The sequence below is a fragment of the Denticeps clupeoides genome, chromosome 13, assembly GCF_900700375.1.
Source record: "Denticeps clupeoides chromosome 13, fDenClu1.1, whole genome shotgun sequence".
In the NCBI taxonomy this organism is placed as follows: Eukaryota; Metazoa; Chordata; class Actinopteri; order Clupeiformes; family Denticipitidae; genus Denticeps; species Denticeps clupeoides.
In genome coordinates, this window is record NC_041719.1 from 14,475,979 (window position 1) to 14,707,862 (window position 231,884).

Sequence of the window (231,884 nt, forward strand, 5' to 3'; positions counted from 1 at the left end):
ATCAATTATATTTTGTGAATAAGAGATGAGGTGAAATAACAGAAGTATGAATTAATAACAAAGAGATGACTTGACATTGGCTCGGGAAAGAAAAACGTCTGGACATCTAAGAACCTTTTTTTGAACAGCTTAGAACAGTTCTTTTGAAAAAGCTAACTTTTATTATATGGATCCACATGCAAATTCCACCATAAAGTGTATGGTGTACATGTATGGTTACATTTTAATTTGAAAGAACCTGCTAAATGACTTTTCTCCATGTGGTGCATGTGTGCCTCCATCACCATAGATAGATAATATAGGACTGTAAAGAGCAATGAGGAAACTAAAACAAAGGTCTGCCAAACGGGAGGAAATGAAACTTCATTGCAGCTTCACAGTGGGGATTCATAGTGGTTGAAAAAGTTCAGTGCGCAACTTTTAGTGGATGCACTTTTCTACCCCCATGTGATTTGGGAGCAGTTTTGTTCAGTATGTACAGTGCTTCTTAATAAGGTATTTAAACATGTTCAGCTCTGGACTCACATCCACCTTCCCTGTAAAACGTTTATTTTAATTTATTACCTATAGATATTTATGTCTACAGTTCAATTCCCGCATAGCCTGTAAGTCTGATTATGTTATATTAGAATCCAGATGTACAGATTTAATATTTTATCTTTGGTGCAAAGCCAGAAAAAAAGCAACAACCAGGTTAGGAATGTGATGTAAACCAGTCCTACAGTAAAGGAAAAGCAAGCATGTGGCTAAGTGTGTGACAAGAAGCCGACAGCAGTGATGGCCTAATTTCTTCATGTCAGACAACACCATATGGCCGCTGTACTCGGTGGCTCCTATTTAGAATTCAAGCTATATTGGTATGCAAGAATAATTGTCATCAACATTAATTAAAAAGATCTGGGGAAACATGGAGGGAGGGGAATTGAAGATAACATGGTGTACTCAACAAAACTATAATTCCCCAGACGTTCACATTTTATATAAGGCAAGTCCTTGAAGCTAGAGAGTCATCAAGAACAGCCAACTTTCTGACATCCTCACTGCAGTTATGAGATGGCCTCCAGAAAAGGCGTGTCCCTCATTTTTATTGGGTTTGATTTTGATCATTGCATTTGGCTGGTGTATTTTACTCATATATACTCTATACTGTATCATTAATGGTCATTTGAAAAAGATCCTTTTTTCAATGACATCATATTTATCAAAATACTGTTCAGACCCTGTTTATAAATGGAATATAAATGTTGAGAAGCCCTTTATCAGCAGCAATTAGCCTTGAGTTCCAATTGAATGCTGCGTTCACTGAGGCAAGTTCATTGATTATTAAAAACCTTTTCCCACACGGCTGTGAAAAAAAAGATGAAACTGTTGCAACAATAATCTTCAGACTATTTGGTGCATCAACAAATGTTGGATCAACTACATCATTAATTTTTACTTTGTCAATTTTGTTCATCTCTGTTTCTACAGTTGCTTGGAGCCATTATGCACGTACAGCATGATAAGGTTTGATGTGGTTTATAATACATGACCAATCTGAGGTGTTCGCAAACAAAGTCAAAAGACGAAGAGATGAATAGTTCTTTCTTTGTTTGTCGAAAAGAAGCAATTCGACAGCGAAAAAATTCGATACAGTACACAACAAAATAAATATGCATTCATCTACCAGATTCAAAGACCGAGAAAAAGATTCAAAGAAAATGTCAGATTCAAGTGTTACAGAGCACACACACACACCCCTGAGTTATACAGAAAGCCTACGGTGCCATATGGTTACAGAGAGACATGACATTTACAGTGATGATTTATCTCTGTTCAGTTTGTGTATACAAAATGGCTGACCAGCATCCCTAGTGAAAAAGACCTTAACTGAATAGCAATTGCATACCGATGAGACTTCTTGTTCTGACAACAATGCAGAACTTTGCTCAGGGAGGAATGGAATGAATGTGACAACTGAATTTTAACACCAACCATCGTGCGCTTTTAAACAATAGTATTGTTCACAATTTTCATCTTACACCATCATAAGCGATACAAAAGAGTGGCAAGCATTCAGAAGGTATTCTTGTAGCTCCCCATGGGTTCCCAGGAATGTCACGCGGCGTGGAGGAATAAGCAGATAATGGGCTTGTGTGACACACAATAGCAGGCAAACGGCAAATAAAGTCTTTCAATGCACTACAGCGATAAGAATGGCAAAGGACCTACTTTGGTGGACTGTCGAGACTCAATGCAGGAGGTCAAGGGTTCACTGCAAAATGACAAAAAATAAGATTTGGGGGAGAAAAATCCATGCTTAAGTCCAAATACACAGCTTGTCAGGCATAACAAGCCAGGTCTTTTCAATGTTCTGAAGAAGACTCTAGTTATTCTGGGTGAAATACACCAGGCTGATTTAGGGGTAGGCTTGCAGGAAACCAGGAACTGTCATGCAGCTTCTGCGCTCAAGAGGTGGATAAAAGTGTTCAGAATATTAAAATGTCAACATTAAACTTTAGTACACTGTCATGGAGTGTCAACATGTCTGTAAAATTCTCAATGCCTTAGGCCTTGAACAGCAAAAATAAAGTTGAACACATATTTGTCAATCATATTTGAAGAGTAAATGGGGTCGTGTACAATCACATCCAGATACTACTACAGAGTAGCACTGTCAATCGATGTAAAAAAATATTGACTTAACTGCACATCATGATTCATTTTTGATGAAAAATGGATAAAATGCATAAAACTAATACAGAGAAAAGTGTAGGAAAGAGAATCGGTGAACTGGTTATTTTTTAATAAAACACCCTGCAGACTTTCACAGGAAATAAAAGTTCCCTTTGATGCATCCAAAAATGCTGTAAACTGCGTATCACATAGAACTGTGTGTGTTTATCTGGTTTCCAAAAAATATTCATCATGTAGGTGTTGTCTATGTATAGGATGATGAAGTTTACATCAAATAACAGACCGCACACAGGAACTAAACAAGACTGCATGAATTGTGTAAAAAAAAAAATTCAGAAGTTAATATGTTAATTTGACAGTTTGGACTCTCATTTAAACAAATAATAAGAATAATCTAAAAAGAAATCTCTTGCAAATCATGAAAAAAAATACTTGAAAAACTGATGATTTTTTTTGGGGGGGACAAAATTTTTTTCTCCAACAACAATTCTATTACACAAATATTTTAATATAAGTTTTTATTATATACGCTCATTATGCAGCATATTTGTTGTGTTTTTTCCTTGGACCCTGGACTATTACTTAAATACACTATTGATTTGAGAGGTTTTTTTGTTATTTCAGGGAAAGAGTCAACGTGTGTTAGGCCTGCATCTAGTAAGACTATTAGCTATGGGACACTGTGAAAAGTAAACAATGAGAAAGTCTTCATCGTGCTGGCATGAATGCTTCATTAAAAAAATAACCTTTCCACTCTGTTCAAAACACAGGGGGATTTGCTTGCTTCGTACAATGCTCAGTTCACGTCACATGCTAGCAAGGGCACGGCACAAGAGGGAATGCTGTACAATGAGCACACTCCTATTTAAAGTCTTCATAATTCCTTGTATTCACCAGTTATTTAGTTGCCGATATTTCAAAGGCTTTTGATAAGGATTTCATTAATTAAATTGTTCCATTTTTCTGATGACTTTTGGCAACACAGTTATGTTCTCATATTTCAATGACACAGAGAATAGGGAATTAAAGATGTCTGTTCAGAATATAGATGATTGCTGCTCAGTAATGCTCATTCATTCCTTCAGGGATGCAGTGTGCATTTAAGTATTTTAATGCATTATGTGGTTGAAGAAGCTGAGAATTCAAAACAGACGGATATACTATTTGTCTCTGAGAGCATTCACGTTGACATTCAGCTGAACTCAATAGAGTTCAGCGCAAAGGTGCTAGTGGGCCATGGTGGAATAATCACAAGATAACAATATTCTGTTAACGTAAATTCTGCCCAAACTACTGTAAATTCAGCATGACCTTGCAACCCTCGCAACCTTTAAGCACATTTGGCAAGAAATAGTGGTGCGGCCACATCGGCCCCAAATCATGGTGCTAACTTTCATTTCTTTCTTTGACTGAAAATGCAGTGCTGTTGCTACTCAGCTACTTAGTTTGAACAGGTTTCTAGCATTGTATTTGATATTTAATCACTGGTTCTGAAAAACATAAGGTTCTCACATCTGCTCATATCTATCAAGATAAAGTTTAGCTGCTTTGTGTAATACCCATAAGAGTCACCTCATTTTACAGATCAAACATATTTGCACATGCATTATTTGTAAAAACAATATTTTCAGCTCTGGGCCATAACAAGCCAGGTCTTTTCAATGTTCTGAAGAAGACTCTAGTTATTCTGGGTGAAATACACCAGGCTGATTTAGGGGTAGGCTTGCAGGAAACCAGGAACTGTCATGCAGCTTCTGCGCTCAAGAGGTGGATAAAAGTGTTCAGAATATTAAAATGTCAACATTAAACTTTAGTACGCTGTCATGGAGTGTCAACATGCCTGTAAAATTCTCAATGCCTTAGGCCTTAAACAGCAAAAATAAAGCTGAACTCATATTTGTCAGTAAATGGGGTCATCACATCCAGATCTACTACTACAGAGTAGGGCTGTCAATCGATGTAAAAAAAAGATTGAATTAATTGCACATCATGATTCATTTTTGATGAAAAATGCATAAAATGCATAAAACTAATACAGTGATAAGTGTAGGAAAGAGGATCAGAAAGGGGGCGATGGGAGGTGAACTGGTTATTTTTTAAAAAAACACCTGCAGATTTTCACAGTAAATAAAAGTTCCCTTTAAAAAGATGATGCATCCAAAAATGCTGTGAACTGCGTGTCACATAGAACTGTGTGTGTTTATCTGGTCACACCTTATTTCCAAAAAAATTCATCATGTAGGTGTTGTCTATGTATAGGATGATGAAGTTGGAAATTCAAAACAGGTGGCTATACTATTTGTCTCTGAGAGCATTCACATTGACATTCAGCTGAACTCAATAGAAGTTCAGCGCAAAGGTGGTTGTGGGCCATGGTGGAATAATCACAAGATAACATATTCTGAAATAACAGTGCTGTTGCTGTTGTTAAACTACCCAGTTTGAACAGTTTTTTTTTAGCATTTGTATATGATATTTAATCACTGGTTCTGAAAAACACAAGGTTTCTCATATCTGCTCATATCTGTCAAGATAAAGTTTAGCTGCTTTGTGTAATACCCATTAGAGGCACTTCATTTTACAGATTAAACATATTTGCACATGCAGTATTTGTAATAACAATATTTGTAGCTGTGGGCCATTTTGTTTAAATTACCGTGAACACTTTGAACAGCACTGTTTTACTCTCACTGGACCAATTTGCTCATTTTCTTGCAATTTCACTGCAAAAAAAAATAAAAATACCTGTACAGCAGGTACAGACACAACATTTCAATGTACTAGAGCAGTCAAATCAGACATTTTAAGACGCAACAGTCCCCCCCCAAAAAAACTCCATAATCCTGGATGGATGTATCGATATGAAATTAAGTTAAACTAACAAGTTTAAAAATTATGCTGCAGAATCGGAAAGAAAAAGAATCAAAAACTGTGAACACATAAAAGGAATTCAATTCCGGTCTATGGTGTCTTTCAAGCCCCACAGAAAAAACATACAAGACAGTCAATATTTTATATGCAGAAGAATACAAAGTTTACAGATAACAGAAAATAATACAAGAAAAATAAACAATAGGAAGAAGAAAGGGTCCCTGTGTCTCCTGGTCCAGGGCCTGAAGCTTCTGCCAGAGGGCAGCAGGTTAAATATTCTGTGTCCAGGGTGTGAGGCGACCTTTGGTGAATTTCCCCCTGCTCTTTTCCTGGTTCTTGACTTTTACTTTCAACAACCACAATTAGCTCAGTAATTTGCAATGGTTGTGCGGCAGTTGCTGTCCCACACCTGCAAAGTCATGAGTTCGAATCCCGGCTCTGGCTTTGTGTGACCACAGTCGGCACAGGATTCCTCCGGGATCTTCTGGCATCAAAAAGCATGTACACTTGGTGGATTAAGTGCTCAAATTGTCTGTGAGTGTGAGTGTGAGTGTGCGTGTGCGTGTGTGCATGCATGTGTGTGAGTGATTAGTGCATGTGTGTGTGGACCCAGTGACAGAGGGTGATATAGACATTGATGATAATTGTCCATATCGCATGTGCAATCCACTTCTTGCAAACTAGTCCACAATTATTGGCACCTCTTGTCAAGATGAGTTTATAATTAAATGGGGGCAGTGGTGGCCTAGCGGTTAAGGAAGCGGCCCCGTAATCAGAAGGTTGCAGGTTCGAATCCCGAGCCGCCGAGGTGCCACTGAGCAAAGCACCGTCCCCACACACTGCTCCCCGGGCGCCTGTCATGGATGCCCACTGCTCACCAAGTGTGACGGTTAAGACATTTCGTTGTGTGCAATGTGTGCTGTGCTGTGTATCACAATCCTTTCACTTCAAACAACCATTTTAAATTGGTTGGATTTTTTATTTAGATCACTGTAAAGGATTTAAACATAAATATCCCAGCAATCCAGCATATTAATTTTAAAATACATTTCAGTATTTTTTCACATTTTACGAAGTAAGTGAAGATACCTACAAAAACATTTCTTTGTGATTTTTGGCCTTTTTTTTGCTCTGAAAGGCAAAACTGTAGGTGCACAAACCAAAATAAAGCTGGATTGCTGCTGGTGGAGGCAGGGAAGAACGGAACCCTTTTCTGGACTAAACCCAACCACTAAGGTACTTAGATGATTGAGCAGTCTTGACGGCTGAATGCCACCGACAGTCACAGGGCCTTTTAAATTTTTAACTAAACCTTTTGTACTCAAACAAGTTAAAAAATTAATCAGTACTCCCACATGAGAAAGTTCCTTTTTTGCCATGGCCATTAATAGAAGATCCACTGTTGCCCAAACAGCGTGTAATTCTTTTTGACTTCTTTTTTCATTTGCCTCGAGGTTACACCAGTTTAAAAAACATCTCAGCAACCGAGCACCATGACTAACAGGTAATCTATCTAATTACAGCCTAGGAGGGGTCTCCCAGTAAAATATTTAAGAGCCTCCATAACCTCTATTTTCACCCTCCCTGTGTACAAGAGCTCTAAAACAGACACACTCTCTCCATTTGCTCATGCCCCTTTTGCAGTTTCGAGACTGAACCCAAGCAGTGTGTCTGGGTTTCCAAGGGCTTTCCTATGCTGAGTCAAAAGAGTGATGTGGGTGGAGCCTTTAAATATCCTATGTAAAAGCATTTTCAAAACATAATTCTGATAATTATCTGAGGTCTGTCCCTTACCAATTTATTTTTATTTCCTGGTTATAATGACCTTGCTTGTTCTGTGTTTTCTGTCTTTGGTGCTAGTAGCCTTGTTTCACTAGAGTAGTGGTTGTACAGAAGTGTGTAGGACGAGGCAATTCGGGGAATTTTTACCAATAATTTTGGTTACTGAGACACCTGTGATGGCTAATAGAGTATCTATCTGAATTATATTTTATAAACTCATTTAATACCCATTTAGAATGCAAGGCCAAATAAAAATAAAGAATGTAACAAATATTCAGCACTCATTATTTATTATCTTTTTCTGTTTCCGTAATTGGTCACAGAACCATCCCAAGTAGACAGTGTCAGTGAATATGTCAGTGTTATCTCCGAAGTATTTTTAAATGAGAGCTGACCTCTCTAGCACAGAGAAATCCATCATTCTTACAGACACAGTGTTCTAATAACACACTTGTCAAACCATTCATTTTTTTTTCTTTAAACCTTGCTTTTAAAGCATTTATATTAAAAATCCATTTATTAACATTTATGTTACTGCAAAAAAGTTATGGTGAGCAGAATTACACCAATTCTTTAACACACTTCAATATCAAATAAAAACCGCTTAACAGACAGAGAAAAAAACTGAAAGCATATTTTCTATATATTCTATGTATTAACTCTTCAGTTCTATGCTCTTTTTGTAAAGGGATATATTGACTTAAGTAAAAAAAAATATATAGAAAGAAACAACACCAGCATTTATCTCGACACACAAATCTCCAAACCACAGACACTGCGAGATCAAAAAATAAAACTGGAGCATAACTGGCAATCTGACATCTATTACTTAGAATGACCAGTATAAAAACATAACTGCATTTTTAAAGGTTTGGAGCTTGATGTGAAGATGTGAAATACAAGAGATGAAAGTTTATGCACCTTCTAGTTGCAGAAGAACCCCCAACCCCCCCTGCATTGCAGTGGCATCAAACACTTTGCAAATAACTCTGTTAATAGATTACTCGTCTTCTCGTTTGTGACCCTGTGCTCATTTGCGCTGCTTGTGGTAGATTGCATCGGCCATTACTGAAATGAACTCACTGCATCCATTCATTTGTGAAGGAGATTTTTTATTTTTTTTTATCGTAGCTTCATGCTAATTTGCCCTGCTTATTACATCTGGGCATTATCGCTATCACTTGCCAATAAATAGGATAGTTTCCAATCAAACCTATTAACAATTTGTACATACGACCAATAGCGTAAAGCACAGACAGCAGACGGTCAGATGGAAACTGATTGAAAGGTTTTATTAATCATTGATAATGACACTTCTCAGGCAGAATATTTGCTGAGCTGCAACAATACTAGACCAATTTGCTGCGCTTGCACAGTTTTGGCCTTATGGGTTGTCTTAGGGGATGCCATGCTGTCCCAAAACCCGAAATTAAGAGAAGGGAGACACATTATTTCAGCAGTTATGGTGCAGACAGATAGTTAAAGTGTTGTGCTGTTGTATTTCTCTCTATTTCATAACCTGATGGTGAAATAAAACTGGTACGATTACGAAAATATATTATTGTTTAAAAAAAAAGGACCATTCTGAAGAAGAACTTTAAACTCAAGCTTAATTTGCTCTGCTATGCCCAGAGCCCCTGACCTCCAAGCACCAAGAGGAAAGAGACACGGGAGAACGGAGAGAGGATTTGATCCGGCTGGAACAGAATGAGCCCATGCACAAATTCAGTGAGAAGAGTGGAGATGGCAAGGCTGAGACGGGAGAGGGAACTGCTGGTGCCGGTAAACAGGAATGACGAGTGAAATAGCCACCAAACAGCCATCAGCGCTGCCAATTCACAGCACCGGCATTTAAGGAATCCACAGCGTAGATGGGTTTTATATTGATGTGTCTTTCTTTGACCCATCAGCACATTACAATCCTGTCACATTTAAACAAGAGGAGCAAAAACTTCATGACCAATGGCAGGTGCCGTGAATAACCATTGTCTTGCTGCTGTGTTGCTCTGGCAGTGGGTCGGATATTTTAGGCATTAATTGAACATTTATTTCTTTTAACATTAACATTTCTGTTGCAGACAAAGGACCTGAATAACTTTGACATGGCCAAACTGTGGTGGCTAGATGGCTGGTCAGAGCATCTCCAAAGAGCTGGATTGAGCCAGGTTTGTTTTGGTGCCAATAGGGGGAGCTATTCAGTATGTATCTGTGTAGACATTGCTTTTCAAACCAAACCAAGCCAGAGGACACCACACACTGTTGCTGGGCAGAGGTAGGACTGCAGAACTGTCCCTTAATTCAACCGGGTGGCAGTGGTTGTTAGGAATAGTGACAAGCCCTCATCTCCATCGGCCTCTGTTGTCTGGGCTTGTATCCTCGTAACAGGATGGGCTACGTGCGGTATTGAATCGGAAGGGAAATTAGTGGTCGGCACTAATTAGACAGTCAGCATGGGACAAATGCAAATTGACACAGACTAAATTCATCAGTTCCCCTAACCTGTTGGACTGTGGGAGGAAACTGCAGGTGGAAACCCAAGCAAACATTCAAATTCAGTGCAATTACATTACATTTTACATGTAATTACATTACATTTTAGGTTGTGTCTGTAAAGAGATCGGAAAGAGATTGGGAAAAAATTGGTCTTACTCTGGTCATACTATGTAAAGTACTAAGTGAAGTTGCTTAAGAAAATGGACGTTGACTGTGATCTTGACCCTATTTTTGATCTGGAATGTGCACAGCACTGTGTGCTAAACTTGTTCGCTGGTGTAAGGTCCTCTGTCCTCAAGATTTACATAAATAGATAAAACAAGAAAGAACGACTTGGTAGTTGTCTGCATCATAAAGAAAAAAACGTTGTTGACGTGTAATTATTTACATCATCCAGAACACAATCTTTAATAAGTTTAAAATGGGAGGAGTCACACACATACTACTTCCTTCCTGGATGATTCTGGATACGCAAACATCATAAAATACTTTGTTTCTAATTCTTACTGTATGTATTTATCTATGTAAATCTACAATTAAGACGATATGCATTGGGTTGACATTTCCTGCTTCCAGTCTACCCCCTGTTCTGTTTACAATGAGCAAAACGCCTGAATGTGTCACCGTTTCTCACTGCTGATTGGGCTAATTATGCCAGTGTCAGTGCGTTCCACCTCAGGACCAGACCAGGGCACTTTTCAGTACAGCCCGTGACACCACTCTTGTTGGAACTAGAAAGAACTTTATCCAGCACACTCTGATATGCATGTTCGGAGAGAGAATGACAGCACAAGATGACAAAACAGACAGGAGCTCCAGCACCCTTATATTTGGTGAATTATCATATCATCCTGAATCTGTGTTTTAGTCTGGGTTGCTGTTTATCGGCACATATGGTATTAATAAACAAGACATGTGACTGCATCGCAGATAAGATTACAATAATCTCAGTGATGCAATCATGCTCTCTGCTATTGCAATAAATGTAATCCCAGGGCAATGGAACCTTGTCAAGTTTATTATAGAGCTCAGAATGGAATGACACGCAATCTAAAAATTCAATAAAATTATGAATGCCCTGAACTCGTTACTTGGTTCGAGTAAGTTAGGTCGAACCCACCTCGATTCGTGAATAAGAAACGTGAAGCAGCACATGTCATAATGACACAGGATTGGATTGTAAGGAACCCTGTGTGCTCTGACCAGAAAGATTCTTTCTGAATTTTTTAATCACATGATATTCCGTAGTTCCCCTGACAGAACATTTTCAGTCCAACTTAGTGCTCTTTCAACCTGCCACATGCATAATAAGGTTGTTCACAATCCTAATTAAAGAATGGTTGCAGTAGCACCTCCATGTCAGGAAGGCCTCCAGGAAAGGACTGAGAACACTTGACATAATTAATGTGAATTAATGTGAAACTGCCTTCTTTTTTATACAATTTTCAATTTACTTAGTTTCCCTCTTGTCATCAGACATGGCATTTATGAAATATTTAGCTCATACCTCCTCAATTATTGCCATTAGTCATTTTTTATATATAAAATAAAAAGTAAAGAGACCAATGTTTAGAGTCTTTCAGAGGCTATAAGCTTATTATTCTGCAATATCACCATGTTTTGTAATTGGATTTACATTTTTGTCAGTATTGTCATTGAGAAAAAAGCAAAGTAATTAATTCATCTGAAGAAGTGAAGATTACAAGATTATAAATGCAATAATCAAGAACAAACCATCAAGAAAGTCAACAAATTAAAACATCAAATGAATGTGACGATTAAAAAATTATATGCATATAGAGGCTCTAAATTGTTTTAATTCGTTCGAAAAAGGAAATATGATGATTTAGTGCCATCTACTGTTACTTGTACCATTTTAAAACCTACGCTCAAGTTATGCATTCTGACATACATTTGGACTCATGTGCCTATAGAGTGAATACTGAATGGCTTCTGCCATCTGTCTTAAAAATGTAGATTCTTCCTGGATTCAGGCCTCATGCTGAGGATTCAGCGAGGATTCTGTATTCCAGCATCATTCAGCCTTGTTGCCCTCAACCAGAATGCTTCATTAAAATCAATTAATTAATGTAGTCCAATATCAGATACGATCAAAGAATTAAGAATGACTGTGTGTATGTGTGTGTGTGTGTGTGTGTGTGTGTGTGTACATTGCTGGGCATGGACAAAGTAATGCATTTGTGCTCTCTAGCTTCAGAGGACTCTAAGCATTAATCCATTTATGTATCGTCCATGCTATAATTACGGATCAGTATTTTTCTCAGGCAGACATGTAGGGGTCGCATCTTGATTATTTCAACTGAATTAGGAGGCCGACAGACGTGACTTGCTCAAGCATGGTGCTGTTTACGTGGTGCTACCTTTAAAAAGATACCAAAAAAATACCGTAAACTATTCTTCCAGTGAAATTCAACCTCTAAAACTAATTTATTACTGCAAATTATAAACTGAAAATGTTTCAGTGAAAATGAAGATCTGTTTGGGCTGATCAGGAAAGTTACCCAATTTAAATGTCACTGTTCTTGTTTTTTTTTTTTTTTTTGCAGATGGCTGTGTTAATACAGCTAACAAATGTAGCAGAAAAATGCTTTTTTTTTGTTTGTATGTTTGCAGGTCAATGGACATCTTTCTCTAAAAAAGTCCTTGGTGGCTGGCAGAAGAAACCAAAGGACATAGCTTCAAATAAATTGGACATGGGCAGAGTCGAACCCCATAGTCACAGCTACACTCATGGGACATGATTGTCCTTGATGCAGTGATGGCTGCTGAGCTGCAGCCCACCCTCTGAGAGTCATTTGATAAACATCCAGCAGTCAAGAACGCCGACTACAGGTTTATTGTACAGCATCTACCACACTGGGTCCTCTGTCTTGAAGTGACCAGAGTGACAAATTCCAAAGAGAACAACAGACTAACCAAAAGAGAAGTAGCCGCAGACCTTACTCACCTGAAACGTTATACCATCATATGGCTGCAACAGGGACACCTCAAAAAGGAGCAAAAGGCTCCAAAATAAGGGAAAAGGGCCAGTGACAAAACTGGTCACAAAAGTTCTGCTGTGCATTGCAAGGAAAACATTATTTTGTAAAAGTCAAAGCCCTTGACATTGCATCAAACAGGCATTAGACTCTATTGAAATTTCTAATGGAAATAAAATGATGAAATGATTAAAAATGATTTTAACCCAAATATGGTCTTAAATGCTGCTGATCACTATATTATGAATGTATATATTTGGATATATTAATAAATTAGATATATTTAAGCACAATGTTATGTCCTTAATGACCAGAACAGAAAAAAAGTTGTTTCTTTAGAAGGTTCAGGTCTTTGAACCACAGTAACTTTTTTACAGCTTTTTTTTTCACACAGTTATAAAACTAGAATTAAAAAAAACTGATTATATATATATATTGTATTACTTATTCATAATAAAATTTAAATACATTTCCTAATGTCAAAATGATCACAAATTTGCAATTATTAATTAGGGATTTATTTTTTCTGTGCATTTTGCTTTTATGAAAGTGTAATGTAGTGTTATTAACACCCAGGATAACACCCTGTCCAAAACGCATTTTAATTAATCATGAAGAAGCATTTTTTCCTTTAAGTGGGGAAATAAACACCAAGGAAATGTGGGTGAAATGAAATAGTTGAATGGGTGTGAAAAAAATTCCGTCTGCACCACAGTGTCACCTTTCGTCTTTGTTGGATTGGCGTGGATGCATTGTCGACGGTGCAATCATTTAAATCTTGCAGGTCTAGGGATAAAGTTTTTTGCAGGAAGTCTGAAAGGTTATTTGAGGCACACGACGGCGTACATAAAATAGCGTCATGTTCGCAATTTCCACCAATGACCCTGGAACTGGTTTAAGGACCAGCACGGGCGCTTATTTGGATGTACGCCGGTGACCTGAGAGAAAAGACGTCTTCTGCATCCAGCATGTTCATTCAAGCACAGCCTCCTAGTTGTTCAGATGTGTCAAACAAGAGAATGTTCTCACCTCGCCGGAGCAGATGAGAGAGCAGAGCAGACAATATATCAATCTCCTATTGCCTCCCTCTGTCGTTCAGGGAATACCGCTGCACAAACTTGGAAAAGGATGACTGAAAAGGCTGCCCAAGAGGCTTTGCGAGTGTCCAACCAACCGATTAGAACATGTGAGAATTCTGACAAAAGCATCTAATTTCCACCTGATTTATGATGTACATATTTTTGTACTGACATGATTTTTTTGCTCAGCAGAGCCATGCAAATTGCATTTGGGACAAACTGGGACAAATCACAAAAATATTGCATTTTTTTTTTTTTCATTTCTTACTTTCATTCTTATTCAGCGGCTACATCTATGTTGAATAAATGTGCAGGATGGGTGTCTGGACTCAGCAATGAGCCCCGACGGGTTTTTTACAATGTCGTGTTTATTTTTACAATACAAATGTTCAAATGGCGTAATGCCGTGCAACATGCGGAAACAGTGGCCAGAAATCCCGGTGAAATTCCGCCACCGTGCTTCTCCAACGCAGGCCCTGGCTGTATCCCCTCCAGGCCAAATGACAGTTTTATCAAGTAGGCTTGAGGTTTCATTGATTCAAGACTTATTATCATCGTCGGATCTCGTGTAGCGGTTAGGGGCCGGGGATAACAGCTTCATGTTTATAGCCAGACATGCTTGACAGTTTTAGATAACCCTGCGCCAAGACAGACTTACATGTTATTTGGGACTAAACTGCACTAGATAGAAAATAATACAATTTCAAATAAAATAGAATTATTATTATTGTTATTAAAAATAATAAAACAGACAAAAGAGCAGCGGTTTTGGTTACTGCTATAATGGTGTTGTTCATGGTGTAGTTCATGCTTAGAATCATAAGAGGAATGAGACCACAGCTAAATATAATTATAACCATAAGTGTTGAATCAACAGTAAGCAGAATGTCAAACTGGTGTTTTTTTTTCACGAATGTTTTCTTCATCGTTTTCACACTGACAGCACCATTGTATTCAGCGGAGACCCTCATTTCATTGCCCTCGGGCTGCAATTATATAAAATACAAAACATTCATTATGACCACTATCGCGGCCCTACCACAAATTATCTCCAAACAAGGAGTCTCAAATGGCCTGCTGTCAAATGCAGCTTTCAGACCATTAGGCAATTTGTGGAGAGACAGTGCAGACAGATTATTCACCTTTGCCGAGCTAAAACTTCCCCCGACCTGCTGAAAGCAATGACTTTTGCGCGAACACAATTACATGTCGAGCGAGCAGTCGGAGTGCTGTGTGAGCAAAATAATATGCGGATTCATAAACCATGATAATGCAAATTGGTCAGTTGCTAAAGCGTTTTAATAATTGGCTATATATGACATATTTATTATAGTGAATTGCATTATGATGTAACAAAATGTATGTAACAACAACAATGACAACAAATATTAACCACAACAGCCGCAAAAACACCATGAATCATTACTACTTTGTGTTATTACTATTGTAATAGTATTTATTATAAATATTGTTCTCCTTTGTTGTCCCTGGCTGGTGGACCAACTTGCCCTGCTCCATTCGACTAGCCGAGACTACTACACCTTTAAGAAGCAGTTGAAAACCCACTTTTCAGACGAGTCTAACACTTACACACGCACATGCACACACACTGCACAAAACTTAATTTCTAATGTCTAAGCACTTAACAATTCCCTAGCATGTTCTTTTTCTGATGAGTTAGGCCTTATCAGGGCTCTTAGTTTTTGCAAACTCAAAATCTATAACAAGAATTGCTGGTGTCTTCCTCCTTGAAGTCGCTTTGGATAAAAACGTCTGCAAAATAAAGTAAAGTAAATTATTATTGTTTGTGGTATTATTAATATGAGTTTTCATCTGATTTGTGGACCGTAACCTGTAAATCGATTTGAGAATACAGGAATACGGGGCCAGGGGGGAAACAGGAGAATTGGTACTCACCTCCAGTGTCTCGGATCTGTCTCGAGCTCTAGTCGCCACCCAGGAACTGGTCTGGAGGAGCTATAGCTAAAGGAATTTGTCCACCCTGCGTGAGGCTGAACCTGTTCAATCGCGCTGCCTCCAGAAGTAAAGTGGATTAGCTAAGACAGAGTTTAGAAGTTTCACAGCTAATTTGGTTTAATAAGCATTAACTCACTGGCTGCCACAATAAGAAAGGTTAAGGCCGCAATATAAAAGAATAAAGTATCACTTGGGAGGATAATGAATAAATTAGATACACAGCAGGCTGGCCCATTGCTGGAAATGGACCACTTCTGCTTTGAGAACAGCAGGGGGACGAGTCTCCGCAGCGCTCGCCACACGCTGATCAGAAACGATGCGCACAGCAGCGGGGCCCCTGCCAGATCTGCCGTCATCCCGCCGAACATTTTCATAATGTGCGAAGGCACCGCGGATTACACCGCGGCCTCCCAAAATTCCCTCTTGCCACTCGACGCATTGCTGCGTGATGAAAGCGTGCGGTTTACTGCTGTTTCTGCCAGAAGTATGTGGACTCATCTTTTAATTAATGGATTTAAGCTTTTCGCCGGTGCTTTAGCACTCAGACACCGTGTTTTATTTCTTCAAACAATTTAACAAAGAGAAAAAGGGACTGATTTATACTTCGGAAAAGGCAAAGTACAAAATGGTACAGTACACTGCAATAAAACTACCTGCCTTACATTACCTAGTACCTATTACCAGTCATTTAGGGCCGCAGTGAAAATCACATCAGTGCTCTGTGGCATGATGTCACGGCGAGTGAGGGGTCTGTAATTCTGTCTGACCAGCGGTCTACGATAGTGAAACACGCATACAAAACTTTCTTGCCCACAACAATTTACCAGCCAGGGCTTATTATTGGACCTCAAGGTATCTGTGTGCACCATCATTACATAAGATGGCTCATTGGAAGCTGGTGAAAAGACAATAAGCTATGCTAATGTGTGAGAAAGTGGGGTTATTACACACCATTACATGGAAAAAGTCCTACCTGTTTTGGCTAAAATGGCGTCTGAGTTAGAGAAACCTGACAAAGTGGTCGTTCACATTCGTCTTGGCCTATGGGCCTTTTTTGCTCTGCGGCTGGAAACCTCATGTCTAAGGGACCATTGTGAGTACAAGTGAGCACAATAGACACTCTCACACAACAAAGACTGATAATCCTGTCTCCCTCTACAGCTCCCTTGGTGCCGGCAGAAATTTTAAGGGCAGTTAAGTCGCTGCAAGGGGAAGCTGAATGAACTGCCGCAGAGAGAGATACCCAAGGACCCATTATCTATGGTAACTGGTGTCAATTCCCAGCAATTAGGGCCAGTCAGATGTGTCAGCTGTCAGGCTTCAAATTAATAAATAAATAAAGAGCGAACCACAAGTGCTGTCTATATAGCCTTTTAGTCATTTGAGTCTCCCTCAGGTCTATTAAAAAAAAAAAAAAAGAAAACACTTAGTCTCCAAAAAAAAAAAAAAAAAAAAATACAGAGGACTAGAAGAACACCCTCCGAAGGAAGGCAGCAGAATAACCTTACAGTCCGGTTTCCTGATTCAGCGGAAGACAGATAGAGTTTCAGTTTTTAAAGTTTATGGCAAGATGAGTTTTGGCACCGCTGCCTTATGAATTAATTGTGGAAGGTTTCATTACACTGCAGCATATCTGGAATAAACTGCTGTAGAACTGAAGGACAAGCTAATGTACCAGTGGTTTGCTTTATTGGTTGGAGGTGTATTTCAGGCATGAGAGTTTTTGCAAGCTCTCTACATTAGAGAATGAATGGAATGCACAATCTTTCACGCAAAAAAAAAAAAAATGTTTATTCACCAAGATAAAGTGTACTAAGTTTTGTACTGTGTTGTTTTTGCTATGTGTTAAATGTCAAAACCATTATTATGACTGAATTAATTGTGACATTTTCAATGTATGAATACGCAGATTTTGATTTGCATGAGTAAAGGTGAGCAGCAACTTGCAGTAAATTAATGGGATCATTTTGTGTTAGAAATCATGTTTTGTGTCCATTGCAAATGTAATTATGATATTTTAAAGGGATACAAAGTGCAAAATGCTTCTACTTTTCTTTATAACTTGGTGTATGATAAGTTATAGTCCTATTCAAGTCCAAGCGGCATGGTCTTTAATAGCGCGACTGCCAAACATGTGCCCTCCTGCTCTCCACCTGACAGTATTCTGCATGAGGTCCATGTTTCAATGCAATGAAGTGTGATGCTACTGCAGTCTGCACAATGGAGAACTTACAGGGAAGCAGCAGAATGATTAGTACAGAAGTCAGACTGAACGAGCGTCACAGAGGAACTCATTAGGACCGGTTTCTGCCGTCCTCATCCAGCAGTAATTTTACAAAGGCAGACTATTCATACAGCTGAGATGTACTTTTCCCTCCTAAAATATTGTAATGATCCACTGCCCTGCTCAAATTCTGCTTTGTTTCATTCTTTTCGCGGCTGCCACATCCTGACATTTTTTCACACCATCACTAGTGTAGGTGACTTTCATTGTCTCTGGGGTTTTTAATTAAAGGAATTGGCCAGGAAGCCATTAAGGGTATTCCGATTTAGTGCTGTGTCTGAATGTTTTACTTCAGTGTGGATTGTAGTCCACCAGTGCACAATTCAGTCAAGGAGCCATCAGATGGTCTAATTGATAAATCTGTGACAAAATAAAAAGTAAAACGATTAGCCTGGGAGTATTTCTCACTTTTGGAAAAAAAAAAAGCCACTTAAAAGCCATTTTACGTTAGTGTACTTATAACATAAAATGGCATCAGATTGTTTTTAATATCCAAATAAACAAAAAGTTCTGATAATTCATAAATCCACTTGGACAATAATCATTTTGTGTTAGAAATCATGTTTTGTGTACATTGCAAATGTAATTATGATATTTTAAAGGGATACAAAGTGCAAAATGCTACTACTTTTTTTTGCAAGCATGTTTCTATGGAGCAGTAATTTGTAAGTTACATGTAAAGTCCTCATGTAATTTCCAAAATATAACTGATGTTTTTAAGTAGGGTGGTAGTAGCCTAGTGGGATATACTATATGAACCAGAAGACCACAAAGTCACAGGTTTAAACCCCGATTAAACTCCACTTCCATTGTGTCCTTGAGTAAGACACTTAACCCTGAGTGTCTCCAGGGGGGACTGTCCCTGTCACAACTGATTGTGAAACACTGCATCACAGCACATGGCGCACAGAAAAAATAGTGTCCTCTGCTTTTACCTTATCACCTTAGTAAGCAGTGGGGAGCAGTGTGTGGGGATGGTGCTTTGCTCAGTGGCACCTCAGTGGATCAGGATTCAAACCCAAACCTTACGATTATGGGTCCTCTTGTTTACCTGCTAGGACACCACTGTCCCTAAGCACACGACCAATGAGATGCATCTGCTAAATTTCCAAAATGTAAATCAAATAAAACAGATCGTAGTTTAGCTCTAATATGTGCAGATTAAAAGTTAAAATACATTAAAAAGTTTTAAATGCTGTACTATAGGCCCATGAAGCCATTTATGTGAAAATCCCCAGTGATGTCTTCAGAGAAGTAAGGAAACATTCAGCAGTCCTGTGAAAAAGACTCCAGCGCTCCCTGCTGGTGAAGAACAAACAATCAATATTCACAAAGCAAAAAAATGTACATAAAAGAATTTTTATCGATGTTATCGTAATTTTTAATGGTTACACACTGGTTATTTTACTTATACTGTAATCTGACCATATGTATGGATATTAGTCATTCACAGGACCACTGTACAATTATCATAAAATGTTATGTTTTCTAAAGAACTTTCCATAGTTAGTTTCTTAACAAAAGTCATTGGATGAAAACGAATACCCTGAAAATGTAAATCAAAATTTAAAAAATGGAAACTGAAACTCAAACATATACTAAAAATTCTACAAATAAAGGGATGGATTGATGGATGGATGAAAAAAATGGAAGGGTCTTCATACACATACCATGACAAAAATACATACAAAAATGCTAATTATGCACATGTTTTATTTTAAGATTCTGAAAAGAATACTTTTAATTAAAAAAGTATTTTTTTATAATATTTTTTCTCATATACAAATGAACTATTTTATAGGCCATGCCACATTGTTAATGATTTCATGTCCACACAACTGCACACAACTGTTTTTCTATTACTTGCCTTAATTTAATCTACCTTGCTCCTGTCTCAGAGCCACTGACCCGACCTACAAAAGGTGAGTCGAAATGGGATTAGTTAATCACTACAAATTTGGAATTAAGCATGGAGCTGTCTCTCATGCAGGTATTAATTGTAACATCACAATTGTAATTGTGATGTATAAATCAATTGCTCTAAAGGGCATCTTATAATTTAGATGATTTGAATCCACCTCAGCCTGTGACACTGTCATCTGTACATGTTGCCATGGCTCCTTTCAGAATATAGTCGGGCTCCTAGTGCCATTAAAATTAAACACTAGGCTCGGGAACTTGAGAAATGAATGATAATGAATGTTCGTGTTCTGACAGACGATCGCCACTAAAGCCTGAATCCTGCCAGACCACAAATAAGCCACTGCGTTTTGTACTTATAAAAACCATACATTTTACTGTGGATTTCAATAAGTTTGAACTGTCAAACCGGCAGCACAGACACTGACGAATTATGCTGATTTAACCCATTTAATGAAAAGCAATTAAGTATAAATTTATCAAAAATGTGTATTAAAACATGCAGCCTCCTTCCATCATCCAGATGAGATGTTAATGACCAGGTTTGTCTCCAGAGGATTTTATTTTTCCTCTCAAACTTTTGAACAAGACAGAAATAAAAGTGGACCATCTTTAATAAAGAAACTTTAATGTAGTCTGTTGAGGGGTTCATACATAATCTAGACTTGACTGCAGGACATAGAATTGTTACATTCCCCCGACTCTGAGATGAATCTGCAGCAGAGTAAATGGTGCGCTCAGCTGTGGCTGCTGCACCTGAAAAGCTTGAAAACGTACATGCGGAGCGTTCCGCCCCGTGCCAACGCGGAATATGGATAGGATTAGTCAACTGTGCTCAATCTGAGTCGAGACAAATACATTTCAGAAGCACCAGAACATGTGCGGAAATTTACAAATTTCCCACTGCTCTTCGAACATCTTGTGGTCCCTAATGGAACAGTCACTGTAAAAAGTGACTTATCCATAAACATAAGGGTAATAGGGCCACCTCCCCTCACAACACAGACTGGTATTTACAATTTGGGGCAGCAGGCTGTGTCTGCGATGTGTCTTTAATTCTATCCATAATGTAACGGTCAAATTCACCGTCAATTAGTAATAGTACTTGGTGTCATATTAAAGGTAACACAAAAAAACATGTTAAAAACCTAGGCAGAGTTTAGGCATTATGTCATGGCTGCTGGACCACCGGGGGGCCTGGACCACGTAGAAGACAGAGATCGGCATAAAATGACAAGAACGTAAACAGCGACAAGCGACCTCTTATAAGCCGTTCCTTTACTTTACTTTACTTTACTATTTTGCAGACGCTTTTATCCAAAGCGACTTGCAGGAGGAAGACACCAGCAATTCTCATTCGATTTCTTTAGATTTTGAGTTTGGGTGGTAGTAGCCTAGTGGGTAACACACTCGTCTACGAACCAGAAGACCCAGGTTCAAATCCCACTTACTACCATTGTGTCCCTGAGCAAGACACTTAACCCTAAGTTGCTCCAGGGGGGGACTGTCCCTGTAACTACTGATTGTAAGTCGCTCTGGATAAGGCTGTCTGATAAATTCTGTAAATGTAATGTAAATGTACAAAAACTAAGAGCCCTGATAAGGCCTAACTTGTCAGCAAAGAGCATGCTCGGAAATTGTTAAGTGCTAGATGAAGAATAAAAATACTTCTAGTTTTTTTTGTGCAGTGTGTGTGCATGTGTGTGTGTTAGTGTTAGATTTGTCTGAAATACTTTTTGAAGTTTTCAACTGCTTCTTAAAGGTGGTAGTAGTCTCGTTCCTGGACTTGATACTTGCTGACCTGTTTTGACCCCGACCTTGACTTCCGGACACTCCGTACCTGTTTGTGTTTCACCTCGATGCTGCTCGACCCCTGCGCTCCCAACGGCTCTGCCTTTGCCTGCTCCACGGACGATCCTTGCCCTCCCGGTACAACACCTTACAACCTGACTACTTTCCATCCACTGGTCTTCACGACGATTGCGCCCCAGGATCTGCCGTCTGATACCGTTGCATTTGACACAATCCCTCCAGCGCGTCAGGATTTGCTTGAGTTGGGTTGTCAGTCATTCCTTGATGCTACTACCCTTTTGAACCCTGAGTGTCTCCTGGTGGTGGGACAGTGACCAGGACGTCTCCCAGTCGATCCTGCCTTTGAACTAGGTGATTGAACTGAAAAGTGTGGACTTTGCCTCGTCAGTCACAGCCAGGAGCTACTTCTCTCTGCCTCCATTGCCATGTCTTTGATTGCTTTCCGAAAGCTTGTCCCACACATGCCCAAATCTCTCAGGAGGTGGAGATCCAATGTCCCCAAACCTCTACTGTGTAAATTGTGGTTCTCCATCCCGCCGCCCTGTACTCTTTGGCAAGATTGGATTATTTGAGTCTATTCCGCACCCATGGGCCAGTGGTGGCCTATTGGTTAAGGAAGCGGCCCCGTAATCAGTTGGTATGAATCCCGATCCTCCAAGGTGATGGTTAAATACAGAGGACATGATGATGAGGAGAACCTGGACCACACTATGTCTGGGGGTAGGTTTGTGCTAGTGATCCCAGCAGGGAACTGAAGGTTCTGCCCAGGTCGACTATCATCTTGCAGTTCTAGAATGCCTGTGAAGCCTTTTGTGGAGCTTGATGCAGAGCATTTGCATCACCCTCCACTTCTTCAGTGAGCAGGATGTGCATTCTTCTTGCTTCCTGCCTCTGCCCATCTAGGACCTCTGTCAGTTTTCTCAGGACCTGGTCATGCCAGCATCTGTAGCGGCTTTGGGAGAGTTCAAAACTTGCAGCCTGCCAGGATGTGTTGGAGACCTGCGCTCTTGGTGTTCCTCCTTGCCGAGCCACACTTCTAAATCCTGTGGGCAGGGGAGAGAGTCATATGAGGCTCTTACCAGAAACCTAATGCCTTGCCTCTACGATCTCCCAAAGGTCTGCCAAATTTACGGATTTGCCAACGGTGCCCTGTAAGGACTGTAGAACCTGCCACTTGGCCACTTGATCTGGCTCTTGGCTGGAGCCTCCTCCTCAGTCCCTTTTGGGTAACTTCAGTCATACTAAAATAACTGAAAAGGGCTTTGTAATAATGAAGCATTTAAAGTGACACCCATCCAACCAATTTTTTTCATATCCAAATAATTTATAATAATTTCTAAATTATTCTAAACTTTTAAAAAGTCTAGGCTCTAGATGGGTGACTAAGGGAAATTCTCAGACTGCTCCTGAAGCCTCTCATCTATTTGGGCCTCAGGTCACTGTCAGGTCAAAAAGTGAATTGTTGCCCTAGTATTAGTTCCAGATCATTCTGTTTTCAAATCTGCTCTCGCCACTGTTCTAGCTGCTTCAGAAAAGCTAGATGCTACTAGATCAACACAATTGTCATCAGTTCTAATCTTCATAGCCCTTTCAGCAGCACTTGAGACAGTCAACCACCTCTTGACCATCCTTGGAATTAGTGGCTTGGCATGGCAGTGGAAAGCTTACATTTACGGTGACCTATCGTACATGAGACAGGGACACTACATGTAGCAAACGTTACGGCTTTTATGCAATACAAAATGAAATAATAAAGGGACCGCAGGTGGACAAGGGCAGATGACTAACTCCGCCCACCGCACTTAAAGGAGTACTACCAATATTATTTGTGTTTTAACATGTGAGTCTGCACAACGGCTACCTTGACTGAGTCCCTTGTGTCTCTCAATGGTATAATAAATAAAATAAATAAGTAAAATATGGGTTCTGGTTTTTCTTGTCTCTAAAAGGTTGCCTTGTTGGACTTTTACATTTTCTTTTACTGCCATCTGCTGGTTCAAAGAATGCAACTGCTCCAATAACTAAAATCACCAGCAACTACAGGGTGGGAAATTTATATGGATACACCTTAATAAAATGGGAATGGTTGGTGACATTAAACACATTTTATAAGTGGTCAGAAAGAATAAAGTTACGTTAAAACCAAGCACACCATTGTTTTTCTTGTGAAATTACCAATATATTTGATGTGTCACATGACCCTCTTCCTATTGAAAAAACAAAAGTTGGATCCAATGGCCGACTTCAAAATAGCCACTATGGTCACCACCCTTCTTGAAAAGTTTGCCCTCTCACATATACTAATTTGCTACAAACAGGACCAACCATTCCCAATTTATTAAGTTGTATCCATATAAATGGCCCACCCTGTATATTGGATACACTGGGTTGGTCCCACTTTTGCCTTCAGATTTAACAAGGTTCTGAAAGATTCTGGTCCATATTTACCTGATTATGTAAGGTCATTTGTGCTATTAATCGGCTTTTGTGCTATTAATAATATGAATAATTATAGATCTTGGTCAAACCACCCCCATCACCTTCCATTCACAGGATTTTTCTAAATGTTCCTTAACCACAAATCACATTGAGCTAACAATAGTCCTGTAAAGAACATCAATCAAAATCTTTTCAAATCTCTACTTTCCAGTACTATTCTGTATTTGTCACTTTTCCTGTACTTTAGATTCACTGCTGCATATATGGGACTATATAGTACATGACTGTTTTTAAAAATTGTTGTTGTTTACTGTAACTTATATTAATATACATTATTAATAAAATGCGTGGAGGCAATTGGCACATTGAACTATGGCACTAAACAACAGTATAATTGGTACCGAAGACACCAGGATAGGGGGCGTGCACCAGTAGAGGTATATATATGTTTTTAGCCATTGAAAGACCTGGCCAGAATGAAGAGACAGACAACTTATCATGTGGTCAGCATTGTGTCGCTCAACTATTCTGAGGAAGTGTCTTATTAAGAAAAGGTGCTGCACTGCCCCCTGGTGGCAACAAAATCTAAACCAGTGAAAGTGAAGAGAAAGTGAAAGTGACTAATTGTCACATGTGACACACCGCAGCACAGCACTGCTTTTAACTTGTCACCTGAGGAAGCAGAGGGCAGCCATGAAAGGCGCCTGGTGAACAGTGTGTGGGGACAATACCGTGCTCGAGGGGACCCGCTAGGCCACCACTGAGTATTACCCATTATAATGTCCTGAGAATCAAAGACATGGGAATTATTCTGTTTACACTGTTTAAATCTTTGTTCGATTGATTTTCATTTTTCCTGGAGATCTGTGCAACCTGTAGCTGGATCAGTTTGTCTGTTTTTTTTCTGCGAGCACTCACAGGATGAACTTTCTACTCTTTCTTTGCTGCTCTATTAAGCTGTAGGTGTGTATAGCTGATCAAGATCAACAACAGCAATAATAAAAATGTCTTTATTGTTTATTAGAATTATTATCAGATGTAGGAGTAATGTTGTTGATTGTAATTTTTACTAATAATTACATTAAATTGAAATTGCAATATCAAACCACCCACAAGATAGAGCACTTGCTAAACAATTGATCAGATCTAACACAAAAGGTTTTTAAAAGTTTAAATGCTTTTGAGAGAGAGAATCTAAAGGGAAACGTTCATGGCAAATGACAGGTTATTTTGTATCATTGTTGGCTTTTTCTGCGTGAATATTTGTGTGCTCTGTGCTGAGTATATGCAAATTAATGTACGCTGTGTAATGCCAAAAAGGAAGCCTGCTGGTCATTTTCTATCCCCTCATTGTTAAGGGCCTCCAGGAAACGAGCCCTGCCTCAACTTCCGAGCTGCATTACTGCCGAAGGTCACACAGAAACAGCCAGATTTCTTCTAATGAAAACAGCTTGGTGAACTTGGCCTAAAAGTAGATTTAAGGTCAGAACTTTACATATGAAACATTTTTTTAATTTTACTGGCAGAGAGAGGACATGATGAGCAGGCAAATATTTGTCTTACAAACGCATTTGTCTCAAACACCCCTCCCACACACGCACACACACACACACACACACACACACACAACATGAATGAATGCCTGTGTTTTTCTACATTTTTCTTGGATGAATTTATACATTTATCAGACATATTATGTATTGACAGCTACCTTTTTAAACTGCATTTTCTAAAAAAAATTGCCATTTAATTTAATTGCTTATAAGAAATATGATTTTTGCTACCAACATTTCTGTATTAATCAATCAGGGTGGTAGTAGCCTAGTGGGTAACACGCTCGCATATGAACCAGAAGACCCAGGTTCAAATCCCACTTACTACCATTGTGTCCCAGAGCAAGACACTTAACCCTAAGTTGCTCCAGGGGGGGGACTGTCCCTGTCACTACTGATTGTAAGTCGCTCTGGATAAGGGCGTCTGATAAATGCTGTAAATGTAAATGTAATCAAATACAAATACATTGACTGATGCTCATATATTGACCCAGGTTTACCCATTTAAAAGAGTAACACCATTTACAGAAATTCAGTGGTTCATTTTTTATCAGTTTATCTGGTTACAGATGCATATGACAATGTGTCTGTATTATTGTATGTTCGGCACATGAGTACTAACAGGATACTGTTGACTGACACGTCCAGCAATTCAAGAGCCTTGAAGTCGTAATAAAACCCAGCAATGATATTTAAAAAAAGACACTTTCCCCTTTACCATTGTGTAGTTTAGAACATTTACCAGGTTTAAGCACATTTTGTGTGTGAACAAACTATTTTTTCCCATTAGGATTTTATCATTTGACAAAGTTTTCCTTAGTCCAGCAGATTGCCTATGCTGGCTAATAATAAAAGTATCATTTGATTGTAAGAATTATTGTAATATAAGATGGTCTGGACATAACGAACTGTCTGTTTTCATTCTTTTTCCAGTGAGCGCTGATTGAATTCAACACAGGAAGGGTCAGGTTTTAGAGAAACAGGAAATCTGACAGGAAACAATGTACGTCACTAGACTCAAGTTACGGGTAAAAGTGATCCTGTCCCAGCTGCAGAATGGAGCACTTGTTCAACTCCCCAATGAAACTAGTACTTTTGGCAGGTAACGTTCTTCTTTCCATCACAGTATTTTGCAGTTCTGCCAGTCTGGTTTTATAGGGTTTTTTTTTTTCGCAGCAAGTCTTTGTGTGTGCGTCAAGTCTTCCTTCTTTAGTGAAGCCTAAAATATTCTTTGTTCTCATTCTAAGCAACAGTGGCATTAGGATAATATCACACAACACGTTTCATCACAATCAGCAGCTGAATATTGTTGTGTGTCATTTGTAAATGTGTTGCTTTTTCCTATAGCGTGGATTTTCGGTTTATTGGGCCAAGGGGATTTTTCTGACACCTGCCCACCCTGTCATGAGAATGCAACATGTGAGATAAAGAATGGCTCGAGCAATAAGGCTTGCTTTTGCAACCAAGGATTTACTGGTGATGGCAAAAACGAATGTACAGGTACGTCATTCTTATCTTTACACATTATAAAAGCGTGTGTTCATCATAACAGCAACATTATAACAGACATGACAGACTTTTCTGTGCTTTAGGTGAATAAATAGGACATGCTGACAGAATCAGTAAAGATATTTCTGATTTGGAACAAAATGAAACTATTACGTCTAAACCTTTACAGGAGGGAGACGTGTAGATTACATAAAATTTCATTATGTAGAATATATTCATACTAATTATTGATACTATAAGACGATATTGAAAAGTAAATGACAAAACTTACTTTAATTATTTGTGCTTAGCACACAACAAGTAATGGCCAACCTGGTGCGCTGTGTGAAAACAAATTGTGTTTGATCAGTTTGTAAAGTTAAATCTGAACAGTTGCGTATCTAATTTTATTGTCTATCAGGAATATGATTTGTAATAATAAGAAAAAAAAATAATGCCAAAACACAGTACTAAAACATATAATGTATGCTAGAATGTATAAGAAAAAACTTTATTTTTGGCTTTTAAAATACATAACAATTCGAGAACATTAAAACATTGCTGTAAATGCAGCACAATTGTATATCAAAAAGTTTTTGGGCAGCTGAAATTTTAAATGCTGCAACATTTATAAATAGTGCAGCCTTTAATTTGCTAAGAAAACACAGGAACTGTGACAAATCCTGAACAGTATCTTAAACAGACAATGCACAGTTAACCTTTACTATTTCCCCTGGACCTTGCCTCGTCATTTAACGCAAGGAATGTATCGGTTCTTTGTAGTATGTTGCATGAGAGACTGTCTTTTATAAAGTCGGTCCCCCACACAGCTCTTGAGAATCTCTGATCATTTTTTATTTGTATTACTGTAATTGATAGTTTGCATCAATAACATACATTAAATATCTGGTTAAAACACAACCTGTATTTGGATGTGATTCAATTCCCCCAATACCCATCCTGTGGTGCCTACCAAAAGTAGAATAAAAAAATGAACCAGGGATAGGTTACCCACTAGGGCCACTGCTGTCAACATGAACCTTGCTGTATACGGGCAGCAGACACCATGAAGCAGTTGTAGATGGTGGATCTATCTGATGAATCAGTACTTCAGACTACATACACTTCTCCATGACAGTATTGTTTCCTTACAGTAGTTAAGGAGTCCTCAAAGAGGACCCACCTTACCATTACTCAAAGAGTAATTTTGGCCCCATGAGGGAGACCTTCACAATATTACAAAATGTCATGATCCAAACCTTACCTGACACTCCATCCCAGGTTTTCTTGGTGCGTCGTATTTGTTGTCTGGTTAATCTCCTTGATTGTCATCCTCTGTAGCGTCTTATAAAGGTCTCTGTGTGTTTCTGTTCCGAGTTCCTGCATGATCTCTGTTATCCGGATCTGTACCTGTACCATGTACCCTGCATGTCGAAATGTAGAATGACTTTTTTTTACAGTGTACAGTGTATATTGTGTTCTGCATATAGGAGTTTATGAAGGATTTGAACCCCAATAATCATCCCGAAGTTTTGTCTCACTCTCAGATGAAAAAAACTGCTTGTTTGTTAATGTAATAATGATTAATGAGGCTACAGGGATTTGAATCAGTCACATCCATCATCCACTTGAAATATGGATACATACAGGAAAAGTCAAGTTTTTTGAATAATGATGAAATTGTCACACTGCGCAAAGAAATGTTTTGAAAGAAAAATCTAATGGGCGTGGTAAACGGAATAAACCGTGATTTCACATGTAATACATTAACACAGATGAGATCAAGCAAGAACCTGAGCGACTGGCAGAGTATATAGAATGTGAGTGGGAAGGTAGGAATGGAGTGGACAAGAGTGGAGATCAGATAAGAAAACTAACAATAATCTGTCGAGTTCAGCAGCCCAATGTTCAATTATCCAGTAAAACGACAGCACTGCATAAAAAGACTTCATTTTCGATTTCATTTTCGTCATAAACTGCAGATGATGATGAGTGTGAGAAGGTCGCACACATCTGCGGCAACCACGCCACGTGTTCTAACACAGTGGGAAGCTACTACTGCACGTGTGTCGGTGGGTTCAAATCAACAGATGGGAAAACTGATTTCATGCCAAATGATGGGACCTACTGTGCTGGTAACAATCCATAGTTTATTATATTTGCATTTTAATACACACAGTGCATCAGGAAAGTATTCACAGCACATCAGTTTTTTCCCACATTTTGTTATGTTACAGCATTGTCACAAAATTGATGAAATAATTTTTTTTTCTTAGAATTCTACACATAATGATAATGAAAATGATAAGGTAAAAAGTGTACTTGAAACTTATTAAAAATAAAACATTTCACAGCCTTTGCTCAATACTACTCAATGCCTCTTTGGCAGCAATTACAGCCTCTAGTCTTTTTGAATATGATGCCACGAGCTTGGCACACCTGGCCAGTTTCCCCCATTCTTCTGTGCAGCACCTCTCAAGCTCCATCAGGTGGGATGGGAAGCGTCGGTGCGCAGACATTTTAATTTAATCTTATTCAGGTCTGGCTGGGCCACTCAAGGACATCCACAGAGTTGTCCTGAAGCCACTTTTTTTTATATCTTGGCTGTGTGTTTAGGGTTGTTGTCCTGCTGAAAGATGAATCGACGCCCATATTTCAAGAGCGCTCTGGAGCAAGTTTTCATGCAGGATGTCTCTGTACGTTGCTGCAGTCATCTTTTCCTCAACCCTGACTAGTCTCCCAGTTCCTGCAGCTGAAAAACATCACCACAGCATGATGCTGCCACCACCATGCGTTCCATCTTGGTCTCATTAGACCAGAGAATTTTGTTTCTCATGGTGTGAGAAAACTCCAGGTGGGCTGCTATGTGCCTTTTACTAAGGAGTGGCTTCCACCTGGCCATTTTACCATGCAGACCTGATTGGTGGATTGCTACAGAGATGGCTGTGCTTCTAGAATGTTCTCCTCTGTCCACAGATGACCTCTGGAGCTCTGACAGAGAGACCATCAGGTCCCCTGATTGCTCAGTATAGGTGGCCGGCCAGCTCTAGGAAGAGTCCTGGTGGTTTTGAACTTCTTCCACTTACGGATGATGGAGGCCACTGTGATCATTTAGACCTTCAAACAGCAGAAAGTTTTCTTTAAATTTTTGCCTTGGAGACAATGCTGTCTCAGAGATCTATAGACAATTCCTGTGACTTCATGTTTGGCTTGTGCTCTGACATGAACTGTCTACTGTGGGACTGTTCTTTTTCTCTACAGAAAGACTCCAATTAACCTGTAGATACATCTCAAGGATGACCAGAGAATACTTTTTTGAATACTTATGTATACATTGGGTGTGTTGTGTGTAGAATTCTGAGAAAAAAACATTTAATTCATTTTGGAATAAGGTTGAAACATAACAAAAATTTGGAAAAAGTGATGCACCCTGAATAATTTCCTGATGCACTGTAATTATATACAGTTGTGAGATAACACATCATGCTGTTTTGCAGACATAAATGAGTGTGAAGACCAGAGAAGATGCGGTCAGTTTTCTCATTGCCATAACACTAATGGATCATTTTACTGCACCTGCCAAAGAGATTATAAGACTTTGTCAGGGACAAGGACGTTTCGACCTGAAAGTGGAACAAAGTGTTTAAGTATGTTTTTGTATATTAATCCAACATCTTTGCTAATGCCAACTGTCCAAATCTTTTATTCATTACAGAACAATTTGAGTTAAACATCCAACCAGTTGACATCTGAACAGGCTGGTATAACAATCTCTTTTTATTCCACAGAGAACAATTTGCCTGATTGTCATTACAACAAAGGATGTTTAAGAAAATCAATAGATGCCACACTTCAGCATGTAAGTTTTAATGTTCCAGTACAAGAAAAAAAAAAACATTAAAACAGTGCGGTTCTTGGTGTGTAAACGGAAATATGTTCATGTAACACACACCTACGTGTCTCAGAGTCCCAGAGTCTTTGTCTCTGTTGCTAATACAGTGAATGACGCATCTGAGAAACCAAAATAAAGGGTGCTGGCAGGGCAAACAGTTTAAATGGAATTTTTCATTAATATTCATTTTGCTGCACGTTTTTTGCTATAGATATTTAATGTTACACCTTCCCATGTCATGGAAGAGATAAGAATGCAAACCTCGGGAGACCTCACCCCCACAGATGTCATCTCATACACAGAAGTCCTGTCTGCAGCAGCACTCCATTTTGGGAACAAGTCTTACCCTCAAGACGATGTTCCCATGAAGGCGGCAATCTCTGTAACTTTTGTTTTTATTACATAGTCTCTCGTATGCACTTGATCCATCGCTTTTAATGAAACTGTACAAACACATGCATGATCCACACACGTTCATATTCCTTTCTCTTCCCTTGTGTTCCATCTCGAAATATCCAAGGACTTTGTGAAGACAGTGAACAACCTGGTTGAAAGAGACGAACTGGTGGCCTGGAATAGTATTAAAATACCATTCAGACAAGAGACCCTCACCAAGCTCCTGCACTCGGTAGAGCAGGGTACACTGGCATTGTCTAAAAATGCTAAAAACGTCACTGGCATGGAGGTCCTCGAAGGTGATGTAGGTGAGGTCCATTTGAATTAGTTTAAAACGCGCCTGTCACATTTCACGTTCACTGCTAAATTAGTAACCTTTATTGTGTCTGGCTTCTATTTTTGTTTCATTTTTCTGTCGTTGCAGAGCTGAAACTCTACACCTTAAATGCAAAAAAGCCCAAGGTCTCTGCCTCTTTAGGACAGAACTCCATTGTGTTGTCTCCAAAATTTAAAAACACCACCCCTCCTAATGGTAAGGCTTCAAAAAATGCATTGAACCTAGTATTCTTTTTTTTTTTTGTTGTTTCGCATTGCAATGTTTGAGAGCCCCTAATATACTGCAAGCAGTTTGTTTTTAATGAGCATAAGTGTTCATAAGCAATAATACTCATTTGCCTGTCCATTATTTCAAAACTGTACCCATAAACAGCTTCAGAATGGTTTAATATAATATCTACAATGAAATGTTTTTTTCCAAAAATCACATAAAATAATGTTAATTGGCCAAGCCTGGAAGACAGGGTGGTTATAGCCTAGTGGGCTATAAAAAAAATACACGCTCGCTTATGAACCAGAAGACCCAGGTTCAAATTCCACTTACTACCATTGTGTCCCTGAGCAAGACACTTAACCCTGAGTTGCTCCCGTAACTACTAATTGTAAGTTGCTCTGGATGAGGGCGTCAAATGCACATATTGTACATGTGCAAATATTCTGCTTATTAGTTGCCACACATTTCTTTCAGAATACAAATCGTATCCAAGCATACTGGCAGTGCTTTAGATGTGTAATAATGATGGGAAATGTATACAATGTGCTATTTGAACAGGGTGTGTGTCAGCATTATAAAGCAGGAAGCCACGGAATAAATAAGGCCGTTTCCTGGCAAAAAGTAACTGGCCTCTACAGAGATCAAAGTGCCCGTCAGGAGGAAGCGTTCACACTAAAATGCCTTTATTGTCTTAGCAAATGCATAAAATCTAAAACAAACAAATGCCACCATGCCAAGATTTTGTGAGGTTTTTTTTTCATCTTGGGGAGGAGGCAGTTTCTGCATGACAGTTCTTTCATTTAAATTCATTAATAGTGTCTTATTTGACATTGACTGAGACTGCTCGCTGTTCAGTTAATGAATGGACGGATTAATTGATGGATATAAAGTTCACTATGAAATAAACTGTATTATTTATTTATTGACAAAACAATATTTCGAATGTGCAAATTTATACATCCATTCCATCCTTTTCCACCCCCCCAACAGGGGATTGTGTTGATGAAGTGTAACATAGAGAATGCACGTATTGCATGTAGTGTAGCAAGGTTGAAAACAGTCTGTTCCAGCATTCCTCTCTCTCTGTGCGCGTTTTTTTCAAATGACCCACTCCATGATGGAAGGTGGTCAGACATCTTACTAAACACCTAAAGATGTTGAGGTGTGAGTGACCCCTGCAGCTGAAAACTGCCTTGCATGGAACTGAACCAGTCGCAAAGTTGATTGGTGGAATTGTGCAAGTCATTAATGTTCTACTTGGAAAATCGAATGATGTTTTCCAAAAACCACATAAAATAATGTTAATTGGCCATGGTTCATTATCCTCTGAATAAGCCTGGGAGACAGGTTATAGCCTAAAGGGCTATAAAAACTACACGCTCGCTTATGAACCACAAGACCCAGGTTCAAATCCCACTTACTTCCTTTGTGTCCCTGAGCAGGACACTTAAGCCTGAGTGTCTCCAGGGGGACTGGGGCAGTGGTGGACTAGTGGTTAAGGAAGCGGCCCCGTAATCAGAAGGTTGCTGGTTCGAATCCCGATCTGCCAAGGGTCCACTGAGGTGCCACTGAGCAAAGCACCGTCCCCACACGCTGCTCCCCGGGCACCTGTCATGGCTGCCCACTGCTCACTCAGGGTGATGCAGAGGAAAATTTCACTGTGTGCACTGTGTGCTGTGCTGCTGTGTATCATGTGTGACAATCACTTCACTTTCACTGTCCCTGTCACTTATGATTGTAAGTCGCTTACAAAAAAAAAAAAAAAATTCCGCAAAATGCGAAAATGTCAAAGACATACTGCATAAATGTACAGAAATCTTGCCAATTAGGTTGTGTGTTTACTGAAAAAAAGTGTCATAATATAATATGAAATTACCCATGGTTTTCGACTGATATTTTTTCTGTGTCTTAGGAACAGTGTCTGTAGTGTTTCTACAGTACAAACACATCGGAGCGCTTCTGACCCCCACAGTTGACCCTGGTGTGGTCGACTATTCGCAGTTTGCCGCTGCAGGCCCGGTGACTGTCAACTCGCAAATCGTAGCAGCTGCCATAGACCCACCTCAGATGTACCCGCTGGACAGTGTGTCCTTCACCCTGAAACACTCTGAGGTACAGATGCATTCTGTAGCTAGTAGGGCGGCAGGTTTAGGAAATTGTTTCACGTAAAGCTTGGATGAGAGGAATAAAAGTTCAACTTACTACAACTTTGCATTCCCTGCGTGCTCTTCCATCAATTGCTCCTGAAAGCCTTGCATATATTCTGGTGGTGCTGTATGACTTTAAGGGTTCACAGCCCTTATTACACCTCGCACTGCATCTCGTTACTCCGAGCCTCCAGTACTGCTCGCCTGGTCCCTCCATCACTAAAAGGTAAAAGGAAGACACTCATCTAGTCTCTTCTTCGTCTTGGCCCCTCGGTGGTGGAATGAACTTCTCCTCGAGGTCAGAACAGCTCAGTCACTGAGCACCTTCAAACGGCAGCTCAAGACCTTCTTCTCTAAAGAATATTTAGATTAACTTGTAACTTTCTTATTACCTCTTGTGTACAGAATCTACAACAGAGTGAATAAAAAGATTGTATTCATAGTTGAGGGTCCTAGTGAACCAGAACTGATCACTTCATCGATGGTAACTTGAAAGCACGTTGTAAGTCGCTCTGGATAAGGGCGTCTGCCAAATGCCACAAATGTAAATGTAAATGTAAATGTTTTGCAAACTGGTCACTTCACTTCATTCACAGAGATAAATGAGCAGATATCTGTTTATTAAAAGTAAACTATTTGAATTAGAGTTAACCACAACCCACAATTTTCTTTAAAAAAATTACTAATTTTTTTTTGTTGCTTTTCCTTCTCTTCCTCTCTTCCTCACTAAGGCAATTGATCCAAAAGTGGATGTGACAAAATGTGCCTTTTGGAAGTATTCCCCAGACAACATGCAGGGCCAGTGGGCCTTGGAGGGTTGTGAGCGTTCTCATGTAAACAGCACCCATACCACATGCACCTGCAACCACCTGACACACTTCACCATCCTCATGTCCTCTGGACGGGCAAACGTAAAGGACCGGTTTTCTCATCACGTTCATAGCGTGTAATGTTCTATAAACATTTTTTTAACTTTTTAACTTTTTTTTTTTGTAGCTTTTGGCTCACTACAACATCCTCACCAGAATTACCCAGCTGGGAATGGTGATTTCTCTCATCTGCCTGTTCTTGTGCATTTTCACATTCTGGTTCTTCAGCGAAATACAGAGCACCCGGACAACCATTCACAAAAACCTCTGCTGCAGTCTCTTTATGGCTGAATTCATCTTTTTAGTTGGGATTAATATGTACACCCACAAAGTGAGCAAAAATCCTTTCACTCTTATGCTACCTGGTTAATTAATACCGATAATTATTTTAGCTTTCTTGATAATTAGATCTATCAAAAGTGTGACATTTGTGTAAGCTTTTATTTAAAAAACCTGACTTGTGCATGTGTAATATCAAAAAGCTTGTGGTACTTTTCTCCAAAATGTTGAGAGGAGTCAAGCTGGTACCGTGCAATGTAAAATGTCCATTTAATTCACGTGGAGAAGCAGCTGAAATGCAAATGTTTAAAATGTGCTTATTTATAGCAAACATCTGTTTGTCTTTCTGTCCAGCTCTTCTGTTCAGTTGTTGCTGGTCTGCTGCACTACTTTTTCCTTGCAGCGTTTGCATGGATGTGCATCGAAGGGATTCATCTGTATCTGATTGTTGTTGGGGTCATCTACAACAAGGGCTTCCTGCATCGCAATTTTTACATATTTGGCTATGGAAGCCCAGCTGTGGTTGTTGCCATCTCAGCCACGCTTGGTTACAAATATTATGGAACAAATTCAGTGTAAGTTGTGAGCATGTTGCTTTCAGTTCATACAAAGCATGAGTTTTCAGTTCAATTCATTTGATTTCGATCTGTTGTTTTAAAGGTGCTGGCTAAGCACAGAAAATAATTTCATCTGGAGTTTTATTGGACCTGCATGTTTGATTATTTTGGTAAGTGTTCATACAGTCTTCCCTTCCCAACTTACACTGAGTAGTAGCTCCAGGGGCACAATGGTAGTAAGTCAGGTTTGAACCCGCTAGGCTACTACCACCCAAACATTCTGTTGCTCCCTAACTAACAAAAATTGAGTAATTTCAAAGTTTTTTTTTTTTTTTTAAATACAGTCAGACTCTTCATGTTGTTAATGTATTTTTTAATGTGACTATTAGAAATGAACATCTGAAAACAGTTGAAATGATTAAGGATCTTCACATTTTTTGAGTATCTGGTGCATCTGGTGAATATGGAGTAACGGAAGTAGGTATTTTGGACACTTTGCTAATGGCTAGTTCATTAACCACTTATCTACCTACCATTTTTTTCAAAGGTTAACCTAATGGCGTATGCGGTTATAATCTATAAGGTGTATCGTCATACTGCAGTGAAGAAACCAGAAATCAGCCACTATGAGAATATTAGGTAGGTGATGATTTTTGGACTGGTGTTGTAATCAGTCGTTATCAGTATTCGGAAGTACCATCATTTTGATTGAGAAGTGCAGAGATGTTGTCGGTTGATCAAAGTATTATTTTATGAAATAATGCGGTCACAAAAATAAATTATTTAGAATACATTTAAAGGCCTCCTCCTTGAACTGTCATCTTATCATGGTGGAGGAGTTTGAGAGCCCTAATGATCCTAGGAGCTATGTTTTCTGGGGCACAAAGAACGGTTCAGAAGACCTTTCATGGAAGGAACAACAAAGAGCCAGTGTGTAACCTGCCAGGCCTGGGGTTGGGGCCCGTGAGCGAGCACCTGGTGGCCAGGCTTTCACCCATGGGGCCCGGCCAGGCCCAGCCTGAACCGGATACATGGGCTCATCCAACTGTGGACCCACCATCTGCAGGATGAACATGATGGGTCCGGTGCAATGTGGATCGGGTGGCAGACCAAGACAGGAGCTTTGGCGGTCCGATCCCCGGACAAGGAAACTGGGACATGGAACGTCACCTCTCTGGCAGGGAAGGAGATGAATCTTGTGGAAGAGGATGAGTGGTACTGGCTAGATATAGTCTCACCTCGACACATTGCATTGGCTCTGGAACCAAGTCCTTGAGAGAGGTTGGACATTCTACTTTGCTGGACTTGCTCCGGGACCGGCTGGGATGAGGATCAGCACCTCCAAAACTGAGACCATGGTTCTCAAACGGAAAATGGTGGCTTGCCATCTCCGGGTCGGGAGACAATCAGTCTGCACTGTCTGCATTGTAAACATCTAACTTGAATTCAGACCAAATTTAATATGTTGCTTTGAAATATTTAGATGAAACATGCTGATCAGCAATAAACCAATCAATATAACTTTAGTGAATTCCCAGCAGTGTATTTTGAGGTGTGTGTGACGCAGATCTGGCATGTGGATGACACCCCTGCTGCAGATAGCACCACCTTTCCAACACTCATGCCCCCACCTACTGCTGCTCTTGTACTGGATCCCAGCATTCTTCGACCAGCCTAAATTTCATGTGGTGCTGAGAGTGTCTTGGTTCTGTGCCTGTTTCAGGTCTTGTGCCAGAGGGGCGCTGGCACTTCTGTTCGTCCTCGGAGCAACATGGACATTCGGTGTTCTGCATATTCTTAATGAGACCACTCTTACGGCTTACCTCTTTACTTTTACCAATGCCTTCCAAGGAATGTTCATCTTCATATTCCTGTGTGTATTGTCAAGAAAGGTGAGGACAAAAACCTTGTATGCATTTTATAACAAAATAACTGAGTATGCCCAATCCAATGAATAATTTTCCTTCTCCACAGATTCAGGAAGAGTACTACAGACTTTTCAAAAATATGCCTTGCTGTTTCGAATGCCTACGATGAAGAATGCGGAACACAAGGAGAAGACCCAGATGTCCAATACTGGCTTGAAATAATAATGTTACATTTATAATAATTTGCTAATTTTCATTAAGACTCTATGACACCTAGAGTTGTGGGTGAATAAAATGAAATCGATGAAATCATTGCCATCTCATGCTGGCGTGAAAAAAAATAGTGAACATCACAGTGCCTGAGTTCATTCATGCTTGTTGTATTATCCATCAGCAAAATTGCAGGTCGTATAATTAAAGTCTTGTATGATTTTTTTGGTTTATTTTATATGTTTGTTAATTTATCCTGCAAATAATCATTTTAAACTGTTTATTCTGTTTCTTTTTCAAAAAGTTAAATGGCAGTATTGTTCTCACCCGAGACAGCTGTGGATAGATTTTTGCTCTATTTTTGAGTTCGAGACCTGTCCATCCGTCCCATTCATGTGTACTAAATATCTCAAGGTATCAATATAATGATCAGACTCTGTTGTTCAAGGTTAGGGAAATTAGGAAAATATGGCAGCCATAGTGGCAAATTATGGCAAAATACAGCAACATTTTTCTTTACTCATTTACTGAAAATAAAAAATGCAATAGCCTTGTATACACATACTTGTACATACACAGACACAAATGAAAAAAATCTCCACCATGGGATTAATGAAAAATCAACTGTTGATTCTATGACATGAAAAACGATTCTGCAGACATCTGATGAATACAAATGTATGCACAAGAGGTCATGTAAAATTAAGTGAATGACAACTTTTTTGTAATAAAATATTACTCTTTATTCACCAGTGCTTTCAGTTATTTACTGACACTTTAAGGATGCAATTGATGGAAAATTGGTCACTATTAACTATTTTTACATAACTAGACTACTAATATTTTTAAATTTCTGATGAAAGTCTCTCTTGCTGGTAAGATAAAAAAGGCCAGTTTAACATTAAAAGCTACAATATTAACTCCAAAATTGCAATAATTCTGTATAGGAAATTAAAGGCAAAACTTTCTGGAGGAGATCAACATCCAAGAAATTGATCTTGTGATGTACATTTCACAGGGTAAATATTAGAGAGATATTATTAATAGGGTGGTAGTAGCCTAGTGGGTAACACACTTGCCTATGAACCGGAAGACCCAGGTTCAAATCCCACTTACTACCATTGTGTCCCTGAGCAAGACACTTAACCCTGAGTGTCTCCAGGGGGGACTGTCCCTGTCACTACTGATTGTAAGCCGCTCTGGACAAAGGCGTCGGATAAAAGCTGTAAATGTAAAATGTAAACGTAGAATGCAATAATGAAAGTTCCTTATTAGCCCTCTAGATGGTGCTGTTTCCCTGTACTGTCTACCATAATTACCATCACATGTTTCCCATGATTAATCTGCCTTCCCTCACTAAGTTGTTGCTTCCCTGAGTTTCCCTTTGTGTACCTTGTGTAGCCTTGTGCATCATCCTTGGCGAACCACTAACCAAGAGGGAAATGTAGACTGGAATCATTTAATAAATACGGATAAATATCCATTTCCTGAGTGAAAGGCTGCATGAATGACAGTCAGTTCTGTATTATTGGTTAGTAAGGGTTTTTAACACTTAAAGGTCATGTACCTGTGATTTCCACATCAGCTATTTGCTTTTTTTGGTATTTTTGCCAGTCTGACATTTTTACAGGTCATTTGAGCACCTTTGTCCCCTTGTAACTACAGTGGTTAAAGTGTTAACACCCCTGTTAAAATTCCATTTTTTTTCTGTGACCACATCGTAGTGCAACATAATTCAATTGCAAGACAATTTTTCTTTCGTAAAATAAGTCGACCCACCCAAAAAAAGTTCTGATGTCCTGGTAGGAATTTTTTCAGCAAACAAACATGTTTACAGAGAGCTTAAAATAAACCAAAGGGATCTCATTGTAGAGAGGACAGGACAAGTGTTTCAAATCAATTCCAAAGCATCCACAGCGACATACAATCAGTACTTACTGGGACAGTCCCCCCTAGCGCAACTCAGGGTTAAGTGTCTTGCTCAGGGACACAACGGTAGTAAGTGGGGTTTGAACCTGTATTCTAGTTGCCCCTCTGTTGACCATTAATTGCTTCTCAGAATGCAAAGTTTGTGCATGAATATATGTTTTATTCTGAATTCAGAATAGGGCATGTGTGTTGAGCAACTTTGACGAAGGCCAAGTTGTGAATCAGTGCTAAACAGATTGTTGTGCATGTGGCTCTGCGGCCACAGAGCGGTCAGGGTGGCCGTCCGTCTAATATTTTGACATGGAAATATTGTGTAAATTGAAACGAATGCTGCTGAGTATTCCTGACTAAACTGTTGTGTGAATGGCAGCCTGTTCTGTATTCATGGTGCACAGGGGATGAATGAATGTTTGTGCAAAAGTGTCGGATTAAAGGTCATGTGTCTGTCCTTTCCACATCAGCTATTTGCTTTTTCTGCCAGGTCTGAGTGACATTTTTACTGGTCACTTGAACACCTTTGTCCCCTTGACTTTCATTTTAGCACGTTTGAACTGGTCTCTAATTCCCCATTAAATTTGGAAAATATGATAATTGGTAATTGCATGTGAGAATGCAGCAAGCAGTTAATGACTTTTCTAATGTAATTCTGAACCTATTCTAATTCTGACCTTTTACTACATTACTCAAGGCGTAATGCTGAAGGGTAGAGGAAGGTTCACCTTAACCCAATAAATAGACTTGATAAGGCCCATGGTTCAAATCACACACTGCATTACTGGGCAGCACCATGCAGGGGCTTTTACTCTGCTTGCTTTTCAGCTTGGGTGGTAAGTCAAAAAGCCACAGATATGAGTGGGAAAAAAAAGTAAGAAATTTTATGCATAAATGCATTTTAATCCCATCTCATTTCAGCATGTCAGCAGTTCAGATATGGTGAGTACATTTCAAATGACAGAATTGAAATTATATTTCATTTTAATGATGTGTATATATTACATTTACAATAATTAATATTAAATATATATATTTCATTCTAATAAAATATCGTTATGTTTGATTGATGTTTGAAATGCTCACTTTTTTTAAACAGAGCCTAGACTCAATCATAAAAAGACATACGAGTACAAATATGTAGGAACTATTACAATTGGACATGATATGCCAGACCTGGCAGAATCTGGAGTGAAATTATTGTGCAATGTTCAGATAGAAGGAGTGTCTCCGCAGACTTTTCTTCTCCAGGTAGATACAGTTTGATCCAATGGTTAACAATTGCTTATCATACTTTCTGCAGGTTATTTATGTTTCTTTTTTATAATTTTGTTTTTTAATTCATTTATATTTTAAGGTTTCAAATGTGGCGTTTCAAGAACAAAACGGAGTACCAGGCAATAGCGGCTTCACGTCCTCTCCAAAAATGAGCAAGAAGTTATCGGATGAGATTACGAAGCCCTTTGTATTTGAATATATGAATGGTCGAGTAGGCGATATCAAGGCTGCCACTGAAGTCTCTGACACCGTTGTCAACATTGTGAGGGGAATCCTTGGTTTTTTTCAAGTGACCATCAAATCTACCCAACGAGTCTATGAGCTTGAAGAGGTATGTTATTCTAGAACATCAGTCATGTTCAGCAAAGCCCTGGTTTACGTCCATAATTGACATGAAGTGTGCCCGTTTTGGTGCAGTCAGGAATTCATGGACTCTGTCAAAGCAATTATATTGCAGAAGAAGACGAACATGAACAAACTCTGACACTGCATCGGGTTGTTGATGTAACCAACTGCCGCCAAAAAGCAGCCGTGACCGTTGGTCTGGCCCTTGCCTCTGAGAATGAACCAAGCAAACAGGTCTGTCAGGATCCATGTAAACTGTTCGTTTTGCTGTCACGTTTAGGCAAGGTGTGACATTATCCGTCTGTGTTTTAGAGAGGCGATAACATCGTTGCCATGGTAAAATACATGTACACTGTGAAGTCGACCAGTGATGGTGGCCTTATCACCATGTCCCGTGCGGAAGAGAAGCATCATTTATCAACATTAAATGTAAAGGGAGGAAACTCTAAGCTTCTGGCAATGTATGATTTTTTTTACTTTTTGTATGGTTATTTTTTTCACTCATTTGCTGCCAGTCCTAGACATTCAACCTCTTGTGATAACATTATTGTCCATAAAGAAAAGAAATTACACTCCTTAAAGTGTTGGATTCTGAGGGAACGCATACAATTGGGCCAGTCCAGAGCAGAGGAAACATCATTTATAAGTTTGGAAATGAACTGAAACAAATTCCAATAGTCATGATGAACCTAGAGAATCCAGTCCCTAAGGTAAAACATTCCTTCTCGTTGTTCTATTCGTTGTTGATGTTCCTTACATACATCCTTCACTCAATGCTCGATGTCTCTGCTTGATTAAAACAGATCGTGGACCTGATCAAACGTCTGGCAGAAACGAACACTAACAAGGAACTCAGTGGTGCGAGTACAGATGTGATAGAGGTGTTTCAGCTCATGCGATCAGCAAGTCTGGAGGACCTTGAAACTCTGTGGAGGCAACTTTCAGACAACCAGGAACATAGGTGCACTTTATAAATTTCTCCTTTTTCATTCTTTTTTCTTTCTTTCTTTCAAAGAAGCTGTCTGTTTTCTGTGAACAATAGGAGGTGGTTTCTGGACTGTGTTGTTGAAGTAGATGATGAAAGGGTCATCAAGTTCCTTGAAAGGAGATTTCAAAATGGGGACGTGACAGCCAATGAGGCAACACAGGCATTACTGTTAGCTTTAAATCATTTGAAATCTGAATTGGGCACAGTAGATCGGTCAAAGGTAAAGTATTGCTGTTTTTTTTTTTTTTCTTCTTTTAATGAGACAAATTCAGAGACCTCTAACCCTCCTAGTGTTTACAGGGATTCCTCCACATGCCCTTTGTTAAATCCAACCAATTGTTATGGAATACAGCAGTGTTGTCCTACGGCTCTTTGGTGTACAGGCTTTGTGAAAAGATCCAGCCTTGTCCAGTGACTGCTGTGCAGGTACAGTTCATGCTGTTCATGTCATTTAGAATAATGGTATTAGAAGGGACAATAATATTTCATCATTCAGCCTATTTAGGTGCCCCATTATAAAATAGGAAGTTATATGTCTGTATACAATACAATTTTATTATTTTATTATTTTAGTACTGTTTAAAATAGTGTAAGTAGAAACATTTGAGAGCATTTGCGTTTTTGATTTGTACACCTTTTTTAGTACAAGAGAAATAAAAATTAAATGGACAAAAAATTGTGATCATGTGGATGAAGTAATGAAATGAATCATTTCCTGTCTTCACACCCCAAAAGCCACTGTTAGACATTGCCAACAATGGACTAATGAATAAAAATGAGGAGGCTATGGTCCTAGCCCTGAAAGCTCTGGGAAATGCAGGTCATCCATCCGGTCTGAAAACCGTCATCAAGTTCCTACCAGGGATCTCTGCCAATGCTGTGGACCTGCCCACCAGAGTCATCAGCACAGCGGTGGATTCTCTTCGGCACCTTGCCCGCCGAGATCCCCACTCTGTAAGTTAAATTGTTTATTCTTTCAGCCTCTCAAAATTCACATTTTTAGAAAAATGGGCCGTTTCAAAACACTTTGGGGGACACCAGGCAAAGGGACCTTCAGAGCTGAGGGATTTCAAATTGTGCATTTGATTTGAATTCTTGGGCTATAAAATATTATATAATATTTTAAATCAGTATTTAGGTAGGTAATAGGAGGGAAACCATTTTATTTATTTGGCAAATGAGTTTTTGCAGCAAATGAACAAAATATAAATTTCAGTTCATGAGTAGATGTCATTTTTTCCATACTTTCTGTATGATGTTATTTAATTGTCAATTAACAAGATAATTAATTAACAATTTAATTGTCTTAACAAGATAATCAGATTGGTTCTCTCTAACAGCGTTTAGTATTTCATAGACGGTCCCCTCAGAAGGTGAGACAGGCACTCTGAAGGTCGCTGTGCTTCACCTTTGTTACACCCTGTCTACTGCAGTTTAATGGTTGCTGTGTAAGTACATATAGTCAGCTGTTCCTGAAGGGGGTCTTTTTCAGCTCTCGGCCAGAGTCATTTGCCTGCTGTGACTGCGTGTGATGACCCCACTGCAGGGTACAGTCCCTGACAAAAGTCTTTACTTTACTTAACTTTATCCAAAGCGACTTACAGGAGGAAGACACCAGCAATTCTCGTTCGATTTCTATTGATTCATATCTTACAAAACTAAGAGCCCTGATAATGTCAGGATTGGCCCCAGCTGATGTTGCCAGGTGTGGCCAATCAGGACATGTTTTAAAAGCCGGGGATTTCCGCGCTTGTCGCTTGTGTACAAATTGACCTCAAGTGCTGCTGAAATGTGTTTCTAATCAAGATTTTTTTTTCAAGAAATGGCTCGTTTTATTCCCAACAGCTTTTGTAATAATGTTCCAGTGCAAAACAAAACTGTCAAAATTATTCTAATATTCAAAGCTTGGTAAAGCCCATTGAGTACATTTTTGCAAAGACATAAGTGTTGTCACCTTGTCATATGAGCTTCACCTAAAGTGTTGATTACCAAGAGGCTGAAGACCAGATCCACTGTTGATGTGGCCAACACCTTCAATGTGTCTCAGTGTCCAGTACAGAGGATAAAAAAAGATTTGAAGAGACTGGAGACATTTTTGACAAGCCCAGGTCAGGCAGACCCTGCAAGACAACAACAAAGAGGACCGTTTGTTGGCTCGAAAATACAAGGCCAGCCCATGTTCCACTGTAGCAGAGCTCCACGAGACCTGATCACCTGAAGTCCCAGAAGCAGCACTAAACAAAAGACAATTGAAAATACATGTGGCATTTACCAAGGACCACAGCCTGCTAAAAGGATGGATGCTGGAAAAGTGGCAGAAGGTGGATTTTTCAGATGAATCTTCTGTTGAATTACACCACAGTCACCGCAAATATTGCAGGAGACCTACTGGAGCCCGCATGGATCCGAGATTCACCCAGAAACCAGTGAAGTTTGGTGGTGGAAAAATCATGGTCTGGGGGTTACATCCAGTATGGGGGTGTGTGAGAGAGCTGCAGGGTGGAACATCAATAGTCTGAAATACCAAGAAATCTTAGGTATCTTTTATATTATCAACCATAAACCAAAAAAAATTGAGCATGTGTAGGGTTTTAGCTTTTCATATGAACTATTTAAATTGATTAATTAAAAGCATAGCACAAAACTTGTTTGCACTTCATTAGGAATGTGATTACCCATGTAGCAAAAAAAAGGCCAAAAATTGCCGACTGCACCCAGGAACTGAATGTCATCAGCACTGAGCCTTATTTTCTTTTAAAATCTGAACGTCAAAGCATAAATATAACACTATTGAAGATGAAACTCTTCATTTTATAACTGAAGTTGGTAAACTTCAGTTTCTTGTAATTTGATGTCACGTTTGTCGGTAAAATGTATTTTGGGTTTTCCCCTGCAGGTCCAGGACATTGCTCTAAGTCTGTTTGTACAGAAGACCCTCCCGGCTGAAGTACGCATGCTGGCCTGTATGATCCTGTTTAAAACCAGGCCTCCTGTTGCTTTAGTATCAACCATCAGCGCAGTGTTGCTGGAAGAGACAGATCTTCAGTTTGCCAGTTTTTCTTATTCGCTAATAAAGAGCTTATCAAACTCTCGCACCCCGGATAACCACCATTTGTGAGTACTAATATATATATTTAAAAAAATGGCATTTTACTGTTTAATGAAGCATCTAAAATGCATTTGCTTCAATTTAAGGTCAACTGCTTGCAATATTGCCACAAAGATTCTTGCTCCTAAGTTGGAACGGTTAAGTTATTTCACCAGCATGGCATGGCACACAGATTGGTTTAGTGGTATTTAAATTTTTTATTCTGACATGACTTTTACTTTTAATATGTATGTGCAAATAACCACCATTTAATTGCGTTATTTATTATTTTAGATACATTTTTGGCTGGTGTTACCAATGAACTGTATATGCTAAAGAATGCTGCTGATTCCATGCCGACGACCATAATCGGCAAAGGGAAATTCCACATCATTGGCAGAATAATAGAGATGCTGGAGGTAATGGCGTGATTTTTAACCTTTTTAAAGGGTTTTAATTGTCTAAAATGATAATAAACGGGAACATTAATACCTCCGCACTAACTGGAGTGGGCAAAATTAGAATACTTTCCATATTTCTATGTAAATGTACTGATTCAACATTACAGCTTGGTGTGTCTACTGATGGAATCAAAACATTGCTCAGTCAAATTGGCTCTGCAGGCTTCCCAGATTATCAAATCATAAAAGTAGTAAGTGTCTGACGTAAGACATATTAACTCACAATTATCACTTTTACAGCGTCAATAATCTTCTGAATATTCAGCTTGCAGATTGGCAGTCCTTCCCAAATAGTAAACCTCTTTTTTCTGGGTATGCGAGGGTCTATGGACAAGAGGTTTTCTTCAGTGACGTTAACAAAGAGGTCCTTCAACAAGTTTTTAAGGTAGTTTTTATAATAAAGCATTAAAGCAGCTGCTGGTATTGTCATTTTGGCCTTTACAGCTTTACATACCCCACATCAAATATTCCATATTATTCCAAAAGTACTAAAGACGTGCGCAAAAACAAAATATATGGTATTACGCGATCAATTAATGATCACATATTTTTCAATATTGATTGTAATTTTCTTTTCTCGGATCCACTAAGGCGATTGATCTAAATGAGGGCAAGGATGAGAGTCCTTTACGGAAATTTTTAAAAGGTCTTGAGGAAGGAGCACTGTGGCACTGGACCAAGCCATACCTTGCCTACGAAACACGCTTTATCCAAGCGACATGCCTGGGACTTCCAGTCGAAATCAGCAAATATTACCTCGCACTCACAGCAGTTACTGCGAACGGTGAGTGTGTGCTTCATATTGTGGAACCGCTGTGTATTTATACGTCATTATCACTGATGTTTGCATTTAACGGGAATTCTTTCATGCTGCAGTTAAAGCACAAATAACCCCGCCAGTACAGCAACATGTCATGGAACTGTTCACGTCTGAGGTCTCTCTTGAAACAAATGGTCACATCAGGTATATTCATGTTTTATGAAAAAAATAAAGTGTTAAATTGTTTATTATTAGAGATGCCATCTCTGCATGTCAATTCATGGCACCCATATGTTTCAGGACATGTTATAATAAGGGCACACAAATGAATTAACTCTATTCTGTTAACACTATCCCGTGTCCAATCTATGACGATTCACATTGCAAATCAGGGTAGTGTAATATAATTAACTTGCAAGTGCTTTTCTCTGGTTTATTCTGCAGTATTACAAAAGACATCTTTGCCTTCCATGGAATCAACACAGAACTTTTTCAGTTTGGTTCAGAGTTGAAGTGCAAAGCAAATGTTAACATCCCTTGGAAGTTTATGCTCAACATGAATGGCAGAGAGAAGAAATTTGAACTTGACATTTCCCCCTACACGGATGTTACAGAGGTTTTTTCCTTCACGTAAGCCCATCAGATATTAGATATTATTCTAGATATTATTTATAAGATATTATTTTTCAGGTAACTGTGAAGATAATACTACTTTGGTGGTAATAGAAATATGAGCATAATTTCTGACATTTCCCCTAATAGTTCGGATGTGTATGCAGTGTCAAGAAATATTGCAGAGCCGTCTTTTGCTAAAAGAACACCCATTATTCCAATCACTGCGGAATCACTTGATGTGCCAGTTGCTGACGAGACAAATGAAAATGGATTCAAATTTAAACTCCAGGTATGCTTCTCAGGCATTTCCCTCCAGATATATTCTTGTATTGAGTTTTGTCACTATTTTAACATTTAACACGTGTTTATCGTAAGCATACTGGCAAGTGAGCTACGAGCATTGGGTTTACGACGGCTGGTTTTTGTGATCCTTTGGATGTACTGAGATTGAGATGGTGCAATGCCCAGCATGATAGTAGACATGGCCTTGGCCTCAGCCTAAAGGATCTACTACATTTACAGGAGCAGTTGCAACATGAAAGGTGTCTCCCTGCCATACACTGTCTACAGTGCCTATGCAGTGTGTTCTCATACATGCAATTTTAAAGTCAGATAAGCCGAATTAGTAAAAGTAATAATAGTGTTTCAGTTTATCATTAATGATGCAGTGATTGTAGTTTTGTATGCTAGCAAAATGGCCAAGGGTAAGGATCACAGCACTTGACAAGAGCCAAATTGCAGATGCTATGAGATATTTCCAGTGAGCGAGTCAGCAGCACCTACCAAAAATGAAGCATGGATTGGAATCCATTGACCCGGTGACAGGGTCACCTGACCAGTGGCTCCCCACTACAGAACCTGTCTGTAGAATTTCTGCTGCTGCCACAAGAACATTTACTGATGAATTCACTCAGGCTCACTTACCTTGAACGTTTACTTGTTTGCCCTACAGACTGAAGGATCACAGGACTTCCATCTAACATCACAATTTTGTGCCGAGTCCAGCAAATATGGAACCGCAATCTGCATGGAAGCTCAGGCCCGAAGAGCCCATTTCTTTGATGAATATCCTTTGTCTTGTCTTGCAGGTTACAGCCACGTAGCCATTCAGCTTAAGCCAGGTACACTGAGAAATGTCCTTTCTTTATTTCATTTACGGTAATAAATGATTGTGGTTGATGTATGCATGTGCAGCACCTCATGCTGATACTCTGTTATTCCATTACAGTTGAAACAAAGAGACCCATTGAAAAAATACAAATTCAAATCAGTGCCGGACCAACAAAGACCTTGTTGAACCAAATAGTGTCTCTTGTCAGAAAATTGATTAAGGTAATGAATTAGCCATAAAATACAATTAAGAATATCACTGTGTGTATCACACACACACACACACACACACACACACATATATATATAGTTGGGTTTTTTTTTCGTTTTTTTTTTTTCTTTAGAGGGGTAGGTACTTTTCCAGATATCATAACTACAGTACCATGACAGCATCAAGGCTAAAACTTCAGTGTGGGATTAAGGATATTCCATACATTTATTTTTTTCCAGCCTGGCCAACTATCAAAACGCGGAATTTATTATATTTGTCTTCCTGAATGGTGCCGTCCTCACAGATTCTACATTATTTGGCAATATGCGCAGGGCACGTTTAGTGTGTGGAGAAGTGAATCTAGCCAAAAATAAAAAATGAATATAATGAATTATGGGCTGTTCATATTTTGGTCAATAATGGCCATATTACACTTACCACCCCAGTGCAATCTAATTCTGCGGGAAAATGTGCAATGAAACACAAAACTTAAAGTGTTTTTATGCTTATAGATTGAAAGGCCCCTGTCTTACCTGTCCTTGATTTCCTCAACTTCTGCTGACAGTAGCACTGAGCTTTTTAACCATGAGGTAATACATTTTTTCATTATTAATGTACTAATATTTGTTTTTTCCATTTGAATATTACCACTCTGATTTATATGCTGCTAGGGGAACGAGGAGCATTTTTTTTAGGATTATCTATGACAATATAACGTCCTTATAAATATTTTTTTTACCCTGTGTAGCGTAATTCTGAGGTCATCATCAACCCTGTTGTGGTTATGAAGGCACTGGCTCTGAGCGATGCTGCTAAGCCCGAAGGCTTCACTGCAGCAGTGTACTCTCTACCGGCTGCCCAGAAAGACAACATTCAGTTCATCGTGTCCGAGGTTGGCGAAGACGCCAACTGGAAGATGTGTACAGAAACCAGTGTGGATTTAAAACAAAGCATGACACAGGTAACATATCGTATCTTTACTTTACTTTACTTTTATCCAAAGCGACTTACAATAGGAAGACACCAGCAATTCTCGTTCGATTTCTATAGAATTTTGAGTTTACAAAACTAAGAGCCCTGATAAGGCCTAACTTGTCAGCAAAGAGCATGCTCGGAGATTGTTAAGTGCTAGACGAAGAAAAATTATAATGTATATATATATTTTTTTGTATTGTTTTGTGCAATGATTGGTAAAATAAGAGTAAGAGATGAACAACATGTGCAGACAGTAAACACGTTTGTCTTAAATCAGGTTCATTTTAGGTGGGGTGCTGAGTGCCAGTCATATGAATTGACTGTAAATGTTGCCAGAATTCAGGAACCATCATCAAAGCCCACCTTGTCAGCCAAAGTCAACTGGGGTAATCTGCCGATGTACATGAATAATTTTGGCAAGAGGTAAAACATTAAAGATCCTATAATTTAAAAAAATCACCTTTTTGGATTCATTTCATTTTGATTGTTCAATGAATTATTTTTCCCAAATCAAGGGATGTGAAGGAGGCACAGGCACAAAACATTGTGAAGATGTAATTTTTAATGGTCTAAAAAGTAAACACAGTGCAATGGCCCAATCAACCCAAACCAAACAGAAAAAAACGGTCGTAAAGACCATTGAAACATCTGGTGAGGCTTTTGTCTAGGGAAAGGAAATAAAAATTGTTAAGGTTTTTCCTTTAACATCAGTTTACACAGCAAACAAAGCAAAGCTAAAGCACCTTAGCCTCAAATATGCCATTCAAATGTATTCTTTATTCTTGAAAACCTGATTGTTCCGTTGTTCATGCCTTAATACGTGTAAGTATTACAAGCAAATGCTCTGCTTGCTTTGTTTAGCCTTGAAGAGCTCCTTCCATTCTATTCATACCTGATTGGACTTCACTCTCAGCCTGATGCAAATCCTGATCACGAGTTTTCTGCAAAGGTCTTCAATGCATTGCCAAACACCGGTGATATCATAATCAAAACTCCCAAGGTAGGTGACACAGATCTAAGGTGAATCAATGTTTTTATTAATTCCCATGCATGTCACTATGAAGTCCAAGAATACGAATCAGAACTTGGGGTAAAATAATGTCTGAAATCATGTCTTTTTAACAGCTGACAGTCTATCGAATTTCAAACTGGGATTAGCATTCAGGAGAAGCACTCTGACAGGTATGTTGAGGACACTTACACAAGGCTCTTTCGTATCGTTCAAAATTTGAATTAAGACTGTTTCCTTGTTTTCTGCATTACAGAAAGTGAAGATTAACAGGCACGGACATATATTGGGTCATTCAACAGTCATTCAACATTAAACCAATGTGTTGACCCCCAATTTGAAAAAAAAAACATACCAAGCCACCCATGGCTGAACGTCCACATTGAAATAGCCTGATGGTTTTAAACAATGGTTTAAATAATTAATAGCTGCATTTGAAACTGATCTTTTATCATATAATTTACCTCTTTTTATTTTAACACTTGGGATTTATAAGCGAACCGACTTCCATAGTCGAATTAGCCGGCATTAGAACTAAATGTTTACTTCCAGACCATGAATAATACAGTAGTCTGCCATCGCTGTCCTTTCATTTGAGTCACTCTGATGAGAGGCACTTCAAAGCCTTTCATTTGTCTTAAAAAGAGCTGTCTGTGGTGCTCAGTGAATTAGAATCATGTTTATGTGCAAAACAGGGCTATTTCATTTGCTCAAGTACTGCTGGTTCCACCCTTCTAATGTTTTCAACCAATGTTTCCATTACAGGATGATTGAAAATAAAAAAATATCCATTCAGCACCATCTTTGTGTAAAAAGTGTTATTTGCAACAGTAATGGGATAGATTACAATGTATTTTAATTTAATTGTGGACTGTGACTACATAGAAACATTAACTGGACATGGCCCTGCTGTTACGGGGCAGTTGTGGCCTAGCGGTTAAGGAATGTTGCCGGTTCGAATCCTGATCTGCCAAGGATCCACTGAGGTGCCACTGGGCAAGATACCATCCCCACACACTGTAATCGCTGCCCACTGCTCACCAAGGGTGATGGTTAAAAGCAGGGGACACATTTCGTTGTGTCATCTTGTGCTGTGCTGCAGTGTTTGACAGTCAATTCACTTTCATTTAAGGCGAAATGATGGTGCATTTAACTCATACTGGCAAAATTTTGCAAAAGTGTCACGTGACCCCAGTCACAGTCAGTCATTAAACTCTTTGGTGACATTAAAGTGATGAATGTGCAGAAGACAAGAACACGATTTAGCATGGATTGTTTTCAATATGTTCTTCAAATTAATAATAATAAATGGCAAAGGACACTCACTCATTTTCTGTAACGCCACCAGAGCTCATCTCGGGACACTGGGCACAGGGCGGGGACTCCCACAGGGCTAAGCCAGCCCACCGCAGGGTGCGCACACCATTCACTCACACACTCACACCAATCCACCTAGTGTACAATACGACTTCGGGTATTTTCAGATCGACTTATTCATCAATGTGCATACACAACTGCAGCATTTTACATCCTGGTCTCCAGCGGTCCTTCCCCTCATAAATGTACATATAATATAACAAAAACTATTATACCGTAGCACACAGACTGCTAGGAGGTCATTTTCACAGAGAGAGAGAGAGAGAGATAAAACCCCACAAGCAGGAAAATCCAAAACAGGGAATTCACAGGTATTATTGTGGGCTTTTTTCTTCTCAACATCCTGATTGAATGTTTGAGTTCAATATTTTCTTCATACCTAAACAACATAAGTATAGTTTTAAATATGTGTTTAGCATCCCTGTCTAAGAACTATAGACGAATCTTTCAGAAGACATAATCGATTTTATGTATTTTATGTTAATTGGAGTCCCTGGTTTTTGCATGAAAGCCCTGTACCTTCCATACACTACAGTTACCTATTTGGTTTGTTAATGGGACACTTTATGTGCTTATCAGTTGATAACAGCAGGGGGCACTATCAGCACATGCTTGTACATTAGTACACTACATAAATCAACAGCTTTTTTCCTCATCAGAGGAGACGTCTGTCTAGTTACTTACCCCTGGTTATACAATATACAATATGTGCCTATGTAAATTACACACACACACACACACACACACACACACATATCATGCACAAAAAGAGAGCGAGAGGGTGAGAGGGTGGGAGAGAGAGACAGGAAGTAAGTGCCCCAGTCCACCTATAATTTATCCACCCAGGTTGACCCAAATGGAGCGTACACTAGGGCCAGATCAGAGTCTTCTGTCCAGCAGGGGGCAACAATTCTCTTTCCTTCACTTTCTGACAGCCGAGCTTCATTTCTCATTAGAATTGAGCACGGGAGCCTCCTACAATCTATTTTAGGCACTTGGGTTATTTAATGTCCAGTCATTTAACATGACTGACACTATCTCTTCACCACTACCTTAATTTGAACCAAAAAATATCAAACATATGTTTGAGGCTATTACACTGATATCGAGACATGAACGCGGAAGCTATATTGACCCATAAAGTACAGAGACCATAGGGTATATCCTGATCTAGGAACCCCCAAGAGTGATTTGTAGAGGTTTACCTTGGCCATCCAAACTATTATTCTCCACTGTAAAATCTGGTATTTTTTTTAAATGTCACCAATGCAAGCCTTGCATGTGTCATGTAATCTTACATCATAATTGACAGCTCATCGTATTTAAGATGTCCTGGGATCTATAAGCATATTTCTGCTCACCACTCTTTTCTCAAAATAAATGCAGTTCAAGTGCAGTGTGAACAGAAGAGTGTTTCAGGAGACCATATAAGACTTTGACATGCTACAGAATGACAAACTGAAGAATTTCATCAACAAGCAAGAGGAAGATGGCTCAGGATGTTTCTCATTCCAGAGAAAAGCAAGTGAAAAAAAGTCTGTGTTTTATAAAGACCCTGCTGAAATAAATCAATAACAATTATTGGATTATTGATCCCAATAAAATCTTGTCCTGGGCAGGTAAATTCGACAGATAGAGAAAATGACTTCTTTATTAGTAGCACGAGCAATTCATGCTGAAATCGAGATTTTTTTTAAGACAGCAGTCTTGCCACTAGATGTCAGGCTGTTCTGATCGAACGTGTGAATCACTGTTACCATGGAAACTTCACAGTTCTTCAAGGTTCTGAACAATAAAGGTCTGAGTCAAAGTCTGCATTGATTTCACATACACCAATCAACCACAACATTAATACCAATGACAGGTTACAAGAAAAGCTTTGATTATCTCTTAGAAGTGGGTGGATATACAGGCACCAAGTGAACATTCCATTTTTGAAACTGGTCGTGCTGGAAGCGTATACTTTGACAGGGGCTGTGACAGATCTTGTGTGGTATTTCTAGTATTCCACAATTTAAAAAAAAAAAAAAGTGGTCAAAGAAAGGACAACCTGGTGACAGGGTTTTGTCTTCATTCATGTATGTGGAGAGTGACTATTTGACTGGCTGGTTCTGTGCCACAGAAAAGCGACTGTAGTGTAACTTATCGAGAACCGCAAAGCTGGTCATGATGGAAAGGTGTCAGAACACACGGGCGTGAGGCTGTATTTGCTGCTTATGCTGACTCCTGGATTCCACTGTAAGCCTATATTAAGCACATGCACATCGGAACTGGGTTATGGATTAACGACAGTAGAAACCGGACTGGTGGGATTAATCACATTTTATTTTAGATCACGTGAGTCATTTAGCTGGAGGAAAGATGACAAAAGGCAATCCGTCAGAGGGCAGTGTGGACAATGTTGGGAAACCTTTCCCCCGAATCACCCGCCTACAGATCGTTGCTCGCCCTGCGCACCCCTTCATTGTTAAAAAAGTATTCCCTAATGGCAGTGTGAGGCACAGCACCCTGCAACACTGCACAAACTGTTCATGCTGTGAGGAACAAGACAGGCATTTCCAAGGTCTGGACGTGGCCTCTAGCACATCTCAGCAGAGCCTAAACAAGTACGAATCCATGGAGGCGCCGCTACGCAAAGTGCCAGTTCGGGATTGTAGTATTGGGGTGGTAGTAGCCTAGTGGGTAACACACTCGCCTATGAACCAGAAGACCCAGGTTCAAATCCCACTTACTACCATTGTGTCCCTGAGCAAGACACTTAACCCTAAGTTGCTCCAGGGGGACTGTCCCTGTAAATACTGATTGTAGGTCGCTCTGGATAAGGGCGTCTGATGCTGTAAATGTAAATGTAAATGTATGGGATTCTTAGTGAAAAAGTGGCCAATTTGAATTTAGATGCACTACATGCAGCTAATTAGAAATGTTCATGTTTGGTTAGTCAGTCTGGGTCTGAATACAGGAGAAGATTGTTTAGCAGTAACAATGCAGTCTCCTGAAAGTGATGTGATGTCGGCACACCGCGGTTGCCTGATGGACATGCCATTCTACTATAATAGATATACATTTATAGAAATAAGTTGAGATGGAGGCCATTTTGGAAATTACCCTTGCTTTGTGTTTTTTTTTTTTTTTTTGTAAAACTCGCAGTGTGGAGCATGGAGCAGCAAAATGCTCAAGGAGGCACTTCACCTTTTATGCTTCTTTTAATGACCTCACATTTGTGCACAATGTGTGGCCATTTACAGAAGAAAAAATGATGCTTCTACAGATAAGGATGAGCTCTGAGATGAACGACTGAACTGACACAGCACGTTGGCATGCTGCAAACACAGTATTTTTCAGGCTGCTGCAGTAACGTTACATAACCTAGTTCTAATGAGACTCATGCATACCGGTGCCAATGTATGCAGCAAGCATGCACATTTTAAAAAAGGTGAAATGCATCATTATAAATATGTGTGTTCCACCTTCACACTAAAGATAAAGTGAAACCAGTGAAACTAGACAAACAAAAATTGGACTGGTGCATGGGATGAAAATTGTTAAGGTGCTTTAACACTATATCATGCACAGAACCTTCAAAACCGAAAGCAGCTTCTGTACCGTGATGATGAGGAGTGAAGCTTTTGAAAATGACAGCACAAATAATGCTCCACAGGTCCACAAAGCAAGGCATGCTTGGGAGGTAGGGCTATCTGACGGGAATGTAAATTAGCCTGAGGATGCAAGAACAGCTGTGAAGTGTAGAGGCTGCATCAGTGAACTCTGTGACAGGACACGATCTGGTAGTAATGGCTGCACAATCAGAGATGGCGTCCAGAATTTTTAGTTTGGCTAAAACTGTATCGCTTTCATACACAACTTAATAGAATTACGGAAGCTGACGCAAGTGGATTTTTCATCCAGAGTTGGAACTACCAGCTTAAATATGCTACTGGCATTACATTTCTCATTTTTATAGTATCAACTCTGCACTCTGTTTAAGACAGCAGCTTATCAGGCAATTTAAGTCCATAATTTGACTTGTTACGTCTTACACACATTTGGGAGGGAACATATTAATCCCATGCCAGTACTTGACAATAGATAGAATTGAGTGTTTCAGCACATGGAAGCAGAATAATTGTCTCTGATCCTCTTTGGGTGTCTTTTCTTCTACTGATGCTAAAATATTAATAAAATCACAAGTTGCACTCATATAGTTGTTAAATACATTTCTTTAACAAACCTGCATTTAGTGTCTAAACCCCAGGACATTTCCTTGTGAGTACAATTTTGCTGGATACCCATCTATGCTGAATATCTAGCCCCTGTCTTTTGGTTAATAAAGGTTGTTAATCTGTATGAAATGAATATCGAACAGTACAAAAGGTGTTTAATGCTTCTGAAAAGTCTGAAGATTTTCTCTGTCAGGGTACTGTCAGGATTGACGGCACCTGGACACATCACCTGTGCCCAATCTGTGACTCCGCCCCTTCTGCAGTGGCGACATTTTGATGAACTCTTGTAGCCCGTGCAAAGGTTTGTTTTTGTACCTGGCAACCTTTTTGAGTTCTGGCAACCAGCACACGCCTGCGGGCTCATTTTTGTTCTCCCCGTTATTCCCCCTGTTTTCAGCCACCGTGCACATTAATTTGTATTTATTAATAAAATCATTGTTTACCTCATGTCAGCTCCCCATGCTGGTTTGTATTCTGCTGTATCCATCGTTTCAAAATTTGGAGAAAATTTACCATTTCATATCATTTAGACTCCCGTAAGAAAATAAAATTTGTATGTTGCTTGGCATGCTAGCTGGTTAGAGAACCTCTACTTATACTGCTTAAGTTATACTACTGATGGCTTATTTAAATGCATTCATTTGCTTAATGCTTTGAACTTAATATAGTAGAACTTGGGGCAGAACACTAATGTGCAAGGTCACCAGGTGGTGAAAGTGAAAGTTAATTGATTGTCATCGTGATACCCTGCAGCACAGCACATGGTGACACAACGAAATGTGTCCTCTGCTTTTAACCATCATCCTTGGTGAGCAGTGGGCAGCCATGACAGGCGACCGGGGATTAGTGTGTGGGGACGGTGCTTTGCTCCGTGGCACCTTGGCGGTTCGGGATTCGGACCGGCAACCTTCTGATTACGGGGCCACCACTGCCCCGAAGGTCTGGAATCATCAAAAATAGTAAGGCTAAAAAAAATGCTACCATGCCATATAAAGTGGCTCTGAACCCTCACTCTTCCGAATGAAAAACTTTGATCTGTTTTAGCTGAAAATAATAGGCAAGTAGATCCTAGACAAGTAAACATGAATTTACTTTATAAACTCCGTCATAAACACAACTATTTGCCAGTCAGTAGCATGCAGGTGAATTGGGTGGAGTTGTGCTCTACAAAAACTATAGAATGTGACTGTATTCCACACCGATAGTTAAGAATGGAAAGTTTGTCTTTTATGCTGTGTTTGTGAGTGCTAATACGATGTTTAATACACGTAAAACGAAATTGAGCTGTTTACTCCACATGGTTAGCCAAGGACTAAATTGCATTACAGTACATGAAATTGACTGATACTTAAAGCTTAAACAATCTCCACTCTGTCTCCACTTATTGTAGCATTTTAAAAGAAAATGTTAGCTGCTGTGAAGGGGATGGACGGCCCGGTGCATGAAAAAGTCCTTACCTTGCAAAATAGGAACAGAGTTAAAGCAGGCCTATAAAATGGATTTTACAAAGAACAAAAAAAGTTTTTTGTGCTTCCAATACAATTTGTGCAGCTGTATGAAATGGAGTTCAGTACGTGTTGTATGTAGATTTTATTATTAATTTGTGTTATGAAAGACAGATTCATTACATAAAAAAACCACCTGTAACCACTCCTATTAATTGTTTGCATTGGACATTGGAGACTGGTCATAAACAATGGACCAACTTTAGAATCAGAAGTTAAAGGCCAACATTTTAAGGAGACATATCTCAAGATCCTGGACATTCTCATGGCTTTGAAGTAACTTATAGCAAGCTGTGAACCTGTGGTCCAGAGACTATGAAGAATGCAACTGTTTCTGGTCCCGAAGGCAGATAAAGTGCCAAGGCTCCTCCTTTTCTGCCGTTCAGCAATGACACCTGCAGTCAGCCATGGCTGTGTGAATCTGCTGCAGACGGAGCTACGGTACAGGGAGGGGGATGAAATGGAACCCAGCGGGAAAAACAACACCGCAATACTTCAGGGTGCAGGAACACATTTTCAATGTCTACTTCTTGTGAATGCAGAGAAAACAACAGAAAAAAAAAACTCACAGGTCTTTTCCCATCTCACCACACCCACTTAGCGCTTGATTCCTCGGGTGTGGAGAAGGTGTCCGGGATTGTATTCCAGAGTTACTTCTCGGACACTCTGGAGTTTCTTAGCGTTGCGTGTGCCGCCAAGTCCTTCTCCTCTGGGACTTCAACATCATGTCCAGTTTCTAGGTGCCATGGATAAGTGAGAGGTATACAGTAATCATCCCCTCCCATTAGTTCTACTTCCAGTCATTGACAGACAGAGTGGCACCGTGGATGACTTTGCTTGGGTTAGATTGGAGAATCTGCCACCGAGACGTGCAGACAAACAGGGCCAGCGAGAATGGGCAGGCTGCTTTGAGAGGTGGGGGAGATAAATGGGACACCAAGAGAGGCAAGCCAAGGCTCAGAAGCAATGAGTAATAAATAATTAAGGCTTTTATTCAAATTTCTGTGCTATTATTGTGAGTCAGATTGATTGTCTCCAAGTAGTTCCAAAATGCTACAAATTAGCGAATGAAGAAGTCAGTTATAATTCCTTGCAAGAATTACAGCAATTCTTGTTTTGTCAGGTCCGTATATTGATTCAAGGTCAGTGGTACTAGCCAGAAAACCAGGTAATGTACATGATTAACAGGAAGGGGGGGAAATTGGACTGCCTGTGATTTGAGTCAGGAATCTGATTCATCATGGCAATGAATAATGAATACATAGCCAGCATAATTCTACACTTTGAACTTGCTTTGAGCAGATTTCAGAATGCAGTACAAAGGCTCTTTTTGAACTGGGGATGGCTGGGATTTGGAAGCGGTACCAAGCTCACATAAGCCAAGCGAGCTTGGCTGTCTGCAGTCTCACAGAACGAACAAAACTAACTAAGGACGTGACTGTTGATGGGTTTGTCAGCATTTATGCATTTGGTGACATGGCTATGGCTCACAGCACTCACCATCTATACTCAGATGGAGTAATCCTTCCAGGGGCATAGTGCTAAACCACATGCTTTGGCAAAAAGCTACTATATTGTGTCCCCATTCACATTCAGTTTCATTCCCAAAGGTCCCAAAGTTTGGGACATTTTATCATGCCTCAGCATCACTCCTGGACTTTTGTCATGCAATAATTCATAACAGAAAAGTGTCCTAACAGTGACACTTTCCCAGGGGAACAATTAATAGTGAATGGGGCTTTAATTGTTATTTTTGTTGTAAGATGGGAAGTCACAAATTCTGCACTTTTGTTCATCACCTCTGTGTTATATATTTGTCAAATGGCCTCCCCCCTGAGCAAGAAGCATGAAAGTCCAGCCATTTGTCTGGGGTCCCCTGCTTGTGTCTTTGTCAAGCTGCGACAGGACACGCTGAGCACCGGCAAATGACAGGGTGGAAGCAACAAATTCTGATTGGTCTGAGGCAACTTCCTGGGAGTCAAATGTATAAAAGAATTTTCTCTTGTGGACTCTGGGCGCTTCTTTTTCCTCTTTTTCCTGCAATAGAAATCTACTGGTGTCAATAAATTAGAAACTGTTCATTCTTTTAACCTCTATTGTGCCATGCCTCTTTCTGCCAGGTAACATCAGATTGAAGTGTTTTAATACAGTGCTTTGTGCAGAGTTTTATTTCTTTTTACATTGTCATTCCCAATTTCCATGGAGGATGCATCATGATTAGGTTTCGGTACAAATCCTTGGCATTAGTGTTTCTATGATTGTGTCTTGACCCGGTCCGGAAGGGGTTACACGTTAGTCCTGTGTAATGTTCCCTAATCGTGTTCACCTGGGTCTAATGTATAAAGCTGCCCTGTTCGTTTCTGTTCACCGTCGGGTCTTTGTTAGGTTACAGGTCTTTCACCATGTTACAGGATTCCTCCCCTGTTCTGTTCTTCACAAGATTAAACCCCTGTTTCGTGTCGTCGTGCAAATGCGTCCTTCATCCTCGTCTAGTTTTGTCACCGTCTCAGATCACCTGCCTCGTCATGCCAGATGGTTTATAAAATAACCCCAACAAAAGACTTCCAGTAATAAAAACAGAATAGTATGTTTTTTGTACAAACTGTTATCCTTGATTCATAAAACCTTTGGTTTTATCAGGATTCAGGCAGGTATGAAACCAAAAATATAAGTACAACATAAATATTGCATTATGCATAAACAATTTCTTTATATAAAAGAACACACAAAGCCTGCACGGACCATGGAGATATGCTGCCACTGTGGTACCAATATTGAGGTTAATATGACTAAAAAGATGAAAGCGCCTTTGATCTCGAGATATTTAGCATTTTAGAATGATGCAACTGGGGAAAATGTGTGCAATAGTTCCTTGTCACAAAGATGTCAGGACTTTTCATTGTGCCTCTGAATGGTACGATAATATTTAACAATTAAATTGTTCAGCGCTATTCTTCCACTATTAAAGTCCATATGAAAGATTGTTTTCCAGAAAATGTTAATGATGTCATTGAGCATGTTTTGTTCTTATCCAGTGGATATTATACTTGGGGTTCATGTTTTTTTTAGATTGCTCTAAATTGCTTAACAAGTATGGCACCAGTTTATTAAAGGTGTTCCCCAAACCAAAAATAAAATCTGTCACGGTTTTACCTATTCTGGAAATTATTTGTGGGTGCATATTACCATACAGATAATTTGTCTTTTAATTAGAGTGAAATATCTTGCTTCACACCACTTTTTTGGGGGGGGGTCAATCATGCAGTCACTATTCGCTGCTTCAGGCTGGCAATTCACCGTGAATGTGGCTGACCTAACATAATTCAGAAGACTGGAGTGACTATAAGCATGCAGCTGCATTTGATATCTGAACAACCTAAGTGCTGGACAAAATAATTACTGGCATGCTCGTGCATACCAGCATGACTGGTCATACTAGTAACCAGTAGGTGAAATAACTGAAAACATGTTTAATATTTTAGTTTCTTCCAAATAGCCGCCCTATGCTCTGGTTACTGCTTTGCACACTCTTGGCATTCTCTCGATGAGCTTCAAGAGGTCGTCACCTGAAATGGTTTTCCAACAGTCTTGAGGGAGTTCCCAGAGGTGTTTAGCACTTGTTGGCCACTTTGCTTTCACTCTGCGGTCCAGCTCACCCCAAACCATCTCGATTGGGTTCAGGTCCGGTGACTGTGGAGGGCAGGTCTCCACTTTTTGTTAAGTAAATAACTCCACATGTGTTCATTCATAGTTTTGATGCCTCCAGTGAGAATCTACCAATGTGAATGGTCATGAAAATAAAGAAAACACATTGAATGAGAAGGTGTGTCCAAACTTTTGGCCAGTACTGTATGCACTGTATATACAATGTCAGGATACATTCATTTCACAGTCTCAGCTGCATCTACAATGGTACTTTAATGCATGTGTACATTCTATTTACAGCATAGCCATGACTGCAATTGCAAAAATGCACGGCCACAAACGTTGCTTTGCTAACGTTGTCATTGCTGTAACACCGCGTGGTGTTACAGATGTACCCATTAATTGACACCAGAACAGGCGTAACAGTTTCGTTTTGCCCTTAGACTGATCCTCATATTGTGTCAGATGTTTTATTCCTGTTATATTATAAGACCAGCATGACCTCCATTTTAGCCTTCAGCATGCTAATTCTGCAGAGAGGGGACGAAATGCAATAATTCCTGAAGAGTTCTTGCCCTGCAGTGCCGCGCAGTCTCTCGAGGGACTCAATATTCCGAGGATAAAAACAGAAGATGGATTAATTACCATGGTCACTTTCCATGGTCAGCCCAGGAGATTCACTGCAGGGCTGAGGGTCCACCCAGCCCCCTCTGTCTCCTCCATCTGCTGCTCACAGCCCTCGGATACTCGCCACGCTCAGCTGTGGGCCAGTTTTTGACTCCTTTGGTTCTTGGGGAGTGCTTTGGGGATGCAAATAGAACAACAACATATAAAACAACAGAAACACTTTCCTTGTCATCAAATGATCAGGAATTTTTTGGTTAGATGTCTGATGAAAGGACATTTAATTGGATCCTATGGGCTGGATTCAGTTGAACTGCACGCTAATCCTTCGCCGCTTCATTTGGCCATTACAATGTCCCTTTTAACAGCCTGGAGAAATGACAACTCTTTGCTACCAAATAGTATGCCTGCCCGTTTGCCTTTAACTTCACTTTCACCACTGCTCTACCCCATGCCAGTGCTCAAGAGGGATGCCTTCAAAACATGACAGTGTGACAAATGATGAATATGCAGGAACTCATCTTAAACAGGGGATGTGACTGTTTTTGGGTCTCTTTTTTCTCTAGCCGAGGCAGGCAGGGTAGACCTCATCCTAGGAATGTGACCCACACACTCTGTGTGTGAAGGTAGGGTTATGCATTTCAGTGCCCCAGGATATAGACCGGAATAGTTCAAAGAATTACTAGGAGAAGAAGGACTGTAATATGCTCTTTCAAATCCTGGCTCAGAATTTCCATCAAAATATTAAAAAAGTGCAGATGTGAGTGGAAATGTACACGACAGATATGGGTCACAAGTCATGTTAGACCATTGCTCACAATATACAAAGGACATAGGGACATGGGTAAAGTTAACTCAACAATCATTCTGAACAGTCCAGCCCTAATCATTCAAGCTTATATGATTTTATGCTAATATTTTTATGCCTATAATAGAATTGAAATGTGAACTTCAGTCTAACAGTCAACAAGGAGCAAATCTTCATGTCAAGTAGAATTTAATCCCAGACTATAACTGGACAGACCAAGGATCAATAGTAGGTTATGACAAGACACTAGACACCAAGATATCCAAAAAAATGGCAGTAGACTTCATGGAAAGAGGGAAATGCCATTGAGGAATACCAATTGCATGGAGGGGTGTACATGAGTACAGTAACGCCAATGTTACCCAGCAGAACATTGTCCACAGCAGCACACTCTCCACTGGCTTGACTTCTCCCCATAGCACATTCTAGCTCTATGTGAACACTTTTAGGACAGCCTTTGCTCCCCTGTCTGGTCAAATCCTTAAACTTGCCTGTGTTTTCTTCTTCCAACACATCATCTTCAAGGACATTGAAAAATTGCTGCATAACATATCCAACCCACTGCCAATTGTAACAGGATAATCTGTTATTCATGTTTGATTGCTTATTAAATAACCTCACATGTTAATTCACAGTCATTTGTCTTCAGTTTTGTTCTATAATGTAAAAAGGTTTTACGCTGACCAAATTGGTGGACAATTATACATGACTGTCATGATGGCTGGACATGGCGAGGAAGGAGAAGACATATGCACGACGTCACAAGACAGGGGTTTAATACATGGTACACAGGACCATGGTACAATGGCCCGCCCGTGAACAGACACAAACAGGATAGTTTTATACATGTAGACACATGTGATAACATAATCACACAAGACTAACATGAAACTCCGGACTGGATCATGACATTACCCCCCCTCAGAAGGAACGACCTCCGGAGGTGCCACACAAAACGGTCCATGAAAAGGGGGGATGAAGTCCATAAGGATGAGTGGCAGCTGTCCTGCACTGGTGGCTTCAGGCCCGGGCCAAAGCACGGCTCATCTGTGGGGTACCGACATCCTGTCCGCCGTCCACATGCGCCAGTCACTCAGTCAGTCTCCGGCATGCCCCGCTGGAAGTCCGCCGCTTTCCTCATCTCGGTTAACGCCGGGAGAACCTGAACTGTGCGACCGGTCTCCTCGACCCTACAGTAGCTTTCGTTGGCTGTCGAGGTCCGGCCACACGAATTCGGATCATGACAATGACATTATTTCTAACTTCTAAGAGGGTAATGTTGATTTTTTTGTGAATTTTTTTGTGACTTACTTAATCATAAAAGTGTATTAAAAATAAAAAGCAACAGTGTACTTTGATTTTACCTGGTTTTAGACCGTGGCCCACTGGGTACAAGAAAAGCTGTGGCTTGTTTCTTTATACCAGTTCAGCACTAGATATCTCAAGGCTATATATCATACTGATTGCCTTTGTACTGCTGCTTTTAATATATCATGTCTGTATATAATCAAGGCTTCTTTGTTTCAGAATAAATCTAATGTCAGTTCTGACATCGCCTTTATATCAGGCTACAGCGTTTTGAAAATCACCATGGGCTCCCTGCTTTTGTTGATTTTCTGCAAGATTGATAATATTGTGTTGCACAGATTTTGCTCATCTGATTTTTCATGCACATTAGCTCGAATTAACATGGCTCGGTCCTTGCAAATGACTGCATACACCTTTATCAACCCAACTATGCAGGGTATTTTCAGGTCAGCTGGGATTTCCACAAAGCACAGTTTCTCATTTAGCCGGATAATTTAATCCAAGAGTCATAATTATCCAATCAGGGAATGGACTGGGGGAATTCTTTTTGGGCAATCTTGCTGTTTTGGCTTCCTTTTTTGGCTTTTGTTTAGCTCCCGAGTTAATAACCCTCTGTTAATGGCTTCCCATGCCCTTTTTTTTACACATGTGCCTGCACAGACTTTGAGAGAATTGTGATTTGGGGCAGGAGGGGTTTCATCCTTCTGCCTTGAGACAGACTTTTTAGAACTCACAACAATTCCTTTTCTCTAATTGTCTGTTGTAGATAATTGGAATCTGTTTGTTTTTCAAAGCAAAATTTTGACATGAGGTGACCTATTATGCTCCACAGGAAGAAGACACTGTGAACCAAGTGGTGTCAGTGGAGAAATTCAGATTTGGACAAATTCATCCAAATGACCATGTTTAGATTAATTTAAATCTATGAAGACGTTGTATCCTGCACTTGCCTGTGCATGCATGTTATCCAAACGCATGTGCAAAACTGTTTTTGTGAGAAATAGGACATATTCTGTGGAGGGGGGGTCTATTTCTGAGATGGGCTAAACAGGTGCAATTTGTGTTCATCTGTGCTTGTTTCAAATGCAAACTCCCCCGTGTTCATCCCCCAAGGCACCCTCCAGAAGATATTTTCTGTTCTTTCCTTTCTGAGACACACCTCAGTAAATGCAAATCTCTGAGGGGATTTGGTCTCCCCAGGTTTTAAGTTACAGTATTTGGTTGGCTGTTCCAATATTTTCCTTTCTGGGGTGGCCATCTATCCGTACTGAGGATGAATGTCCTCAGATTGAGCATTACTCTTCCTGCCCTGTAAGTTACCAGAATCACAGTTCAATAATGTTCCATGACATTAAAATAATAATAATAATCATTTTATTGTTATATATAAAAAATGAATATTAAAAAAAAGTTTGGGGTCAGTCAATGTATCAGTGTAACACATAGTATTATATAATCACACCTGTGCAGCAATGCAATATGAAATTTAATTATGCAACGCATATCACATTCTTACCCACGGTGCTAAAGTAAATGCTTAAATAAACAATATTTTTAAATGAATATGAAATGACCACCAACACCTCTTCAGTAAAAGTAATTTCATGCTATTTAAATATTCTGTGGTCACTAAAGCCACTACGTGCTTGTGTGTCTGCAGTTGTGGATCCAACGGTACACAGACTGTCAGTCCACAGGCGTCGGTTCCATCTGACTACTGCATTAACAGTCTGCACACGGAAATTGTAGACAACCAAGAGAGGGCTGCTCTAACATTCACTGGTTTCGAACAACACAATTCCACATGATTTCATGTTGCATGAGGGTTGCATTGCCCCTCAACTATTCTGCACTGAAATTCTGGCTCTGCAGCTGGCAAACTTTTCAAGTCACCAAATGTTGCAAAATTTTGCCAACTAAAATAAAATGCATATCCTAACCAAGCGTCCAGCATGCTTATTAAAAGACTGTGGAATCGAGCGAGTTTGAGCACTACGTGGCAAGCTGCCACTCACACACTCCATCTGACAATATTACTGGACAGTTAGACAGCCTTTCCATGATGACCCTCCACGCTTCTGTGTGAATTAGCCAGAAGGATGTCAGATGAAGCTCTCGCAGCAGCCAAAGAGACAAGTGGGAAGGCCAGGAGTCAGGAGGTGGTGAAAAAAAAGCACAGGCCTTATATTTATGAGGAAGCTGTTTTCAATGACCACAACTCATTGAAAACAGTAAATAGTACTACTAGTAGTAGTAGCCCAGCCACTCTATGCTGATGCTGGTGATTTGTGTGTTTCCCAAGCCCAGGGAAACTGGGGGTGTTGCTTCCAGAGGGGTATCCAGTGAAAAACTTTTGCTAAATCTTTGTGTGGACAACTTGGCCTTAATGGGAGAAGCCGAAAGGAGACCACATTTTTATTGTTGCTGTTGTTGTTTTTTAACATTAATAGTAGTAGTAGTGCTTTATTCTAATAGGCTATTATGTAAATATAATGTAAATGTAATATGTAAATGTAAAATGGCTAGATCTGCAGAACTTATTATCAATATTACTGTAAATGGGGCTGTCAGCAATTCATCAAAACTGTGTAAACCTTTTTTTTTGTAAAACATAGATCTATTTAAATGTAAATAACATAGCATGTGAAACCATGGCTTTGTGTCTATGAAGGACACATCTGGGTCCGAAGTATGACCTTCTGAAGTGGTCCTTTTTCGCTCGAGGTGGCCACCATCTCTAATGACACTCTAATGCTCAGGGTTACAGAGGCTTAGGGGGCAGTAATACATTTAATATTTTAAATGCCCTCTAAATGCTATCCATACATAATGTGCCCTTTCTGTATATAGAAAGGGGGCCATAGTTTTAGTAATCAGATGTGCACAATGCAAAAATATACATAGTGTCAGTTATTTTAACACCCTAAACACATTCCTCAAGCAATATTGTGTTTATCTTTTGTTAAATCAGTTATAATGATCATCAGTTAGTCATTATAAATTGCAATCTTTTTCAATGGCATTTTAACCATTTGTCATTTTGTTTATTTGTTTATTATCTGTTCAAACCATCACACTTGATTGTTTTCACCAAATGTTTTCATTATACTGTTCTGATATCAGTTCCAATCAAATTGTGAATTTATCTTTAGTGCATATTGCCAAGTGCTTGTAGGAACTCTGGCTTTATTGAAAATAATAATGAATGCTAAATATGTTGTTTGCAGTACAGCCATGGGCAGACAGCTCTCCCTGATTGACTTTAATAATACATTTGAGTGCAATTTTTCTCAGAATTGTACGTATAGAGAGATTTTTCATAGCGCTCTTGCAACTGAGGAAGCAGACTCGACCCAAGGTTTTCAGCAGAACACTGCCCAAAGCATCACACTACCTCTGTTAGGTTTTCTTCTTTATATAGTGCATCCTGCTCTAATCTCCACCACAGATAAATGATGCACACATAGCCATCTGAGCTTCATAGCTCTTACATGGGATCTGGCCAGTGGGGCCAGTCTTTGCTCATTGTAGGTCCATTGCCCTGTTGATGGGTTAGAGTCATTCAAATTTATATGCATGGACATGTTTTCTGCTTACAGCACATCCACTTTATAGACCAGACTGCTTATATATCCCAGAGAGTTATTAATACTGAGATGATCCCTATTTGAGATAATGTGTTAATTATTATATCATACTGTGGATGACAGAAGATATTAACCTAGCGGGTAAGGAAACAGACCTGTAATCAGAAGGTTGCCGGTTCAAATCCTGAGCCGGCACTGAGCAAAGCACCGTCCCCACGCACTGCTCCCCGGGCGCCTGTCATGGCTGCCCACTGCTCACCAAGGGTGATGGTTAAAAGCAGAGGACACATTTCATTGTGTCACCGTGTGCTGTGCTGCAGTGTTTCAGAATGACAATCAAGTCACTTTAACTTTCACTTCAATTTCACCGTAAATTCTATGGTCATGCATGTACTTGCTTAACTGTCCACTGCATTTAAAGTCTGTTAAATTTACAGTATAAAACTGATATCCAGAACCTTACTGTAAAATATATGGTGAGAAAGTGTTAGAGATTAATGTATATACCATTTATTTCACAGTAAATAACTGTTAAAAATAGAGAATATAACTGTAAGTATTAAACATACATATATAAATGTGGTATTTAAACTTTTATTCTGCATACTTAACACCATAGTATACAGCAATTTTAGCTTATCTTTAGCTAAGTATTGCGGTTAGACTTTTTGATGCTCTTATGCGGCAAGCTTTGACATTCCGGACAGAGTTTGTGCACAGCAATCATTCCAGTTGGCCTGACTAGCATGTTCTCAGGCACCATGCAACAGTGACATGCCTAAACACCCACCTACACCAAACTGTGTTTAACTCCCAAGTATCAAACATCTCAACATTCAACACACAGCTCAACACACACGTTTAATTATTAACATTCAAACCGTTCGTTTCCACGCATGTTTACTTTCTATCATAATTATTTTACAGCATACTATGCATGAATGATATTTTTACATGCAAAAACCATAATTTTAATAATAATACACTGTAATTTTATTTTAAATGTATACAAATACATATAAATCATTCAAGGTTTGGTACTGTAGATTGTTTTACATTCTTTTACTGCATGTGTAACAGCCTTGTTCTGTAAATTAACAGTAGTCAAATTATAATTTGGGAAATTGCAGGTTTCATTCCACACACTGATCAGCTCTTCTTTAAACCAAAAACTTTTCAATGAGACCCTCTGCTGTTGGTCTCCAGAGGCACATGATTAGATACCTGGATGTACTGGTGTGATTGCCATCCTTGCCATATAATTTAATGGGGAAGTCTGTAAAAGTTTGCTATTGTCTCAGTACTTTTCAAAGCAATTGAGTTTTGCCAAAGTTGTGCATTACAATACCAGAGTTTGTTACACCTCAACAGAGTCAGACTAGCTGATTCAACCTGCTTCTATTTGTTTATGCCAAGTCGGCCAACTTCTGTTTGTACCTTTAACTATACTTTTGGTGAGAATGCGAATGAACACATTTTCCAAATAGGTTTAACCTTATTGGAAACCCCTTTTGGTGGTATAGTGGTTAGGAAAGTGGCATCACACCTCCAAGGCTTTGAATTCAAACCTGAATCGATAAATGTGTGGGCTTATGACATTTTGTGTAGAAATCTGTTTGTCCAATTAAAGATTTCACAAGGAAGAATCATGTCAGACAGAACCACTTGTCTTATTTTGTGTGTATGGTTTTGTGTGCATTGAAGACAAACTTGTTGCAATAAAATTCCTGTAGGTGATTTTGGCCAAATTAAGCGGTCAGGAACAAATCTAGACCAAATGAGTCACTTCATGAAAAATTTGGTTCAAATGAGACTGTGTGTACTGAGCTTCTTCAAGTTACTGTTGATCCAAACCATTCTCTATTCCTGAACTTATGATCCCTCCAGAATGGATATGGTGTGGAGTCATGTTGTATCTAGTGTAATAAATGTGTGTCATGGACAAGTGGTTCCAACAGATAACCGAAGCTTCATCTGTGTGGGAATGTAACATGAAAAGCATAATATTCTACTGTGCATTCATATAATGTATTTCCTTAGGCTTGTTTGTTATAGGATAAAGCACGAAGGCCAACATTTCAAGATGTTGGCTGTAAAGATAAATGATTTTAACAAGACCCTGTATAGCTACCTCAAGACAACCCCTTAAGAACCCCCACCCCATGTACTTTCTACATTATGCAGCCTCTTGATGACCTTATATAACTTCACACAGTCTGATTAAACTGGTACTGAATTCCTCTCCCTGGTAGGCAACACTTAGAAATGCAATCTCTCCAGGTTCTATCTAGAGGTGCTGAACTTGGCTACTGCCTCTAGGTCATTTTCATAAAAAAATTTAAAAAAAAAACTATTCTCAGTCAGCACCATCAACAAAGAGAATTTCATTATTACTTTTCCCACGTTATGCTACTGTGAAACTCAAAAAAAGCCAAAGCACTTTTTCTCAAACACAAAATAATGTCTGAAATGTAATCAACTGTTTTATCTTTTCAAAGCACTCGACATTAATTGAATATAAATTAGACTTCCCAATCATTTTCTACATGCATTTGTGCCAATGCACAATGTGCTCTCTAAAAAACCTTTATCTGAAACCATGGCCTGTATTGAATTCAATGAAATTCCAAGCATCTCCTCCTACAAATGTCTGTTAGAAGTAATAGCTCTGATTATTCTATTGCATGGCAAAGAATAGGTAATATATGAATATTTGCACACATGAATAAGCAGACTGAAGGTGTTCTTTTTCCCCAACATTACTTCACAATGAGAGACAGAAAACCATTTTCTACATGGTATTAAATCACACCAGAGGTTAAACCGGTGAACAAACAGGTGAAGAAAAGTTGTACTTTTTTACTTACCTTAAAGTCCAATACATCTTAAAGGCATGTCAAACACAATGTATGTTTTAAATTTAAATGAAATGCACTATGTAAATTGCTTCTGTCAAATGCCCTCACACCAGCTTTTGACCCCTCTTCCAGGATGCTGTGATCACATCAGTGGGAGCACCAGCAGACATGACAGATGTTTGACCTTCTGACTTAACTGTGTCCGTCTCAGCCATATGCCTGCGGTACCAGGTGGTAACCCAGTCAGCTCATTCCAAAATTGAAGATATAACTTCGCCACTTGCAGGTTTGAGGGATTTGCTGGAGGTCATTCAGACAAACTTGGAGAACTGCATATGGATGGCATTATGCAAAAATGGCACTCATAGCAAATGTAAAAATAACTGGATTGGCTGTCGTTGTTGTTTTTTATTCTTTATACAAGTTACTATATGTGTCTTAAAGTAAGCAAAGCAGGAAAAACAGTAATGCTGTCAATGTCTTGATTTTCATCTGGGAACGGGTGCTGTGTGTAAAGATGGTCAGTGGAGTGATTACAATGCCTACACAAAAATGCCTCTCAAAAGCTAATTTATGCTTTCAAAAAATATCTTTAAACCATGTTGCAAGTATTCTGAATGCATGCAGATGGGGACAAAGCTGACATGTTCAACTAAAAAATTGTGGGAGCAGATATTTAAAGTGAGACAAACAGTTTGAGAAGAACCTGACATAGTTTGTCAGGATTTTGTTTTTTTGTTTTTTTTTTTCGTAAGTTAGATTCATCATGTTTCTTGTCAGAGACTTGACATAGAGGATGCGCTGCTTTCTCCCAAAGATGTATGAGCATTGACATTTATGTATATTCCTATTTCATAAGAATATCAGATTTAAGAAAAAGCTAGATTAAAAGGAATGCTGTTCTTTTTGGTAAAACTCTTTTAATCTATGTGTGCAGGAAGGCGGCATGTAATGACACAGTTGATGATCACTCTCATTGGCAGGTCCACTATTTCTCCGAGGTCAAGCAGCCATGACCTGAACCCTGGAGGGCTGGTGAAGGGGGAGAGAGAAGGCTCCTAAAAGCAGAGAATAAAGCCCTAGGATGATAAAATAAAAAAAAGACCCCAGAGGACTACGCAAGTGTAAAGATCGCTGTTGTTGTTGCCATGGTGGGCACTGTGTATGTGAAGCACGCTCCATGTCTATAGCTGCTGTTGTGTGTGTTGTATGTACACTGTCTGTTCTGTGGTATGTACAGCATGCACCATGTAGTTGTTGACATGGGCATCATGTCTGTGGCATGGTACATGCATGTAATTCATCTTTACTAGGTCATTAGTTAAGAAATGTTAATTCACAGTTACAATGTGAATTAAAAGAGTTATTCGTCACATTTATGTTTTAGCATTGACGTAATGTAAATAAACAGAACATACCTGCTGTAAGTAGCATTATAGTTGTAAGATGGGACGTTGTGGAGCCATGACATTCTTGTGCCTTTGTTGTGCATGGAGATTCATGCCCTTTGCATGCCCTTTGTCGAACGGCATTGCAACAGTTGCCGGCCCTCCCCCGAGCCAAATGTGTGAGGTGCCGGACCTCGGGACTGCCTACTCTCTTTGTCTTCCCCAGACGGGAGGCACCGGGGTATAAAGACCGGAAGGCTTCCGATGGAAAACAGCTGAGAAAGAAAGATAAAGTCCCCTCCCCACATGTGAACAGATCTTTATACACCTGGCCTACAGGAAGCTGTCACAGACCAATCAGAACCTGTTGTTTCTCCTCCATGAGAATGTCATGGCTCCGCGACGTCCCATCTTACATAGTAAAATAAAACTTTTTTTCTACCCATGATCCTCAATTAAACAGTTTCATTTACCTTTTCAGTATACTTATTACATGCATTAATGTGTCGCTGAAGAAGTGGTTATCTGTGCACTGCAGACCTGAGTCATGCAGTAGTCAAGCATTATTTCATTAAATGGTTTGAGCCTGTATTACTGTATTAGTGATGCCTTCTTCCTTTTGAGCTGAGAAAAAAAAATCTAGCATCAACATAAAATAAACATCAGAGGACCGACAGGTCTGACCAAATCCACACTGTAAACTGAAACAACAACGTGAACCCAGTACACAGACGTCCAAAATGGAGGGCTGCCATCCGAGTGACAGTAGACCATCAGCACCAAGACATGGCAGAAGTCATTCTCACTTAATCTTAATGATAGCGAGGGCACTTATACATCGACAGGACTCTTTAGATGTAGGCAAGTATAAACTCACTCACTAGATATGAGGGCACTACAAATCATTTTGAATTCTGTATTTTAAAAAGTAATCTGTCCTATTGTTATAAAAGGGCCACTTCATATTGTAACCCACATTCTGCTACCACACTACACTGGTTCTTCTACAATCACTCATTGTGCTCGTTCTTCAGACTGTCTGTAATTATGCCTGAAACTGCGATGAAAGTGTGCATTTTGTGAATCATACACAGAACATTAAGAAAAATTGCACCATATTTCGGGTGGTGGTGGCAGTGGTGGCCTAGCGGTTAAGGAAGTGGCCCCGTAATCAGAAGGTTGGCGGTTTGAATCCCGATCCGTCAAGGTGCCACTGAGGAGCCACTGAGCAAAGCACCGTCCCCACACACTGCTCCCCGGGCACCTGTCATGGCTGTCCACTGCTCACCAAGGGTGATGGTTGAAAGCAGAGGACACATTTGTTGTGTCACCGTGTGCTGCGCAGTGTTTCACAATGACAATCTCTTCACTTTCACTTTCATATTTGTTGCTCTGAGTCCTGGACAGCGGTCAGCTGATTTGTACATGTAGGACTGCAGAGAATATCATGCAATAGTTAGAAATGGCTGTGGATGTGACACGATGCAAACAGAGAAAAGTAATATTTATACCTGGAAATTGTAACATTTTGTTTGTGTGCACTGTGTGCTGTGCATTCTATCACCGTTAATTTTTGCATCTCATTTGTGTGGTCCACTTTCACACCATGCACCCATGTCCTCAAAATAACAGGTGTTTTTCAGAAATTTGGTCCTTGTAGGACGTTAAATGTTTTAGCAGGGCTGGGCACATGAATGGCTGAAATGATGACAGAAGAAATTGGAATGTGGACTTTGGCTTTCATGCACATGCTAAAACCATGTGTGTGTGTATGTGTATGTGTGTGTGTGTGTGTGTGTGTGTGTGTGTGTGTGTGTGTGCGTGTGGTGAATATTTATACTAGTGCTATTTGTCACAAGCAAGGATGTCATTCTCTGGTGATTTCCGTCCCAGATCTAGCCACAAGCTTCTGCAAAAATGAATAATGATGTTGCTCACTTGCAAAGAGACAACTAGTTCATGTAGACTGTAGAATGAACATAAACAAGACAGCTGACATTTCTGCTAAAATGTTGAAAATATTGTTTTCTACCTAGACAAACATGACACAGTGTCATGTTAAGATGGTGTCGCATGTTTTAGAGGCTATTAGGAAGTACAGTTGGACGATTCTCTATGTGATGCACGGGACAGGTTGGTAACACACGTTACTTTATCCCCATAACTAGTGGTCAGAACTCTGAACAAGTGTGACATGTAGTACTTGTCTTGCCTTATTACTGGGTAGTTCAATATAAAGTTATGACAAAAGTTATACAAGCAGTTTGAGAACTTGCCATGTCATGCAGAAAACTAGTCTCATTTGTTAAAAACAACTTCCACAATAAAATTCTGTGAACTCTATGAGCATTTATAACAAACTATCGAACTAAATATTTCTATGTATAATGGGTGACAAAACTGTTCAATGCTTCAATAAGATATTGTTAATGCGATACCAATATATGCAACTAAATCAACCAAGAAGGTGTGATTCACTGCATGTAAAGCACCGGACAACAACGTCACTGGTCTAAAAGCTACACGAGTGCTGTTAAGTTTAGCATATGATAACCAGTACTCAGAGTTAAAATGTGGTGATTTTTATTTTAATTAAGCCTGATTCACTGTTCAATATAACATATATAAACTGAACTTTGAATGTCTGTGTTATGATAATAATTTGCTTTGAATTTTGAATTGGATTGAGACTAAAATTATGTTCCACATTGTCTTAGTATCAGCTCAGCTGCTAAAAGCACAGTTGACTTCGAGAAGTTCTATTCTAACTTTCTATTATAACTTCCTGGTTTGGCCTTTAATATGTTTTAATTTAAATAAGTGTAAAAAAAACTTGTTTTAGTGATCTACATTTCATGTACCAGCTGAAGATTTGCAGCCTTCTCTGAACTGAAGTTAAGGTGCAGATTTCTATTTTTCAGAAGGTGCTTCTGGTCCAGATTGATTAGTGATGCCCCTCACGTCTGTTTTTGTAAAGGTCATCTACTTGCTATGAGTAGGCCTGGATTGATCATGCACATGATAATTGAAGAGCTGACATCACAGCAACAAATGCATTTTGGAATATTTGGTTGTACCCAAAGATTTCATGATCAGGCACCAGTGTGAATCTTCCTCTAGGGTAAAGTAGATCAGACCAGTCAATGCTTAAGTACCCAGAATGTGTAATTTACTCTAACATTTACAATGTCTTTACAGAGGCACTGATTAATGTCCTGTAAAGTTAGAGCCCATTGTACTACATACAATATAAACTGGCAATGTCCGATTTTTTATCTGCTTTTTTGTGGATGGTTGCACCCGATGAAGGTTGGAAAGTCAAGCATTTGTCTCTTAGTCAATTATTAGGCAAGATTCACCTTCACCAGATAATATTAAAATATTTTAATGTGGACAGTTACATATATTTAGTGTTACCACAGGATGGATTCCAATAGGGGATGGAAATATAGTGTCATGATCCGGACCGGCAGGGGTACTGAGTTTCATGTTCGTCTCGTGTAATGTTCCCTGATCGTGTTCACCTGCTGTCTATTTATATAATTGTATAAAGCTAGCCTGTTCGTGTCTGTTCACCGTCGGGTCATTGTGCGTGTTAATGTTCCCTTGTCTCGTGTGCAGTTTGTATTAAACCCCTATCCTGTGATCGTGCGAATGCATCCTCCTTCACCGCCATGTCCAGCCTACCCGTGACATATAGGTATGATGTCAGAGAGCAATGAGGGAAACGAAGGACCCGGTAATGAGAGAAAGAACAGTTACCAAAATAACAGAAAAAAAATGAAGGAAATCTAGGACTTCTTCACCTTCTTCCTAACATGTTGGACAAGTCGAAAAAAGTGCACTGACATTCTTCCTGGAACCTGAAGTAACGTGTCTTAACTTGAAGACCAGACAAACACTGAGTATTTGAAGGTGCTCAGTGTTAAGTGGGTGTGGTGACTGATTCGTATGAAGGTGAAGGTGATCGGGTTAATGCAGGGTGTCACAATGGGATGAGTAGAGGAGATGAGTAGGGCTCAGTGGTAGCAATAATGCTGATCTAGAAAGCGCTCTATTACTGTCAATAATCACTTTGGCCACATGGGCCATTGGTTGTGCTTGGAGAGGTCACTGCTGAATCAGATTAATCTGAATCGGGAACCATGAAGCAACGTCCAAGCATTATGAATATATATGCTGATCCAACCTAAGCACAGTCACCCCATATGCCTGCAGCATATCAAACCTCAGAATTTAGTGATCTTTGGGAGTGTGGTCACATAGGGCTTCTGAATTTAGGATAGTCATGATTGCTATATTATGCACTGATCCTACTAACTATGTTTTTTTGTTTCTTATGGATGTGACTTTCAGGTGATCATTTTGTAAGAAGGTCACATAATCCAGATGGAAATGCAGTCTGTAAAAATACATGTAGAAATGCAAGTAATGTACAGTAACTCTTTGAATACTATTGTTCAGAGTGATTTTTACAGCAGTTATCAGACGCCCTTATCCAGAGCGACTTACAATCAGTACTGACAAAGACAGTCCCCCCTGGAGACACTCAGGGTTAAGTGTCTTGCTCAGGGACACAATGGTAGTAAGTTGGGTTTGAACCTGGGTCTTCTGGTTCTAGGCTACTACCACCCTGTAATGTTTGGGATGTAATTATAAAACAATCATTTAAGCTAGTGTAATTTGAAATTGCACATAACTACATGAAAAATCAGTGAAAACTATACCTGGCCGCATGTGTGTGCTAGTGTGTGCATGTGTGTGTGCTGATCAACATCACAGGAGCAGTTGCCACTAAATGATTTTGATTTTATATGCTCACAGAAACATTTAGAAAACAGGGCTCATCCAGGCATGAAAGTGCCTACCGCTTTTTACAGCATGCATAAAACTTAAGAGGCTTTCATCTTCATGGTTGTGCTCCATCGCTTCTCATTATTTCCTGCAGAATCTCACAATGTACAAAACTCCGGGTTAAACTGGACCCTACATCTTACTAAAAAATATCCACTCATCTCAGCTGCGTTACAACGACGCATCTTTCAAGCTTTTTCTATATTTTATACTGTTAGAAACAATAGATAGAATTTTAGAATTAATTTCGAAGTGTGTTTCTTTTTCTGGGAACAAACACCGGTATTTATTTTCTAGCGAAAATGAATCCAAGTGCCTTCCTATTGGCATGTGTCTTGCCTTTCATCTGCCCTACATGTTAGAATCAACATCCAGGGTTTGAGAGAAGGTTATCTCTAATAGCCCTATTTGTCACTGTTTGTAATATCCTAAAGGTCACTCCTGGATGTTAAGATTAATTGTAAATAGAAAACATGCATTTAAAGAAAACAGAATTCATCTCCTTAGTAAATATCAGTGTGTTCTTCAACAGGAATTACGACTCAGCTGCCTGCAACTGAAAGAAGTTTGAAAAAAGGGAAACGCTCTAAGTAGCACATGGAAAACCGCATGAGGTACACCTGAATGCAGCAAGAAAAATATCGCCGTTTTTGTAAGACGCGTTCATGAAATATCTCTGCTTCAAACACCAGCTTTCAGTACTTATCAACCATTCTCCTCATGAAGCTGCATTCCTTTATTTACTGTATTTACATGGCTGTATTTATTCTCACTGGGGCACTATTTGCAATGTGGTGGACCTGCAGCTGCATGCATGAGGGCACTGTGAGTATATTTGCAATGCGATATGACAACAGGCCCCAAACTGGACTCTGATACTGATCATATTAAATGGACGAAATAAAATGCAAGCAAATAGGAGAGGATATTAAAACATTAAAATGGTTTTACAAGAGGTAAACAATAATTTGGTGATCATATTTCATGTAACTGCTGATTTATTATCAGCTGTATTACAATAATACCTCAATACCTCTATTATACAGAAACATTGAAAATATATACCAACTGGTACAAATGGAGAGGCATTGGCTATTAATTTCATCATCTGCTTCCAATCCAAAGCATTCTTGTGTGTCGTGTACCACATTTGGAAGAGGTCTAGAAAAGCCTGGTCTGAACTAAAATCTGAATACACACTTTATTAGCTTATCAAATCTGGTCTAAATATTAATACCTCAAGGTGTATGAAATTTTACATCCCTAGATTCGTCCAGACAAGTTGCTCTGTAGCAGCTGAGTATGTACATCGATAAAGAATAATTAGTTAATTACTTGAAACATTCTGTCATTTTCAGGGGACCTGCACACTGACTTGTAAATCACTGAGTTGTTAAATGAGAAAACGTGCTTTGTAGTGGAGACTGACCTTTTTCAGCACTCAAAACAGACAGGAGCCTGATAATCTTGGTCCACCTGTCTATGTTAGAAGATCATTTGAAAGTTCTTGATTATTTTCTATGTCTTCCAGCAACAGTCCCCTAAATTGGTCTCCCATGCTGACCACTCTAGACAAAACGTACAAAATTTGTATAAAAAAAAAAAAAAAGATATTTGATGCATTGATACAATATTACCATGTGAAATATCTCAATATATTGCTGTATCAATATTGTGTCACTCTACACACTCCATACTCGACATTGGTGGGACATTGGTGGGGGGAACATGAAGTCTATAATCCTCCATAACTGTATGACTTGATGACCTGTGTAGGAGAGCGAAGCTGTCTAAAACCTGACTTTGCTTCATAAAGGGCTGTACTGAGTTCATTAGAATTCCCTGAAAACCTTAAGATGTTACATTAAGAAAAAAGAACTGCTGAATCTGCAGCAATCCTTGCTGAACTGCACCATTAATACTAGAAGGTTGTCTACCTTTAAGCTCAACAGACGTAAGGGTATCAGGCTTAGGATATTTAAATATTTATGTCTGTCCATGTCTGATACACAGCTTTTTAAATGGCACAAGCATGCAGAACATGATGAACTTTCATCCACTTTCACTGCATTAGCTGTTAAGAGTTTGTGGTTCATATAGCTGATAAGGCTAGAAGGAGTCTCTGATATTTACACAATTTTGTTTACATAAAATGTTTACATAATTTTTTTAAGGACATTCCTCAAATTTAAGGCAGGGTTCTTGATTGTATAATAATATGAATGCTAATTACCTAAGCTCTTATTGGACAATTGGGGCAGTGGTGGCCCACCGGTTAAGGCAGCGGCCCCATAATCAGAAAAGTGAAAGTGAAGTGAATCAGTTCACTTTCACTTCGCAGTTAAGACGTCTAAATTAAACAAACCCATCTAATGGAGTATTCTGCTGAAACCCCCGGTTTTTACCAAGTCATCTGTTGTTATCTCCCTTTTCAGCCATTAAAACGCTACCCTGAACTCCTGACCTGCTTGTGAAATCTCCATGATAGCCTTTATCCTTTTCAAATGTAACGTTTCCCTTTCCTCAATCAGTCTGTTCTACTCTTTAAAATAGAGATGGTTCGGTTTTAGTTTTCATTATTTAAAGTAAATGTGAAGTTGAGAAGTTGCATGTCTGCCTCCTCAATGCTCACGAACACAACACAGATTATTCACTTTCGCTCACCTCACACAGCCTTTTATTAATCTCTGTCCTGGCTGTTTTCAGTTTTGTGCTCTTGTTTGCTTCAGTTCACTTAAAATCCATACACATATAAAAAAAATTGTATGAATCATTTTCCCTCACTAGGTTTCACTGTCATGTTGAACTCCACAAATAGACTTTCTGTGGCTGCATAGACACTGCGTTCATGCAGGTATGGTTATACTTTAGACATTCCTTTCATATATAAATATCAATTTGCTGCTTTTACAGAACGCAGCACTGACTGTCAGCCAGATATCTCTCCCGCAGATAAGAATTCAACCATCTATTTCCATGAAAATGTGATCACTTGGGACATTTCTGCACCCCCCCCCCCTCCCCATGTGTGGTTATTTTATTCCTTCACTCATGCTTTCTTATTCTTTTTCATGTGTTAGAGCACGTGTTTATGCAAGCTCTTCCCACTTTCCAGACTTGCATTAGGCAAGGAACACAACCGGCAAATAAATCTTGTGCTCGAGTCGCAGCGACTCATGGGTATTGGTTCACTTCTAACCACTGAAAATGTGTGATCCTCTGAGTCACTCAATGTGTGAGGGCTGTGTGCTAGTGCGTGTCAGGAAAGTTAGGCAAAGATTATTTTTAGAGATGCCTAATTGAAATCCCTAATCAAAATGGCTTTTAAAAATGAATTTGTATCCCAGACACCCATAAAAACCATACCCTCCCACTGGCTCACTTCTAGTTCTGTGAGCACCAGTCCAATCTCTACATCTTGAGCACATCATTTCGACTAAAGCCACAAGCAAGACCTTTTAGATTTCTTTTGGGACCACAAGAACCGCAAGATCAGTGTAACACACACACACACACCAAAGTGTTACGGTTTCCACCTGCAGCTCTCAATGATACAATGAGATTTCTGCCTCATTTCATTACAGAAAATAAATCTACTCATGACATGGGGATTGTAAATTTTATTTGATCTGTTAACAAAAGATGGCTCCATAATATATAAGTTTGCCCCACAAAGTTTTCACCAACTTTCAGAGAAATTACAAACTTGTACACTTGACTTAAAAGTAGTTGCACACTTACAGAACTGCCAGTTAAACACCACCCGATTAATCATCCTATAACGAACAGAGCAGTTAATTAAGTGAGAGGGCATCCAGTTACAGCTGAGGAGTGATAATGGTGTTATGTTGGTAAGTACAGATGGAGATCAGAGCTAGTAAAGGGTTGAAGGATGCCCAACGCAAATTCTACAATATCCACAGTCCCCACATGCACAAATTATAGCTACAGTACAGGTATTTATACCTACTGGACAGTACAATGGGGTAGTGGTTGCCTAGCGGTTAAGGAAGCGGCCCCGTAATCAGAAGGTTGCGGGTTCGAATCCTGATCCGCCAAGGTGTCAGTGAGGTGCCACCGAGCGAAGTACCCACACACTGCTCCCCAGGCGCCTGCCATGGCTGCCCACTGCTCACTACGTGTGATAGTTAAAAGCAGAGGACACATTTCGTTGTGTCACCGTGTGCTGTGCTGTAGTGTTTCACAATGACAATCACTTCACAAAATATTAAATAATATTGTTCAATTTCGATGAAAAACTAGGTTACGCTAACCCAGCTGTAGTGGAGAAAGTCTGCTTTAGGGGGCCCTGCTGGTTCTAGTCCTGCTATAGATCCAATGTCATTGCCCTGTTTACCCGGTAACACTCTACAGACCTGGACTGGTGACTTGGTTCTCTGTGATAGTCTTTATTATTTTCACTTGTCTTTATAAAGAAGTAAAACAGTAAAGGTCTTGGTAAGAGAGAGATTTTGAGACCAAATGGAAGGAGACTGTTGGGATTCTGACGGGAAGCCGCTGCAGCATTATTGGCATGCCAGACTGCTTCAGGGATTGGAAAGCTCAGGAAATAGGGCACAGCGCATGAACCGAGGTTCAGAAGAATCTCCGAAGATATCCTTCAGCACCTGGTGAGAGACCTTGGGTGTGTGAGGGTACTGATTAGGACAATGACTTCAAACGCATGGCAATCACCAGAGTGGCCTGTAGTAGACCCTGGCTGAGTCTTGCTGAACATCAATGGATAGGAGTAAAAAAAAATAGTCAAAAATCAGATATCTTGGGGTTTGCAGAAATGTTTTCATAAAAGATCGAATTTTATTCAAAGACAATACCCCATGCATGTTCAACAATATGTCTTGTGCATCATCAATTCACAGAGTGCCTGTCAACTGCTCCACAACCTATTGATCTGAAATCATCCTGCTTTCTTCTAAATAACAATATTGCCCTTCATTAAGCTAGGCTTCTTGACCTATAATTGCTTCCAACTGATGTTTCCAGATAGTGCTGGAGACACGTTCCCTGTAGATCGCTTAACTTGCAGAAAAATGGACAGGATATCCGCAGGTTTCACATCCAATACAGTATTGGTGCAATTAAGAGCTAAGATTCCTTCCAAACACAACATGTAATATGTGACACGTGGATTTGGTATTAAACTGTGTGTGTCTTGGTCTGGTATCCCCATCTTTACTGAGGCAGTGGTGGCCTAGCCAACCAATAATCAGTAGGTTGCTGGGTCAAATCTCAAACAGCCAAGGTGCCACTGAGGTGTCACTGAGCAAACTTGTAAATGGATCAGTCTATAAATGTTAATAAGCATGAGATTTTTTACTTTGAGTAGACCTTTAAGTGATTGCCCAAAAACTGGACAGACTGAATGCAAATGTGGTGGTGGCCGCTAGGTTCGAATCCTGATCCGCCAAGGTACCACTGAGGTGCCACTGAGCAAAGCACCGTCCCCACACACTGCTCCCCGGGCGCCGGTCATGGCTGCCCACTGCTCACTCAGGGTGATGGGTTAAATGCAGAGGACAAATTTCACTGTGTGCACCGTGTGCTGTGATGCTGTGTATCACATGTGACAATCACTTCACTTTAAACTTTAATTTTATGAAATTGCCCCTGGTCCAAAACAGACTTACAGAAACCTTGCAAAAAGTAATTTTTTGCAAGTTTTGTTTACTTAAATAGCAGGCAGTCCTATACAAATTGCTGCAATTTTATGGTGTCTTAATTAATTGCAGTTACTTTGTTCCACTATTTTGAAAAATCATGAACTCATGACACTTGCAAGGTTTAGTATACAAAACCGTAACTGTTTCATAAAAGAAGGAGCACAGAGCAGCTAGTGAATTTCCAAAGAAACCGTTTTAATATCTTATCTCTACATTTTCACGGTTTAGACTTTTTGACTGCAAGTTATCATTTAGTATCAACATGGAATGGACACATAGCCCTTATCAGGTCCTAAGTATGTTAACGGTTAACTATTACGAATTGATATTGATTAATTGCACTCACTGATCTGTTCCATTCCTTGACTTTTTCACTGGTGTCTCTGCATGAGGCAAATAATAAAGCACTGACCAATCCACTTAGCAGAGAGGTTCATCTATGCTAGTTTTTCTCAGTCTTATTCCTGTAGGGATTTTTTCATTCCAATCCATGCTGCTTCCAACCCAGCCACATTCATTATTAGGCCATTAAGACACCTTGGCCTGATTAAAGTGAGTTGGATTGGAAACATTTTGGCCAGACTGTCCCTAGGAACTGGCATCAGAAACACTAATGGTCAAAATGTGGCCAAATGTGACTGATTTACGGCGCACGCATTTTTGTCCCATCTTGGGGTCATGGGGATGGCAGCAGCAACCACAGGTCGCCAGCACCGCAGCAATTTCTGGTCCTCCCTGGCACCCCAACCCTCTGGCTGACCCTCAGCCTCCCTCCCGCATGGCAGCGGCTCCAGCCCTTCTGGCAACCTGCACACAAGATACAGGACAGATATGTCTGGGCACTGCACATCCATGCTGGATTCCCCTGTGTCCCTCCCTGTGTCATGAAGGGAGGTGGTCCCGGACCCTCCAGTGACCCTGTATCATTCTGCAGGGCTGTACCATCCTCCATCGGAGAAAGAGACATGCAGACCATGTCTCCGCTGAAGTTGTGGGGGCTTCACCATGCCCCTCTCCCAATGGTCAGCATACTTTGATATGAGAAGTCCCTCTTCCTGCTCGTCCTGTTTGGACCCACCTGCCACCTTGGGGGCTTTCTGGCATCCAGACCCCCATTGAAGCAGTCCCAGGCCAGCGCCTAGCCTGCCCCCCAACCCGGCTACCTGGGAGACCAGGCCCATCGCTTCCTTGCTCACCCTCCCCCTAACCCGGACTGTGCCAAACCAAAAAAAAAAAACTACAAAGGAGCTCCCTCCCCTAGCTGGACAAGGGGGCATCTGTTGGACAGGCTACCACGCCCTGGACTGGCACAGTTGGTCTTCTCGTCTGTAGCATCGCCACCTGAGGGACGAGAAAGCCCTCTTCCTGCACATCCTGGTTGGGACCACATGCCCTGGGGCCTCTCTGGCATCTAGAACCCCTATTCTCGTCTGCAGCTCCAACCTGAGGGACGAGAAGAGAGGAAGTGGGGGTGACACACAGACACATAGCAGACAGACACACAGACAAACAGAACAGAGAGTCGTCTCTGGGAGTGGACTGGTTGAGAGAGGGGTCAGGAGAGTGGAAGTCAGGACCCTCTCAGCACCAGCTAGCACCGTTTCACTCACTGACAACACCCGAGCATGGCTTCTTGGCACTGGTGTGGGAGGCTGGTGGCTGGAGGCTGGCAGGCACAGTTGTCAGGACCTGCAGTGGGCTGGATGCATCTCTGCAGGGCAGTGGTGGGCATGTGAGTGGTGGCGGCAGCCGTGAGCAGTTCCACTGGTACGCCTGAAGAGGGCGTGGTGTGGGGAGCCAGAACTGGGGCCTGCTGGTGGTAGCACACGCTCTTCATGGCCTGCAGTGGGCTGTGCGCTTCTGAAGAGGAGCTGAAGAGGTGGTGGGTGGCCACTGACTGCTAAACTGGCACGCACGGTATTGTATGGCGTGTGCGGGGAGCTGGTATTGGTGGCTGCAAGGACAGATGGATGTTCTCTGCAGTGGGCTACACTGTTACCAACCTTCCATTACCTCGGGTGCTATTACTTCGTGCCTCTTGCCTCCTCTGCCTCTTTATTTGGCTGCTGTGCTTCTTGTTTGGGCAGCTGCATTCTGTCACGACAGAGGGATGAATGGGGAGGAAGCACAGAAGCAGCATATGTCAAAACAAGAATTTTTAACAAAAGGAAACATAAACCGGCACATAGGCTAGAAGAAAGGAAAACGATACAAGAACTGAAAACCCTATGGCGTGTGACTACTTCGTCAGGAGAACACACCCCTTGACAGAAGGTAAGGAGAGTCTCTCCACATTAATTCAGACATGACTGGTTTCACCTGCAGCTTTAAACAGGTCCTGATGGCGTCTACTCCATAGGAATCAGCTAAGAGCCATCAGGACGTTGTCTGCTATGTGCGCTCAATGGCCTCTGGGTGTCACAAATGCTTTGTGTAATGTTAATGTTATGTTACAGTTAAAGTAATTACTGTAAAAAAATTATGATTGATTGATTGGCAATGATTGACTGGCAATTCAACGTTACTCTGTCAAAACTGTTGGCTCTTCAGATGGTTGCGGTGGCACACAATACAAGTGTGATACACTTGTCTGCCACCACTGACACCCCCTGCCTTCAGCTCCAATCTGTAACCAGGCACTGTGTCCAGACACTAACTGTGATTGCACTGCGCATAGTAGGCCTGGTTCAGAGCCAATTTTTTGTCCCAGTTTGCCCTAAGTAGACCCAACACCCTTCCCTGCTGAGTCACTGTACCTGTTCTCAGCTGGCTGGAAAATAAACAGCTATATCATTTCAGTGACTCAACAACCCAGCAATAAAAACAATGTTCTGTAAAATGTCATAAATAGAATGGAAGGCAACCCACAATGCAGGGCCCTAATCACATTGTGCAAGGCTGAGTGAATTGTTCTAGATGTGAGCATACAAGTGTGCAAGGCTGGATGCGAACCATGCATGCAGTTGTCCTTCAAAACATTATCACGTGTCAACCTTATATACATGTCAACTGGAGCGTGTCTTATGGCTCTTTTCCTCCGAATGGAAGCTGTTCAAGGCCCTTTTAATTTTCAATTCGGTGAGAATGGTTATATACAACATGCCAAGCAAGCTGTGGTGATACTAAGAGGTGTGATGAAAACTACTCAGATCGGTCAGAGGGAGTTGGCTGTGTTATCATTGTGTGAGATGAGAGGTTCCAAACTAGCCCCTCATTAATTACAAATAAACTAACTATATTCAGTGTAGGCTACATCTTATTTCATTATACATACATTAATTTATTATACAATATTCACTGTAATTGGTGACAGGTGATAAATAAACACTGATTATCTCATTACAGTGGTACTATCTATCTATCTATCTATCTATCTATCTATCTATCTATCTATCTATCTATCTATCTATCTATCTATCTATCTATCTATCTATCTATCTATCTATCTATCTATCTATATATACATACATACATACATATCTCTCTCTCTCTCTCTCTCTACACACAAACGCCTATGATGAATCTGTGATGAAGCATTATAATGCTTGCTGGTCAGAATGTAAATATCTGTGAAACATGAAACTCTTTCCATCCTAGCACCAAAAGTTATCACATTTTTAGATAAATGCAAGAAGGTGACTTCAAATCTTTCACATTGCACCCTTCATCATTGCAAATTTCATATCGCTGCTTGCAAACTTTCGTTCAGCCGGTGTCAATTGTAACATGATTTGTACACTGCAACAATGAATAATAATAGGCAATGGAAATGTTGTGTATGTACATTATAAAATGAAATAAAAAGAAGTGACACGAGTGTTTCCATGACATCTTGACGAAGAGTCCGTCATTAAATATGCTGTTCATGTACGGTGCAAAACTTCACACAGTACACTGTGTTTTCTGTGAGGTGACAATGCATGTGGGAAATGGCTTATTAATTATTTGCCCATCTGGCCTTATCTGAAACGAGATTTGCACATGCAATTCCAATTTTGAGCACAATTCTCAGAGGCAAAATCAATGAAACTCAGAGCCCCCCAAACCCCCAGTAGTCCCAAATTATCTGACTACAGTATAACATGGGTTGATGGTGTAAGGTGGTACTCCCTGCTGTGTGGTTTGGCCTCTGTGGATTGCAGTCAGATGGACCATAACGGGCCATGCTGCTGAATAAAAACCCTGAGCAAAACTTCTTCAAAATCCTAAAAAAATCTATTTTACCAAAACGAAGGGAAACCATTTATAATTCATTACAGCATATTCAGTATTTCGAGATATAGTCTCATGTGTTTATGAAATACCACAAAAAAATGAAAAAACGGCAAAATTGTCAACTATCTTACATTTTTCCTCAGTTATTTAAAACTTTTGATTTTTTCTGTCCTCTTTTTTTCCCTTTAATTCGAATAAAAAGTTATTTATATATATGTATATATACAAATTTAGCACGTCGACCAAGCACTGGAAGCACTGGGTCAATAGCGCCAATTGCGCGGCAGTTTTGCTCCATCACCAGCTACAGGGAGCAGGTTGCCTGGGAAACGGCCGCATGGCAACAGGACCGGAGCCTGGGGGTTGTCTTCTGCGAGGTCCGCTCCCGTTTCGCGTCTCCTCACTAGATGGTGTGCGAGCCGCTGGAGAGTAGACCTCCTCGCACCGCGCAGCAGCGAATCCCGGGAAAGCGCGTAGTTTCAAGGAGGGAAGTGTCGGAGTAAGGTTTTTTTTTTTTTTTTTTACGTATATATATTATATATATATATATATATATATATATTTTTTTTTTTTTTTTTTTTTGCTACACGCGACGGGGAAATATTACATCCAGCTGTGATGGACATAATGACTGCGGTGCAGGATGCGTGCGTCTCCGGCCAGTGGCTCACCGCGATCGTCCTCAGCCTTTTCTGCTTCCTCCCCTCCTGCCTGCCCGCTGGACAAACTGTGGACTATTCCTCGGTCGAGAGCGTGGTCAGCAGACAAGGCGACACGGCGCTCCTGAGGTAGGAAGCCGCGCCGCGACCAACTTATAAAGTGGCACCCCTGCCCCGGCGGCCACGCTCGGCGGCTTCCCGCCGTCGGAAGTGAAGTAAACGGAGGGGGAGAAAACGCGCACAATGGACGCGCTGCACTTGTTCTCCCCACGCGTGTTTATCTGGGTCACACAACAATGTGTGTGTGTGTGTGTGTGTGTGCGCGCGTTTCTCGGGTTTACGAGAATAAATAAAGCGGTGAGGGATGAAACTGACTGAAATTAGCATCTTGCTATCGGGCTCGTTCGGTCGCGTTTTGTAATAAAAAGGCGCTTCCCGGCGCAGCTTTCGAGTTGAGCGACAACATGTTTTTTTTTTTTGTTTCTTTCATTTCTTCAGCGTTCTCACATTCTGGCCCGCTGTGCGACTCGGAACGTCGCCGCGCCATCAGCTCGGCGCGGGGAAGGGGGGTTTCCCTCCCTTCGCCGGCCGTAGAAACTCGGGGCTCGGCGGCGGCGAGAGGACCGGTGGCGCCCGGAGGGGGAAAAAAAAGCCCGCTGCTCTCACGGCAAAAGTTGCGAGTCGGTGATTTCCGACGGGCCGTCGGCATGTTGTCCCGCCGCGAATCCGCAGCCCTCCCGACGTGGAATTATAACGCCGTGATGTACGCGCACAGCGTTGTTATAAAGCGCTGCACAGGCACCATTTTGCAAGCGGATCCGCTGGGATCGATGAGAGAGCCTAATTGCAGTGGGTCCTCAGAGACGGCGTGCTAATGTCACATCTGAGTCAGAAAAAGTGTCCCCAAGAGGACAGACAGGACGAGGGGCTGATCTCCGTGGGGACAAATTTGAAGGGAAGGGTACTATAATTAGATTTTCGTGCAGGTCACAACATGTGTCTTACATGCAGATTTGCCCTCCTCACCCAATAGTGTCGTTTGCCATATTTGACATGCGGCATATTTCTTCTTCTGACTTGATGAAGTAAATTATGAATCGCTGACAAGTATCAGGGTATTTCAATGCACGTCATAAGATTACTATAGAGACCAATAGCCTACTTTTCTTTATAAACCTCAGTTTAGTCTCTGTCTCTATTTTGGGGCAGAGGTGGCCTAGCGGTTAAGGAAGCAACCCCGTAATCAGAAGGTTCTAATCCCAGTCCGCCAAGGTGCCACTGAGGTGCCACTGTCCCCACCCACTGCTCCCCGGGCGCCTGTCATGGCTGCCCACTGCTCAGCAAGGTGATGGTTAAAAGCAGAGGACACGTTTCACCGTGTCACCGTGTGCTGTGCTGCAGTGTCTCACAATGACAATCACTTCACTTTCACTATCAGTCTGATGATAATAAGGTTGTTATAAGATCGTACTAAGATCATATGAACCATAAGAAATACTGGCATTTAGGAACACTGAAAGGCCAACCACTGATGTTAGATTAGAAATCCATTTTTTTCGCTCCATTGCTGTCGGTTTTATTTGTTTCAGGCAGCACTGTATGATATATGAGTTGTTTTGTGTAGAAATCTTGGCAAAGTTCAGGCGTTTCGCTGCTGCAATGCTAAATTGGGGCCCGGAGTGAATTTCCTGATAGGTTCTTGTTGCACTGACACGGCATGGCCCCTACAAAGTGTTCCAGTGGACTCCATAAGTGGTGGAAACCTTCCCCAGGCATTAGACTAGTAGAAGGCATGTTGATGCTCACTTAGAAGCATAAACCACATGCGATCGAATCATTAATTCGTCAAGAATGACAAATTAGTTTTAGCTTGTACAAACACCAGAATGAAAGGAATTGTGTAACGTTTAGTCATGAATTTGTACCATGTCATGTTTTGTCTCAAACATTAGCCATATCACTGGTCTTTTGTGCATATATAACGTTCTATTCATTGTGTGGTAAAAATGACCAGAACACCACTTAAGGTCAAGTTTTTTAGCTTTATATTTCTTCTTTGTGCTGTACTTGTGGTTAAGTGCACCACCTAAATTTGTTCTTGCAAATGCACTCTGATGAAAAAGATGCAGGAGGAGGAGGAGGAGGAGGTGCAGATTATTTCCGCCATCCCCAACACTATGTCCGACACTTGGCATGTCTCATCTGTGCACGCGCTGTATGTGAGGCAACCTGTAATTTCTTTCCTCAAGCCAAACCTCGCCCTGTCACTGCTGATTAATTGGCGGTCCTCTTAGGTGAGCTATTCCCAGAGTAGCACACCTGAAGGATTAATGGGATCAATGACACTGTCAAAACACAAGTACTCGGTATTGTGTTCTCACTATTTAAGTAATCCCTCCCGCTGTCCCCTTCTGTTCTAATTCACCACTCCTACAGATGCCCCTTGCACCGCGTCATATCAGCTATATGTGCTGTGAAGGGACAAAATTCAGTGCTGGCAAGACAAGGACGTCCGCATTTTACAAGATGTATTGATTGTTTTTCTTCCAGCAATTTGAAAAATGTCTCTGCTATGTCCAGGATCTCTTTGTGTTTAATGGCATTTATGAGTGTCATGGTTGTGACTTAGGTAGGCCCCTAAATTCCCTTTTATTCTTTCCTAAATTCCATTTTTTTCCCTTTTAATTCTTCTGAATAACTATGTGATTATGGGTGGGAGGGAAAAAATGACAAATAACATCTAATCACTGTTCAACAAAGTGCTTTTAAGCATTTACATGTAAATAATATGTGCATTTCATATTTCACAATATTGTGACTACCTGACTGATAAAACGACATGACCAATATGAGCACATCAAAAGCAGAAAGAATAACCCACATCACTAGTGATGCTGAACAAATTGAAACGTGCTGCTCTGGCCATTTGGTGTGCAGAAATCTCCATAAGAAGCATATATATAGATATATGCAAGCAGCTTTAAAAGATTTGGTCACTACTCACTCCACAAGAAATACTCTGGCCCATTCTCTCAGAAAATTGTTCATGAATGTCCCATTAGGGATACAGCTATTTGTACCCTTTAATGCACGTAACTGTTCACTAATTCAAAATAGATATGCCATTTATGGAAAATTGAACAGTATTGAAGACAGTAACACAATATAAGTACATTTATATCATTCACAAGTGATACTTCTGCCATAATGCTTCTATGGTTATTTATCAAAAATCAGATAAGAAGCACCATAGACAGCAGTTCTTTAGTAGTTAACTTCTTGGGCTATATATGGGCCATAAAGCAAAGGGAAAGTTGGAATGTTTGCATGGTGTGTGATCCCAGCTTGTCAGACATCTTTAGAGCACTGGTTGTTAAAACACCTGTAGGTGTTACAGTCATGAGGTGTTGCAGTCTTCCCTGACAGCAATCCCAGAGGCTGCCACTGGAAACTATGTGTGCAGGTCACGTGGTTGGTATGGAGTGCATTGTAGTTAGTTGGTAGGGGAGATTCTGTAGAACAAAATACAGAATTTGGAAGGATTTAGAAAATTTCTTCAAAGGGATCCGCAAAAACATTTCATAAGACTATTTGAAGGCTGAAGTGGCTACTTTAAAGTCCCTTAAGTCACTAGAGGGCACAGAAAAGATTAGCTCTGAGTCAGATCTGCTGTGAGATGTACCAGCCTCTGAAACTGTCCTGGCTGGTGAGACTTCATCAGAGTGGGGAAAGCAGTCATGGTGACTTTAGATTGGAATACAGGGATGACAGGGAAGTTCCATCTTCAAACTTCATCAAACTACAAGGCATCCCAACCTGCAAAGACAACCCCCCCACCCCACAACATTGTCATTATTTATCACCTTACTAAACAAGGATGCAGTTTTGTGTAGTCTGAGGCTGAATATACATATTATATACATACTTTTGTGTGCCCCTCTCTCTGCCATGATGCTCCTCTGAACCCGTAACAGTTATCATAACTCCCCTTCAGATTTTCTTGTGATTTTCCTATTTTGCTAAGTAAACCAATCAGGATGTTCTTTTTAGAGCATGGGCTACAAGAACAGGCAACACACCCATGCATGCTCTTGTTTGCTTGCTGTAGTTTTCGGGATATTTTATTCAATTTGTGGGCATCAGTGAGCCGCTATAGATATTGGGAGAGACTCCCAGAACTTCCAGGAGACTTGGGATGTTTGAACGACCCCTGCATTGAACGATTAATCGTATAAGTGATGCATCGCAATGCAAATGTGGACGATTCTGCGTCAATGCAGGGTTGAACATAATCGATTACATCATATTGACATTGTTTGGTGATTTTCTGCCGGCAGCATAAAGCAAACTCTGATGAAACATCCTGAGAAACGAGGCCCGCCAGGAAGAATGAGAATCTCACATCCCTGCTGGGGTTTCCATGACGCTCTCTTTTTATTATGCTCTCAGCACCTCAGTTCCGCCATGCCCGGTGTCAGTAACCGCTCGTACAGGAGACGGGGGCATTGCACCTACGAAACGTTACTGCTTTTATGTAATCTAAAATGAAATAATAGAGGAAGCACAGGAGCTTGGACCAGTCTGCTCGGTTCCTCTGTTTGCTGGAGAGTCGATCTGCATTACCATCTCAGATCACTAACTCTACCCACAGCATTGCGCTGTATGCATTTAAATGAGAACTACCTGTATATACTTGGACTGAACGGCAACAGTTTTTTTGCATCCACACAGGTGTACGAGACCTTAACTCTGAAAATTTCATGTGACAATGTAGAAAATTTATGGGATGCATTGCGATGCATAGATATCGAGGCATTGATAATCGTAATCGAATTGAATCCTCTAGTTAATACTGACATTATGTTTTATTTTCCTAATATTTGATCAATTCTGATACATTGCCTTCATCTTAATTTTTTTTTCTCAAATATATTTTTATCGACTTTAAACAAGAGAAAGACAACAACAGCAAAATAAAAAATAAAAAATACAATGCACACAATATAAAAAAAGATCTCACTAAGTAAATCAATTCTGTAAGAGTTACATACAAAGATCGGGTAACATTGCAGTAGAGTATTATAGGAAAAATGGCAATGTAGTCATATTCAAAGAACAATAATAACGTATGCAGCTCTAAACCCAACAACCTTTCCACATAATAGCCCCATCCTCATGCCAGATTGATTAATTAAAAAGAACAAGATAACAGTATTGTTTCTGGAACTGTACTGGGTAATACTAATAGTCAGATTCTTAGACTGAAGGTCTAAGAAAGACTTCTGGAATGGCCCCCACACCTTGTGAAATTCTTTGTTGGTATCACTAATTGAGTAGCGTGTCTTTTCGAGGCTTAGACAGGACATAAGGTCCCTCATCTATTGAGCAAGGGTAGGAGGAGCAGCACCTTTCCATCTGAGTAAGACTGCACGTCTGGCTAAAAGGGAAGCAAAAGATACCGGGGTCAGACATGCATCATCACTGATTTTAGATCTTTTTGTCAGATGTTTCTGAGGTGTACTGAAATATAAATACAAGCGTTTTATTAGTTTCAAAGGTTTTATTGACAATTACATCAAGTTTATGCAAAGACCTGTTATGCAAAGACCTCTGTAAGTTGCCCTGGCATGCTGTCAATCAACTTCTGGGCCAAATCCTGACTGATGGCAATCCATTTCTTCATAACCAGTGCTTGGAGATTGTCAGAATTTGTAGGTTTGATCACACGCTTTCAATTGGATTAAGGCGTTTCCTGGCCATGGACCCAAAATTGGATGTTTTGGTACCATTCTTTATTCATGGCTGTGTTGATAGGCAAAATTGTGAGTGAGCCCACTCTCTTGGATGAGAAGCAGCCCCACACATGAATGGTCTCAGGATGCTTTATTGCTGGCATGAGACAGGACTGATGCTAGTGCTCATTTTGTTGGGATTAAGTTCATCTTCGTGGCAAAAAAGACTTTGCAGTTCATCTGGTCACTCTTCATAAAATTCTGGAGGATGTGCAAATTGCCATAATAAAAATGGAAGCAACAAACTTAGTGAAAACCAGTATTTGTGCCATTCTCAAAAGTTTTGACTGTAGTCCACATGCTCATGCTCCTGCACTGCAGTTTCAAAGTCCGTAAATTATTTACACTTAGATATGTTATCTCCATTTGCATATTTGCACAAAATCTTTTGTAATCATTGTTGTACTTGCTTTTTTATTTTAGTGTTATGAATTTTTTTTGTTAATGTTACAAATATGGGCAATAAAGATTTCAAGCTAATTTCATGCGTTATTATTTATATAAGTTATGGGAAGCTGGAACTGATTAGGGAAGCATTCACAGGTGTTCAGATGTGAACAATATGATAATGTGAGCACTTCTTTTGTTAAAAACATAGCGTAGGTTTTTGGGTAAAGTCACTAAATCACGCCATTTTCAATTTCTTCTGTAAACAAATCTTGAGACATCTCTTGCTCATGTTTTTTATTGACAAATACTGACAAAGTATTTTTCTTGTCTTATATGCCTATCTTTAGGATGGATTGATGGATTCAGGGAAGAAATTGCAAGTACAATTGCTTGAATTTATAAGGCAAGTTAGAGGGAATCCGTCTTCAGTTACACTAATGAGAACAAATGTAATTATTTGGTACCTCTGCATATGCCTGTTCTCTGTGTAATCATGTTAATGTATGGCTCTAAGTGATTAATGTGTGGATTTAAAGACTTTTTTTTACAAAATCAAGATCAGAGGATATATTTTATATACTATTTTTGTGGTACAGCAGCATAGTAATATTGCAGCATCTCAGTATTCATACAAATTAGGCTTTCATATTATATATATATATATATATATATATATATATATACACACACACACACACACACACACACACACTGCAACCACATCTTTATGTCCAGACTGTACTGAGGAAAGTGAACTTGTCTGAAGTATCTGTCCCTCAGTGCCTCTGAGTTTTTGGAAATTGTATTGGTCTGAGAGAACGTGGAGCTTCCTCTAGCTCTCATAACTGGGCACTCCATCAGAGACAGCTCCCCAAGCTCGAGGGCCACTTCTAATACATTTCATTTTAGGTGCAATCTAGAATGGTATGATGAAGTAAAGAAGCATCCAGTGGGAAGAGCCATTATCTTTTCTCTCATGACACAGTGTTTTTTGCAGAGTAACCATAAAACGTGGTGCTTTGTAAAAATGAAAAAGTTGAGAAAACCGAGTTTCAAGGCTCAGTTTTGGGGTGGTTTGAGTGTTGTTTGTTATTTGAGTTGGCCTCAAAAAATGTCTCTAATAAGTTGCCTTGTTTTTTGTTGTTGTTCGTATTCCAGTATATGCAGTCCTATGGAATCCTATACATTTCCTGATCCAGTCATGGTATTCTTATTATAATTATTACAAATAATGCATTTCAAAAAAATTCAGACACAAAATGTACCCAAACTCGTATTTGACAATACATTAATCTATTTTATAATGGATGGAAAAAGTATGAAACAGGCCCTTTGAAATCCATTTGATTTCTTCCTAAATACCATTTTTTCCATTACAATTTTTCAGAATTCCATGTTTTTTGTTATAATTGTATTTATTCATCTAAAAACCATGTGATTATGGCATGGGTGGGGAAAAAACAACCTGCAATATGACAAAGCACATTTAGTCACTGTTCAACAAAGAGTTTGGGACTTTACTCTTTTCTTTTGTAAAGTATTTACATGTAAATAATATGTGGATTTCATGCAAAGAACTATTCCGCGATTCCGTTCGTTTTTGTAACCATCGTGGAAATCATAGGGCCCTACGTATACTGAATGCTTCACAATACAAAATGCTTCCACAATGGTCCTTGTCTTTATGTTGAATTGGCACAGGACAGTTCTTAGAATTGTTGAAATAAAAAATCTTTGGATTTCACAGTCAGTAAAATGAATGGACTTTTAAAAGCCAAACAGTATCTTGAGTCAAACCACTTAGCAGCTCTAAAATGTAAAAGACTACCTGTGAAGGACCACTTTCCCGATAAAATAACAGCACTGACAAATTGTGGATAACACTCAAACAAATTGGCTGCCGTTGCATATGCCTGTCCTGAAAGTGCCAGGGATGCAAGAAGAAGCATTCGTGCCTTTTCACAAACCTGCCTGTTCTTTTTGTTGTCAAGGATATGAGAAGCAATGCTGAAGAGGCTTGCTTCAAGGCTTACTTCAGAGCGAGTGTATGTCACCAGGGCTCACATTCTGGCAGCTCTCCAACTGTCAAAATATCAGCAGCTGACAATCATTCAATTAACATTAAGAGCTGCAGCTTCAGCCAATGGGGACCTGCTCAGTAGATCAGTGGCCAAATCAATAATCAATTGATGGAGGATGAAGTGTTGTAATAGATTATATTGAATATGTTTACAAAGTCATAAAGTAGATGTAAACTGAAATAAAAAAATACATTAATTTATAAGGTTTAATATAAAAAAAAGAGATTGTGTGTGTGTGTTTGTGTTAATGTGTGATATACAGTACAGGCCAAAGGTCTGGACACACCTTCTCATTTAATGTGTTTTCTTTATTTTCATGACCATTTACATTGGTAGATTCTCACTGAAGGCATCAAAACTATGAATGAACACATGTGGAGTTACGACACTGTGGAAGCTTTTGGAGGTTCAAGTTTAGTAATATGTACGCTGGTGTAGGTTCCAAACAGGGGGAACTTGCACAGAGAAACGTAGAAATCAGAGTGAAAGGAGCACTTCAATAACAAATATTCCTGGTAGGTCAAGTGTGTCAAAATATGTTTCTTTTTGTAATTTACTAAATTAATTTGCAGTTCATTAAAATTTTATCTCAAACGTTTTCCGTTTTGACAAATGGACATTTATTTGCACAGTTTACCGGTCAAAATTCTATATCTCTGAATGTTTTCCAGAGGTGTTATGACATGTAATTTGGTGTGTGTGTTGCCCTGGCTAAAGCATTTTAATTAGAGTCATGTCAGCAGGCTCTGAATTTTCTTCTGTCTTCGGCTTAATAAATGTGTAAATTGCACACTGCTGTAAAATGTTCTGTACAGCTGAGTAATTGGAGGCACTGCATTTATAACAACAGGCAAATGGAACCACTGGAAGTGATCAGTATATAACTCCATAGAGGCACTTTATACTTAGCTAGTGGAACTCAATGCTACAAATGCACATCAGTGTCACAAATTCGACCAATTGTTAGAATTTCAAGCAGAAAAACACAAAATGCTCCAGATTAGACTGATTTGATAGAGAGCAAAGTAAACCTGAGCAAAATCCCAGACACATGGCAGGAGCAAAATTGTGTGTGAAGCAGCTTTCAATAAAATATTTTACAGCAGATATTACAACATTAGACAGCATTTTGTGCTGACATGTGCTGTTGTTGGTATTTGGTGGGTTTTCAATGGTCTTTCAAGCTCCTGCACAATATCTCATTCCCTCTCATGTACATTTTATTTCTTCTCGCTATTTTCTCTTTCTGCTGAGTGAGAAGAACAGAAATAGTGGAGCACAGTTGAAAAGAATAAGAAAGAGAATGTTAAGTGCAGAAAAATAAGTCACATGTTGGGTCTAGTGGTCTAAATGGAGTCATATTTCAGAATTCTTGAATCATTATTTCACACTGCCTTTAGAACATTGACACTCCGCCAAACTAGTCCTGGAATGGCAAAAATACAGATTGCAGTTTGATTTACTCACTGTGTCCAGCTTGTGCAGTCAGATATTTCTAGCAACAGGAAATGAAGTGTTTTACAACTTTTGTAACACACATGTGCTGCGATGTCTCATCATCTCGCGTTTCAAAAGTACAAAGTGACTTCACTGCCCAGAAAGCGGCTGCACTTAGTTTGTTTCTTGTGTAATTCATAATGCCTTGAATGGGCTCATGATTCCACACATGAGGCAATGTGACTTGACCTTATAGCCACACACAGCTACCGTGGTTATGGCTGCTTTAAGGAATACCTCCGCTCAGCCACCGCCTCAGTCGGCCTGCCCTCCCGACCTTAACTACATAAAGCACGTTCGGGGTCTTCTGGGTCATGGATGGATCTGGAGACGTGACCTTCTGCTTGCTATAGGACAGTGAGTTCAACAAGCCCTTTGGCTGGAATGGGATAACATCCCACAACTCTTGATTGAAAGGAGCAAAGATGTCAAGCAGTGGTGGCTGCAAGTGCCTTTTGTCGGTGGCGTCAGAAATTATTGACTTTTTTAAACAGATAGTATCTGAAATAAAAAAGGTCATTTTATCCCAAAATGATCCCACTGTAATACTCTGGTCATCTACCCTATGTTTTTCTTACCCATCGTAATAGTTGAAATGGTCTGCCTTTTATTTATTAGATTATGTGGTGTTTGGAGGAGAATGTTACTTCCCTTCTTTTTTGAAGAAAGAAGGACATTTACATGTAAAGCATTTATCAGACGCCCTTATCCTGAGCGACTTACAATCAGTAGTTACTGGGACAGTCCCCCCTGGAGACACTCAGGGTTAAGTGTCTTGCTCAGGGACACAATGGTAGTAAGTGGGATTTGAACCTGGGTCTTCTGGTTAGGCTACTACACTTACACTGCTAACACTTGCATTCAAATATCCATTTTCTGAGCAGTTGTGCTAGTTTTGTTGTCAAAGAACCTTAAAGGGAACGTATTATAAAGGCCCACGCCTCTCTAAAGTACTTATCGGCTCAAAAATGTGAACTGGTTGGGCTTATTTAGTGAACTACCAGAAATGTCCCTTTCCTGCCCAGAGCAGTGTGCATCAGCACGCGGTATCAGAGGCCAGAAGAGCTGAGTGGATAAAAGTTCATTTCCGACGGTAACCGCGCACAGTTATGTTCCACTCGGGTTATCAGGGGCTTGTGGATGTACAGTGCTGTGCTTTACGTACATGAGCATGCGTGTTGCTGCTGGAATGAGCAGAGGCCTGACCAAAGAGACAAAATGAGGGTTGCGTTTTTTTAAGCCTGTGAGGCAGGTAGCGTTAACCTGCTGCCTTACGCTATATTTACATTTACATTTAATCAAGAGCAACTTACAATAAGTATTTACCGGGACAGTCCCCCCCAGGAACAAGCTCAGGGACACAGTGGTAGTAAGTGGGTTGGAACCTGTGGTTCTGGTTCATAGGCCAGTGTGTCACCCTCTAGGCTACTACCACCCATGCCAGGATATCAAAATCTGTGCCAGAAAAAAAACAACAAATAAAAACAAAACAATTAACTATCCACGAGCAACAGAGCAAAATCAATGTATAGAGTCACTTTACAAGCGCTTGAAATTCCTCAAAAGCTCGTCTCTGTTTTCTTTGGTCTTATCTCTTCATCTCTTCTTCCCTTTTGCCAGTTTTAGTTCCATCTTTCTTTTGTAGGCATTACTTCCATTTAAGCCATTCTTGGCAATAGCACAAGTGGAAAATTTAGTGGCTGTTTGTCCCTTCTGACATCACTGTGTTTATTGCCACTTGTAGCCTGTTTACCAGTGGTGGTTGAAAAGGTCCGTTGTATTGGGGTTTTATGGGGTGACAGTTTCTCTTTTGGCTCATTTTTTGTTCGCACATTACCATTTTGAATGCTCTCTTTGTATTTTTTTCTGCACAAGTAACATTCATAACATGTTGTGTTCATAATATATGGGCGACGGTGTGAATGGATGGACACACTCGCAGGACTCGGAACAAACAAAATCATCAAGCAACATTGTTATGATATAATCGATTATGTTCTGCACTTCGCTGATGCAGAATTGTCCATTAAAAGATTAATTTCAGCACCCCTGCCTGACCTGCGTACAGTGCCACTTCGTGTAGAGGTTACATGCAGGACACAATTTGTTGAACTGCGCACTGTGACATATTTTTGCACGACCAATATAATCAAAATGGGCTAGTGTTCGTTCTGCCCCTTAGACAACACGCACACAGAGCAGGAATAGAGGAAAATCTGATCTTCTCAGTCTCTGAGTGTCCAAAGATCTACATGACATTATCATCTTACCGCAGTCTCAAAAACCAGACATATTTTTGCATAACCTTGCAGCGAGTGCAGTGCTAGCCGTGTTCGTTCTGAAAGCATCTTTAGATTTTGTACAAATGATCAGAAAAATATTTTGCAATGCTGTCAGTTTTTCTGCTAATTTTTAATAGTCATAATCGTATCACCTCTACTCTGCTATCATCACCCTTGCAGAAAATGCCACTCGAACATGCTGTATTACATTCTGTGTTTACTCGTAGTCATTTTCAGTAAGGAAAAGCTGAATATCTTGCAAATGCCCAACAAATTCCATCAACAATGATATACTAACAGTTAATTGGACAGGTGCTCTCTGAGGAAGGGATAAAAGTGATGTTGTGTGCTAACTGGTTGTCTGTGTAATCCAAAAATGTTCCAAAATCCGGACCACGGTTAGTGCACTGAATGACGTTCCTATCCAATTGAACTGAGATTCATCCTTGGAGACAACTGCACTGATTGGATTGTGATTTAGAGAGTTTCACCAAACATTTCAAAAAGTATATTAAATTGTAATTGCATACAGCAGGAACGAGCACAATTTGTGCCCATAGAATAAATATAAATCCCTGCTGCAGTCTGTTTTATCACATCCGGAGTGTGTTAGGCCCTTAGTGTTCATAGCCATCTGTGTTGCGCTTGCTGTATGTGTATTTATGGTCAATTTGTTGAGGACTTCCATGATGAATGCTGCTGATTAATAATGACCATTGCCACAGTTATGTTTATACCGTATATACAAAGCCTGATTCGTGCTTTATTCACCTTTGAAGGTCATAGTGACAAAAATAATCATACTGCTCTCGTGCATGAGTGACCATGAAAAAACTTGCACTAAAAACTAAATGTGCAAAATGTTGTGATCATGCTGGTCTACCTATGCCACCAAATTATGTGAAATAAACTGTTAAAAAACCAGGCAAAACACAGCACTTTTTCATGTGAATAGGTGCAGCCTTTAATTACACATTCAAAATATTTTAGCAGTCTGTGTTAATTTCAAATGAATTGATTTATAGATTATCTATTAGCAACTTTGATGTTGGGATCTTGTGCTGCAGTAAATCTGATAAAACTGACGGTCAATGCAAAGTTTTCATTGCAAACAGTGAACATACATAATTAGTTTATACATTTATTTTGGAAGAATCGGAAAGGATGTGAAGAACTCATACAATAGACTTGCATCAATAGTCTTATAGCAAGCTCCACAAACTTCATACCTGTCTGCAGTGCTTAAAATATGTACTTTTTATCTAGCCCAAAAAGAGTCTGTTCAGCTAGGGCTGCGTTCCGTTCTTTTATGTCAACTAGTCAATCACCTTACACTATTTCTTTGTCAGTGAAGACTCAAAGAAGACGTGATGAAGTGTAATTATACAATGTGGGGTGACCGCAACTTTTGAGGACTACATTAAGAGCAAAAGAAATAATCTAATAATTAAATGGATGGAAAAAGGATTGTGCACATACAAGGCAAGGTCTTTAGAATTTTTATTCTTCCTTAGGAAAGGTTGCACTAAACTGCCTTTATTGATGTTGAACATTTGAATAAGGCTTGGAATTTGAATATGGCAAAATTACATTAAGATTAAATCTTAATTGAATTGAGTTATGAATGAGGTCAGATATTATTCAAATACACACTGTATTATATTACATAGAGCAGCTTTCTGACTTTGTCGAAACTCCTGCTTCAGTTCTTCAGCAAGATTATTAGCATTTTTAACACAGATAGTAATCACATTATTAATCTCTATCATAGAATAAAATGATTTCATTTAATTTCTTATTCAGCCCTCCAGCCTGGTCATATTGTTGTGCTGCTTTGCCGTTGATTTGAAAGACGCTGTGCTATTCCACCGACCAGCAGACCGGTAGTGTTATACACGTTGGTATTGACACATTAGTGGTATGCTAAATAATGTAAGTTAAGTAAGTGAAGTGATTGTCACATGTGATACACAGCAGCACACAGTGAAATTTGTCCTCTGCATTTAGCCCATCACCCTTGGTGAGCTGTGGGCAGCCATGACAGGTGCCCGGGGAGCAGTGTGTGGGGACGGTGCTTTGCTCAGTGGCACCTCAGTGGCACCTTGGCGGATCGGGATTCGAACCGGCAACCTTCTGATTACGAGGCCGCTTCCTTAACCGCTAGGCCACCACTACCCCAGGCCACCACTGCCTACAAAACAAAATGGACCCACAAAGCAGTGTAGGGAACATAGAGGTGGCACCACGTTGCTCATTCCATTAACGAACCCCTCAAAGATAACTTCAGACTAGAACAAACTTCCCTTTTTAAAGCTGCGTCAAACAAACCTAAGATAAGGACACTCGAGCCATAAAATTCCAGGATACCCTCTTTAACCAGGAGACTGGGGTAGAGGTCATGTAGTCTTCCCTCCGAAAGCTCAGGAGAACCAAAGAAAACCCGTTCTTTAATTCTGCTGGACCATCTAAGCCCCCTGGACTAGTATCACTTGGTGGGATAACAGATTTTCATCTGCCATGTACCATATTCAGAGGACATACTAGTTATCTTCAGGTGTTCTAGTTATTGACAGGAATGTGGTCTGCATTATGCCAATTTTGTAACATGAGTGAATAGCGAGAGTGTAGTGTATAAGTCTTATATTGATTTCCTATAATGAGGATCAAAATGAATTTATCTCCAGTCAAAGGGTCTGGGGGAGATGCCGGACCTAACTGCAGCACAACACTGTACTACAGCCATTGGCTAAGGTCTAAACCTGGGGTGTGGTCCCTCTGGAGATAAAGTTAGCATCCCATAGCCAACTTCATAGAAAAGAGAACAGCAGAACCAAGAAAGAGATAGCACGCCAGAACAACAAACAGCAGAGAATTTCAGAATGGCAGAGAAGAAAGCAGAAGGGCAGAAACTGAGGGTCACTCTTCCAGAAGCTTCTTTCAACCTTCACAATTACATTTACATTTAGAGCATTTATCAGAAGCCCTTATCCAGAGCGACTTACAATCAGTAGTTACAGGGACAGTCCCACTGGAGCAACTTATGGTTAAGTGTCTTGCTCAGGGACACAATGGTAGTAAGTGGGATTTGAACCTGGGTCTTCTGGTTCATACGAGAGTGTGTTACCCACTAGGCTACTACCAACCTTCAGAAGACTTCGGCCAGCCACAACGCTACCCTGCCATCACGAGTCAACACAGCTGACCGAGTGAACCATCCGTTAAGACAGAGAACACGTTACGGATCTGCCCACAAGCGGCATAGCCTGCTACTTTTGTAAGTTTGTACTTGATAATCTGATCCAGGTCAAATCTGGCACCTTAACGTCAAGATGTCTGAAAGAATGTGAGTATGAATGGAAGGACTCCTTTCCTCTTTCATGATGTTTGTAATAGTTTTTAGAATTTGTATTAAATAAAATGGTGAAAAGGCATTTCTCCTGATTTCTTCACTGAATATCTGCATTAACATTTAGGGTCCCTGCACTGATAATGATAGGGATTTCTAATTTTATCGTTCTTGTTATAATCGTGGCTGATCTATGGGGATGGCCTTTTTGTCCACGCCTCCTTATAAGAACATTATTATTCAAATTACCACAAGACTTACTCAGCGGACGAGTTGTCAAACATGATATTATTAATAATTTACTAAAAATCATGTGCTTATGACTCAGTCATAAACATAATCAGTTGTGCCACATAAACAAGATCACAGGTTGAAGACCGTGTTATATGCCTTTAATTCCATACACGTAGCAACAGATCATACAGAGCATCTGGAACGTATTTACATTTTCTTATGTTACAGCATTATTCCAAAATGGATTAAATATATTTTTCCTCTGAATTCTACATACAACACCCCATAATGGCAAATGTATTAAAATAAAAAACTGAGAAATAGAGCTAAAGTTAAAATGTTTGATTTTAATCAGTTAATAGTCAGTGATGGTCTTTCCCCGGGTGCCTTTCATGGCTGCTCACTGCTCACTAAGGGTGATGGACACATTTCATTGTAACACCATTTGCTGTGCTGCAGTGTCTACTAGTCTTTGAATCAGCTGGAAGTCTGACATGCAGCTCAGCTGCCATCCGATATCTGCTTCTTTCCTTAAATAAGCAACAGTCAGAAAAGGTACAAAAATCAGATGGTAAAAAGGCATAGTTTGTTTTTATTAATAAATATGTTGAGTGGTAGCCATATACAGGCTGTAATACAAGCTGGAAAATGCTTTTTGAAATGAAAATGTTTCAAGAACTCACTTAATGAACTGATAATTGGATGTATTATACTGACTTATGTTTTTTTATATAACCACACAGCATGTAAAGTCACTACAAAGGTATGAAACTGGTATAAAACAATCTTGCATTGTTTTAAGGAGGTAGCTAATTTATACTGAAGGCATTGTGAATGTATTAATAATATTCTATTAATTAACTGAAGCTTTGATATGTGGAAATAACTAATTTAATTTTGAATTTTACTAGAAGTATCTTTGATAATAGACCACTTTCATTTTTTTTATGATGTACATTAGCATGTCTCTAGGAGTTTTCACCGTAAAATTAATATAGTTTCACACAGATTGTAGGACAGTATAGATCGTTTAACCATAACATTTTGACAGGGGAAGTGAATAACAATGATTATATTATTACCGGGTTGGCAATGGTCGGGAAGCAAAATAACATTTTATATTTAAGGTTGATGTGTTGGAAGTAGAAGTACTGTTCAGAACTTATGGGCTGTTCACTCAATATTAAGGGGATGGTGATAATATTTTGGCTAACTGGTGTATGCTGCTATGATGAAACATTCCATATACAATAGAGAGTGCACTATAAAGTCACCATATGGTGTGGACTGTACATCTGTCATAATCGTAAATGAAAGAACAAATGGTCCAGGAGAGACCCAATCACTTTCTTTTATTCAGCTGCACCGATTCAAGTTTCGTCTTAATTTTATGCAGCATCAAGGTGTCAATCCCACAGAAGGACAAAGGCGTCGTTGTTTCACTGTACACGGAGGGGCTTTTCCAGGTTGTGATGGTTCTTCCAGCTATGTAGCAGAGAGCAAATCCCTACTGGGTTTGTTGCCATGGAAACCACAGCTGAGCCGAGGAAGGTGCCATTTGATTTGTGACGGGGACACAAATGGCTTTGCTAAGCAGCGAGTGCCTACTTTTCAATTTTGCTTGTAATTTCTAAGACCTCAAGAAGAAGTCTCTTTGAAAACCTGTGAACAAAGATGTGGAAGGAACACTAGCACGTTGTCTTTTTTCTGTTAGCGAGATGCAGTCCGTAGGTGTTCCTTTTCCTCTCTTTTTTCTTTCCTTCATTGCAGCAGTACACATCAGAGAGCATATTGCATTGTTCCTAAAGTAAATATTCCCACCACCTCAGTAGTTTCTCATGAACAGTTCTGGTTCTCTGCATGAAAAATCACAGCCCACAGCGCATTCCTTTAGGCTCAATTTTCTGCTCTCGTGGCTTTGAGGTATGTTAGTATCTGTCCATACCAATTCTTAATCACTTTAATTACGTTATTTCCTCTAATGTCTTTGTATGATGGCCCTAACGAACAAAGTATTCTCAAACTGAGATGCTACTCTATCAATGGAATTACTCATTTAAATTACTGTTATAAATCACTTCTTCCTGGGACAGACCCTAAGCTGTGCATAATCCATGCCAAATGGTCTTGAGATAAGCTTAACTAAAGAGTTTTAGTCCCTGCAGGACCAAGGATGCATTTTAAATGGGGGAATGTCCTCATTCATCTTTTTTTCTATTTCCTCTGCATAGTCCATGCACTTGGTGTAAAAGGACAGAGAAAGGAAAAAATGCTGAAGAAAAGGTGCTAAAGCGTGATATTCTTATCATGCAGTATTATCTTCTTTCCCCCCAGTTTCCATTAATCAAAGGCTTTGAACCTTCACAGCACATGCATACGTTTTACTCATCAGATTTAGAGACTTTTGGTGCTTGATTACCTCTGTGCATTTTTCTGAACCCTTTATGGGGGGGTTAGAAATCAGATTACAAAGTGTCACATAATAGGGATGATAAATGGCAATAGTTTAAGATAACCTGGTTAAATGTGCAATTAAATGTGAACTGAAATTCATTTTGCACACTTTGCACCAAACATCCTCTTTAAAGAGGCAAGGCTGGAATTGGGGCATGCAAAATATGACAGCCCCCCCCTGGGTATTCACCAACATGTTTATCCCAATATTTGCAGAGGGACAAGGGATTAGCTGTTTTGACAGTTGGACACAGTTGCCTATTTATGTTGGTCAAAATGAGTAAAACAATGGCTTTTCAGATATTGAAGACAGTGGCTTCAGCAAATGTTTAACTTAAGAATTCCTATCTGAGCAAGTTTACTTTTAGGTTAATTGTGTTCATTATACTCATCATGGCAGAATGCATCACTTGTGCTTTATTCTATGGACCGCAACACTGATCCAGAGTGGATGCGGAAACTCAGGTCTGAAACCGTAATAACGATAACACCCGTTACATGATGAGCTGGACACAAGCACAGATGGCTGAGGGAGAGCGACGTCCCTAATGTGCGATTCAGGTAATGTTCGCCAGTACTAGAAAGGTGATTATGACATAGGGCATACAATGTATAACTCGATAAGCAGATGTTCTGAGATGCATTGTGTGATGCAGGGCAGCCAAATGTGTAGCACAACTATTATTCGGATTTATGCTTTATTGCAGAACTCCATAATGGCCTAAGTTAATTCTTGTAAGTGAAATGAGTGTGATTTGATGACATCATTATAACATCGAATCTATAACATTTCTTTGTTTAGCATCCAGTAATGTGTGAAAATTACAACATCCAACTGAACCTGACATACGTACAATCCTTAGAGCATTTTTCAGATTATGCGGTCTGGATTTCAGGAAAGAATCATGTGAATGCTTTTAATAATTGATAATTAAATTATAAGTTTCAACATGAGTATGCTTAGGTGTCACAACCATGGTGGCATGACGAGGCAGGTGAAGAACAGGATGAAGAACAGGACAGGGGAGACATCCGGTAGCTGGTGAACATGTACCATAACAAAGACCCGACGGAGAACAGAAACAAACAGGGCAGCTATATACATTAGACACAGGTTAGGGACACGATTAGGGACACAGGTTACATTAGACACGATTAGGGAACAGTACACAGGACTAACGTGAAGAGTAACCCCTTCCGGACCGGGTCATGACATTAGGTAGTTCAGTTTAGATATACATTCAGATTTATAACAAGTCATTAACATGGCAAAAATATATACGGATGGAAACATTCAGTTCACTAAAGGACCACTAGACAATGCGTGAGGGAAATCATGGAAATGTTTGTTCATGACACTGGAGTATGAGCTGATATTTGTGCCAGTAGAAACTGAATTTGAATTGAACATTTAGTTGGAATTCAGATTCAAATGAAGTCACTCAGAATCAGTTTGAACAATTCAAATCCAGTTGCAATTTCATAAGTCAGAAATAAGAAATGATTGTTCCAAATCTTAAAGCTACACTGTACCATAATTATTTATTCAGAACAATGTAGGACAGAAATAATGCCTTCAAGGATAAAATATCATGGTGAGGGTCTGAACAGATGGGAGGTTAGTAATCAGTATTCAGGTTAAGGTCAGTTCAGACCGCTCTTGTTAGTTTAACACATATGGAGAGTTAAGCCGTGCTGATCAATTCTCCATCATCTGTATACCTCAATATCTCCTAAATAAAGCCTTTACATGGCAGCTAACTTAAGATCTTATCCACACATCACCAGCATCAGTGTTTGGGAGGATTACCCCTGAGCCACCCTGAAATACCCCATAGTTGCAGATGTATTCTGGTGCTGTTCTATATTATGCAGTTAAATTTTATTATTTCAGTTTTTATTTCAGTGCGAGAAGGAGGAAGAGTAATTATGTCTAATTTAGTTGTGTTCTTGTTATCCATGTATCCATCCATAGGTCCATGTTTTCAGCTAGGACTGTGTTTTCCAAGGTTTAGTCTCCAGTATATTAATGCATACTTGCTTTGGGGAACTTAGAAGTCAAATAGGAATCAATATGTTTAACTTGTTCTGATGTGCACTGGAGGCTACATCTTGTGGTTGGAGTTTTATGGATGGGAAATGCCTGCTGGACAGATTATTTTGATATATGACTTAAAATTTCTATGGATGAACTTTTGATGTGTGTCATTTAGTAGGGAAAACTGATGCATTGCACCTGCTCGATATCTTAGTTTTGGGTGAGGGACATCGAATAGTAAGTACTGAGTGACAGACCTGGACATGGACAGAAAGCGACAGGATCAAAGACGGTCCAGTGAGCTTCAAATGAATCTGGATCTCGAACACAAAAGTTGTAGAGGGGATTTCAGGAGTTTTGGCAAGCCACAGGGTGACGATATGTGACTCACAGGTGCCATGCATTTGTCAAGCAGCTCGCAGCCTACATTAACATTTACTGCATTTAGGAGACGCCCTTATCCAGACTGTAATTCAGAGCGAATCACAGTCAATAGTGACAGGGACAGTCCCCCTGGAGACACTCTTACTCAGAGACACAATGGTAGTAAGTGGGGTTTGACTTTGTGATCTACTGGTATGTAAGCACGTGTGTTACCCACTAGGCTACTACCAGCCCTCTACAAGTGATACAAGTTTATTATTTAACTTGTGGCCTTCTTGTCCACCTTGAATCAAGCACATTTTACAATAAGCTGTAGTACAGAGCCCTACACTGCAGGGCTCTATTCATGTGACACAAAGAAAAAAATACCTAAAATAATAAATTTATATATTACAACTGTCTCATTTTAATGTGGAAACTACAAATTATGTTATTGGCTGCTACTTTGTGTAAGAGCTAGAATATAATTACATGATTTGAGATATGAATGGGAATTATTATATGGTTGTATTCAAAGGCTAGAAGGTAAAATTATGTTAATATATGACAGGACCTTTTGAAGCCTGTTTTCTGACATATATTAATATGAGGAGACACAATTTTAAGACCATTTCCCAAGTGTTCTTGCTTGTTTTGCACCCACACTGCATTTCCCTCAGGTATTAGACGCGTTTGGAAATGTGGGGGTGTCACCTTCTGCAGATTAAGTGTGACACAAGAGTGCAGTCCATCTGTTTATGTTCACAATAATGTACTTTGTTCCCAGACAATTAAATTCATGCATCACAAAGTCGAGTCCCGCTTGTGAAGTGGCCTCAGGTGAGAATAGGTGGCTTGGCTAAATTCCCAATCATTGCTGGTAGCTTGAGGGAAAATGATTATCCTCTGACATGCTTCGTTCCTATAGTGATAATCAACATTCTGTGGTGTAAATTAGTGACTGGCCAAGATCACATTCATTATCAGGAGATGTGTGCTTGCTTGTACCCTTTCAGACTGATTGAGGAGATCACACCACTGTTGTTTAAAAAAAAAATTAAGACTAAATTATGTTGTGTATGTACAAAAATGTAGAAGAAAAAAATACCCATATGAATACACTGGAGCCTCCAGTAACAGTTTGCTGTCTTATTGTCACTTTTATTTTGATTATGATATGTTTGTCCTTAATCAACAAAAAGAGAACAGTAATGAAGTAATGTTAGAAAAATTCATTTTGGCTCAGCATGTGGCAGATTTAGTGCTGGTGTTTATCTTTTACTGAATAGATTATGGTGTTGGGAAGCTTCAGATAGGGCCCGAAGGCTACAGTCGACAGGATTACTGCAGGGGATTATGTGCCTAGGACAGTACTTCTGATCTCCTCTGGAAACGATTATGTCCTTATTCTCTATCAGTTGAGAAAAGGGTGTCCATGCACACGCAACATGAATTTCTTTTGAAACAAATAGATGAAGTCCAAAAAAAGGACACAAACACATTCCATCAACAGTAAATCCAGTTTCATTTAAACCCAGGTCAGTTAAATATGTGTAAGTGTGTACTCTGTGTTTCAATGAATTAGCTAAACATAATCTCAGTTTACTGTTTATTTGCCCCTATTGAAGAAATTATTTTATTTCTTCTCTTGTCCAAATGGCTGGGCTGAAAACAACATTTTCAATCTTGAATTGCACAGTCATTTATTATGCAATTATTTCCAACCCAATAGTTTTATTGGATCATAAGAATCCTTGCTACATTGTTTATGATGGCAAACATAATATTCTGCATAAATTGGGTAGATTATGAAGCATCTAAATCAAACCATAGCAATAACCTATGATATTACCAAACTCATGCTTTGGCCCACTCTTATGTACATCTTTGCTTATGATGTCTGATGTCTGCTGACAGTTGATTATCCACGGTTACATTTACAGCATTTATCAGATGCCCTTATCCAGAGCTACTTACAATCAGTAGTTACAGGGACAGTCCCCCCCTGGAGACACTTAGGGCTAAGTGTCTTTCTCAGAGACACAATGGTAGTAAGTGGGATTTGAACCTGGGTCTTAAATAAAGTGAAGTGATTGTCACATGTGATACACAGCAGCACAGCACACTGTGCACACAACCCGGAAGTGGGTTCAGAAGTGGCTTCTGGTTCTAGGCTACTACCACCCAGTTCTCTTATGGTTCCACCATTCCCAGTGGAACTGAGTTCTGTACATGGCCAATCCAATACTTCCATTGGGGTAGCGGTGGCCTAGTAAGGAAGGGGACTCGTAATCAAACACCAAGGTGCCACTGAGGTCCCCTTGAGCAAGGTACCATCCCCACACTCGGCTCCCCGGGTGCCTTTCATGGCTGCCCACTGAAGGTGATGGTTAAAAGCAGAGGACACATTTCGTTGTGTCACTGTGTGCTGTGCTGTGTTTCACAATGACAAAAACAACAACTTTCATTCAGTTGAAAATGGTGTGATTGGGATCCCTGACATTTTGTCAGTTTTTTTGACACGTTCTTGGTCACTGTTAGCCTGTTAATTGATCCTAGTGTGTATTACATGGAATTTTGAGATTTATATTTATAATTACAGACAGCTAAAGTGAATGCACCGACAACTGCTAGCATTCATAAAACGCTAACCAGGCAGTTGGAATGAAGCTTTGAATGTACTTGCCAGGAACTTGTTTATTTTGTGCATGAACCACTGAACTGAAAAAGAGAAGCGAATCAAAAGAAGATGAAAATCTAGGTCAAAAATCTGCTCTAACAATAATGATAGCTCACTAGCCAAGTGTCAAAATCCAAAATATGGATAAAAGGCTTAAATAGCTGCCAAAATGTGTTATTATCGTGTTTTTGTAAAAATGATGGGTGTAATGAGACAGTTGTTTAGATCTTCAACTTGCAGATAAATATTTTATGAATGTCTTAGCATTGGGATGCGTACTCCAGGATTGCTGAAATAATTAAGCCAGCTTCCTGTTAAAACGGCAGGAGGCCTTGTTCGCTCTTGTGCTTCTGAAGGAGAAGCCGGATGCTGCTGCGGCTCTAATGGGATTCCTTGAAAGGGAAGAATAGAGATGATGAGGCAGATTTTTAGGGTTAAAGATCAGCTACGGTGACATGACAAAAAGTAAAACATATAGATAATAATAACAATTTGGTTTTCAGCAAACCTTTTTTTTTTTTTTTTTGAGAAAACTGAATGACAGATTTTATGACATTTTCCCAGGCAAAATATTCATTGAATATTGAATTTACTTTGAAATCTACATTTGCCCAACAATCACTTCGGTAGAGTATAATAATAAATGGTCTTTCAAATGGAACGTGGTTATGTTCATAGTCATATTATTCTGTAGGTGTGTGTGTTGGGGGTTGGTACAGTTCACAGAACTGCATTTTGACTGTAATTGTTTATTGACTTTAGTTTAGTTCCTTTACCTTTCTTTTCACCGCAGTCAGTGTACAGCTGCTGAGCTCATCTGGCTGGTCCCTCAGAATAAGAGACAGTGCACAAAGCAGTTATTAAACTGGGTCCGTACTCGACATACTCACTACAACCAGGTGCAACAAGCACCCTGGCATCAACAGAACTCTTCAGATATGTGTTACCGTGATGTTTCTGGTGGCTGTTGTCTGTCCCTGCTTGTAGCGTATGCACATTTTGCTTTTCATTTGTGTGTGTGTGTGTGTGTGTGTGTATATATATACACACACACACACACACACACACACACACACATACACTGTTCTATAGCTGCTCTTTCTCAGTGTTGATTCTAACTTGTGTCCTGACAAGCTAGAAGGCAGAATGGACCCTTTTGATATGTGAAGGCATGGAGAGTAGTGTCCCCTGGGGGATAATAAAATACCTGGCCAAGAGTTTCTTATTATTCTTACCTTATGCATTGCTGTGCTGCCACCTTCAATGCAACTTCATATTTACCATACCTTATTTATATTTTATTGTACATAGTGGCAAGAATATTGACTGTGAAAAATCTTGTCTGCTCTGGTTGTGTCACTACCAGTAGATATATATTTAATTGCTAAGCAAGTAAAAATCTCATCGGGGAGGCCACCATGAACCCAGTGGCATCATTAAAAGAGCTGAGGGAATTTTTGACACTAACAGGCCAATATTATGTTTTCAACAAGTCTAAAATGTGGTGCGGTGGCAAGATGAAAACCCCCAATCTGGGTTTTAGGGCCTAAGAATACTGAGGTTGAGTTTTCTTGCCCTTAAGTCAATGTTAATCATCTCCAAAGAACACTCATGTGGAGCATGTTGGAGGCTCTAGTCAAGACTGAAGCCCTAAATAAAGTAATGGTCACTCATTAGAACTCACTGGTCACTCACAGATTCATGCGTATAGTGTTAATATTTAAATGAATTTTTTGGCGGGAACCGTGTTGCTGATCACCCTTCACTTTGGAGAAAGGCTTGCTAGACTTAGAAGGAAAGGAAATGTGCAGGTTGAATGTAAATCATTGAAAGTTGAATGTTGAGATGTGTGTTACATTGGGGTTAAACAGAGTTTAGTGTAGGTGGGCGGTTTGGCATTGTCTCTATTGCGCACTGCCACTGTTCTCGTTCATCAGTAAGTTAAAAAGTGGGCGTGTTGTACTGTTGACTCCTCCTCCCAACTTGTTCAAATAAGAAGAGGGCCGAGCCTTTCTTTTGCGTTATTGACATCACTCTATGTCAATAATGGGTCATTTATACATTTATTAACATCATGGTTACAGATTTCCCACACCTCAGACATTGCTTTAGTTGCCAGTGCAACCAGAACGTATTCACCAGGGGCTATCAAAAAAACGTAGCACCTGACCACTCATTTACCATGCAAGCCTGTGTAGAATCCCGTCAGGTTCGGGCGAACATCTCCAACTCTAATTATGATTTGATTTCATGATTATGATTTGATATCATCTTTGGCGGACCGGGTTGTATGGTATATGGTATTTATATGGTATTTGTAGGTATTATATCAAAGTTAATTTAAACATGCTTATTTAAATTTAACAACTTTAGTGTGGTAATATATAAAAGTTTTGTTTTGCCAAATTATCACAAATTCCATAAACTCTATTAAAATATATGTTGTGTTTAAATAAGTCTTAAGATATATGTATTTGTTATTTACTTATCATTCCATGTAGATACATAACAAAACAAAGCTGTGTGTGGTGTTAATTTATGAAGTGTCAACAAATATTAATATTGCGCACTTTGGTAACATGTGGCTTGTAATAGATGTGATGAATTACTCGTTTTCAACTGTCGCACAAATATCTTTTTCCAATTAAGACGTCTACCAGTTAATATTCTACCCATCATTTTCTTTGTAACAACAACAATATAACTCTGCTGTTGCGTAAATCAAGAAGATGCTATTAATGGAGCAATCGTTGCTAAATAGGAGATTAATGCTTGCTGGAAGATATAAAGCACGCATCATTCAAGGCTGTATGGGTCTCATTAACACACCTGCCAAGCATATGTTTAATGATAGACGTTGATGTTTTAGTGTGCAGTACTTACTGGGAGGTATGTAACCGTCACGTGAGGTTTAGAGAAGCCCTTGCTGACAGTGAAAACGGAACAGTCGTCAGATTGTTGTTCGAATAAGAAGAGAAACACAGTTCTGAAGCTCCTAATATGATTTAGTCCAAGTTTGTGTTTTCATTCGGTTGTCTGTCTGAGGCATATGTGTTTGTGTGTGTGTGTGTAACCACCGCATTGACTCTTAAGTAGTTGGGGGTTTCCTTTGATTGGAGAGCAGAAATAGCTTTCAGTCTCTTTGCCCTGTAGTACTTGTGTTCAGAGTGGTGAGTTGAGATGTTCAATTTCTTTTTTTCTGGACTTTTTAGCCTTTTAGCTGCCAGGTCATTGATTTTCAATGTCATTTGGCAACTAAAGTGCTTGACTGAGAAGTCCGTGATTGAACAGTGGCCATGGCCATCCCACTTCATCCAGAAGCCAGTGTGGGCGTTTATATAAAATAGTCATCTTGGCAAATCTTTTGTGCTGAAATCCTCTTTGGACATCATTGGCATAGGCAAGCAGTGTTGGCCCAAATGCAGTAACAGTGTTAATATTTTAATGTGACTGACCCCAGTTAAGTAATGAGTATTATTACCATAATTTTATTATGTTCTAATGAATTCAATTTATATTTACTATTTGTATAATAAATGCGTGGTTCTTGGTTGCAATGCTTCATGGGTACAATGGTGTATCATTTATGTGTTTTAAAGAAAGATTTGTGTGATAATCATGGTACGTTAGTGATATTAATTACAAATTCTGCAAAGTCTATCCATGTTTTGCTCACCGTTTACATATAATGGTTTCTAACGATCGCTCTTTTTTTTTTTTTTGCTTGCAGATGCTACTTATTGGACGGAATCTCAAAAGGAGCATGGTTGAACCGCTCCAGTATTATATTCGCCGGGAATGACAAATGGTCTGGGGATCCTCGTGTGTCCATTGTATCAAACGTTGTTGACAAACATGAATACAGTCTCCAGATACAAAAAGTGGATGTATCAGACGACGGCTTATATACCTGCTCGATTCAGAGTAAACGCAACCCACGGCCAAAGCACATTCAGCTCATTGTAAAAGGTATGTGCATCTTCTCTTGTTTGTTAACCATTCGTCTCCACTTCCCAACTAGACGGAGTGTGTGTGTGTGTGTGTGTGTGTGTGTGTGTGTGTGTGTGTGTATATATATATATATACACACAGAACATTTTAAAATTGCCTATATATTCAAACTGTCATGACCCAGACCCGAAAGCGCACGTGTGGACATTGCAGAACATGGAAGTGAGGCAGTAGCAGCCCACTCTCCGGAGTTCAGGGGGCCACTCAGTGGTGGTGGGAGAAGCACACGGCGAAACAGCAGTTTGTTAGCTTGATCAGAAAGCATGGGTTTGCAACATCGATGGTGGACCGATCAGAGGGCGAGGCAGAAAAATAATAAACACAAGGCAATGAAGGGACCATCAAGCAGAATAAACAGGGAAGGCAGTAATCATGAAGCAGGGTCAGCCGCCAGTTTATACTCCATGCTGACCCCGACCTCATCCACTTCCGGGTCGTCACTCCCTGTTGGCCTGCTGGTGGAATGGTGGCTGTGAGACAAACTAAAATAATACTAAACAATGATTTGGTGTTTTTGGCTTATAGAGACCAGTCATACTTATGTGAAAGCATCAGTATAAAACACAATATTTTATTTCAGTGTAAAATTGTCATTTGCAGTGTGCAATACAGTTTCAGTCTCATTATTTACAGTTTTGTGTGAGCCAAGCAATGCATTATGTTCATTTTTGTTTGAAGATGAGAATGTGTTGAAGTGCATACACCACTAGAATGTGTTACTTTTTAATACTTTGGGTCAACTATTGGAATTTACATATATAAAGCCTAGGTTATGTTAGTGAAAATTACGGTGTTTCAGATGTGGCTGCTATCTTCCTATACATCTTGTGGACATTTAGCTATATCTATGTGTTTGCCCAAACACAATTGTTTTTTTTTTTATCTAATAGCCGAAAAGCTTCTCAGCTTTGGTTATTTTGCATAACTGCACAGAATCTGCAGTCTGGGTCCATCTCCATCACGAGTCTTTACACTCATGAGCAGCAGAGTAAGAAACAAACCAAAAAAAAAAGAAATAGCCACTACATGGAGGATTGATTCAGTCTGACTGATAAATGCTGGTGGTCAGATCCATGATGTTTGAGGCAGTTTAGGAAATGGTTCATTAAGTTGGCAGCCTTTTATCACTAGATTTGTGCTGTTCTGTGGAGTGTGCCTGCTCCATCTAGACTGCTTAATGCATTGGTTTCCAGGTTTTCTTTGTCAAATGCCTAACAATTAAAAAATGACTGCTTGTTACATTGTCTGATTCCCTCTTTTGTTGGAGAATGAAAAATAAAAAAAAACTCTATATGCATATTAGGACCAGGCAGCTTATAAGAAAATATAATAGAAATGTTTTGACTGGACTTATTTAGAGTGGCTTGTTTTTATTGGTTCTAGTTTGTCTAGTGAAGACAGGTTAAGGTAAAGGTTAAGGTTAATGTAAAGAAAAACTTATTAATCCTAAGCGAAATTCCTGTACCATTTTCATGCTCAGTGCCACAAATAGTGAGGTTCACATCACTCAGGACCTGTCATGGTCCTGTCACATCTCAGATGCCTAAGAGACTTTAGACTGCCCTCCAAGGTGGTTAGGAGCTTCTACTCCTGCACCATAGAGAGCATCCTGACAGGAAACATCTCAACCTGGTTCGGGAACAGCACAATGCAGGACAGACGAGCTCTAAAGAGGGTTTTTTCAATCAGCCGAAGCATCATCTTTACCAAGCTCCCTGACCTTCAATCAGTCTACAGCAAGCGGTGCTGGACCAGGGCCAGGAAGATAGTGAAGGACCTCAGCCACCCCAACAATGGACTCTCTGCTGCGATCAGGGAAGCGCTTTCGCTCCCTGAAGTCCAACACAGAGAATGAGGAGGAGGTTCTTCCCGCAGGCTATACGAGCTCTCAACAACAACACTACATAGGACAGAACTGTAATACACTCCAGAACTTTCAATCACTTCTGGACTCAATACCCTGAGAATTTTCACTAATTTTCACTTTACTTTCACTTTACACATTTGCACACCTTTACCCTACCTGTTACACATATTTTATGTTTAAAAACTAAATTCTAATATTTGGTTATGTTTGCATATTGGTTCCACTTGAATACTTGCAATATTTGCAATATTGAGGTCTATAGCAGTCGCAAAAGCATTTCAAGGCATATCATACCGTGTATGACTGTGTATGTGATAAAATAATGTTGAATTTGAATTTGTTTGTCAATGTTTCACAATGACAATCACTTTACTTTCACTACATTGGTGGCCTTCATAAACAAATTACATTATATGTACAAAAAGATTTACATTTACATTTACAGCATTTATCAGAAGCCCTTATCCAGAGCGACTTACAATCAGTAGTTACAGTCCCCCTGGAGTTAGGGTTTAGTGTCTTGCTCAGGGACACAATGGTAGTAAGTGGGATTTGAACCTGGGTCTTCTGGTTCATAGGCGAGTGTGCTACCCACTAGGCTACTACCACCCTGTGGTAGATGTGATACATGTGCAAACAGGCCTAAAATCACATAGTGATTAGTTAGAAAGTTTCTTCTTGAACCAGCTTTCTTATCATCTTATTTAGTCTGTTGGCATCAACTGCATTCCCCCTGCTGCCCCAGCACACTACCACGAAAATACCACACCACAGAGTGATAGAGCACACACAGCATGGCCCTACAGACACTGAAGGATCTGAGCTTCCTCAGTAGGTAGAGACCTATGTATTGTTTGCTCTATTACTCTATGGTCCAACAAATTAGAGCTGTGCAAAATGGCACACATTTCATATTGCCATATAAATGAACCATCGATGATAGACGGTACGTATTGTAGTATATAATTTGATGAGTAAATTAATATGTTACTGTTTTTGACAGGTGTCCATAGCAAAGGCACTGCAGCAGGAAGTTGTATAACTTTTTTGTCAGTGTCTGGTACATTGGTACAGCTGCAGTGACCTCTTTAATTTCTTTTTAATCTGGATCCATGGTAGAGCGAAGCTCGAGGAAGCAGGCACTGGGGTGAGCTGTGGGTCATTATAATGCATTTTAACCACCGTTCTGAGCAGGTCTGTAGGCGGTGAGAAAGATGCTGTAGTGTGGAATTTTTCCACACATGTTAGACATTTTATTAACTCTGTAAAGCTCAGCTAAATGAAATAAAAATAATGTTCGCTGTACACTTTAGTTGTCACGTCGGAGAGCTGACGGGGGAAGGAAGTGCAGAGGCGGGACATACTGGAAGCAATGATTTATTAAACAATAAAGAAACAGGGCACGATGGCCGAAAACTGGGGAAACAAAATGGGGAAAATGAAAACTAGCCTGGAGGCGTGTGGCGATTGCCAGAACTCAAAACCAACACTCCAGAACAGTTGCAAGGTCCACAAAAGATCGTCAGGTTCACAAAAATGTCACAGCCACTGATGGGCAGAACCACTGTGCCTTTTAACCACTGTCCTAATTGGGCCCAGGTTATGTCTCCAGCTGCACCAATCCTGACAGTAGTATAGTGTACAAGGTAATTTAAAGTATTCTCATGATTTTTTAAAAATTATTTATTTAATATTCATCTGGTTGATATGTGTGAGAAATCACATTGCGTGAACAAGTATACCTCTTATTTAAAAATCAGTGTGATTTATTATATTCCCAAAGATTTTCATGAATATGCAGAATACCCAGATTGTGGTCTACGATGGTGAAGGAGGGTGGAAAATCATTGAAAGTTGTGTCTTGTGGCCCAGGGAGTTAAAAGCTTTGATGGTAATATTTTAAAGGGGTGAAGATGTTTCAGTCTTCACAGACACGTTCCATTTAGAATGCTTCTTTTAAGATGCCCCAATGAATCCTCAGTTGTTTTACTATACTTTCAGGGTATTTTTCAGTGTGGATTGCAGACTAATAACACTGTATATCATGCACACAGCATAGTGCATGGAATCTTTTAGTTATTAATTAAGACAGTGCCAAAGAGAGTTAATCACAGGAAACTGGCAAGCCTAAGATTATGCAGTCTGCTTATCATCCTAAAGGGAATACAGGCAGCACCCGAGAACACTTCATTCCCGTGAGTTCAGGAACCTTCTCAACTGTCCCTGATCATCAGTGTCTGACAATCCTATTTTGTTCTGAAATTATCATAATAAACAGAGTACGTGCAGTCTCTCCATATTCAAGAAGCTGTGCCTGAACAATGCCAAAACCATCTTCAAAACCATTCACTGTCTGGCTCTACCTAATGCAATAAGCCTTCAGATTTCATACAGATACAGATGCAACTGCAACCAAAAGTAAGTTTCAATTATTTCCATTCTGGTCTTAGACCCAGATAGGTAGGATCGCAACACAGACATAATAAACTTTTTAATAACAACAATGTTTTTTGGCATTGTAATAGTGATTAGAAATGTATAAGGCATTTTACTTGCTTGAATACTGACATATGCATTCCAGCAAATTAAATAGATGAACTTGCAGGTTGTGTGAATTTATGAGCAGATGGCTGGACCTGTATGCATAGTTTCTGTCCAATGGCAGTAACAGTAGACTAAACAATAGGGCCCATTTACTATCTAAATGTTGTGATACATGGGGTTTTTCTTCTGTGAGACATCTCGTGAAGAAGGGGTGCAATATGTCATCTTGAACAGCTTTTGTGCATTTTAATTATGTCACAGCATGGAGTTAGTCCCAAGCATGAAGCTGAATTTGAATTACGGCTTTAGTCTGACAAATTGCTTCTAAACTTTAACAGGCATTTGACTTATTTAGTCTACAGTTCTTCATCTACCAAAAAGAGAGAATTGGTGAAGAGAAAAGTGCTTTACTGGTTTTAATTTGGCAGATGTGTATGGGAAGTGGAATCTTTCAGTGATCTATTCAGCTTTAAACATTACATAGCATACCATACCAAGTTCATTGGTGAAATTCAGCATTAAATTCTGCCCTCAATTTTATTATTTATTGCCAAAGTGGCTACAGAAGAGCTGTCAGGCTGCTGCCCGGAACAGCTGGCGAAAAATCGAAATCCCAAGTGCGCTGGAGTGTCGGTAATTCCCTGTCAGCACAAGCTCTGTCTTCTACTTCATTAGAGGCTTCGTGCCGACATGGGTGTGGCAGTGCAATCATTGGCTTTGTCAAATGAGGGGTGCGATGGTCACTTCCTCCAAAAGCATCTGCTGTCAAATTTAGCTAGATCCCTGCACCTCGAACCAAATCTAAATGAGTGTGTCAGGTGCTGGTGAGCTGCATTTCTTAACTATTAGATGCAGCTGAGCGAGTTTCCCCACTCACTCATTTTCCATAACTGTGGGAGCCCATTCTGGGACACCGGGCGCAGTGTGCAGACTCACCAAGGGCAGGGTGCCACCCCACCGCAGGGTGCCACCCCACTTGCAAACTCTGCACGCAAAAGGTTCGAGCCGGGATTCGAACTTACAACCTCGGCATGAGGTTACATTTTCATATAGCATTCCGTGTTTCTGTGGAATCTGGGAAATGACTTTTTATCTCAGGTTGGCTGTGTGGTACAAATGAGAATGTAATTTCTAGACATTTACCTGCTGCAATATGATTCCCCTGGTTCTTAATAGCATCTTTGTCTATTCACCCAACATTATGTACACTATAATTTGACCATTGCATGTTAAATCTAATGAAAAATGTTACTGTGCTTTTTTGTTTGTGGTCTACATGCTGAAATGCAATTTGTGCGAATGCTCATATTTCTGCATGTTGACTTCTAGGACCACATATAACGGGGTTTCATTTAGCATCAATAAACCAATAAAAGCTTCAGACCAGATTTGGCCTGTGAGTCACCATTCTACTGAGGTGGACTATCCTTGACAGTCATTACATCCTTCTTGGATGTAACAACAGGACATTAGGAATATCTTGTGCAAAATGCTGCATTCAACTTTGTTCTTCCATGGCAAAATGGAATTAGAAGTGATCAACTGATTAGCCACACCTAGTTTCCCACAGAGATACTGACACCCTAGGTGAATGTGAAAGTGGGGAGTGGCATTGGGCTTGTGCTACATGCAGCAAGGTCTGACAGCTCCATTTTTGTCCCCAGCAATCCGACGGTAAAATCTCTTTTTCGATTTCAGAATCATCCACTTTTTAAGCTCATTGTGGAGTGTTTTTCGTAGTGCCTCTATTTTTACAAACCTCCCTTATAGCCCAGATTTGTGTAAAACTGGAGCTATTGTTGTCTGATGCATCAGAGGTGAATATTTTTTTTTAGATAAATCAGATTTTGTAGTGTTGTTATTGCTTTTTCTGACTTTTGAGGAAGACCTGTTTTATACAGTACACGCTTTACTTACTTCGCACTCAGGCAATTTTTCTGCACTTCTTTATGATGTAAATAACATTTCCTTGGGGAACATTTCCCAGATTAGTTATTTCCAAGGTTCTTTTTCTGTCTTGCTTGACAGACTTTGTTTTATTGTTTTGGTTTGGACATGCCCTAATCCACTGTTAGAAAGCATTAGGTGTTGGCGTGTCTAAACAAAATGTTAAGCACACATAGCTATTCTAATTACTTGAGTCAAGCAGGGGAATAAAATGCATTAAAACCGAAGGACAGTTGAAAGTGTAAGTGGCGGAGTACAAAGTATTATGGAAATTTGAGTGTTCTGGAAATAACAAACAAGGAAACAAATGGAATGCAAAGGTTTTTGGAATGGAACGCTAATACAGTCTCAGCAGCTGATGATAAGCTGTTGTTACTGTTGCATTTGTGCTCAGTACGGCTGGCAGTGCACTCTGGCAGCTCAGAGGTTATAGGGAGGTAATAGGCTTCTGGGGTGGTCTTGGTAGGCTTCTGCTTGGATGTCAGCTCTAATGTCGCTTGGAAGAAAGCATTTGTTTAGGAGCTTGTCCGCCAGTGAGCGAATTCCCTGCCTGCCCTCAGCTTCAGAAACAGGGTTCCATAAAGAACTGAAAAGCTGCATTGTTCCAGAAAAATGCAGCACCCAGTAGCCAGAAAAGATTCTATATGGATCTATGTAGCTGTGTGGCTTAAACTATGTTTATATCAGTATTATGGTTGTTAATTTTTTTACACCATATTACAAATAATAGAAAGAGGAAAAAGAAACAATGTAATTGTTTGCAAAACAATAGACTTTATACAAAAATTCAGAGTTGGTTTTGTTACCAGTGATAGATATAAATGGATATTGATGGCATATTTATCTTATTTTTTAAAGGAAATACTATTTGGATCATTGCTATTTGGAAATTTCAAAAACTGACAATGATTGTTTAAGTAATCTTGACCTCAAATTGTCTTCAAATAATGTTGTTGTAATAATTTATGTTGACTTCTTTTCATATGCATAAAATGTTCTTATTATGTAGAATTCCATGTCCACATTCTTCAGATAACCTCAGCAGTATGCATTCAATAAATTTTAATGTTGCATTGAATCCGTGGATCCATTGTAAAATGAAGGTAATGTGGGTTTAAACATACTGTGATGCTAGTATTATGCATAGTATAATTATAGGGAAAACCATTTAAACCCCAGTAGATTTAAACCCACACTTGATATGGTTTGAGTCCGTCACTCCCATTAATTGCTGGTTTATAAATAGATTCCATTTTCTGTGGTGAGGGAAAGATAATAATTTCCAGTCAGCGGCACTTAGGAACCATTCAATAAATTAATTTGGCCAAAAGTGCACAGTTTAAATAGAATTGATCTTTAAAATGCAGTCAAAAGACTGTTTGAGAGACATAGTGCTGTCGGCTTTGCATTGATTTTGTTAATGTAGAGTAATTAACATTTACTTCCAATATTATCATCAAAGCACCTGAAATACATTTTTCAATGTCACAATACTGCAGTGCCTATGCCATGAGTGAAATAGTGAAGTTAGTGAACACCAATGATGTTTTCTAAAACCCACAATTGCTTAAACTGGTGAAAGAGGGACAGAGGAGCATGGCATTGTTCAGAATTATTTATCTCTGTCTCTCATTCTTTATCTCTCATTTTCTATTCTCTTTGTTCTGTCTGTGTGTGTGTGTGTGTGTGTGTGTGTTTGCACCCATGTTTTTGTATAAGCTTGTGCTTCTTCATTATTATAGAAACAGCTCTTGGAAACTGCTGCTATAAGCTGCAGCTAATTAAAATGAGTGAAGACAAAGGTCAGAAGCTGTGGCAGCGTGTGTCTTTTTCTCTTGAGACAGTTGCTATTGTATGGCTGAAAAAAAGGGCTGAATTTGGACCAAATGCATCCCAGCTACACCAACTGGCTTTTGCAGTAGGATCTCATGACAAGGACCTGTCCGATCCGGGCAACTATTTAATTCCTTTTACACACACACACGCACACATATTTTATGAAGGCCTTTGTCAGTGAATAAGCTTTGTGCATCACTGAGTAGGATGGTGGCTCCCCATGCTAATCAAATGGAATGAAATCTGTTGAGGTATAGAAAACTCATTTTCTTAATTGGCGGAAACAGCACAATTATAGACATGACATAACTGAAACTGAAAAAAGGAAACCCTGTGAAATCTTAACTCTTTTACTGCTCAAACAAGTTAAACATGTTTCTATGTAGATTTCTATGTACAGTTTTTGTAGATTTTGTGTAGATTGACTATCAGAGTTTCAGAGTTTAATAAGTCATTAACCCTCCAGAAACCGTATTATTAATACTGTAATGGCATTGACAATGCACATGAGATATTGGGAATCTTAAAAGGTAAAACAGCGACAAAATGATAAAATTTTATTTCATCAATTTAAATATTGGTTGAGTGATTTTGCAGTCTTAAAATCAATGTATTGTAGGTCTTAAAGGCGTGTTGCATATAAAAGGGGTTAAAGCTCACAGTGCCATTGAAGTCTTAAAATATATTAAACTGTATCTAATTAAATTTTGCAATTCCTGCATAGACCCTTTGCTTTTTTAAAAAATGATTCATCTCAGGAAACTTGACAGGTGCTTTGGTTCCATCACCTTCATGATATCCCTACATTTGTCACTGTGTTCAGTGGAAGTGAAATATGTCTGAAATCTTACACAAGTGCAGGATGTCAGGTAAAAAATATTTTCTGCTAGGCCTCTGCCACATACCCGAACCCATAGTCACATTGTGCAACATTTCATCAGCCACATTCATAAGTTTGGTGTGGTTATAATGAGTCTCAGTGTTCAACCCTGTTGGGAGGAATATAGTTTCACTGCAACCATGAAATGACCTCCAAAAATGAACCTGCTATAAATGTATTTTCTTCTAATTGGACATGAAGCATTACCAGCATCTGTGCCTCTTTCTTGGTCATGTTGAAAGGGCTCAAAAGCAAATCTACTGTCAGTATCTTTCTACTGAAGTCTGAAAACATAAAGAAATGAACAAAGTAATTCACCATGTCTTTTGGGCCTTTTAAAAACTGTATAATTTATGCACAATTGTTAATACAGCTTGGAGATGGGACATAACAGGAAAGTGTATGACTAATATGATTGGAAACTGTCCTAAGGGGCATATAAGGCCCCGTCTTCACAAGAAAGCTTTTTCTATAACGGGTTGTGGTTTCTAAAATACCTGCGTCCACATGGGAGAGTTATCTGAAATGTTCCCATCCACACAGAGAACGCTGTTGTAACCCCTCCTCCACACCCGTACGTTGCGCAATCAGGAGGCAGAACCTGGGATGCACCTGCGGGGCCTGTGGAAACATGTTTGAATTTGGCAACAGAGGCTTCGGGAGGTCAGACGGCGAGCGGGAGCATCCGGACGTTGGGTGAAGTCCTGACGCTCCCTCCATTACAAGCATCCCTCTCTTGTGGAGAAGCAGGTGTGGTGGGCCAGAGGCTGAAGAGGTGTCAAACGGAAACGGGCCAAACCAGGAGAGCGTGGGTCATCCGAGGAGAAGGCAGAGGCCACATGGTTAAGAGCGTAAGGGTCAAAGAACATTGGGGTCAGACGGGGGCAGGTAAGGGTCATCCAAAAAGGCTCGGCAATGAAGTAATCTTGCACAGGATGGGCTTATACGCGTTAGGAATCAACGAAGAGTTCGCAATGTTATGGCACGTTAGTGGCCCTTTTATACTGGCTGATGTGCTTGGTTGGATCTTCTTCCAGGTTGGCGGCTCCGGTTTGGGTTGTGAATCCCCCGGGGGTGCAGTGATGGCATGGCGCCTGTGACAGGCACTGTAACTCCCCGTATTAACCCAAAGTGCCATCCTTGTTTCATACTTCTCCTCCGTGGTCAGATAGACACCTTGTTGTTCTACAGCCTTGTCTTTTCATTAGAAACGTGCACCGTGAAGAGGATTTCTTGTAGTTGCTTTAGGAGGTTCTGCAGCAGTTGCAGCACAACGACGAACACGTTAACCGCCATTGTTAACACGTTTGGGTTCATATGTCAGGTTGAAGGCTGAGTTAATATGTATACAAAAGAAGGCACCTTGCTGTCCACACGAATACACAGAAAAGAGAAATTCACTCTGGAAGTTCTAGGTCCCCTAAAATTTTCCCGTTGAACAGAAAAACATTGTTGAGTGGACAGATCTTGTATGGACATGTTTTCCACTTGAGAGCGAATTCTGGCCTTAATGGGGCAATGAATGTTCTTGTTTTGTTTTGCAGGGGTCAGTCGAGCCCAGTCTATGCACATTTATCACTGAGTAATCACACATCCCTGCCACCACTTCAATCTTCTCCTCACCTATTAGACAGCTCTATTAGTCATATTCCAAGGTGAGTTACCATTAAAGAGTGCTCTTGGAAGAACAATGTGCCTTTCTGCCATGAAGGCCAATGTGTGATTAATTCCAAAGATGTTCTATCAAACAATCGAGCACACGTAAACAAGCCGAACTGTTGGTTCTATTGACCATTTCATTTGGAAATATTTTGTATTAGTAACCTGTTAGACCTGATGCTGAACCATTCTTGTACCCAGGCTGTGAGTTCAGAGAGGGAAAATTTCAACATGTTGGCCTGTCATGCGCAGACACACATAAATCAAGGCAACAGAGATTTCATTTGCATATGTGCATATGTGTTAAACATGGGTCTGCCATCTTGAACGCTGCAACTCTACAGAGGCAGCATAACAGATGGCATTATTAGGCAAAGCTAGGAGTCAGAGATCATCAGTGGTGGGCTCAAATTCAAATTCTGGCTTTTCCAACATTTGCTGACTGTTAATAAGCTCCCAAGCTCTGCCTTAATTATATGTGCATGAACTGTGCAAATTTAAACAAAATATTGATCTGGGCATACTTGGGAGATACTCGACGCACATATTTATACCAAGTGGACACTATGCAAAACAAGAACTGTGCTGAAATACAGTGAATATTCTCACCACACCCCTAAGAGCATGACTCTCTAAGTCTTGTATGTAACTCGATGGCTACAGAACTATTCCGAATGTGTGAATGTGTAAATTGCTTATGAAGTTTCACCTGAAGATTCATATTATGTGCTTATTGAGGTTTCAAAGAATAATCTAATACATACGTATAGATACATTTTTATTCATTGCCCGAGTCATCACATGAGCAAATTATTAGTGAATTTGTGAAACAACATTTATTTTTTATTTAGCCCCAAATCACAAGCAGTATGTCTCAATGGGCTTTGACAGTCCCTCCAGTTGACATCGCCAACTGCTAAAATAAACATATGGATGAAAAAGGGAGAACGTCAGAGAGGGACCCCCTTCCAGGGTAGAGGCAGCGTGCAATAGGCGCCAGAGCAGGGCTGGTATTGATTTGTCCAAGAAAACAACAGTGAGGTGTAAGAGCAAGGTTGCTGTTAAAATAGTCCAAGAGAAAGGATCCGTCCATGTTTGAAGGTAATGCAAAGTGCAGTGCAAAGAAGGTTTCCACCAGTCCAGTGTCATGGTCCAAAGTGTATGTCCATTATGAAGATATTGGTCCATTTGAAGATCTTTCTAGCTTCAGCATAGGAGTGAACGATATGAAAAAAATATCATATAACGATTGTTTTACAGTTAAATCACGATTTTGGTTTTATGATGATTTTCACATTGATTTGTAACTTAATATTTTGCAAGTTACTGAACAATACAACCAATCTATTTTCCTTTGTAAAAAAATAGTCCTAAACAACAAAACAGCATTGAGGCAAAAGAACATTTCTAAACATATTTTGTGCTAGCCAGTTTCAAGCAATAATTAATAGTTAAAATAAAAGTTTTACTAATGCAAATTCTAAACTATTACTGAATTATTTTAACATGACATGACAATGCCTCCTAATGTAGAACCATAATGTATAAATGTAAACTTTGAGGTAAATGTTGAATCTCTCTGACCAAAAATAAAGTGCATTACTGTGTCTAAAATGTGATAATAATAATAAAAAAAATTCTTTTTCCAGCATTGTTTTTAGACATTTATCCCCTTCTGAAGAGGAAACAGTTTATAATTTTTGAATCAGGAAAACCACATTATCTATGATATTGTCGTGTTGAAGACTCATTCTGAGGGAGTACTTGTTGCTGGAATGCAAAGATATTTTTTGAGCTAGTTGGCTAACCCTGGGAACGTTTTCCATGTGTAGGATCCATCTGACTTTCTATAGTCACATAATTAATATATATATTCAGGGGGTCCATGCGAGGTCGTCGTCTGGTGAGGCGGAACTGTCGCTCTTCGCTGTAACCTCGTGACCTCGCAGCGCATGACTTCGCCATAGTTACTTTGGTTGGTTGTGTGTTGTTTATATATGGCGGGCATTAAGCGTACTTGCAAATTGTGCGATTTGGAACTGCAAACAATAGGTAGAATGTAGTCTATATAGACGATAACACGATCTCTCTGCTTCAGCAGATTGCCAACAGCTTGAGGATCGTCTCCACAATCTCATATCGTCATAGCGCCCACCACTACTTCAGAGGTTATTATGTTGGTGGATTAGGCGACCCCCCTGGTCCATTTCATGCTGGTAGCACTTGCTGGTGTCAGGAACCAGGATCTAGAGTAGCCTAGAGAGAGAAAGATTAAGTTCAGGTGTCTGGGACTTAGTGGTTAAGGTAGAATGTCTGGGTGCATGTCAAGGACAATGATGGGGGTGTGTCTAGTATTATAAAATACGATGATTTAACTTTTATGCAATGTTTGGTTAAATCTGCCACACCCACTGCAGACTGTCATCAGTGAAAGTAAAGTGATTGTCATTGTGAAACACTGCAGCACACAATGAAATGTGTCCTCTGCTTTTAACCTTAGTGAGCAGCAGCCATGAAAGGCGCCCAGGGAGCAGTGTGTGGGCAGGTTGCTTTGCTCAGTGGCATCACAGTGGCACCATGGCAGTTCGGGGATTTGAACCGATTACGGGGTTGCTTACTTACCCGCTAGGTCACCACTGCCACTGGAGTTCACCTCTACTGAGAAATTCCTTGTTTATTTCTGTTCCTCTTCTTAGTAATATTCCAAAATTCAGCAGGTTGTCTCATGTGATCTGTGGTTGACTTGGAAGTTGTAGCTGCTTGGCAGTGGTTCTTTTCTTCTCACTGTTTCCTTTGAATTGGCAGCCTCTTTTCTTTCTGTGGGAGTTTTATTTAAAAGGGGGAAAACTGTGTTTGATGTACATTAGGGGCGTGTATTGGCAAGGATCTTGCCACGATACGATACGTATCACAATACACAGCTGACAATTTACACAATTATATCACAATATATTGTGATACTGTGCATATTGTGATATTCTACAGTTCACTGAAAATGTATAAACAGCAGAAATACAAGATGGTGTGATCGGTCTGTCATGTTTTGTGATTTCACTCTGCCTGAAATGCCAGGCTGTAAGTCAAAGTACCTAATTGTACAGTGCCATGTACAGGAGTGGATGTTGTAGTCTCATGCTGACTCTCATCTCTGCTGACCTCACTAAAGAAAACGCTCAACAGCACCACAAAATTTATATACAAAAATATAGATATTTCATGTCCCAGTATTGATACACAAACGTTTCGGCATATATTGCTATATTGATATTATTTAACACCCAAGATTGCATATTACAGTTGTCAGATACATGATACACTAATAAAAATGTGACAAATACTCCCTTACGGTTAGTCTCATCTGACAAGCCATTTTACAGTCCCTGACAAAAGTCTTGTCGCTTGTGTACAAACTGATCGCTACTGAAATATTTTTCTAATTTCTTTTTACAAGAAATGGTAAGTGTTGTTGCCTTGTCATATGAGCTTTGCCTGTGACTAATAATGGATCAATTAGGTCTCAAAAAGAACCCCAGTACACTAGACCTTCACATCAACTGCAACTAGACCTCTGCAAAGCACTAAACAAAAGACAATTGAAAAAACGTGTGGCATTAGCAGAGGCGCACAGCCTGCTAAAAGGATGGACGCTGGAAAAGTGGCAGAAGATAGATTTTTTCAGATTAATCTTCTGTTGAATTACACCACAGTCACCACAAATATTGCAGGAGACCTACTGGAGCCCCCATGGATCCGAGATTCACCCAGAAAACAGTGAAGTTTGGTGGTGGAAAAATCATGGTCTGGGGTTACATCCAGTATGGGGGTGTGCAAGAGATCTGAGGGTGGACGGCAACATCAATAGTCTGAAATACCAAGAAATAATAGGCCAAATTCTGCAGCAGGATGGTGCTCCATCACATACTTCCATCTCCACTTCAAAGTTCCTCAAGCTGAAGAAGATCAAGATACTCCAGGATTGGCCAGCCCAGTCACCAGACAGGAACATAATTGAGCATGTGTGGGGTAGGATGAAAGAGGACGCATGGAAGACGAAACCAAAGAATGGATCTCACAGCACCACCAATTTTAATATATTTGCTGAAATATTGCTGGCATATTTTTGTATTTGCAGTAAATTTGTTCAATTTCTGTATAGGCGACAAAACTTTTGTCTTGCCCAAATTTGACCTTTCTGTCTTGATTAATTTTTTTTCAGTGAAACTCAATGCATTCATTTCAATGCATTAAACATAATTTGGTAGGGTTTTAGCTTTTCATATGAACTAATTCTAACACCAATTGATTAATTTAAAGTCAGGTTAGTATGTCCATGGTACAGGGATAGGAGTTGGACCAATAAAAACTTGTACTTTTTAAAATGAAAGCATGTTGGCAACAAATAAAGTTACTTTGACCTTTTTTTTTTATTTAACTAGTTCTGGTAGTTGGTTATATTTCACACAAAGATCTGCTGTCTGAATTTCAAACCATGCCTCTTTCTTTACTATTTTAGTTACTTGTGTAAAAGGTATGATTTAACTGCAGAATGTCTGTCCTTGTCCGGGTGCCTTGGCCAGATTTTACCTGTTGCTTTGCAGAAGTTTTCGTATGTATACTCCATTGAGCCAGAGGGCCTGTACGGGCACCAGGTCAAAGTGAACTTGGTTCATCTTTGATGCAGTGAATACTCTGTCCATAGTCGCTCTCATTAGTTTTCGCTTTGTTTAATGCGATTGTCACTGGACAGGAATAGTGTATTTTTCATGTTGGCTCACAAGTTGCCTGAAGATGGTTTTAAATGTTACATGGAAATCTTGCTCAATATGCTGGCATAAGTTATAAAGCATTGTTTACCAAGACCAATTAATAAATAAAGCAGAATTTTTTGTAGACCGATGACATTGGGCTCATTACAGCTGTAAACAAAGTTTGATTCAATGGCAGGGATTCAAGCTGCAACATTTACACAGATGGAAGAGGTAATTTTGCCTTTTCATATCACATCCTTAAAAACACATCACTGGCTATTTATAGGCACACGGTGGTTAGGTCAAGCTGAGTGATATAATGAAGCATACAGATTTAGATTTTTTTTTGGCCAGATTTTACCTGTTGCTTTGCAGAAGTTTTCGTATGTATACTCCATTGAGCCAGAGGGCCTGTACGGGCACCAGGTCAAAGTGAACTTGGTTCATCTTTGATGCAGTGCAGCGAAGCAGCCACTGCCATTATCCTGAAGTCTGGTTAAAAACGTGCCCTTCTAGGGCTTTGAACCATCTAGTGTGGTTCATACTTCAAGTAGTAAACCGGTTGCACTGTAGCTCTCAGGCCTCAATTATAATTTACCCATTTATTCACTGCATGTTGTACTGCTATAAGTATGCATGTGACACATACGAATCTTAAATATATTTTCATTCTCTGTGTACAGCAATTTCTCTCAAATATACCCATGCTAATTAGCGACCATTATTGCAGCGTTTGATAATCTGTCTTTTCTGCATTATGTGAGTTTCTCAGGGTCACTCATTCATTATAATGACCCCTGATCTTTTAAATGAAGTGCCTCTTTTGTTTTTCTTCTTATTACTATAAGAACTTAACATCGAAAACAGTGTAAGGTTTTACTGCTACTGCATTATATACAATATAAACATTATATAATCAAACAGAAATATGGATAGACATGGCAAAGGAAGTACATATATATTTAGCATCTTGAATTGTCCTGATTTTGAAAATGATGCATTATTTGTAGGTTTAAGTGTAACAACAGAAGAAGCCTTTTTTGTTTTCTTTATTTTCTTTAATATAACATTTTCAGTTTTGATATATAATTTTAATATGTATATATTGCAAAGAAAACTTTCGAATTTATAGAATTTAGAGTGGTGTTGCTTAGAAAGGCTGATTACCATAAACAAATTAGGAGGTCTTTCCATAAGTGGGTGATACCTTATCTTTGCATGCACTGTTAAGCTTTCAAATTTTTTTGATTAATTGCTTCTCTTGCATCAGTTGCAGTTACTTAAATTTCTTCAAAGGTGGGCAAATTTCTTCAAAAGACCTGGCATTCTCTACTGAATACTCTGTCCATAGTCGCTCTCATTAGTTTTCGCTTTGTTTAATGCGATTGTCACTGGACAGGAATAGTGTATTTTTCATGTTGGCTCACAAGTTGCCTGAAGATGGTTTTAAATGTTACATGGAAATCTTGCTCAATATGCTGGCATAAGTTATAAAGCATTGTTTAAGAAGACCAATTAAAAAATAAAGCAGAATTTTTTGTAGACCGATGACATTGGGCTCATTACAGCTGTAAACAAAGTTTGATTCAATGGCAGGGATTCAAGCTGCAACATTTACACAGATGGAAGAGGTAATTTTGCCTTTTCATATCACATCCTTAAAAACACATCACTGGCTATTTATAGGCACACAGTGGTTAGGTCAAGCTGAGTGATATAATGAAGCATACAGATTTAGATTTTTTTTTAAATTATAGCCTAGGCAATATACACCATTTAGTAATAATAGCCAAACAAATGCATCAGGAATCATAGACGCCTCTAAAAAAATAAATAAATAAGTCATGTGCAGTGTACCTACTGGCTGCCTGTTGTCCAATCTTTACCTATTTTTAAAGATTAAATTGAATGTTCTATAAAATATTTTTTTCTCATTTAAAATGATTTTTTACATGCAGTGTTAAAATTGCCAAGGGGTGAAAAGAGAGGTGTGGTTACATTTGGAGGTTAAGTGATTGAAAGCCTTGACTCACTGCTGGACATGCAACAAAGGGCGGGGCTTCAAAAAATATGGACATACCTGACATCTCTACTGCACAAACTCTGGCTTCAAATGCAAATAATATAAATTATGCATACCATTGGAATACACTTTAAGGAGTTACTGCTTGAAATACCATCAACAAATCCATCAAGTGCAGGGCTCTAGAGTGCACATGTGACCTTATTTCTCAATAGTGCGGAAAAAAAAAAACGTAGGTCACACCACAGGTCGACCAGGTGTTCAGGGGGAAAAAAAACTCCCTGTGGGTTGAGCAACAGACACATATTGGGTTTATGTCGTTTTGTAAACCAATCAGAGTTCCTAAACAACGCTCACCCGACCCTTCGTTTACTGCGCATGCCTGAGCTTGAGTACAATCATAGAAATGAAAAAGCACAATGCGTCTATAAAACAGTGATAAATGTACTGGCCAAGTGTCCCCTCTCCACACTGCTTTAAGCAACAGGCAGCAGCAAACAGCTCAGCAGGCTGAGATGACAATCAAGTTGCACGTTTAATTCAGATCTTCTTTTTATTTCATTTATCTTTGTCACGGTTAGGTGCAGCTGGGGACGCAGCTGGCACCAGTCTGCTTGACAGCGGGGCTCCAGCCATGGACAGGTGTGGCTGATTCGGCGTACATGGCTGGAGCCCGGTTCTAAGGACCTGCAGAGATGCCGATTGGGCCTGCGACATTTTATGTGAAATTTGTGACCTATGTTTTTCTGTCCCTGGCAATCGCCACACGCCTGCGGGATTGATCTTTGTTGGTTTCCTTTGTTTTGGCCCTCGTGCCGTTTTCCTGTTTTTGTCCATAATAAATCCCATTTGCACGTCCTGTTTCTGTGCTTCATTCCCCCATCAGCCCGCGGACGTGATAATCTTGTTTTAATTTCAGCACTGCGAAGCACGTTAAGCACCAATACATTTTCAGTTAGTTACCTTTCTTGTAAAATTGGGCTTCAAATAAAGAACTTTGTTAACCAGCTTGTTATTTAATAATTTAAAAGTCAATATTGCCTATATGGACAGCAACTTAAAACAAAAAAAAAAAGTGAACCTGTAAAACAAAAATGTAAATATTTGGTGCACCTAACTCTTTTGGTGGTGCGCCTAAAAAAACGTTTTAAAAGGACGACGATAGCGTCCTTTTAAACAAATGATATAAAGACAACGTGCTGCTGCAAATGGCTGGAGAACAATATCAGACTAATGCTGAGGGCTCGTCTGCAAGCTTGTGCCTTTCTGATGAATGCTTTGTGGCACAGCAACCGGAGGTACAGTAATCCCACTGAGGACTACAGTCTGTCAGCGTTTGTGTTTTGTCTCCATGTCTGACACCTAATTAGGGGGCTTAAGTTGGTTTGTTCTTACAGCCTGCAACTTGTGCGGGGAATTCAGAATCGGCAGAAATGTGTCTGGCAAAGAGACGTGTATATTTACGTGTATACTGTCTGGTTTACTGCGTAACTCGCTGATGCAATGTAAAGATCCGCGATAGTCTGTGTCTGGCAAATAAAGTGAGGATATGTTTAAAAATGAACCCTGCATATTTTCTTTCTTGATGCCCATCTCTAATTTTTTTTGATAAATCACAGTGATTTATTTTTTTTTTTTTAAATATGGGCACACATTCAAATGATATGCTACAGATTTCTCCCAGGTTCTCCTCAGGTCTGTGCTGCCGGATTTCCGCACTATGACAGGAAACCACATTTCTCTGACTCTGTAATTGGAATGTGGGGTGGCAGCACGTATAAAGTAATGGGGTCTTGCAATTCCGTGGCAGCAGTCAGCCTTGGAGAGCCTGTCAGAATTTATATAAAGGCAAACTGTGTATTCCACTTTATGCCAGGAACCTCCGCATTTTAATAGTGCAGCTGTAAGCGTTTCAGTAATCCAAGGTGGCGTCATTAGCGGGTTATTTATTCATTCTGGGACTGGGAAGCAGATAATGCTGCTCCGATCAGCTGTGGCAGCCCCGTCTCACTGACTCCTGCAGAGCCCGCTGGAGGGAAATAAGGGGGGAATGGGCAAACACGACAATCACACACCAGTTAATGAATTACAACACAAAGGCGACAACAAGCCGACCGCCCAGTGCAGCACGCGAAGGGTTATTATGCTCTCTGGTGGTGTTTTAATACTAGTGTCAAATTGGTGCAGATATAAGTATAACTTAAAAGAGAATCGTGGCAGAGCGAGCCCAGAAGAAACTCACCGAAATATACACAGAATGCCCAGGTTAGAGATTAAACAACATTTGCTATCATTACATGCTCAATTGAAGCAACCCCAAAATAAAAAAAAATGTTCTCTGCGCTGCTGTTGACCTTTGCTGCTGCTTATGGATGCAGGTTGAGTGGAGAGCTGAGCCATGAAGGGCCTCGGAGCTATTCTCACTCCCACTCAGACCCACCATATTGTGTTTGAAATAGATTTTGTCTACTCACGATCTATTATTTATCACCATGTGTGCTTGTTCAGAGAGAAGAAATCCGTGTACAAACATTATACTTCAAATATTTTCCTCTGGTGCTTTTTATGAGTGTTACTTCATGAAAAGGCATATTTAAAAGACATATTATTTATTTATTTATTTATTTTTTGCTGTCTTTGTGACATGCTTCTTCTCAAAGCATCTTTTGCACAAAGTGAAATTGCTTTGACTGGTTAACCTTGCCATCTGTTGGCGATGAAATTCTGCGATAATGAACAATTTGCATGTTTTCCTCCATTGCATTGTCACAAAGCTTTTCTTTTTTTGATCTGTAGCCATATGTATCAAACTACTTAGTGTTCAGGAATCAGAATGAGGCTCATGGAATTTAGGGTTATCAAGGAGATGTAGTAAGGCTATAGGTATGAACAGCATGCACCAGGGGTCTCAGTGTGACCAAACACACTCAGAGACAACTGAGCCATTTGTGACATTTGAGCACCGAGAGTGACCAAATGTTCAGATGGGAGTCCAAATGGAGGTTCACATGGGTGGGTAAATGGCCGGGGTAATTGGCCATGAGGTAAGTGCCCATGTCGCTGCTAACTTCCAGAGGGGTCTATCTGCCACTTAGATGGCCAGAAAGGAATTAGTCATGACTAAACCTCTTCCCTCTCTCAGGCTGATAGGCTACAAGATCCACTCACAAGCACACAAACACAGGCAAAAAGCCTTATTAAACATGCTTATGATTCATAGCTAATTTCAACTGTTGGAAGGGTTTCATCACACCAGTCCAATGGAACCTATTGTGAGAAAATGGCAAATGTCAATCAAGTAATTTTTATGGCTTTCAGTGCAGTCTTTTCACCAAGTCATCTGAAATTAAACTGACTTTCTCCTATTAGCATTTTCATTCTTGGGAAGCTATCAAATAAGGCCATGCCTGAGGCATTTCAAAATGTGTACAGGCATTGTGCATTTTGTGTGAATGAACCAATAAATAACTATTAAATAATAGTTTTTATTTAATACTGTTTCAATATCAGCCCTCAGAGGAGAAATGATTGACGTGACAGATGACTGTGACAGGTTTTTTGTCATTCAGTGCCAGTCAGTAACAAGGCTGCATCTCACCTCCTTACTGTACACACATCCTCGGCAGAAGAAAGCTCGGCCTGTCAACACTGGCAGACTTTCAGCATTAATATAATCAGCAGGAGACATGGATGTGCAATGTGCATGCCAAACAGCTGTCTGCACCAATGTCAACAATGGGAGATGGCATCAGTAGAATCGAATAGATCACAACAGAATGGAATAGAATAGAACCGATTGCTTTTAGAGGTTAATGACTTGCAGTAAATTGTGTTGTCTGCTTACATTTAGTATTGTAATTCCTTATAGTTTGACTATAACCATAATCTGATAGCATGAAAATGTGGTTCAGAATAACAAGTGACATAAAATTTGTTCATGAGTTGATAAAAAATTTGAATGAATCGCAACACTTAATTGCAAAATACATTGACATTTGAATAAAGATTAAACTTCAATAGACTGTGTCGGGCAAGTTATTGTAGTAGATGCAGTATAGATGTCAAGAGTGGAACACTGAAGTCAGAAAGAAGTAAGGAAACCGAAATCAATGTAACAACATTTCAATCTGAGTAAGTTTATTTTTGGCGACACTAACAGAATCAGGTCTCCCGAGAGTTAAACCACAAAAGTGTGTGCCAACACAGAGATTTCAAATGCACCGCGTCTCAGCGTGGATCTGAAGCCAAGCATGGAAGGTGCCTGAGCCACCTGATCAAAGAGAACGAGCAGAACTGGCACATTTCGAGGAACAGGGCTTTACCACATATAACCTCACAGTCTGCAGAAGTGGCGGCTCCCAGGCTCCACGCAGCTTCACCACAGTCACTTAAAGCAGATTTATTTCATGCTTTTGCCATAACTTCTGTTGCGTGTACTTCTGTATCATTAGTCCGTGAACCTATGTGTTTCTGAGACTAGTCAACACCTTATTTTAATTAATATTAACTTCATATTTTAACTAACACCTGAAATGGTGGGTTTCTTTTACCATATACCTGAGCTGAACTAGTTTTTAATGGTTTCTTTTAGTTGTTGTAACAGTGCCCTCTTATTAAGAAAATATGACGTTTTGATAATTACATATACATTTATAGGTGTTTATTGCACTTCTCATGCTTTTAGTCATCTTTGATCTGACATTCTGTTTCCAAAGTGAAGAAACCTTGTATACAACAGAACAAATACTGATTTTATTAAAATTATTTCAATTGGAAGTGGTTTGGCTGTTTATGCCTTAAATTTGCTATGGTATATGTTGCTATAGTTATAGTTTATATATTCTTCCCTGGTTTTGAGTGGATATTGATGTTGGATTCTAATCCCCCAGAACACCAGCATCATGACACATGTAATACAAGTTATACAGAGGGGCATGCAGCAGGGATTGATAAACAGGCTGTAAAAAAAATACATTTATCCCCCTCCACTGTGTGTGTGGAGGCACAATACAGCAAGGAGTGACTTATCGTCAGAGGCTCCTGGCAAGAAGGCTGGTTACACAAACCAAGAGGGGCAGAGCGATTGTTAATGTTGTACGCACTTAGCAGGGACTCTGAGGATTATGCTGAGGGAGAGTTTTTTTAATGTTTAATCATGTGAGTGAGTACAACACTTGCAGCTACTGTATTTAGCATTGCTCTCACGTTACAAAAATACATTAAAAGCAGATCTATTTCTTTCTTTCAATCTTAAGAGGGCAGGCGTGCTCACATCAGGACCTGCTGGCCCTGGAGCAGTAGTACAGGAGCAGTGGTGACAGTTGTTTATATGTGTGTGTTCTTACACTTCATTAGTTTGGTTCATATAAATTGAATAAATGGAGGGTTTGCACATGCTCTTTACAGTAACTGCCACGGAATTACTTTAAATCGTTAGAAAGGCAGCTGATATTTGTTCTCAGATTGGAAACAGAAGTGCCAAGAGTGTGTTTTGCGACGTATTAAAATGGCTCCAAGGACTTACAAATGCAAGCTTTCAGAAAGGAGATGAAGTAAAGATTCACATATAAGATTCAAGACTAATTAAATTCAAGAAATTGAAAATTGCAAAAAGATTAAAATCTAAAACAATACAAATAAAAAGAGCAGAAAGCAATGTATTAATGTTTATTCTGAAAACTCGTCCAGATTGATGGTTGCTGGACATATTAGAACATAATATATAATTTGAAACAGCAGATCCGTAGAATGTGTGCATGCACATCTCCATTGACATTCCAGCTTTAGGCAGGATAAACCCCCAGAATGAATGAATGAATGCAGATTCAGATACATGGGAAAACTTTCAAACCGCACAGACACGGAATGGCAAACGCCTGGGGCAGTAACAACCCTGACAGTTTGCAAGATACTATGAAAGGAGACACTTGGAGACATGTACGTCAGCACTGCGCACTACGTGGGCTCAGTTGTGACTTTCATGTGAAGACTTAATTGGCAAGGTCGGAGGGCCAGCAGAGTGGAGAACTTCCCGCACATAACGAATCCTAGTTTTACCCCTGCTTGTACAGAATGTTGTATACTGATATAATGCGGTTATTTTGATACTAAAGCATTACAGACTAAGTGATCTTCATCCATTCATTGATTATTTGATCTATTATGCCTTTTTCACATTCACATGATCTATTATGCCTTTTGCCACAGTTTCAGTAAAAGCCGCGTGGCCTACTGACATGAGGTTAAGAGGTCATGGTCTGTTTTTCTCTAATGTTGCCAACCGTTTATAAATCTTGACCATAGGTTCCTACGTTCTAAATATTTTGCATAGTGCAGTACAGCTACAGTGTGCAATGTATCTGCAATGTATAAAAGAAAATTGATTGAAGAAACTTGATTTTACATGAATTTCGGGTTCAAGATCAAAAGCTTGAAAACAATAATTGCTTTGAAATAGGACTTAAAAGGATATGATCCCTGCTGATTCTTTAGTTTGGCCATAAATTGAAACTGGCAATAATATGCAGTTTCTAGTGCTGGAATGTATGAGCCAAAAAAAACGAATCCATTAATTTTAGGCTGAATACCAATTTGCAATATGTATCAGAATTGGGCTTAATGGTCTGTTTTGAGTCAAAGCTACATGCAAATAAAGAACAGGCCTGCCTTGTTTAGAAATGTACAGATGCATATTACTGAAAATAAATTGTTTGATTATGCAACAGGATCCATTTTAGTCCAGAACATTTAAGGCAAAAAAACATGAGATGCAGAAGTCTGTGGTGTTACATGGATTTGTTCAAGATAACTATTTTTAGTAGTTGTAGTATTTCATGTTGGAGTAGTTAGTATTGTTTGATTCAGTTTGACTCTTTGCAGTGTTACGAGCCAGTCTAGGGTCACGGCCCATAACAAAAGAAAAAAAAAGACAAAAACCTACTAAGGAGAAATTTAACACGTATTTTATTAACCAAAATATATATAAATAAATAAAGAAGAAATACCTACGAAACAAATTACAACGACAAACAAAAAGGAATGCTAGGGAGGCAGCCCCGAAAATGGAAACTGAGGCCCCTTTTATTCTGGATGTCCACAGCAGGAACAGATCGGCTCGATTTGCAATCACCAGGCCTCCTGCAAACACAACACAAACACAGAACAGAAACACACCACAAAAAAAACAGGACGTAACAGCAGTGCTGAAAATAACATGAGTAGTCTTCACTAATGTTCTATTAAGACTGACTTGATGGAAAGAGCCCATTATCAACAGCTCTCATGCACCCTGCTTCCTCATTCTGGACGGTTTTAACCCTCTCACATTCACAACTACAGAGCAAAGTCCCGCCTCCTCCTCTGTACTATACTGTACTCATCATAGACATCTCAGGACCATATACTTTATCAACACCTCATTCAAGAATTCGTATTGGTGAACTACTGTATGTGACATAAGCCATCACTTTGCAATGTAAAAGTTAAATCTAGTATGCATATTAGTCATTTATATAGCTGGATGTAAGCTCACGAGGCCACTTTGGAAATGCATGCAAGGCTTCAGGTACAGGACTGCAGAGCAATAGATTTCTGTAGTACAGGTCTGCTGTGAGAGGCTTTGAAGTATTTTGGGATGAGGACAGAAAAGAAATCTGTAACTGATCAAGATAACATAGAGGACTTCATTTGTCAGACAAGTGCAGACTTTCATCTTGTCATTTAATTCAGTCAAGCAGTTGCGGTGCCAGACGGCAATGATGTCTAATTGCGTTTGGCAGCAAAATGGTTGTATTCGACTGACAATGGATCCACCCACAACGATGGCTTCTCTCCTAAAGGCATCTAATGAATGCTGGAGAAATTCTTTTAGAAGTATGAGGTTAATTTTTAATATCCTAATGAATGAAGCAGTGATGTTTAATAATTTGTCTCTTGGTAATAGTTTAATGGAACATTAGTAGAGGAAGCTGTAAAATCTTATTGTTTTGGAGAATTAAAAACTTGACTAATGCATCGCAGCAGGACTGCCTTTCATACCTTGAGCTTGGTCCCCACTGAGGTTGCATGTGCTTCTTTGTCCATTTTAATAAGAGAACAAATTTTCCATTTTTGCTGACTGTCTCTCTCACTCTCTGTTACTTCCCCAGTTCCTCCCAAGATTTATGACATATCATCTGACATCACAGTAAACGAAGGCAGCAATATTTCGCTCATCTGCACAGCCACTGGAAAACCTGAGCCAACAATCTTCTGGAGGCATATAACCCCATTAGGTGAGTCTAAATAACGACTAATTCATCCCCGTTATCGGTAGCAGAGAGATTAAAAAAGTGCCCCAGAGGTTCCACTGTTTATCTGCATCCCTCTTCTAATATGCTGCACTCTGCTTAAACTGTCTTACTCGCAAAAAGCAAATGAGACCTACCTTGGTTTTAGCTGCCTACAACTGCATGTCCAGTCAGTATTCCAGTATTTCCACAAGTTCGAATGTAGTTGTGTCATGTTGGACTGAAAATGTTGATCTTAAAGGACTTGTGCATGGGCCACCATTTTCAGCAGGTTTACATCAGTGAATCACAGATGTCCTGCTGTCACTAGAGCCAGACAGATCTTTGAATGCTTATTTGGATGGTGGGCCTCCTTAAAGTATATCCTGTCCTTGGCTTCCTCTGGTGCTCATCAACAGAGATCAAAAGGGCAAAAGTTTTTTTTTTAACCCCCACGTCACATTTTAAAAAGCATGACATTAAATAAATGCTGCAATTGACCTTTGTTTGGAAATAGGTTATCCAGAGCAGACTACATCACCCTGTACTTAACTTCTGGTATTTACTGGATTTGGTTGGTTGGCTGATATGCTCTAAATACCAAATACCTGTTTTGGGGGAAAAAATATTAGCTTTTTTCATCATTTCAGTCAAACACAACAGATACCCCACAATTCTTTTGTAATATATTTGCACCATAGCATGTTCACAGTAGCGTGGGTGCACTGTGAATAGAATATTATTTCCGTTGTATGAGCCAGCTGATTGTTATCAGGATTATGTCTTCAATAGGCTGATAAAATTAAAGCCTGTCACAGTACTATGCTGTGGTAAATGAGTGCAGTAGCTGGAGAGTTACAGCGTCAGACTTTTGCAAAATATGCAAATTTGGACTTGCCTGTGAAATGGCCGTTCCATGTGTAATGTAAAAACACACAAACACACATACACACACACACACACATTTTGTAAAATCAAGATGAAAGGTTAGAATGTGTCAGTCTTTTGGACAAATACTCACATAAGGAGGAAACACTTAAGCAGTATCAACCGTATCTACCTTCAATTATTTGTAGGGATGTACCAATTCTAAGCAGATGCGAGGTTTGAAACGAACAATTTTGCTCATAGCGATATTTTTTATTACTATTATTATTGGTATGCACACTAGTTATACAAAGATTCATAAAAATAGTACTTTACTGTTGCTCAACACATATTGGATTTTTTTTCTAAAAGGGCAGAGGGCTCTGCTTTTAATGCAGGACGATGAATGTCAAACACAAGATTTATTGGGTTTTGTTTTGCTCAGTGATTATTGTCTCATGGAGAAGCATGGGATGTAATAATAAATGTTTAGCATTTGGAGGTCTATGCCTTTTTTCCCCTAACCTTAAAAGCCATTCTGCAATAAGACTGAGCCATGCAATATTTGTTTTACAAATGCAGAGAAACAGTATAATTTGTACATATACATTCAAAGGTAACGTACAAAGTGCTGACAAAGTGCTCTCTCTATATATATATATATATGTCCTTGTTTAACCTTTTTATCTTAAAAAGGCAGTAACTCTGATAAAGTCATTGTTGTCACGCTTTCTAACCACCCCAAATGCCAAGCCGTCTCCATCCTTGGACTGTACCACTTAGTCAGGCTTTTTAACCACTGTATGTGTCATGAAAACTGCTCCTGAGACAACTGTCTCTTTTCTCAGATCTTCCTGTGTCGAGGGTCAGGGATCTCTGACACTGGTCATGTTACGTCATAGCGAGGAGGAGCCGGGCAAGCTTTTCAAATGACATGCATAGTTCTGGTGGCGGAGACACAAAACGTGCATTGATAAGCGGTTCCCGTTGTGAATCCCAGTGACGCCAAGTCCTGAAACTGAAAGAGTCTGCTTGTCATTGCTTCTAGTGATACATGTACGAAGGCATTTGCTTCTTCAAAGGAGGGTTTTGTTCAGACTGTGATTTTCTTTAAATGGTTTGAATCCCGTCTGCACACGATTTTGGAAGAGCGCAGTGTCCTAACAGCCCCCTTTTTTCCTGTATTTTGTTATAAGCGGCGGTGGAGGACGAGGTGTAAAAGCAGAGTGGAGACATTAAGAGAGCAGCAGACAAAGCGACTGCAGCTATGCTGAATAATGACAGAGCACTGCCTCGCCACACAATGGGCTCGGTATGAGCTTATATGTGAAGGGCATCAGGAAAGGGCGGGGAGGGATTGTGAGCGGTGTTTTCTGGTAAATGTGGAAAATTGTTTTACTCTGAGCAGTGTGGAATTCTAAATGCACCATTCTGCCATTCCACTGATGGGTCCATTTAATTAAAAGAATAAGATTGAGCCATTAAGTTACAGTTTAATGGAGTTGAAGGAGTTAGCTCTCTATAATTTGAAGGAAGCTCTAAAGTTTCAATTGACTGTTTTCGGAGCATATTATGTGATCAAATGTAAAAATGAATCGTTGCCGTTCCTCTATGGTGGAAGAATGATTAGTAATGATGGATGCACTAAGGACTTACTGTGCTTGTCTGGGGAGTTTAATTTGTCCCTACATTGTAACCATTAACACAAGATCTCGTTGTTAATTGTGGAGCCCTAGAAGCAGAGAGGTGATAAATGATGGAACAGAAAGAATTAGAGGAAACTGGCAGCAGATGAACCAGCCATTTGGAGCACTTGAGCAAGATTTGGCAACAGCCAGAGATCTGTTTTTCTGCAACAGAAGATTCCCTCTACAGGCCTACCTGGTAACAAACCCAACATTTTTTAATTGCTTTTGCTGGTTCTGCTGCTTTCACAAACTTTCTTTGTGAAATAAAGTTCAACTCCATAAAAGGCTGAATTCAAACTGCTGTCCTCCAGGCCACCTTCGCAAATGACTGACATTTAGAAGGCCTTCCTCTGTGACCTTTCACAGCCACTTCCAGCTATATAACAGTTACATGATTATTCATTGGCATGCGCTCAACGTTGCCCCCAAACTCATTTGATTCAGGATATTTTGCCCTCAGATTGCCATTATATCATTGTTTTGTAATTGGTCTAAGGTCTGCATTTATTTTAAAGCAGGATTACACAGAAGGATATGGAACGTGTTCTGGTGTCAGCTGTGCAGCATTTACTCTCATGGACAAGGTGCACACCCACATACATTCTGTCTGTTACATACATAGCATCTTAAAAACAAGCATTAAAAAGATTACACAAGGAATGGTAATTATCATGTACATAAATATATAAAACATATTTATTAGCTTTAGCTTGTTGCTGTAATTTAACAATTTTCACATTTTACCCATTTTCACATTTTTATATCCTATAACAAAGGATATAGGTTGGAAACAGGTTGTTTTCTTCCTCCTTGGGCTCTCCAGCAGGGAAAGCTTCAGCATTCCCCATCACCTGACATCATTTTACCCATTTTGGCATTGTGCGGCCGTGACCGCCTGCTTCACCTCAGGGAGCTTTGGTGGAATCCTGCTGTTACCATAGATGCCCTGCACACAGGCAGGCTTTCACTTTGTGCAAAAGAAGCTCAGTTCACTCTGTTGCAGTGCTCTGTTCTTATCTAGCACCTGACAAGTCTGCCACTCTAATAGGTTCTCCGTGCCTTGATACAGAATGTGCCTAGAACACATCCATGATTAATTATGAGACAAATAAGTACCAACTTGAAAAAAGAATTTTCACAGCAGGGCCATGTGCTTTTAATTTCTTGTCTAAAATGCTGATGTTACCGCCTCACAATTCACAGAGAACAATTCAGAGCTTTCCATGTTCCTAAAAATGAAATGAATCTGTAAAGAACTCCATCAGATGCTATAGCAGTAGGAGTCCTAAAGATCCTAAAGATCACTGCTAGGCTGTGACACAGAGTCCTCAAACGAACGAAAAAGAACCCCAGGGTGACAGCTGAAGATCTGCAGGCATCTCATTCACTTTAAAATGTCAGTGTTCATGAGTCTAGTATAAGGAGTAAAATGAACAAAAGCAGTGAGAGGTGATAGAAGCAACCACTGTAGTGGCTCTGACTGGGAATAAAGTTGAACTTTTTGTAAATCTACACAAGTTTGGAGAAAACACAAACCCCCTACCAAGACCAAAGCCTTATACGAATAGGGAAGTGTGGTGCAGGGTGTGTTATGTAGGAGGCAGACTGGTTGCCTCAGAGTCTGGGAAGATTGCAATCATTGCGGGACCAAGCTGTATCAGGAAACTCTGCAGTAGAACGTCAGGGCATCTGTATGTGAGACCTAAAACTGAAGAGGCTGGGTCATGCATCATGCTAGTGGTCCAAAACACTGAAGTAAATCAACAAAAGAGTGACTTATGCAAAAGAAATACTAAGAAAAGTATGTCGAAAAGGTTGTGTAAAGGACTGCTATGTGATCTGAAGCAAACTTTACAAATCAACATAATTCACATCTTTCTACTTCATGCCACCCTTTTAAATAGGTTCTGTCCATCACATTACAGACAACTGTTTTATTCATCTTCTTCAGTTCTTACCAATAAATAACATGCACACATTGAAGTTATAAACTTAATAGATCACGTTAACAAATATAGTCAAAATATAAATGAAATAACATTATTCTATGACTTTATGCTCCCCTATAGGTGAATTGAATAACACATGTATTTTCCTGTTACTATGACACCTGGAAATGGGTGGTATATGTTAGGCAAAGCTAAGACAACTGACTGTTTGTGATAGAGAATCACAGCAGAAAGCAACATGTTAATCAAACCATCCACAACATTGCCGAAATGAACATGTTTCTGTTGCTTACATGGCAAGGATCAGTTCATATGGAACACACGATGAAGCAAGAACTTTGTACCAGGCTATTTGAGTTTGCCAGAACTGTCAGATGGATGGCTTGAGCATGATGAAAGGGACAGAAAAGAGTGTGTCCAAATCACCTAATCTGGCTCAACAGTGCAGACTACCCACTGCACATAGACACGTTGAAGCTGTCTTTTTCAGGTCATCTTTGCATGAGGTGCAAACTAAGACATCCGGACATCCAGTATTTACTCTCCGTAGGACATCTGCATAAGGTTTAATTATAGTACAAATGAGATCTTTGTGAATGTGAAAGTGAAGTGACTGTCATTGTGAACCACTGCAGCACAGCACACGGTGACACAAAGAAATGTGTCCTCTGCTTTTAACCATCACCTTTGGTGAGCAGGCCTACTATTTCTAGGCTCTGTGCAAAACTGTAGGTAACTGTTCCTCCACCATCTGAAAATACAGTTATACATGTTACAGTTATACAAATCATGCATTACAAAAATAAACTAATAAACACATTTATTTATTCTTTTTTTATTCATTCCATTTACCAACTATATCCAATATTTATACAACACAAAAAAATTCCTAAGCTTTAGTTCTGAGAGATGGCTGTGTGTCCTCCACCTCCACATCTTTGTGGTGCCTGCTTCAAATGCTCTGGCGCACACACCGCAGTCTGTATTCATACATATTTGTAAAAAATACTATACAACCTCTCTCAATACAGCCGTTTTGCGTAATATTTGTAACATCAATTGGAGAGGAAATCAAGTTATTCAAGTTATTGATCAAGTCATTAAGTTGATTATCAAATTACAGATTGGCATGGGCTAATTTTCTTTCCTTAGCCGACATGAAATATGGGCTTACCTTGTAGTACTCTGTAAACCTCTGTGTTTTCCATAGGTTTCTTGCCCTTTTCCTCCTTCATATTGAATTATAACCTTACAATAAAACATTAATGTGAATGGTATATGTAGGAACAGCATCAATGAAGTATAAAGGCGTCATGACGTGTGACAATTGACGGAAGAAAACCAAGCCACTGTTGTATTTGAAAAGCATATTGTGAGGTCAGAGAGAATAGTGGACGATGAGAGAAAGTTGTAGTATTAAGTATTTCTCTTTCTCTCTTGCTCAGTGTCCTGTCATCTCACACTGCCAATAGATCAACACTTACCATCCCAAGGCAATGGGAATTTTCAGCTTCCATCTGTCACTGCATCTGCACCACAGAAAGTTTAATTTAGAAATTATCAAATGACTAACTTTAACAGACTAATGCAGCATTAAAAGATGAATAATAAATCTGAAATTATGTCATTTCAATAATTAGGGGTGCATCGATACTACTCACTGAATTTCAAAGTTTTTTTCAGTGTGCTTCCATCTTTGTATCTGTCTGTTCTGGAAAGGTAGGAATCTAAAATTTGTTTATCTGTCTATCTGTTTATAAGCTCAGTTGTAGTATTGTGTATTACTAATAATTGTGTGGTGCATATCAAAGGTAGATTGTGTGTTGTACAGTCAAACTGCCATCATGTGTCTGAAACCTATCTCAGTAACTATCTCTTACAGGCTTAGGAGAACATATTCACCCCGCAGAGGCTCTGTTACCAGCAACCTCGTCTACCCCATTTTGTCATCTACTTCTCAAACAAGAGTTGTAGGTGGGCTCTGGAACTACCAGTCTGCTGTTAAACTTCATCTCTGCCCTCTCCACTTCTTGGACTTCTTGGCATGAACTGAGACTTGGATATCCTCTCAGAATTTAGCTACACCTGCTGCTCTCTCTTCTGCCTATAGTTTCTCCCCCACTCCTAGGAAAAATGGGAGAGGTGGCGGTTCTGGCCTCTTACTATCTCGGAATTGGTCCTTCACACCACTGCCTCTCACATCTAAAATTTCTTTTGAGTTCCATGCAGTGTTGGTCTCTTCACCAGTGAACATCCTCCTCATTTTTGATAAATTGGACATTCTGCTTAGTAATCTTTACATGGACACCCCTTTACCTCTCTTAGGTGATTTCAATCTTCCACTTGACAAACTTGCATTTGTCTTGCCTTCTTTTCCTTCTCCACTCTTTCTCCTTGACCAACAGCAGCAGCTCTTTCATCCACAAAAGAGTTCATGTCCTTGTCCTGGTCTTCAGTCGTCCCTCTCCACCTACTGACCATTCTTTCACTCTTCACATCTCTGACCACCACTTTCTGTCCTTCACCCTCACTTTACTGACTGACCACCATCCATCACTCATTCGACATAACATAACCTTCACTCTGTCTCACCTTCATCTGTCTCTTCCTGCACTCTTTCAAATCTTTCAACCTCTAACTCATTCTTTTCCTTACCCCTGGGAACCGTCACTAACACTCTCCTCTCCTCACTTTTCCTTTTCTATGGATCATCTCTGCCCTCTATCTTCCAAACCCAAAAGGATTTCTCCCTTCTCCCTGGCTATATAGTCGAAGGAATATAAGAAATCACAGCTTGACTCAGACCTGCTGCATTATCAGAAACTCCCACGCAACTTCTCCACTAACCTCAACTTTGCTAAATCTACTTTCTACAAAACCGGAACCCTCTGCCCACAACCCTTAAAAACAACACAACATTCTCATCTCTATTGAATCCTCCATCTCACATTGCTCCATCTTCCATAACCTCTGAAGACTTTGTTCACAGGGAAGATTGAGCAAATCTGCCAGACATTCTCCACCACCACAACCCCTACTCTACCCTCTGAAGACTTGCTGACTGCCCCCAGAACAATTTTCAAAACTCACATCAGATGAACTCATCCAGATCATATCTACAGGCAATTCAACCACCTGTCCACTGGATCCAATCCCCTCCACAATGCTCCAAACAATCTATTCCTGACCACATCCCCTTCATTTCTCATGTCATAAATGGTTCAGTTACATCTGGTCATGTACCATCTGTCTTTAAAACAGCAAATCCTCAAGAAACCCACTGCTGATCCAGCAGACATTAACAACTACAGACCTGTTTCTCTTCTCTTATTTCTTTCTAAAGTCATTGAGTGCTGTGTCTACAATCAGCTAACACTTCATATGTCTCAGAACATTTTCCTAGATCCAAACCAGTCTGACTTCAGAGCAGGTCATTCTACAGAGACAACCCTTCTGGCTGTTTCTGAGACTCTACATGCAGCCAGATCAGCAAAAAAAAAAACGACCTCTCTGCAACATTTGATACAGTTAACCACAAGACTCTCATGTCCAGCTTGAAGAGACTTAGAATTTGGGGCTCAGCATTGAAATGGTTTGCTTCCTACCTTGATGATCATTCTTACCAACTGATTTGGAAAGCATCCACATCTGCTTCATGCAGACTCTCAGCTGGTAGCCCTGAGGGCTCAGTCCTATCCTTTTATCCCTCCACACTAGATCACTTGGTGTGGTAATTTCTTCATATGGGTTATCCTACCAATGCTATGCCGACGACACACAAATCATCTCCTCTTTTCCTCCCTGCTATCTACCTGAACAACTCTTCTTCAACTGCACGCAACCTTGGAGTAACTATAGACCACCAACTCTCCCTATTGACTTACATCACCAATCTTTTCCACTCATGTAGATTCCTTCTCTACAACATCAGAAGGATCCATCCTGTCAACACAGGCCACCCAGATACTTGTTCAGTCCCTAGTAATCTCATGACTGGATAAATGTAACTCCCTTCTAGCAAATTCTCCCACAAAACCCAACTGCTATGCTATTTTCTAATGGCAGCTTAAGACCTTCCTCTTTAGAGAATACTTAGACTAACCTGTAACTTTCTTATGGTTTGACTTATGCATGGGAAACTATAACAGAGTTAAAATAACTGACTGTATTCATGGTTTGTGTCCTAGTGAAACAGAACTGATTACTTCAATGATGGTAACATGAAAACACGTTGTAAGTTGCTCTGGATAAGGGTGCCAAATGCCATAAATGTAAAATGTAAACATAAAGTATTTTGACTTACCATACCTTGGAAAATTCAATCATTCATCAGCACATGGTCTCAAATCAGCTTAAATTTTTTTGTCTTTCACATAGTTTTTCTGGCACACTCACAAAACGAAAGCACTGCAGTGCCCGGAAATGGGCAATGACATTGTCGTCATAGGCACAGACACCTAGTTTTTTCACTACATCAGGAAACACATTTTACTGCATTTTACCAATCAATTGGTTACAACACGTCATCTGGTGTAACGTGGACCAGCAGCGGATGTGAAAAAGATGTTGCTTTAACATGTCTTTGTGCAGTGGGATATTCATTAACATCATACTTAGACATCAAAACAGTTTGCATGTTGTGTAAATGTCCAGAATTGGTCTTGGACCAATGGAAGCAATATAGACATGGTTTGCATTGTAGCACCTACCTAAAGATTGTTCAACGATGGATTTAAGGAACACTAATTGTGCTCTCCAATCGAGCATCTGTGGAATGTTCTAAAAAATCAAACATGCTTGCAGGTTCAGGAGATGCAGGAGGGGTGAGGGTGCTTAGGCTGGCATGAGAGGTCTGCAAGGGAGGAAGAGATGGAGTGCAGGGGTGAGAGCACACATTGTGGTAATAAGTTCAGTCTTTACCTTGGCTGGTAAGGGGGCAGGCGATAGAGAAATCTTCAGATGAGGTTTGTCAATGGCGAGGTCCAGAACACAAAGGGATTGAGAAGAGGCAGCTTTGAGGGGGCACGCAAGGGGTCGGGTGCATCAAGATCAAAACAGATGACAGGCCAGGGACAATCCAAAAGAGTAGTCAAAGAAAGGTCAGCGAGCAACAACAAAGGGACAAACCACAATGATGAGCGGGCGAGGATCCAAGATGGCCTCAGTTTGTTTATAGATTACGTCAAACCCTTGTGGCCTCCACAGTACATGGAAACAAATGACGAGACACATAAGTGAACTTTATTTAGAGTTAGGGTTAGGGATGGGGTAGATTTAGGGTTACTAGTTAAGTTTAGGGTTAGGTGTGTAGGTGACGTGTTTCTGCCTAATGTGGCGCTCCACACCTCACACTGCACACTGGCTGCAGCCAGACCCTTCTCGATCCCTTCCACATCTACTTCCGGTTGGCCACCCCCATGTGTGCACGCGCACCACCTGCGGGCAGGGAAGTTGAATAGGAATGTGACAGATCTGTTACTGACAGCTTGGCTCCATATGCCACATCATATCTTCTACCATAAACTATGCATAGTCATAATGTTTTGGATGATCAATGTACATAGAACGTTTACCTATGCGTTGTTGCCCATTCTTTTCTAAAATGAAAATTAAGAGCCGCTCAAACGCATAAAGATATCTTCAGCTACATCTGCTGTTCAAATCCCTGCTGTTCCCAATTGTGGAAGTGAAATGTGCCATGGTGCTTGATTAATTGAGTAACTGGGCTGTAGGGTAACAGGGTGAAGAAATAAAAACAATAATCATTATGGGAGGTGATATTCAGTGTTTCCAGTAATGAAAACACTAAATATGACAAATGAACCCGCCTGAATGAACATTTATGTGGATTTATAGACTTGCCAGGACTGTCATAGGTCGGTAAACATCTTTCTCCTTTTATGATTTGCAATATTGTGATGCATTTTGCATCATGGCCATTATAGATTATCATGGTTAATATGCCAATAGTTTTGTCATGTGTCATGCAAAATAACAAAGCACTAGTCTCTAATCATATTCACATGAAGTAATAACTACACTAGAACTGGACTCACCGTCTCATATTTTTAAGAGGAAAAAAGGATAAAGGGAATTCTTTATCAATGTGTATAAATTTGTGTGTCCTTCCTGTTGAACTAAATTATAATAATAATGGGTAATGGATGGTTTTGGTTTTAAACATTTGATTACGTTTATGTTTAACATTGTTCATGTTCAGTATGATTTACATGTTTATTACAAGTGTAAACAGAAATGCCTGTTATGCACAAGCATTCAGTCCCAAAGCCTACAGGTTGTTGGTGAGAAATACAATATACCGAATAGGCTTACAGGCTAATAATGTTTAATATATTTTGTTGTGTGAATGAATCTGGAAATCTTAAACTGTTGTGTTGGGAAACATTTGGTCCTACATTCATGTAGATGTTTCTTGGATATGAAAGACCATTGTTTAGGTTCAATGGTGGATTTAAGGGACATTAATTGTGCTTTCCCGATCTTAATTCAATGGAGCATCTGGGGGATGTTCTGTAAAATGTTTGTAGTGTGAGTTATAATATATAATAATAATAATACATTTTATTACATCAAAATCTCAAATTTTAGAAAATCTGAAAAAGGGATAAGAAAGAGAAATAAATACATAAATTGTTACATGCTGAAAACAAGATCAGAAAAGTACAATGAGAGATTTTAAACCAAAGGCTGTGCAAAAATGAAATGTTTTCAGTCCTCTTTTAAATCTCTGTGGAGTGTAGCACCCTTAAGGTTTCAAGGTGGGCATTCCATAGGCTAGGGGCAGAGGCACAGAAAGCTCTATCCCCTATGGATTTTATTTTTGTATCTGGAGTCAGTGAGAGCGTGGTGTACTTCGGGGCATTTCCTTAGGTGTATTTATGAGTGAGGAGACAGACCTTGAATCCAATCTTAGCAGAGACAGGAAGCTTATTTTGTAAGTGAGAATGGGAGTTTTCAGAATATTATATGGTTAGAATGGGGCAGAGTTTGGCAATATTTTGGTTGTGGTGAAACGAGATCTTGCAAAGGTGGTTGACATGGGATTCAAAGGTGAGGTTGAAGTCCGTTTTAATGATTGATGAGGAGAGACGAATATAGTGACGAGAGAAGGTGATGCAGTTTATTGATGCTGATTTAATCTGGTCGGGGTATCCATCATGATAGCTTTTGACTTGGAACTGTTCATCCACACTTTTATTTCCTCCAAACAGATGGCGAGATGATGAGGGTGGCAGAAATAGTGATAGGGATTAAGGTGGGTTCACAGCAGTTTCTTTGAGAACTTGACAAATAAACCTCATTATTTAAGTTGGCTATAAAAGGATAACTATCTAAATTAGGCTCTGATTAACCTCCATCATGCAGGTCTGTCCAGATTGTCAGTAATTAAGTGCTGAAGCTTTTTTTACACCAAACGTCATCATCAGTAGGTGTATCTCAAAGTGGGGGCAGATATCCTACAATGTTATTTTAATTGCATATGGTAGATAATTATATAGCTAGAGGATTTTCTATGTTTTTAACAATCCATATCAATCCACACTACAACAAAAGGTTGTAGCATTATATATGTAATCTGTACCATGTCATGAAAATCTCTATTATCCTGCAGTGGCAAGAAATTGCGATAGGTGTTCATTCATTCAGATGCTGACACGACTTCCTCTCTGTGCCAAACATTGTGGTTGGTGAATGGTGTTGATGATGTAATTTCCATGAATGCCCCCTCAAATTCTATAGGCCATTCTCCTCCTCGTCCCACTTCTCTCCTCCTCATTATCATTTAAAGCTACAATGGGGAAATCTTATTGAGTGTCTGACTCAAAGTGGTTGTAATTCTGCACCAATGCTGAATTTCAAAGAGACTTCAGAAACAATGTAATGGAGAGCACCAAGACATATGTAAAAAATTAATGACATAGGACCTTTAACATTACATTCTTATAATGTATTTCATTGTAGTCAGAACAGTAACTTTAATGAATTTTGTGGAAAACAAGTGCTTTTCATTGACCTAAATACCAAAAACATGCTTTACAATGTAGCAAACACAAATTTTGTGTAACATAAAATGGTTACTTGTGCTGTATTTTAAAGTAATATTTGAGAAAAAAAAAAGACATGTGTTAGCAATAAGATAATGCTTTATTAGTCCCACAATTGTGAAATATGCATTATCATGGCAAAAGATAAAAAACTATACTAATAGTACAGTATAAAAAGTACAAAATATATGGACGAGTGTATTAAACATATAAAGTATATATGTGAATATGTTAAAAAAAAGTGTATGCATGTACACAAAGAATATATGTATGTATATATGTACAGATTGTGTATATATACTAGAGGTGGGCATAGATTAATTTTCTTAATCTAGATTAATCGCACTGTAATCTTGGAATTAATCTAGATTAATATCACTGTAATCTAAATTAATCTAGATTAATCTATATTTTAAATTAATATACATTAATCTAGATTAATCTAGATTAAAATGGCTCATTTGAATTCTGCCGAAGGCATTCAGAATATGTGTGCTACCCAAATAATGACTAAAAGTAAGTCTTTGAGAATGGGTTTCTCAAGCCAGGTGGCGCATTAGACCAGGGGCTCATCTCCTGTTTCCAAAATGCATCACAAACTGCTTGAGAAAGCTGTTCTACTGTGATAATTGGTGATGAAAATAAATAATGTTCAATAAGATGTACTTGTGTTTACCAACTGTTTATTCAGTTAAATAGCTGCATCCATGTTACCACGTCACGTTTGATGTGGTCATTTCACAGTTCGAAGACTCGTTCTCGCCCCCTACAGTGCAATTCGGCTAGGTATACATCCGCGCTAAAATATCAAGGTGAAAGTCATCATAGTGTAGCGGTTCTTCTTCTGCGTTGTGTAACTTTTTTATTTCGTTTCTTGAACCACAAATGATGAGCTGACACCCAAGAGATTTTCTGTGCAAAGTGTATTCTGTAAAAAAGCAAGGTCGTGTCAGAACATCGCGTCAGAACATCGCGTCTTTCTGCACCTCTCTCTACAATATACAGTATTAAAAGAACATAAAAAAATATTCACAAAATAACACACATGCAAAATATTCCTAATATGTACATGAATTAAAATGAAAGAAATAACTTTTTGCACACAAACCCCACGCACCTCACGCTCACGCCATGTGTCGAAGAGACCTGAACCGGGTCTCAAAAACAAAATAAATGTCTTTAGGAAATAAGAAACTAAAATACACAAGAAATAGATTAACGGCGATTTTTTTTTATCGCCGATAAAAGTCACGTTAACGCAGCACGTTTTTAATCGCCTGATAAGAGTCTCGCGTTAATGCAGCACGTTAACGCCGATATGGCCCACCACTAATATATACACATTTTGCACATAAGAAAGCACCGTGCTGTATTGTATAAGTATGGCCTTTCGTATTGTCATTTATAAAAGGTCCTTTTTATCTGGAGCCATGGCTCAGTTTTATTCTTCCCTGCATCAGGCAACATAATATAACATTTTCCAGTTTGTTTATCCATGGGCTCTATCTGCTCATGTGGAAATATCACCTCAGCTCACGCTCCACTTTTCCACACCTCTGTAATTTTGTGCCATTTTATCTGCTGTTAAAGAAGGAACTAACAGAAAGAAAGAAAGAAAGAAAGAAGCAACAGATCAAAAATGTGTATATTTCTGCAGGCATTTGACACATTAACATCTCAGACACACGCCATTCTCGGTGATGTTTTAGCTGAGTCAGAGCCTCATCAGTATGTCGGTGAGGAGTTTACCTCACTGTGCTATGAGACGGGCTCCCTTCACTGTAAAGTGTGATATAAATAGATTTCACACTGAGCAGCACCGCAGCGAGGATGAATTCCGGTCAGGAGGAACTCTGGGTGGTTTTATTCCAATATAACCGTGTCAGGCGCCTGCTGCGTTGTATTACCATTCATTACTCAAAGATTCGCAGGCAGATTCATCACGCTGCCACACAAATGATTTACTTATTTGGTGGTCTGTCGCCTTACAGCATACGTTTGTTCGTGTAATTCTCGGCCAATCAATACCCTCTTTGCTAGTTTGTGGAAATGACATGAGATCAAAACCACCTTTCCGTTAACCTTCTGTTCACTGTTCACAAGGCATTCTAGTTTCATTTCCCCTTGCAAACAGTCCACTCAGAGAATCACACCCTTGATGAAAATAAGAAGCCAGTAAAAGATGCCAAGCTGTACATAACAGGAGCAACTTATTTGCCTTTTACCTTAGAAGAAAGCTGTGTTTTGGTAATAAACTTGCTGACAAACTGCAATGCAGGTACATCATTTCCCAACCGGGACCCGGAAACTCCTCTTGATAATAGCTTTCAAATCATTTCACATTTATGGTCCTTCATGTTATTTTTTCCCTGGAAATTGTACCAATGTTCCTGGGACTTAATTTTCATCTATGAGACATTTTATTTTTGCTTATCTGTTTACCTTTCTCTCTATTTGGACAGTCAAAAAACACATTAGGCTCTTTTAATAGCCCATTTGGCCATTCCCATGGTGATGGATATGCTCATCATATTTATTTTCACCATTTTTGAAAATGTAGGTGTTCACCTAATGCAAAAAAAAGGTTGCAGGTTTTACTGGGTATTTAAAATAAGTTTCACTTTTACTTTTTCACTTTGGAACTCTTTTACAAGCTGCGTTGTCCGTGGTACATTTGGAGCAGAGCATCTGTTTGTTTATAAAAACACACATTAATAATCAGCGTGTATTAACGTTTCAGTGTTGGTAATCTTCCATTGGTTCCTGTACTTAAATGACTTTTTTCCCCCCTTCTTTTTATGCAGCCAAGAAACATGAAAGCGGGGAGTGTTTAAATATAACGGGAATAACAAGGGACCAGACTGGAGACTACGAGTGCAGCGCTCAGAACGACATCGCCTCTCCTGACACGAAGACGGTCAAAGTCATTGTCAACTGTGAGTACATTCAGACAGTTTTTTGTGTACTTGGATGGACAAAGATTGGGGACAAGGAAGGGTGGGGTACAGGCACATGGCTCCTTCAGCCTCATGTTTTATATCAGAGTAAAGTTATTATTTTTTTTATTTTTTATTTTTAATAGTTAACGAAAGAATTCCCTTTTTGTCTAAATGGAGATAATTAATTCTCACTAGGGAAAAATCTCAGTGTTATAAGGACTCTTCCATTATGCAGGTAATGAGTCTTTCAAAAGAGTGAAGAGACAGTAATGAACACTCCAGGCATTACTCATCACAGTCACATGGAGATCTGCCTCTCCAGGTACAAGGACTGAAGCATACTTGACCACTTTTCTTCCCTCTCTTTCCTGAGAGAAGTTCCTGCCTCGTCGCGAGGGATGGATATCATTCACCTCTTTGTCTGTGCACCGTATGGCGAACATCATCGCAGACAAGGAACTGATCTCACTCTCACCATCTGAGCTGGAGAGCACGATGTTGACAGCGAGCGTTACGTGATCGGTCACGTTTACTTTGGCAGCTTGCAGTCCTGCCTGTCTGTTGTTCAACACAATTGTGGGATTTGTTATTGTGAGAAGTGTGTATCCAAGGCTGGAATGATTCGCCCGTGATAAGCATTTCTATGAAATCATATATTTAGTGTGTTCCATGTGTTCCATTACAGATTACATTCATAACCTACATTTCAGAGTTATATTGCATACTACTAAAGAAAAGATATATAGTTCAGCTTAGAACCTTAGACAACCTTGTACTGTCAAGGAACTCACAATATGATACGTGTCAAGATACACGGGTCACGATATGATTATATCACGATCTATTGTGATATTGTACATATTGCAATATTCTACAGTTCCCTGTAAAAACAGAGCTAATATACAAGATGCTGTGATCGGTTTGTCATGTTTTGCAATTTCACTCTGCATGAAAGGCCAGGCAGTAATTCAAAGTCGCCAGCAGTACAGCGCCATCTACAGGAGTGGAGGTTGCAGTTGGATGCTGTGCTGACCTCACTAAAGAAAATACTCTACAGCACCACCCGGTGGACTAAATTTGTATACAAAAATATAGATATTTAATGTCCCTGTTTCGATACGCAAAATATCGCAATATATTGCAGTGTCGATATTTCTTACACCCCTATTAAACAATTTAATACTGTTTAATACTGTTCATATGTTTTTATATTTGGTCTTAATGTTTTTTAGATTAATTTCAATTCTGTGGTTGAAACCTGTTATAGGTTAATAATGACACAGCACTGTATGGTTAGTATAGAATTTCTGGGTATAACCACTCTATCGGAAATCAACATTGGCAGAACCTGAAGCACACAGAAATGGACTGATAGAACACCTATAGGGGAACCTGCGGGCATCAAGCAGTTTTTTCTTCATATCTTAGCTTATCAAGTCCTGTCACAAGGAAGAGCCTGACTCTGGAAACAGGATTTTTGTTGACTGTGATCTCACAGCTTAAAAACATTATTTTCTTTGGATAAAATCATATGCATTTCATTGGTTACATTGTGTGTATAATTGACAGAAGTAATGAAAAAGTATATTTTATAAATGTTATATAGTGTTCCCATTTATTCACTATTTGGTATGAAACATTTTGTCTTCTTCTAAATATTCCCAGTCACAGAATCCATCAAGCCTTTTTTACACAACAGAAATCCAGCATTGTCTGATCATTGTATGATGCTGAGTAAATGGACAGAGACGTTTCTCACGTCCATACCATTATGTTCTTTTCATCCCAGCCCTACTAATATCAGGCTTCTCAAAGATCTCAATGTTCCAGTTGAAATGAGCCTGGCAAAGGGCCTGCAACAGCAGATAATAAACACAGAAATACGGGCGTCAACAGGTACACACACAGCTGCGATTTCACTTAGAAAATGAGGATCTGCAAGCAAGGGTAGAAGCACTCAATCACGGTTATGAACTGCATATTGCTCTCTCGACAGAGACCATTGGTGCCGGTGATTCTATTCCTCCAAAAACATCCCGTTTTTTTTACTTTTTTTCCACCTACTGAAACATTGGAGCAGTTTACTGTAAAGTGTTTGTCTGCATGAGAGGACATCTGAAAGAGCTCATGATGGCATGGTGCTGCTCCATGTTCATCTGTTCATCTGTCAGTGGAGACAGCCAGGCAGCTGTGACTTTCTCCCCAACAGCAGACTAACTGCTGCAGAGTCGCAAAGCCTTGCCTAGATTGAACTAAAAATACACAAGATCCTAGTGATCTGTGTCTGTGTCTATAATCTCCAGTTCTTGCCGTAAAAAATGCCATAGATCCTGTGGAGAACCCTGTTGTCTTGTGCGCCACCCCCTGATTCTGTGTTTCATGGTGGTTCTTTCTCTCTGTGGAGAGGAATGAGCCAGGCCTCAGTCCCAGTCGTACACTCTCAATGCACTCAGCCATCAGCAATCAGTCACACTGCTGCCGTCTCTGGGGTGTTCAGCAGAACGTGGGTGTCTGATCCCAGAGCAGGGTCATCCATCACCACCATTTGGGTGTCAAAGAAAGGTTCTGTCTTTACAGTTTCCATCCCAGAAAGTGGCATTTAGGTAAATGAAGTTATATGTGTTTGGGAATTAATTGATAATTAATTTGACTAAGAAGTAGACCTCATCAGATCTGCGCATATTGTATGTGGTGTAGTGGTCTCCCCTTCCACAGGGGAGAGGGGGTAGAGGGTCATCTCCCCTTTCAGTGTTTCACATGGGAGAGTTGGATGTAGTTTGGGGGTCTGTCATTTAGAAATCTTAACTAGGACTTTTTCCACTCTTGTCCAGTTTAGCACCCAATTTGGTCCCTTTGGATCCCATTTAACAGAGCGAGAGCAGCCAAGTGTGTTGCTTAGTGTGCAAAATTCGCCATTACCGCAGATGTGAAGAAGCAAATAGCCTTACCACGAACATGCAGCACAGTTTACATTTATGGCATTTAGCAGATGCCCTTATCAAGAAGGACTTATTGGGACAGTCCCCCTGCAATTTAAATGTCTTGCTCAGGGACACTGTGATAGTAAGTTAGGTTTGAACTTATGGTTCATAGGCAAGTGTTTAAACCACTAGGCTACTAGTGAAAATGAAGTTATTGTCATTGTAAAACACTGCAGCACAGCACACGGTGACACAACAAAATGTGACCTCTGCTTTTAACCATCATCCTTGGTGAGCAGTGAGCAGCCATGACAGGCTCCCAGGGAGCAGTGTGTTGAGACGGTGCTTTGCTCAGTGGTACCTCAGTGGCACCTTGGTGAATCAGGATTTGAACCGGCAACCTTCTGATTATGGGGCTGCTTCCTTAACCTCTATGCCACTAATATATACTATAACTTGTGTAGTTGCAGAGTATAGGGCTATGAGTTTGAATCCTGGACCTTGCATGCTCTCCCTGTGTTGGTGCGGGTTAAGGATAGTGAGTGCATGAGTGAGTTCTGTAATATGTAAGACATTTTTACTCTCATGTGGTTTCATAACAGCACACAATGACAATCAATGACACAGTGACATGGACATAAAATGTTCTTGCTTTCACATGGGAGCACCATGTTTGTGCAATTGACATTTCACTTGTTTTTTTCGATTTTGCTTGTAAAATTGACCAAAATGATCCAAGAACAGCGTACACTAACATTGATAGCAAAAGGTATTTCTTCAGTTTGAAATCTGCACACTGCCATGTTTTGGGCGGCATGTGCCTGTGCTCTGTTGGGAATGTCGAAACAACAGATGGGGCTTGTAGCATCACAGAGAGAGGAGGAGAGAACACACAAAGTATGCCTGTGTATGTGTGTTCTGGTGAAGTAGGTCGGAAGTTAGTCCTTCCCTTCAATAATCTCTTTATTCTCACTGGTTCATTATTAGATTAACCTCATTAGACATCGCCATAAAATGCATGTGGGAATTTCTTGCATCATAATTACTAAGATGTGGAGCCTGAAAAAAAATGTGCCACACTTAAATTTAAGCCCTGATCCAATAAGATTTGCTTTTTATATATCATGCGTGTCTTAAATGACATTAATAATTATAATGCTTTATATCCGTTGCACTAAACACAAAGAAATATTACGAACCCAGCCGACTAGAGCCCAGCATGCAACTGTGATGCTTCCAGCAATATTTATTGTGCCGTCTAGCCATTGACCGGCAGTTAAGGGGGCCACTGCACTCCAGCCTGTTCTCCCAGGTATCTCAGCTTTCTACACAGTCCCCCTGCTGAGACAGCTGGCCGCGCCTCCTTGCTGATGGCCTTTCACTGACCTCCTGGCAAGACCTCTGAGAAGACAGGCGAGAGTCCCAAGCAGATGCCCTCCGTTTTACTCCAGAGCTAATCAAGCATTCAGAGAGGGCATGAACAATATCAATAAGAGAAAGGACATTTCTTTTTTATAGAAATTGGTGACCCCCCAAAACGACATTTTCATGATAACTTATCTTCTATTCAACGTGCAATGCCATTCTTGAAAGTATTGCAATAAATGAACCGATATTTAAATATATATATATATATATATATATATATACACACACACACACACAAGTTCTTGCTTACAGTGAATTTAATGCAGATTTAGTGCTATCAATCACAACTCCATGAGGCTTCATAGGACCATTTTAGTGGATTTGAAACTGGGCATGTGTCATGACCCGGTCCGGAAGGGGTTTATCATGTGTAATGTTCCCTAATCGTATTCACCTGTGTCTAATGTATAAAGCTCCCCTGATCGTTTCTGTTCACCGTTGGGTCTTTAAGTGTTACACGTTCACCATGTTGCCTCGTTCACCTGCCTCGTCATGCCACCATGGTTGTGACAGCATGTGACCATTATAAATTTTATATATTTATATATATATATATACACACATACACACACACACACACACATACACACACACAGTGCATCCAGAAAGTATTTCCAGCACATCACAGCACACTCACTTCAATATTCAGAGCATAAGGTCTTTGCAACTGACATTGGCATTTCAGCATAATCAGCGTAATGAAGTACATGCAAAAGTAATCTTTTTTTTCGCTTTGCAAAGTAATTACACCTTTTAAGTAAGTGTAGTTGACCTCCAGGATAATTGCAGATTAAGACCACTAATTAAAATAAGCATGAGAATGAAAACAATATGATACTCTTGCATGTTCCAGATTATTAATAAACATTGGGATTTTATAGTTGTATTGTTCCCGGTAAGAACTGAGGAGTGTGTCCTAAATGCAGGGCTTTGTGAAAAAAAATTATTTCATAATGGACTTGCCCTGTCTTGCACTCAGGATTATTCAGTGAAATGAATATGCATTGGCATTATGTTACTCTTGCTCCCGTGCTGCTTTTCACATTCCTTCTGCAGTAGGGTTAGGCGATGTGATATAGGAAGTGAAGATATAGGAAGTAGTAGTAGTAATAGCCTAATCGTACTATTTCAAATACAAAATAAAATATGATAATAACAGTAAAGACGCATCTGAACCAGAAAGAGTTTACACCAGTCACTTCAATGTTGATAACTAATTCTTTATATTTTTTATAAAGGTGAAATAGTGAAAAGGGATCATTACAATATGACAAATAGGGACAATTTGTGTGTAGGTCTACTGAGAATGACTGTTCAACATTTTGATGGGCACAAACCCCATTTTCCCAATTGAGGTGATAAGCACCCCACAAAACTGAAGTAGAAAAGAAGTGTTTACAAGGGCTGGATTTTATAAATCACTGTGTTGCGAAAAAATGTACTATGGTAACATAAACTGTATACAGCAATACTGAGTACCACCAGCATATTGATAATGTGTCACTGGAGGAAATCTAATATATATTGCAATACCAATATAGTGTGTCATTCTCCGAGTTTGTCAAGTCATATCTGGCATTAAGGACTTTGACACGGCTCTTTGAGAGCGTGATTTCAAATCACTGGGGAAAGAATGACTATGACTCTTGCAGCGTGTTTCCTCATCGCTTGCAGGCGTTCTTCCTGCCTCACCAGCCTACAATAAGATGGACAACAAAGTGAATCTTGAGATCTCGAAATCCCTGTAGCGTGTGCATTTCTAAAAGGCTTTGTAGAACGCGTGCGGTTCCTCCATACCCAGAGGGCTTTATATAGACTTTCCGGGGTGGGGGGAGGACCAGAACTGAGAAGATGGGACGGCAGCCATGTTGTGCATGCATATCGAACATACGCACGTTTTCAACAGCAAGCAGACAGTGTCACATCCAGGAGTCACAAACTCATTTTTCTGTCGTGAGTTTCAGTTGTTTTCTCTCAGTTTTTTGTTGTGCATGAGGTGCCAGATGTTCTATCTGCTCATCCGTGCAATTTTCAGACGCAGGCGCTGCGCAAGTCACGAAGGGGGAAAAAAATAAAGTCGAAATCTTGACAGATTCGATGACGTCATGCAGGTATGCAGATGGCGGAAGTGTTGATGCTGAACGTGCTCGTTTAAGAAAACGTACAAATGTAAAAGGCGTGCAGTGAGTCATCATGTGATTCTGTAAATGCATGTTTCTGGTAGAGTTGTCGGCAGTCCTCACCGGTGGCGCGTGCATAGTGCATAGTGCTAACTTTTTTCACGATTAGCTCAGGCAGTGGCGTAATCCTTTATGCTTTACCTCGGCCGGTAATTCTAACCATAATAAATGATTTGGCTTCCTTTAAGGACGATTGGTGTAATGCTCTGGTTGAAGCCCATTTCATCTGTAATTTACTAGATGTGACGTCAGTGCGCCCTAATCCATTTTTTTATTACCATATTTTAAGGGAGGGCCTAGGAGCGTGCGTACCTCCCAGAGTGAATTAGGGGCTGTATTTCTCGTTCAGACACCAAGGGTACAATTTGTTTCAGCAGAAGTGCTGAACGTTGCTCAACTTAATGGGTACAGATAAGTTCTGTAATCATTAAATGGTTTGGGGGTTTTATTTATGTATTATTTTACCCTTCCATTGAAATATGTCCATGCATGAAGCATAGTTTGTAATGGTAGTAATACTATTTATTTATTTATTTATTTATTTATTCCCTTCCTGCTGGTTTATTGGCCTGACCTGAGCAAACCCTGATGGTTCAACAGGGGCTAATGTAGTAGATGAATTCTTGCCCCTGTGTGCACATTTCATGTCTTGAGACTTACGTCGGGTTTGAAAAGGATGTAGTTAAATGCACAGTCCTTTTACCTTGACCAGAGGTTCTTTTTTTTTTTCCTGGGGAAGCGTAAGCTACGAGCGGCGGCTGCAGCGGATCTGGAAATAATTGATGTCAAGTAGTCTTAAGGAGAGAAACTGCAAAGTTCATTTAGGTTCAAGTTCTATTGAAGATAATCTTACCCAACTATTCACCTGCTTTTCACGGCTAATTTTACAAAAGGACTGAAAACTCAGCATCTACCATTTGACCACATTTTTCACTAACAAGAGAAGAGGTGCCAGGGAGGGGGTCCTGGTGTGATTAGCTGTAATCGCAAAGATGTTTTACTCAGACCTTAATGGAGGACGTCTTGGTTCATTTTACTGGTATCTGGTTAATGAGTTTTTTTTTCTTCTTTAAGGAATAACCCAGTTTAACCACAGAACGATAATGCTTTTGACTTTTTCTCCTTAAACTGAGAAACCAGATTTGTCTGCATTTCCTTTGTTTGCTCATGTTAATTGACCGCATAGTTGAAAGTCGAATCTGACTTATTTCTTAACTGGGCTTTTTTTTTTTCATTTCATTTGAAGGGCTTTTTTTTACACGTGTATAAACTCAGTGACATTCATGGTTTGCCTATTTAATTTTCTGTTTTGTTCTCAATTGTTTTAAACAGAGAATGTCTTTTGTCACCGAAACGCGAGCCTCGTTCCTAACTGCAGATCAGACAGGCAGAAATTCTTTGAAGTGGCACAAATAGAAGACCAGATGTTTTCTTTTCTCCCCCTCTTTCTTCTGCTTCTTTTCCAATACATTGCATCTTAATTACTTTTATCTGGTTGCAGCCTCAGCTTCTGACGAGGTCAGATTGCGATCTCGCAGCGCGCACAGAGCCGTGTTTGACATTAGGATGCTTTAGCTCAGCTGTGATTTCACTGACATTAGCCTAATGAATTGCAAGTTAAAGCCCTCTGCAGTTCACGTTCGGGTTTGATGAGTGGAACAGAATTCTAAATATGGAAATGTTTTAACCGATGCATAATCATTTATGGTAAGCGTATTCTTGACTTGCATAATAGCTGAGCTATCCTCATATTTTCACCCTGAGCTGAAGACAAAAACCATGGCTTGCTGATTGCTCACAAAAGCAGGCAAGCCACGGCGTTTTTCCTGCATCCCAATAGCATCTTTTGCATGCATATAGAGCAAATGTTTGTCTAATTATGACACAGTGAAGCCCTGAATATGAATATGAGTGGCCATGCTTTTTTTTTATATCAGTGCTTTTTCTTCTGTGTTGGAACTCATTTGACCATTTGCTGTGATTTGTGTCTCTGCATTTAATGACTTCATCAAGCATAGGACGTTTAAACCTAGGACTCTGTCCTCTGCATGGCCAGCAGACCTTAGTCGTTCCTCCTACTGCAAGGCTTTTATTTATAAGGAGTGGGTGTATTTGAGACAGAACATCTTGTCATTCTTGAAAATTTAAATGGAATACTTAATGAATTAATAAATCTTCCCCCGCATAAACCAGTGAGGGCTGACAAAGAGGAACAATGGGCCACAGAAAGTATTAGACGTTTTAGTTATTAGTCTTTCTGTTTATAAGCTGATAAGTCATGGACTGATGAGTCCATTTCTTAATTGTGAGGAAAACTTATTTTGGAACATGGCTGAAGAGGTGAGCCATTAATTCATCTTTAATAAATAAATAAAAAGCCTTCTCCTTCACAGAACAATAGATTTGAGCTAAATAAATAATATTGTGAAGAAATGTATCAATTTATCAAGCATCAACATGAAATCAATTCTGTACGAGACACTCAAATGCTTCTTTTAATTGATATTTTGATTTTTTTTTTTACTTTATGTTGATGAACCACTTTAGCGTCATCAAGACATTAGTGCCGCTCTCAGTCTGGTTATATTCCTGATTCCGGCAACTAATCTTCTTCACGACTAAGCCCTTCATAACTGGCAGTGGCTAGTGGCTAAAACAAATATAAACTTGGCCAAGTGTGTGGAATTCCTTCACTGAGAAGCTGTTCTGTAGTTAATTACAAGCATTATTTTAACAATGAGGATTACTGAAAGTGAATGAACTGACACTAAAGTCATTTTCAAGCTGCACCAACACGATCACCATGTTGTCCTAACCATTAAAATAGAAAATCCGGTCATTCAGCGTAAATTGCCTTATGATAATTGAGCATGTGGACTAGACAAGTGCTAGAGGTTAATTATTTTAAAAGACTGGGAAATAATCCACAAATAATCAGTTCAGTTTGAAAACCATGCAGATTCAAACTCATGCTCATTAAAACTTATTAGAGAAGAATAAGATTGATTTTTATGATTGTGACAGCCTCCACTGACCTGTTTCTTTTTTTAAGACATTTTGCACAAATCTATCACGATTTAAATGAACCACAGATTTCATGGCATAGGTAAAAAAATGTTTTAAATTTTTTTGCTGTATTCTTGTGAATGTGGGATCCTTGTATTGATACCAATACCACCCATATCTCCGAGCCACAATAGACGATGTGTTAGTCAGGCACTATATAGCAGACTTTAAAGTCTGAGGGGATCCCAGCAGGAGCAACACATAGGTACAGCATCGATACCTAACCCTCCGGGCAGGACACATAGTTATGACAGGTCTGTTAAGGTTGACAGGGTCCCTTGATCCTTGCAGCCACCTGGAACTGATGGAAGTGAACATTGGGCTGTCATCTGCCATGCGATGCAACTGCATGCTGAGATCCTTGCTTCTCAGTATCTCCAGGGTATTCTTAAACCTGGACTAAACAGCTGATGTGAGAGCATTCGCCAGGGCGATGGCAACAATTCTGTGGTGAGGTGCAAACTTTGGTCACTTACCAAGCCCCGCAATTACAACAAGCCAGCAGCTTGAACGTACCAGGTCCAAGAGGAGTGGACAGATTTGCTGAGACTGCTTTTTTGCGGATATTAAATGTTCTGGAGGCCTTGTTACTGTGAGGCTAACAGAATGCAAAAGTCCAGCCATCAGGCTGGCCAGTCAAGTACATTGTGCTTCTGTCAGAGTGCAGCTGACATGCTGAACCAGGTGAAAACAAAACAGTTTCTCTCCTCCTTTTTTTCACCGCGTTAATTTAGTCTCTTTGCAACTTGCACAGCTATTCATTTCTTTCCTATGCCTTTTTCTGTTTTTACCTGTGATTAGCCACTTTAAAGGTACAATGCGTACTTTTTTTGGTTTAAAACTTTTGCTCTCACATTAAATACCTTAATTACTGCAATTAATTTACGATTCATCATAGCTAGAGACAATTACATAAAGATGGAGACAGGCAGTAAATGAGCATATTCAGATGGCATGTCTTTAGCAACTTTTAGCCACTGATTTGCTAACTTCATGATAATATTGTGTGACTACATGATATTCAGTTACTAAACAGATTGGGAAGATGGCACAGACCGGGTACTGAAGAAATCAACATTTACTCCTCTCTACTGTACTCTCTACCTCTAATCAGTGTGCAAACTTACCGATATTTTTTATGTGTCTTCAAGGGGATGGCAGTTTGCAAAGTTTATTGGTTTATTAAATGAAAAATAAATCTGTGAGATTTTTTAGGCAATTTTTGCGTTACCTTGATTCTGGTGCCAGTGGTAGACAACACACTGCTTTCTAGTTAAATTCTACCTCCCAATACTCTTTAACGCATCTTAATGCCTCTATTATGATCCATTGTCGGGTCCTGATTCCCATTCCACAATATTACTGCATTAAAACACTTTACTGAATAATAAAGAGGAGCTGTCAGTGGTACTGGATTCTGATCTGTTATGTGGTTAACAGAAAATATTACAGTAATTGTTGCAGATGATTAATCAAATTATTGGCATCTATGATATTTCAGATCTAACTTTTCTTTTTTAAGAGTCTTAAAACCAAAAGAAAAAATGATAGAGAGAGTTATACCTAAGAGCCATGCTCTGTAGCAACTAATTTCATAGAAAAGCTACTGGGCGTCTGCCCTCAGGTGGATTCTCTTCCTCTCATTTCTCTGCATCAGTGCCCACCATCAGCTGTGCACATTTAGGCTTGCAGGCAGAATTAGCCTCCCTGCTAGAACATTAGGGTGTTTGATAAAGTGCATGCCTTGTTCAGTGAAAAGAAGGTTTGACAGAGCATCTCTGTTCTTCAGTGGAAGCACAAATAACATGCTGATATTTTTCACTAGTCAGATCTGGATAGGGGTATAGTCAATTTATACAGAAATTGCATCATGCATCTAGGTGACCAGTTATTTGCTATAATAAGTAATATCCCATCATTGAAATTAGTTGATTTATAGCCTGCAATATATGGTGCTTCACTAAAATATACAAAGATCAGCCACAACATTAAAGCCACTTGCCTAATATTTAGTAAGCCTCCCACATGCCAACAAATCAGATTTGACCTGGATTATAAATATCATATCTCCCCTGAATAATAAAACTGAATTATAAACACATTAGCAGTGGGTTACTTAAATCCTGTCTGTTGCAAGGTGAGGCTTAAAATAGGTTTGATTAGATTGAGATCTGAGGAATTTGGAAGTCATCACCTCTTGCCCTGAATCAGTTTTGCAGTGTGGTAATGTGCATTATCCTGCATAATCAGGGGATGCTGTCAGCTGAAAGTGGTGTATGTGGTCTTCAGCAGTCTGTGGTTAGGTAGTACATGTCAAAGAAATGGATGCAGTAGGCAAGATTCCTCAGAAGAGCTTGCTTAGAGCGTAGCACATGCTGATTTAGAGATGCTCTGACCCAGTTGTCTAGCATTGCAATTTTGCCCTTGTCAGGTTTCCTGCCTCAGTTTGGACTGTTCACATGCTGCCAGCCATATGTGTTCCCGCAATTGCTTCGTTCAGAATTAACGTGTAAACCATACATTTTCAAGCTTATCACTGTAAACACAGTAAGAGATGAATAATTGGTGAAGATCAGGGAATTCAATTTTACCAACCTTAACAAACTAAAGACTGCAGACCAGTTTTTGACCTAAAGCATATTATATTGATGGCAGCTTTTTGTTACCCATGAATTGTATTTTTTTTTTAAATTGGATGGAATAATGGATATATAGATGGGTTTATTCATGCATCCATTTTATTAAATTCTTTAAGCAAGAGATTATAATTTAAGGAGCATCTCCAGATATAGTTGTTTTATAACAACTGTGAATTAACACCACAAAGATCCATCATGGTCAAGTACTCCTGTGTCATTAAGCTGCATGCCAGAGGCTGTCAATACCTTACATTGCAGCATATATCCAGGTGATGAATGACCTGGGAAAAGTCCCTGCCACACTGTTTGGTGGGCTTTACATCTTCTGCCTCTAGCAGACTATGGCCTGGGGATGTTAATTGGACATCACACAAAAGACAGAAAATCAACAGAGACCGATGCAAATGTATGGTGATTAGCATGCATAATGAGTAGAAAATGCACACAGCCTTTGTATTGTGTTGGTAGTTTTATTGTTTCTGTCTCACCCTGAAAAGAAGCTTCCTTTTTCTGTGCACCGTTCAGAAGGCATTCTCAAATATGACAGTCAGTGGTGTTTGTGATGAGTCGAAGTAATAACAGTTATTAAATTGAACAATATGAAACTTTCTTTCGAGAATAACACCAATGTCACAGGTTCAGGCAGTTAAGTGTGAGGATTTGGGATGGTTCTAATAGTTATTCTGGCCTGTGAACTAGAACAGTTAACTGAACAATAGTCTTTGGGAGACCTGCCGTGTTCTTTCATCCTTAAAGAAGACAATTGAAGTGTATAAAATTAGTTGATGCAAATTATTGTCTCTCTGGGAAAACGATGTATTCCTGCCACATGGTGGCTCTGGTAAAGCCTTATTTTCATATGTAAGGCAACACGTGTAACAGACTTGATGTCTTATTGAAGATTTTCTTCAAGGTGGTGCAGCCAACACCAGGGCGCTCTGCGAACACACCTGGAAATAAAGGTTTTGGGGTTTCGGGGCATCCTTCCAAATCTCTTCTGAGCTCTGATTTACAATGACTTGCAGGTGATTTTCAAAGACTCCGATGCCTGGAATATAAATGTGCTCTCGCTCAGATTCAGTCATAGCAAGTAATTTAACGCTAGCCACCAAGTTTTAAATGGATCAGCCTGCTGAAGGAAAGTCTCCGAGTTCTTATTTCCCAATGTAAGTATTGTTGGTTCCCCTGTGGCTTTTTATATTTGTATGCGGTTGTGAATAGGATGAAACCACAATGAATTTTGGATCTTTTTTGGCTATTTGCCATTTTATGTAATAATAATAATAATAATAATAATGAGAGGAAGAAGAAGAAGAGAGATATATAGCATGTGAAATAATTTTATAGATATCACATGAATGACCATTCATTTATACAATGTATTATCTCAGTCATTCTGTCGTCACCTTGAGCCAGCGAATATTTAACATAAAAAAGAAATTGCCTGAAAGAATTTTCATGATTTAATGCCACCTTTGTAACTTTGGGGAAATACATTTACACAACATTTGAGAACATGAAAGACACCTCGCTTTGTATTCACAGAACCCGCCTCAGCCTTTGAACTTGCATTAAGCAATTTATCACTGTGCAATTCATTTCATTTTTCTAGCCTGTAGGACAAGTGTAATTTTTTTAATCCTCTCCTCACACCACATTTGCACAAATGTTGAGCTTTGGTCACTCTGAAGCTTTTGTTTGTCTTCTTTTTTTCTTTACTTATTTACTGGCATGCCTACCCACCTACAATAAAATGAGAAGTAAATTCCAGATTTGCCCATTGAATTTACAGTTAAGGTCAGAAAATGTATCACACAAACACAGCACTTTAACAGGGACATGTACACATTTTATATCTACTGTATTTAAGGTGAGGGCAAGTGGAAGTGGCACTTGGGACTTCCCATATTTGCATTGCTTTTTCCTCGGTGGCCAGTCTGTGTGAGATTGATGATGTAAATAATGTGCACCAGCGAAGACTTAACACATGCTGGAGTTGCATGCCATTACTTACTCTGCCAAGAGTATCAGCTGTCAGATTTTATTCAGAGTACATGTTGAATCACCATTTACAGAAGACAGATATTCCTTGTCAGTTCGGCCTGTTGCTAAGTACGGCATGGTACGGTATAATGTATTGGGTGAAAACTGACATTTGATTTTCGCATCTGGCATCTGATCCGTGTTGTCAGTTTCATTTCATTTTTAAACATTTATTCTATATTTTCTTTTTTATAATGTGGAACAAAGACTGGCTTGAAACTCATAAGCTATAGATTCTTAGTTATAGTTAAAAAAAAAACTGTTCCCCACTACTTTTAAGTCATGATTTTTGTCCTTAATAGTTCCTCCAACAATCCACGAGATGAAGAGCCATGGACTTGGCCTTGGTCGCACTGCCCTGCTACGCTGTGAAGCTGCGGCTGTACCCACTCCAGAATTCGAATGGTTCAAAGGTGGCCAAAGGTAAGTCATATTGGTCACTGCATATTTTGTCCCGTCTGCACAGAAAAACAGCGGGTGTCAAACTTGAACCAGCATGTTCTATCTTTACGGTAGGAGCAAGACTGCTGGCTAAAATATGTGTTTGTGTTAAGATTCACTTACATGGGACTACTTTCTATAGGAGTTGAATACGGTTTGTGAGTTTTGGTTTAAAATGATGGAATGTGGCATGAATTCTGATGAAATATGTGATTTATGTGGCTTTATGCATCTTACATTTTAATTAAATGTTTGGATAACTTCATCAACCTGTTCCCTGCTCACACATCAATCAGTGTAGATTCAAGTGCTTTTTCTTGAATTTAAATACCAAATTACACCATTACCTATCATTTACCCACTCCTAGCAAGTAGGATTTGAATCATCAGATCATACTGTGCTAATTGTAATTATAGGCTGTATTCAATTTATTCAAATTGCCAAGGAGGCATATTGCCATGATTCTAGTGTTTGCTTAATTCGAGGTCTGCTTCCCTTTCTGATATTGCTCCTATACAATCCATGTGTCATGTTACTTTCTTATGTAACATAATGCTGAATAATTGTCACACATAAGAACATTGAGAGTGTTGGATCATTTTTGACAATCCCTCCTGTTTTATTTATTTGTGAGTGCATTAGACCAAATGCATCAGATGTTCAGATATTTGTGCTTAGTTTTCTCTTCCATGAAACCAAAAAGCTCAGGGACCCAGTTCACCACAGAGACACGGAATTTCTGTGGTTACACAGTTCACTTGGCCAGTTGGCTGCGGCACTGTGGAAGGTGCCAAACCAAAGCCCTTCAGCTCGAGGCACAGCGGGGGTGTGCAGCCTAATGCACTCAATCCTCATTCCTCTAAACATTTTCTGTAAACTTGTGCAGAACTAACAAACACCAATCTCATACTCAGAACAGCGTTACTCGTGTCTCATTTTATTTTTATTTAGGGAGACATATAAAAGCCAGATTCAGAAGCTGCATTCTAAATAAAATATCATTTACCTTTCAGCAGATTCCTAGTCAACCAGCGTTCATCTGGCAGTACAATTAGTTGCTTTGTCAATAAGGCCCTGCCAACCTTACCCCTATTTCTGTCAGCATATGGTAGCTAATGGCTTTGCAGTTCATTAGATAATTGAGTTTTCTGGCAATTTAGTTTCTAAACTAATCTGCATAATTTAAATATTTATACAGACATGGTAAGCTTGTTTGATAGTCTTGTTTAGCTTGACAGCAAGTGAATCCAAGATCATGAGAGGAATGCAGCAGGGTCACCCCATTGTGTGTTTAGTTGGGCAGGCTTACATCATCATTATGCAGGATCTCAAGATGGGCTTTCTGAACACAGACTATATCATGCTGAAAAAATAGCACATTGAAATTCATAACTCTTTCATTAGAATTCCCAGAAATTCCAGTATTATACCACAGTCATCACGAGCTCTATTTACTTTTGTAAAGATTCTCAGACATCCAGGTGAAGTTGTTGGAAAGTTGAGTCAGGGCAACTTCAGGTAGAAACGTTTTATTCTGCATCCACAGAATTTTGTCAATCTGAGAGAAGTGACAACAAATGTCTTGTTAAGGGAATACAAAGGCAGGAAGAGTGGATAGATGTGTACAGAAGGAACAACACCTCAGGACCAAAATCAGCCGTGTACTTTACTTTACTTTATTTAGCAGACTTTCATCTGAAGGACAAAGTTATCTTATTTATGGACCTAAATGCACAAATACTTGATAGAGAAAGTAAATGGTGTGAGGGAAAGTTTGCTCCAACCTACCATGCTTTCCTGTCATCCATCCCCAGGAAGATCAGGCCCAATTCACCAGGTTAGTCACACCTAACGGCCCAATTACTGCTATCACATCTATGCACACTCCCTTCCTGTGTCCTGATCAAGCCTATTCAAGACAAGAGTGAGGTGTGACTTACCTGGGGGACAAATTTATGTTCACCAGCCAGCTTGCAGAATGAAACGACTCCTCTGTTTGCATATCTGAGTATTAGCAACCATGATGGAAATATTTCATTGCACTTTTATGTCTCATGTTTAGGATTTACAGGGGTCAAGGAATTGACATTAAGAACCTCAGTTCGAGATCCGTCCTGACAATGACCAACATGACAGAGGATCGCTATGGTAACTACACCTGTACGGCCACCAACAGGTTGGGAGCAGCCAGTGCCAGTGTGCCTCTGATCCGTAAGTAGTGTGCATAATTAATTTTTTTTCAATCGCTGAGTGGAATGAACTTTAATAGGGATTATATTCTCAACGTTCTTCTGGAGTCTGAATTAATTAGCATATTGTTAAAATGTTTTTATGAACAGTTATTCAAATGAAGATTTGCTTTTTATTTGAGGCTTTTGCTTTTTTTATACTTTCGTAAAATGCAGAGTTGAGCAGACTTGAGATAAAAGTCATTTCATCTTACATTTTATTTTTGTCAACATTCTCTATATTAGAAAATATGTTGCTGATTGAAAAAAAATAAACACTGTTTTGCACTTCACATGTTATGAGCATACTTAAATTTGTTTCATTGTTTTTGAATGACACATATCAAAAAGGAGAAGAAGATGGTTCCAAATATCATTCATCACGGAAGCCCAGAACAGGCTCAGAGGTGGCTGCCTGTGCTTCCTTCAAAGCACTTTTCCTCCTCTTTATCATTAACACTAATGAAAAGGAAACCAATTCCACTGTCCTCTAATGAGAAATGGCAAGCAATTCCTTCAGCACAGACGGCATCACATTTGCACAAATAACAAAACCCAGAGTCGGAAATCACCACGGGTGACTTTAAATTGCTATTTTAATACCAGTCAATAGATATTGATTAGGCAAAGGTGGACTCAGGGACACATTAATATTTAATGGGCCTACTCAGCCTAGAATGGAATTTAAGCAGCTATAAAACAGTCTTTGAGCACATGCAATTTTGCTCTGCAAACATGAATATATGTGACGATTATTTTGAACAAACCTGAGTTGTGTCAAACAATTTACTTTAAGTATTAATTCTGAAAATAGCATGTTAACACATTCAAAGGGAAAGGCATGGAACTTGTCCTAGTTTCTTTTCTATTTTTGTTTTACATACATCTCAATGCAGTTTGGTGTTAAGCCTTTAACAATTCTGAAAGCACTGTCAGATCCCTTCTGATCCAGTTTTATCGTGTACAGTTTTACCCTCTTCACTTTACATGTACAGATTACTTTTTACTTATCTACAACTGACATTGATTTGATTGGTGGATAAAAGTGACCTTTAAGTGACATTACTAACCGATACTGACATCTGACTCAACGTACATTTACTTGTACACGCTCCCGTGTCCTCTGCTTCCTTAACAAAATGATGCTAGGCTTTGATAATTACGCCACTATTCTCTGTTTCAAGCCACCGTGGATCCCTTCAAAAAAAATTAAAATGAAGTAAAAACAGAGCCCTTATGGGGTGTGCATGTGTGCATGGGCGCTTGTTCTTATGTGTGTGTTTTAGTGAAGAAGGAATTTTGGAAGTACGCTTTTTCGCTTGCATAATACATTAGCCTAGATGTGTGTCAGAGCGCTTACGCTTATCCCCGAGTCGGGTGCCATGACTAATCCATTCATTTACAGCAGCTGAGTAGCACAACATTGAAAGGGGGCAGAAGGTTTTATTTGCACTGATTCTGAAAGGACAGGAACAGATTATCATGTGCATCCTTGTGATGGGCCCTTGTGTTCCATGTGAAGCTGTGTTGTTTGGTATTTCTTTGATTGAATCATATCTCTGTTATGAATTTACATCCCTTTCTGATGCAAGTGTTGCACATTGTTACTTCATATACATTTTTATAGTTGTTTCTGTCTATAATAATGCATTGAGGAAGAGAGACTACATAGAAATGTAAAACGTCTCTGGTCTTCTGTGCATGGTGTCACGCTTGTGCACAGAACGCTTTGAAATGATCGTCTGAATTCATGCAGAGCTCACTGCTGGCCTACATGCAGTCGCACTCAATTTCACAGGCCTCCCCTGCTCCATGGTTCAAGTTATGTTCCCCGCCCGCTCATTCCTTTTCTCTTTTTTTTTTTTTTTTGTTGCGCCCAACCTCCCCACAACCCATCCCCCTGCTCGCTGCTCGAACGCCGATTGCCAAAGCTAGCAGCGACACGTCTGTAGTGCAGCACCTCAGATAAGCCCTCACAAGCTCCAGGGGAAGGTACCTAATGACTGCCTTGTTCGTTTGTTATGCTTATCAATCAACGCGGCGCAAGTGTCATCTCTTCATGTTCCTTCATCTGCCAGCGTTGCACTAGCTGCCATGTAATGGCCACACCTAAGCAACGGAACATCTGAAACCATGCGTTGTTTATTATTATTATTATTATTATTATCATCAGTATACTCTGCAGTAAGGTGGCTGACAATCATCTGCCATCTGAGCGCTATCTATTCCTGCTCTCGCCATCAATCACGGCTAGATCTCCCTGTGCAAAATATGCTACCACGCATTAAAAAAAAAAATGTATTAAAAATTAAGCACTACTTATTATCCTGTGCCATTCCCCTCAGGCCCCCACAGGAAGGATATCTAGCAGAATTAGTGGAGTGAGGCGGCCCAACTTTTGCAGATCTGCATACTTCTGACAGCGCTTTGGCAAATGTGTATGCTAACTCAGCCAGGGAAAATGTGCTCCCGGCAAAGGCTAAAGGATTCTCTATTAGCAAATACTGCACTTTAGAAATTGCTCTGGTTCTGCTTTTTTGCACGTGGCAATTATCCTACACATTTTTCCCCCTTTCCCTCAAGGAGCGAGGAGTGCACTTTAGTAGGTTGTAGTTCTTCATCTGTGATTATTACCATATTCATGTTGCAAGCATAGCTGAATGGGGATAACCTCCTACCTACCTGCTACTATGTTCTCAGCTTGTAACACTCCAAGCCCTTTCCCAATCAAAACAAACCATTAGAGCCAAATTCCGTCCGGAGCTTAGTCCTTCATTTAGCAGCAGGTATTTTATTAGTAAAGCAGCTACTTCTCAAGGACCCCACTTCACTATTGTCTTTGTAATTACTTAAGCACACAGACTGTTAAGTGCTATTTCCACCTAGAGTGCTTAAGTGTACAGTATTTACTTACGCCGATCGTGTGAAGTATGAAGCGTAGACGTGAAGTGTGTGTGGGGGGGTAGTGCAAACACCTGCTCTGGCATCATTAATGAGCAGAAACTGCCATTTTGTGCCGAGAATCTTTGGCCCAATCAGCGCAATCATGCATGAAGTGTAGACGATGTGGTTACCGGTCTTCATCTGTAATGTCCACTGTTCTTATTGAATTTCTGCATTAAATGAATTGTTCTTTTTAATTCATATCTGTAGGCTGAAAAAATAATGTCATTCATTGTGTTATTTGTGAAGAAACAGAATATGGACCAGATAACATGTTCTTTCCTGGGCATCTTTTTCCCAGTGTGAATTGTCAAAATGATGTTCATTTTCCTTGGTTATTATTCAGCGAAGGAGGAAAAAATGAGACACTATTACAGAATAAAATGAAATTCCACATAATCTGTTTTGACTTGCGACTGAGAGTCAAAATTGACATTTGCCGTGTGTGATGGGAAGCAATGTTAATTTGACCACGTGCTCTGCCATCACATTCAGGGTTAGAGCACCGAGGTGGATAACACAAGATGCTAAGTATTGTGAATTTATTCCAGTCTTGTGAGTTAAAGAATTTTTACAGACAGCAGAGGTCACTAAAGCATATTTACATGTGTACATATACAGTTTTAAATGTTTAGCTGAAACTATTTAATTGTATTAGTGATAATAAAAGTATATAGATGGATCTGTGCATGACATGCAGCATTTTTTAATATTTATTTTGTACTTTATTTCTTTACTATATTTTCAATAGATTATCAAACAAAACTTCAAAAACATTATCAAATCTTAATTTAAGGTTAATGTCTTAATATAATAATACCAATTAATGCATATAATTATCTAGATAAATGTAATGAAACATGTATTAGGTTGGACTAAATGTCAGTTTTCCTACACCATTAAACAAGCATTTTCAAATTTAATAAAATACATTCTGTGCCGTGTGTGTTGATTTATCCTTTGCAGCATATTTGGAATATCCACGAAGACTGACCAGTATGTGTTCTGTTTCTTGAGTACATATTAATGGCAAAACATTCCAACCCTATATAAAACACTTTTTAAAATTATAATGCAAGTTTGTACTTCTTTACTTCGTAACAAACCTATAAGAGACACAAGGAAAAGTATCTTAACCTAGGACAGGTTAACAACATGCAGACTGTTGTCTCTGAACGAAATGTGACAACAGCCACATGCTATGTATATTATATATGAAATGTGAGGAGATGTGGACACCTAGATTATTTATACAGTAGTTACAGAATATTTTAATGTTTATTAATAACACACAAACATTGCCGGGTTTAAAATCCAAAATGTTTTCTGCACAGATTGAAATTGAGATCAGTTCTATTGCAAGTGTAGGCATGCCAGACATGAACTCTGAGAATGAGAAACCCGCTGAGGAAATAAATGAGAAATAGACACTGCGCCTTCTTCTGAACGACTGCGTTGTTTGTGTCGGTTTTCCTGTGATGCCCCACTGGGCAACTGTTTCCCCTTCCTGCGTGGCTCAGTGTAATCAGCGTTTTCATCAGAGCGCCGTGCACTCTCTAAACTTGCTTCACAGCACTACGTCTCAAGCCCCGACTTCACTGGAGATCTCCCTGCATGGTTGAAAGCATAGCCTATATAATCTCAATGTGTGTTTGCTCAGAATGTCATGTTATCCTTCATTGCCTTTTTTCTTTTTTTTTTTTTATTTCACTGTAGCACAAATCCAAGGAGCATTGCCTGTCTCCAGCAGCATGTAACAAGAACACAATTACTGCATGCATGCCTTGTGTTTACTACATGTAAATGCAGAGGATCTCAAAAGTCTATGATTTCAGGACAGTTAATATGGAATTTGGACACGAAATTCCATAATGTATGTTTAAATATTTGGGGGTAAAATATGAATAAAGATTGAAGAACTTTATAAACTGCATGAACCTCACATAGAGCTTGTAACAATGACCTCTAAATGGACCACCATCATGTTTCCAAGCCAGATGTGTCATGTTAACTGAAGCATGTGTGGTGGGGTTTTTATGAGCAGTAATGAAGCATTTTGTTAAAATAAAATCTTGTAGATAGACATTATATCAAACAGTGTTGTAACAATGTTTAAAGGTCGTAATCCTGGTCCATATTCAAGCAACAGTTTGCCTGGATGAGTGGTGGATGAGTCCAAACAGTAGACATTCTCTTCCCTTAAAAAATGTTAACCACTGTCATATTTTGTCACATTAGTTTGTAGTTTTAGCTGAACTTGTGGTGCAGCTGCTGCTTCACAGGATCCTAGATCTGGGCTAGTATCCCAGGGTGTGTACTCTGTGGAGTTTGTATGTTCATCTGGGTTTCCTTTGCCAGTCCAAAGGCGTGCGTGCGCTGTGAATTGGCGGTGCTAAAATTGCTCCCAGTGTGAGTGCGCTGCATCGGTTTGCGTTCCCCTAGTGGCAGGCTGGTACCCTGCCTCCCTGCCTCGGGGTTGCTGGAATTGGCTTTAGCTTTCCTGCACTTCTACATGAAACGAGCTGGGATGGATGGATGGATGGATGGATGGATGGATGCACAGATGGATGGAGTTAATTAGACTTTTGAGATCCACTGTATGATGTGCTATGGTCTTTGTATGGCTGAATATTGTCTGTGTCTGCTGTAATGTAAAGACTGGCAAACTAAGTGAACTGGGCATCTTTGGACGGCTTTCGTTTTGAAAGACCTTTCCTGTCAGTTTCCTGTCAGGTCACACCAAGATTTGGAAGTTCTGTAAAGCTGAAATTGATTATACTTATTTCATTCCAATTTGAATACAGGGTCTACGAGCTGTGATTAGAGAGGTGCCACCGTGGAGCGGGTTTAATCCTAGGTGTTAATTTAGCAAACTTCATTCCAGATCATTGACTTCTGAAATCATCCTGAGCCTGTCATCAAAATTAGGACTGAAAATTAGAACCGAAATGGTCAGAGAGCGGCTCACACCAACACACACACACAAAAAAAAAAAATCGATAGCGCCTTGAGTCGAGCGGCATGTTGTTCTTGCTGCAGTTGTCATCTGTTTGTCCCATCCAGTGTCTTTCTGTCCTGGCATGTGGGGTTTTTTTTTCTTTCTTTTTTTTTATGTCTCCATTATGTTAATAATACATGAATGTCCTCTTTTTCCCTTCTCCCCTTTGTTTTTTCCAGTAGCAATTATTGAACCTACCACAATTATTCAACCCACCACAACTAGTGCTGTTTCAAGCCCAGGTCAGTATGTGATACTGCACTCAGAAAGGGTTCCTTTGCAGTGTACTTGTTCTCTAACATACAGTAACTGCCTCCAATCCCATTGCAATTTCTGTCTATTGACTGGCTGGGATGCCTGCTGGCGTACAGCTTTGTGTGTGGTTTTTTTATTTTTTTATTTCCTTTTGTTGCTTTTTACGTTCCATTGTATTCCTTTTCCGGTTTTGATATTGTGAAACCTTCTCCACAGACGACTCACAGCTTTTCCTCCTCTAGCTTCCTCATTCGGCTTCGTGCAGTCTGCATGAAGGGCAGGGTATTGATAACACTGCTGTAGTGCTGTGGTCTGTTAAATGTGCAGTGCATCCCCGCCCTCCCCGTTGCGGGACCCTACGCTGCCTCTGACCTGTTCTGTTGCTATCGATGTTGTCCTCTCTCTCTCTCTCTCTCTCTCTCTCTCTCTCCCTCTCTGTCGCTCTCTCAGCAGTGTGCAGCTTTGGAAATTACAGTTCTCAATCATTTGCCGGAGCCCTCTCTCTCCACTCATGGTTTTAACAGCGAGTCATGGAATGTAATCTCTCTGACTGGTTACATTATTTTCAGTAATGCTTCCACTCTCCGTCACACAAACACAGGCACGCACCATTGTGCCCAACTTATGTAATGCATGACAAGCCACACGGCACCCCGGTGTTTTTTTTTTTTTATATCAAAACCCAAGATTTTATGCCTTCATGGTCATGCACAATCCGATCTTCCCGCGAAATTCCTTACCTTTTTTATTTGTTTTACTTATAATAATTAGCCGGGGAGTGGGGGCTCTCACAGATCGCAAGTAGAAACCAGGTTCCCGACAGTGCACAGCCCTTAACGTAATGCTTGCAGAACAAATGACAATTTCATGGTCCAATGCAGCAGAGGCAGTATCAATCGTGGAGATAAACTAACTCGACATCCCACTGTTCTTGTTTTGTTCCAAGTTCCAAATTGTATTTATAGTTAATTTTGCAGTGTCCTAGTTGACTGGCTTGGCAAAGGAAATTGTTTTACATATCTGGCAACAGGTACCAAACTCATTTAATTAGGTATGTAAATGAATCAAAAGATACTTAATTATCTCCTGACATCTCTCTGCAGGAGAGACTGGGACGGCTGGTCCTAAATGGAAGGTTGAGATGAAAAAGCAGGGTGGGGATGACTTGTGTATGGAAATGGATCATTGTTAATGGCACAAGTGTAATGAATATTATAACGCATCAGATTGTGGCACCTTGTCAGACTTATGTTTATGTGAATAATGATCATTAATGGGTCTATTATTGTCACTTTTCTTCTTCTACTCTTGCGTACATGCACTGGTTTATTTAAAGGTGTGTTAGTGTGGGTGTGCATTGCCACAAATGGATACTCCCACCGGTGTAGCCAACAGCTTTATGCTCATCGTAATCTGAATCCTATTATTTGCCAAGTATTTCATGCACTTTGCCTCAGTGGTGCTTTACAAAAGACTTTACACAATACATTAAACATTGAGTCAAAAGGTTTCACGAAATGAGAATGGGATTATTATTATTACATTTCAAAGGTTCTTATGTTCAGTAGCAATTCAATAAGTAAAGGAGTGTCAGGTGTAGATTCTGTTGGGGCATAAGCAGTGAAAAGCATACATATGTATAAAACCACTGACAGGTGAAGCGAATAAAATTGATTATATCATTACTGTGCCACCTGTCAGGGAGTGGGATGAATTAATCAGCAAGTAAAAAAGTCAGTTCTGGGGAGTTGAAAGCAGAAATTAAATGGCAAGTGTACGATTGCCACACTGTGATGTTGGGCAGAGGTTGAGGGTCTTCCCATTATATAGTGGTTAATGTTTAGTAAAAGTGAACAAACGACTGCCACCCACGGCACACTGACTCATAGGACATCTCCGAGACAAGATACTGTAGAACAAATGGCAGATAACCTGGTGATGACATGAAGGTGTCAGTACACGCAGTTCATAATGGCATGCTGTGCACGGGGCTGCCAGCTGCAGACAAGTCAGAGTGACCATGCTGACCTGCTGATAACACAGACCTGGTCAGTGGAGTGATGTAAGATGGTGACCTACATGGGGTGGCTCCATGAAAGCCTGGCTTTAAAGTGGTCTGCTTAGGTTTTGGTGCCAAATACCACAGGAGCTCTCAGGGGTCTCGTGGAGTCCATGCCTCAACGGTTCAGAGCCATATGTATTTTCTCTGTATAGCAAGTGAAAGACATCACTGTATGTGTGACTGAGTTGGTTTGTGAGTAGATCTTATTGCTGTGAGTATTTCCCTGGAGTGCAAGGTTTAAAAGATGTGGTGTGCAGGAAAGGTGGCGGGTCCTTGATAATATTGTTCTAGGGTTGTACGGTGTGTGAAGGGTGGGCAGGTAACACCTGATTACTCTGGATGTAGTGGAAGGTGCACTACAATAATGGGATGGGGGGGTGGACTTCCTGATGGAACTGGACTATGAGAGACTGTGGGAGAATTTGCATGCTTAACCGCCTCAGCCTACTGAGGCATCCTTCATTCTCTATAATGTATTCAGAGGATCCGCCAGTGGTGACAGTGCAGGCCTGCACGGCTGTGGGCGGGACACTGAGAGGTTTTCTTCTGACGTCTGCCTCCATCTCAAGCCCATGCTCAATTCCCTCCCCCTTTATGCAGACTCATCACTATTCCGAATGAGTCCAATCAGGGTTGTGTCATCTGCAAACTTAATGAGTTTTACAAAGGGGTCCCCTGAGGTGCAATCATTTGTGTACAGAGAGAAGAGCAGAGGAGACAGCACAGAGCCCTGTGGAGCCGCAGTGCTGATGGTCCGTGGCGTGGTGTTTGTGCAAAAGTTTTTGGTCTGCATGCATAGTGGACCAGACACAGAGAACTGGGAGAAATATCCACTGAGAGTTAAACTTGTCCAATAGCACTGTAGAAGCCCTCTGATGATCTATTTTGCCACAATGATTTAGTCTTAAGGCCCAGATTTGCTAAATCTCTCCTGCAATGAGAATATATAAATATACATAATGAGCAGTTAGAGATAGAAAAGCATGGACAGTTATTTTAGCAGCGGAACTTATCGCATATGGATTTATAGATACTTCTCTTTCAGCAACTTTCTGAAGCTTGTGATAGTCAGCTGATGATTCCAAATTGTGTGATTATTATAGAGAATTATAAGGACATATATGACATTTTGTACAAAGTTGAGATATACATGTACTTTTTTTGGCACAATGTCGCTTACCCGTGATTTAATGTCTTAGATTTTGCCCCTAACAAGGCAGTGATGGTTGCTGAGGAAGAGAGGAGAGGAAGATGTCAGAGGGGATCAACTTCCTACCATTAACAGTCTCATCCCATACATTTTGAATTCATGGACACACTATCAGAAACAAAATAATAATCTCTCCTTAATCATTATTAATTATTAAGATTAATTCACTTGATATTTGCAGTTGTAGCTATACAGATATATTTCAAGCTTTTAACTATAGACAATGACCATAAGAAGACCACTTTTTTGTACCTGTATAAAAACAATGCTGCCGTGTATGTGAGTATACAGACTTGCATTTATATTCTTAACACATGAAATAGAGTTAATATTAAACAAGGGTCTGCTTGTTAAAGGTAAAATAATGATGGTTACATAACTGAATGTGTCTGCATGTCATTAATCGCTCAGTAATTCCTGGCCTACTATGTTGAAACCCTTTGCTTTATTTATTTCCTGGCACATCTGATGTTCAGTTAATGTAGCTTTTCAGACAGCCTCATGCAAAACTCTCTACCCATGATTTCTCAGCTTTACTTTGAGCTCACATATGGCAATAAAGTGATTACAAGCACTCAAGAGTTCCGAAGGATTCAGTGCGTCTCTCACATCCATAGTGGAAGAAGGATCTTGATATAACCAAGGATTAGGAAATACTCCCACTGCACTGAGCGAACAATCAGAACCGAAACCAAGGTGTCCCAGCTGGTTTGATAAATCACCAAGACGCACAGAAGAGGCAAGAAAAGGCTATGTCCCTGTTATTAAGGAGTAAACTTGGCAGTAAGATGATTGCCAGTAATGGCCCGATGCTGCAAGGTAACAGTACCCTTTGAAAGCAGTATTTTTCTTCCAGTGTTCTCAAGAATCCAGATGCTAAGATGTATCTTGATTTTAAAGTGAAGGCATAAACCTTTAACTCTTGAAGGCAAAGAAAATCAGGTCGTACAGCTCCACTTTCCACTGCCTGAGTACCTCGAGAAAATAAGCACATGCACATTTTCCAGGCTTCAGAGCGAATTTGGGTTATTGTGCTCTGAACACTTGAGCTCCATGACTGAAATGGATGTATCAGTTTGTTACCCTAATCATGTGCATCACATAACCTGTGTTTGTGTGAGTGTGTTTATATAAATATATTTAGTTAGTGTGTTACATCCATTTGGGTATTTCAGTGGTTTCCTTCTCCTCTCCTGCTTATACCTAAAGGTCCCCTCTTACGAAAACTTCACTTTGTGAGATAATTGAACAATAATACGAGTTCCCCTAGCCTGTTTATGGTCCTGCAATGGCTAGAAATGGTGCTAGTTGTAAAGAGTGCTTAGGTCATTCTGCTTTACCATTCAGATAGCTGCAGCGCAGGCGGTCGGACCTGGAATTTGTCCCCTTATGTCATCATAAGAAAGGTAACCTCCCGTTCCTCATGCTTTGTTCGCTCAGAGAATTTACCACCCCTTCCATAAAACATCTCCACCAACCCTCATGGCTTCCAAATGTGCAAAGCATTTTTTTTAGTTCAGCCACTGAAGAACTAGTGAGTTAATTTACATTTTTCATAACTTCCTGGTTGCAGCAAGCGTTGTGGATGGTGAATGGTGTTGATAACGTCATTTCCGCAAATGCCCGCTCACTTCTATAGGCCGCTCTCCTCCTCATTAGCATTTAATGCTACAGACACCAAAACAGTGTGTCCTGGGAAATCTCATTGTGGGACTGCCTCAAAGTGGCTGTAATTCTGCACCAAGGCTGAATTCTGAAAAGAGACTTCAGATACAGTATTAGTGGACCACAGATATAAAGACAGATATAAAGATATTTTGTAGGTGACCCTTAACTTCTTGAAAACTGACCATAAAAAGGTGCTGAATGGATTGTTGTTTTTTAAGCATGTGTTTTATTATTCGTCCTTTTTTGCAGCGTGACTTAAAGTTTGTGTCATTATTTTTCTCCGCTGAGCATGAAGCATGAAGGTGAAAATGAGGTTGCGCAGTAGGGCCGAAGGATCAAACCGCTCTCATTTTCAACCTCGGAGCAATTACCACAGCTTAACAGCAATACAGTTCTGCGTTGTCTTCAATTCAACTGCAAAAAGGATAAGCAGTAGTACAACACAGTAAAATGGAGAACTCTGGATGTAAATCTTGGCAGCCTGTGTTGGTGTTTGCCCTCTTCCTCTGCCCTCAGTGTATGAACAGGTTTCTCCTGCTGCTAAAAAGAATGAGGCATGGCAGACACCAGGATGGTTCCACATCAGATTTACACTTAATTTATTTTTTTTAAGATTAATGTCTGGTTGTGAAATTCCTGATATTCCCAAGACCAGGAAGTAGCTGAAATGGAAAGAGACTCATCCGGAAATTAACTAATGTCCCTGCAGTGGTTTTATCCAGCTGTGCCAGCAAGGACTAATGAGAGAGAAGAACATCACAGCCTGCATTAAACTCACAGCGTTCCCTTGAGTTTGTTCAAAAACAGTAAATAATAAAAGATGTTGAAAAGCATTTTTATGTCACTCTCGTTCACTCTGGGACAGCTTAATTTAACTCTTCAGTGATTACATCTATTTTAAATGAGCAGGAATCTAATACTTTCCCTTACATCACGTAGCATATTTTATGATGTTATCTGTAACTTCTAATAAGCTATACTTCACTTTCATTAATTTTTCATTTCTTTACAATTTTCCTTACTTAATTCCTTGAGATTTCTTGGGATTTGGGGAATTAGTTGTTTCGGCAAACATATATAGCAAAGTTATATTAAAGGAAGCAAGTTCAGCCCCACATCCTGTAAAATGTATGTATATGTTGCTGTAGGATTACGTGTGATTTCCACCTTTATATTGAACTCCTCTGAAATTCTGTAAAAATTGCATGTGTCTTGCACAGTACTGCACATACCTTAATCTTCCCTTTAAGCCGTTGCCATTTACTGCAAACAGTAAATGACATCATACATGTGCAACATGCTCAGAATTCCTTTCCTCTCCCTTTTGCAGAGCAACAGCAGTAAGAAAAAATGTATAAAAAAATGTAAAACTGAGATTAGCCTGGAAGCTTATTTTGCAGGATGAAAGCATGGTGTGTGTGTGTGTGTGTGTGTGTGTGCATACGTGTGTTTTGTCTTTCCTTAAATATCTAGTCAAATTCACATGGTGCACAGGAGAAAAGACTGCTGTCTGGAACTGCTCAAAGACCATGCCCAGTGCATACTAAAAGCTTGTACTGTATTCCAAACATATGGCAGAACATATGCCACACGTCCACCTCTCTTGAATACTGATTATTCGTGCAAATACATCCTCTTTTAGTCCAATTTATGCTTCAAAGCAATAAAGAATTACACTCCCTCGACAGGTGCTGGTTCGGAATTAAAATGTGGCCACCGTGTGAAGGTGCACGGCTTTGAAGGAGCTCACTTTGTTATTCAAACACTGTATCGATTCTTCTGCATTATCCGTTTCATCATCGCACATCATAGTTTGAACTGGGGAGGACAGGTGTTACTTCTGCCATATTTTTTAATGAATTGCCTTGTCTGTATGCAAATATGGCAAATGAAGATCTTGCTGCGTGATTATCACAGCTAACATCTAACTGGATACAAGGTGAATATAAGAACAGGATGGCAGGAAGTCTTCCGATGCAATTTGCTGATGCAGTTAGTTTGAGGAAAGGGGTCGCACGTGAAGGGAAAGCAGTCAACACTCACACAGGAAAGCACTGATTAACACAGAATAAATGTTAGGTGGATTGTTTAAGCCTATAAGTTGTCAAATGCAGTACACAGTGCTTTGTATATGAGCAATATTGTATACCGGGCCAAATTGTTGCAAATAGTGTCCATAACAACACACTACACTATTCCATTATGCAAAGCGCTGGACTTGCCTTTCCTCGCTGCAGCAGATTTGATGCAGACTAGCATTAGAACTTTTATCTGATAAGGTCGCCTTATGTTCTGAATTCCTGATCCACTACCCAGCAGAGGAGGATGGGCTCCCCTTTGTTGAGTATGTGAATAGGAGATTTTGGGGCTTTACTCATTAGGGGCTAATTAGGGCAATGAAAATAACTATAAATGACTGGTTGTTGAGGTGTAATATAACACATATTATACATAGAGTGTAAGTGTAGTTTAATGCCTGTTTCAGTAAATAAGCATCCCTTGCCTTTACCAAAGCAGCTCGGGTTTGTGGCATCCTTTCCAGCAATTTTTGGAAATAACTGGTGTGTTTCCTGATATGTATTTTTTTTTTTAAAGCAGCATGTAATTTATTTTCTTCTGTCTTTTGCTTTCTTTTTACCTTTGTTGTCCTCTTGGAGGAGTTTTAGTCTGGATTGAGAGTTTGATTGATTGATGCAGCTACTAGGTGCTACAGCAGCCACTTCTATATATCATAAAAATATGTTATATGTATATGGCAATACTATACTATAATACCGTAGCTACTAGAGCAGTCACATTGTGTTATGATACATATGGATATCACTATAGAGAGGTCAACATTAATGATGTATCTGAGCCCTACAATTATAATTAAATGTAAATGTTAATTTAGTTTTTTTGTACAATTTTTTTCCAGGAACATATTATTAAAAAGTTCCTAATCTATTTTAAATAGACTGTTCTCTACACTTTTCAGGACATCCATTATTGTAAGATGCTACGTGTTGAGAGAGAGAGGGTGGGGGGTTACCAGCACTAAACTGTTGCCCGCTGTGTTGCATCAGTCTTGTTTGAGCCGAGCACCAAGAGCTGAAATCAGTCATAACAGGGTAGACGTTAAAGAACTTGAATTGGTTAGTATGGATTTCTACTTATTTTTGTTGCTCGTCGCCCAGCTCCTCCAAGCCTCTTCAGATTAAATTGTACTGTGGGACCTGCGTGTCCATTCAGGCAAGTGCTGCATTGTTCAAAGTCATTTTCTTGTTGCTGTATCTTGGTGCTGCAGAGGCTTTGCCTCATAACCGAAAGGTCTCTGGCATTTTAAGTCACCTAGTCCCCCAGTACGCTCCAGAATGGCGTGCTTTTAACATTTTCCTTTTCCCTTCCCACCAAATCCTGATGGTTGTAGACCGGCATGTGGAATGTTGATGCCAGGAGAATACAGCAGTGATAACATTAGAAAGGAAATTGCACTTCTCAGCAGAAGCATCCTGCAAGAGTCGCTTGTGCAACATCTTACCCTTTCAGGGCAAAGGATTATGGGTGCTTCGATGTGTACATGTGTGTGTGTTCAGAGCATCCTTGTGCATTGTGCACACACATAACCGGGTTATTTATGGCACTAACTCTTCTGGCCCGTCCAGAGCCCCACGGCCTGCTGCAGAATGTACAGCAGCCTTTACCTTCATTCCCGCCTGCCCCTGGGTTTAAGTGCAGTGGCCCATGTGAGAATAATCATATTTAGCGATGCTGTCCTGAGAGCTTATCAGATGGATGGCATGCTGGGAAACGCAAGATCAGGGGAGGAGAACCCCCCCCTTCCATTCGTACAGACAGTAACGAGGTGCTACCTGACCTTCATTTTGCTTCATGTTATAAAAACCAGACTCATATCTGGCCCTGGCTGATAAGCAGATGGCAAGCCGTATATCACACTTGACCTCTAGATCCTTTGCAGTCATAAATATAGTGTGGCTTCTTACATTAGTAGTGGGCAGACATGGCAACCGCGCTTTGGTCTGAATCATTGGCGCAGCGAATGATCCTTTGTTTACGTGAGAGCAAGAAATGGGGGGAAAGAAATCAATAATGCATCTTGTTGTGCATACAAATGCAATCCATCCTGTCAGTGTGTAGAACCTCCCCGGTGGCTGCCGTGAGGCCGACTGTATTTTACAGTAGACCTACTTCAGTAAATTGGGAGGGGACTTGGCATGTGTAGTACACAGGCCAGAAAAAAAGGACAATTACAATCCGTTGTTCTGAATAGATGTCTTGTTTAACGAAGAAACCTGAAAAGAGCAGATTGGCAAAAATGAATGTAATTCATTACAAAAGATGGATCTTCAATGGATCATTGGAGTTTGCCTGAATTCAACATGCTATTATCACAACTATTGCCAAATACTACTGGCATTCAGATGATTGCAGCTTCCTTCAGTGCCTTTCCCTTCAGTGTTTGAATGCCCATACAAAATATTCTGACTGGATCTAATCCAAGTAATTATATGATACAATGAACTCCTCTCAGCTTTGGTAAACTTACAATTTTTTACTTTGCAGAAAAATATCATTGATATTTCAGATATACTTTAATTCAAGGAAGCAGCCATCTCATCTTTTTTTTATATATATATATATAAATACCTAAACAGACACGCATACATATTTCATGGGCACAAATCTCCTAGCCTTAACCACTGTGAAGATTAATTTTCATCCTTGAGAGACTATCTGCATTCTCCCTGATGTCGAGCTTCACCACAAATGGGCTTGCCATGGGATCAGCGTCCTGACCCGGCCTGTTCTGCTGGCTCCACTATTATCTAGGTCTCCTCTCCCATATGCACCCTCCAGCCTGACTACCCCCCCCCCACACTCCATTAAACACCAACCGCAGCCAGGCAACCCGGCACAAGCTCATCACACACACACACACACACACACACACACACACACACACATGCATAACAAACTATATAATCCCACAGTCAGGCACACCGTGGTTCTAAAAGATGGCTAAAACCCACACAGGCCATTAACGTTATTAGCACCCAGTCTTTGGGTGTCCTTAATGAGGCTGAAGGTTTGTTAAACAGGGGGCTTTTAATTTGGCAGAGGCATCTCCACTCCCCCTCATCCCCTTTCTCTCATTCCAGACCCTCGTCAGAGGGGAATGCTTTTATCTCACACTTCCCCCATTTTCATGCCATATCAAACACCACCTCTCTACCCCCTGTCCATTAAAGCTCCAAATCACACGATGATGTGGGATCTCTTTTTTTTTGTTTTTTTTTTGGATCAGATCTTTGAAAAAGAGCAGTCCAAGTCAAGCGCTAATAAGCAGCGTGGCAGTGGGTAAAACGCTCCCCACCTCATTGCTTGTTGAGTTGTTTACTTGCACAGGGACTCTGGGTCCAGGCGGAGCTTGTGCTGGACGAGCCGTTGCTCCACATGTACCCATGTGTTTGTTTTGTTATGTTTGCTGTAGACTTTTATGTCCTCGTGCCCAGAGACGGCTTTTTTGTCACTGTGTCCAATGTCCTTTGGGGGTGGCTAAAGCCACAAGTTAATATTTCATCATCCAGAGCATTTTTCATGTTGGAGGAATCCTTTCCCTCTGTGTCCCACCATGATAACATGTTTAAATTACACAGCAATTGGCCTGTGTGTTACAGGGGAACCATGACGAACAGGACAGCGCTAGTTCAGCTCCCAAACATTCCGGGACTTCCTTCCATGGTTACAACAGCTTTGGGTAGTTTTTATGTCAACATTTTCTAGTAAAATGTGTGGTGGAAATAATGTGGGGGCTGGAAACCTCTTTCATGTGTATGCAAATATGTATCAGAGACTGGAGGTAAAGAGAGGAGGTTCCAGATTGTTGTTTTTGCGGGAAATTGAGGAACTCGGTTAAGTGTGTTAGGCAGTTTGTGCCCGTTTTAGTGCAGTTTGGGTGCATTATGGTCTGAAACAACCCAGTATCTGCTTGTACTCCTTTGTGTCTGTGACACATATTGACACATTCAGGTTTACATTGTCAAGAATGTGGAAATAAGCTGCCTGAGCTCTGTCAATCATTTTAAAATTGTATTCTGGGTGACAGAAATAAGACAGAAATTTACTTTTACAGCATTTATCAGACGCCCTTATCCAGAGTGACTTACAGTCAGTAGTTACAGGGACAGTCCCCCTGGAGCAACTTAAGTGTCTTGCTCAGGGACACAATGGTAGTAAGTGAAAGAAGAAAGTAAAGAAAGTGAAGTGATTGTCACATGTGATACACAGAAGCACAGCACACGGTGCACACAGTGAAATTTGTCCTCTGCATTTAACCCATCACCTTGAGTGAGCAGCGGGCAGCCATGACAGGCGCCCAGAGAGCAGTGCATGGGGACGGCGGTTTGCTCAGTGGCACCTCAGTGGCACCTTGGCGGACCAGGATTCGAACCGTCAACCTACTGATTACGGGGACGCTTCATCTAGAGAATGTACCTGACCTGGTATTAGTGAACAAGCTCCATACATGTCTGTTATATCACTTTGGCCTCAGTGTGTGCATTTGTGTGAGTTGTGATAAAAGGTTTTATCAAGGATTCATTTGCTGGTGATTCAACAAATAAAGCTGGTTGGCGTCATAACATCCATATCAAGAGACAGATCATTCCAGACCTATTAATTCCTTTATGTCTTTAAGAACATTTGGTGTGCTCTTTTGAGTCCCCAGAAAAGTTTTAATAATCTTTTCAATAGGTACCATCAGAAGTCTTATATTGATAAACATCAGTTTTCAGTTCATTTAATTTTTTTTAGATTATTCATTAGTGTGCATATGTTTTGATCTGAATGAAGGTATTCATTCATCAAATAGATCTGATTTGTGGCACTATTTTCGTGCTCCCTCACTTTCACTCGTCGTTGGAATATTCTTTGGCCAGCAGCGCACAACTTGACACCCCCTTGCTCCAGTACCCAATTATCCTTGAAGGCCCTGGTAGAAAGCTGTGCTCTCTCTTGGACATTTTCTAACCTCCATCACTCAGCTGCCCACATCGCTCTCTCCCCAAGTCACTCATTGTCACCGCAGTGAGAGGGGGTAAAAATCCTCCCTTTCCAATTCAGATTTACTGGCTATTCATAAAATACTGTGGAGAATAATGAACAGAATTTTTTTTCCTCCAACCATATCCTTGATTAATGTCATTTGAGCAAGAACACGTTCTCACAAATCTGTTTAGGAAAGGTTGTGACATTCAGAAATGTCATTGCTTTTCAATACTGGTACGGATTTGAGTCTCTATTAACCAGGTTATGCTGAATGAATGAGCCTGTTGCTCCTCTGCACCATTTAACCCCTTTACCCAGTGTTTGTACCATGTAGGGTATATTTAGAAACCAGCTAGTACTAAATATGACAATCGGATAACATTTATTCTCTTTAAACTTATGTATTTCCAACTTGGTCAGAAAGTATTTGCCTCTCCAATTACCATTATTAAATACCATGGTATTAAATACAGTAGTTAGGGCCTCTTTAAACAGTTGACACTGGCATCAGTTTAATACTGAAAACACACAGCAATTAGTCAGGAAGACAGTGTAGATACTAAAAAAAGATTAAAAACACTGCAAGTGTTTAACTGTATATTTATATTACTGCAATATCAAATAATCCCAGTGTACCACTAAAGCAAACTTGGATACGACAAGTACAACTTGTGAACCAAGGTTTTAATCTTAGTATCAAAAATGGTTTTCTTCCTGTCATTCATTTGGTATTGAAAATGTAAATTATCAAATATTTTCTTTGGTGTTGGAATACTAGTATTGTGACAGTTCCATTTAACTACATTCATGGAACTACATTCATAACATGTATTTACTGAATGAGTAGTTAATGAGAGGAGCTGTGTCTGATACGTGATGTCTTCAAACCAGTCAAAAACACGCTCTCGCTTTCTCTCTCCATCACACACACACACACACACACACACACACACACACACCTCTGCTCAGATATTTTTAATCAACCAACTTCAGCGCCAAGCATGTCCTTCCCTTCCCTGTTTTGTATCACTAATGTAATTTGTAAATGAACTAACACTGTGACTCTCCCCCGAAGGGACATGACGCCAAAAAGCTTAACCCTGGTAACACTTTCATTGCCGGTGGTGAGACCTTAAAGCTGGCCACTGCTTCCATTTTCCCACCCAGTGTTGAGTCATCATTAAGGTGGTAAACTGCCGAGCAAGCTGCCACTGGCGGGATATCTGAACCTCAAAAGGCATACTTTTACAATCATGGATGGCATGGATCTGTTCGTCTTCGCACTTCAAGGAACACTTCCTTCCCCAGCAAGGGGCAGCCAAACCTTCACTGCACGCCTCCATGGCTGATACCAGTACATACCGAAGAATTCGGATCGGAGGGGCATCACCCCGAGCCACTCCATCGGTGTCGCCGCTCTGACAGGGAAAATGCTGAAGGATATTTACTCCCTGAGTTGTTTATTTCTATCGGCTGTACATGTCTGCCATGAGATTAGATTTTGATAGTCTGTCCTTTGCTTTTGTTTGTTGACATTTCGATGATTGATGTGAGTTTATAGATGAATAACGTTGCCCTGTGAGAAGTGAGATGAAACTGTCATTTTCATGAGCTGAGAAAAAGGGAGTGAAAATCGGTTATAGGTGGACAATTTTCCAGGTTGACAAGGATGCGTGAAATTCACTCTGAGTGGAATGTGTTTAAACAGTGTCCTTGTGTCCTAGTGGTGTCTTTTGTGTATTTGAGCAAATAATTTTAAAACGTTTATCAGTGTTGTAAACTAATCAGTAGTACACAATTTGGGCCTTTAAAATGGCGTTAATGTTTTATTAACCTTTATGAAGTTGCATTTACAACAGTTTCCATTTTACTGTCTTTATTTTGGACTGTTGTAAGGTGTGTGTGGTGACATGGTGCCTCCTTCTGTATTCTGATTGGTTTCCATACCCAGTCATGAATGAATAATTGATTTCTTGAATTTCATTGTGGTTTTGTGAAATGATTTTTTTGATTATTATATTATTTTTTGTTCTTACAGCATTAGATTATACTAGAAATAAATGTTGATAATTATCCTAAATTGAGGGCGAACGACCCGGTAAAAAATCGTTAAATGCTGAGGAAAGATAACTGGAGAGTACATGAGGCACAGTGGGAGATGAGAGGTGGGCCAAGTTAATGCGAACCCTCGGCAGTCTTTTTACTGGGTCATGGAGTGGCAGGACGGATAATACTGCACACAAATCCACTCTTCCATGCCGTGCTCATGTGGCAAAGGCAGCGTGCTCTTTTGTAAAAGTGTGAAATTCTGTTTTTCGCAGTGACAAATCATCTAATTAAAATTCACCAGCAGTTAAATGCTGTCTGACCAAAATAGCGACAGTTATCATGAATCAGACTCCGAAGCTGGAGAACGGGGCTGTCCGACAGATCGATTGCTGTGTTCCTACTGCTTTGCATGTCTTTTAATCTCTATGATCTCTAGAGATTTTGTTGATGATTCGGGTAAAAAAATATATTTATTTATTATGTCAAATAAAAAATGAGTACGTAAGAAACTGGTTTACAGGTATTAATGATAAAGAAGTGCTGTAAAGAGAGTAGCCCTGTAGAAAAACACACGGCATTGTGGGAGGTTTCTGTGACATGTCCAGGGTGTGGGTTCGAAGCATATGTTAGATGGGCTATCAAGGCGGTGGCAGTGGAAGTAATTGCGTTTCAGGAAGTGTCTCCGTGTTATAGCAGCTGCCGGGTAAGTTGCCTTTGGGGTCAGCATGCTAGCCTCATTTGTCAGGAGGTGTCAACGGAACCCCACCAATAATTTTTGACCCTTTGCAAAAAGGAGGGACTGAATACAAAGGTGCAAAGCACCTCCCCGCCTGCAGGCGCAGCGTCTGACAGCAGCCGTATCACACTAAAGTGCACATGTCACTGCCGGGGATGTGGTATTTATGCAACCGTGTAAGTCAGACACAGATAGTGTCAGTGTGCCTGAAAGGATAAGCCAACAAAAGAAAGGATGGAGTGGATTTGGGGTTGAATGAAGGTTTGTCGTGTGTGTTTGTGTGTGTACTGTCTTCAAGGGCAGTTTCCGTGATGTCTATCTTTTCCCTCACTTCCTCAACTTCACTGTGCGACACTCCACGTAGGTTCAAGTGTTATTCCTGCATATCTGGATTGTGTCCACAGAGCTCTTTTGTATACCTGTAATGCCCGTGAACATCTCTATTGGAGAAAACACTGAGACACATAGCCATGTGTTGCCGGCTCTAACGTATCACACACTCATTATAAACGTAATCTGTTCACTAGACTAGACCAGAGAATATCATTTCATAAGGAAAGAAATCAGCTGAAAGACTCATGACATTCGTAACACATTCTTGCCACTTGTTTTCGTCAACAAAATGTATGATTTGTCAATGAACATGATGAAGATGACATGACATGATGAAGATGAGACAAGACGTCATGTGATAATAACTCTAACAAATTTATCATGTTATATTTTTGACAAATAAAACCAAGACTAAATATGGCTTACAAGATAAAAAATATACTAAAATACTACTAGACAAGTCCCTCTCATTTAATCACGTTATTATATTGTAATGTTATTATTCTTCAAGCGTTGCATAAACTAGATTTCAGGATACTTCTGATGGGTGAGCACAGGGCTGGGTGAAAATGATCTTTGGACGTACTTTCCTCATAATCAAGTGGAGAAGAAAACAGAATATGCGGTCGAACACATGGAACAAATCTTCTGGAATAGATGTATTGTTTTCTTTCTGTCTGTTCTAGGTACTATATTGAATGGGTTAAATAGAATAGCATTACTAAAAAAGAGACTAAAATACAATTTTCCTTGACTTAAACTAGACTCAAATGTCATCAGTTCTCGTTGACTAAAACATTCGTAGACTAAAATATTCATGTATAATTCTGACTAAAATATGAATAAAATGCTCAGATCAATAAAAACTAAAATGACAGCTTGACGAAAAGACTGGACTAAAACTAAAATAAAAAACATCAATACTTGCCACTGGAAAATAATTCACACATATTCATGATGATATCAACATTCAAACAGAAACAATTTGCTTGAATGTAAAGGAAAGGCTCAGTGATATTTAGTGTTATTAAAAACCATGCATCATTGATTAAGGTAACTTGTCTACAAGGCCTATAGATTTCACCCTCTTGAGGTCTCCAAATCATTTTTACAGAATACATTAAACAGATGGTCAACAGAATGAAAGGTATCAAATTTAAATCTTGCTTAATTTTTTTTAAAACATCCACAGACTATTCTCACATAATTCTGGGACAACAAGCTTGTGGACTATGAGTTGCTGAACTATGTTATGTGTGTTATGTGTTTGATGCTGTCAGAAAAAAATGGCCACAAACCTAATATAATCTATTCATCTCTTGAGCTGACAATATTACTTGGAAGGTGAAAAAATGAAATTAGATAGAAAATAATGAAAAGCAGGAGCATTTTCTGCCGTCTGTGTTAAACACAATGGCTTTTGCTTAGCACAATGTGGTCTAAGATTATTGCGGATAAATTACCATCTCCCTTGTTTCCTTTTTAGCTGTTCGTAAATGATCCCTCGGCATGCAGGGAGACACTCTTACCGAATAGATTTTTAGTATTCTGCTGTGGAACCTCTTCCTCCAAGCTGTATTAAATAACCAAGATCTTGAATGAATGTGGCTTACTCTGGGACACTGCGGCTTTTATCTGCACATCCCCGGGGCGGTAAACAACCGGGTGGCATGTATAAAAACAGAGAATTCAAGGCACAGGGTTTTGTTTCTGTATAATAGAGAAATACTTTGCAATGGCCTGTGGCCACCTTCAATGCACAAAATAACTCCGAAATAATGAATATGAATGGCTTGCACCTTGGCTGCATGAGGCCTTGCATTTTCTGCCAGATTTAAAAGGGAAAGGCAAAAAAAAAAAAAAAAAAAGACTCAGTGGTGCAAATTGAAATAAAAATATTGTTTATTTAAGTAGTAGTATGTTAATTGTTAAGAAAAATGTTAATTGGTGTGATTATTTTTTTTTTATTATTATTTAAAAATAAATATATAATAAAAAATATTAACTTCCTGTGTGGGGTCTGGCCTATCACACAAATGTGAATTGCAACAAAAGCCAGAGACAATCCCTGCGTAAAGATGGCGATGAACATTTTTAGGGCTGATTCACTGCTGCGTCACTCAAATGTGGAGGCGTCATCCACGCGACACGTGGTTCACCTGACTTTTTTTTTTTTTTGAGTACTTCTTCTGGGTGAGCCTTTAGGCACAAATTTGAAAAATATGTAAATCTCAGTAATAATTTGTACTTTTACTTTTAGAGCCTACTGTTAGGGTCCAGGGTCAGGGACATAAAGGGGAAAGAGGAGCACGGGCTCCAAAATGATGCAATGGTGTATATGTTTAACAACTTATTACAAAAATAAAGAATTGAAACAAACAAAACACACCGGATGAGACCCCAAGGAGGTCACGATGTAATAGCAAGGGACAAACGGCCACCACAATCTCCTTGCTTCTTTCTTCTCCTCTCACACAGTTGCTCTGGTCAGTTAGGTTATATTTCAGGTCGTTGTTCTTTTCACTTCTTCCACACACAAAGGCTCCTCACACTCAAAGGTCTTTCCCAATCTTGGGCTGATGAGTTGCCATCCTTCAACAACAAACCCTGAGAGAGAGAGAGAACCAAAAACAGACACTCCCTCCAGCACAGGATGTCACACCTGCAGTGGGCAAAAGAATATTTGGCAGCCATAGATTGTGCTGTGTTGTCCCACTTACAAAGAAAAGAGAGGTCTGTCATTTTCTTCAAATGTATGTTTCCCATAACCCTCCTCTAGATCTCTGGCAGACTTTAGATGGACCTGGACATGTGCTGGCTTAAGCAGGGGACCCATCTAGCGCTGCAGGATTTTAATTCATGAAGATGTTATGGTATGTTACTAATAGTAACCCTTGTTGCTGTAGACCCAGCTCTCTTCAGGTCATTCACAAGTTCCCCCCATGTAGTTCTGCGCTGTTTCCTCACCGTTCTCAAGATCATTTGTACCCCACGAGGCGAAATCTGGCATTGAGCTTCAGGTCGAGGGAGATGGTCAGTGATTCCAACAGTTGAACCTTTGTCACCAAGCCTATTGTTTATTGGCTCATCCCAGTCTTGTGCAAGTGTACAATTTTGTGCCTGGTGTCCTTACACCACTCTGGTCTCCATGGTGGAGGTTGGTGTCTCACTGTTTGAAGGTGTGGACAGGTGTCTTTTATACAGATAACAAGGTTAAACAGATGCCATCAATACAGGTTATGAGTGAAGGATAGACAAACTTTTTAAAGAAGTAAGTCTGTGAGGGCCAGAATTGACGCTAGTTAAAGCATGATGCTGATAAAGGTGCTGCAACATTAAAACCTAACCTTATATTTGTGTTTGCGTTGCTCCTGGTCTTTGTACCACCTGCATTAGGGTATGTTTACATTCCATTAAATTTACATTTAAATTGTACATTTAAGATTAAATTTCCTTTTTTCGGCCATTGTCCCTCTTCTACACCTTCTTCCCCAAGACGTGATACCTGTCCTTTTTTTAATACATTTTTTTCATATATATATATATGTGTGTGTGTGTGTGTGTGTGTGTGTGTGTGTGTGTGTGTGTGTGTGTGTGTGTGTGTTTTTCATGGGACAACTGGCACAATCGGTAGCTGCAAAATACCTTTTTGCCTTACTGCAAAATTACCAGGTGAATTTCTTAGCTTTTCTACACTTATCAGACTTTTTATAGTTTTCAATATGCATTATAGCATTTAGTCTTTAGTCATTTCATTAATTAATACATAATTGATTAATTAATTATTTGCAATATTCTTAATTGATTGACAGCACTACAGTCTTTATAAGCCAAAACTTGTGAGGCATAAATGAATTGAACCTTTTGTTGCTCAATGTTGCTGTAAGCAGGCACTGCTGATACTAAAAAGGCAGAACTCCAGACTCTGAAGATGAGGGGTGTCTCCTGACTCAGCAACGATTGTGTTTTAACAGAAATCAATTTTACCCTTAAACAAAAGAAGCCTTACTAAAAAAGAGTTACCATGGATTCAGGCAGAACACCAATCCGAAGGGAAGCTCATCCAGTTTCCACCATTAAATTGAGGGTTGATGTATTTCTTTGGGACTCCTCGCGCTTGCAATTAACTTTCTAATGTTCCAGGTCTCGGTTGAAGCATTGTACTTAAGGTGTAATTATGGCTCGGAAAATACTGATGTTCAGTGGCTGCTTCTCAGGTAATGATCTGTCTGTTTGCTTTTGATAAAGGATGCACCGCTCTCGTCCCTTGATAGAGCAGGGAAGAGGCACACATCCCTTTAAGGGCAGTAATGCATTAATTATGCAGAGGTTTGTGTAATATTTAGTACAGTAATGCTTAATCACAGGATCTGTGCAAAGCTAATGAAAGAGCATACAGTTTGCCACTCATTTCACCAGCAGTCGTATCCAACTGTGGAATTTGCTGGAAATGCCTGGAACAGGGTTTCCCTGTGAGTGGGTCGTGTTCTGTTGTGAGGAGCCGTGCTGCGGAGCTGATTAAGTGAAGCTCAAGGGTAAAGGCACACGCCACAGAGGCATCAGTCACTACGAAACACTAGCACTCTTCCTGTTCCTCCGCTGCACCTGATATCGACACTGAAATCGACACGGAACAGAGCACATTTCCCCAGGAATTTTTGTCATGCAGCAATTCAGTCTGATTGTTTTCGGGGTTTTTTTCCTTAATTGAACTGCTGGTGAGTTTTTTCATGTGTTCAGTAACTCTGTTGGCTGTATGCTGTGTATATATATCATTTAAAATGATAAAATAATATCAGTCTAATACTATGCAAAAGTCCCATAATTACACAAACAATATATCTCTAGATCTTTAGCTCTATATATTCCCTTAGTTATATAGTTTTACTGCTGATAATCAGGTAATGATACTGCCACACACCAGCCATTGCTATTGTAGCTTCAACACAGGAGGCATACCTTAGGCTTTGCATTCAAATTGTTAGGATATTGATATAGTCATTTGCTCAGGGCTATGGCCACACCGATTAAGCAGTTTATCTTTATTTACAGTGGTAATACAGTACTATAGTATGCTAAAGACAAATTTACTTAGATCTATTAAAGATCATATTGGTGCCTAGCAGTTGAAGACAGATTTTGAGATGCAGCTGATTGATGACAGGGATTACATTTGCTGAACAAATGTGGCATTAAATTAGGTCAGGTGAAACTGTGCTCGCCGTCTGGGCAGGGCGTTTACACGGCTGTGCCGAGGACGCTGCTGAAACTCTGATGTATTTCATGGAGTTGGCCCAGGTGGCTCCAAGGGACCAGAGGCCACTGATTGATGGCCGAGGACAATGAACCTCTCACTCAGGGCCTGCAAGGGCGACTCCCGACTGACCGAGCGGCCCGACAGTCTGCAGGCACAAACAGAAGAGAAGGCACACCACGCCCCTGTCTGCTGTTTACAAAGACAGGACAATTATCTAGGACCACGGGTTGAGTGCTTGAACCACTGTTGTTCTGGAAATATTGTTTAACCCGCATTGTTCACAGATATGACCTGTAGGACAACTAAAATTAGATTTTTTTCTCTGCTTTCTTACTCCTCATTGAAACGCTGCTGCTTTTCTTTTTATATTTCTTATTTTATACCCTGAGAGATTTATAATGTGTCGTACAGTGCACTGACATGTATGTAAAGGCAGTTGCCAAAAGAGATGAACAGAATGATCTGAACGGAATGATTAATTAGTAGAAATAATTCAATCTAACGGAACAGCGAGATTAAAAGCCTCAGATGATTAGGAGATGTCAGACCTTTCTTTCTGCCTCAAAGATGTTAAATAAAATTAAAGCAGCATGCCTAAATAAATGATTTAAAAGAGAAACAAATAAAATGAAGCAGTGATTAGTGGATTGGCCAAGAGTCTAATTGTAGTTCATCACTAGTGTGTTGCTCATCTAATTCCACCAATTATCACAATCAAGAATAACTAAGATGTTCGATTGTGTAGAACTAATTTAAATTCAATTAATAGGATAATAAGAACACAGACATGCAAGTTTGGTCAGCTGGTATCTAAAGTTAAATAAGGTTTTATTTATTAAATGGAAAATGAGAATTTTTTTTTTTTTAATTTTTATTAATTTTAATGTTCTCAGCACTACCTGAAGACACAATTTGCCAAATAAATTAATATGTACATGTACAAGTTCCGTTTTTTATTTTTCTTGGACATTTCATTTGGTTAATATAACTAAATGGAACACTGTATGTGGTATAACTTCTTAAGTCGTTGCGTCCATGCTCCCTCTTTGCAGCAAAATATGCGTAGTTTCAGATCATCTAAGAGTGTTAAAAACAAAGAAAATAAGATATGTCAAATACATAATGTGTTATTCTGCCACAGTGAGCATTGTTTATAGAAATCATGTATAAATATCCAGTATGAAAAGCATGGATTTCGTGTGTGTAATGTTGCAATGTTAGGTAAATAAGTATTCATATTAACAATAATTCTATTTTACATTGAATGTGCATAGTAAATGATGAGGGACCAAGAATGCATCCCTGTAGTACGCACCTATAAGTAAATCTGAAAACCAGACAAGTATTTTTTCCATTGGGCTTTAAAGGGATTTTGGCACAGAGAATAAAACAAAAATAGGCCGTAATGCCAAGGATCAGCTTCATTCCTCCCTTTAAAATGGGAACTCATTACAGCTGACATCCATGCAGATGGTGCTTCAGCAGGTAAGGGGTAGATATTGAATAAGTGTGTGCAGGAAGCTGTGATAAAAGAAGCAGCAAACCTAAAGAAAAATGGATCCATAGTGTCTCAGTCAGCAGGCTCACTGTTGCTCAACTTTCAGAGCCCATTTAGCATTTCTGTTTTGCTACAGGGTTCAGTGTGTGTGTGTGTGTGTGTGTGTGCTGGGAGGGGGCTTGGAATACAGTGAGTTTGACAGTGCTGTACCAGCGGGGTGGCAGGTATTAATAGAAGCATCACAGGGATCTATGGTAACAGCTGATTTCAGGTTTAAACCGCATGTCAGATTTAATCAAATGACAGCAAATACCCTGGTTAGTGAATACCCCTGGCTAGTGAATAGACTGTTTAGTGAATACTTAGTTAGTACTAGTGCTGCACGATTAATCTAATCGCAATCGTAATCGCGATATCAGTCTGCGATTACATGAACGCAAAAAGCTGCGATTAGTACATGGATTGAATCGGCAACATATCCGATCCATTCTCTCAAAGGATGTGACGTGTTTGGTCACATGACTTTTGATTTGGTGGAGACCTCAGATTCGTGACTCGCATATACATATGGGTAGACGCCTCATGAGGAGCTGCATCGTACGTCAACGCCGCCATATTGCGATAGGCTCTGCTGTGGAGTGAAGCATAAACATGTCTACGGAGAGAAGTGCATAAAAATGCCTCACTCTTGTGCTGCTTGGGGCTGTACAAACCGCTGTATGCTCCAAACCAGATCCCGGGGATTACATTTCATAGGTAACCTTAGCTAAGATAGGCTAAGCTAGAGAAGCTATGCATTCCTGTGTTCAAGTCAGCCTCCAAACTACATTTTGGCTAAATATAGGCATTAACTATTTAGACTGTTCTTAACTGTTTAGTTAACTTTTCTCAAACTTTGAAGGTTTCCTAAAGAAATGCACCTCAGTTTACAAATCTTAACCTTAGCTAAGTGAGCAAAGCTATGCATCCCTGTGTTCAAGTCAGCCACCAAACAACATTTGGGTTAAACGTAAGAACCATAATATGGGATTTTTTATAATGGCCAAATATAACCAAAACAGTTGTTTAGCCTTACCAGGGTTTGTTGTTCGACAGTAACGTAAAGAGTTTTTGTGATTATTTAATTTTGTAGAATATTGTATTAAAGCACTGGGCATTTCAAGTTGTTATAAAGTAGTTTGTATGTTTCACTTTGAAATTAAACATTTCACTATTAGTAATTTGTATGCGACTTTTCATTGATATACAAGCAAGTGTCCTTTATCATATCGCATATCGCAATGTTGATCTCAATAATTACAATATGTCTTTTTCCCCAAATCGTGCAGCCCTAGTTAGTAAATTGTCTTGTTGGTGTATAACCAGGTTAGTAAATACCCTAGCTAGTAAATAGACTAGACTGGTTAGTGAAGGAAGGAAGGCAGTAACCAGAATACCATGTGACTCACATTAAGCAAACTGGTCTTAAAGGTCCCCTGTTATGAAATGTTAACTTTGTGAGACTTCAGATACCTTATTAGGGGACAACTAAGACCTATATAAAACCAAAAGAAATCTTAATGTCTGATGTCTGGAGGGCACCTTCTACTACCTGTACTATTCTGCTTAGTAAAATACAGCAAATGTATTATGTTTTCCCTAAAGAAATCTAATGAAAATGCATTGCAAATAAATTAATCACAGATTGAATGAAACATTTCTACATTAATGAGAGTGCCTGGCATTAGCCATCTTGTAATTACCTATTACAGACTGCAAAGGTATAACACAGATTACTTTATTAGGGCAGAAAAAACACCGGATTCCATATGTGGAATGTGATTTGTAAAATGTCCAGGTTTCTCTCCTGATTTGTTTTCAATAATGCGTAAACAATCATATTCACATATTTACACTTTACACATGATTGTTTGAGCACAGGCCAGGTATTTTTGAGCTCATGAATTATTGAAAGTGCATTAAAGTTGCCAAATCCAATCCTGTGATATCATCAGAATCTGATGAATTTGATGTGGTGACACATAGGTTTACACATATTACTACATGCACCTGTCTGCATCAGAATGAGACATTCTTCTCTTTTATCTGATTGACATGCTGGGACATGCGCATATTGCAGTCTTAAATCCAGTAAGTGTATTTATCCATGTCAGGCACATTACAGTTACTTTATCCATTCAGCAGCTGGAGGTCAATGTATCGTTCTGCAAATGGGCAGCTTTCACACTGCTCACTTATGAAATTTGTGTTTGCTACATGAGCCGTTGCCCACCCTGCCTATATTAGTCATTATGTTCAGTGCATTTTACAAGCTCTGCCTGCTGTATTTTTGGTCTCGGTTATATTAGACTGAACTTGTCATATTTAATAACATCTTGTGGTGTGTCCAAAATGAAAAAAGTACAGATATTGTCTTAAAATGGCAAAGAAATCCCATCATGTCCGTGATACATTTTGTATGTGAACAAAAACTAAAAATGAACACAGCTTCCCCCTTTCAAGGAGCACAGCAAACATTTCTGGACACCTGGCCAGAGGCATGCACTGCTGGGACTTGGGCCTGGCAAAATGCAGAGTACCATGCGCCCCACATTTCTGCTTCTTCTGGCAAAAAAAACCCCTAGGTCTCAGATCTTGCACTGGGCTTTTGGATTATGAAGAAGGGCCCCTTTAAATATTATTTCTGATCACCCTAGTTTTTCAGTACATTTTGCCCTATCTCTTTTTGCAGTGGGAGAAAATAGTTGTAGGCTACTCCCTTTGGGACAGCTAGTAAATAAGAAATGGGGCTCACTTCAAATTTGCTACATTGCTTTTGAGTTTTAATGGACTTTGGCAGCAATGCAGCCTGATTAATCAGAGTATGTCCATTTCCATGCACACGCTATTGTGGCTTAGGGCACTATTTTTGAACTGCCAATATGTGCAGTGCTACATTTACTCTATTTTGAAGACAAGAAACTTCTACCCTTTTTGAGTAATTTTTGTCCACAAAATGATCTTTAACGATCTTGACAGTTCTCGCACATGCAGCATGTGCATGTTTTCTTGTTTTAATTATTTATCTATGTAAATCTATGCCTTACCTTACTCTCGTACCCTCAGTCTGCAATAACCAGGTACCATGAAGAATAAGTTATCAGTAGATACCCATTTTTTAATTTAGCAGCTAACAATTAGATTTTATTATCTGTCTTTGTTATAAAAGGGATAAAATAAGGGAATTGATGTTAAAGCATTATTATTCTTTAATCGTGCTCAAGTGTAATGTTTGCCACGTGCAAACTTTTGAAAACAAAAGGCACGGCAATCAATACCAATCAAAGCTCTTGCATCCTTAGTTGCCTCAATTCCCATAAGTTGCAACCAGAGCAATCACGCTTAAGCCCACCGCTAGTTGGGGGAGTTAATTAAAATGGCAAGTGCTGTAACAACGGTGTACGGCCACAACTGCACACACTGATTTTGGCTCAGTGGGACTTTAAACGGGAACAGAATGAAGTGCGAAGCGGGAGCGGCTAATATGGACTCTTGGCTTCGTTTACTACGGGTGCAGGGATGAAACGTCGTGTGCACCTTTAAGTGCAATTTGGAATCATCCATGAAACTGAAGTAGTTACGTAAACAGGGAGACAAAAACAGCTTGAACTGGACAGCCTTTAGACCCGCAGTGACCGACTGCAGCGGTGAACTCCTGTCTAAATATTGTAGCGGGTGCTTATGGCGCAAATTATTTTGTTACATTGGCAGCACAGAGCGCTCTCGAGTTCAGGCCGAGGAGGGTGGAGGGGCGGCGGGGACACGGGAAGAGAGAAAGTGAGAGAGGGAGAGAAAAGGGGAGGCAGGATGTGAGCTGTTTCCATGGTTACCATCGCACTCTTGCAGCCTAGCAGAACTGTGTCATTATCCGCTGCTATGGGTGGAAGCAGAATGCGACTGCGTTCTATAGGGCTGTTTCCTTTCCAAGCCTGCCCATGCATTTTATACACTACCACCTCCGAAGACCTGCCTGTTTTTTTTTTTTGTTCTGCCCCTCCCCCCTCCTTATTAAATTCTGCTTCACCATGCTGGTTCTGAATCTGAAAAACTGCAGTTTTATATTTCAAATCATTTTAAGAATATAACCCTAACTAAGTACTATTAAAGGGTATTTCAGTTGAAATACATGAATATTCTGTGTGTGTGTGTGTGTGTGTGTGTGTGTGTGTGTGTGTGTGTGTGCACATGCATGCCTGGATGGTTCACATCAATCACATAAATTACTCATGCTCTGTGAATAATTGCACTGCTAGGAAAAGCATTCGCAGTGATTCCTCCCGATACGGCGGCCCTCCTGTGTGCTGGGCGGAGCCTGGAACCATGTGTTGGGAAGCTCTGCTCCAGTGTACCATGCTTAAATGGTTCATTCTCTTTGAAACCCCTAAATCTCGTGTTGATGAAGTCTAGGTCAGCACAGTCCTTTAACGAAATTTCACAATTCCATCTGACAGGAAATGTTTGTCAGAGTGAAGTTTGTCACAGTAAACACTTGACAGAGTGAAGATTTTGTAAAAGAAAAGTGTTTTAATATTTGTGTGTGTATCTTTTTTTCTTTTTTACAGCTCCCAACACTGCTCCGTACGGAACCACGGGAAGTGCAGAAGTTGTGCAGGCCTGCCGATACCTGATCCTGGCGCTCTCCTGCTATATCAGTGTTTACTAGCTGAGGGATGGCCATGCAAAAATGACTGAAAAGACCCCCCCACCCGCCCCCACCCTCCAGCATTTACAGATCCTTTGCTGATGGCTGGGTCCAATCCGGTAGAGTTTGGGATATAATCAGCATTACTTGTTTTCAAGATGACCATTTTTCCTTTTTCCTTTCCTTTCTTTTCGTTTTTTTTTTTTTTTTGGTTCCTTACTCCCTGTGAAATTTGTCATTATGTAAATAGTTATGATTTGGGGTTTATTTTCCTGATTGCCCTTTTTTTAAAATCAGCTCACATTGTCCCACTTCAAAGCTACAATTTTAGCCATACTTTCTGCCCCTGGGAATGGGCGATAATTGCCATTGTTTTTTCTGTAAATGAGTGAGGAGTCTGCAGCATCCATCTGTGTGCTGGTACATAATTAGCATAGCAGTGTCGTATCCAGTATTTTTAACAGTTGCAAGGGTTACGTCTGAAATCCATTTAGTATGGAAACCAAAAAAAAAAAAAAAAAAACAAGGAAACAAAATCAAAGTTGGTTTAAATGGACGAGGAAGAGGGACTCTTTGGAGATCTTTTCAAAGACAGACCAGAAGGATCCTGCTTGTGGTAACATGAAGTGAGAGCCTACACATGAGTTTACATACCTTCAGCCATAAAATAATAATCAGACATACCAGAAATGAGGAAGTATTCTCATTTGAGTTCTCTTAGCCTTGCCGCGTCTGACTGTGTCGCCATTGTATCATAGCGCTGTAATATTAGGTTTTGAGAATTTGGAAGGTATCGAGTAGTACAGTGTGCTAAGGTGTGTTGTGTGTTATAGTAATGCCCTATTTCTTTGTAAGGTAGAGCAAGCAAAGTATAGCCACAAATGTAACCTTTTAGGTACAAGCGTGCTGAGGATGATGAGTCCAGTATCCCCTCTACTTTAGTATGGTGACCAGGCACAAAAAAGAATTCAAATCTGTATTTTCATGTAACTCTTAAGTATTTAAGCTATTCTGTCCTAGGCAGACATGTCTGCCAACACTGAATGCATTTTCAAATGAACATTTTAATTAATTGTTTCTTGAGATTATTATTTGTTGTTATTTAAATGTATTTAATATTAATTTAAGATTGAGATAGTATTCTTCCCAAGCCACTAAAGGGGAACAATTACCACTGACTTTTTAAAATGACAAATAATTCCTTCCACTGAGCAGCAGGTATCCTCTAGAAAGCACAGGGATCACCAGTTTCACTGATCTGGGATGGGTCTGATTAACTTTTGTGACTTAAGAACTGTCTGATGGCACAAATGTCTACCCTCATCATGGATTATTATTTATTTTTTTCTTTTTTGATTTCCTGACAGCAAAGAGCTGATTTACAGTGAAAAAGAAACACTTGTACTTGTTTGCTTCAGCCTCCCACAGCCGAATCATTTCCATGAGCGTTGTGAGTCATGCATATCTCATACGCTGGGCTCTGTTAAAATGTGAACGGGGGGGAGCGGGGGGACGATTAGGTTGTCATGTACTGCTCCCCTCCCCCGACCGAGCCTCAGATCATTAAAGCTGTTGTGAAAGCGCCACTGAATCATTAGAGAGCAGTACAATATGGCATAGTTTACAGTCTCATTGGTTTTCTTAGATGCCATAAATGAACTGATTCTTGTCAAACAAACTATCCCAGTCAGGGGGAGGGCATGGGGATATATAAAAAAAAAAAAAACTATTTGTAATCCAATTATCTAATTTCTGAATCTCAGCGGACGTGAACTAGTAACATGGTATAATAGACACTATTCACTTTACGTGTATATTTGGACAGTAGAACTAAACGGTAGACCGAGTGTTTAGCTTTAGTTTAATCTTGACGATGTGCAGAAAAGATGGTTGTGCTGCATGTCAAATAAATGTGTGTTTTAAGGTGGCCGGTTATCATGAATCAATATTAAACCCATTTCAGGAATGTTTTTGACTCAATTTCATCAAAAGAAAAGTGACAACGTATTACTCAACAGTTTTGTGTTTCAGTCGCCTTTCCGTTGGAAATGATTGTGAGAAACATTTTTTAAAATCTATGTGGCGCAGTGGTGACTGCATAATAACAATAAAAAAAGAGGTTCTGCGTAGTTTACTCAGTCTTTATACTTTCGGTGTAAAACAGTTTACAGTGACCTGAACGTTCCACCTCAACGGCAAACACTAATTGTTTTGGCGGCCCTGTGTTCACGTCAGCGTCGTTGCTATCTCAGATGTAGCAAAGCAGAGTTACGAAGGCCGTCTTGGAGACCTGCTATGAACTATTTCTTCTAACCTGTTGCCAAAATGGGGCGTCTATGCAGACACCAGTGTGCCACCGAATGTGTTTGGTGTGTTTGTATATGCAGCATATTCTCTTTATGGTACGCTTTCTAAAACGGTGACATTTTAGACATGAGTGCATTCGGATATCGAGGTTATCTCTACTGTTACTGTGACCCACCTTTCAGAGTGAAGTGAGGATATTAATCTTTTTTTTTTTTTTTTTTGTCAAAAAACCGAAGCCATGATACATCAACAGCAGTCTTCCCTGCAGGAAATGAAGTGATGTGTCTCTGTACTTGTTATTATTAGCAGGCTTTAAAATCTCCCCACATTTCTGATAAGGGGCATGTTTAAATATTCATTTAATTATGACCGGGACGAGCCCTGACTTCTCCCTGGAGTTTCTGCCATGGCAGTATTAGAGGTAACTTCAAAGCCCTCACTTAACCTCACCAGAAGACCCCGCCATCGCTTAATGTGTGATGCTTTAAATTAAACATTTTCAAAAAGTGATTTTTTTTGCACTTAATCACAAAGTAAGAGATGAAAACAAATCCATGTGGGGAACAAGTACTGTATTGAATGTGCCTTTAAAGTATTCTATTAATGTGTTAAATGCCATTTTCAAGCCTCATTTATCAATCAATCCTCGCAATTTCACACAAGGGGGCTGAATTCATTTATGACCGTTTTGCTCTCTAATTTGGCCGTGGAAAAGTCCTGCGTGAATTGAGGCCATCTAAAGCTCGATGTGATCAGGCAGCTGTAGCAGCCAGTTCCGCTCATCAATGTAACGCCGTAATTCAAAGAAGCCTTTAGGGTTCCCATATATATATATATATTCCTTTTTTGTTTTATTGTTGTTTTGGTTTTGCTTGTTCTTACATTTTCTCATTTTCTTTTCCCTTAGTTACTCTTTGTGTCATTTTTTAAAGAGTTCCGAAGTTCATTTTACAAACAAATCCCATAGTTAATAAAAGTTAATATTGCAGAAGTGTAAAAATGTAATATTATTGATGCGAGTGTGGCCTGCATTTGAATTTTTCACCTTTGTCTGTGCAGCTAAACAATCACGCCTTGACCCTTGACCTTTGACCTCAGAGCCGGTTAAACCCATGTTCACAGAGCACAACTGAAATGTTGCACAGTTCCAGAACACAGGACACTTAATGCTGTTCATTTACAGTTGAGATTTAAAACATTTTTTCTGCAGGAAGGGAGGGAGACTCAAATGCACAGGAGAAACCTTTTTTCCCCGGACAGGAGTGTAAGATCAGGCTCTCGGTGTACAGATCAGAACGTAAGCAGCCCCCTCGCTCCACTCTGGCTCAAGAACAGAAGCATGGAAGCGAACTCATTTCCTGACACGTTTGCATGAACGCCATCGCCGATAGGAAGAGGTGAGGGGCGCGCGGCAGTGATTAAAAATGTGCTCGGCCCTGTCACTCCCGCTTGCCTTGCTCATTATCGTGGCATCTTTAACAAAGTCAAAAGGAGAAGGCTGTGTGATCTGGAGGGGGAGGCTGCATCCTCAGACCCTGCAGTTAATAAAATCCTTCCTGTGCCTTTGTATATTTTTTTTTAAAAGGAGAGATTTTTTTTTGTGTGTGTATGTGTGTGTCGGTGGGGGGGGGGAGGCGTCTCCGCCTGCCTTCATCCCCTCAGCTCACACGCTTGTCTGTCAGAGACACTTTTAATATGAATCCAATCCGGCCCTGCCGCGTGATTACATTCGTGGTTCAGCAGGCAAAGCCTCATTCCTTTGCCAGCGTTGTGACTAATTGCAGCGCCATCGTTCTCAGCTCGTACACTTTTAAATGCTTCATATATTTAAATAATGTGGGGGTTATTTAAAAAGAATAAATAAAAAAAACGTATCGTTAGTGTGTTCCAGTTTCTGCGCTTGGTCTGTTGTTCTGCATCCAGTAGGAACTTTAGATGGTTTCTCATGAGAAAAAAAAAAAGTCAAATCATTAGTCGAATGGCATGAATATATTTAATTGTCTATTGTCACGGGAATGTTACCCTCTCTATTATATTCAAGCTGCCGGAATCGAGAGCGGGTGGCTTTAAAAGGCTTTCCATGAAGTATTTGTCAACTTGTCCCTCGTGATTCCCAGTGAGCTGGAAAATAAGTCAGCTAGGCAACAAGACAGAGTTCTAGATAATTTTGCGTGTAAAAAATAATAATAATAAAACAAAATTCTTCTCTCTGTGTTTTGCCGACAATAAAGCTACACCAGGTAGTATAGTCCTTAAACCATCATATAAAGAAAGTCTATGGGACGCTAATATTTAATGATGATATCGGAACACAATATTTAATGATGTTTTTTATAAAATGGGAGGTGTCCCACACGCTGCTTCCTCAATCTGGGTGATTTATACCCAGGCCTGTCAGGACATCACAGGAAGCCCCACGGTAGTGTGCTGGTTAAAAAGATGCTCTAAACACAATGAAAAACTAAACTCGAAACCTGACAGCAAGTGCAACACAGTTCTCTCCTCAGCAGACCTTCTGTTTTATTATTTGATACTGTGAATGCAACTGTGAGGGGAAAAAATAACACCGTATATGCCGATAACTTACTGACAGGCTGATCCATTCACCCAATGCAGTATTATCAAGTCACACTGAATAACTACATTTCCAATCAACGCATCCCTCTCTTAATTCAAAGATCAACTCCTGTGTTTTTTTTTTTTTTTTTTTTTTTTTTTTTTTTTTTTTATGGGTTACAAAATGTGTATGGGGAAGTTATTTTTAAATAATTGTTATTTCATTTAAAATCATCATGCTGAAAATTATGTTATGAGAAATTTGAAATCGTTATCTTTATTCAAATGTGTATGGAGGTCCTATAGCCACCAGGGATATATAGTTGTATATTTATAGGCTTTAGATCACTGGAATGACATATATGGCTTTAAGTGGCATTGATATATATTGATATTTGTCAACAACAAAAAAATAAATAAGAAAATAAAAAAAGAGAATTCATATACTTTAATTACTTTAAAGCTTACATTGTGTATAGCACGTATGCAAGTTCATTTTCATCATGTTTGATGTAATTTTGTAGCAGTGGTTTGATACTAATAAATGGAAGTTGATGATGGACCTACAGAATGGCGTGTCATTTATTTGCGGGAATCGTGGAGGAATGCCGTCCAGAGGCTCCTGCGGGCCCTGCTGACCACACTGCTGCCAAGTGTCACCGGATTCAATGGAATTTGGACTGAGCTCCTAAAACTTGATTGAGGCTTTGTCTGTAAAACCCGCATGATTGGAACAGGCCTTTCGGTGAACTTCTGTTTCTTTTCCTTCACTGCTGCCGATTTTCCCCTCCATATCATGCCAGAGACTCACTGAGTTGTTTCAGGCCTCCGGGCCTCCACGTCTCAGCACGGTGCGCTCTCTGCTCAGAAATGCATGAGAGACTAAAGAGGTGTAGTTGGTTATTGCTTTCTTTGTGAATGCAGCTTATTACAACCTATCTTGCAATCAAGAAGTCTCAGTTCATTCTCTCTGTAGCTTTCTTGGGTGCAGTTATTTTGATTTTTTGCAGCATCACTGATGTCTTTTTCATGATCCCTGTCTGTGCTGCTTGACAGTGCATGCTGTGATGTTGTGCTTGTGGTGCCCCTTGTGTCCTGTGTAAACAAGTCTGCAGCTATCGGGAGAAGTCGGCCATTTTGCTGTCTGGTACGTGTACACACACGATGTAACCATGACTGTAAGTGCAATTTAAGATGAAATATTTATTTATGCATTAATTGTGGCAATTAACATATTGTTTGTCTGTATGTTTAATGGCACAGCGATGAGGCATAAGATTAACACCACTACCAGGTGAGATCAGTTTTTCTGATCATTATAGCAAATAAAAGCTTCCACAATATCATGTGACACAATATCGATTTGTGATACCAGTGAAGGTTCACACCTGTAGCTATGACCACCCATTCCTCATACTGTTCTTGAAACATTTTTGCAATGTAGCAGGGCTCATTCATCCTGATGAAAGAAGAACTGTGTTAGAACGACGGGGTGCACTTAATCAGCTGCAACATTCAGGTACGAGGTGCATTTCAAATGAACATCAATATGAATACTTCTTCCCATAGTCCACCCTGTGCCATGTGTTCCCCAGGTAAGCAACACACACCCACATCCATCCATCTGCATGACATAAAAGGAAACATGATTTATCAGACCAGGAGCCGCTTCTTACTTTGCCATGTGGTCCAGTTTTGATGCTCATGTGCCTTTTTGTTGGTGGACATGGGTCAGCATGACTGGTCACTGTAGCCCTCTAACAATGGCTGCTTGACGTGTGTGTGTGTGTGTGTGTGTGTGTGTGTTCTTTAAAGCCTTATTAATGTCTGTGCTGCACGTCCCTTCTCATTTTAATGAAAAAAAACAGCATTTAAATGCTCACCCAAGAGTATAATTATAGTTACTAAACATTCAGTGGTTACTTGGGAAATTAACTATATAGATATATATATATAGTATATAGACTTTTATATATATATAAAAATCTTGTTATTACCATCAATTTCAAAATTCTGGTCACTATGTCCTATTAACCAAACTATAAAAGAAATGCTATTAACTTCGAAAGTCCTGAGGCAGCATCTTCTTACTGGATTGAGTCTTTAAATTGCAATTAATACGAATGCAGCACTGCGTGGCAATAAAGTGAAGCATCAGGAACATAGAGCAGCGGCAGAGTGCCAAGACCCCCTCCCCTGCACCACGGCCCCACCCAAATGTTGACATTATTTAAAATAAAAACAACCTTCATGATTCCACATTGTAGGCCATCATCACTTCACATTAGCTACAGACTGGAGGCACCTTATCAGTGCTCAGTTTACCGCGTTCATTTATAATTATTACCCGCTTGCTTGGCCCTGTCTCGGAAAAGCCGGTAATTCAAATTTATGACGGCAATGTTGATGCGCCCGGGCTTTTTATTTTCCTTTTGAGTGCATCTTCACAGGGCCTTCTGCCACAGCCCCACACTCCCCTCTGCACAGCACATTACGCTGACGTGCCACATGATCAAAAGCGTGGCTGTTGCCACCTGACATTCTCACTTTAATCGCACCAAGGGAAAAGTGTGTGTGTTGGAGGAGGGGGATCTTGATGTGCGAGTCTCCTTTTTATTAGAGTAAAGGCATGATCAGACCACCCCTGAAACCTGTAAACCCAATGAGAACAAAATGGACTTCTTCAATTTGATAGAGAGTGAGAAATATTTTCCTTTAATAAGGAAACATGTTCATTTATGTAAAAGTAATCTCAAGTGTAACCACCACTGTAAGCTCCTGTTCAGAATCCCAATCATTAAAAAAAATTGTGACAGATATCTCACTGGATGCAAACTCTTCTCCACATTGTTCACCCCGTCCTCTACAACAAACACCTGGCAGGTTACTGTCAGGGAGAAACTCCTATCTAACCATTAGCACAAATTACCAGCAATTCATTTAGAAATAGGTGCTTGATTTTGCTTTAGCGTATAATTTTGCATGAGCGTTGCATGATGCTGTGCAGGGAGAATTATATCAGAAAATGACACTAACGTTTATTAGCTGTATTTTACAGAAAAATAATGTTTCTCATAACTGTAGCCTGAAAATAAGATCCAAAATAATACCATGTCTTTGAAAGTTCCGATGTTAAAATAGCTCAGAGCGCTTGTGAACTGGATGTCTCATTTAAATGCATTAGGCACTAATTGCATGACTGGCCATCATATTATAAAATTTGGGACATAGACACCAGACATAGACATTGAGAATATTTTCTGTCTTTATATATCTTTGCAATATCTTGATTAAAAAAGTACTCAGTGCAGGGTCTTGCACTTAAAGTACAACATCCATTGACTAATACACTATTGAGAATGTGCCAGCAGTGCTGATTGATCTCTGTAGACTGTCTTTCTTCTTCATCTTCTTCTTCTTCTTCTTGGGGCTGCTAGGGGTCGCCACAGCAGATCAGACAGTCTGGTTGTTCGTAAAACTGACCTGGCAAAAACCCACACCAATTACCCAGTCTTGGGACAGACACCGAAAAACGCGCTGTCTCATGCTGGATTGTCTTTCCTTCAGCATTAAAGTATTTAATACCAAATAATGACCACACACAACATCCATCTGCAGTAGCTCATCTTGTTAATCGTTGATAGTTTTTAGAATCCTTTTGTAAAATAAAAAAGAAAGAATTCAACAGTGTTCATGTTGCATAATTATTTGCACTGGATGTGGGCTACAGTAGAAGAAAGGAGCAAAAAACTCAAGATGCAAGACCACTTGCACATCACCTCATTTTCACCATTGCACCATCCTAACCTCTGTTTCTAAAATTAGCGTTAAAGATCATGTTCTGGGTGACAGAAATAATTACACACATTAGTTTCTCTTCTTCAAGGTATAGATACCAAGCAGTTTCATGCACATTTGGCAGGATATTGTCCCTGAAGAAGTCAAGTCAAGTTTATTTCTAGAGCTCTTTAACCAAAGTGCTGCACAAAACATAAAAGGACATACAAGTGTACACAACAAATACGATATACACTGAGAGTAATAACTTTAAAACGTAAAAGTCTGGGAAGGTTAAGATTACGTCTGGGAAGCCTAGTTTTTTAAAGCTGAGGTATTGGAAGCTATTTTAATATGAGTTGGCAGCTGATACCATTGGCGGGGTACAGTTGGAAGATCTGGGGGCTGGCTGAAGGTGAACAAGATCAGTTATGTATGGCACGTCCTGTCCATTTAGAGCCTTGAAGACCATCAACATCATTTTAAACTCTATTCTAAACTGTACCGGCAACCAGTGCAGTGAAGCCAGAACTGGTGTAATGCGTTCACTTTTTTAGTACACGTCAGCAGGCGCACTGCTGCATTTGGAACCAACGGTAGCCTTGATAACAGCGACTGCAGGAGAACATTAATTAATCACATTGAGCTAATTCCATGAATGGGCCTATGTTTGGGGTCAGTCTCCAGCACCACTGAACACCTCCTTCTTGGAGGGTTTCACCACAGTTTCATAGCTTTAAGAGGGTCGGCAAACAGAGCAGACTTGTGAAGGCTGATTAAGAAAAAAACCCAGCCAGGCATTTCACAGCATGCGGTTTGAGTTATATAAAACTTCCTTTCGTTGCTCCATTAGTGACTCCAGTTATCAGTGGACAGTCGGTAGTTTCAAGGTGAGTGAATCAGTATGTTTCCTTTGATGTTCTACTCCCTGGGTGACACTCAGAAGATTCAAAGCTGAAAGCAAGCGCCATTACTGACTTTCCATTTAATGGACAAGTCATCTTCTAGGCTACCTAGCTGGAGATCACAGACCAGTTTAACAGCAGATGCAGCACTGTGCCAGAAACTGGGACAGCAAAACAAATTTGGAATAAGACACAGCTCTATATTTCCCTCACTACTCTATCGAAGTGATAAATGCACACGTTTGGAATTATTAATCATGATGATCATAATTAAAAGAACCAAAATAACAGTATGCATACATTACAATGCGTAGAGTCTCTGATTATTTCCTCATTTATTTCCACTTCATCTTAGAGACACTGAATAAATGGACTTTAAATTATATCTCCATACAACTCATTTGTATTTCAGAGTATGTATGCCTCAGTAGAGGGGGAGAAAAAATACCATTCAGGTCGAAAAATTATATTGCCAGGCAGAAGCTTTGGAATGATTTTGCAGGTCATCTCATTCTCCGATGAAGAAGAGGAAAGACTGAGGTAGGGGAAGAAAAAAAAAGATTAGCTTCTTATTATGGTAAATTGTTCAAGGGAGTCAGGCGGAAGGTCAAAGGGCTTCATTATCCACATATCCTGGCAAAATCATTAAGGCACCTTTATAACTTTGCTTGAGTTGTTATAGGTGAAAGCATAATTTAGAAAGAAGGAAAGTATATATACTGCCTTGCTCCACAAAGGCCGGTGTGAGCATATCGCTAAGGACTAAGCCCTGCTTGCCATCCCAATGGTAATAAAAGTGGACCTCTGTCTGTGTAACACACTTCGATGAGCAATCACCACACAACCAAATGTGCCCCTGTCACCCTGCTCATGCAGAATCGCATTTTTCCCCCAACAAGGACTCACTCACCTATTAACCATCAGTTATACGCTAAAGTAAAAAAGATTAGTGTGTGGGCCCAACACACAGAGTGGGCTACTGGATTTTTCAGGTTGAACTGCTCTAGGGATTATTGACAGCGTGTTCAAATATCAATACATCTCGAGCGCTTCATGCAAGCTATCGTTGAGGGAGGCTTGGCCGTTCAAAACATCATTACTCATTTTAAATCATCAACTGACCCTTCATTTCGAGAGAAAAAAAGCAATACGTGGGGAGCCTTTGGTGAGGCGTCCTAGCAGCTAGTGCCTATATTTAATTGGAGGATGATTGTCGCGCACGCATTTCTGCAGCCGTGTTCAATCCAAATTGCATTTGATTGAATAGGAAATTTACTGATGTGTAAAATGGCACAGAAAACAAATCTCATATCTCTCTCTCTCTCTCTCTCTCTCTCTCTCTCTCTCACACACTCATTCAAACACTTCAGATGGGTCTGTGCCTGGGGGAGGGGGCGGGGCCAGGCATATTTCATTTCGTTTCTTTCGCAACGCACTCTGAAGCTCATCGGCACAAACAACAAATTAGTTGTTGTTTGAGTGTCTCAATTTACATTTTATAACAGAAATGCCAAGATGAATTGACTGCTACTGACTGAATATTAGCCACACTGCCAAGACACATTAGCAAAATCGCTAAAACTGTCCTATTCAAATCCGCCATTTTGGCTCAATTCTATGTAAATATATTAACGTAAAAAGGAAGTAAGAGATGATGCTTAGACCATCACATCAGACGTCAATTTGCCAAGGAGAACACAAGCTGAAATAGTCTGCATATTTGGAGGTATCCCCATTACACTGTTAATACTTCTCCAGTGTGTGAAATGTGCCCTGTGCAAAATCCTGATCAACTAAGCAATGCATCTCAACCAGCCGAGGTGAATGGGCTTCTAAGTACCAATGAAGGAGAGTCTCGCAAAATGATGAATTGTGACTTCATTCAAATTGCATCAATATTTGTCCAAAAGTAAAAGCACTCAGACAACCTAGCCATCTGAAGGAGAACAAAATGTCTCGGTGAGGGTGATTTGGACCGGTCAGATGCCGAATATGTCTCTGTATGTGACATTTACAGATACTGGCCATAACCACAACATGCCGTCAGCAACAAACTTGCCATTATCTTCTGTCGCATCAGAAAAATGCATGTTGATGTGGATTGGAGATATATTCCAGATTTAGCATTTTATTTTGCAGGCTGTTTTATGAGCCTGACAGAGCCAAAACCTTGGTGCTATCAGTCACCATCTTAAAAAGAGAGATCAAACATAAAACCCTCACAGCATGTAAACAGAGATCAGAGTTCAGATATTCTCATCAGTTAGTGCGGCATATCTAATCTTCCAGTGCAGACAAACTGCAAAAAACACCCACTGCTCAAGCCTGTTGTGTTTTTATTAGTTAATGCTCAGATACAGGTTAAACCCTTCATACGTTGAATCGTTCAAAAAAAAAAAAAAAGTTGGCTGCTGGGGATTTCCTTGCAGACACAAATTAAATCTGCTGTAGAAAATTACAGCTAATCCGGTATAAATGTATGTAAATGTCAAGTGAAAATAGCCCTAGCTCAAAAATGTGTTGGTTTCCTAATAACAGGAACAGGTCTAATTATATTACCTGTGCAAATGTCAAGTTCTATAAAGGAAAAGCTGTGAAAGATTGAAAGAAATGCCACTTTCTGCTTGAAATGCGACTTCCAGTGGACAACATTGAAGTATGTGGGATTAATCACAGTATTTTCACATTAGCAGTGCAGTTTTTGAATGGGGGATTTCGTGGATAGACATATCTAATAAATGCCAATTTGCTAATTGAGGAATTCACATTTAAAAACCTGTTTTTTCCTGGTTATATCATGTGTATCTGGATAATGTCCACATACATTACAGTTGGGACCAAAAAAGGGGAATATATAAAGATTTATATTATATATACATAAAGATATTTTTTTAAAGTATAGCTCAGTTTTTTATTTTAAATAACAGCTGATCATCTTTAAATATCATGACATTTATGTACAGTTATGGCCAAACCTTTTGAGAAAACAAATACTGTTTTTCACAAAGTCTGCTGGTTCAGTGTTTTTAGATCTTTTTGTCAGTTGTGTCTTGAAGTATAATTACAAGCATTTTAAAACTTTCAAAGGCTTATGCAAAGTTTATGCAAAGAGTCGATATTTGCAGTGTGGCATGCTGTCAATCAACGTCTGGGCCAAATCCTGACTGATGGCAACCCATTCCTTCATAATCAGTGCATGGAGTTTGTCAGAATTTGTGGGTTTATATTTATATTTGGGGATTGACCACAAGAGGTGGAGGAGCAGTTTGTGGGGACGGTGCTTTTGCTCAGTGGCACCTTGGCAGATCGGGGATTTGAACCGGCAACCCTCTGATTACGGGGCTGCCTCCTTAACCGTTAGTCCACCACTGCAAAATTGTTACTGAGCCCACTCCCTTAGATGAGAAGTAGTCCAATGGCAGAACATCAGTCTGTACTTGATGTTTTTCTTGGTGAGAAGGCTTATTTGCTTCCCTTTCTTGACAAGAGCCCGTCCTCCAAAAGTCTTTGCCTCACTGTGCGTGCAGATACCCTCACACCTGCCTGCTGCCATTCCTGAGCAAGCCCTGCACTGGTGGCACCCCGATCCCACAGCTGAATCATCTTTGGGGGACGGTCCTGGTGCTTGCTGGACTTTCTTCACAACACTTCCTTCACAACTGCTCTCCTTGAAGTTTTTGAGGCTCAGATAAATGGTTGATTCATGTGCAATCTTAGTAGCACCAATATCCTCATCTGTGAAGCAATGCAATGATGCAATGCAATGATGTCTGCATGCGTTTCCTTGCAGGTAACCACGGGTAATAGAGGAAGAACAAGGATTTCAAGCATCACCCCCCTTTTAAAATATCCAGTCTGCTCAATCAGAACGACAGAGTGATCTCCAGCCTTGTGCTCCTCAACACTCTCACTTGTGTTCTGAAGTATTTGCAAATTGCCATAATAAAATTGGAAGCAGCAAACTTTGTGAACACCAGTAGTTGTGTCATTCTCAAAACTTTTGGCCACAACTGTAGAGCAGAGCTTACTGGTGAGAAAATCCCTAATTTACTCTTCACAATCACCCAGTAACATGTCAGCAGGTCCAGACGCCCACACAACGGTCTTATTCCATGTAGTTACTGAATAATACAAAAAGGAGCTGCCTATCCTAAAATGCACATTTGAATCTTTTATCCCATCGTCGCCTCTGTGTCACACTTGGTCTCAGAATCCATGCGTAGGTACGTATCTGGTGGCTGTAATTGGATCTATTTCCCCCCCAAAATATTTTTAGAGTATGAGGTGTTTGGATGTACACGTGTTCTTCTTCAAATGGCGGTATGTTGCAGCTGAGCGGGAAAATGGCAAGCAGGCGGATCTTAAGCATATTCTCTGCATTTCCAGGAGAGAGGTGCCCTCAGGCTATGTGAGCCATTGTTTTGATACGGAGTGAAGACTGGGGCACCAAATTGAAAGAGAAATTGAGGCACTGTACTGGCTTTAAAAATAAGATATATTCTAAACTGGAAGATCTGGGTTTAAATGAGCAGATTGCAAACATTGGGCATTATGAATTTTATTATTGGGGGGGGGGTCATAAGTGATGCTGTGTGACCTGTGGAATAAGTGAAACTGTTAAGTGCCCTGTCACTGACAAACAGTAAAGCATCATTAAATGTGAAAATTATATTTTATAATGTTTGTTTCTTCTGGAAATGTTAAATTTGCTGGCTGCGAATCAATAATTTCTCCTTTTTGGGGGTTTTTGTTTCTTAAACTAAGTCTTGCAGCTGTCATTAACATCTCATTTGAGGAGAATTTTTAGGTATCCCATCTGCCTTTCAATTCCTCAGCTCAAGTCCGTAGTTTAAAACGAAGCCATTAAGTCCTAAACTAAAGGGGGAAGGAGGAGGGGGGTGCTTTTAATGAAGCATAAATATGGCCTATGCCACTAATGCCTACAGCTAGCGGAAGCACAGCTGCACTTCATCTTTCCTATTCATCAGCAAATGAATCCAGTGGCTCTGATAAACTCCTGGCACTTGTGCAACCTGAAAAAAAATTACACACTAGTCCTTGGGGATGACAAGATATAACAACAAACAGGATCGAAAACAAATTCAGAAATTGATGTAGAATGACTTGATTTTGATGCAGCAAAAGCCTATATAGATTTCATTTGGAAATCTTCATAATTAGTCCCAAATTTGAATTTAAAGTCATGAGAATCACTCTCACTCACTTTCCTTAGTTCTTCTCAGGGTTGCAGCTGCCGGAGCCCACCTCAAGGCACATTAGCCCACCTCAAGTCACACACACACAACATTCACTCATACACATTCACCTAGTGTGCATGTGTTTGGACAATGGGAGGAAACCGGAGAACCTGGTGGAAACCAAAATGGGGGGAGCACGTAAAGCTCCACAAGGTGTAGGGCCACATCTCTAGTTGCTGCACCAACATGATGGAGGTGCTACAGCAAAAGCATTCAGTTGACTTGAGATCTGATGATCATATCGACAGATTTATTTAAATTTTCTATCATTCTCACCAACCATTCAAAGATGTTCATGTCTTGTGGGTGGCGGCATCATCTTCCTGGAAACACCACTCCCAGCAGGTAAGGAACATTTTATCCTAGGATGATCACTGTATTGATTTTGCAGGAAACCTTTCGGTCTCAAACCTTGCAGCAAGAAAGATTCTTCAGGCAGGTTTTCCCTTTAATTTGTCACTCGCCTGTATTCCATACGAGGTGAGAACGCACACAGACTTTTCAACTTATACGTACCATCAATCACTTTGGAGTTTTCTGGGTCCCGCCGTTGTCTCAGGTCTCACATTGTTCTATGATCCCATCTACTGGGAGAGCAGAAAATAAAATACGCAGAGTTCTCCGTTCAACGCAAAAGGTATAAAATCAAAGCGAGGTAATGGGTTCTGTCAACGAGTCCCAAAGATGGCCAGGACTCACGGAAATCCATATGACAACACATTACTTTTCTCTGGGAGGCCCTTTGTCATCAAATTGATTGTGAAACGCCTTTATGCTAGTGCAGCCGCATTAATATTTTGTGCAGAGGCTGCCTCCCCAGCAAAGTAAATAACAAATGTCTGCCTGAAAGGCATGACCTTGGGAAATCTATGTGGCAACAGAAGGATGCATTTTAGATGTGTTGGAAGTGTTCCTGATCCCTATCAGCCACTCTGGAGCAAGATTACCCAGCAAGGAAAGATAACAAACTATTGAACTCTCACCAAATCCATGGCGAACAGTGAGTTTCAGAATCGTTCCGAGGACCTCTTCTTTTGTGATAGTCGCCCTGTAAAAAAAAAGATGGGAGAGAAAAACAAACACTTGGGCATCTTAAACCCGAGTGAAAAGCCCTAAAAAGAGGGCAAATCATCCAAATCTCATCTGGATGGATACCCCTTGTATTGTTTCCCACATTTTAAGTCTTTATTACAGCATGACATTCCGTCAGAGGCATTTGAGGCATCGGGGTGCTGCTAGTTAACATTGGGAGAATAAAGCCATTAAAATGGATGACTTTCCAATCAACAGGGAGCCTCCGCGGTATACAGACAATGTGGTAATTTGCAGAAATCCCTTCAGTCATTCCTGAGATTAATTAGCATGAGCACTTTTTTTCCATCCTGAATGCTTTAGATGCCAGATTCTCGTTCCAGGATTATGCACACTTTGGCATTGCCTCTTGATCCCAAGAACAACAGTGATGCGTTTGATCTCAGATTGCTTGTTTTAAGTACAATGCTTAATATCATCTTATCAATGATATTGAATCAAGAACCAAGATGCGTCTCGACAGTTGCTTGCAGCGGCCTGTCTTTCAGCTCACCAGAAAAGACACATGGACATCAGGGAAAACGATGAAAAAAAGTCTCAGAGCTTCGTCATCCTACTAACCTACAAGACGACTTACGAAAAGATCTATGCATGCTTGGACTGCTGCGGAGAGCAGGTCTCCAGGCCCTGGTGTCGCCAGATGCTTGTGCCCGAGGGAAATGCAGGTGAGAACCTGACCAGGAGCTATTTCTACTTTTGTACTGTTCAGGGAGGCTGCAGCCAAAGACAACAACATCATCAATTTGGAGGAGTACACAACATCAGTGAACAGCTATATGAGCAAAGTGCACTGATGACGTTACAGTCTTCTAGTCCATTACCACAAGACCAAATAAGAAGCTGTGGATTACAGGAGAGGTATGTTAGCTGCATTCATACAGGGTTACATGCTGGCCATAAGATCAGCAAGGGCCAAACTGTGGCGAGGAAGAAAGATGCATATGCACAACATCACAAGACATGGTGGACAAGACAGGGGAAACATCAAGTAACAATGACCCGACAGTGAACAGACACAAACAGGGCAGCTTTATACAGGCAGACACAGGTGAAAACAATCAGAAAAAACATTAAACTCTGGACCATGGAGTAGCCCCTTCAGGACCAGATCCTGACAAACTGTCTCAAGCTATTAGAGTAGCAAAGCATGCACATGGGCAGAAAATCCACAGTCACTTCCAGGACCTCCATGGTGCATGGGGCAGGGCATCCAGGCCTGGACGATTCCATCGCCACCACCCTGCATCTGACCTCACTCACCTGGACAATAAGGACACATACGCATCAATGCTGTTCATAGACTTGAGTTCAGCATTGAACACCATCATTCCTCAGCACCTGATCAAGAAGCTGAATCTGCTTGTTATGAAGACCTCCACCTCTGCAACTGGATCTTGGACTTCATCTTGTCTGGATCGGGAACAGCATCTCCAGCACCACCACACTGAGTACTGGAGCTCCTCAGGGCTGTGTGCTCAGTCCAATGCTGTTCAAGAACATTGAGTCTAACAGACTGGTGTAAGGTCAACAAACTGTTTCTGAACGAGGACAAAATGAAAGAAATGATTGTTGACTTCAGAAGAGAATGAAGAGGCCACTCCCCACTGAAGACAAAGCTCAATGTTGTTTTTATTACCTAATTCTAAATAGGGATGAGCTGATGCCAATGATTGACAGCATTCTTCTTCAATGATTGACAGCCAATAAATCACATTGCTGATTCTTTCAGCCTAACATCGTTGAAAAATGCACCAAAACTGTTTGATAACTATTTAACTGCCATTACTAATTAGTCACTACCTATTCAACAAGCAATTTCTCTCAAAATATCAAATTCAAAACCAACCAATCTGGCAACAAGGGGGCAATATCTCTGGTTTATCAATTATTAGCAGACACCATTACCTTATCAAAAATCCATATAGATTATTAGTGCTGTTTTATTGTTATTATTTTGTGGTGAACTAGTGAATCCAACCTTCCCATACATCCGGCATCCAGTCTGCAAAAAGATATTCCCCATTGTCTCATTTTGTCAAATGGGTGGTCTCCTCGAAATGCGTTTTGCCTCTCAGTTTCTGTTGTGTGTTTCAATTTTTACTGTGGCTATTAATTTCTCTCTCATGTTAAGACAGGACAATACAGATACTGACAAGTAGGGTATTGAAATGTCACTGTGCTCAGGCTCCCCTAGGACAAGTCTGAAAAATCATTACTGGCCAAAAGAGATCCCAACTTAATATATGTTATCATAATCTTTTGAAAAGGAGAAATACAAGCTTTAGCCATCTGGGCAAGTCAAGCTGTATGTTGGAAATAAATTACAACCTCCCTAAAAGCCTTTCACTCTGGAAATACGTAAATAAGTAAATGTAGCTGATCCCAAATCCCAAATGGCGGCTCTTCCTGGAATAATGTTAGACTAGTAGGGCATTTGGGCGAAGGTTAGAGATTTGTGTTATTGTGGCAAGAAGAGCAACCCAGGGATATCACATCCATTTTACATCCATGTCAGGTTGGCAGCATTTCTGGGCGTAGCATCGACCCATGAAAGGGGGATAAAATATATGTTTGAATATTAAAAATTGTTCATATTATTGAAAGTACACAACATTATGAGGATGATAAACTAAGCCGGAAAAAAATCAGGCAGCGTTATGCGACAGGCAGTGGATGCCCCGTTCGCTGGCAGAATGACAGCAGCATTAGTGTTAATGACAGGCTCTGTTTCTGAGTGTCACACCTTGACTAGAGCCGTCAAAATCACAGATATCCTTCTGAAAAGAAATTCAGCTGAGGCTCTGTGGTGGATAAAAATATCTCTCTGCTTGATAATTATGTGGAAAATTATAAATAATGAAGAGCCTAGACCGACCATGACAGCCCAAAGTTTAATCTTTTTGCTTGTTTCTTCTAATTCTTTATACTTACAATATCCTTATAATTGATGCTCATATATGCTGCCTATTCTTGAGTTAGGGACGAAGTATAACAGAAAAAATACTGCTACCATGACATGCAGTGTATTTGTCTTAGTGTCTTCATTACCTAATTTTCATTTAACTGAGCAGTATTAATTTTTACTGAACCAAATTTCACATTAACGCAAACTATGCTTAGTCTGTTTTGTTGTTTGGTAACATCACCTTTAGAAATGGTATAGAGTCTATACTACAGATTTATTTTTACAGTTTGCATGCCCTGTAACCAACAGCAATGCCATATCATTGCATAAAAGTTTGTGTCACTTTAACCTTTGACATTTAAGGGTTCAGGGAACTATTCTATTCAAATCACAATTTAAATATGCCTTACATAAACTAAAGGTCACTTTTTCAACATGGTACCTCTAGGCAAAAATTAGCATTTAGAAACAGCCTGATCTGGATTTGAATATATTCAACTTTATAGTCATTGTACAGAGCACAGATGAAATACAAATTGTACGTATAATACATGTTCAAATGTCAATAATAAAAAAACTGAGAACCGGTCTCAAAATAGTCAGGACAGGGGCATGTTTACTATGGTGTAGCATCTCAGTTTGACAATGTCTGGGATTCGAGGTTATGAATTTTGGTTTTTGAATTTAGTCTTATTCTTGCCTGATGTACTGTTCCAGTTGCTGAAGAGTTCTATTCTTTGTTTAGTAATGCGGCAATTGATCTCTACAGGTGAAAGATCTGAACTGCAGGCAGGCCACTTCAGCACCAGGACTCTTTTCTGATGAATCCATGCTGTTGTAATAGCTGCAGTAGTTGGGGCAGTGGTGGCCTAGCAGGTAAAGAAACAGACCCGTAATCAGAAGGTCCGCCAAGGGACCACTGAGGTGCCACTGAGCAAAGCACCGTCCCCACACACTGCTCCCCGGGCACCTGTCATGGCTGCCCACTGCTCACCAAGGGTGATGGTTAAAAGCAGAGGACACATTTCGTTGTGTGCACATTTGCTGTGCTGCGGTGTTTCACCATGACTATCATTTCTCTTTTAAAAAAGATATGTGGTTTGCATTTTTACACAAGGTCTTCCCTGAAATAGTCGTTCTCTGGGGAGGAGCATATGTTGCTCTAAAATCGTTATAAACCTTTCAAGCATTCATAGTTTCTTCCAAAACATACAAGCTTCCCACACCATATGCACTTATGCACCCCCATGCCATCAGAGGTGGAGGCTTTTAGGTGGAACACTTTCCCACTTTGAAACAATCCAACTGAAATGAGCCTTGGGACACAGGACTGGACGACACTTCCTTTTTGCATGAAAGAGCTTTAGATGCATCTGCAGATGGCACGGCAGATTGTATTTATTAACGGTGATTTCTGGAAGTAATCCTGGGCCAATTTGTAATGTCATTGACACTGATGCTGATGAGTGAGGGAGTGTCATCTGAGGGCCCAAAGGTCATTGGCCTTGTCCCTTATGCACAGAGAAATCTCCTGTTTCTCTGAATCTTTTGATGATGTTATGCACTGTAGATTTGCAAATGCCTTGTCAAATTGACATTGAAGAATAAACCATATTTTTACACTTCCATTTACAGATTTGAGAGCCTCTGAGCATCTTAACTCCCTCTATAATACATCCCTTTTATAGCTCATCATCTAACAGACCTGATATCTTTTTGGGACCTGTAGCAGGCATCCAATTTGAATTGATAAAAGTCTCAAATTCCCAGTTTGAACATTTGTTGTGTTATCTATGTTCTGGTGTGAATAAAATATTGGCTGAAGGGATTTAAAAGTATTTTCTAATTTATTCAATTTAAGGAATTGGGTTGTATGTAGAGTGGGGCAAAAAGTATTTGGCAGTTGTCACACTTATGAAGTTATCACACTTAAGAAAATGAGGGAGGTACATAATTGTTCATCATAGGTACTCCTCAGTTGGAGTATTGAGAGTAATAATGGTAACACCAACTTAGGCACTTGAGAGTAATAATAATCTCTAGTAATGCATGAAAGTTGGCAGCCCTGGTTATGCTATAGTTTAGTTGAATCTGCTAGTTTCAGTTTACTGTGTTAAGTAGCCTGGCAAAAGATGCTGTATAAATGCTCAATTCTTTTCTTGAATTGTGCTAGTGGTATATCTATTAGCTGCACCAAACAAAAATAAATGCTGGTCTATGCCGTCATGGACATACAACAGTGAAATACTGATATAGGGGAGGATATGAGCGCCTTTCCAGCTCGGCCCAAGCAACATTGCTAGTTTACTGTGTAAAGAACCCGAATGAGAGACACAGATTCTAGTGCTATTGTCATTCATTGTTCCGGGAGCACGAGACAGTGGAAATATTGCAGATGTCACTTCTAAAGTGTACCTCATATTTCCAGCGGTTGATGTTGCTGCCATGGTTTATGCCTGGCTAAATGTGGGTCTTCACCCACATGATGCTACTTGACAGGAATTGAAGTATAAATGAAGCCATGGCAGCTTTCCCATGCTCTGTCCACGACAGAGGGTAGAGCCCACATCGAGTTGAGAGATATAATTGCGCCACAATGCAGGCTTGTTTTAGTTTAAGTAGCATGCATGTGTGAAGTGTAACACTCTAGGACGAGAGTGGACTGCAATCCATTTACATGATTCGTCTATCTGCATGATGCACCGTAGGCTAGAATGCTCAGGCACTGGTGCACATTGAAAAGTTATAACATGAAGACATGACGTTGTAGCTGCATACAATTTGCAGTCCTCTAAAAGTAAAAAAAAAAAAAGGTTTATTACTGTAGCAAGTTTGAGTTTTTGACAGTGCAGCCATTCATTAGAGCACCAAAACAGAAATGACAAGCCATTTATTACTGAGACTTCTGAGCTAAGTGAATATTTATACTACAGATATAGTAAAAATGTAGCTCTGAAAGGGGAGGCATTCAGCGAGAGGAAGGGTCCCCGCCAATTTCTCTCGCCATAAACGTAGGGCCGAAGCCACGTTGATGTTAATTTGATGTTCAGTGTTTGTTCCGTGCGTGGTAATTTGCATTTCTAAATTTATCTTGTCCTAGACCACTTACATTCCCTAATTACTGGGACGGCCCCTTGGGGTTATGAAACATGCTCCGCAACACAGTGGACATCAGGATTGTTATCCAACGGCTTTGAAAAAATGAAGCAACTTCACTAAAGAAGATATCATTGTCATTTTTACTATTAGTGTTGTTATTATTATTACTACATTCAAAGGGCATACATCTCTCACACCCCCAGCTTTGTTACCTCATTACCATCGCCATCATTACCACCACCTCTATTGTATAGGTGGTTGTCAAACTTATTCTTGGTGTTGGTGTGATGGCTGATGCCACACATGGTAATATTGGCTTAATTTATTATTTACAGTTTATTCAAATAATAATGCAATCCACAACAGTACACTATTTCGCTTTAACCTTTCTGTCAGTTTTGTAGAACAAACCGTAGAATAAAATGCACACACAGTATGTATACAGGGGCATTAGCATACATTGGCATGACACATCAAAACGAAACATTTTTGACTAAGCAAATGACCAACACTTGCTCTTTAGGCCCATGTCACGATCACATCACGATCACATGATACTCTGTCTGGGATAGTTGGCTTCAGCTGGAAACCGAGCTGCATGTACGAAAGTCTTTATTTTTTAACAGAAAATAAAAATATTTTGTCCATTAAAATAACATAAAATGTATAAACTCCAGTCTACACATTGTTCATGTTTTTAATGACACTGATATCTGACCTAATGATAGTTAAACTTTTTAAAAATGATCATAGAAGAGCTCAAAACAGTTACACTGGTTAGAAACTGGACAAACTCAGACTAGTTGAGTATCTGGAACTACATCATGTTGTTGCCAGTGACTAATTCCTATTAATTTTATAATATTTTCTATGACTGGTCTAAATGGTAGTGTGGTTCTACTTTAGTGGTGTGCATTGTGTTACCACCCCTCCATCCTGTAAATCTATAAGCTCAATAAATATACTTTCTACCCTAGCATGCATGTGTGGAGCTTCCTGATACTGACGGGGGGGGTATATAAAAAAACAAAACATGGCATAGCTTTTAAATAGGCCGTGGTACAGAAGTGTGCCTCCAGGGTGATATGGGCATTATCAAGCTGTCAGAGAGGTCTGTCTAAAATGCTATTTGCATCTTTCTGTTATCCCCTGTTATCTTGGGCATTTGCTGTGGCATGCATTATGACTGATTCTCCACTCTTGTCACTGATTAAATTTCCATTAGCCATGCTTACCAGTCGCCGTGGCAAGAGCCCCCGAAAGATGTTCTTGAATGTGATTGCTGAGTAGAGAGCAGAGGTGGGATAATGACACAGTAACATGATTTGAGGATGAGCACCATGTGACAGTGGCTCTTGGCTCATCTCGCCCCTCTATCCTGAGGAGGCTGGCTATGTGGCTAGGAAGAAAAGAAAGAGTTGTCGTTACGCTGCTGGGGAGGGACATTTTCTCCTAGAACCAGAAATGCATTTGTTCGTGAGCAGACGTGTGCATTAAAAACAAGTTTTGGGCCAAGCGCTCGAACGGGCTGCCGTGCGCCACAGCACGGAGAAGCGCGAGGCATTTCGTCCTGGAATCGGGGCCAGCGCTCGCTGAAAGCTGCCCCTGTGCTGGCTAATGACCGGCAGGATTAATTAATGCGAGGAGGATGGTCCGACTGGCTCTCTCGCTAACGCGTTGCAGGTGCGCCGGTGCCGCCGCGTCCCGGTGAGTCTGGCACAGAGAAGGCCGCACACGGGGAGACTCAGATCGCAGAGAACAATGCCTAATGACGCACAACTGAAGACAAATGGCGCTCGGCGGGATCAGCAGGAGTGCTGTAAAGTCGGAATGCCACGGAGGCGTAGCATGGTCCGTGCTCTAATGTGTGTTTATATCAACATATTACATGCCTAATATAACCGAGCTGCATTGTGTAGATGTGGATACAGGATCAAATCGAGGATCATTTTATCATTGTTTTACTCGGACGGTGCTTTGCTCAGTGGCACCTTGGCGGTTCAGTATACCAACCGGCAACCTTCCGATTACGGGGCCACTTCCTTACCTGCTAGGCCTCTACTGTCAAGTTACTGTGATCCGTAGAGAGCTCAAGATGAACAGAAGGCATCAGTTAAAGGTGACATATTTCTTTAATACTCTAAATATTTGAATCATTTACACAATAGGCACACAAAACCAAAGACATGAAAGCAAACGTATGGGCACTCAGCAAGGTCAGTGTTTAGTAACACCAACTTAGGCAAGTCTGTCCAATTAGAGTCTTTGAATTTGGGGGATTTTCATCCATTCATCCTTGAAAAGGGATTTTAATTCTGCAAGGTTCTTGGCCTATCCTGCACAATCTGCTCTTCTGAGATCTATCCACCAATATTCAGTAATGTTCTTGCACCTCTTGAGGTGTGGAAATTTTGAGGTGTGTTTCTTGTTGCAGGACCTGTCCTCTTTTTACAAATGGTGTGCTGTTTGCTTCCTGAATTTGTTGGCATTTATTCAAATCCTTTCATTCCTCTGCTGAAGAAATGTGCCACCTGCCTAGTTCAAATCATGATCCATCCACCCCAGAACTTAATTGCTGGAGAAGTGTTATTTTCCTTCTGGCTAGGATGCAGCAAAATAAAACTTTCTTGAACCATGAAGGTCATATTTTCCCAGGTATTACTGAGAAACATCTTAAGCTTTATCTTCTTGTAGTCTTCTACTGCTTCAGATGTGATGTTTTTTAATGCAAAGGACTGGGCATGTTAGAAGGGTCAGGTAATTTACACAGCTTTGAAATCTGCTTCACATGACTAACGTGAAGCAGGTTCCTAATGATCACTATGAATAAGCCAAACTTTAACAAAAACTAATTAAGGTCTGGAACCTTGGTAAACGTTACCAAAGAAAAATCATAAAACACTGAAAAGAAAATGTTTCTCTTCATCTTTATCTTGATGCCAAACAGACACCAAACTTTTGCTGATCTCTGTAGATAAGCTCTCTAAAACACAGGAGAATAATTGAGTGAATGTACTTCTGTGCAAGGCCCATCTCTTTTGCCTTTGCTGAAGAGTTCTGACCTTTGACAGTTTACTGACTAACTGTGGAAGTACAATACTTCACACATGAGTGCAAGAAAAAGTAATTGTAGAAGTCTTCAAGTGTTTTTTTTTTTTCAATTAAAACCTTGGCTGGTTCCTGTCATTCTGAAAAACCATCAGCTGTCTAAAATGGTTCAGGATCATGGAGCTTTGGAGACTAAATGTACACATGCATACATACAAAAACTTTCCTTTTACTACTGAAGAGAAAGACCCTATTCTGGCCAAAAAGATTCTTAAGAATCGTTCAGAACATTTACCACTTAATGCGTAATATTATTTCTTTTTAGTGTGAGGGATTCCAGCCTCCCTGGACAGTAATAATTATATTACAGTAACTAACTTTTTTTATTGTTATAATGATATGCAGATCAGGTCGCTGATCTTGATCGCAGTCAGCTTTCAAATTTTAGACCGATATCCAACCTTCCGTTTATATAGAAAATAAAAAAAAAAGTTGTAGCCCAGCAGCTGAGCACGTACCTAGACAGCAACAATATTCATGAAGTATATCAGTCGGGATTTAGACCTCATCATAGCACTCAGACAGCGCTGGTTAAAGTGATTAATGACCTGCTGTTGGCCTATGATCTGGGCCGCATCTCGCTGCTTGTCCTGCTTGACCTGAGTGCAGTGTTTGACGCTATTGATCAGGTTAGAGAATGTTGTTGGGATTAAGGGAATAGCCCTTGTATGGCTCAGATCATACCTGACTGATCAGTATCAGTTTGTGGGTCAATGGTGATATGTCTTCACATAGTAAAGTAAAGTTTGGTGTTCCACAAGGTTCTGTCCTAGGTCCGTTGCAGTTTTCCTTATACATGTTACCTTTAGGTGACGTCATTAGACTTCATTGCTACGATGACGAAACAGTTGTATTTATCAGCAATGCCAGATGAGTGGCAGCAGATGACAGTGTTGGGGAGTAACGGAATACATGTACCAGCATTACGTATTTAGATTACAAAATATGAGTAACTGTATTTCGTTACAGTTACCGTTTAAATGAGTGATAATCATAATACAGTTACTTTTTTAAAATAAATGGATTACATGGTGGTCTTTTCCTGTTTCATATGTTAGGCTAATTTTGGTTATTCCACACTGCGTGGACCACGCATAACACAGGTGTTCTGTCGA

General features: G+C 39.8%; 3 protein-coding genes and 1 long non-coding RNA gene across 6 annotated transcripts; 3 read left to right on the forward strand and 1 right to left on the reverse strand.

Annotated features, from left to right (window-relative positions):
* Positions 1 to 26,906: 26,906 nt before the first annotated feature.
* LOC114801771 (adhesion G protein-coupled receptor L4-like) lies at positions 26,907 to 38,374 on the forward strand. Its single transcript, XM_029000056.1, has 16 exons — positions 26,907 to 26,987; positions 27,233 to 27,385; positions 29,356 to 29,508; positions 30,871 to 31,020; positions 31,162 to 31,232; positions 31,477 to 31,647; positions 31,786 to 31,969; positions 32,086 to 32,193; positions 34,124 to 34,323; positions 35,090 to 35,269; positions 35,355 to 35,558; positions 35,861 to 36,081; positions 36,167 to 36,233; positions 36,611 to 36,702; positions 37,787 to 37,955; positions 38,038 to 38,374. Exons 1-16 carry the CDS (start codon positions 26,942 to 26,944, stop codon positions 38,098 to 38,100), a joined length of 2,232 nt encoding a protein of 743 aa, XP_028855889.1. The 5' UTR covers positions 26,907 to 26,941; the 3' UTR covers positions 38,101 to 38,374.
* A 2,389-nt stretch (positions 38,375 to 40,763) lies between these two features.
* On the forward strand, positions 40,764 to 51,171 carry LOC114802230 (vitellogenin-like). Its single transcript, XM_029000943.1, is given in 22 exon segments — positions 40,764 to 40,773; positions 41,161 to 41,312; positions 41,419 to 41,674; positions 41,761 to 41,918; positions 41,997 to 42,145; positions 42,244 to 42,394; positions 42,488 to 42,645; positions 42,727 to 42,892; positions 42,973 to 43,098; positions 43,408 to 43,626; positions 45,569 to 45,786; positions 45,868 to 45,965; positions 46,055 to 46,179; positions 46,487 to 46,606; positions 46,813 to 47,005; positions 47,098 to 47,185; positions 47,426 to 47,611; positions 47,744 to 47,885; positions 49,430 to 49,507; positions 49,666 to 49,837; positions 51,018 to 51,074; positions 51,158 to 51,171. Coding segments are annotated over 22 exon segments (3,036 nt in total).
* A 36,400-nt stretch (positions 51,172 to 87,571) lies between these two features.
* On the forward strand, positions 87,572 to 206,303 carry negr1 (neuronal growth regulator 1). Of its 2 annotated transcripts, XM_029001367.1 has the most exons (8): positions 87,572 to 87,759; positions 114,518 to 114,756; positions 140,450 to 140,575; positions 155,944 to 156,075; positions 170,658 to 170,778; positions 172,860 to 173,008; positions 179,146 to 179,208; positions 205,683 to 206,303. In XM_029001367.1, the coding sequence occupies exons 1-8, from the start codon at positions 87,590 to 87,592 to the stop codon at positions 205,781 to 205,783; spliced, it is 1,101 nt and encodes a 366-aa protein (XP_028857200.1). In that variant the 5' UTR covers positions 87,572 to 87,589; the 3' UTR covers positions 205,784 to 206,303. The 2 variants fall into 2 exon arrangements, with proteins under 2 accessions (XP_028857200.1, XP_028857201.1); XM_029001368.1 differs by lacking the exon at positions 179,146 to 179,208.
* Positions 206,304 to 221,137: 14,834 nt separating this feature from the next.
* On the reverse strand, positions 221,138 to 223,062 carry LOC114802331 (uncharacterized). Of its 2 annotated transcripts, XR_003751709.1 has the most exons (4): positions 222,996 to 223,062; positions 222,235 to 222,917; positions 221,549 to 221,613; positions 221,138 to 221,152 (listed from the first exon to the last, which is right to left on the reverse strand). It is a non-coding gene; the product is annotated as an uncharacterized LOC114802331 (long non-coding RNA). The 2 variants fall into 2 exon arrangements; XR_003751708.1 differs by having other exon boundaries at positions 222,235 to 223,053.
* Between the last annotated feature and the right edge of the window lie 8,822 nt (positions 223,063 to 231,884).

Excerpts from the sequence above, each read along its gene's own strand:
- LOC114801771 (XM_029000056.1), top strand. The coding sequence starts at position 26,942 with ATGGAGCACTTGTTCAACTCCCCAATGAAACTAGTACTTTTGGCAG. Across the intron at positions 31,233-31,476 it reads TAGATGCCACACTTCAGCAT|ATATTTAATGTTACACCTTC; the intron begins GTAAGTTTTAAT and ends TTTTTGCTATAG. Across the intron at positions 36,703-37,786 it reads AGCCACTATGAGAATATTAG|GTCTTGTGCCAGAGGGGCGC; the intron begins GTAGGTGATGAT and ends TGCCTGTTTCAG.
- negr1 (XM_029001367.1), top strand. The coding sequence starts at position 87,590 with ATGGACATAATGACTGCGGTGCAGGATGCGTGCGTCTCCGGCCAGTGG. Across the intron at positions 87,760-114,517 it reads GGCGACACGGCGCTCCTGAG|ATGCTACTTATTGGACGGAA; the intron begins GTAGGAAGCCGC and ends TTTTGCTTGCAG. Across the intron at positions 170,779-172,859 it reads TGGTTCAAAGGTGGCCAAAG|GATTTACAGGGGTCAAGGAA; the intron begins GTAAGTCATATT and ends TCTCATGTTTAG.